The 288,358-nt window shown below is 45.2% G+C and overlaps 1 protein-coding gene and 1 pseudogene across 1 annotated transcript; both read right to left on the reverse strand.

Annotated features, from left to right (window-relative positions):
- Window positions 1-41,216: 41,216 nt before the first annotated feature.
- LOC116988622 (angiopoietin-2-like) lies at window positions 41,217-187,007 on the reverse strand. Its single transcript, XM_033045493.1, has 9 exons — window positions 186,381-187,007; window positions 119,689-119,844; window positions 114,093-114,214; window positions 110,171-110,373; window positions 105,066-105,190; window positions 81,725-81,826; window positions 70,526-70,692; window positions 57,334-57,464; window positions 41,217-43,909 (listed from the first exon to the last, which is right to left on the reverse strand). The coding sequence occupies exons 1-9, from the start codon at window positions 186,681-186,683 to the stop codon at window positions 43,737-43,739; spliced, it is 1,482 nt and encodes a 493-aa protein (XP_032901384.1). The 5' UTR covers window positions 186,684-187,007; the 3' UTR covers window positions 41,217-43,736.
- On the reverse strand, window positions 171,122-171,322 carry LOC116988657 (annotated as a pseudogene).
- Window positions 187,008-288,358: the final 101,351 nt, after the last annotated feature.

Consider the following 288,358-nt stretch of genomic DNA (forward strand, 5'->3'; position numbering starts at 1 on the left):
CATGTTCCTTTTTATTGTCGTTCTCTTAATCCCCTCATCCCACAGCATTTTTCCATAGTTGTTCTTTCCCAATTGCCACGTTAAACACATTGGCCAGTTCTCATCTGCAACTGATCCACATGGTGAGCCTGGTCTTGCCCTATCACAGATATTCCCCACGTACCATCCATTATTTCCCATCTTCTCAACAGCTTGAAACTAGTTTGTAAGTTTCTTTTCCACACATGATGGAGAGTCTTTGACCAAACCTCTGCTTCTCTCTCCACAGCTGCTACCTGACTTACTGAATATCTTCTGTTTAACCCTGAAATAATAACTGTTGGAATATAATAACAGGAAAAATATGACATGTGGAATATTCATGTTCCAACTAGTGTAGAGACAGACTTTAAACTTTTAGCACAGAGCTTACGTGGAGTTTGAACAAGCAGCAACAAAGAGAAGCAAGGAGAAGATCTGACTGGCTGAAGCCCGTGGGGAAGGTGAGTCAGAGGGGGAAAACAGTTGAAAAAGAGCGCCAAAAGGCAGCTAGACTTAGCACAGAGCTTACGTGGAGTTTGAACAAGCAGCAACAAAGAGAAGCAGGGAGAAGCAAAGATCCAATAGCAAAGCAGGATAGTGCACTCGATGAAAAAGACGTAGTACGGTCATGGGCAGATTCATGGTAAATCTTCAGCCCCATTTCCGTAACCGGCTTCTCTCTCCGCCATCTTTGTCCGCCATAGCTGAGCAAAGATACTAGTGTGGAGACAGAAGCCGGTTACCGAAACATCCCCGTAAAAATCAAAGATCTTTGGTGAAAATCTTCTCCTCATTTTCTCTCTGCCCCTCTGCCCCATTAAAGAGACTCACTGACGGGGGGGAAAGAGGGCGGGCATGAGATCAGAAGCTGAGAACAGACGGCCCTTCGGTTTCTTCCCCCATCACGCTCGTTGCCCGGTTTCCAAACTCCGGACCGGTCTGCTCTTCACTACTCCTCTGCGTCGCTGACTGTCGGACATTTATTCCTCTTTCTGCCAAAATGGCTGAGTGTTAGAACGGCTCTTTTGTTTGGCCCGCCCCAGTGCTGCAGCAGTTTGGTGGGGGTCAGGCTCGTACCCCAGTGGATTGGAAAGGTCTCCCCTTTTACACTGCCGTGTGGGCACAGCCTCTTTGCCCCCCTCCACCCTTGCACAATCTGATCCCAATCCGGGGACTTTAAATCCAAAACATTAAAAAAGAAAATTAACAGAATTATAATTTATTAACATATTAATCATTCACAAAAAATAACAGAATTATGAATCATGAATCTAACACTACAGCACACACACAAATTGTTCCCCCGCAATGCTGATTACACTGCGAGAGGGATATACCAGAGATCTTCCCATCTCCCCCCCCCTGTCTGCCTTCCGCAAAGACCGCTCCCTCCATAACTCCCTTTTCAATTCTTCCCTTCCCTCCCATACCACCCCCTCCCCGGGCACTTTCCCTTGCAACCGCAAGAGATGCTACATTTGTCGCTTTACCTTCCCCCTCGACTCCATTCAAGGACCCAAGCAGTCGTTCCAGGTGCAACAAAGGTTCACCTGCATCTCCTCCAACCTCATCTATTGCATCCGCTGCTCCAGATGTCAGCTGATCTACATCGGTGAGACCGAACACCTCCGCTCGGTCTGCATAAACCAACCTGACCTCCCAGTGGCTCAGCACTTCAACTCCCCCTCCCATTCCATATCCAACCACTCTGTCCTGGGTCTCCTCCATGGCCAGAGCGAGCACCACCAGAAATAGGAGGAACAGCACCTCACACTTGGGGAGTCTGCATCCTGGTGGCATGAACATTGAATTCTCCCAATTTTGTTAGCCCTTGCTGTCTCCTCCCCTTCCTATCTCTCCCTCAGCCCTCGGGCTCCTCCTCCTCCTTTTTCGTTTCTTCTTCCCCCATCAGTCTGAAGAAGGGTTTCGGCCCGAAACGTTGCCTATTTCCTTTGCTCCATAGATGCTGCTGCACCCGCTGAGTTTCTCCAGCATTTTTGTGGCTTCGATTTTCCAGCATCTGCAGTTCCTTCTTAAACTCCTATACCAAGCTATAGGATCTATGGGATATACAAAGTCGGGTCGGGTTGGGTTTATTGAAATGGCTGATGTAGGTCCATTGGTTTTCACAGGAGTGTATTATCTTGCTTTGTTATAGGATCTTTGGGAAGAAGAATTGATTGGCTGAAGACCATGGGGAAGGTGAGATAGAGGGGGAAAACAGTTGATAAAGAGCGCCAAAAGGCAGCTAGACTTAGCACAGCGTTTACGTGGAGTTTGAACAAGCAGTAACAAAGAGAAGCAGGGAGAAGAACTGATTGGCTGAAGCTCAAGGGGAAGGTGAGTACGTCACAGGGGAAAAACTATTTAAAACTGAGGAATTTGGTTTGTAAATGAGGCTATTTATCAATATAAGCAAGGCTGCACTAGGGGAGCGGCAGTGAGGGAGCGGCCTTGTGAGGGAAGTCCCTTGGGAGAAAAGTGTGAGTCTTTTTCTGCTTTGTGAGAAAAGTGTGAGTCTTTTTCTGCTTTGTGAGAAAAGTGTGAGTCTTTGGCTCGAGAGTCTTTTGCGAGGAGGTTGAGGGAGGACGCCACACCAAACAAAAAAAGGAGATGTCAAGCAAGCTGATTCAGTGTGATGCTTGCAGTATGTGGGAGGTCAAGGACACCGCTGGTGCCTCTGGCTGCTACAAATGTGAGAAGTGCATCCAGGTCCAGCTCCTGAAGGACCGTTTTGGGGAACTGGAGAAACAAGTGGATGACCTCAGGTTCGTCCGAGAAGCTGAGTCGTTCCTCGACGAGTCCTACAGTAAGATTGTTACACCTAAGGTACAGGAAGAGAGAAGGTGGGTGACAGTGAGAAAGGGATGGAAACATGGAATGCAAAGGTCCCCGGGTGTTGTACCTCTTGAGAACAGGTTCACCCACTTAGAAGGGACAAAAGATGTTAACATACTGAGCGGGCCGACGTCAGGCAACGCCATTGTAGTTGGAGACTCCATTGTGAGAGGTACGGACAGGGGTTTCTGCGGCAACAGACGGGATTCGAGGATGGTGTGCTGCCTTCCTGGTGCCAGGATCCAGGATGTCACGGACAGAGTGCAGAAAATCCTCAAGGGCGAAGGTGAACAGCCGGAAGATGTAGTGTATGTTGGCACAAACGATGTCGGAAAGAAGGGGATGAATATTCTGCAGCGTGACTTTAGAGAGCTCGGAAAAATGCTGAAAAGCAGGGCCTCCAGGGTGGTTATCTCCGGTTTGTTTCCAGTTCCTCGTGCTGGACAGAGCAGGAACAGGGAGATACAGGACCTGGATGTGTGGCTGAGGAACAGGTGCAGGGGGCAGGGATTTAGATTCTTAGACACACTGGGATCTGTTTTGGAGTAGGGGGGATCTGTACAAAAGGGACGGATTGCACCTTAACAGGTGGGGGACCAGCCTTCTGGCAGGCAGGTGTGCCACTACTACACAGGTGGTTTTATACTAAATAAGGGGGGGGGGGAGGATTGTTAAATGGGATAGTCAAGGACAGAGTTAAAGAGAAAGGGAGTAAAGGGATAGTTAATGACCCCCAGAATTAACGGGAAAGGAAGCTCACAAAGGGATAGGAGAGTATGGCCAAGTGTAATAGTGATTGATGTGAAAGGTGAGATGCGTAAGGAATTAAAAGTATTGTATATGAATGCGCGAAGTATAAGAAGTAAAGTAGATGGGCTTGAGGCTCAGTTATAGGTTGGTAGATATGACATTTTTGGGATTACTGAGACGTGGCTGCAGGAGGATCGGGCCTGGGAAATTAATATTCAGGGTTATACATCCTATAGAAAGGACAGGCAGGTGGGCAGAGGATGGGGGAGGGCGAGTAGCTATACTGAGTTACAATCATTCACAGCATAATGCAGCCTAGCCAATTACAATAGCATTAAACATCGTCGTCAAGAGTCAAGAGAGTTTATTGTCATGTGTCCCAGATGGGACAATGAGATTCTCGCATTACTGCAGCACATCATGATATTGTAGTCATAAATACAGATCAGATCAGTGTGTCCATATACCATAATGTATATGTAAATATATACACACATCCGTAAACAGATAAAGTGCAATATGCTGTTATAGTTCATAGTTTGTTAGGTTAGGTAAGAGGGAGGTGTAGCGAGACCTGGGCGTCCTTGTACACCGGTCACTGAAAGTTGGCTTACAGGTACAGCAGGCAGTGAAGAAAGCTAATGGAATAAGGATTTCAGTATAGGAGGTTCTTCTGCAGTTGTATAGGGCTCTGGTGAGACCACATCTGGAGTATTGTGTACAGTTTTGGTCTCCTAATTTGAGGAAGGACATCCTTGTGATTGAGGCAGTGCAGCGTAGGTTCATGAGATTGATCCCTGGGATGGCGGGACTGTCATATGAGGAAAGATTGAAAAGACTAGGCTTGTATTCACAGGAGTTTAGAAGGATGAGGGGAGATCTTATAGAAATATATAAAATTATAAAAGGACTGGTCAAGCTAGATGCAGGAAAAATGTTCCCAATCTTGGGCGAGTCCAGAACCAGGGGCCACAGTCTTAGAATAAAGGGGAGGCCATTTAAGACTGAGGTGAGAAAAAACCTTTTCACCCAGAGAGTTGTGAATTTATGGAATTCCCTGCCACAGCGGGCAGTGGAGGCCAATTCACTGGATGGATTTAAGAGAGAGTTAGTTAGAGCTCTCGGGGCTAGTGGAATCAAGGGATATGGGGAGAAGGCAGGCACGGGTTATTGATAGGGGACAATCAGCCATGATGACAATGAATGGCGGTGCTGGCTCAAAGGAACGAATGGCCTCCTCCTGCACCTATTGTCTATGTTTTTCTAATGTTACTTGTAATCCCTTCATCTAAATAGGCACAGGGACTTTTACTCCCTCCTTTTGAAATGTATAATCAAATTTAAGGAGCATGGTAACATGGCAACACTCCATAATTACGATTCTCCATCCTTGCTATCGCCATCACATTGCAGTGCACCTCCTTCACATAAGTGATAGATTACATCGGCATATTCTGTTTTTCGCAGACCCGATGGCTATCAATGTCCCAAGATAGGCGAACAACAATGGTATGTCCATCGTGATTCATCCTAGAAAGGGATTCCTTAAAAGAAAAGGTTAGCGTTTTAAGTCTAAGGCACCATACTGACAATCTTACAGTGGCGAAAGTGAACCCACATGTCCCTCCCCTCCACCTTGGCTGCAGAAGGGGTTGTTGGAAGGACCTGGTAATGCCCTTCCCACTGAATGTCCTGTCTCTTTCTCGTCCAATTCTTGATCATTACATAAGTACCAGGTCTAATTTTAGACGGAGTGGTTAGAGTGTACATCTGGTTAATGATAAAATATAGTTAGTCATTTCCATTATCATATGATGAAAGTGAGCAGCCTTTGTAGTATTCTGGTTCCATGTGGTTCTGAGTGGACGGAAATATACAATCATTGCTGGACTCAGCCGAGCCTTCCCTGCTGGGTTGGTGCACATCTGGAATAGCGTCACAGGGAGCAGTTTAAGCCAATTGGTCCCTGTATCAATCTGTAATTTGGCAAGATTATTTTTCAATGTTTGATTGGCTTGTTCAATGAGTCAGCAGCTTATGGCCAATAGGCATTGTGTGCGGACACGGCGCCGACAGACAAGAAGCCGAAGCCAAAGAACCGAGTGGAAACGAGGCCGAAACGCCAATGAACCGAAAGAGTCCGAAATGGCCCCCTCCCGAAAAGGCGGCGTCGCCTACAGGCCAACGGATCGACTGCCGCTCAACAGAAACGTCCAATAATGGACTTGACGTTGCTGGGGGGCGGGACTTGTCAGCGATTGGTCCAGACCCCCGCATCCATCACATCACAGTGTCACATGAACATTGTCCCAAACCTCCGCTCCACCCGACCCGCAGCCCGCGGAGGGTGGCCGTGGGAGAGTGGGGGCTGTCCCGAGGGATGCAAACTTTCGGCCGCTCCCTCCTCTCTCTCCCCCTTCTCTCTCTCTCTCCCTCTTCTCTCCCCCCCTCCTCCCCGCACTCTCTTCCTTCTCTCTCTCTCCTTTTCTCCCCCTTCTCTTTCTCCTCCGTCTCCACCCGCGGGAGCGTCCCACAGTCACTGGCCCAATGCACCGCCATCGGACCCCAACCTCCACACCAGGGTGATTCCCCCCCCCGGACTTTGACACCCACACCAGGGTGATTCCCCCCGGCCGCGGGGACAGACGGTTTATTTATTACCATCTCGGTGTTTGCGGAATGCACCCAAGCTCCCACGCACAAAACAGGCAGCATCTCTGGAGAGAAGGAATGGGTGACGTTTCATGCCAAGACCATTCTTCAGAGTGCATCTGAAAGGTCTCGACCTGAAACGCCACCCAATCCTTCTCTCCAGAGATGCTGCCTCTTCAGCTGAGTTACTCCAGCATTTTGTGTCTATCTTTGGTGTGACAGCTGTCTCATTTCATTGGCTTCGTGTATTGCGCGCCCAGGAGAGACGCTGGACATGCCGCTTGCATCTATTCAAACAAGTGCGCTCAAATTGAAATCCCACATCTTTGCGAGGGAGGGATGGAATAGATGTAATCACCGGCTAAAACAAAAGCCGTTAGGACAGGGAAATAATGCCACCAGTTAATTAACCATGTTCCCGAATGTAAGAACGATTTATACATGTAACATTTTTGCTCTGTTTTTATTTTTAATGCCGAGTTAAAAGCTCATCCCGTGGGCTTAAGGCCGCTGGTTTCACAGTGCCTTCACTATTGGTAGGTGTTGTATTTTCACAGGGACCGCTGCCAGTTTTCTTAACTTCCACAGCTGCTCTGTATAAGTGTATCCGCTCTATGAACTTTGGGCGGGGGGCGGGGGGGGGGGGGTTAGGGGAGAGAGAGAGGGAGAGAAAGAGAGAGAGAGAGAAAGAGACAGAGACAGAGAGAGAGAGAGAGACAGAGAGACAGAGAAGGAGGAGAGAGAAGGGAGAGATAGAGGGGGATAGAGGAGGGGAAGAGAGAGGAGGAGAGAGAGGAGGTGAGATAGAAGAGGGGAGAGTGAGGAGGAGAGAGAAGAGGGGAGGGAGAGGAGGCGAGAGAAGGGAGAAAGAAAAGTGAGAGAGAAAGGATGAGAGAGAGAGAAGAGGGGAGAGAGAAGGGGGAGACGGGAGCGTGGGGTTCATTTTCCCACACAAGCCATAGGTGACTGGGCAATCTGAACCCAAGCACCAAGTTGAAGGAGGCCGAAGGTGCGCATCCCTCGGGACAGCCCCCACTCTCCCACGGCCACCCTCCGCGGGCTGCCGGTCGGGTGGAGCGGAGGTTTGGGACAATGTTCATGCCTTCACTGTGATGTGATGGACGCGGGGGTCTGGACCAATCGCTGATAAGTCCCGCCCCCCGGCAACGTCATGTCCGTTACTGGACTTTTCTGTTGAGCGGCATTCGGTTCGTTGGCCTGTAGGCGACGCCGCCTTTCGGGTAGGTGGCGTTTCGACAGAGCAGCCATTCGGTAAGTTTGCTTTTAGGTGACGCAGCCTTTCAGTTAGTTTGCATTTAGGCATCCCGCCCTTTTGGTTAGTAGGTTCTTTGGCGTTTCGGCCTCGTTTCTATTCGGTTCTTTGGCTTCGGCTTCTTTGCTTCGGCATCTTGTCTGTCGGCGTCGTGTCCGGGTACCGATAGGCACAATGTAATTACTGTTGGATGCCCATCTGAACACACGTTTCTTTGGTCACCTTTCCCACAAAATGAGGGCCATTATCCGAACTCAGCCCAGTTGGGATTCCATACCTGGATATAATTTCTTTCATAAGTACTTTAACTACCATAGAATCTTTGTGGTCCACAGTAGGGTAAGCTTCAATCCATTTACTAAACACATCTACAATAACCAATACATATTTAGAACACTGACATCTTTCCAACTCAATGTAGTCCATCTGGAGGGTCTCAAAGGGTGAGGAGGTTCTCCTTTTTCTGCAGGTTATACCCTTCCCGAGGTTATATTGCTGACAGGTCAGACAACCACTACTAATCCCCTGAGCCATAGTCTGTAACTTTGGATGCCACCGTGTATCTAGAAGCATATCACCAGTTGCTCGGGCACCACAGTGAGTTGCAAAGTTTCAATAACCCACATCGCAAGTTCATCTGACATACACGTTTGCCCTGCCGAGGTAACCCATAATCCCGACATGCGATCAACTTTATAACTGAGCTGTTTTAACATTTCTATATCTCGGTCAGGAGCATCCTCCTGTAATCTAACGACATCTTGGATGGTTGACATTGGTTTTTCTGAGTGAGACTTGTCTTTGTCCATACTTCTAGTCTGCCTCATCATTTTGGGTACCACCACCCCACGCCCTTGGGACACTTCCTTAGCTTCTTGGCAATTTGTTTTGGCAACATAAGGGCTTGTAACAGGTCTGATATCAATTTCTGATGGGATGTCTGTGTTCCTGCTGAAGTTAAGAATCCCCTATTTTTCCACCACTGACCAAAGTCACAGATCACTCCAAAAACATATCTGAAGTCAGTTATAAAAGGGAGCTCACCCCTACCTTCATAAGGGCACTGAAGGATTGGTAACTAAATGCTGGTTCAGTCTATGAAGCCCTATACCTTCCATTAATGTAAGTAAATCCTGTCTGACTTCCCAAAACACATCTTCTTGCTTTTATCGGAAATACATTCCATCTGCTAATGCTCCGCCTAGATTTCTATTGTACCTCACCGTAACCTATGGCAACCTTCCTTGCTAATCACAGCACCACTGACCTTGGCATCATCAGCAAATTTACTGATCTCAAGAAGGTCACACAAATTACACAAGATGATTCATTGAGGATGGTGGGTGGAAGGTAAGGACGAGGGAAATACAATCCTTGCTGCAGATGGGAAGTGAGGGATAGGACAGGACAGGAACCCATGGATGAGAATTTGGTTAATTAAGGTGAAGACACCTTAAAGGAAAATCTAACCCAAAATAAGACAAAACAAAAGAACAGAAAATAGCACAGTGGGGAGACATTGTTTGTAAGTAAGGGGACATCTGACAAATAGGTGGCTTTTAAAAGTGAGATAGGCCTATTGCTGTTGTGAAGGCTTGCCAGATGGGGAATGGACAGAAGGATAGTATTAGAGGTGATGCATTCCTTCTGCCTCCTGCACTTCCACTCCTGATGATGAAACCAGAGACCCTTCTTGCTGGTTTTATACATTGGAAAGGCACAACATGCTGAAGTAACTAAGAGGGTCTGGTAGCATCCCTGGAAAACATGGACAGGAGATATTTGGGTCGGGTCCTTTGCACAGAATGTCTAAATTTCCTCAAACTTCTCACCTATCCATGTTCTTCAGCGATGCTGTCTGACTGCTAAGTTACTCCAGCACTTTGTGCCTTTCCTTGGTAAACAAGCATCTGCAGTTCCTTGTTTCTACGTTTTATACACTCATGTGAATATCTGATTAATGATTATATGTTTGCAGATGACATGAGAATTAGTGGCGTGTTTGATAATGAACAGGCACAAACCCATAATAATTTGACTCATAACATGTGTATAACGTTTTACAAACCATTATCAACGGTTTACAAACCATTATTTCCCCCATTCCCCAGACTACACCCAACTTAATGATGGAGGAGTTTCTTCCAGAGCTGGGAGCCATGATCCATCCAAATTAAAGGACAAATTACATGAATGTCAGAAGGCCTGGACCTTGCTGAGTCCAAGGCTATGAACAAACTGATTTAATGCAAGTAATTAATTATTGTCCTGGTCATTCTACAAACACAATGTTTATATGTTTGGGAGTGTCTGAAACAATTTACAACATAACTTTTTTCGAAGGCGATTATAGAAACATAGCAAAGAATGTGGCCATTTGGCAGCAGCAGGAAGTCAGGAAGTTAAATGAAGCCTTTGGCTTTCTTTACAAGAGGATTTAAGGGGAATATTGAAGTACATGACATTAGTGAAGCTGCGTTTGGACTATTATGTTCTGTTTTAGTCACCCGTTATTAGGAGGATGTTGGTAAGCTATAAAGGGTGCAGCAGAGATTTATGGGGATGTTGCCAGGATTGAAGGGCCTGAGCTGTAGAGTGAGGCTGGGCAGGCTAGGAGTTTATACCTTGAAGCACAGGAGGATGAGGGGTGATCTTATAGAGGTGTATAAAATTGTGAGGGAATAGATAGGGAGAAATCACCAATAGGGGAATCAAAAACCATAGGATTAATGTGAGAGGGGAAAGATCTACCAGGAACCTGTGGGGCAAATATTTCACAGTTGGTGGGTCTATGAAGCGACCTGCATGGGGAAGTAGTTGAGGCAGATACTATAACAATATTTAAATAACATTTGGAGAGGTACATGGTTTAGAAGGATACTGGACTAAGTGGGACGCGTTGTGTCCCAGTCACATGGGAGGCCTAGTCCCCCAATGTAACCCATTCCCCAACGCAATATTCCACCACTCACCCATTCCCCCAGCACAATATTCCACCACTCACCCATAGCCTCTAACTGTCCCCGTCCCCAGCTGCAGGTGGCCTACCGCTGCTCCACATCAGCTTCAGGTGGGGACCGGTGGGGAGCATCCTGCAGCTGGGAACGGGATGGTTTCAGGCGGGGGCCAGTGCGGGGGGAGCGTCCTGTAGTGGGGGAGGAGGACGGCTTCAGGCGGGGGCTGTCGGGGGGCCGGTGGGGGGGCGTCCTGCAGCCGGGGGAGTGCTTCAGGCGGTGGCTTAGTATGGGTTTTTATGGTCCAGAGGGCTAGTATGGATATTATAGGTTGAAGGGACTTTTCTTGGGCTAGAACAGGTGTGTTCAGGAGGGACTATTTTCCGGAGAGCTAGTAGGACATTGTGGGCCAAATGGACTTTTATTGGGCTAGTACGGGTGTTGTGGGCTGAATGAACTGCAGCTGGCAACAGCATCTGGCGGGGAGGGGGACAGCTTCAGGCAAGGCCTAACGGGGCTGATGGGGGGGGGGGCACTACCGTGGCGAACCACTGCCACTGACTACCGCTGCCATTTATGGCCTATCGCTGTCGTGGCCTACTGCTGCTGCTCCACACCGGCTTCAGGCGGGGACTGTGGTGGGGAGCATCCTGCAGCTGGGGACGGGAAGGCTTCAGGTGGGGGCCGGTGGGGTGGGGAGAAAATCATCCTGCAGCTGGGGATGGCTTCCGGCGGGAGCATCCTGTAGCCAGGGTAGGGGACTGTCGGGGGCTGATGGGGGGGTGGAGCGTACTGCAGCTGGGGACAGGGACGGCTTCAGGCGGGGGTCGGTGGGTGGGGGGGGGGGGGGGGGGGGGGGGGGGAGGAGAGGGTTTCTATATTGTAATGTTGAAACAAGTGCACCAGCATTGGACAAAATGTCTGATGAGAATCAGTGTGGTTTTGAGTCTGACATCAATTGCATTTCCTGCAGAGAATGAGGACTGTCTCTATACATGGACTCACGCACAGCTTTTGGAAAAACTGCAATTGTTTGCATCCTACAAAACCTGGTTATTGATAACACATGTTCTTATAAAGCAGACTGAATTCCACACATTGTATTTTCCGTGATGGAAGTTGTATTTGATCTTGTCAAGTATGACTCATTCACATTGCTACATGGTATAGAATGAACCAATTAATTATCCAAAATTATAAACCTCATTGCTATGAATGGGCTTTAGTACTAACATACCAGAATGTCAAAAGAATATGGTATTGAATTAATTAATCAAATTGCTCCCAGAGAGATGAACTAAACTTTCATAAAATGGAAGGTACATTGGATAAGTGCACTAAGCCGATAGTCATAGTCATAGAACACAGCACACTCAGAGAACAGCATGGAAACAGGCCCTTCGGTTCAATTTATCTATGACGACCCATATATACTAGTCCAACTTACTTGCATTTGGCCCTTATCCCTCTAAAACCTTCCTATCCATTTACCTGTCCAAGTGTCATTTAAATGTTGTTATAGTACCTGCCTCAACTACCTCAACAGACAGTTTGTTCCATAAACCCACCATCCTCTGTGTGAAAACGTTGCCTTCAATTTCCCAGTCAATCTTTCCCCTCACATTAAACCCTCCAACATGGTCAAAAACATAATGTTCCTTGGAATATCTATCACCAGTAATTTATCCTGAAGAGGTTGGACAGATTTGGATTGTTTTCCCTGGAAAGCCCAAGGTTGAGGGGTGACCTGATAGAAGTATATAAAATGATGAGGCATAGATAGGTTAGACAGTCTACTGTTTACCAGGATGGAAATATCAAATTCTAGAGGGCAGAGCTTTAAGTGAGAGGGGTAAAGATGTGTGGGGCAATTTATTTACACCGAGGGTGGTGGGTGCCAGGTATGCGCTGTTGGTGTGGGGGTGGAGGTAGATATCATAGTGGCATTAAAGAGATTTCTTGATGGCACTTGGATATTGAGGTAATGGATGGATACGGAGAGATTATGTGCTAGCAGATAAGTCTTGATCTTGGCATCATGTTCAGCACAGATCTTGTGGACTGAAGGGCCAGTTCCTGTGCTGTATTATTCTATGTTTTATGTTCTATGAGAGAAAGACTGGAGGGGGTGTGGGGGAAGAGAATCAAGAGGTGGAGGAGGAGAAGGGAAGAGATGACAAAGTGAATTAGACTGGAAAAAGGAGCGGAAGCAACACAACGGCAAGAGTGGGAGGGGCCGTGTACTGGAGGCTCTGACTTTCTCTGGTGGCTCCGTGGATTCAGTGCCATGCTTAGTTTGTTTTGCTGCCAACTCTCTGGCCAATATCCTGGGCCAACACATATCCATCTCTCTCCTTCTCTCTTTTTCCTCTTTCTTACTCATATCACTCACTCTTACCCTCTCTCCTTCTCGTACAGGTTTGTACACCTCTCCTATTTTGTTCATTCTGCATTTGCTGTCCCCAGTCTACCTCTCTTTCTCTCTCTCACTTTCCCCTATATTCTCTCTCCCATTTTACCTTCTCTGTTATTACATAAGCAAAGGCTTCTCATTCTCCCAGTTTCTCTCTTTCCCCCTTACTTTACAACATTCTCTCTCTCTCTCTCTCTCTCTCTCTCTCTCTCTCTCTCTCTCTCTCTCTCTCTTTCTCCCAATTATCTCTCTCTGCCTTCACTTCCTCTATGCTTCTCCTCACGAGCCTCAGATCCAAGAGGATTGGTGAGGTAGAGGGAGTCGGGGTGTCCAGCATCAGAGGCCCGTGTACTGGCCATCTGGCGGTAGGATGTGGACCATTGGCAGTGGGAGTTCAGTGAGGACTGGGATGAGTGGGATGCAGGAAGTGGAGCTGCATTGGGACAGGCAGTGGATGCTGAATGGACACAGATGCTGTGTCCTGACTGGACAGGAAGTAGCTGCGGCTGCTGGAGTGATGTGGGTGCAAGTGGATACTGACCAATAAGGCATTTAAAGAAAAGCCAAAGTGCTGGAGTAACTCAGCAGGTCAGACAGCATTCCTGGATAGCATGGGTGACGTTTCAGTTTGGGACCCTTTGGAAGAGAACTTCTTCAATGTAAGGTATACCTTGAAGAGGTTTCGCACCATAATAGAATCATACAGCGTGGAAACAGGCCCTTCCACCCAACTTGCCCATGCCTACCAACATGCCCCATCTGAACTAGTCTTATCTGTCCTATCTGGGACACATGACAATAAAACTCTCTTGACTTGACTCTTGACACTACTTAGGGTTTGGCCTATCTCTTTCAAAACCTATCCTATCAATATACCTGCCCAAACAATTTTAATATATTATGATAGTACTTGGCTCAACTACCTCTTCTGGCAGTTCATTCCATATATCTACGACACTCTGTGTAGAAAGGTTGCCACTCAGGTTAGTGCTAAATCTTCTCCCCTCACCTTAAACCTATGTCCTCTGGATCTTGATCCCTCCACTCGGGGCAAAAGATTGTGCATTTACCCTAAGTATTCCTCTCATGATCTTATACACACCTCTATAAAATCACCCCTCATCTTCCTGCACTCCAAGGAGTAAAGTTCTAGCCTGCTCAACCTCTTCCTATAGCTCAGGCCCTCGAATCCTGGCAACATCCTCGTCAATCATCTCTGCACCCTTTTCAACTTAATAACATCTTTCCTATAACAGGGTCAGTGGCGCAGCGGTAGAGTTGTTGCCTTACAGCGCCAGAGACCCGGGTTTGATTCTGACTGCGGGTGCTGTCTGTACGGAGATTGTATGTTCTCTCTGTGAACACATGGGTTTTCTCTGGGTACTCCAGTCTCCTCCCACACTACAAGGACGTACAGGTTTGTAGGTCAATTGTAAATTGTCCCTAGTGTGCATGATATTGCCAGTATACGTGGTGATCACCGGCCGGCGCGGACCTGCTGGCCGAAGAGGTGTTTTCGTGCTCTATCTCTAAAGTCTAAAATATTCCAAATATGGCCTCACCAATATCTTGTACAATTGTAACATAACCTCCCAACTTCTATACTCAATATTCTGACTGACGAAGGCCAATGTGCTGAAAGAATTCTCCTCCACCCTATATATCTGTGACACCACTTTCAAGGAACTGTGTACCTGCACTCTTTGTTCCCTCTGCTCGACAACACTCCCCCGAACCCTGCCATTCACTGTGAAGGTCCTGCCTTGGCAAAGTGCAATACCTCACATCTATGTGTATTAACAATTCCTCAGCCCATCTGCCCAACCAATGCCCACATGGGTTTTCTCTGGGTGCTCTGGTTTCCTCCCACTTCCTCCCTCCAAAGACGTACAGGTTTGTAGGTCAATTGGCTTCGGTAAAATTGTAAATTTTACAAAGATCCTGCTGTAATTTTTGAAAACCATCTTCGCATTCTACAATACCACCCACTTTAGTGTTACCAACAAACTTACTAATCATGCCTTGAACATTCGCATCCAAATCATTGACATAGATGACAAACAGCAATGGGCCCAGAACCAAACCCTGAGGCACTCCATTAGTCATAGGCCTCCAGTCCAAAAAACAACATTCCACCATTACCCTCTGCTTCCTTCCATGAAGCCAATTCTCTATCCAGTCAGCGAACTCTCCTTGGGTCCCATGCGATCTAAAGTGGAGCAGTCAAAATGTAGATGCAAGGAACTGCAGATGGTGGATTACAAAAAATAGACACAAAGAGCTGGAATAACTCAGTGGGTCAGCTAGTGTCCCTGGAGAACATGGAAAGGCAATGTTTCAGGTAAGGATCCTTCACCTCCATCCTATCACCCATCTATGTTCTCCGGGGATGCTGCCTGACCCATTGAATTACTCCAACACCTTCTGTCTTTTTTTTGTTAACCACCATCTGCAGGTTTTTATAAGGCATGTTACTGGGCCAAATGTTACTTGGGGATGGTAATGCCTGACAGTCATTTGTGAAAATTACTAGACTATTGTTTTCCTGAAATTCTGTTGAAAGAATTAAACCGTCATTGTGTGGGTGCAGCCAGCCCTGCCATTTCACTGAATGCCACCACCTTGGCCTGGCAGCTTAGAGCTCTGATATAGATTGTGTCTGCTCCTCCCTTCAAGCAGTAAGCGGCAGGTCTCAACAGCTCTTTGGTTAGAAAACATTCAGCTGAACTGCCCTCTAATCCTCGACTCAATATTCAAAATTGTGGCCAGCATCAGGGAACTGTTTTCTGCTGTACTCCTAATGCAAGACCTAGCTCATTAAATACACTTTCCTCATTTATTCCCCTTTGGATTATAAATGAGAAACAGATGGGTCTCATAAATTATTACTAATGAAATGATAGCCAGCAACATCAAACTTCCTGTTTTACAAAACAGCATTTTACACACATTAAAAGCAAAACAATGTTTTCAACCTCTCATCACTAAGCAAGTGCAATCTGTCATTGACATGAAGCATGGCCAAATACACGGAAGGATAATATATTTAGTTATTAGAATATGATAGGGTAATTTGTAAAAAACTTAGTCTCTGATCACTTTGTGTAAACCAGACAATTGTGTGCTTGTTATTTCAAAGCACTGAATTGCTTTTGGAATTAAGGGGTATATCATAATTAAGGTAAAGTTTAACAGACCTAATGAGTCATCAGTGCTTTGTTTGAGAAATATACTGAAAATATTTAATCAGGAACAGAGGTCAGCTGTTAGTTTTGGATCAGTGGGAGTGCACTGCCCGCAGTTATGCCCTTGGTCTAGAGAGCGGAGTAACACCGATGGGCCTAGCGGTGATCTGGGGACATGTTGGAGTTTGAGGTCCTTTCTCCTGAAACTGCCTTCTCTTGTGATGCTAGAACTACTCCTTTCACCATTGGCGACCAGGCCAACTTTACCTCTTAGCTTTATTACCCATTCCTGGCCGAATTCCTTAACCTAAAGTTAGATCTCTTCAATGATAGTGCATCATTGGTGTCCAGCACATTTAGCCATCTCCACCTCCACTCCAAGGGCAGAACCTTCCCAGAGCCAAACAGGGGTCCAAGGAGTAATCATATGGTGTATTGATAGAAGTTATAAACCAGTACTGAATTCACACATCAATTGATGAAAGTAAGATGATGCAATTATTTGCATTTATCTATATTACTAAAAGTCTGATCTTGACCGCTTTTGGCTCACTGTGCTGCGATTTCCAAACCTACGGCCGTCAATTTTGGCCACCTCGCTCAGAGCTCCCCTCCACCTTCCGGGACTGGAGGATTTTTCCCATCGATGAAAAATCAGAGAGATATTAATGTTTTAAAAAAGGTCACCATTCTCTCTGCTGCCCCTGCTGGAGGGAGGTGGAGGGACTATAAAACCAGGAAGTGGCATGCCTCACTCAGTCTCTGCAAGATGGATGAAGCCAAAGAGTCACGTCCCTCTGAGCTCTGAATAACACTGAGCAAATGTCTACTCAACTGTGAGTCTCCTTAATGTGGTTTGAAAATGAAAATATGGTTTGTTTGAAGTAAAAAGGCTTTGCCTGCAAATGGTTGTTTGGGTGCTTTGGCTTGAAGTTGAAAGGCACTACTTACTGCAAATGGTGGCTTGGGTGCTTTGGCTTGAAGTTGAAAGGCACTACTTACTGCAAGTGGCAGCTTGGGTGCTTTGGCTTGAAGTTGAAAGGCACTACTTACTGCAAGTGGCAGCTTGGGTGCTTTGGCTTGAAGTTGAAAGGCACTACTTACTGCAAATGGCGGCTTGGGTGCTTTGGCTTGAAGTTGAAAGGCACTACTTACTGCAAATGTCGGCTTGGGTGCTTTGGCTTGAAGTTAAAAGGCACTACTGCAAATGCACTTACTTCCTGTTTGCACTGTATATTGATTTTAGATAAAACGCTAACACTTACGGCTGTGATTTTTGGCCATCTTACTCACTCCCCCTCCGCTGAGCATGTGCAGGGATTCTTCCCTTCAATGAAAAATAAAAGTGTTATTAGTGCTTAAAAAATGGTGAGAATCTCTCTCCTGTCAATCAAACCATGAAGGTCACACCTTTTCCGGTGGGAGGGGGAAGGGTTATAAAACCCGGAAGTGTGGGTGTGGCTCAGTCTCTGCATGATGGGGGAGGGAAAGGTCACGACTCTGTTTGAGCTGTGAATCAAGTGAACACACTGAATGTCTACTGAACTGTGAGGTTGGTGTTTTGTGTGGTTTTATGGTGGTTTCACCCTGCATGAAATCGTATGAAGCTGCATTTGAATTTGGTGACCTTGCACCCTGCTTGAAATGGAATGAAACTGCACTTGAATTTGGCAGCCATGCATCCTGCTTGAAGTGGTATGAAACTGCACCAAACAAACCAAGTATCTTGGCATCAAATTGCAGAATGATCTGCGTTGGAATGGTCAGATTCATCATGCAACGGTGAAAGTATCAGGTGTCCTAAACTTTCTGAGGCACAACTTTCATCATTGTTCAACTTCTGTCAAGGAGAAGCTATACTTCACCCTCATTAGACCTCATTTGGACTACGCAGTTGCAGCATGGCACCCATACACAAATAAAAACATTTCTTCCATCGAACATGTCCAAAGACATGTCCAAAGTTCGATTTGTTACTAACACCTATGAGAGAGAAGCGAATGTCACCAAACTTCTGAATTCTCTGGGGTGGAACCCTCTCCAAGACAGACGCGAAGCTCACGGTTTGACCTGTTTTTACAAAATGTTAAATGGTCAGCTCGACATAGACTACAAGACCTACACCAAACCCAAACCAATTAGGAGCAGACGAGGGCATTCGATCCAATTTGTGTTCCCAGCTACAAAGACAGATGTGTACAGCAATTCGCTCTTCCCCCGCACAATTAAAGCATGGAATAATCTCCACCCAACTCTAGTTACCCAACCAGATGCAACTAAATCTAAAGTAGCTCTTTCTTCCCAATAACCCTTTCTGGCCGAAGCCCTCCCTTCACCACCTCCAGTTTAAATTCCATTTGGAATATTTTGGAGGACCAAGAAACCAAGAACCAAGAATGAAACTGCACTTGAATTTGGTGGCCTTGCACCCTGCTTGAAGTGGAATGAAACTGCACTTGAATTTGGCGGCCATGCATCCTGCTTGAAGTGGTATGAAACTGCACTGAATTTGGTGGCCTTGCACCCTGCTTGAAATGGAATTTCAAGGAATAGCCATGAGTCAACTGCCAGCCCACCAGCTGTGAGTGAGTTGCCAGCAGATCAGGCTTGAGGGACTGAGCTGCCACCCCAAGAACCCATACCAGCGCTCCAGAAAGCCCCCCCCCCCCCACTGGCCACCAATATTAGAATTGGTGGAGAGGTAAAATATTGCGTTGGGTGACCAGCCCTCCCGTGTGAACATGGGACCCAACGGGTCTAGTACTTTATATTTTTGTTAATGTTGGCCTAAGAGGAGAGATTTTTTAAATGTTCTTGTATGTGTAAATATATATATTTAGTTTAATGAGGAACATTAATGAGGAACATTTTGGAACACATTACTTCTATGACTGCTTCTCAGACTTAAACAGCAATCCTGCAAATTAAGATCAATATTTCAATGTGTTAGGCCTTTGTTTCTAAATGTGATGGAGGCTACCGCAGTAATGGAGGGTACGTATTCTGGAGGTGAAGGATCCGTGTTTGTCCATTAGACCAGCTCAACATTTAGTCCCAAACAGAACTGAGACCACTGAGACCACATCTTATTGGTTTCCTCTTTATTTTGAAAATGTGCCTGGCTTTTCATTGCCATTGATTGAGCCAAGTGAGATGGATTAACATCTGTTGTAGGTACATTAGAGGAATCTGTTCTTACTTAGCTTATTGGATGATAGTTCTCGGTTTTCTTTGAAGCTTTTCTGAAACACAAAGGTAGCCACCCTGCAGTCTTCTGGAACCTCACTGTGTCGAACAATGATTCATCTATCATTCAGGACTCTTGCAATTTCATATATAGCTTCCCACAGTGTCCCTGGATATGTCTGATTGGGCCAAGAAGATTTATCCACTTTCATATGAATTGCAACGTTCAGCACCACCTCAAGCATAATACAATCTGACCTCAAGACATCTCTATTCACTTCCCAAGTTCCCTTGTCTTCATGGCATTCTCCGCAGTAAAAACAGAGAAGAAATATTCATCAACAAGTTCATTCTCCTGTGGTTCCACATATTGGTTTCTGAGGGGTTCTATTTTCTCTCTAGTTACCTTTAAATATAACATCTCCTTAGATTCTCCTTTACCTTATCTACCAACTATCTCATGCCACTTTTTTGCCCTCCTGATTGCCTCCTTAAGTAGGCACCTCAGACTAATCCAATCAACTTTTGCAAGCTCCTGTCTAACACCATCAAGGTTGGCCTTGCCCCAATTTAGAAATTTAACTGTGGACTAGCCCTGCCTTGTCCAAAAGGTAAAGACGGAATATGGTAAACTTGCTTTTATAGGTCAGGGCAGTGAGTATAAGAGTCCAGAAGTCATGAGGCAGCTTTATAGGATTTTCATTATGTCACATTTGGAATATTAGAGTGATACAGTGTGGAAACAGGCCCTTCGGCCCAACTTGCAGTGCAGTTCTGAACACCTCATTACAGGAAGGATGTGGAGCCTTTGGAAAGGTTGCAATAGAGTGTTTTACCAGAATGATGACTGGATTTGGGGATATTAGCAACAGGGGGAGGTTCGATAGATTTGGATTATTTCAGATCTCCAGTAGGTTGCATCAGAACGCTGGGGTTGTGGTGAGATCTGAAGGAAGTATATAATATTATGAGAGGCATAGATAGGGTAGACAGTTAGAACTTTTTTTCCCAGGATGAAAAAATCTAATAGAGGGCACAGCTTTCAGGTCCGAGGGTTGAAGTTTAAAGGAGACTAGACTGAGTGGGACCCGTTGGGTCCCAGCTTCACACGGGAGGGCTGGTCCCCCAACGCAATATTCCACCTCTCCACCAATTCCAATCTACACACACACATTCACACGCACACACAAACTCGCACACGCACACATATACACACACATATACACACGCACTCACACACATATACTCACTCACACACACACTCACACACACTCACTCACACTCATTTACACACTTACTCACACACTCATTCACTTACTCACTCACACACTCACACACACACTCACACACACACACACTCACACATACATTCACACATACACTCACACATACGCTCACACACACACACACTCACACATACATTCACACATACACTCACACATACGCTCACACACACACACACTCACACATACATTCACACATACACTCACACATACGCTCACACAATCACACATATAAAAGGATCGGACAAGCTAGATGCAGGAAAAATGTTCCCAATGTTGGGCAAGTCCAGAACCAGGGGCCACAGTCTTAGAATAAAGGGGAGGCCATTTAAGACTGAGGTGAGAAACAACTTTTTCACCCAGAGAGTTGTGAATTTGTGGAATTCCCTGCCACAGAGGGAGTGGAGGCCAAATCACTGGATGGATTTAAGAGAGAGTTAGATAGAGCTCTCAGGGCTAGTGGAATCAAGGGATATGGGGAGAAGGCAGGCATGGGTTATTGATTGGGGACAATCAGCCATGATCACAATGAATGGCGGTGCTGGCTCGAAGGGTCGAATGGCCTCCTGCTGCACCTATTTTCTATGTTTCTATGTTTCTACATACACTCACACACTCAAACATACATTCACACTCACACACACACATATGCTCACACACACACATACACTCACACACAGACTCACACACACACACTCACACGTGCACATACACACACACACATACACTCACACACACATACACTCACACACACACACACACACACACACATACACTCACACACTCACACACACATACACTCACACACCCACACACATACACCCACACACACACACACAGGCACACACACATACATACTCACACATTCACACTCGCACTCACACTCGCACTCACACACACACTCACACACACTGACTCACACATCATATATATGACAGTAAACATTCTTGAATCTACTCACACGGCTGAGCGTGGCCTCTCCATTGTGGGGCATCCACAGTCAGCGGCACTTCCGCAATCAGCGTGACCTCTGCACTTACCGGAAATTACACAATCAGCACGACCTCTGCACTCACCGGAAATTGCGCAATCAGCGCAACCTGTCCACTAAGCAGATGTCACGAAATGAGCAGGACTTTTGAACTAAACAGTCGGACCTAATGAAGCATTTATTCCTTCCAAACACAGTTGGACCTAATAAAGCGTTTATTCCTTCCAAACACAGTCAGACCTAACACAGCACAGGCAGGGCAGCAGGCAAAACAACTCATGGCATTGTCATGTCAAGGGCTCACAAATCATTTATTGCAAGTACATTGCAGACTCACAGTTCGATTGATTCACAGCTTAGAATGACAGTCGTGGCCTCTCCCTCACGATCTTGCAGAGTGACTGACTCATGTCCAGGCATCCTGGGTTTTATAGTCCCGCCCCCCCACCCCCGGAAGGGGCGTTACTTTCATCGTGTTGATTGGCAGGCGAGAGGACTAATCAGCTGATCTCAACTTTTTTTAAACACTCATAACTTTTTTTCATCGATGGGAAAAATCATCAGGACTGGCTCAGTGGAGGAGAACTGTGAGTCAGATGGCCAAAAAATCTCAGCGATACACGTAGCGTTTTTCTAACATCAATATACAGCGCAGACAGGAAGTGGTCAAGATGAGACTTTTAATTATATAGATGCGAGGGGCAACTTTTTTACAGAGAGGATTGCGAGTGCCTGGAATATGCTACTCGGGTAGGTGATTCAGCCAGATATGATGTAGGAAGGAACTGTAGATGCTGGTTTAAACTGAAGATAGACACAAAAAGCTGGAGTAACTCAACGGGTCAGGCAGCATCTCTGGAGAGAAGGAATGGGCGACGTTTCATGGCGAGATCCTTCTTCAGACTAGTTAGTGATAAAGGAAACAAGAGATATAGACGATGATGTAGAGCGAGAGAGGGAATGCTGGGGCTAGAATGCCTAGAGAAATCAATATTTATACCACTGGGCTGTAAGGTGCTCAAATAGTTTAGTTAGGGACTATAACAATGTTTCACAAACATTTTGACTGGTACATGGATAGGATAGGTTTTTGGGGATTATAGGCCAAACGCAGGCAGGTGGGACTAGCGTATTTTGGGGCATCTTGGTCAGCATGGACAAGATGGGTTGAAGGGCCTGTTTCTATGCTGTATAACTCTATACCTTTATTCTGCAGAGCAGTGACTTGTCCATAGCCCACAACACTTATGATTCTTACCAAATCGGCCAGTTTACTATTGATTCATGATTAAAAATTGAGAATGGTTATTTTACTCAATTGGAACTATAGGGATAATGTCTAATTAATTCATCTTGAAATATGTGGACAAGGGAGAGGAGTACGGGGAATCATTCTCTTAGTTGGAGAACTCCACTTGAAGCCAGTTGTGACAGTTAGATATGTGAACTTGCTGTGCCTACCTAGCCCTCAACAAAACATCATTACTAAAGCATGAACATTTACAGCACTTAAATTCCATTGCAAATGTGGACACACTCACACTCACATGACTATCTGGGACATAGTGTCCAGTGCAAGCCTTTCAAATGAGCTTTCAATTAATCTCCAGAGATGTGTAAATGTGTGCTTCACTGCGCCAGAGACCCAGGTCCTATTCAGAACTCCGGCACTATCTGTGTGGAGTTTGCAAGTTCTCCCTTTTACAGCTTCCTCTGGTTTCCTCCCACATGTCAAAGATGTGCGGGTTTGTAGGTTAATTGACCTGGTGGATGCGTAAGTCGGATAATGTAGAACTAAATGGGGGCGCTGCACTGGCAGCAGCCTGTCGGCAGCGTGTCCGTTTTTTTCCAACTTTTTTAAATTTTTTTAGTATGTTTAAAAGTCTGTTTATAATGTTTCTTTGTGTGTTATGTGTGGGGGGTGGTGTGGGGGGGTAAGGGGGAAACCGTTTCGGCCGCCTCTTCCATGGAGAGGCGATTTTTTCAGGTCGCCTCCCCCGTGGCCTAACAGCTAGGATCGGCGCGGACTTTCCCGGAGACGCGCCCGGAGCTTCAGCGGCGGGCGCAGCGTGGACTCTCGGCGTGGAGCGGGTGAGACCTCTGGAGGGGAGCGCTCCGTTACTCTGGCCCGGCAGCCTGAAGCCGCAGTCTGCAGAACTCCAGCTGGTGCGGCGTCTACAGCCCGGGATCCCTCGCGGAGGACCCGGGGGGAAGAAGAAGCTTCCACCGCCGTCCCGCGGCCGTCTTCTACCACGGGTGCGGCATGGACTTACCATCTCCTCTGGAGGGGAGCTTCGACCGCCGGCCATGCAGACTGCGGTGCTTCCGGCTGCGGCACGGCAGGTACTTTAAAACTTTGACCGCCGGCCTGCGGCCTACACCAGCCTGAAGCCGCGGTCTCTGGTTGGGAAGAGCCGATCCTGGACTCACCTTGACTTTGACTTTGTCCCTTACCATCTGGACGCCCGCAGCAACGGCTGTGGAGGGTGGTGGTCCCGACCACGGGGGAAAATGGAGGAGGACTGGCCAAGCTCTGTGCCTTCCACCACAGTGATGAATGCTGTGGTGGATGTTTGTGTAACATTTTTATTGTGGTTGTGTTCTTTATTACTGTACCGCTGCTGGCAACCCAAATACCACCGACCTTGGTTGTGTGGCAATTAAATTATATCTATCTAGTGTTAATAGATGATTGATAGTCTGCATGGACAGTGGGCCAAAGGGCCTGTTTCCATGGTGTACCTTCAAAGGTTCCCTTTGAAGTGTAAGCAAGGAATGGAAGGATATGGATTATGTAGAGATAACTAAGAGATGGTCTTGGCATCATGTTTGGCACAGACATTGTGGGTCGAAGGCCTGTTCGTGTGCTGAACTATACTATGTTCTATAATTATTTTAAAGCTGATAGAATTGTGGTCGCTGGTCCCAAGTGGCCTGGCCACTTCAATCACTTGCCTTGGTAAATTCTCTAAGAACAAGTCAAGCTTTGCTGTCTTACCTTGTAGGGGGCTCTCCATATTGTCTGAGAAAACTGTCCTAAGAACACTTGACTAATTCCCCCACTTCTAAGCCCTTGGCACTATTGGGCAATCCTAGTGTTATGGGAATGTTAACATCCTTCAACTATTACAATCTATTAGTCATGCAACTGTGTGCAATCTCCCAGTATATTTGTATCTCCAATTCCCATTTATAGGTGTAAAGAATCGAAGATGAGTCTGAGGTACGTGTAATAGAATGAGACAACTGAAATCTGAAATTACCAGAAGCAAAGTCAGATTCTGTTGAGCACCTTGGAAATTCCACCATCAGCTCAAGCAAACACTTTGGGTTCTTTTCCGATCTTATCAAAACCCACCATAATCTTGTATGGCTCTACTAACTATTCCTACAATTTAAAAAATCAAATTAGCTGTACAAGATGTTAATACGTTCACGTTAATAAGATCACAAGGAAGAAGGGTTTCGGCCCGAAACGTTGCCTATTTCCTTCGCTCCATAGATGCTGCTGCACCCGCTGAGTTTCTCCAGCTTTTTTGTGTACCTTTAATAAGATCACATTTGGAGTAGCGTGTACAGTTTTGGTCGCCCTGCTGTGGAGAGTAGAGAACTGGAAAGGTACAAAACCATTAACAAGGATATTACGGGGACTGGGAAGTTTAGGTTTATTTTGTTACGCGTACTGAGGTGCAGTAAGAAGCTTTGCATGCTATCCAATCAAATTAGATAATTACATCAATACAATTAAATCAAACTCAAGTACAATAGATGGAGCAAAGAGGAAAATACAGTGCCGAATATAGTTCTTAGCATTGTAGTGAACCAGTTTCAGAGAGAAATGTTAATGTTTGTAAATTGGGTGGAGGTGAATTAGAAAGTACCCTAGCTTATGGAAGGATGGTTCAGAAGACTGGATACAGAGGGAAAGAAGCTGTAACTGAGTCTTTGATTATGTTGTTTAAGAAGGAACTGCAGATGCTGGAAAATCGAAGGTAGACAAAAATGCTGGAGAAACTCAGCGGGTGAGGCAGCATCTATGGAGCGAAGGAATAGGTGACGTTTCGGATCGAGACCTTTCTTCAGACTGATGTGAGGGTGGGGGGGGGGGGGGAGAAGCAAGGAAGAGGTGGAGCCAGTGGGCTGAGGGAGAGCTGAGAAGGGGAGGAGAAAATAGGGACTATCTGAAATTAGAGAAGTCAATGTTCATATCACTGGGGTGCAAACTGCCCAAGCGAATTATGAGGTGCTGCTCCTACAATTTACGGTGGTCCTCACTCTGGCCATGGAGGAGGGCCAGGACAGAAAGGTCAGATTTGTAATGGGGGGGGGGGGGGGGGGGGGGGAGTTGAAGTGCTGAGCCACCGGGAGATCAGGTTGGTTATCGCCAAGCCTACGCTTGGTCTCACCGATGTAGAGCAGCTGACATCTAGAGCAGTGGATGCAATAGGTGAGTTTGGAGAAGGTGCAGGTGAACCTCTGCCTCACCTGGAAAGACTGTTTGGGTCCTTGAATGGAGTCAAGGGGGGAGGTAAAGCAACAAGTGTATCATTTCTTGCGGTTACAAGGGAAAGTGCCCGGAGAGGGGGTTGTTCGGGAGGGAAGGGACAAATTGAACAGGGAGTTACGGAGTGAGCGGTCTCTGCGGAAAGCAGACAGAGGAGGAGATGGAAAGATGTGGGAAGTGGTGGGATCACGTTGGAGGTGGCGAAAATGTCAGAGGATTATATGTTGTATGTGACGGCTGGTAGGGTGGAAGGTGAGGACAAGGGGGACTCTGCCCTTGTTACGAGTGGGTGGATGGGGAGTGAGAGCAGAGTCACGGGGTATAGAAGGTGAGAGCCTCATTTATAGTAAAAGAGGGAACCCCCGTTCCCTGAAGAATGAGGCCATCTCCGATGCCCTGGCGTGGAACACCTCATCCTTCAAGTTCAAGTTCAAGTGAGTTTATTGTCATGTGTCCCTGTATTGGTCCTGGGATGTCAGGACTGTCTTATGAAGAAAGACTGGATAGACTTGGTTTATACTCTCTAGAATTTAGGAGATTGAGAGGGGATCTTATAGAAACTTACAAAATTCTTAAGGGGTTGGACAGGCTAGATGCAGGAAGATTGCTCCCGATGTTGGGGAAGTCCAGGACAAGGGGTCACTGCTTAAGGATAAGGGGGAAATCCTTTAAAACCGAGATGAGAAGAACTTTTTTCACACAGAGAGTGGTGAATCTCTGGAACTCTCTGCCACAGAGGGTAGTCGAGGCCAGTTCATTGGCTATATTTAAGAGGGAGTTAGATGTGGCCCTTGTGGCTAAGGGGATCAGAGGGTATGGAGAGAAGGCAGGTACGGGATACTGAGTTGGATGATCAGCCATGATCATATTGAATGGCGGTGCAGGCTCGAAGGGCCAAATGGCCTACTCCTGCACCTAATTTCTATGTTTCTATGTTTCTATTGGACAATGAAATTCTTGCTTTGCTTAAGCACACAGAAAATAGTAGGCATTTACTACAAAACAGATTAATGTGTCCATATACCATGATATAAATATATACACACATGAATAAATAAACTGGCAGTGCAAATAACAGAAAGTGGTTGCTAATAATCAGAGTTTTGTCCGAGCCAGGTTTAATAGCCTGATGGCTGAGGGGAAGTAGCTATTCCTGAACCTGGTTGTTGCAGTCTTCAGGCTCCTGTACCTTCTATCTGAAGGTAGCAGGGAGATGAGTGTGTGGCCAGGATGGTGTGGGCCTTTGATGATACTGCCAGCCATTTTGAGGCAGCGACTGCGATAAATCCCCTCGATGGAAGGAAGGTCAGAGCCGATGATGGACTGGGCAGTGTTTACTACTTTTTGTAGTCTTTTCCTCTCCAGGGCGCTCAAATTGCCGAACCAAGCCACGATGCAACCGGTCAGCATGCTCTCGACTGTGCACCTGTAGAAGTTAGAGAGAGTCTTCCTTGACAATCCGACTCTCCGTAGTCTTCTCAGGAAGTAGAGGCGCTGATGAGCTTTTTTGATAATTGCGTTAGTGTTCTCGGACCAGGAAAGATCTTCAGAGATGTGCACGCCCAGGAATTTGAAGTTCTTGACCCTTTCAACCATCGACCCGTTGATATAAATGGGGCTGTGGGTCCCCCTCCTACTCCTTCCAAAGTCCACAATCAGTTCCTTGGTTTTGCTGGTGTTGAGGGCCAGGTTATTGCGCTGGCACCATATGGACAGTTGCTCGATCTCTCTTCTGTACTCTGACTCATCCCCATCAGTGATACGCCCCACAATAGTGGTGTCGTCAGCGAACTTGATGATGGAGTTCGCACTGTGGTTCGCTACGCAGTCATGGGTATAGAGTGAGTACAGCAGGGGGCTGAGCATGCAGCCTTGAGGTGCTCCCGTGCTGATTGTTATTGAGGCTGACACATTTCCACCAATACGAACAGACTGTGGTCTGTGGACGAGGAAGTCGAGGATCCAGTTGCAGAGGGATGCGAAGAGACCCAGTTCTGCGAGTTTGGTAACCAGTTTGGAGGGGATGATTGTGTTAAATGCTGAGCTGTAATCAATGAATAACAGACTGACATATGAGTTTTTGTTGTCCAAGTGGTCCAGTGCGGAGTGGAGGGCCAGCGAGATCGCATCCACCGTTGATCTGTTGTGGCGGTACGCGAACTGCAGTGGGTCCAGGTTTTTGTCGATGTAGGAGTTGATTTGCTCCATGATCAACCTCTCAAAGCACTTCATCACCACCGGCGTTAGTGCCACTGGTCGATAGTCATTGAGGCATGTCACCTTACTCTTCTTGGGCACCGGTATAATTGATGCCCTTTTAAAGCAGGTGGGGACCTCAGACCTCAGAAGTGAGAGGTTGAAAATGTCCGTAACAACTCCCGCCAGTTGGTCCGCACAGGTTTTTAGAACACGGCCGGGTATACCATCAGGTCCAGGTGCTTTTCGGGGGTTCACCCATCTGAAGGATTTCACGACATCGGCCTCTGTGACTGAGACTGAAATGCCATCGCAGCGAATGGGGGATCGGGAAGGCACATCAGTATTCTCCCTGTCAAAGCGTGCGTAAAACGCATTGTGCTCGTCAGGGAGTGATGTTACACCGGCATTCGAGCTGCCTCCTGGTTTTGCAGTTGTGGCGTAGACGGAGGAATTGGGAGTAGGGGATGGAGTCCTTACAGGAAGCAGGGTGGGAAGAAGTGTAGCCCAGATAGCCATGGGAGACAGTGGGTTTATAGACTATCTTCTACTATGAACATTGACTTCTCTAATTTCAGATAGTCCCTACTTTCTCCTCCCCTTCTCAGCTCTCCCTCATACCACTGGCTCCTCCTCTTCCTTTCTACTTCCTGCGCCCCCCCACCCTCACATCAGTATGAAGAAGGGGTTTGACCCAAAACGTTGCCTATTTCCTTTGTTCCATAGATGCTGCCTCACATCTATGTTGGCTGCTTTTCTGAGGTATCATGAAGTGTGGAACGGGAGTCTGGTCTGTGTGATGGACTGCACTACATTCATAACTGTAATTTCTTGCGCTCTTGGGCAGAGATGTTCCCGAACCAAGCTGAGATGCAACTGAACAGTGTGCTTTCTGTGATGCATCTGGAGAGGTTTGTAAGGTTCATTGGAGATATGCTAATATCCTCAGTCTACTGAAGCAGTACAGGCATTGGGTTGCTTTCTTGACTGTTGCTTCAATGACAAATTGTTGTAATATTAATGCCTAGGCATTTGAAGCTCTCAACCATTTCCACCTGCACCATTGATGCTGACATGTAATCCACCGTGCTTCCTGAAGTCCAACTTGTGTTGTGAGAATTGAAGTATGAGGAGAGGCTGGACAGGCTGTGATTATTTTCCCTGAAGCATATGAGACCAAGGTATGACGTTATGGAAATTCATAAAATCATAGACAAGATGACTATATAACCATATAACCATATAACAATTTACAGCACGGAAACAAGCCATCTCGACCCTTCTAGTCCGTGCCGAACACATATTCTCCCCTAGTCCCATATACCTGCACTCAGACCATAACCCTCCATTCCTTTCCCGTACATATAACTATCCAATTTATTTTTAAATGATAAAAACGAACCTGCCTCCACCACCTTCACTGGAAGCTCATTCCACACAGCCACCACTCTCTGAGTAAAGAAGTTCCCCCTCATGTTACCCCTAAACTTCTGTCCCTTAATTCTCAAGTCATGTCCCCTTGTTTGAATCTTCCCTACTCTCAGTGGGAAAAGCTTATCCACGTCAACTCTGTCTATCCCTCTCATCATTTTAAAGACCTCTATCAAGTCCCCCCTTAACCTTCTACGCTCCAAAGAATAAAGCCCTAACTTGTTCAACCTTTCTCTGTAACTTAGTTGCTGAAACCCAGGCAACATTCTAGTAAATCTCCTCTGTACTCTCTCTATTTTGTTGACATCCTTCCTATAATTAGGCGACCAAAATTGTACACCATACTCCAGAATTGGCCTTGTACAATTTTAACATTACATCCCAACTTCTATACTCAATGCTCTGATTTATAAAGGCCAGCACACCAAAAGCTTTCATTACCACCCTATCTACATGAGATTCCACTTTCAGGGAACTGTGCACAGTTATTCCAAGATCCCTCTGTTCACCTGCATTCTTCAATTCCCTACCATTTACCATGTACGCCCTATTTTGATTTGTCCTGCCAAGATGTAGCACCTCACACTTATCAGCATTAAACTCCATCTGCCATCTTTCAGCCCACTCTTTCAACTGGCATAAATCTCTCTGTAGACTTTGAAACTCTACTTCATTACCCGCAATCCCACCTATCTTAGTATCATCTGCATACTTACTAATCCAATTTACCACACCATCATCCAGATCATTGATGTACATGACAAACAACAGTGGACCCAACACAGATCCCTGTGGCACCCCACTAGTCACTGGCCTCCAACCTGACAAACAACCATCCACCATTACTCTCTGGCATCTCCCATTCTGCCACTGTTGAATCCATCTTGCTACTCCACCATTAATACCCAACAATTGAACCTTCTTAACCAACCTTCCGTGAGGAACCTTGTCAAAGGCCTTACTGAAGTCCATATATACAACATCCACTGCTTTACCCTCATCAATTTCCCGAGTCACTCTTAAAATTTCACCTTTAAATGTCCTCCATTTCTCTTCCACATCTTTCCCATAAAACAAACTGTCCCAATTTACTCCTTTTAAATCCTTTCGCATCTCCTCAAAGTTAGCCTTTCTCCAATCAAAAATCTCAACCCCAGGTCCAGTTCTGACCCTCTCCATAATTATATTGAAACTAATGGTATTGTGATCACTGGTCCCGAACTGTTCCCCAACGCATACCTCTGCCACCTGACCCGTCTCATTTCCTAACAGGAGGTCCAGCACCGCCCCTTCTCTAGTAGGTACTTCTATGTATTGCTGCAAAAAACTATCCTGCACACATTTTGCAAACTCCAACCCATCCAGCCCATTTACAGAATGTGTTTCCAAGTCTATGTGTGGAAAATTGAAATCTCCCACAATCACTACCTTGTGCTTACTACTAATATCTGCAATCTCCTTACATATTTGCTCTTCCAATTCTCGCTCCCCATTTGGCGGTCTATAATATACCCCTATAAGTGTTGCTACCCCTTTCCCATTTCTCAGTTCCACCCAAATAGCCTCCCTATCCTCCCTAGACGAGCCCTCTAATCTATCCTGCCAAAGACTGTGACTAGTCACAGTCTCTTCACCAGGATGGGGAGAATAAAACTAAAGGGCATAAGGTTAAGGAGAGATGTGAAATATTAAAAAATAGACCTGAGGGACAATGAGTTCACACAGGATGGTGCTTATCTGGAACAAGCTACCACAGGAAGTAGGAGAAGTGGGTAAAGTTAAGATATTCCAGAAACACTTGGTAGTGGATCGGTAGAGTTTGGCTTTACTTTGGAGTCCAAACTTCAGCAGGATGCAAGGAAGCCTGATATTCAACAATTTAATGTCCAACGTTTATGGTCTTTGTTGCACGATTTTTTCAACATATTCGAATCATCAAGTTTTATTGCTCTTTCAGAAAATTGGAATCAAATTATACTCACATGATATGGTGGCTGTGTGGAATGAGCTTCCAGTGAAGGTGGTGGAGGCAGGTCCGTTTTTATCATTTAAAAATAAATTGGATAGTTATATGGATGGGAAAGGAATGGAGGGTTATGGTCTGAGCGCAGGTATATGGGACTAGGGGAGATTATGTGTTCGGCACGGACTAGAAGGGTCGAGATGGCCTGTTTCCGTGCTGTAATTGTTATATGGTTATATATGGTTATATGGTTAAGAAAGGCAAGGCTTCATCATGTGTAGGATGGAACTGCAGAAGCTGGTTTAAACCGAAGATAGACACAAAAAGCTGGAATAACTCGGTGGGTCAGGCAGCATCTCTGGAGAGAAGGAATGGGTGACGTTTCGGGTGGAGATCCTTCTTCAGACTGGTTAGGGACAAGTGAAATGAGAGATACTGTATAGACGGTGATGTGGGGAGATAAAGAACAATGAATGAAAGATATGCAAAAAAGTAATGATGATAAAGGAAACAGGCCATTATAAGCAGTTTGTAGAGTGAAAATTAGAAGCTGGTGCGACTTGGGTGGGGGAGGGATAGAGAGAGAGAGGGAATGCCGGGGCTACCTGAACTGGGAGAAATGAATATTCATATCTCTGGGCTGTCAACTGCCCAAGCGAAATATGAGATGCCGTTCCTCCAATTTGTGTTTAGCCTCACTCTGACAATGGAGGAGACCGAGGACAGAAAGATCTGTGTAGGAATGAGAAGGAGAATTAAAGTGTCCAGCAACCGGGAGATCAGGTTGGTTCACGCAGGCTGAGTGAAGGTGTTCCTCAAAATGATCACCCAATCTGCATTTGGTCTCACCGATGTATAAGAGTCCACAACTTGAACAAAAGACACAGAAGATGAGGTTGGAAGATGTGCAAGTGAACCTCTGCCTAGCCTGAAAGGACTGTCAAGGTCCCTGGACAGATTCGAGGGAGAAGGTATAGAGACAGGTGTTGCATCTTCTGCAGTTGCGGGGGAAGGTACCTGGGGAGGGGATGGGAAGGGTGGGAAGGGATGATTTAACCAGGGAGTTGTGAACGTAACGGTCTCTGCGGAAAGGGGTGAAGATGGGAAAATGTGGCTAGTAGGATTCTGTTGGAGGTTTAGTTTAGTTTAGTTTAGTTTAGTTTAGTTTAGAGGTACAGCGTGGAAATAGGTCCTTTCGGCCCACCGGGACCATGCCGACCAGCGATCCCCGCACATTAACACCCACTAGGGACAATTTTTACATTTACCAAGCCAATTTACCTACATATCTGTACGTCTTTGGAGTGTGGGAGGAAAGTCAAGAGTCAAGAGAGTTTTATTGTCATGTGTCCCAGATAGGACAATGAAATTCTTACTTGCTGCAGCACAACAGAATATGTAAACATAGTACATAACGGGAGATGTTGAAAACTAAAGATCTCGGAGGAAACCCACGCAGGTGCCGGAAATCTTGGATGATTATGTGACGGCTGATGGGGTGGAAGGTATGGACTAGGGGCACTCTGTCTCTGTTGCGACTAGGGGGAGGGGGAGCGGGAACAAGGGCGGAGCTGCGGGATACCGAGGTGACACGAGTGAGGGCCTCTACTATGATGGGAGAGGGGAACGCCCATTCCCTAAGGAATGAGGACATCTCGGATGTTCTAGTATGAAACACCTCATCTTGGGCGCAGATGAGGCGTAGATGGAGGAATTGAGAGTACGGGATAGAGTCTTTGCAGGAAGCAGGGTGGGAAGAAGTGTAGTTGATATAGTTGTGTGAGTCAGTGGGTTTGTAATAGACGTTTGTCAATAGTCTATGTGTTTCCTGTGATGGAGACTATGAGATCAAGAAATGGGAGGGAGGTGTCGGAGATGGTCCAAGTAAATTTGTGTGAGGTTGATGAAGCCCATGAGTTCTGCATGGATGCAGGAGGTAGCACCGATGCAGTCATCAATGTAACGGAGATAGAGTTCTGGGATCGGGCCAGTTTACGCCTGGAACAGGGATTGTTCAACGTACGCTACAAAGAGACAGGCATAGCTGGGGCCCATGCGGGTGTCTATAGCTACGCCTTGGACTTGGAGGAAGTGGGTGGAGTCAAACGAGAAATAGTTGAGGGTGAGGACCAGTTCTGCTAGGTGGAGGAGAGTGTTAGTAGAGGGAAATTGGGTGGTTCTGCGGTCGAGGAAGAAACGGAGGGCTTTAAGGCCTTCCTGGTGGGGGATGGATGTGTAGAGTGACTGAACATCCATAGTAAAGATGAGGGAGTGGGGGCTCGGAAAGCGGGTCATTAAAGAGATGAAGTGCATACGAGGTATCTTGGACAGGTTGGGAGAGATTGGACCGGGGGGATAGGATGGAGTCGTGGTATGTGGAAATAATTTCCGTGGGATAGGAACAGGCACAAACAGTGGGTCTGTCAGGGCAGTTGCGTTTGTGGATTTTGGGGAGAAGGTAAAAACGGGCCATGCGGGGCTGGGAAATGATAAGGTTGGAGGGTGTGGAAGGCAGACAGCCAGAAGTGATGAGGTCAGTAATGGTGTTTGAGATTAAGGCCTGGATCTGTGGGATCATGGTCCAAGGAGAAGTAGGAGGAGGTGTCTGAGAGTTGTCATCTGCCAGCCTGAAGGAGATCAACGCGCCAGACTACCAAGGCACCTTCCTTGTTGGCGGGTATGATTATAATATCAGGGATGCTGCAGAGTGAGCGGAGGGCTGTAGGTTGAAGTAGGTAAGAGGAGTGGAATAGTTTGGACAGTTGATGTCACGCCGGCAGTTCGAAATAAAGAGGTCAAGAGAAGGTAGAAGGCTGTTCTGGGGAGTCTGAGGAGTGGGACCAGTGGAGATGGGAGGAGGCGTCATCACTGGATGGTAAGGACTCCTTCCCATAGAAAAAGGCACATCACACATATCACACTTATGTGCCTTCTTGTTTCAAATGCCAAATTCTATATAAATTCTGAATAATATCTGCGTTGTTTTTTCCCAGAACTCAAGTGCCTCTTTAGCAGACCAGGATTGTCAAGCAAATCACGATTGTAGCATTGGGTACAGCATGTTAGTCAATTAGAATGCTTAGCAATTATAACCCCACCTAATTGTAGCATTCATAGTGTAAGATCCTGCCCACTATCTACCAGTCAGAGTAGCAGTGTGAACGTGTGATGATCTGCTGTGTAGTTGATGACCTGAACAATAAAGATGCTTGTGTTTCAACCCGTGTGAGTTTGAGCTCTTTACAACGATGAACATTTCACTGCATAAACATTCATTAATAACTTAGTCATCTTTCATGTGTTGATTATTTTCACTTGAAACGGAAAGAGTGGGGATGCAAGGGTTACTTCAAATTAGATAAATCAATATTCACACCACTGGGTTGTAAGCTGCCCAAGCAAAATATGAGATGCTGTGAGAGTCATAGAGTCATAAAGTGACACAGTGTGGAAACAGGCCCTTCTGCCCAACTTGCCCACACTGGCGAACAATGTCCCAGCTACACCAGTCTCACTTGCCTGCGCCTGGTCCATATCCCACCAAACCTGTCCTATCCATGTACCTGTCTAACTGTTTATTAAATGATGGGATAGTCCCAGCCTCAACTATCTCCTCTGGCAGCTTGTTCCACACACCCACCACCCTTTGTGTGAAAAACTTATCCCTCAGATTCCTATTAAATCTTTTCCCCTTCACCTTGAACCTATGTCCTCTGGTCCTCGATTCCCCTGCTCTGGGCAAGAGACTCTGTGCATCTACCCGATCTATTCCTCTTGTGATTTTATACACCACTATAAGATCACCCCTCATCCTCCTGCGCTCCATGGAATAGAGACCCAGCTTACTTATCTTATCCCTATAGTTCACACCCTCTAGTCCTGGCAACATACTTGTAATTCTTTTCTGAGCCCTTTCAAGCTTGACAAAATCTTACCTATAACATGGTGCCCAGAACTGAACACAATATTCTAAATGCGGTCTCACCAACATCTTATACAACTGCAACATGACCTCCCAACTTCTATACTCAATGCTCTGACTGATGAAGGCCAAAGTGCCAAAAGCCTTTTTGACCACATTATCTACCTGCGACTCGACCTTCAACAAACCATGCACTTGTACTCCTAGATCCCTCTGCTCTGCAACACTACCCAGAGGCCCACCATTCACTGTGTAGGTCCTGCCCTTGTTCGACGTCCCAAAATACAACACAAAAATACATTTTTCTGTATTAAATTCCATCAACCATTCCTCTGCCCACCTGGCCAATCGATCCAGATCCTGCTGCAATCGTTCACAACCATCTTCACTATCTGCAAAACCACTCAATTTTGTCTCATCACTTTTGTTCCTCCAATTTCCACTCTGACAGTGGAGGCCCTGGACAGAAGTGTGGGACAGAAGTGGGAATGGGAAGGGGATTTAAAGTATTTGGCAATGGGGAGATCATGTAGGCCAGGGCAGACCAAATAAAGGACAAACCGTGTGGGTAACCTATCCAGTTACCCATCCACCATTCAGCATTCTTGAATAGGACGGGTGTCAGTGGTTATGGAGAGAAGGTTAGGAGAGAGAGATAGATCAACCATGATTGGATGGTGGAGTGGAATGGCCTAATCGCCACTAGGGGCGCTGCACTGGCAGCAGCCTCTACCTACAGCCTGTCTGTTATTTCTATCTTTTTTTAAATTTTTAGTTAGTCTAAAGTCTTGTGTTGGGGGAAACTTTTACTTTTCTATGTGGGGGAGGGGGCAGGGTAAGGGGGAAACCGTTTCCCAGTCTCTTCCTGGCGGGGACGCGACTATTTCACCGAGTCGCGTCCTCGCCCCCCACCTCGCGGCCTACCAGCTGGATCGGAGCGGCCTTTCCTGCCGGGGACCGGGAACCGGACCAGGGCTGCTACAGCGGCGGCGCAGCGCTGGAGTCACTGCGGAGCGGGCGATGCCTACCTGGGTCGCCGTTTGGAGCTCCGAAGCGTTGAGCCGCTGCTCCAACATCGTGGAGCTCTGGTGCGGAGAGCTTCCAACGCGGGCGGTGCTGACCGTCATCATGGAGTCCTGGGGCGCCTTGCAGAGGGCCTACAGCAGCAGTCTCCACCTGGCGCGGCCTGCGGACTTTGGAAGCCGCCGACTCCGGTAGGAGGGGGCCGACTCTGGTGTCCACGCCGCTGAGGACGTCCCGCAGCCCCGACGTCGGACTTACGACACCCCGGCGAGCGGTCCTGGACATCGGGCCGCCCGTAGCGGCAACGGGGAGGCCCTGACCACGGGGAACAATGGAGGAAGAGACTGACTTTGGTGCCTCCCCACACAGTGGGAAACTTTGATTCTGCTGTGTGGGGATGTTTTATGTCAAACCCTATAGTGTGTTGTGTCCCTTTTTTTACTGTATAGCTGTATGGGAATTTCATTTCACTGTTCCATCCGGTACATGTGATGAATGAATCTATCTTGTATCTTGTAATTCTGCTCCTATTACTTATGACCTTATGATACAGTATCAAGAACTGCACACCCTGGTCTGATGAAATCTTCACTGCAATTGCCACAAATGTGTTCTTTTGGTATATTGGTTGCTGCAGTAATGCGAGAGGAATTGCAGATGGAGTTTAAGCCAAGCAAGTGTGAGGTGATGCACTTTGGGAGGTTGAATGTAAGGGGAGAGTATACAGTTAATAGCTAGACCTTTAATGGCATGCATGTGCAGAGAGACCTTAGAGTCCATGTCCTCTCTGAAGGTGGCAGCACAAATAGATTGGGTGGTAAAGAAGGCCTAAGTTATGCTTGCCTTCAATGGTGGGAGCATTAAATATAAGGTTTAGGAAGTCATGATGAGGACTTTGGTTCGGTCACATTTACAGTACTGTGTACAGTTCTGGTCATCCCATTACAGGAAGGACGTGAAAGCTTTGGAGGGGGTGCAGAGGATGGAGAGGGTGAAGACGAGATTTACCAGAATGTTGCCTTGGCAATTACAGCGGCTGGGAGTTCCTGCGCTGTACGGTTTTGTGGTCTATGTGTAGTGTCAAGAAAAATGCCAATGGCCATAGGGAACTTGTTTTGTTGTTGTAGACCTCGTTGTGTGTGGGACTGAGGCTAAGCTTGAGATGAGTGAAGGGTGGTGATCAGAGGGCTGATCTAAGCTTGAAATCTGTCAGCTGCAGACTGCGCAGAGATTGGCACTATGTTGGCGTGTGCATGGGTGGAGGTGTCTGCGTTGGTCCAGGTGGTTCACAAGTTCACAAGTTATAGGAGTAGAATTAAGCCATTCGGCCCATCGAGTCTACTCCGCCATTCAATCATGGCTGATCTCTGCCTCCTAATCCCATCATCATGCCTTCTCACCATATCCCTTGAAACCGGTTCTAATCAAGAAATTGTCTATCTCTGTCTTAAAAATATCCACTGATGTGTCCTCCACAGCCCTCTGTGGCAATCAGTTCCACAGATTAACTCTGACGAAAGAAGTTCCTCCTCACCTCCTTTCTAAAAGAGAGCCCTTTAATTCTGAGGCTCTGACCTCTGGTCCCAGACTCTCCCACCAGTGGAAACATCCTTTCCACATCCACTCTATTTATGCCTTTCATTATTCTGTAAGTTTCAATGAGGTCCCCCCTCAAACTTCTAAACTCCAGTGAGTACAGGCACAGAGCTGTCAAACACTCATCATATGGTAACCCACTCATTCCTTGATCGTTCTTGAAAACCTCCTCTGGACCCTCTCTAGGGTCAGCACATCCTTCCTCAGATATAGGGCCCGAATTTGCTGACTGTACTCCAAATGTGGCCTGACCAGCATCGTATAGAGCCTCAGCATTACATCTTTGTTTCTGTATTCCAGTCCTTGTGATATAAATGCTTGCATTGAATTTGCCTTTAATTGGTTGGTCGGGAGTTGAAACATGAGTGCGTTGCGAATCAGGGATCAGTGTAGGGTCAATGCTCCACTTTTGCCTTGGGCCATCAGAATTTGCTGAGCTGGGCTAAGTGAGGGATGATCAGTGGGTGGGAGGTTGACCTTGATTTTGGGTAGAAGTTAAGAGAATGCAGTAGAGCATCGGGCTTCACTGGAGTAGGATCCCAGCCTGGAGTAACATATTGGGAACATACTTGACATGAGACTGCCCAGCAATAGTCACTGCTCAGAAAATATTCTCAGAGAAGATTCCAAGAAGATTATTGGAAGAAGAATTATGAAATTTGACAGATTTCTGTTGTTACATCCGATGCACAATCTGGAATCATGAGTAGCAATGGTGTTTGCCATTTCAGGAGTGGTGAAGCTTGATGTAGAAACAATTGCTAGCATGTTCCACTCTGGATCAATATGTTTTCAGAGGTGACCTACTGAGGTGAGACAGATATATGCATCACAATCTTCCTGCAGAAACAAAGGTGTTCACTTTCCATGCAACTAGTACTTTAGTACTAGTAGATATTATATGCAAAAACAGACAGGTTATAGATTTCTTTATTTCTTAAATTAGCCCAAAAGCTGTTGTGAATTATATGTCCATGCTTCATAGTTTTGGAAAATAAAATACATAAAACTTATATAGAAAATACATAAAACATAACATACTGCATATCAGCATTAACATTGTTTGGCAGAATATGTCTCAAATTTCCTAATATTCATGCATATAGGAAACTAAATAATGAAGCTTAGAGCATGTCAACACTTTCCTGGAACTAATGACTAATTGATCAGCATCTTTAATATTACTTATTTCAATAAAATATTTAAAAAAAAAACCCTTGGCTATGTTTAAAAAACATTACAGTTAACTGTTAAACACTAAATCAAAGTTATTGCTAGATGGATAAATGGGTCCACCTACAAGGACAGGAATGGTTAGTTATGATTCATTTTAACATCTGACATGCCCTCAGAATGACCAACTTATGAATCTGTGTCATAATTAGTTGTTGCTGCAACCAGTTGTAATGTTCAACCTGTCTTTGTTTTACCACCATTATTTGATGGAGCAGTATTCTGATATTTGAGGTGCAGCTGCATTCTACTTTACAGACTAACGGGCCGGTCCCACTTAGGCAATTTTATTAGGTGACTACAGGCGACTAGGACGTCGCCCTAAGGTCATCGGTGGTCGCCGGGGTGTCGCCTAATGGTCGTGAGTAATCTCCACAGTCTAGCGTCTTTTTGGTCGCCGCTGGATTTTCAACATATTGAAAAATTTTTGGTGACAGTGACGACTGTGGGATTGACGCCATTGAGCGTAACTTGACGTAGGTGGTGTCATAGGTTGTCGCCAGGTTAACGTAGGTTGTCGCCAGGATGCGTAGGTTGTTGCCAGGTGACATAGGTTGTTGCCGGTTGCAACCTGCTACGACTATGACAGTCGCCGGCAGTCACTTAAAAATCACCTAAGTGGGACAGGCCCATAAGGGTAGCGTTGTTACAAAACCTACCATCAGCAGAGCTACAGATCTGCCACTGCCTGTGCGGGCGATTCTGGAGGCTTTGGGGGGGGGGGGGGGGGGGGGGGGGATTAAAATGCAGGTTTGCATTGGCTGTCGGAGAAGGATTTCCTCGGGCTGTTAGCTGATGAAGGAAAATTGTTAGGCCTTCCGTTCCCGGTTTATTTTAAAAAAAATTGCCGGATGATTTAATTGTTGTATTGAAGTAAAAAGCGACTTCTAACGCCTTCAACGACTTCAACATCACGGATTGCAATATCAGGACAAAACAAAAGGTATGTCGTTTATTTAACATATTATCTTGCTTTTTGGTGTGGCTTTATTCTAATTTATCATGCGAAAATGTTATTTAGGCCCCATACGAATCGGCGGTGTCTTGCCTGTCGATAGGGACTTAAAATTCATGGCAACGGCAACATTCCAATTGATCACATTCCAGAAACATCCACTCTCAAGATAATCAAATTCATTATTTTTTTGCACAATCATGTCATAAGAACATCTAAATCATCTATATTTTGTGAATTGTCTATCCATGATCAATATTTTCATACTAAATATCCACAGCAGTTTTAGTCAGATGTATTGTGCAACAAATAATGATTTTGATTATCTTGAGAGTGGATGTTTCCGGATTAAATTATGGGAATTAAACAATAAATTCCTTCCATTTGGCATATGTTCATGACAAAGTGAGATTTAAAAATCACGTTATATTGTGAATTCTTGTGTGAATGGGATCAGTTTGTTATTTGTTATTTGGATAATACTTAGGCTATTTAACATTTTTAGCGTTATCTTAAGAAATGGATACATGTTTAGATCTAGTAATTGAATTTAGATGAATTTAATTGATTAGATGAAACTGATGAATATGATATTTTTGTTGGGTATTTACTATTTGTTTTAGCGTTTAACTTTATCATTTCTACTATATTTTTCTAAAACATCAAATAATAACTTGTTTCTGTTAATGCTGTTCAGTGTTTTTTTTTCCTTTACATTTTAAACAGATGTCTCCGAAGAAGAAATGCAAAATTGTCAATCCAAATGCCCAGCAAAAGAGACTGATGTAGACAGCATTCGCAGAGATTATCCGAATTTGGACTACTCCAAATGTGATGATCTACAGGACATTCTTAATGGGAAAGTAGTGGGCAGAAAGGCATGTCATGCATGGTTTGAAGAGCAAAAACTTGTAGTTTACAATGCCAAAATTGAAAAGTTGAGGAAATTCAACTCCCTGCATCTGTCATGCCACCCCATGACAGAGGTTGCACGGAAAGCAATAGGCAGCAAGGAAAGTGAAGGAAGTTACCTACTGAAGCTGGAAAATGTCGCTTTGTTTTATTTTCTTTTACCACATCTCCACTGGTTTCTCGTAGGTAGTGCTGTGATTGGGTTTGGCCAAAGCCCAACAGCAACAGTGATTGGCATCTGTATTACGCAAACAATGATATATCTCACACCTCTAGTTCAGGACAAAACATGGGGAAAGTAATACGTTTTAAGGAGACTGTTGAAGAAAAAGTATAAAGTTAAGGGAGAAAATCCCATAATTGGTGGTCTTGTAAACACAACCATTAACAATGGTGCAATTTAATCAGTGTTGCTGAAGGGAAGAAACTGTTATTCTGGAGATAATGTAAATGTGAGGACAACATCCAGAAACAATAAAAAGAGGAGGGCTGAGGTCATGGAGGGATTTGTAAATAAAATGTATTCTGGATTTCAGATTCGTGATCTGACAATATAGAAATGATATGCTGATGTAATGAAAGCACCGCACTGTATAAAGCACTAGTCTATACGGAATATCCTTCAGGCATTGTGGACAGTGGAGATGATGGATCGTGTTGGATGGATCTATGACCTGATTGTCAAAGTCATTTGGCAAAATGCCTCATCATTACAACATTACAACAAAAAGACATTGCTTGGCTGATATTGAGAAGGATACTCTCTCTGATGAGTCCTTAATGGAGAATATGAGAAGCAACATCATTCTAGGCTGCCTAGATGAGACCTTACCCATCTCCTTGCCAGGAAAGTGGGGGGAATAATATAGAGACACCTGTAGGCTGCTGGTCTTTGAATGCCAGGAGCTGTCCACAACTAGATGTATACAACTAGTACAAGACGCTGTGCTGGAGGACACGTTGATGCATGGTGCAGTTTTGCACGGGCTGCATGGGGAACAGTGCACCGGCTGCATAGGGAACAGTGCACTGTCTCCACGGGGAACATACTTAGTTTAGTACCAACTCTAGAACCCACATGGAAATATTTTGCTCTGTTTGGTCAGGGGAATAAGTTAAAGAAAAATTGATGCCATGTTGATATAATGTGAATCGTGTATGTAAATGGCATACTATTGAGATGTGAATTGCTCTATTATATATTGCAAATTCTTATGAATAAACTATATATCTGAAAAATATGATTGCAGTATCAATGATGACCCACATGTGTTTCAAATGCAAAACCGACAGTTAACTCCTTTAAGAGTGTTTCCCAGTTGCAAACATCACAAATGAATCTTAGTGGCAGGTTAATTTGTTTGCTCACAGCATTGACCACTAACCTCCTCCCTAGTCTATGGCACTTTGAACAACAAGAACTTTGAGGACATTGGTTGGAAGCTTACTCTCCAAGCAGTGAACAGCAAGAACGTCTCATGTGAAAGTGGTAATCACAACTGAAGATAGACACAAAAAGCTGGAGTAACTGAACGAGACTGGCAGCATATCTGGAGAGAAGGAATGCGTGACGTTTCTGGTCGAGACCCTTCTTCAAACTGGATGGGTTTGCTCAGATTGCAACAACTGAAATGTTCACAACAGGTGTACTGCAGGCACTAGCTGGAATGAAGTAGTGTAACCAAAGTATATTGATCTAGAAGACAGTACATCAAACAAAACGTTGAAATCATAATAGTGCGAACAGCCAGCTCCGCAGTTAGAATGTGAATGGTGCTGGTAGCCAACAAGTAATTATTGTTTGGAATGGGCCATGCATGTTAATAATGGGGGGGCTGTGTCTACCAAAAAAACTTGCCCTCCTCAGACACCTAGAAACGATCCAGGTCAGTAAACACAATCATGTAAATATGCAGTGCTTTTCTTTACCTCAAAAGATAAAAAGGTTCATAAAGGAAGTGCTCAAACATGGGATAAATACAGTAATTAACCATGTTACATTCATGATTCATTTTCCTGCTGTGGTCATCAGGCTCAGTACCTCATCCAGGAGTGTACAGGTGCATACAGTACCTGTACTGAAGACCACTGTGAAGCTGCTGACAAAGAATACACATTTTCAAACACACTTTATCCTATCCTGATCATATCAACAGGTTGAACTGGAGGAGCCCTGAGGGGCCAGTCCAACAACGTCATTCAATGATCTCCTTTTGAGATTGCTGCCAGGAGGTCTCCTGTCTGGCTTTTCATCACTGAACATGAGCAGGAAGATTGAAACAAATTATTTTACAGATAAGTTGCAGAGTGCAAGCTAAGGATGAAGCCTTCAAAATGGACATCTCACCAGTGTATGCTAAATGATTTAATAAACTTAAATAGGTGGTTGTGTGACGGATGCAGAATATTCCTTGCATGTGATGACAAATTTGATTAGCTGTTCAGGAAAGCGGTTTCAGTGGAGTGTTGAGAAAGCCACCGGCCGGATCATCATGGTGGTGTGCTTGAGGGAGTAGTCCGAACCTTTCCAGTAGTGCCACTTGATGCCGTTAAATGGACTTTTCTCCGTCCAGTGAGAGTAATACATGCCATTCAGGTTGGAAGGGCCACATGCCTTAAACCACCATCCTGTAGACAAAAGTAAACAACAGCTATCATTTAAAAACAACTCCTCTTAATAGAGTCATAGAGTTATAGAGTAATACATTGTGGAAATAGGCCGTTTGGCCCAACTCGCCCACACCGGCCAACAATGTCCCATCTACGCGAGTCCCACTTGCCTGCGCTTGGTCCATAACCCTCCAAACCTGTCCTATCCATGTACCTGTCAAACTGTTTCGTAAACGATGGGATAGTCCCAGCCTCAACTACCTCCTCTGACAGCTTGTTCCATACATCCATCGCACATAAAAAGTTAGCCCTCAGATGCCTATTAAATCTTTACCCTTTCACCTTGAACCTATGTCCTCTGGTCCTCGATTCCTCTACTCTGGGTAAAAGACTGTGCATCTACCCGATTTATTCCTCTCATGATTTTATATCCCTCTATAAGATCTCCCCTCATCCTCCTATGCTCCATGGAATAGAGACCCAGCCTACTCAACCTCTCCCTATTGCTCACACCGTCTAGTCCTGGCAACATCCTTGTAAATCATTTCTGAACCATTTCAAGCTTGACAATATCTTTTCTATAACATGGTGCCCAGAACTGAACACAATATTCTAAATGTGGTCTCACCAACGTCTTATACAATTGAAACATGACCTCCCAACTTCCATACTCAATACTCTGACTGATGAAGGCCAGAGTGCCAAAATCTTTTTGACCACCTTATCTACCTGCGACTCGACCTTCATGGAACCATGCACTTGTACTCCTAGATCCCTCTGCTCTACCCAGAGGCCAACCATTTACTGTGTAGGTCCTGCCCTTGTTTGACGTCCCAAAATCCAACACCTCACACTTCTCTGTATTAAATTCCATCAACCATTCCTCCGCACACCTGGCCAATCGATCCAGATCCTGCTGCAATCTTTCACAACCATCTTCAATATCTGCAAAACCACTAACTTTTGTATCATCAGCAAACTTGCTAATCTTGCCCTGTATGTTCTCACCCAAATTATTGATGTAGATGATAAACAGTAACGGGTCCATCACCGAACCCTGTGGCACAGTCTGAGACCTTCCACTATCACCCTCTGCTTCCTTCCATGGAGCCAATTTGCTATCCATTCAGCTATCTCTCCTTGGATCCCATGCGATCTAACCTTCCACGCAGCACCTTGTCGAATGCCTTACTAAAGTCCATGTACACAATATCTACAGCTCTGCCCTCATCAACCTTTTGCTCACGCCTTCAAAACAATCAATCAGATTTGTGAGACACGACCTCCCACGTGCAAAACCATGCAGACTGTCCCTAAACAACCCTTGCCCATCCAAATGCCTGTATATCCTAGCCCTCTGAACACTCTCCAGTAACTTACCAACTACAGATGTTAAGCTCACTGGTCTATAGTTTGCAGCACTTTCCCTGCATCCCTTCTTGAAAATAGGCACAACATTTGTCACCCTCCAATCCTCTGGCACCTCTCCCGTATTTAAGGACGACTAAAACATTTCAACCAGGGCTCCCGCAATTTCCTCTCTAGTTTCCCGCAATACCGCTGCACCACAGAGAGCATACTAACGTATGGCATCTCTGTGTGGTATCTCAGCTGCACGGAGGCGGAGAGGAGAGCTCTTCAGCGCGTCGTCAACAGAGCGCAGAGGATCATCGGGACAGAGCTACCAGCCTTGGAGGGCATCTACCACACGCGGTGCCTCAGGAAGGCCCTCAGCATCCATAAGGACTCATCACACCCCTGCCACGGTCTGTTTCAACTACTTCCCTCCGGCAGACGTTACAAGGCCTTCTACGCCCGAACCTCCAGACTCAGGAACAGTTTCATCCCAAGAGCTATAGCGGCTCTGAACCGGCCCTAATGAGTGCCCCCCCACCCACCCCCTTTGGACAGTCTCCCTCAGATGGTCACGTCAATCAATTCAGCTTGTTTATTTATGTATTGTATTTATTTACCTTTCTTGTACATCAGTGGAGCTGCACACTAAATCTCGTTGCACTGACGTGCAATGACAATAAAAGATATATTATTATTATTATTATATTATTATGTCCTCGGATATATCTGATCAGGCCTCGGAGATTTGTCTACCTTGAAACATGACAGTACCTTCAGTACTTCCTCGACGGTAACCCTGACTGGTCTCATGACACTTCAAGTGACTGCTCCAGTTTCCTCCATCCTACTGTCTTTCTCCTCGGCATACAGAGGAGAAATACTTGTAGCATTGTCTATAGCATGTTAGCCAATTAGAAAGCTTAGCAATTATAACCCCGCCTAATTATAACATTCATAGTGTAAGATCCTACCCACTGTCTACCAGTCTGAGTAGCAGTGTGAACGTGAGATGACCTGCTGTGTAGTTGATGACCTAAACAATAAAGATGCTTGTGTTTCAACCCGTGTGAGTTTGTACTCTTTACATGGTGTCAGACTGGGTCTGCCCCTCATCTGTTTATCGCAATTTATTTTGTTTACCAGTTTTTATTTGCATGTCTTTTCGTGATTTGGGAACATGGCTAGCTCTTGTCGAAAGCCTGTGTTTGATTCTGATATTGCCAAGCGATGGAGAATGTTTGAGAAAGATTACTCTCATTATATATGCATCATTCTCCGCAACGATCCAGACGATTTGAAGGGTTCGCTACAGTTGAATTTAGCGGGTCCGGAGGCTGACTCGTTTGAATTTGCACCTGCTCAACTGGATGGGAATGGACAGGTATTGGTGTCAGCAGAATCTATGGACAACTCGGTGTTATTGAGAAAGTTCAGAGAACTGTGTGACCTACCGTCTAATACAATCCTTGAGAGAACAAGATTTTTTGCCTGAGTGCAGCAGCCTGATGAATCTGTGGAACGATTCGTCAGCGACCTGAGACACATCAGTTTTCGATGCAGTTTGGTGAGATAACAAATGAGCTTGTTAGAGATAAAATTGTGTGAGGAATGAGTGACCGAAAGCTGCGAACTGAACTATTATGAAATGCAGACCTGAATTTAGATCAGGCTATTCATGCTTGTCGGATGGCTGAGACTGTGGCACCACTGGCTGATTATGATAGCGCGAATGCTAATCAACAACTAAATGTGAATTTGGCTAGTTACTCTCCACAAAGATTTCTTAATGCATCCAGCAAGGTTCAGAGTATGCCTAACAAGAGGTGCACAAACTGTAACTATTTCCACCCCAGGGGGCACCAATTTTGCGTAGCCCTTGGGAAAGTTTGTGATAATTGCAAAAAACCCAACCACTTTGCTAATTGTTGTCGATCTAGTGGGAATACAGCTCCAAGGACAAAGCTGCACCTGATTCAACAAGACCTGTCAGATTCAGATTCTCATGAACAAGACAAATCTTCCCACGGGAACAACTCTGATAGCTCAGACACTGAGCCTACCGTACTTTCCCTAAACCTGCGCACCCCAGGCTAAGTTACTGATCCTGCTGTGACCATGATGGTCAATAACAAACCACTGATTGCCAAGGTTGATACTGGTGCCCGCGTGAACGTCATGTCACTCAAAGTGTTCAACAAGATAAGAACCACTGTGCGCATGAGAAAAGACTCCTCCACTCTACATGCTAAAGGAGGAGAAATTCTTCACCCACTGGGCAAAGCCGATCTCAAGTGGAGGACATTTAAAGGAGAAATTTTAAGAGTACAGTATCTTTATGTCCCTATTCGGTTGTAAGGAAAGAGTAATAATTGGAAAGAGCCATAGTTTTCAAGGGAAATTGGACACTTTGTTTGGAAAGAGAGAGATATCTACAATAATTCATTCCAAAAAGGAAGAAAGATTCTAAGGGGAGTAGGAGGCAACCGTGGCTGACAAGAGAAGTTGGGGATAGAAGAAAACTAAAAGAAAAGATGTATAACACAGCAAAGAGTAGCCGGAAGCCAGAGGATTGGGAAACTTTCATAGGACAACAGAAGGAAACAAAACGGGCAATACGGGCTGAAAAGAAGTATGAAGGGAAGCTGGCCAGGAATATAAAGAAGGACAGTAAAAGCTTCTTTAGATATGTTAAGGGAACAAGAGTAGCAAAGTCAAATGTGGGTCCCTTGAAGACAGACATGGGTGAAATTTTTATGGGCAACAAGGAAATGGCAGAAGAGTTGAATAGGTACTTTGGATATGTCTTCACTAAGGAAGACACAAACAACCTCCCAGATGTACTGGAGGACAGAGGATCTAAGGGGGTAAAGGAACTTAAAGAAATTTTCATTAGGCGAGAAATAGTATTGGGTAGGCTAATGGGACTGAAGGATGATAAATCCCCTGGGCCTGATGGTCTGCATTCCAGGGTCCTCAGAGAGGTGGCTCTAGAAATAGTGGACGCATTGGTGATCATTTTCCAATGTTCTAAAGATTTAGGATCAGTTCCTGTGGATTGGAGGATAGCTAATGTTATCCCACTTTTCAATAAAAGGAGCGAGAGAGAAAATGGGGAATTACAGACCAGTTAGCCTGACTTCGGTGGTGGGAAAGATGCTGGAGTCAATTATTAAAGAGGTAATAATGGGGCATTTGGATAGCAGTAAAAGGATTAGTCCAAGTCAACATGGATTTATGAAAGGGAAATCATGCTTGACTAATCTTCTGGAATTTTTTGAGGATGTGACAAGTAAAATGGATGAAGGGGTGCCAGTGGATGTAGTGTATCTAGACTTTCAGAAAGCCTTTGATAAGGTCCCGCCCGGGAGACTGGTGACTAAAATTAGAGCACATGGTATTGGGGGTAGGGAGTGACATGGATAAAAAAATTGGTTTGCAGACCGGAAGCAAGGAGTAGGAGTGAACGGGTCCTTTTCAGAATGGCAGGCAGTGGCGAGTGGAGTGCCGCAAGGCTCAGTGTTGGGGCCACAACTGTTTACCATATATATTAATGATTTGGAAGAGGGAATTAGGAGCAACACTAGCATGTTTGCGGATGACACAAAGCTGGGTGGCAGTGTGAACTGTGAAGAGGATGGTGGGGGGTTGCAGTGTGGCTGGCAACCGGAAGGTAGCCGGTTCGAATCCCGCTTGGAGTGCATACTGTCGTTGTGTCCTTGGGCAAGACACTTCACCCACCTTTGCCTGTGTGTGAATGTGTGTGAGTGATTGGTGGTGGTCGGAGGGGCCGTAGGCGCAGATTGGCAGCCACGCTTCCGTCAGTCTGCCCCAGGGCAGCTGTGGCTACAGAAGTGGCTTACCACCACCGAGTGTGACTGAGGAGTGAATGAATAATGCGATGTAAAGCGCCTTGAGTATTAGAAAGGCGCTATATAAATCCCATCCATTATTATTATTAGTGTGACCTGGACAGGTTGAGTAAGTGGGCAGATGCATGTCAGATGCAGTATAATATAGATAAATGTGATGTTATCCACTTTGGCGGCAAAAACAAGGGGGCAGATTATTATCACAATGGGGTTAGGTAAGGGGGAGGTGCAGCGAGACCTGGGCGTCCTTGTACACCGGTCACTGAAAGTTGGCTTACAGGTACTGCAGGCAGTGAAGAAAACTAATGGAATGTTGGCCTTCATAACAAGAGGATTTCAGTATGGGAGTAAAGAGGTTCTTCTGCAGTTGTATAGGGCTCTAGTGAGACCACATCTGGAGTATTGTGTGCAGTTTTGGTCTCCTAATGTGAGGAAGGACATCCTTGTAATTGAGGCAGAGCAGCGTAGGTTCACGAGATTTATCCCTGGGATGGTGTGACTGTCATATGAGGAAAGATTGAAAAGACTAGGCTTGTTTTCAATGGAGTTTAGAAGGATGAGGGGGTTTATTAAAACATATAAAATTGTAAAAGGATTGGCCACCTGGATGCAGGAAAAATGTTCCCAATGTTGGGCGAGTCCAGAACCAGGGGCCACAGCCTTAGAATAAAGAGGAGGTCATTCAAGACTGAGGTGAGAAAAAAACTTTTTCACCCAGAAAGTTGTGAATTTATGGAATTCCCTGCCACAGAGGGCAGTGGAGGCCAATCACTGGATGGATTTAAGAGAGAGTTAGATAGAGCTCTAGGGGCTAGTGGAGTCAAGGGATATGGGGAGAAGGCAGGCACAGGTTATTGATAGGGGACGATCAGCCATGATCACAATGAATGACGGTGCTGGCTCGAAGGGCCGAATGACCTCCTCCTGCACTTATTTTCTATGTTTCTATGTTTCTATAATTATAGGCAGCATGGCGTAAATGAGGTGCTTGAGGAGTATAAAGAATGTAAAAAGAATCGTAAGAAAGAAATTAGAAAAGCTGAAAGAAGATATGAGGTTGCTTTGGCTGGTAAGGTGAAAGTAAATCCAAAGGGTTTCTACAGGTATATTAATAGCAAAAGGATAACGAGGGATAAAATTGGTCAACATGGATTTGTGCCTGGAAGGTCATGTTTGACTAATCTTCTTGAATTTTTTGAAGAGGTTACTCGGGAAATTGATGAGGGTTAAGCAGTGGATGTTGTATATATGGACTTCAGTAAGGCCTTTGACCAGGTTCCTCATGGAAGGTTGGTTAAGAAGGTTCAATGGTTGGGTATTAATTGTATTGTATTGTATTGTATTCAAATTTATTGTCATTGTCTCAATTAGAGACAACGAAATGAATTTCCCTTTACAGTCAGTATCATAAAAATAAATAAATAATAAATAATAAAACATTAAAAATAAAATAGAATGAAAAAAATAAAAATAAAAAATAAAATAAAAAATGTAATGGTGGAGTAGCAAGATGGATTCAACAGTGGCTGAATGGGAGATGCCAGAGAGTAATGGTGGATGGTTGTTTGTCAGGTTGGAGGCCAGTGACTAGTGGGGTGCCACAGGGATCTGTGTTGGCTCCACTGTTGTTTGTCATGTACATCAATGATCTGGATGATGGTGTGGTAAATTGGATTAGTAAGTATGCAGATGATACTAAGATAGGTAGGGTTGTGGATAATGAAGTAGATTTTCAAAGTCTACAGAGAGATTTATGCCAGTTGGAAGAGTGGGCTGAAAGATGGCAGATGGAGTTTAATGCTGATAAGTGTGAGGTGCTACATCTTGGCAGGACAAATCAAAATAGGGCGTACATGGTAAATGGTAGGGAATTGAAGAATGCAGGTGAACAGAGGGATCTGGGAATAACTGTGCACAGTTCCCTGAAAGTGGAATCTCATGTAGATAGGGTGGTAAAGAAAGCTTTTGGTGTGCTGGCCTTTATAAATCAGAGCATTGAGTATAGAAGTTGGGATGTAATGTTAAAATTGTACAAGGCATTGGTGAGGCCAATTCTGGAGTATGGTGTACAATTTTGGTCGCCTAATTATAGGAAGGATGTCAACAAAATAGAGAGGGTACAGAGGAGATTTACTAGAATGTTGCCTGAGTTTCAGCAACTAAGTTACAGAGAAAGGTTGAACAAGTTAGGGCTTTATTCTTTGGAGCGCAGAAGGTTAAGGGGGGACTTGATAGAGGTCTTTAAAATGATGAGAGGGATAGACAGAGTTGACGTGGATAAGCTTTTCCCACTGAGAGTAGGGAAGATTCAAACAAGGGGACATGACTTGAGAATTAAGAGACAGAAGTTTAGGGGTAACATGAGGGGGAACGTCTTTACTCAGAGAGTGGTAGCTGTGTGGAATGAGCTTCCAGTAGAAGTGGTGGAGGCAGGTTCGATTTTATCATTTAAAAATAAATTGGATATGGACGGGAAAGGAATGGAGGGTTATCGTCTGAGTGCAGGCAGATGGGACTAGGTGAGAGTAAGTGTTCGGCACGGACTAGAAGGGCCGAGATGGCCCGTTTCCGTGCTGTAATTGTTATATGGTTATATTGTTATCTGGTTATAAGAATAAGGTGACGACTATGGACCAGTGGCACTAACGTCCATGGTGATGAAGTGCTTTGAGAGGTTGGTTACGACACACACATTATGTTTCAGTGTATCTTTATTGCCCTGTCCCACGGTACGAGTTCATTCCAAGAGCTCTCCCGAGTTTAAAAAAAATGAAACTCGTGGTAAGCAGAATGTACGTAGCGGAAACGTCGGAGCTTGGGGACATCTCGTAATGCTAACGGCAGGTACTCGGGAAGACTCGCTAACGGCAGGTAACATAGAAACATAGAAAGTAGGTGCAGGAGGAGGCCATTCAGCCCTTCGAGCCAGCACCACCATTCATTGTGATCATGGCTGGTCGTCCACAATCAATAACCCGTGCCTGCCTTCATCGCATATCCCTTGACTCCACTAGCCCCTAGAGCTCTATCTAACTCTCTATTAAGTCCATCCAGTGACTTGGCCTCCACTGCCCTCTGTGGCAGGGAATTCCATAAATTCACAACTTTCTGGGTGAAAAAGTTTTTTCTCACCTCAGTCTTAAATGACCTCCCCTTTATTCAAAGACTGTGGCCCCTGGTTCTGGACTCGCCCAACATTGGGAACATTTTTCCTGCACCTAGCTTGCCCAGTCCTTTTATAATTTTATATGTTTCTATAAGAGCCCCCTCATCCTTCTAAACTCCAGTGAATACTAATCTTTCACTCCAGTGAAAAGCCTAGTCTTTTCAATCTTTCCTCATATGACAGTCCCGCCATCCCAGGGATCAATCTCGTGAACCTACGCTGCACTGCCTCAATCACAAGGATGTCCTTCCTCAAATTAGGTGACCAAAACTGTACACAATACTCCAGATGTGGTCTCACCAGAGCCCTATACAACTGCAGAAGGTAAGCTCGGGAAGACTCGTGAAGATTTTTCAACATGTTGAAAAATGTCCACGAGAGCTCCGAGTACCGACGAGCCGCCATTACCGTAAATCTCTGAGTTCAAATCAGGGCAAACTCGGGAAAGCTCTTGAAATGAACTCGTACCGTGGGACAGGGCCATTAGTGTTGTATTATTTGGGAGGTGGTGGGGTCGGGGAAAACATTTAAAATCTCTTTCCTCGACGGAGATGTGACTTTTTCCATATCGTATCTCTGTGAACCTCTAACATCGTGAAGCTGGAGGCCTCTTGCTGGGGATCGACCTCGGGAGCTCCAACCGCAGGAGCCTGCGGACTTAACATCATGAAGTTCGCGGTGCCTTGGTTAGGGACTAACTTCCGGAGTTCCAGGCCACAGGAGCTTCAATCGCTCCCGATGCTGGAGCTTTGGTCACCCCGTCTGCGGATGGTTCGTCTACCCCGACCGCGGGAGAAAAGGAGGAAAGAATATAAGACTTTATTGCCTTCCATCACAGTGGGGAATGTGGAGGAGCCGCTGGGGTGGATGTTTATGTCAAATTTTTATGTAGTTGTATGTCTTGGTGCTTTTTTGGTTTGACTGTATGGCAAAACCAAATTCCTCGTATGTTGCAAAACATACTTGTATAATAAATTACAATTATGATTCAAGGTTTGTTTATTGTCACATGTACCAATTAAGGTCCAGTGAAATTCAGATTGCCATACTGTCATACCAATAAAAAGCAACAAGACACACAAATACATTTTTACCATGAACATTCACCTCAGCAACTCCCACATTCCTCACTGTGATGGAAGGCAAAAATAGTTCAATCTTAGTCCCTTCTTTGTTCTCCCCCGGTCGGGTCACCCGAACTTTCTGTTTTTGGGACGATCTTGGTTCCCGCAACTGGCGGTCGAGCCCTTCCATTCGGGGCGATCAAGCTCCCGCATTGGGGGTCATCTAAGTTTCCCGCGCCGGGCGATCAGGCTCCCGAGTCGGGGTTGGTCGAACCTCCTACGGATTGGAGCTTCGTGACATCAGTCTCCACTCGAGACCGAGGGCTCCTTGATGTTGAAATCCGCAGGCTGTGGTTGGAGCATCAATCCCAGGCAAGGGATCGCAGGCTCCAATGGTAAGTTCACAGCCCCACGGTGGGGCTCAAAGTCAGTCTCGAGCAAGGCCGCCAGCTCCATGATGTCAGGCCGCAGAACGACCGGAGATACGATCCAGACACAAATCGCATTTCCGGCAAGGTAAGAGATTGAAAAAAGGTTCCCCCTGACCCCCCCCCCACCCCCAGCCCCCACATAAAACAAACCAGAGAACACTAAAACATACTCTTTAACACATACTTAAAATAACAAACAGAAGAAAGGACAGACAGACTGTTGGCGAGGCATTGCCGGCGCCTCCCGGTGGAAATTATTATGATTATGATTAAGTGGAATATTTCTGCTGGTAAATGGCATGAGCTGATGCCCTACTCTGTCAGAGTCAATGCGGATGAAGAATCGGATGTGAAAACAATTATTGAGGAATTTAGAAACAAATATGAGGTTTGGAAACAGCAAATGATAATAATAATAATAATGCATTTTATTTGCTGGCGCCATTCTGGACACCCAAGGACACCTTACAGGACATAAAATCACAATACATTTATCAATATTAAAATCGTTGATTAAAAACAAAAAAAACAACAAAAAAACAAAAAAACACAAAACATTTTAAGTCATTAAAATCAGGGTGAACATGGTGGAAGTTATGTCGGGTATGCTAATCTAAACAGGTGTGTTTTGAGTTGTGATTTGAATTGATCGATAGTGTCCAGGTGACGGATGGGAGGTGGGAGAGTGTTCCAGAGACGTGGGGCGGAGCAGCTGAAGGCTCTGGCACCCACGGTGCTGAGTCTAAATGTGGGGACAGTTAAAATTGCAGCTGAGGAGGAACGAAGTGACCGGGAAGGAGTGTATGGTAGCAGCAGGTCAGAGAGGTATTGGGGAGCAAGGTGGTGTAGGGCTTTGAAGGTCAGCAGTAAAATCTTGTAGTTAATCCGGTGGTGCACAGGGAGCCAGTGGAGCTGAGTGAGGATGGGTGTGATGTGGTCCGATGATCTGGTGCGGGTGATGATCCGGGCTGCAGAGTTCTGAATGCATTGGAGGCGATGAAGAAGTTTATTGGAGGTGCAAGTGAGGAGGGCGTTGCAGTAATCGATGCGGGATGTGACCAGAGCGTGGATGAGGACTTTTGTATTGTCTTTGGAGAGGGAGGGGCGGAGTCTGGAGATGTTGCGGAGATGAAAGTATGCAGAGCGTGTGATATTGCTGATGTGGGGACCAAAGGAAAGTGTACTGTCCAGAATGACGCCGAGACTTTTGACATGGGAGGAGGTGGGTATGGGTGAGCCATCAACTGAAATGGTGAACGGGTGGGTTTTGGAGAGTGTGGACTTTGAGCCAATTAGCATGATTTCTGTTTTATTTCCATTGAGTTTTAGAAGGTTGAGTGACATCCAGTTGCTGATAGCTTGAAGACAGGTGGTGAGGGCAGTTGGGGGAAGGGAGGTGTTTGGTTTTGTGGAGAGGTAAAGTTGTGTATCATCGGCGTAGCAGTGAAAATTGATTCCAAAATTACGGAGAATATTGCCAAGAGGTTGAATATAGATGATAAAAAGCAGTGGCCCCAGCACCGATCCCTGAGGAACACCATGGGTGACTGTGGCAGTTGTGGATGTGACTTTATTTCCCTGGATGACCTGTTTTCTGTCGTGTAGATAGGACCTGAACCAAAGTAGTGCATTGTTGTTGATGCTGGTGGCAGATAGATGTTCCAGAAGAATTGGGTGGGAGATGGTGTCAAAGGCTGCTGTGAGGTCAAGGAGGATCAGGATGGATAAGTGGCCGGTGTCAGCTGCGAGAAGGAGATCATTTGTAATTTTTACCAAGACTGTTTCAGTGCTGTGATGGTGGCGAAAACCGGACTGAAATGGTTTCCCCTAAACTCAATAAGTGACTAATCTGCAAGTTATTGTTAATTCCTTTAAATTGCTTGGATGGATGGGGTGGAGGGGGTGGAATGCTGATGAGGATGTTCTTCAGATGATTCTAAATGTCACATCAACATGTTTGACTCGCGCTGTGGAACTGGGATGTAATTTGGTAATAAAGGGGCCAAACCACTGGTGAACTTTGATGGAACTCCTGGTTTGCCTAAAGCACAGAGTTGGTGCATTGCATGCCCAAATACCCCTCCTCATACGATGACAAGCAAAATGTATACGGCATCTGTCAGACAAACGTTTGGAACTGAAGTCTTGTGCAGCCAATGAGTGGGACCATTGCAGTCACTGTTTTGCAATGCTTCTCTCTGAGTTGACGTGTTCCCAGTTGCCAGATTCATCCCTTCATTTTTAACTGAGCTGAATTAGAACATCCACATTTACCAGACTTTTGACATCTTTCTTTTATTTATGGATTCTGAATAGTCTGTACTTTCTACTCATCCAGTCCCATCCCACTGGGCAATTTGGAGTCTATTGTTGAGCCAAACTGTCAAACTGTCAAATATGTGTTCTTTATAATTTATTTCCTCAACTTTCACCTTGACCTCCTCCTTTCTTGTGACATCCACCGCATTCTTTTCTTTAGTGAAAACAGATGCAGGGCACAGAGTGAAAAGAGCTTGGCCAATTATCCATTTGGCTGTCTTTGAGCGTGATATTTGCAGTTGTAAGCGGCCAGGGTTAGAGACTAAAGAATCTCAAACAAATGCTGAGGGTCATTGTGGAAAATGAAAGTGTTGTCAGGGAATGTTAAGGGAAACCCATAATATGGAGAAAGTGTATTGTCAAAAAAATGTAATCTTACCAGTACAGGAACAGGCGCTTCAGCCCCATATATCTGTGCTGTGCATGATGCCAAATTAAACTCACCCTATCTGCCTTCACAAGATCCACATCCCATCCTTCACTGCCTGTCCATGTACCTTTCTAAATTACTCTTAAACGTCCCTATTGTATGGATTTCCACCATGGCCCAGGCAGTGTCTTCCAGGTAAAACCCTTGTCTCTTACGTTGAGTTATGATTTACTAGGAACCTCGTGCTCATTATGAATGCAAATAAAATCTGTCACAATATATTCCTCACATTCATAGGAGTGATGTCAAGAAATGTTTTAAAATGTAGTTAGAAATATTAGTAAGGATTTGAATGAAAAAAAAGATAGGCACAAACACTTGGCATTTAATTGTGAATTGTGAACATTGTGAATATTTAGCTGTCTCTGTTTTGAACATTGCTGGTTTAATTTAGTTTAGAGATAAAGCACAGAAACAGGCCCTTCGGCCCACCTCGAGTCCGCACCAACCAGTGATCACCACACACTAACACGATCCAACATACACTGGGACAATTTACAATTTTACCGAGATATTTATCCTGTGCATCTTTGGAGTGTGGGAGGAAACCGGAGCACCTGGAAAAAACCCACCCATGGAAAGAAGGTACAAACTCCGTATGGGCAGCATCCATAAACAGGATTGAACCAGGTTCTCTGTAAGGCAGTCACTCTACTGCTGAGCCACCTTGCCGGCCCTACCCTGACATTTTTTCTTTGGTCTCTTTTTGTCTGAAAACTGGAGGCCAGAATATGTTGCAATAATTTCAAAGCAGTTTACCAGTTTCAACAGATACTGTGTGTGGAAAATGAAAGGCAGCTGTCTTACCTCCAGACAGTATCTGGGAGCATTTGCAGCGACAGTCATCATTGTCGGAGTCCTTGGTGCTGAACTGTGTACCAGAGGAGCTGAAGCTGCTGGTCCTACCAGCTGTTCCACTGTAACCCCTTACGTGCAGCCTGTGGAATAAACAGAACATGGAACTGAAGGAATGCACGAAACAGCCAGCATCTCCTTTCCTCCAGTAAAATAACTCCTGTTCAACAAGTAAGGGAAACTAAATCTATTGCTATGGCCTGGCCTAAAGAAACCTGGCAGTTCTTGATAATGCCCATTCCAACGAATGCATTGACAGATTTATGGGCCTTTTCTGCGGGTTTTTCAGAAGATTTTTCTGAATATTTTCAGATTTTGTTTATAGACTTGCCGACTACTTTTGATGAGGAAGAAACACTCAATTAATTGTGAAATGGCAATAGAGGCCAAGTGATTTTGCATGACTCGACCATTAAATTTGTAAGAAATGGCTCTTTGCCTGCCTGTGAATTAGATGTGTAAGGAGGATCTGCAGATACTGGTTTAAACTGAAGATAGACACAAAAAGCTGGATACACTTTCAGTGTGATGAAGGGTCTCGACCCGAAATGTCACCCATTCCTTCTCTCCAGAGATGCTGACAGTCCCGCAGAGTTACTCCAGCTTTTTGTGTCTATCTGTGAATTAGATGTGTTACATTTTTCTAGATTTTCACATTAATTTCTCAACTAGCTTAGTAAAACCTATCAATTAACTGTGTCAGGTAGACAAAAATGCTGGAGAAACTTAGCGGGTGAGGCAGCATCTATGGAGCGAAGGAATAGGCGAAGTTTCGGGTTGAGACCCTTCTAATTCACTGTATCAGTTCTTCAGTATAACCGTTATTAAATTCACCCAGTTCTATGTCTGCTCGAACTACTCTGGCCCAGAAAGTGAAACATTAACTATTGGACACTCATTCCTGTAGCTCATCCTGTATCCTGTTTTCTATCCCTCGCTTTTGAATCTTTTTACCTTTTTGCAAGTTTTATGTTTCATTTGCCATAGTTTTTCAGGGGGTAATGCCAAGGATGGATATTGAAGGGATGGCAGTGGAGAGAGTCACCAGCTTCAGTATCCTGGGCATTGATGTAATCACAAATAAAACTCACCAACACATCTCCTTCCACCGAAGTTTGAGGAGATTTGCTGTTTCGACAATATTCTATTGAACTTCCACAGGTGAATGGTTTACAAACTGTACAGTGTGTTCTACATGTATAACACATTGATGAATGTGACGAATAAAATAGACTTTGACGAGGCCGCATTTAGTGTTTGATGTTGGACATCCTGTCATAATAGGGATTGTAATTGTGATTGTAATTAATTTATTAGCCAAGTATGTAAAAACATACAAAGAATTTGATTTGCCATACAGTCATACCAAAAAAGCACAAGACACACAACTACATAAAAAATAACGTAAACATCCACCACAGCACACTGTGTTGGAAGGCAATAACGTGTCATCTTCTTTCCTGCTGTTGTCGGGGCAGTCGAACCATCCTCAGTTGGGGCGATCGAAGCTCCTGCAGCCGGAGATCGAAGCGGTCGAACCTCCTGGGGCTGGGGCTCCTGAAGTCGCTCCCTAACCAAGGGATCGTGAGCTCCACGATGTTAAGTCCCCAGTTAAGTTGGAGTTCCCGAAGTCGATCCCCGGCAAAGAGGCCGCCAGCTCCACATGGTTAAGCCGCAGTGCAGACAGAGATACGATACGGAAAAAGTTGCATCTCCGTCGAGAAGGATGTCATTATGCAGGAAAGAATGTTGAGAAGATTTATGTGGATGTTGCCAGGTCTCAAGGGCCTGGGCTATAAGGGGAAGTTGTGGAGGATATGAATTTATTCTTTGGAATGCAGAAGGCCGAGTGATTTTTTTTTGATGTATGTAAAATCACAAGGCAAAGTCTTTTACCCAGAGAAGGGGAATCAAGAACTAGAGGACATAGGTTCGAGGGGGAGGGGGTAAGATTTAATACAACCCTGAGGGGCAACATTTGCATGCAAGAGGGTGGTGGGTGTATGGAACGAGCTACCGGTAAATGGGTAATTGAGGCAAGTACTATAACAACATTTAAAAGGTATTTGGACAGGCACAGAGGGATATGGGACCAATGCGGCCATGTGGGGCTAGCATAGATAGGGGATCCTGGTCAGGATGGACAAGATGGGCTGAAGGGTCCATTTCCGCGCTGCATGACTGGTCACTTCACGGCCTGGTTTGACAACTCATACACCCTGCAACAAAGGAGAATGCAGGGAGAGGTAGCCAATGCCCACTGCATGCCAGCTACTGATCACCCCACCATCGAAGGGATCTGTAGGACTCCACCAGGGACATTGGGCTTGGTTTGTTTTGCATTCTATTGGGATTTTTATTTATTCTTTTATTTGCTTGTTTATCATGTTATCCATTGAGCAGTGTGTTTGCAAACTTGTTGTTCTGTCCCACGTAAGAATGTAATTGTTCCATTTCAGTACAATTGCCAATAAAATACTCTTGACTCTTGCCTCTCGTGTTGCATTAAGAGGGCAGGTACATTCACAGGTGAAGGTCAAGACCGCTGTGTACAAGGCAAATGATCCCGTGGAACAAGAAAGTACTGCTATGTTGTTATAGTTCGCTATGATCTCTGCAAGCCATCAAATGCCAAGTGACAATACCAGGACAAACTCGAGTCTCAGTAAAATCACTCGGACGCACGCAGACTGTGGCACGGTCTGAATACTATAACTGGCTGCAAAGTGAAATCAGGCAACATCATTGGTGATAGTACAGCCCTGCCTCATGAACTTAATTCATTCTAGGCTCACTTTGAGCATAAGGCAGAGTGATGATGCCCATCTCGTCCGATTCGAGTGTGTCTCTTCCCAAGGCCACTGTTGCAGAAGTTACCTCTCCCATCAAGCAGGAGGCACAGTACTGTGAAAATGCACACCTCCAGATTCAGGGACAGTTTCATCCCAGATGTTATCAGGCAATTAAACTGTCCTCTCACCAGCTACACAGCTGCCTCAGGGTCTGTCAAACCTTTTCTTAGGGTGGGAGTCTCAACCTAGAGTGCATTAATTTAAGAAAAGATTGCAGGCAGTTGCAAGACTAATTGGGTTGTTAAAATTATGGGGTGGAATTTGTCAAATGTGTACAGGAAAGATTCAGTGAATATGTAGAGGGCCCTACAAGTCTTTCAGGACTGAGATGAGAAAAACTTTTTTCACACAGAGAGTGGTGAATCTGTGTAATTCTCTGCCACAGAAGGGAGTTGAGGCCAGTTCATTGGCTATATTTAAGAGGGAGTTAGATATGGCCCTTGTGGCTAAAGGGATCAGGGGGTATGGAGAGAAGGCAGGTACAGGATACTGAGTTGGATGATCAGCCATGATCATATTGATTGCGGTGCAGGCTCGAAGGGCCGAATGGCCTGCTCCTGCACCTATTTTCTATGGTTCTATGTTTACAAGGGAGAGGGCAAAACAACCTACTCTTAGAGACTTTTGACTTTTGTCTTTACAGATGCAGCATGGATAGAGGTTCTTCAGCCCACTGAGCCCATGCTAACCAGCACTCACCCCATACAGTAGCTCTTTCCTACATGCTAGGGACAATTTACAATTTTACTGACAGCAATTATGCTACAAACCTGTACATCTTTGGAGTGTGGGAGGAAACCAGAGCACCCGCAAAAAATCCATACGGTCACAGGGAGAACGTACAGTATCTGTACAGACAATACCAGTAGTCAGGATCTAACCCGGGTCTCTGGAGCTGTAACTCTATCGCTGCACCACTATGCCGGCCAGAATCAGGGAAGGGTAAGGCAAGTGGGAGTAAGGAAGCCTGGATGACGAGACAATTTGAGGCTCTGGTCGTGTAAATGAAGGAGGCATGGGTCAGCTATAGGCAGCTGGGTCAAGTGTATCCCTGGAAGAGTTTAGCAGAAATCAGGAAGGCAAAAAGGGGGCAAGAGATAGCAATGGCAGATAAGATTAAGGAGAATCCAAAACATTTTTATAAATAATTTAAGGAAAAGAGGTTAACTAGAGAGAGAAAAGAACCCCTCTGAATCCAAAGAGATCACCTATGTGAGGAACCACAGGAGATGAGCAAGGTATTTCTAGGCTGTTTTTTTGTGGAGAATGGCATGAAGACTGGGCATCCTGAAACAGTTAATGGGGATGTCTTGAAGACAGTCAGTATTGTGGTCGAGGATGTGCTAAATGGCCTGAGGCGTAGGAAGGTAGAGAACTCTCCTGGGCCTGATCAGATATATCTGAGACACAGAGAAGACATTACAGGAGTGCTGACGGGTATATATGAAACATTGTTAGACACGATGAGGTGCCGGATGACTAGAAGGTGGCTAATGTTGTGCTTCTATTTAAGAAGCTTTGCAAGGAAAAGCCTGGCTACTATAGACCAGTAACAACTGCGGTAGGTAGGTTACTGGAGAGGATTCTGAAGGAAAAGATAGATATGCATTTGGATAGATAGGTTAATTATGGATAAACAAAATGATTTTGTACATAGGAGCTCATGTCTCACTAATTTGTTTGAGTTCTTTTGAAGAAATAACCAAGAAGGTTGACAAAGGCCATAGACATTATGTATATGGACGTCAGCAAGGCAGCTGGTAAGGTTCCTCATGGTAGGCTGTTCTAGGAAGGTTGGATCGCATAGAGCTAACTAACTGGGTACGGAATTGGCTTCATGGAAGGAAGCAGAGATGGAAGGTTGTTTTTCAGACTGGAGGCCTGCCGTTGGTCTGCATGGACTTGGTGGGCTGAAGGGCCTTAGCTAGTCATGGGGCTCATGCATCATTTAGTTTGTTGGCTCATTGAATAGTCGTAAATAAGCAGAGGATTTATCTCAAGGGGGACCGGTCGGGCGTCTCAGTGCATTAAACGTGAGAGTATCGCATTATGAGGACCGTATTAATTACAATTACTAATTATTAATTAAATACTTTACTACAGAATAAGAAATTCAGATGTTTTTCTGTTATTTGTTAAAACATTCCAAGTTAAGATGTTTGTGTAGTTCAGCATTTGTGTAAAATGAATATGAGCAGACAGGAAGGATCACCAGTTGTATAGAATGACCTGCCAGATATGTTGCTTGAAATAACATTGTGCATAGGTTCATTCTGATTCTATCTACATCAAAGGGATTGATGTGTTAGTGACCCTCGGCTCCAACTCCAGATAACTGGTACTGCTCCAACATGCTCATCCTAACTCCTCACTGAAGCCAAATTGATTCCCTGATGTGGTAAAAAAGTTAGTTTGAATATTATTCCAGTCTTTTATTTAGTTTAGTGATACAGTGCAGAAACAGGCCCTTCGGCCCACTGAGTCCACGTCAACCAGCAATCCCCGCACACTAACACTATCCTATACACACTAGAGACAATTTACAATTTTACCAAAGCCAATTAACATACAGACCTTTACGTCTTTGGTGTGCGGAAGGAAACCGGAGCACCCGAAGAAAACTCACACAAGTCATGAGGAGAATATACAAACTTCATACGAACAACACCCATGATCAGGATCGAACCCGGGACTCTGGCGCTGCAAGGCAACAACTCTACCGCTGTGCTATCATGCTGCCCATGGGTTTATAGATCTCAGGGGGTATATACTCCTGCTACAATCTACAGTAGATGGTCCCCAGCCTAGATTTATACTGCGGGAACTGTTCAGAGTCTTTCCCATTTAGCAGGATGGCAATGCCACACAACACAAAGAGTTCATGTTTCTCCATGAGTACATGAGGCCGAGTAAATTTACTTACACCCTGTGGCTGATGCAGTCAGGCAACGATATCCTTCTGGGACCAAAGAAACAAAGTGCTAGAGTGACTCAGCAGATCAGGCAGCATCTCTGGAGAATATGGATAGATGATGTTTCAGGTCGGGATCCTTGTTTCCATTTCCTTCGGGACTTAGCTCATTCAGTCAGTGGTGGTACAACTACACCAGGCTAATAGGTATTAAAGTCCCCCAATCAAAGTACACTCTCTCCTCCTGCCATACTCACGTTTTGTTCAGTGTGGAGGAGAATTGGCACCGAAATAACATTCACTGGATGGAGATAAAAACTTGCCCCACACATCTCCATTAAACTTTCTCCCTCTCACCTTATAGCTATGCCCTCTCATGTTGGAAATCTTCACCTTAGGGAAAAAGGTTTTAACTCTCTACCCTATCTATGCCTCTCATAATTGTATTTACTTCTATCAGGTCTCACTTCAACCTCTGATGTTACAGAGAAAACATTCCAAGTCTATTCAAAGTCCCTGTAGCTGAAATCCTCTGATCCAGGCAGCATTCTGGTAAACCTGGTGGCGCAGCGGTAGAGTTGCTGTCTTATGCCCCGGTCCCACTTAGGAAACCTGAACGGAAACCTCTGGAGACTTTGCGCCCAACCCAAGGTTTCCGTGCGGTTCCCGGAGGTTGCAGGTGGCTGCCGGAGGTTGCAGGTAGTGGAAGCAGGTAGGGAGACTGACAAAAACCTCCGGGAACCTCCGGGAAATGCACAGAAACCTTGGGTGGGGCGCAAACTCTCCAGAGGTTTCTGTTCAGGTTTCCTAAGTGGGACAGGGGCATTACACTGCTTGCAGCGCTGGAAACCCAGGTTCGATCACGACTATGGATGCTATCTGTACGGTGTTTGTATGTTCTCCCTCTGACCACGTGGGTCTTACCTGGGATCTTCGGTTTCCTCCCACACTCCAAAGACATACAGGTGTGTAGGTTAATTGGTGCATGTGTAAATTGTCCCTAGCGTGTTAGGATAGTGTTAATATGCTGGGATCGCTGGTTGGTGTGGACTCGGTGGGCCGAAGGGCCTGTTTCCATGCTGTATCTCTAAACTAAACTCAACTAAACCTCCTCTGCACCCTCTCCAAAGTCTCCACATCCTTCCTGTAATGGGGCAACCAGAACTGCATACAATACTACAAATACATCCTCTATACAGTCCTATAGAACTGCATCATGACTTTCTGACTTATATTCAATACTACTAGCAATGAAGGCAAGCCTACCATATGCTTTCTGCATTACCCTACGTAGGTGCTGCCACCTTCAGTGAGCTATGAAGTTGGACTCCAAGATCCTTCCGCACATCAATCCTGTAAATGGTCTTGCCAATATATTCAACCTCCCAAAGTGCATCACCTCGCATTTGTTTGGATTAAATGTCATCTACCATTTCTCCGCCCATGTCTGCAGCTGATGTATATCCCAGTCTGCAAGTCCTCCAGTTTTGGTGTTGTCAGCAAACGTACTCACCAACCCATCAACATTTAAGTCTCAAGAAATAAAATGCTAGAGTAACTAAGCAGGACAGGCAGCATCTCTGGAGAGAAGAAATAAGTGATGTTTTGGGTCGAGACCCTCCTTCAGACTCTAGGTCTAGGTCATATATATGTGATATACATGTATATATTGCAAATTCCGCAGGAATCTGTGCTGGGACCTATATATATATATATGATTAGATATATATATCATAAGCAACAGAGGTCCCAGCACGGATTCCTGCAGAACTGTACTGGTCACAGACCTCCAGCTACAATACCTACCTTCCACCAATATCCTATGGAGCTGCATTATGACTTCCTGGATCTAATATTGAATGCCCCTGACAATGAAGGCAAGCATACCATGCATCTTTGATGCAACATGTTCCCGATGTTGGGGGAGTCCAGAACCAGGGGCCACAGTTTAAGAATAAGGAGGAAGCCATTTAGAACGGAGACGAGGAAACACTTTTTCTCACAGAGAGTGGTGAGTCTGTGGAATTCTCTGCCTCAGAGGGCAGTGGAGGCTGGTTCTCTGGATGCTTTCAAGAGAGAGCTAGATAGGGCTCTTAAAAATAGCGGAGTCAGGGGATATGGGGAGAAGGCAGGAACGGGGTATTGATTGGGGATGATCAGCTATGATCACATTGAATGGCAGTGCTGGCTCAAAGGGCCGAATGGCCTGCTCTTGCACCTATTGTCTATTGTCTATTGAATGAGCCAGTTTTAAATCCATATGACTAAGTCATTGTGAATCCCCTACAGCTTCTGGATTAGCCGACCATTAGGGACTTTTATCCAAAGCCTTACTAGAGTTCATGCATATAACAAGTACCGCCCTCCCTTCATCAATCTCCTTCACCTCCCCCACAAAAACTCAGTCAAATAACGAAGATAAGACCAGTCACATCCAAAGCTGTGCTGGCTATCCCTAATTAGTCCATTCTCATCCGAGATTTTAGTCTATAGATACAGCATGGTGACGGGCACTTCAGCCCACACTGATCATTGATCACCCATTCATAATTGTTCTATGTCATTCCACTTCCTCATCCATTTGCGAAACATTAGGGAGATGTTTTTTACAACGGTCAGTCTACAAACTTGCAGGATCTTTTGTAATTAGAGCACATGGTATTGGCGGTAGGGTACTGACATGGATAGAAAATTGGTTGGCAGACAGGAAACAAAGAAATGGGATTAACGGGTTCCTTTCAGAATGGCAGGCAGTGACTGGTGAGGTACCGCAAGGCTCTGTGCTGGGACCGCAGTTATTTACAACATACGTTAATGATTTAGATGAGGGGATGAAAAGTAACATTAGCAAATTTGCAGATGACACTGAGCTGGGTGGCAGTGTGAACTGTGAGGAGGATGCTATGACGATGCAGGGTGAATTGGACAGGTTGGGTGAGTAGGCAGATGCATGGCAGATGCTGTTTAATATGGACAAATGTGAGGTTATCCACTTTGGTGGCAACAACAGGAAGGCAGATAATTATCTGAATGGTGTTGTTAGGAAAAGGGGAAGTACAACGAGATCTGGGTGTCCTTGTTCATCAGATCCGAATGGTCGTTGAGTGACAATAGACAATAGACAATAGACAAAAGGTGCAGGAGTAGGCCATTCGGCCCTTCGAGCCAGCATCGCCATTCAATGTGATCATGGCTGATCATCCCCAATCAGTACCCCGTTCCTGCCTTCTCCACATATCCCCTGACACCGCTATTTTTAAGAGCCCTATCTAGCTCTCTCTTGAAAGCATCCAGAAAACCTACATCCAAAGTGAAGTAACATTGAGCTTTATGTCCTTCATATGACGAAGACATGCAGTGACGTTGTGAAATAATTTTCAGATTACTTGGAATCAAACATTAAACAATTGCTAAGCACAGAATTTCCAAAATCTCTGAACTAATTTCACAACAATAGCATAAAGTGGAATTGGACCAAAACAAACACAGACAAAAGGGCAGACAAATAGAGTTGTTTTGAGGATTGCTTGTGTTGAGCTTGGAACAAGCGGCTGAATGAAATGAGATACGTTTACCCAGTAAATTGTAGGATCTTTTGTAATTGGCACTCACGCCAGGAGCACAAAATGCAATCACTTCCATCCCCTAAATATTAATTCCTCAGTTAGAAGAACACAGAACTCAGCAAATAAACAATCAAATTCAAGCCAGACTTTAGATGCATGGAGTCTTTAGTTTGGAGATACAGCGCGGAAACAGGCACTTTGACCCCCTGAGTCCGCACCGACCAGCGATCCTACACACCAGGGACAATTTACATTTATAACAAGCGAATTAACCTACACACCTGTAATGTCTTCGGGGTGTGGAAGGAAATCAAAGATCTCAGAGAAAACCCATACAGGTCACGAAGAGAATGTACAAACCCCGTACAGACAGCACCCGTAGTCAGGATCGAACACGGGTCTCAGGCACTGTAAGGCTGCAACTCTACCATTGCGCCACCGTGCCACCATTAGTTGAGGCAGTGACTATCACAATATTTAAAAATCATTTGTACAGGTACATGGATAGCAATGGTTTATGAGGAGATGGGTCAAACAAACACATGTAGAACTAGTGTAGATGACATGTTCATTGGTGTGGGCAAGTTGGGCCGAAGGTGGAGGGGCAGGTAGTGTAGATACATAGATACATAGAAAATAGGTGCAGGAGTAGGCCATTCGGCCCTTCGAGCCTGCACCGCCATTCAATATGATCATGGCTGATCATCCAACTCAGTATCCCGTACCTGCCTTCTCTCCATACCCCCTGATCCCTTTAGCCACAAGGGCCACATCTAACTCCCTCTTAAATATAGCCAATGAACTGGCCTCAACTACCTTCTGTGGTAGAGAGTTCCAGAGATTCACCATTAGAGAAAGCAGGGAGTCTGCAGAAGGACTTGGACAGGTTGGGAGAGTAGGCAAAGTGGAATACAGTGCAGCAATATGCAGAGTCATGCATTTTGAAAGTAGGAATAAAGGCGTAGGCTATTTTCTAAATGGGGAGATAATTCAGTAGCAATTCGAGGTGCAAAGCAAATAGGGAATGCTGGTGCGGGATTCTCAAAAATGTGCAAGCCGAATTGGTAGTAAGGAAGGCAAATGCAATGCGGAGTTATTTTGAGAGGACTAGAATATAAAAACAGGGATGTGATGCTAAGGCTTTATAAGGCATTGGTCAGACAGCATTTGGAGTATTGTGAGCAGTTTTGGGCGCAATATCTGAGGAAAGATGTGCCAGCGCTAGGGAGGGTCCAGAGGAGGTGTACGAGAACGATCCCAGGAATGAGTAGGTTAACATATGATGAGTGTTTGAAGGCACTAGGCCTGTACTCGCTGGAGTTTAGAAGGATGTGGGGGAACTTCATTGAAACTTACTGAATAGTGAAAGGCCTGGATAGGGTGAATGTGGAGAGGATGTTTCCACTTGTGGGAGAGTCTAGGACATGGTCTAGGACATTCTAGGCGGTGAATCTGTGGAATTTATTGCCACAGAAATCTGTTGTGCCCAAGTCAATGGATATTATTTAGGCAGCGATAGATAGATTCTTGATTAGGACGGGTGTCAGTGGTTATGGGGAGCAAGCAGGAGAATGGGGTTGAGAGGGAAAAATAGATCAGCCGTGATTGAATGGCAGAGTAGACCTGATAGGCCGAATGGCCTAATTCAACTTATTTTGTCATTGTTTTAATTTGTATTTCACATTCAATTTAATGTTGTTCAGTTTTAAGATACAGCATGGCAACCAAGATCAATGTTTGTGCAAATCGTGAGTTTGACTGAAGCTGAGCTTGATTTATGCTGGGGTAATAACTTGTGCCGTGAGGGGGCACATCTCTGGTTATGGGCTTGGGCAATAACTGGGCAGTACTTGATGTGCAAAGGCTTGGCAAGCGATGAGGGGAGCCCCTCCCAGTCAGATCCTTCCTGCACCGTCGGAACCTCACTACCAGCGCACGCTGCCCTCGAGACGGCTGCTATGTAGAGGGGACGGTTGCGGTTGCCCACCTCTTCGCAGAGTGTGGATTTGCAAAGAGAATCTGGAGAGGTTTGCAAGGATCCCTGTCACGATTTATTCGGAACAGCTCCATCACAGAGGACGCTGATTTACGTACGGATGGGAAAGGAATGGAGGGTTATGGTCTGAGCGCAGGTATATGGGACTAGGGGAGATTATGTGTTCGGCACGGACTAGAAGGGTCGAGATGGCCTGTTTCCGTGCTGTAATTGTTATATGGTTTTATGGTTATATGGTACTGTTCCCAGGGACACATTCAGAGACTGACAGCGAGTGCTGCTGGAAGGTTATCAACTCGGTGAAAGATGCTCTTTGGTCTGCACGAGCTTTGTTAACCTCCCAGCAAAGCGAGATGTCCGTCGGGGAATGTTGCCGACTGGCCCACTGCAGACTGCAGGAGTACGTGCTGAGGGACACAGTGATGCTTGGTGCAGCCAATGCCAAGGCTCGGTGGGGGGGGACCACAGTCTAGGGTCCTTCCGCTGCTGGACATTGTGGGACAGGGTGTGGTGGAGATGCCCCTCAAAATAAGGGAAGGAATTTTACGGCAGTGGGCCACATGAGTGGCAAGGGCCTGGGGTAAAAAATTGTGATTTGGGGAAACTGCATTGTATGTAGGTATAGCCTCCGAGAATGTCGGATGGAGTTTTGTAAGGTTCATGTATTGTATATTGTATATTGGGGGTAGGGTGTTGACATGGATAGAAAATTGGTTGGCAGACCGGAAGCAAAGAGTAGGAGTGAACGGGTCCTTTTCAGAATGGCAGGCAGTGGTGAGTGGAGTTCAGTAAGGCCACAACTGTTTTCCATATATATTAATGATTTGGAAGAGGGAATTAGGAGCAACACTGGCAAGTTTGCGGATGACACAAAGCTGGGTGGCAGTGTGAACTGTGAAGAGGATGTTAGAAGGTTGCAGGGTGACCTGGACAGGTTGAGTGAGTGGGCAAATGCATGGTAGATGCAGTATAATGTAGATAAATGTGAGGTTATCCACTTTGGCGGCAAAAACAAGGGGGCATATTGTTATCTCAAGGGGGTTAGGTTAGGCAGCGAGACCTGGGTGTCCTTGTACACCAGTCACTGAAAGTTGACGTGCAGATACAGCAGGCAGTGAAGAAAGTTAATGGAATGTTGGCCTTCATAACAAGAGGATTTCAGTGTAGGAATAAAGAGGTTCTTCTGCAGTTGTATACATCTGGAGTATTGTGTACAGTTTTGGTCTCCTAATTTGAGGAAGGACATCCTTGTGATTGAGGCAGTGCAGGGTAGGTTCACGAGATTGATCCCTGGGATGGCGGGATTGAAAAGACTAGGGTTGTATTCACTGGAGTTTAGAAGGTTGATGCGGGATCTTATAGAAGCATATAAAATTCTAAAAGGACTGGACAAGCTAGATGCAGGAAAAATGTTCCCAATGTTGGGCCAGTCTAGAACCAGGGGCCACAGTCTTAGAATAAAGGGGAGGCCATTTAACACTGAGGTGAGAAAAAACGTTTTCACCCAGAGAATTGAAAATTTGTGTAATTCCCTGCCACAGAGGGCAGTGGAGGCCAAGTCACGGGATGGATTTAAGAGGGAGTTGGATAGAGTTCCAGGGGCTATTGGAATCAAGGGATATGGGGAGAAGGCAGGCATGGGTTATTGATTGGGGGCAATCAGCCATAATCACAATGAATGGCGGTGCTGGCTCGAAGGGCCGAATGGCCTCCTCCTGCACCTATTTTCTATGTTTTTATGTTTCTAAACATCTTGTGTTTTTTGTTTGTAAACCATCAACTGCAGTTCCTGCAAGTACAATTTTCAAATTAGACTTACCGATATTTCTTCTCCTCACTTTCCAGGAAGAAATGGTCAATGACAGCAAATGCTTCATTTCCATTCCAGTCTTTCAGTTGAATGCGTAGGACGTGAGGTGACCGGCTGGTGAGCAGGTGGACAACCTCATTTCCCAGCCAGTATTCTCCATGGGGGTCACCAAATCCCTGAAGAAGCAAGAGTGTAAACTATTATTCAACGTCTTCACAGATGGTCACGTGACTCTGATCCACACTGAAGACAGCATAGTTTAGTTTAGAGATACAGCGCGGACACATGCCCTTTAGCCCACCGAGTCACCGCTGACCAGCTATCCCTGCACACTAACGGGACAATTTTAACAATTCTATCAAGCCAATTAACCTATAAACCTGTACATATTTGGAGTGTGTGAGAAATCTGGAGCGTAACTGGATTAGTTTTGATCTGTAATTTGAGAAGGAGAAGGTTAAATCGGAAATGTCAGTGAGGCAGTTGAACAAAGGGGACTATGAGAGAGGAGCTGGCCAAGGTAGACTGGAAAGGGATACTAGCAGGAATGATGGTGGAACAGCAATGGCAGGAATTTCTGGGCATAATCCGGAAGACGCAGGATCATTTCATTCCAAAAAGGAATAAAGATTCTAAGGGGAGTAGGAGGCAACCGTGGCTGACATGAGAAGTTAGGGATAGAATAAAACTAAAAGAAAATATGTGTAACCTAGCAAAGAGTAGCCGGAAGCCAGAGGATTGGGAAACTTTCATAGGACAACAGAAGGAAACAAAACGGGCAATACGGGCTGAAAAGATGAAGTACGAGGGGAAGCTGGCCAGGAATATGAAGGACAATAAAAGCTTTGTTAGATATGTTAAGGGTAAAAGAGTAGCAAAGTCAAATGTGGGTCCCTTGAAGGCTGACACAGGTGAAATTATTAGGGGCCACAAGGAAATGGCAGAAGAGTTGAATAGGTACTTCGGATCTGTCTTCACTAAGGAAGACACAAACAATCTCCCAGAAGTACTGGAGGACAGAGGATTTAAGAGGCTAGAGGCACTGAAAGAAATTTTCATTAGGCGAGAAATAGTATTGGGTAGGCTAATGGGACTGAAGGATGATAAATCCCCTGGGCCTGATGGTCTGTATCCCAGGGTCCTCAGGGAGGTGGCTCTAGGAATAGTGGACGCATTGGTGATCATTTTCTAATGTTCAATAGATTCAGGATCAGTTTCTGCGGATTGGAGGATAGCTAATGTTATCCCACTTTTCAAGAAAGGAGCGAGAGAGAAAACGGGGAATTACAGACCAGTTAGCCTGACTTCGCTGGTGGGAAAGATGCTGGAGTCAATTATTAAAGAGGTAATAATGGGGCATTTGGATAACAGTAAAAGGATTAGTCCAAGTCAACATGGATTTATGAAAGGGAAATCATGCTTGACTAATCTTCTGGAATTTTTTGAGGATGTGACAAGTAAAATGGATGAAGGGGAGCCAGTGGATGTAGTGTATCTAGACTTTCAGAAAGCCTTTGATAAGCTCCCGCACGGGAGACTGGTGACTAAAATTAGAGCACATGGTATTGGGGGTAGGGTGTTAACATGGATAGAAAATTGGTTGACAGACAAGAAGCAAAGAGTAGGAGTGAACGGGTCCTTTTCAGAATGGCAGGCAGTGGCGAGTGGAGTGCCGCAAGGCTCGGTGTTGGGGCTGCAACTGTTTACCATATATATATTAATGATTTGGAAGAGGAAATTAGGAGCAACACTAGCAAGTTTGCGGATGACACAAAGATGGGTGGCAGTGTGAACTGTGAAGAGGATGTTAGGAGGTTGAAGGGTAACCTGGACAGGTTGAGTGAGTGGGCAGATGTGTGGCAGATGCAGTATAATATAGATAAATGTGAGGTTATCCACTTTGGAAAACAAGGGGGCAGATTATTATCTCAATGGGGTTAGGTTAGGTGTGGGGGAGGAGCAGCGAGACTTGGGTGTCCTTGTACACCGGTCACTGAAAGTTGGCGTGTAGGTACAGCAGGCAGTGAAGAAAGCTATTGGAATGTTGGCCTTCATAACAAGAGGATTTCAGTATAGGAGTAAAGAGGTTCTTCTGCAGTTGTATAGGGCTCTGGTAAGACCACATCTGGAGTATTGTGTACAGTTTTGGTCTCCTAATTTGAGGAAGGACATCCTTGTGATTGAGGCAGTGCAGCGTAGGTTCACGAGATTGATCCCTGGGATGGCAGGACTGTCACCCAGAGAGATGTGAATTTGTAGAATTCCCTGCCACAGAGGGCAGTGGAGGCCAAACCACAGGATGGATTTAAGAGAGAGTTAGATAGAGCTCTAGTGGCTAGTGGAATCAAATAATATGGGGAGAAGGCAGGCACGGGTTATTGATTGGGGACGATCAGCCATCATCACAATGAATGGTGGTGCTGGCTTGAAGTCAAGTCAAGTCAAGTCACATTTATTTATATAGCACATTTAAAAAAACAACTCTCGTTGGCCAAAGTGCTTTACATTTGTTATAAGAATAGTATAAACAAACAAACTACATATATATATACATATAGCCCTCGCTCAGTGGACGTCAGGAAAGCCTTGGGTGTATAGATAAGTTTTTAGTCTTGACTTAAAGGAGTCGATGGAGGGGGCAGTTCTGATGGGAAGGGGGAAGCTGTTCCACAGTCTAGGAGCTGCAACCGCAAAGGCGCAGTCGCCCCTAACCTTATGCCTAGACCGCGGGATATTCAGCAACCTCAAGTCGGCCGATCTGAGGGCTTTGTAGACATAGAGGAGGGTCTTGAAATGTATACGGAACCGCACAGGGAGCCAGCGGAGAGAGGCCAGGATCGGGGTGATGTGGTCCCTTTTTCGGGTGCCCGTCAGGAGTCTCGCTGCGGCGTTTTGGACCAGTTGCAGGCTGGACAGGGAAGATTGGCTGATGCCAGTGTAAAGAGAGTCGCAGTAATCTAGGCGGGAGGAGATGAATGTGTGGATGATCTTTTCGAAGTCATCATAGTGGAGGAATTGTTTTATTTTAGCTATCGTCCGAAGCTGAAAGAAGCTAGCTTTTACCACGGCATTGACTTGAGGTTTTTGACGTGAGGTTTGAGTAGTGGGGTAAGGCTTCCAAGGCTGCCTGCTATCATTTTGATTGAGTCCGAGGGGCCGAATGGCCTCCTCCTGCACCTATTTTCTATGTTCTATGTTTCACCTGGGGAAAACACACGCAAGGTACTGGGAGAACGTGCAAACTCTGTACAGACAACACCCACATTCAGGATCAAACTTGGATTTCAGGCAGTGTAAGGCAGCAACTCTAAAGGGCCTGTCCCACGAGTATGCGACTGCATGCGGCAAGCGCGCCCTAACGTGGTTGATTGAGCCATATGGCCTCGCGGGGCTGGTCCCACTTCGATCGCACGGGGCTCCGAAAAATTGACAGTTCAAAAATTCCACTTGGCAACGGCCTGCCGGCCCGCAGCCGCTTTGAGGCCGTACGCAGCGCCTCAATGGGCATACGCAGCGTCTTGACGTCGTACGCAGCATCTTGACGCCGTACGTCACGCGCGAACCTCCCGCGGACTTCGCTCGAACTTCACGTCACTCACTCGACCTCCGCGCGGCCCCCGCTTCTGATTTGGTGGCGCTCGTCGCATGCTGGTTGGTCCGGTCCTGTACGGAGATCACTCGACATCCGCGCGACCCCTGCTTCTGGTTTGGTCGCGCTTGTCACATGCAGTCGCATGCTCGTGGGACAGGCCCTTAACACTGCGCCACCTTGCCAGTGAGCCGCAGTAAATATTTTAACATATATGTATTTTATTGTCAACTCTGAAAATACATTATCATCCAGAGGACGGTTTACTGAATAGGTATCTGGATGATCAATCCAGCGTTCAAAGCCCACCACAGAGAAATATAATCTGAACAATAAGTCAGCTTGTCTTAGTAATGATGACCATAAAACTGCCACTGTTGCAAACATCAATCTAGTTCTCACACAAGATGAGATATGTCAGCCTTACCTGGCCTCACCTGGATGGGAGATGGATCAACTGACTCAATGGTGCCAGCACAACAACCTTGATCTCAACGTCAGTAAGAACAAGGAACTGATTATTAATTTTAGAAGACCAAAGATGCATAAACCTGTCTTATTCGACAGGTCAGTGGTGGAGAGAGACAAAAACCTCAAATTCCTGTGTGTGCATATCGTTGAAAGTCTGAAGATAGACAGAAAATGCTGGAGTGGTTCAACGGGACAGGCAGCATCTCTGGAGAGAAGGAATGGGTGATGTTTTTGGTCGAGATCCTTCTCTGAAGGTCTGTCCTGGCCCCAGCACATTGATGAATAATAGGGAACCCATATCAACAGTTCTACTTCCAATGAAGATTGAGGAGATTCAGTCAGTAATAAATAGTCTCCTGAACTTCCAGGTGTACAGTAGAGACTGGTTTCATCACAACTTGGTTCAGTAACAAACACCCGCGAACAAGGAAGATTGCAAAAAATGGTGAACACTGCCCGGTCCATCACATGTACTGATCTCCCACCATCGAAGGGATCTACAGGAGAAGCTGGCTCAAAAGAGCAGCCAGCATCATCAGAGACCCACACCACCCTGGCCATGCTCTCATTTCACTCCTACCATCGGCAAGATGATAAAGGAGCCTGAAAACTGTAACGTCCAGGTTCAGGAGCAGCTTCTTCCAAACAACCATTAGGCTATTAAATTCTACAAACTCCAGCTAAACTCTGAACTACAAACTATGGGCTTCAGGGCATTGTTTTTGTTTTTGCATTATACTATCTATACAGAACTAAGACGCTGTTAGTCAGAACATAAATCTGCAAATAGTTGACGCATGTAAAAAGGGAACTGCTGTAATCATGGGGGACTTCAATTTTCATATTAATTGGGCAAACCAAACTGGGCAGGGTAGACTAGAGGAAGAGTTTATAGAATGTATTAGAGACGGGTTCCTAGAACAGTATGTTACAGAACCGACAAGGGGGGAGGCAATCTTGGATCTGGTCCTGTGTAATGAAGCAGGATTAATTAAAAATGTCATAGTTAGGGACTCGTTGGGAACAAGTGACCACAATATGGTCGAATTCCATATTCAAATAGAAGGGGAGCAGGTTGAAACTCAGGCTAGGGTGCTTAGTCTAAATAAGGGGGATTATGAAGGTATGAGGAATGAGCTGATCAAAGTTGACTGGGATAGCAGACTCAAGAATAAGACGGTACATGAGCAGTGGTGTACGTTTAAGGGTCTACTGTATAACCTTCAAGAAAAATTTATTCCTATGAAGAAAAAAAGGGGTAAGGGTAAGAACAGTCAGCCATGGCTCAGTAAAACTATAAAGGATAGTATTCGGCTGAAGGCAAGGGCATATAAGGTAGCCAGAGATAGTGGGAGGGTAGAGGATTGGGAAGCATTTAAAGGTCAGCAAAAAATAACTAAGAGATTAATTAAGACGGGGAAAACAGACTATGAAAGGAAATTAGCAAACAACATAAAAACTAATAGTAAGAGTTTTTATAGCTATATAAAAAGAAAAAGGGTGGCTAAGGTGAACGTTGGTCCATTGGAGGGTGAGACTGGAGAGTTGTTGGTGGGGAACATGGAAATGGCAAAGGCATTAAACGAGTATTTTGTATCAGTCTTCACCATAGAAGACACAAAAAATATTCCAACGCTGGATAAACAGGGGGCGGTAGGAATGGAGGAGCTAAATACTATTAAGATCACCAAGGAGGTGGTATTAGAGAAATTAATGAGACTGAAGGAGGATAAATCCCCTGGGCCTGATGGATTACATCCAAGGGTCTTGAGGGAGATAGCGGTGGGGATTGTGGATGCATTGGTGATAATTTTCCAAAACTCCCTGGAGGCAGGAACGGTCCCAGTGGATTGGAAAATGGCCAATGTAACACCTATATTTAAAAAAGGAAGTAAACAGAAGGCGGGTAACTATAGACCGGTTAGTCTAACATCGGTGGTGGGTAAAATGTTAGAGACAATTATTAAAGAAACACTAACGGGGCACTTGGATAAACATGACTTCATCGGACAGAACCAGCATGGTTTTGTGAAGGGGAAGTCCTGTTTAACGAATCTGCTCGAATTCTTTGAGGAAGTAACAACCCGGGTGGATAAAGGGGAACCGGTGGATGTGGTATACTTGGACTTCCAAAAGGCTTTTGACAAGGTGCCACATAAGAGACTATTGCTAAAAATAAAAAATTATGGGATTGGGGGTAATATATTAGCATGGGTAGAGGATTGGCTAACAAATAGGAAGCAGAGAGTGGGGATAAATGGTTCATACTCGGGATGGCAACCGGTAACTAGCGGGGTTCCGCAAGGGTCGGTGCTGGGACCCCAGTTGTTCACAATTTATATAAATGATTTGGAGGAGGGAACCAAGTGTAATATATCAAAATTTGCGGACTACAAAAATGGGAGGAAAAGTAGGGGATGAGGAGGATAGGAAGAGTCTGCAAAAGGATATAGATAAGCTAGGTGAGTGGGCAACAACTTGGCAGATGAAGTTTAATACTAATAAATGTGAAGTCATTCACTTTGGGAAAAAAAATGATAGGGCAAGTTATTTTCTAAATGAGGAGGAGCTGCGTTGTAATGCAACGCAAAGGGATCTAGGGGTATTAGTACATGAATCACTAAAAGTTAGTATGCAGGTGCAGCAAGCAATCAGGAAGGCCAATGGAGTTTTGGCCTTTATTGCTAGGGGGATTGAGTATAAAAACACGGAGGTCTTGCTGCAGCTGTACACAGTATTAGTGAGACCACATTTGGAATACTGTGTACAGTTCTGGGGTCCATACTTAAGAAAGGATGTACTAGCCCTGGAGGCAGTGCAGCGAAGGTTTACAAGATTAATTCCTGCAATGAGGGGGTTGACATATGAGGAAAGGTTAAGTAGGCTGGAACTCTACTCTTTGGAGTTTAGAAGAATGAGAGGCGATCTCATTGAAACATATAAGATCGTGAGGGGCCTTGATCGGGTGGATGCACCGAGGATGTTCCCAATGATCGGGGAAACTAGAACTAGGGGACATAGTTGCAGAATAAGGGGGGGCTCTTTTAAAACGGAGATGAGGAAGAACTTCTTCACCCAGAGGGTGGTTAATTTATGGAATTCACTGCCCCAGGGAGCAGTGGAAGCAGAAACTTTAAATATATTTAAGACTAAAATAGATGGTTTTTTAGCTGCCAAGGGGATAAGTGGCTACGGGGAGAGGGCAGGGATATGGACCTAGGTATGGTTAGTATAGTAAGACCTGAGTGATCTCCTGGACAAGTGTCGATCGCCTGGATTGGGGTCGGAGAGGAATTTCCCGGATTTTTTTCCCGAATTGGACCTGGGTTTTTATCCGGTTTTTTGCCTCTCCCAGGAGATCACGAGGTTTTTGGGGTGGAGAGGGGTGATAGCGGTATAAAGGGGAGGGTAGTGTCTTGTGTTCTGTGTCTTGTGTCTACTGTTTGTGGGTAAGTGTGTCTGTTTAGTGTTCAGCCATGAGCGAATGGCGGTGCGGGCTCGACGGACCTGGTGGTCTACTCTCGCACCTACTTTCTATGTTTCTATGTTTCTATGATCTTGTGCTCTTTCGGCTTGCAGGGTTTTTCTACTTGCACAGAAACGGCAAGTGATAGCCGTAGTTACTCACTGTTCTCCTGTGCTGCGAGTCCAACAAGTTTCATTCCAATAGTGGAATATTGCGTTGTGGCCGCCCGTGTGACAATGGGACCCAACAAGTCCCACTTAGTCTAGCTTTATTTTTTTTAATTGAATTTTTGTTGTTTAATATGGTGTCTACAGAGTACTATGCTTACATATCTGCTGTGCTGCTGCAAGCAAGAATTCCATTGTTCCTTTTTGGGACTTATGACTATAAATTACTACTGACTCGTGACTCTCTAGGCCAAAGATTTCCTCCAACTAAAATAAAAGCTCTGCTGAGCACAAATAATAATTGACCAAAACTGTTTATATCTTATACAGGGTAAAAAATTATGTTAAAATATACAACATGCAGAGCCCAATAAATATACCACCTCGATGGGTTTATCACTAGTAGTATAGACGTTGGAAAGTCATGTTGCAGTCATCTAATATTTTGTTGAGGCCACACTTAGAGTATTATGTTCAGTTCTGTTCAGGCACTGTGCTATAGGTGGAAAGGGTGCAGAGAAGATTTACGAGGATGTTGCCAAGACTAGATGGTCTGGGCTATAGGGAGAGGTTGAGTAGGCTGGGACTCTATTCTATGGAGCACATGAGGATAAGGGTGATCTTATAGAGGTATACAAAATCATGAGATGAATTGAATGGGTGGACGCACAGTCTCTTGCCCAGAGTAGGGGAATCGAGAACCAGAGGCCAAAGGTATAAAGTGAAAGGGTTGGGGGGGGGGGGGATGTTATAGGAATCTGAGGGGTAACTCTATGACTCTGACCCAGACCACCTTTACATAAATATAAATGCTACGGCTGGAAATGCTACAAAGCTAGATTTGCAGATGCTGACAGCACTCAGTAAGTCAGGCAAGCAACTTTACTGTTAAATGATTCCAGGTTTGTTTTGTCCACAAAGAGCCATAGCAAAATGTTCAAACTCATTTTATTTAGGAACCCTGCTATTGGCAATCATGTAAATTCTAGTATTGGTCATCATTGACAGAAGATAACTGCTCTCATGCTCATCTGATTATTTTTTTTGAAACTCTTATTTGGAAAAAAATGAAATATTCATAAAATATGTTTCACTTAATAAAACAGAGAAGTCCAACTAGCAGAGCCAGTGCCTCACAGCTCCTCCCACTCCCTGAGCATGTGTGGGTTATTAGATTAATTGGTCATTGTAAATGTTCCCTAATGTGGTTGAAAGTGCGAGGATCTGCCGTGAAATGAAGGAAATGTGAGGTGACGTGTTGGATGAGAGTGAATGGATTCTTCATGGCCACACAGATTCAGTGGAGCAAAGGGTATTTCTCACACTGACTCTATACCATCATATGGAATATAATGAGTCTAGTCATAAAGATTTCAAAGTTTAGAGCATATACTAAAAGTAGCAGAATAGAATAAAATTTCCAACTGGAGTTCTCTCACCCTCCCTCTGGAGTTCTCTCACCCTCCCTCTGGAGTTCTGCTCCAATGTCCATCAGTGGACCAAGGCTGTGGTGCACTATGGAGTTTGTGCTAACAAAATGCAAACTGGATATGAGGAAAGTGGCAAAGTGCTGTTTGAGTGTGGTGTCAAGGACAGATTACATCCCGCTGCTATGATTCTAAACAACTAGTTTGAGGCTTAGTTCAACCATTATTCAGAAATATGACACCTCAGGAATGCAGCCTGAAATGCGAGTTTCGATTTTGTGCTCACATCCTGTGGTGTGACTCATGCAAGGCAACCACCAGGGAGCCAAATTAACACTTGAAACTGCTTGCCAACCTTTCAACACTGTGAAAACCAGACAGCAATTATTGAATATTTGAATACTGCACAAGAATGTTATTCCTGGATTTGTATTTGTTAAATGTTTATTTTAGTCTTTGGTTTCATGAACCATATAAATATTCAGTGACTACTACTATCATAATACTCACCAGCAACAAAATCAGTGGTGAGTTAATTAAATCTCCACGCAAGTTAAACAAACACTTTGGGTCACCATAAGTTTGTGGCACTATCTGTGACCTGGTTGAGATTAATGTTTAAAGCATTTCACAACTTCCCTTTACCCTTTCATAAATAACTTCAAAACTCACTTGCTTCTGCTACTGACTATTTCTGTATTGATGTTCTCTCCGCTACAAATACTTTTCAACTTTTCATGCTTCACAAAATACCTTTGTGTTTCACTTCAGATGCAGGAACACTACTTCCCACCACTTCATAAGTTCATGTCATAGGAGCAGAAGCAGGCCATTCCGCCCATCGAGTCTACATCACTATTCAATTCAAAGGCTCATCTATCTTTCCCACTCTCCTGCCTTCTCCCCATAACCCCTGGCACATATTCTAATCAAGAATCTATCTATCTTCACCTTGAAAACACCCAATGGCGGCCTCTACAGCTGTCTGTGGCAATGAATCCACAGATTCACCTCACTCTGACTAAATAGATAACTCCTCATCTGCTTTCTAAAGGTATGTCTTTTTATTCTCATGCTGTTCCCTCTGGTTCTAGACTCTCCCACTAATGGTAACCAGTGCAACTCCTATTTGCTATTTATGCTTTTCTGGTGAAGGCTTGTTTTGTTGAATTTTCTTTTCACTGTCTTGCAGAATTTATGTGTAACTTAAAAATGTTTTTTGTGCCTGTGATGCTGCTGAAAGCAAGATGTCAATTTGAACTGATCTCTTCTGCCGACATGTGAACCATTTAGTTTAGTTCAGTTTATAGATACAGTGTGGAAACAGGCCCTTCGGCCCACCGGTTCCATGCTGACTAGTGATCCCGGCACATTAACACTATCTGACACACACTAGGGACAATTTTTACATTTACCAAGCCAATTAACCTACAAACCTGTACGTCATATCTGCACATTTTATGTATGTTTATGAACCTATCAAATAGCCTCTTAAATGCTTTTATCATATCTACATGGATAGGAAAGGTTCAAAGTGATATGGGCTAAACACAGGTCAGCATGGGCAAGTTGGGCCGAAGGGCCTGTTTCCATGCAGTGTGTCTCTATGACTCCACCAACATCTAGGCCATGTATTCCTGGCACCCACCTCTTTTGTTCAGATCAGAGTTTAGTTCAGTTTAGAGATACAGTGCGGAAACAGGCCCTTCAGCTCACCTAGTCCACGCTGACCAGCAATCTCTGCACATTAACACTATCCTACACACACTAGGGACAATTTACAATGATACCAAGCCAATTAACCTACAAAACTGTATGTCGTTGGAGTATGGGAGGAAACTGGATATCCCGGAGAAAACCTAAGCAGGTTACAGGGAGAACGTTCAAACAGCACCCATAGTCAGGATCGAACCGGGGTCTCTGGCACTGTGAGGCAGCAACTCCATCACTGCACCACCATGCCGCGCCAAGTTGTTTGACAGGTTGTTTTCCAATATAAATGAATTACAAAACACACTTCGTGGTCATCAGTTATTATTACATTTGGAGTCAGAATTATTATTTTAAACAAAGTAAAATATTCCTTACTGATTTGTATTCCTTCCAGCCCCGGTGGAAATTCACATTCCCATCTTCCCGATGTTGGAACACTGTCCACCCGCCTCCACTGGTCTCCATGTCACAGAACACCTGCGGACAGGAAGAAGGACAGTCGCGGTTCAGAATGCATTCTTTCGTCAACAGCTTTGCAACGCACTCCCATCAGTCTGACAAGACCTTAAACAATCATTGGGCAACCTAAATACATTTTTGTATTCCCTTGGTTTCAACTCTTCTAAACCTCGTAAAATGAAATATAACAAGGGGGTTATTGGGAAGTAACAATAACTCAATTTCAACAGGAACAGACAGTACTTCATCACAGTTTTATTCACCTTTCAGGCACATGAAATTCTTAAAGATAAACATATTGCATGACAGAGGGTTGAAATGATAAATTCACCCTGTGGCACGGTGGCGCAGCCGTAGAGTTGTGCATTATGGTCCGTGCCAGAGACCTGACCGCAGGTACTGTCTGTACGTGCTCCCCGTGACCTGCGTGGGTTTTCTCCAGGATCTCGGGTTTCCTCCCAAACTCCAAAAATGTGCAGGTTTGTGGGTTTATGGGCTTTGGTAATATTGTAAATTATCCCTAATGCGTGTAGGATAATGTTTGTGTACTGGGATTGCTAGTCAGCGTGGACTCAGTGGACCAAAAGGCCTGTTTTCATGCTGTATCTCTAAATTAAATTAAACTAAACTAAACTAAACTAATAGTGATACTGATAGTCCCAAAATATAATGGCACATAAAGTTAGAGCTAAAGGTTTCACATTGGCAGGGGTAGGGTTGCTGCCTCACAACACCAGAGGCCCGCGTTCAATCCTGACTACAGGTGCTGTCTGCGAGGAGCCCAAAACCAAAGTACTATTTAACTAAATACAGCAACTTACAATAAATTACTCCATATGCAGTAAAAACCCAGTCACCTGCATATTAATTATCTTTTTAAAAAAATAATCCCGTAGATGCAAGTATATCATTGGGGTTATCAAATGGGCACTTCCCTTCATTGGTGTTTCATTGAGTTAGGCCCACGATATCTTGGTAAGGCTCAACAGTTGGTTCTGCCCAACCCCCAACCCCCAAATACTTGCTCTCACCACTGATGCTACCAGTATCTATTAAATAAAGGAATTAGCGGCCAATAAGCGAGTTCGGTATTCCAAAAAACGCAATGAATCATGGGATTTGTCAAAGGTCATTGGGGATAAAGAAAGAGCGAACGAAGCGCTGGCTACATAAACTGTATAAATTCTTATCTTTATTCATGATTGATGTGTAAAAATATATTTAATCTGAGGAACGGGGGTGCCAGGTAGCGGGAGAGCGAGGTGTAACAGCGAGAGAGAGGGCAGATGCGAGTGGGAGACAGGGGGAGAGACTTGATCGGCTGAGAGATATTCTCCGCAGCTGAGCTCCGACGCTGCAAGCGCTCTTGAATTGCTACTGGACAATCCCCGTCCCCTCCCGAGTGTCCCATCCCTGTCCAGGGGTGGCAGCAGATGTCCGGTGAGTGCTGGAGTAACTCAGCAGGACAGGAAGCATCTTTGGAGAAAAGGAATAGGTGACGTTTCGGGTCGAGCGCCATCTCCAAAGATGCTGCCTGTCCCGCAGTCCTGAGTTGCTACAGCATTTTGTGTATATCCCCGTTGATGACTGGTGCTCGGCTTTCGCCGGCACTGATGGGGTTAACCGACAGCCACTGGATAAGGCGAGAGGTGCAGCTGACAGTCCCCGACCCGTCGGGGAACGTGTTCCTTAGGAGTTGGAGCAGAGTTAAGCTGGAGTTAGCACTTCTTCTCCATGCTGACTGTAAGCCTGGGGCTACAACTGCTCCGGCCCGATGTCACCCCGGACATCTCCGGCCATCCCTGGACAGGCATGGGACACTCGGAAGGGGACGGGGACATCCAGCAGCAATTCAACAGCGCTTGCAGCGCCGGAGACCCAGGTTCGATCCTGACTATGGATGAAATGCAGGTCTGTATACACGCAGCAGCTCAGCTGCCGAAAATGTTTATCTCGAGTGATCTATGACCTGGGCATGCACAGTTAAAATACCGAACTCGCTTATTAGCTCACTCTAACAAATGATAAACACCTGCATCCTCTCTTCCACTAATCCTAGCCTATCATTCAGCTTGTGGGGTGGGAGACTGCAACCTTCACGTGGCCCACCGTTTCCACTAATGCAATCAACCGATGTGCACAACAAATAGAACGAATAGAATAAGTTGACCTACAACTTTAGGCAGTGCACGCCATATGCAAGAAGAAGATTAAGCTTGTATTGCATCACCATAAATATCACCCTTGCATAAGACTGGGTATACACTTGCACAGGCTACAATTGCAAAGAAATACACATACTGCCCCCAACTGACACTATTTCTTCTCCACCAAATCCACCTACTGTCTTGCCCTGCTGGCTCTGACATTTTTGTCTAATGCAAACTCTGTCTGGGAATTTCTTGCTCTCCAAATAGCGAGGTGGTCGACCTCGCTATGAAACGTCTACAACCCACCTCTACCGGACGTAGTCTTGCTCTCTATCCACGCTGCTCACCTTCTGCTGCCAACTACATATCTCAGCCGTTTCCTTTCATAAGCCTCATCCACTAAGTTCTCCCAAGGCACCATAAGTTCTATAAAATACACTATCCGCTGACTAACTGACCATAAAACGATATTAGGCCTCAAACTAGTATAACCATATAACCATATAACAATTACAGCACGGAAACAGGCCACTACCTGCAACCTCCGACAACCACCTGCAACCTCCGGCAACCATCTTCAACTAGCATCGCAACCGGCTTCGACTAAAAATTTACCGATTTTTAAAACGGCAACCTATTTTTAGTCGCGGCCGGTTTAGAATTTTTTTAAATAATCGCCGGAACATAGTACAAGCGGAAACCACTTTCGACCATTAGGGAGAAAAATCTCCGGGAACCTCCGGGAGCTGCACGGAAACCTTGGGTGGGGCGCAAAGTCTCCAGAGGTTTCCGTTCAGGTTTCCTAAGTGGGACAGGGGCATAAGTGGGACAGGGGCTTTAGGCTCATGAGGGTGACTCATGATTGCAACTCCTTGGCCAAGTTTCACAACAGGAAGTTGTTGCACAAGTAAAAATCAATGTCACGGAGTGGAGTAAGGAGGCAACACCCATGGCAGGAAGTCTATGGCTAATGGGTTGGTATTGCAGATGGGTTAATGTTGCAGTTGCAGTTGCAGATACATTATTTGTCAGGGCCTAGTGGAGGTACCATAGAGTTATAGAGTGATACAGCGTGGAAACAGGCCCTTTGGCCCAACTTGCCCCTACACTAGTCCCACCTGCCAGTCTTTAGTCCATATCCTCCAAACCTGTCCTATCCATGTACCTGTCTAACAGTTTTTATTAAATGTTGGGATAGTCCCTGCCTCAACTACCTCCTCTGGCAGCTTGTTCCATACACCCACCACCCTTTGTGTGAAAATTGTATCCTTGCAATAACTGGGAGTGATGGCATACTAACTGCCCAGCAGGTTGACATCCTTGTATTATCAATGCCAAGTGGCCTATTGATAATCAATGTTAGGGTTCCACATGAGGGCTGATTAGTACAATGAGTGCAACCTCACACTCGGAATTTGTAGGGAAAGGATGCATGACTTGGTTGTACTCGTATATGATTTGACTGAATAACACACTAATAAAGGGTGTTTCATGCATCTTTGTTACATGTGACATTAATAAACACAGTGCTGGAGTAACCCAGTGGGTCCGGCAGCATGGCTGGGGAGCATGGAATCTCAACATATTGGGTCGGGATTCTTCTGTCGTATCCCCCTTCTCTGCCTCCGTCTACGCTGAGGCCTAATGGCGGAGCTGGCGACCTCGAGACTCCGGAGGCAGAGCCAGTCAGGACTTGCCCTGGGCTCGCTCCCGTGAGGGTGGTCCGGCTCGGGGCTGGAAAGGTGCTCCCGTGAGGGGCTGTAACGCTCCCGTGAGGGCGGCCTGGCGCGGGGCTGAGACTCTCCCGTGAAGGGCTGTGGCGCTCCCGTCGGGGCGGCCCAGCCCGAGGGTGGAATATCACTCCCGTTGGAGCGGCCCAGCTCGAGGGTGGAATGGCGCTCCCGTCGGAGCGGCCCAGCTCGAGGATGGAATGGCGCTCCCGTCGGAGCGGCCCAGCTCGAGGGTGGAACGGCACTCACGTGAGGGCGATCCGGCTCGGGACTGGAACGGTGCTCCGGTGGTTGGGACGGCGTTCTGGCGGCGGTGACCTGAGTCCAGGGTTCAGCCGCGGGCCAGCGGCTGCGTCCGCTGGACTGGAGGGCGGCAGCTTCGACCACCCCGGGCCGCGGTGTTTGAGCCGGCCCGTTTGCGGGGTTCGGTGAGCCGCGGGACTGTTTGTTACATCGCCCGGTGGGGTATCGCCTCAGCGCAGAGGGAGAAGAGGAGGGATGAGACTGCAGCCCTAAGATTTTTGCCTCCACCACAGTGAGGAGGTGCTTGGTGGACTCACTGTGGTGGATGTTAATTTGTGTTTATTGTTGTTTATTATTGTATTATTGTATGTATGACTGCAGGCACGAAATTTCGTTCAGACCGTAAGGTCTGAATGACAATAAAGGTAATTCTATTCTATTCTATTCTATTCTATTCTATTCTATTCTATTCTATTCTATTCTATTCAGCAAACTGATCGTAAGACTGTAATTGGGGGAGAAGCGTGAACAGACGTGGGGTGAAACAAAACCTGGTGAGTGATAGGTGGATATAGATATGGGGGTGGGGGAGGGTAGGTAGTTGGTTGGCAGGTAGTTGGACGAAGACTGGAGATAAAAAGAAGACGAAGCGCTTTAAGATAAGGAGAGAAGTGGAGTGAAATGTGAAGCCAGAGAAAGGGATATGGTGGAGGATACACCAGTATCCACCTATCACTAGCCAGGCTGTGTCTCTGCCTGATAACTGCCTGACCCGCTGAGTTACTCCAGCACTTTGTGGGGGTTTTTGTAACCAACATTTGCAGTTTCACCAGAGCTTATAATGCCTTGGCAATTCAACTGTGTATCCAGGTGCTCCTTAATTTGATAATTTGCATACTTTATACATTCATGAATGTTTTACTGAAATAAAACTGGCACTGACAAATACATTTGCTGTTCCTCTGGTGCATCAAACCGTTCAGTTCAGTGCCAGAGTTTGCAATAATGTGCACTCAGCATTAACCTGTGACGATGTCTTATATACCGCATAGTCTGGTTAACATCAACCAGAAGACCACCCTGACAGGGGTTAGAAGCTGGCATGAGCCTCTAAAGCACAGCAGTACAAACCCAGCTGGAACTTGTGCCCAGATGTGAAGCCAAGCAACCAATTATTCCCTTGGAGACCAGTGTTGCAGAGTGAACACATATGGTGCTGGTTAAAGGTCCCTCAGCAGTTCAGTGTGTTGATGAATCTACTTGGTGATGTAATACTTCATGTTGAAGTATTAAGAGAATCCAAAATGTTATAAATATTAAGGGAGAAATCGTAATTAGAGACTGAGGCCCCTCAGATACTTATGTATGGACCCACGGGAGATGGGCAAAGTCCCCAATGAATAATTCTCCTCTGTCTTTACCATGGTGAAAGACATGAAGATTAGGAAACTTGAGAAGGTTAGGAGATATATTAAGGACAGTCCGTATTACAGTCTAGTAGTTGCTGAACCATCCTAAGACGTATGAAGTTAGACACATCTCCTGGGCATGTTAAAATATAGTCAAGGATGTTGTGAGAAGCTTAAGAAGAGGAGTCCTGGCTGAGATATATGAATCATTGTTAGACATGGGTGAGGTGCCAGGGCAGCTGATGTTTTGTCTCTATTTAAGAAGGGCTGCAAAGAAAAACCTGGGACCATTGAGCCTAACATCGAAACCAGTGAGCCGAGCATCTGTGGAAGGAGAATTACTGAGAAGACTCTGAGAGATAAGATACACATGCCTTTGAAAAGGCAGGGGTTGATTCGGAATAGCCAGCATGGTTTTGCGCATAGGAGTTAGTCCGAAAAATTAGATTGAGTTTTTTGAAGAAGTAACCAAGAAGGTAGATGAGGGCTGAGTTGTAGATGCAGTCTATGTGGACCACAGCAGGTAGTTTAATAAAGTTCTGCATGATAGGCTGCTCCTGAAGGTTAGATCACATGGGATACAGGGAGAGTTAGCTAACTGAATTGGCTTCATGGTAGGAAGCAAAGAGTAGTGGTGGAAGTTTTGTTTTTACCTTCCAAGCCAACAGTATGAACATTGAATTCTCTAAATGTTTATTACATAACCTTCCCCCTATACATAGATACATAGAAAATAGGTGCAGGAGTAGGCCATTCGGCCCTTCGAGCCTGCACCGCCATTCAATATGATCATGGCTGATCATCCAACTCAGTATCCCGTACCTGCCTTCTCTCCATACCCCCTGATCCCTTTAGCCACAAGGGCCACATCTAACTCCCTCTTAAATATAGCCAATGAACTGGCCTCAACTACCCTCTGTGGCAGAGAGTTCCAGAGATTCACCACTCTCTGTGTGAAAAAGTTTCTTCTCATCTCGGTCCTAAAGGATTTCCCCCTTATCCTTAAGCTGTGACCCCTTGTCCTGGACTTCCCCAACATCGGGAACAATCTTCCTGCATCTAGCCTGTCCAACCCCATAAGAATTTTGTACGTTTCTATAAGATCCCCTCTCAATCTCCTAAATTCTAGCGAGTATAAGCCAAGTCTATCCAGTCTTTCTTCATATGAAAGTCCTGACATCCCAGGAATCAGTCTGGTGAACCTTCTCTGCACTCCCTCTATGGCTATAATGTCCTTCCTCAGATTTGGAGACCAAAACTGTACGCAATACTCCAGGTGTGGTCTCACCAAGACCCTGTACAACTGCAGTAGAACCTCCCTGCTCCTATACTCAAATCCTTTTGCTATGAAAGCTAACATACCATTCGCTTTCTTCACTGCCTGCTGCACCTGCATGCCTACTTTCAATGACTGGTGTACCATGACACCCAGGTCTCGCTGCATCTCCCCTTTTCCTAATCGGCCACCATCCCTTCTATCCTCTTATACAATTCCCCTATTTCACCCATATCCCCCTCTCCCCTGTGCCCCACCTGGACGCGCATCTATTTCTCCCTTCCACCTGCATTCCTTCCTCTAGCTTCACAATTCCCAACTCTTCGATACTTTTGTCTCACAACCTCTGCCTTTTCATCTCTGGCATTTGACTAACCATCTGCCTATCAAAAAAAACCCTCACCTGAAAAAGGGTCCTGACCCAAAACATCACCTATCCATGTTCTCCAGAGATGCTGCCTGACCCATTGAGTTACTCCAGCACTTTGTGTCTTTTTTTGTAAACCAGCATCTGCAGTTCCTTGTTTCCAGACTGCGCAAACATTTGGAGGAATGTGTGCCATACATGGCCAAATGGGTCTAGCTTTGATGGGACATCTTGGTCAGCATGGACAAGTTGGGCCAAAGGGTCTATTTCCATGCTGTACGACTCTGACTCTTAAATGGCTTAGGTACAGAGCAACACAGTGATTGTAAGATGGGAGATTCTCAGAGAACTAGATCTATGCTTGATGCTCTGAAAGACAGAATTATTTAATTACACAGCAGTCAGTGGAAGGCAGATATGATTTTGTCTCAATGCTTTCCAGCAACTTTGCCTCCAGTTCGATAATTCAGCTCAACCCAGCACCTCACAGGAATCTGTGTTGGGTCCACTGTTGTTTGTCATGTACATCAATGATCTGGACGATGGTGTGGTAAATTGGATTAATAAGTATTCAGATGATACTAAGATAGGTGGGATTGCGGGTAATGAAGTAGAGTTTCAAAGTCTACAGAGAGATTTATGCCAGTTGGAAGAGTGGGCTGAAAGATGGCAGATGGAGTTTAATGCTGATAAGTGTGAGGTGCTACATCTTGGCAGGACAAATCAAAATAGGACGTACATGGTAAATGGTAGGGAATTGAAGAATGTAGGTGAACAGAGGGATCTGGGAATAACTGTGCACAGTTCCCTGAAAGTGGAATCTCATGTAGATAGGGTGGTAAAGAAAGCTTTTGGTGTGCTGGCCTTTATAAATCAGAGCATTGAGTATAGAAGTTGGGATGTAATGTTAAAATTGTACAAGGCATTGGTGAGGCCAATTCTGGAGTATGGTGTACAATTTTGGTCGCCTAATTATAGGAAGGATGTCAACAAAATAGAGAGAGTACAGAGGAGATTTACTAGAATGTTGCCTGGGTTTCAGCAACTAAGTTACAGAGAAAGGTTGAACAAGTTAGGGCTTTATTCTTTGGAGCGCAGAAGGTTAAGGGGGGACTTGATAGAGGTTTTTAAAATGATGAGAGGGATAGACAGAGTTGACGTGGAAAAGCTTTTCCCACTGAGAGTAGGGAAGATTCAAACAAGGGGACATGACTTGAGAATTAAGGGACTGAAGTTTAGGGGTAACATGAGGGGGAACTTCTTTACTCAGAGAGTGGTAGCTGTGTGGAATGAGCTTCCAGTGAAGGTGGTGGAGGCAGGTTCGTTTTTATCATTTAAAAATAAATTGGATAGTTATATGGATGGGAAAGGAATGGAGGGTTATGGTCTGAGCGCAGGTATATGGGACTAGGGGAGATTATGTGTTCGGCACGGACTAGAAGGGTCGAGATGACCTGTTTCCGTGCTGTAATTGTTATATGGTTATATGGTTATATTGTCAATCCCGTGCCACTTCCAATCCAGCTTTAAGTATTTCTGCTTAAAAACAGATCGTCTTGCTTTTATGTGATTTCTTGACTTCAGTGTTTGTGTCCACTAACAACAAGGGGAGGTTCCACCCTAAGCTCTGGAATCACCTCACCACTCACTTGTTCCCTCACACGTATGCTTCACCTCCAGGCCACACTTGGGGTCACCCGTCTCCTTTTACAGCGTAGTTAAACACCATGTTTGAATCATGCAGAAGAGTCCCACATCCTAAAAGTGCCTTGGTTAAGAAGGAAGTGCAGATGCTGGAAAATCAAAGGTAGACAAAAATGCTGGAGAAACGCAGCGGGTGCAGCAGCATTTATGGAGCGAAGGAAATAGGCTATGTTTCGGGCTGAAACCCTTCTTCAGACTGATGTGATGGTGGGAGGGGGCGGGAAGAAGAAAGGAAGAGGAGGAGCCAGAGGACTGAGGGAGAGCTGAGAAGGGGAGGAGACTGAGGACTACCTGATATTAGAGAAGTCAATGTTCATACCGCTGTGGTACAAACTGCCCATATGAGGTGCTGCTCCTCCAATTTCCGTTGGTCCACACTCTGCCGTGGAGGAGGCCCAGGACAGAAAGGTCCGATTCGAAATGGGAGGGGGAGTTGAAGTGCTGAGCCACCATAACCCCATATAACCATATAACAATTACAGCACGGAAACAGGCCATCTCGGCCCTTCTAGTCCGTGCCGAACACTTATTCTCCCCTATTCCCATCTACCTGCACTCAGACCATAACCCTCCATTCCTTTCCCGTTCATATACCTATCCAATATATTTTTAAATGATAAAATCGAACCTGCCTCCACCACTTCCACTGGAAGCTCATTCCACACAGCTACCACTCTCTGAGTAAAGAAGTTCCCCCTCATGTTACCCCTAAATTTCTGTCCCTTAATTCTGAAGTCATGTCCTCTTGTTTGAATCTTCCCTACTCTCAATGGGAAAAGCTTATCCACGTCAACTGTATCTATCCCTCTCATCATTTTAAAGACCTCTATCAAGTCCCCCCTTAACCTTCTGCGCTCCAAAGAATAAAGCCCTAACTTGTTCAACCTTTCTCTGTAACTTAGTTGCTGAAACCCAGGCAACATTCTAGTAAATCTCCTCTGTACTCGCTCTATTTTGTTGACATCCTTCCTATAATTAGGCGACCAAAATTGTACACCATACTCCAGAATTGGCCTCACCAATGCCTTGTACAATTTTAACATTACATCCCAACTTCTATACTCAATGCTCTGATTTATAAAGGCCAGCACACCAAAAGCTTTCTTTACCACCCTATCTACATGAGATTCCACCTTCAGGGAACTATGCACAATTATTCCTAGATCCCTCTGTTTAACGTCACTACCATTTACCATGTACGTCCTATTTTGATTTGTCCTGCCCAGATGTAGCACCTTACATTTATCAGCATTAAACTCCATCTGATTCTTTCAGCCCACTCTTCCAAATGGCCTAAATCTCTCTGTAGACTTTGAAAATCTACTTCGTTATCCACAACACCACCTATCTTAGTATCATCTGCATACTTACTAATCCAATTTACCACACCATCATCTAGATCATTGATGTATATGACAAACAACAGTGGACCTAACACAGATCCCTGAGGTACCTCACTAGTCACCGGCCTCCAACCTGAGAAACAGTTATCCACCATTACTCTCTGGCATCTCCCATTCAGTCACTGTTGAATCCATCTTGCTACTCCACCATTAATACCCAACAATTGAACCTGCTTAACCAAACTTCCATGAGGAACCTTGTCAAAGGTGGCTGTACACCTTGAAAATAAGTACTCATGTTTGAGTAAGGGTGGGGGAGACAGCCTACCTGGGGGCAGCGACAGCGGCCGGGCCTCTGGCACAAAGACCGGTCCGGTTGCTCAGAAGGGTAAGGCAAAGAAGGGGAGGGCAATTGTAATAGGGGACTCTATAGTCAGGGGGTCGGATAGGCGATTCTGTGGACGCAGACAGGAGTCCCGGATGGTAGTTTGCCTCCCTGGTGCCAGGGTCAGGGATGTGTCTGAACGTGTCCAAGAAATCCTGAAATGGGAGGGAGAGGAGCCTGAGGTTGTGGTGCATATAGGTACCAACGACATAGGTAAAAAAAGAGAAGAGGTCCTGAAAGAAGAATTTAGGGAGTTAGGTAGAGAGTTAAGGAGAAGGACTGGAAAGGTAACAATCTCAGGATTACTGCCTGTGCCACGCGACAGTGAGAGTAGGAATGGAGCGAGGTGGAGGATAAATGCGTGGATGAGGGACTGGTGCAGTGGGTATGGATTCAAGTTTCTGGATCATTGGGACCTCTTTTGGGGAAGGTGCGACCTGTACAGAAAGGACGGGTTGCACTTGAACTCAAGGGGGACCAATATCCTGGCGGAGAGATTTGCAAAGGCTACTGGGGAGACTTTAAACTAGTATGGTTGGGGGGAGGGACTCAAATTGGGAAAGCTAGCAGTCAGTGTGTGAAGCAGGGGGCAGAGAATGGTAGCAATCTGACCCAAAATGTAGGGGAGAGAGAAGAAAAAGAAAATAATCAGAGAATAAGAGAGGGTGGGTTTCTTAAATGTGTATATTTTAATGCTAGGAGCATTGTAAGAAAAGTGGATGAACTTAGAGCCTGGATTGACACCTGGAAGTATGATGTTGTGGCGATCAGTGAAACGTGGTTGCAGGAGGGCTGTGATTGGAAACTAAATATTCCAGGATTTCGTTGCTTCAGGTGTGATAGAATTGGAGGGGCAAGAGGAGGAGGTGTTGCATTGCTTATCAGGGAAGATATTACAGCAGTGCTTTGGCAGGATAGATTAGAGGGCTCGTCTAGGGAGGCTATTTGGGTGGAACTGAGAAATGGGAAAGGGGTAGCAACACTTATAGGGGTGTATTATAGACCGCCAAATGGGGAGCGAGAATTGGAAGAGCAAATATGTAAGGAGATTGCAGATATTAGTAGTAAGCACAAGGTAGTGATTGTGGGAGATTTCAATTTTCCACACATAGACTGGGAAACACATTCTGTAAATGGGCTGGATGGGTTGGAGTTTGTAAAATGTGTGCAGGATAGTTTTTTGCAACAATATATAGAAGTACCTACTAGAGAAGGGGCGGTACTGGACCTCCTGTTAGGAAATGAGATGGGTCAGGTGGCAGAGGTATGCGTTGGGGAACAGTTCGGGTCCAGTGATCACAATACCGTTAGTTTCAATATAATTATGGAGAGGGACAAAACTGGACCTAGGGTTGAGATTTTTGATTGGAGAAAGGCTAACTTTGAGGAGATGCGAAAGGATTTAAAAGGAGTAAATTGGGACAGTTTGTTTTATGGGAAAGATGTGGAAGAGAAATGGAGTACATTTAAAGGTGAAATTTTAAGAGTACAGAATCTTTATGTCCCTGTTCGGTTGAAAGGAAATCGTAAAAATTGTAAAGAGCCATGGTTTTCAAGGGAAATTGGACACTTGGTTCGGAAAAAGAGGGATATCTACAATAGTTATAGGCAGCATGGAGTAAATGAGGTGCTTGAGGAGTATAAAGAATGTAAAAAGAATCTTAAGAAAGAAATTAGAAAAGCTAAAAGAAGATATGAGGTTGCTTTGGCAAGTAAGGTAAAAGTAAATCCGAAGGGTTTCTACCGCTATATTAATAGCAAAAGGATAACAAGGGATAAAATTGGTCCATTAGAGAGTCAGAGTGGCCAACTATCTGCAGAGCCAAAAGAGATGGGGGAGATATTGAACAGTTTCTTTTCTTCGGTATTCACCAAGGAGAAGGATATTGAATTATGTGAGGTAAGGGAAACAAGTAGAGTAGCTATGGAAACTATGAGGATCAAAGAAGAGGAAGTACTGACACTTTTGAAAAATATAAAAGTGGATAAGTCTCCAGGTCCGGACAGGATATTCCCTAGGACATTGAGGGAAGTTAGTATAGAAATAGCAGGGGCTATGGCAGAAATATTTCAAATGTCATTAGAAACGGGAATAGTGCCGGAGGATTGGCGTACTGCGCATGTTGTTCCATTGTTTAAAAAGGGGTCTAAGAGTAAACCTAGCAATTATAGACCTATTAGTTTGACGTCAGTGGTGGGCAAATTAATGGAAAGAATACTAAGAGATAATATATATAAGCATCTGGATAAACAGGGTCTGATTAGGAACAGTCAACATGGATTTGTGCCTGGAAGGTCATGTTTAACTAATCTTCTTGAATTTTTTGAAGATGTTACTCGGGAAATTGATGAGGGTAAAGCAGTGGATGTTGTGTATATGGACTTCAGTAAGGCCTTTGACAAGGTTCCTCATGGAAGGTTGGTTAAGAAGGTTCAATGGTTGGGTATTAATGGTGGAATAGCAAGATGGATTCAACAGTGGCTGAATGGGAGATACCAGAGAGTAATGGTGGATGGTTGTTTGTCAGGTTGGAGGCCAGTGACGAGTGGGGTGCCACAGGGATCTGTGTTGGGTCCACTGTTGTTTGTCATGTACATCAATGATCTGGACGATGGTGTGGTAAATTGGATTAGTAAGTATGCAGATGATACTAAGATAGGTGGGGTTGCGGGTAATGAAGAAGAGTTTCAAAGTCTACAGAGAGATTTATGCCAGTTGGAAGAGTGGGCTGAAAGATGGCAGATGGAGTTTAATGCTGATAAGTGTGAGGTGCTACATCTTGGCAGGACAAATCAAAATAGGACGTACATGGTAAATGGTAGGGAATTGAAGAATGTAGGTGAACAGAGGGATCTGGGAATAACTGTGCACAGTTCCATGAAAGTGGAATCTCATGTAGATAGGGTGGTAAAGAAAGCTTTTGGTGTGCTGGCCTTTATAAATCAGAGTATTGAGTATAGAAGTTGGGATGTAATGTTAAAATTGTACAAGGCATTGGTGAGGCCAATTCTGGAGTATGGTGTACAATTTTGGTCGCCTAATTATAGGAAGGATGTCAACAAAATAGAGAGAGTACAGAGGAGATTTACTAGAATGTTGCCTGGGTTTCAGCAACTAAGTTACAGAGAAAGGTTGAACAAGTTAGGGCTTTATTCTTTGGAGCGCAGAAGGTTAAGGGGGGACTTGATAGAGGTTTTTAAAATGATGAGAGGGATAGACAGAGTTGACGTGGAAAAGCTTTTCCCACTGAGAGTAGGGAAGATTCAAACAAGGGGACATGACTTGAGAATTAAGGGACTGAAGTTTAGGGGTAACATGAGGGGGAACTTCTTTACTCAGAGAGTGGTAGCTGTGTGGAATGAGCTTCCAGTGAAGGTGGTGGAGGCAGGTTCGTTTTTATCATTTAAAAATAAATTGGATAGTTATATGGATGGGAAAGGAATGGAGGGTTATGGTCTGAGCGCAGGTATATGGGACTAGGGGAGATTATGTGTTCGGCACGGACTAGAGGGGTCGAGATGGCCTGTTTCCGTGCTGTAATTGTTATATGGTTATATGGTTATAAAGGCCTTACTGAAGTCCATATAGACAACATCCGCTGCTTTGCCCTCATCAATTTCCCGAGTAACCTCTTCAAAAAATTCAAGAAGATTAGTCAAACATGACCTTCCAGGCACAAATCCATGTTGACTGTTCCTAATCAGACCCTGTTTATCCAGATGCTTATATATATTATCTCTAAGTATCCTTTCCATTAATTTGCCCACCACTGACGTCAAACTAACAGGTCTATAATTGCTAGGTTTACTCTTAGAACCCTTTTTAAACAATGGAACAACATGCGCAGTACACCAATCCTTCGGCACTATTCCCGTTTCTAATGACAATTGAAATATTTCTGTCATAGCCCCTGCTATTTCTACACTAACTTCCCTCAATGTCCTAGGGAATATCCTGTCAGGACCTGGAGACTTATCCAATTTTATATTTTTCAAAAGTGTCAGTACTTCCTCTTCTTTGAATCTCATAGTTTCCATAGCTACTCTACTTGTTTCCCTTACCTCACATAATTAAATATCCTTCTCCTTGGTGATTACCGAAGACAATAAATTGTTCAATATCTCCCCCATCTCTTTTGGCTCTGCAGATAGCTGTCCATTCTGACTCTCTAATGGACCAATTTTATCCCTCATTATCCTTTTGCTATTAATATAGCTGTAGAAACCCTTTGGATTTACTTTCACCTTACTTGCCAAAGGAACCTCATATCTTCTTTTAGCTTTTCTAATTTCTTTCTTAAGATTCTTTTTACATTCTTTATAGTCCTCAAGCACCTCATTTAGACCATGCTGCCTATAATTATTGTAGATCTCATACTTTTTCTGAACCAAGTGTCCAATTTCCCTTGAAAACCATGGCTCTTTCCAATTTTGACTATTTTCTTTCAACCGAACAGGGACATAAAGATTCTGTACTCTTAAAATGTCATCTTTAAATGTCCTCCATTTCTCCTCCACATCCTTCCCATCAAACAAGATGTCCCAATTCACTCCTTTTAAATCCTTTCGCATCTCCTCAAAGTTAGCCTTTCTCCAATAAAATATCTCAACCCTAGGTCCAGTTCTGACCCTCTCCATAATTATATTGAAACGAATGGTATTGTGATCACTGGACCCGAAGTGTTCCCCAACACATACCTCCGCCACCTGGCCTGTCTCATTTCCTAACAGGAGGTCCAGCACTGCCCCTTCTCTAGTAGGTACCTCTATGTATTGCTGCAAAAAACTATCCTGCACACATTTTACAAACTCCAAACCATCCAGCCCATTTACAGAATGTGTTTCCCAGTCTATGTGTGGAAAATTGAAATCTCCCACAATCACTACCTTGTGCTTACTACTAATATCTGCGATCTCCTTACATATTTGCTCTTCCAATTCTCACTCCCCATTAGGCGGTCTATAATACACCCCTATAAGTGTTGCTACACCTTTCCCACTTCTCAGTTCCACCCAAATAGCCTCCCTAGACGAGCCCTCTAATTTATCCTGCCAAAGCATTGCTGTAATATCTTCCCTGACAAGCAATGCAACACCTCCACCTCTTGCCCCTCCAATTCTATCACACCTGAAGGAACGAAATACTGGAATATTTAGTTTCAAATCACAGCCCTGATCGCCACAACATCATACTTCCACGTGTCAATCCAGGCTCTACGCTCATCCACCTTTCTTACAATGCTCCTAGCATTAAAATATACACATTTAAGAAATCCACCCCCTCGTATTCTCTGTTTATTATCTTTTTCTTCTTTCTCCCCTACATTTTGTGTCCGAATGCTTCCCTTCTCTGCCTCCTGCCTCACACACTGACTACTAGCTTTCCCTATTTGAGTCCCTCCCCCCAACCATTCTAGTTTAGTCTCCTCAGTAGCTTAGTACTCTTAGAACCCTTTTTAAACTATGTAACAACATGCGCAGTACACCAATCCTCCGGCACTATTCCCGTTTCTAGTAAAATTTGAAATATTTCTGTCATAGCCCCTGCTATTTCTACACTAACTTCCCTCAATGTCCATGGGAATATCCTGTCAGGACCTGGAGACTTATCCAATTCTGTACTCTTAAAATTTCATCTTTAAATGTCCTCCATTTCTAGCACGTCTACCATTGGTCACCCGTACACGAGTTCTATGTTTTCCCACTTTCACATCCTACACACTAGGGACAATTTACAGAATTTATACCAATAGACACCAAATTAACCTAAAAAGCTGCCCATCCGTGGAATGTGGGAGCAAAACTGTACCCGGAGAAACGTCATGTGGTCACAGGAAGAATGTGCGAACTCTGTACAGACAGCATCCAAAGTCTGGAATGAACCCGGGTTCTCTGGTGCTGGAACAAAACAGATCTACCGCTGCGCCACCGTGCCGCCCTCATTTGCTCTTAAATTTGTGCAGCTGACCAGGCATTACAACTGGAAGAACACCCCCACCAATGTGATTTAAAAGAATGACTGATTCCAGAATAATGTGTGCTGGCTGATGCTCAAGAAGCAGGAGATTTTAGCACAGTAAAGTTCTTTAAACTATATAAAATGTCAAAACAATTGTATTCCATGTACCAAATAAATTCAATCTCGAACAAAAAAATGTCACTTAAAAAAAGTTAATTGAGAAAATAGGTACTACTTGAAGTTGCACCTATCCATATTCTCCAGAGATGCTGCCTGACACGCTGAGATACCCCAGCACTTTGTGTCTTTTTTGTACTGAAATAAATAGCCTTGGCTTCCGTGCTCCTACATTAACTAGCTGCTCAAATTAGCGAGCATTTCCATTGAAGTACAACTTAGCTGATTGGATGAGCGAAGGGCACAAAGAGAGGGATGAGAGGGACATTTGGCCCAGAGAGTTCGGAGAACAATTCCCATCTCAGCCTCAGCAAGATGCATTGTGTAAGTGAACCTCAGTAAAGTGGGCCACACTAAAATATACCAGTTCTCCTTTCAGGTCAGGTCAGGGGAAGTTCCCCCCGCCACGGGTACCATGTAATCCTGTGCTACCTGCTCCATGGTCAGATAGTCGGCTTGCCAGGTGAGGAGGGGGCTGTGGACCCCCAGCAGGATCAAAAACAAGACCTGTCAAAGAGCAGATGAGCTTCTAGCGAGCCAACGGCCATCCACACTTCAGTAGAAGTTGCGATCACTGTCGTACATAGCATTGTAAGGAACGATGATAAAGCACACACACCAAAATCCTATACTTCTAGCGGCGGAAGTCTGCAGGAACTGGAGGACAGAGATGTGTGGTGCATCCATCACCGTTCCCATCAGAAACCAACACCACTGCGTCGCTAATGTTTTCAACGATGATGATGATGATGAATTCTCCAGCCATTGATTTCAATGGAGCATGGACTGTATTGGCTGTGGGTATCAACGTGACCAGAATCATCAACGTTAATGCGTTGGGCTCCATGCAGACTTGAACTGAGCTATTTGCAATAGTTCACTGCTGTGTGAGCAAGGTCAGTGAAGTTCTATTTATGGAGCTGAGTGTTCTGCATCGAGTACTGCTGGACAGTAGCAGGTGAGTAACCACAGAGTTGAGCAAAGGTTGCTTCTTTCCCCATGAGCAGAATGCCTCTACAGCAGTGGGCAGATTGATCAGGCACTGCAAAAGGGATTCTAGTTTCTCAACATCATCACACAGGTTCTTTCCAGATACTCTGGCAGAAGTGGTGATGCTGACATTATGAAGCAGTTCAGTGAGCCATGTGCTATCAGGAAGGTGAATGCAATGCCAGCATTCATTTCCATGGGACTAGAATATAAAAGCTATGATGTAATGCTGAGGATTTATAAGGCGCTGGTGAGGCCACATTTGCAATATTGTGAGCAATTTTGGCCTTATATCTGAGGAATGAAGTGCTGGCTTTGGAGAGGGTCCAGGGGAGGTTTATGAGAATGATCCAGAGGATGAAAAGATTACGGTTTGAGGAGCCTTTGAAATCTCTGGACCTCTGGGACTGCCATATGAAGAAAGATTGAAAAGATTAGGCTGGAGTTTAGAAGGATGAGGGGAATCTTATAGAAACATATAAAATTATAAAAGGACTGGTCAAGCTAGATGCAGGAAAAATGTTCCCAATGTTGGGCGAGTCCAGAACCATGAGCCACAGTCTTAGAATAAAGGGGAGGCCATTTAAGACTGAGGTGAGAAAAAACGTTTTCACCCACAGAGTTGTGAATATGTGGAATTCCCTGCCACAGAGGGCAGTGGAGGCCAAATCACTGGATGGATTTAAGAGAGAGTTAGATAGAGCTATAGGGGCTAGTGGAGTCAAGGGATATGGGGAGAAGGCAGGCACGGGTTATTGATTGGGGACGATCAGCCATGATCACAATGTATGGCGGTGCTGGCTCGAAGGGCAGAATGGCCTCCTCCTGCATCTATTTACTATGTTTCTATGTTTCTATGTACATGCTGGAGTTTAGAACAATGAGAGGGGAGCTCATTGAAACCTCCCAGATAATGAAAGGCTTAGATAGTTGGACATGAAAAGGATGCTCCCATTTGTGGGCATGTCTCGATCCAGAAGGCACAGATTCAGAATACCACAAGGGGCGGAGTACGATGGCTGCCTCGCCAAAGGTCTGTCTCAACTTTTCCTTCTTTGTGATTTTAATTTGTTGTTAAATGTATGTTTTAGTTTATCTTTAGTTTTGTATTATGTGGAAGGTGATGGGGGGGAAACTTAGTTAATCTCTTTCCTCGATGGAGATGCAACTTTTTCCGTATCGTATCTCCGTTTGCGCTGCGGCCCAACATCGTGGATCTGGCGGCCTCTTGCTGGTTCCTCGGGAACTCCAACCCATGGAGCCTGCGGACTTACTGTAATATCGTGGTGTCTGCGATCCCTTTGCCAGGGATCGACCTCGGAGCTCCAACCGCGCGCGGGAGCATGCGGACTTTAACAACTTGGAGCTCGCGGTTCCTGGCAGCTTCGACTGCCCCGACGTGGGAGCCGGCTGCAGAGGTTTGGCTCCCCCGACCACGGGAGAAAAGGAGGGAAGAAGATAAGACTTTATTTCCTTCCATCACAGTGGGGAATGGGGAGGAGCCACTGTGGTGGATGTTTATGTCAAATTTTATTATAGTTTTGTGTTTTGTTGCTTTTTTTGTATGACTGTATGGCAAATCAAATTCCACGTACGTTGCAAAACATACTTGGCTAATAAATTACGATTATGATTATGATTATTATGATTATGACCAGAATGGAGATGAGGTGGAATTTCTCTAGTCAGAGGGTGGTGAATCTGTGAAATCTTGATTAGTAAGGGTGTCAGTGGTTTATAGGGAGATGGGAGAAGAATGCGGTTAGGAGGGAGAGATAGATCAGCCATGATTGAATGGCAGAGTAGTCCTCATGGGCCGAATGCCCTAATTCTGCTCCTATCCAAGGGGATGGGGACTGGACTTTGTGCCTTCTTGGTTCTTGGTTTCTTGGTCCTCCAAAATATTCCAAATGGAATTTAAACTGGAGGTGGGAACCATTGTGGGGGGGTGTTTTTATGTTTTATGTTAAATTTCTTTATAATGTTGTGTTGTATTCTTATTAATGTGCTGCAATGGCAACTTGAATTTCACTACCACCAATTGGTGTATGTGACAATAAGTGAACCTTTGAACACATGAATCTCTTTAGCCAAAGGGTGGGGAATCTGTGGAATTCATTGCCACAGGCGGCTGTGAAGGTTGATAGATTCCTGATTAATGTCAAAGGTTATGGGGACTCGATTGGCTGAGTGGTCTAATTCTGCTTTTATGTCTTATGGATCTCTATAAAATCATGAGGGGCATAAATAAGTTGGATGATCATAGTTTTTTCCCTGTGACAGGTGAGTCTAAAATTAGAGGGAATAAGTTTAAAGTGAGAGGGGAAAGAATTATGTCCCTTTGGGAAAATGTTCCACACAATGTTGGTACATGAAACGAGCTGCCAGAGGAACTGAGAGAAATTGATGCTATTAAATTGAAAAGACATTTGGACAGGTTTGTGGATGGATAGGAACTATTTAGAGGGACACAGGCCAAGTTCTGGCAAATGGCACAAAATGAGTAAGGCACCGTGATGGGCATGAATGTGTTAAGTGTGAGGGTGCTTCCATTCTGGATGGCTCTGTGGTTCGAAAAGTGGCCAAGTAGCTCTTAGACAATGTAACAGGGAATCATGAGAATGTTAGCCGCCCCCACCGTGGATCAGTGGATGATCAAAATCCACAAAGGTTGTTGCGCCTGAGGTGAACTCACAGGTGGTGACACCATGGCAAGAATAATTGTTAATAACCATCGTAGGTTCATGCATAAGTTTTTAAATATTCAACGTAAGTATCAGAACAAAGAAAGAAAAACCATAGATGCAGAATGGATGAAGCCTCGGTCTCCTGCATCTACCGTATCTGGAGGATTGTGTTCAAAGCTTCTCCCAAACTCATTCTCCTTAGAAGTAATGAGCAATCACACACTCACCCTGCCATGCAATGATTCAATGATTTAATGATACTTTATAGTCGCATATACCTAGCTACAACAAAATGCTTTCACTGCAAACAACCCAGTAAAATCATGGAACAGATGTCACCGAGACAGTACATAAGTGCTGCCACGTTTTGGCGCCGAAAAGGTGTAAAAGTTCTGTGAACAGTTCTATCCACTCCCTGCCGCTGCACGTGGCAGCAATCTCCCCCCACCACGTCCATCCCCCTTTGTTCTCTGCGATCCCCCTCCTCCCCCCGGCAGGGTCCACCTGTTCTCAGCGACTCCCCCACCACGCCAACATGTTCAACAAGACAAGCCACAGTCGGTGTGTAACTAAAAGCCATCACAATCCCACCTTGATGGTCAGCAGTGGAATCTTGGCAGCCACTGTCGAGGCTAGGATGGACCACAGTTAGAGAAGTCCTACACTGAGGGCCCCAGCCAAGGAAGTGAAGTGGGCACTGGCACCACCTCAGCCAACACATCAACCTTCATGGAACACAGACTATTCTGGACTTGGGGAGCCTGGTGAGAACACCTGTATCTGGCTCCAAGTGTAACGGATAGTGTTTAGAACTTGGCCAGAGAGAGCCAAGGTTAAGCATTGTAAGGCTGTGTTTGTATAGTATGTGTATCTTTGTGCGTGCATGCGTGGGCACATTTATTTGTGTGCGTGTGCGTGTGCATGTATTCATCAATAAAGCTGTGTTTGCACTGTGATCCAACCTGAGTCATGTTGTTTGTCTTGAAAGTTAAAAGCAACTGGGTAAAACATACTTCAAGGAATATTTGCAGAAGGCTAGGAGCAACAAATCAAATCAAAAGTGTAAAAGAAAATCATTTGACTTAATCTCTATAAATATCCACAATGCTGAATTTGTTCATGGTCCATTGAAGACCACGGGAGGTAGGTGCTAACATGAACAGCCAGATTCCAGCTGGGCCGAGTAATAATAACCCCCAGCAACTAAACTTGGCTCTCTGTTGGTCTATGATCAAAGATTGGTCCAGTGGTGGCCTACCTTTATTATATCTGCCACATTTACAGAGCTCTTCTCATGGATAAACTTTGTTTGCTTGGAGTTTACTCCTTAGAGTTCTGTCCTCCTCACCATGGGGCTTACCGGAGTTGCTGCCTCATGAAGTCAGCCAGCATCATCAGAGACCCATACCACCCTGGCCACACACTCATTTCGCTCTTGCCATCAGGAAGAAAATATAGGAGCCGTAGAGTTATAGTCATAGAGTCATAGAGTGCTACAATGTGGAAAAAGGCCCTTCGGCCCAACTCGCCCACACCAGTCAACAATGTCCCAGCTACACTAGTCTCACCTCTGTCCTATCCATGTACCTGACTAACTTAAACATCTTAAACATTGGGATAGTCTCTGCCTCAACTACCCCAGCATCTTCCCAACAGCCATCAGGCTATCTGCAACCTCTGATTAGGCTCCGAACTATATAGATTTGGGAACACTTGTTTTTTCTTTTTGCAAGTTTTTTTTCTTTATTACATTGTTTACTGTGTACTATGTTTACATGTGTTGTATCTTAATGTGTGTTTGGGTCACATCATTGCACTAAACTAAACTAAACTAAATTAAACTAAACTAAGCTAGACTTAACAAAAACTAAACTAGACTAAACGAAGCTAAATTAAGGGGGCAGATTATTATCTCAACGTGGTTAGGTTAGGTAAGGGGGAGGTACAGCGAGACCTGGGTGTCCTTGTACACCGGTCACTGAAAGTTGGCATGCAGGTACAGCAGGCAGTGAAGAAAGCTAATGGAATGTTGGCCTTCATAACAAGAGGATTTCAGTATAGGAGTAAAGAGGTTCTTCTGCAGTTGATAGGGCTCTGGTGAGACCACATCTGGAGTATTGTGTACAGTTTTGGTCTCCTAATTTGAGGAAGCATAGGTTCACGAGATTGATCCCTGGGATGGCGGGATTGTCATATGAGGAAAGATTGAAAAGACTAGGCGTGTATTCACTGGAGTTTAGAAGGATGAGGGGAGATCTTATAGAAACATATAAAATTATAAAATAACTGGACAAGCTAGATACAGGAAAAATGTTCCCAATGTTGGGCGAGTCCAGAACCAGGGGCCACAGTCTTAGAATAAAGTGGAGGCCATTTAAGACTGAGGTGAGAAAACACTTTTTCACCCAAAGAGTTGTGAATTTGTGGAATTTTCTGCCACAGAGGGCAGTGGAGGCCAAATCACGGGATAGATTTAAGAGAGAGTTAGATAGAGCTCTAGGGGCTAGTGGAGTCAAGGGATATGGAGAGAAGGCATGGGTTATTGATTGGGGACGATCAGCCATGATCACAATGAATGGCGGTGCTGGCTCGAAGGGCCGAATGGCCTCCTCCTGCACCTATTTTCTATGTTTCTATGTAAACTATAGTCTAAACTAAATTAAACTAAACTAACAACTAGACTAAACAAAACTAAAGTAAATTAAACTAAATTAAATTACTTCACACATACACCTTGATCTGTGGCCCATAAGGTGGGTGGTTTCCTGAACAGAAGTAAAGAGCTAAAGAAAAGCCATCGTGAATTTCATGATAAATGCCGTGGGCTTTCCTCTTACCTGCACCGATTCCGTGACATTTGGGATATGGAGCGTGTGGATGCCACTTCTGGTTATTCCTGATTTGAACACTTCAGCGCAATCTTTAAAAACTACTGGTTCTTCTTTTTGAATTTGATGAATTTCTATGTAATGAACAGGGAAAACATTTACTCCAAACAGCATGAAAAGTAAATCTATTACTGTAAGCACATTGCTCAATACGAGACCTATATGTGATGGTTGACACAATATCATCACTGGCATGATGTTAACGTTATTTATTGTATCTTAAGGTTAAAGGAATCACTTTCTCCAATTACACTTTAAACTTTAGAGGTATAGTGCAGAAACAGGCCCTTCAGCCCACTGAGTCTGAGCTGACCACCAGTCACCCTGTACATTAGCACTGTTCTACACAATAGGGCCAATTTGTAGGGCCAATAAAGAAGACCTCTACTTCCTGAGATGATTGCAGAGAATCGGCATGTCAAAGAGGATTCTCTTGAACTTCTACAGGTGCACGGTAGAGAGCATATTGACTGGTTGCATCATGGCCTGGTTTGGCAACTTGAACGTCCACGAGCGAAAAAGTCTGCAAAACGTTGTGACCACTGCCCAGTCCATCACCGGCTCTGACCTCCCCACCATCGAAGGATCATAGTCGCTGCCGCAAAGAGGCAGCCAACATCATCAAAGACCCACACCATCCTGGTCACACACTCATTTCACCATTGCCATCGGGAAGAAGGTACAAGAGCCTGAAAACTGTAATGTCCAGGTTCAGGAACAGCTTCTTCCCTACAGCCATCAGGCTGTTAAACACGACAACAAATAAGCTCTGAACTACAACAGACTACTATTATTATTGCATTATATTTGTTTACTTATTGAGTATGTGTGCATGTGTACATGTACACACTGAACTTTTTTTCTCCCGTTATGTACTATGTTTACATATTCTGTTGTGCTGCAGCAAGCAATAATTTCATTGCCCTATCTGGGACATATGACAATAAAACACTCTTGACTCCTTGACTCTTGAATTTTACAATTTTTACCAAAGCGAATTAGCCTATAAACCTGCAGGTCTTTGGAGTGAAGGAGGAAATCACAGCATCCATAGAAAACCCACACAGTCACAGGAAGAACGTATAAACTCTGCACAGACAGCACCCGTAGTCAGGATCGAACTTGGATCTCTGGCGATGTATGGAATCAACTCTACCGATGTGCGACTGTACTCCCCCAATTGTATTGACCAGGGTGTGTTAAAGGGGCCTATTGACAGTGGTCATTTTACCTGCCTACAGTATCAGGTAATAAAGAAATGTATGTAAAGGTCATGTTGGACATGGTAAAGACTTATTGGCAAAAAAACAGACTCGATAGACGCAATCATTGAATGGCGCATTGTGCCAATTCCTGTATTTTTCCAGGTGAAACAACAGCCTTTTTATTTATTAAATTAATAATTTAATAAATAAATCCGTGAAAATAGTCCCACATCCCTACTAGGTACCAACTGAACATATGAACCAGATCTTATTCATCAAAATAAACAACAACAAATACAAATACGAGGCGGCACAGTGGCGCAGCGGCAGAGTTGCTGCCTTCCAGCGCCGGAGACGCAGGTTTGATCCTGACTACGGGTGCTGTCTGTACGGAGCTTGTATGTTCTCCCTGCGACCTGCGTGGATTTTCCCCAGGATCTCCGGTTCCCTCCCACACTCCAAAGACGTACTGGTTTGTAGGCTAATAGGCTTGCTATAATTATGAAATTGTCCCGAGTGTGCGTAGGATAGTGTTAGTGTGCGGGGATCGCTGATTGGCGTGGACTCGGTGGGCTGAAGGGCCTGTTTCCACGCTGTATCACTAAACTAATTGTGTCTGGTGTCCCCTTGGCTGGCACTGGTGATCCTCTCAAGTGGTTGGCATGTAATTTTGCAGATATGTGATGCAGGGCGTCAACACTAAGCCCTGCCCCAGAACCCAGGGGGACAGCCCCAGCATTGTGTCTCAAGGCTGATCTCAGCTGTCTGCAACTGACACTGTGATCAGATTGAGAGGCAGGAGAGTTTAAAACCATAATCACCAAATTTTTGTTTTGTATTACTTTTCATGAAATCCCCTATATGGGTTGGCATTACCACATTCAGTACTTTTTGGATTGATAGTTCAAGCACTGTATTAATATTAATTTTACCTTTAGGATATACAAACTGCTTTCAATGTGCTTATCTCTATCTCAGGCCTTGCTGGAAAAGAGCCAGTTTCCCTGTAATGCACGGAATCTCTCTGTATGTTGCAGATTTCTCCAAAATAAACAAACCAGCAAAGTATTGTTAAACGTGGAACTAGGGACAATTGTCCTTAAACTAGGGACAATTTACAGAAGCCAATTAACCCACAAACCTGCATGTCTTCAGAGTGTGAGAGGCAAATGAAGCTTCCGGAGAAATCCCACGCGGTCCCAGGGAAAACCTACAACCTCCGTACAGACAGCAGTCATAGTTAGGATTGAACCCTGGTATCTGGTACTCTACCACTGCACCACTGTGCCGCCCAAAACAACATCATTTACAAACACAGCTCTTCTTTATTCGTTATATAGATTTCATAATTTGATTTTAATATTATTAAAAAGATTTGTACTTGTCAACCCACTTTATCATTTCCCATGATATAATGTTGCAATGACACTGTGGTCAGCAGACTGTCACAGGCTGAAGATAGACACAAAACGCTGGAGTAACTCAGCGGGTCAGGCAGCATCTCTGGAGAGAAGGAATAGGTGACGTTTCAGGTCGAGTTCCTTCTTCAGTCACAGGCCTCTGCCATTTCAATCATTTTGCTTGGTTGGGTGGCATATATTTAGAGTCATAGAGTGATACAGTGTGGAAACAGGCACGTTGGCCCAACTTGCCCACACCGACCAACACTTCCCAGCTACACTAGTCCCACTTGCCCGCGTTTGGGCCATATACCTCCAAACCTGTCCTTTCCATGTACCTGTCTAACTGTTTCTTAAATGTTGGGATAGTCCCTGCTTCAACTATCTCCTCTGGCAGCTCGTTCCATACACCCAAAATTGCCGCTCAGATTGCTATTAAATCTTTCCCCCATCACCTTCACCTTGCGACATTTGTTTACTCTTCTTCCGTTAACCCAGTGAGGGTTAGCGTTGGGCTCAAGGGGCAGGTGCGTTTAGAAGGGCTGGTTATTTGTAACTTGAAGGTCCTTCACGCTGCATAATGGACTGTCACCACTGTGCAGTGAGCATGAGTTTAATAAATTGACGGAACTGTGTCAGTCAGTCACGACACAAGGAAGGACCTTCATGCAAGTAGTTGTTAGAAAATCACCAATGATGAGTAACTGGACCAGGCAAAAGCCTGTTTGGATCATTGGTTGGTTATGAAGCACCAGTTTCTCAGGAAGACAAATATTAACTCATGAAACATTGATTCGGAACACCTGTTAGGCAGGGAATCTGCTCAGGGATCAAAACCATATTGCTATCCACCTACATCTGACTACGATATGACAGAAACAGCATAGCCTGCCCTGGCCTATATGAGCTCCCGGTTGCAAATACTTTAACTCTCATTCCCATTCCTACACTGACCTTTCTGTCCTGGGCCTCCTCCATTGTCAGAGTGAAGCCACATTCAAATTGGAGGAACACCACCTGATATTTCGCTTGGCAGATCATAAACCAGTGATATGAATACTGATTTCTCTAATATCAAGTAACCCTTGCATCCCCTCTCTGTCCATCCCTCCCCCACCCTAGTCACCTAGTTCCACTATCATCCTGTTGAGTTTCATTGTCTGTATAATTCATTGTTACCTAGGCTACAGTCAACAAAGGCTCCACCTTTCCTTGATCATTGTCACCTTTTTGCATAACTTTCATTCATTTGTTCTATATATTACTGTCTATATCTCTCATTTCCCTTTCCCCTGACTCTCTGTCTGAAGAAGGGTGTTGATGCGAAAAGTCACCTAATCCTTTTCTCCAGAGATGCTGCCTGACCCGTTAAGTTACTCCTGCTTTTGTCTATCTTCGGTTTAAACCGGCATCTGCAGTTCCTTCCCACATATAACTCGACTTTATCCATTGCGTGATAAAATGTAAATTTACCAATCAAATTATCTGTGCCGCCTTGTAAATAAAATAAAATAATAAAATATTATTACTTCATATTCATATTCTTGACCAAAGTTCCAGTAAAGGAGTAATATCCAGTGATGATATCTCTAGCAGCTAGGATACCTGGAGATTTGCTTGACTGCTTGCAACAGACATGATCTTCAGGAGTCTAATCAGCTCTCCATAATTGACAGGGGTGCATTGGCCATGGGCTGGACGTGCCAAAATGATTTGTAAAAGTGTTTACTCCAAACTCCATGTACAACACAAGTGGAGAGTCCTGTTGTGCTCAAGCCAGTGAATGAATTGTTTCTGTTCACCCTGTTATTTTACTTTGTTTTTCGTGAACTAAGGGCAGCACAATGGCGCAGTAGCAGCGTTGCTGCCTTACAGCGCCAGAGACCCGTGTTTGATCCTGACTACGGGTGCTATCTGTACAGAGTTTGTACATTCTCCCTGTGACCACGTGGGTTTTCTCCAGGTCCTCCGGCTTCCTCCAATAATCCAAAGACGTACAGGTTTGCAGATTAATTGACTTTGGTAAATTGTAAGTTGTCCCTATTGTATAGGATAGCGTTAGTGTGTGGGAATCGCAGGTCGGCATGTACTTGGTGGAATCTGCGCAATATCTCTAAAATCTATAAAGTCTGGGTGCAACTACAGAATGGCTAGGACCACTAGGAGACCATGACTCTGTCAAGTCAACATCAGATATGAGCCTAAGTGTCAGCATCTGCAGTGCAGGAATAGCCTTGGTAATCATCTGGAGAAGAGGCTGAATATTGTTCATGCTTTTAAACAATGCAAAGTCCCATCAGCCCACTAGATCATTGATGTTTATGGAATGGAAACAAACTCGCTGCAGGACAATGCATTTATCAATTCTTTTCAAGCAATTCTTGCAGCCCAGACAACTCTAATACTACAATGATGTTACACGGTGGTCTGGCATGGCATGATCACTAACCGTTGGAGTGGAAAACGATATTCAGCAGCTTGTTGACGGTCTCCATGAGTGACACTTGCTGGCTTTGCAGGGCACTATTATTCTCCATGATGGTACTCATGCGATTCTCCAGGTCACCACTAATGGTGCTCTGCTTCACCTTCACTGATTCCAGCTCAGATTCATGTTTGCCTTCCATCTCTACGATTTTCTGCTCCAGAAAGCTGAATGCAAGAAAACAACATGGAGAAATTAGTAATTTAAAACCATCCTTCATACTGATAATGTGTAGGAAAGAACTGCAGATGCTGGTTTAAATCGAAGGTAGACACAAAATGTTGGAGTAACTCAGCGGGACAGGCAGCATCTCTGGAGAGAAGGAATGGGTGACGTTTCGGGTCGCGACGCTTCTTAACTCTCGACCCAAAACGTTGCCATTCCTTCTTCCCAGAGATACTGCCTGTCCCGCTGAGTTACTCCAGCATTTTGTGTCTATCTTCTTACTGATCATTTGTCTAAGTAATTCTGGGCCTCCTACAATGTTCAAAGTTAAACCCCATGTCGTGTCACTTTCCCCAGCATGGCATGGGATTTCTTTGGAACTAATAAATAGTTTAAAGGGAGAGTGCTAAATCAAATGATTAATTACAAACAGGAAGAAAGATTCTAAGGGGAGTAAGAGGCAACAGTGGCTGATAAAAGAAGTCAAGGACAGTATAAAAATAAAAGAGAAGAAGTACAACATAGCAAAGATGAGCGGGCAGCCAGAGGCAGATGGGGCAACTTTTAAAGAGCAGCAGAAGATAACTAAAAAGGCAATATGGGGAGAAAAGATGAGGTACGAAGGTAAGCTAGCCAAGAATATAAAGGAGGATAGTAAAAGCTTCCTTAGGTATGTGATGAGGTAAAAAATAGTTAAGACAAATGTGGGTCCCTTGAGGACAGAAACAGGTGAATTTATTCTGGGGAACAAGGAAATGGCAGACGAGTTGAACAGGTACTTTGGATCTGTCTTCATTAAGGAAGACACAACAAACTCCCAGATGTACTGGTGGACAGAGGACCTAGGGTGACAGAGGAACTGAAGGAAATTCACATTAGGCAGGAAATGGTGTTAGGTAGATTGATGGGATGCAAGGCTGATAAATCCCCAGGGCCTGATGGTCTGCATCCCAGGGTACTTAAGGAAGGTGCTCTAGAAATCGTGGACGCATTGGTGATCATTTTCCAATGTTCTGTAGATTCAGGATCAGTTCTTGTGGATTGGAGGGTAGCTAATGTTATCCCACTTTATAAGAATGGAGGGAGAGAGAAAACAGGGAATTATAGACCAGTTAACCTGACATCGGTGGTGGGAAAGATGCTGGAGTCAATTATAAAAGATGAAATAGCGGCACATTTGGATAGCTGTAACAGGATGTGTCCGAGTCAGCATGGATTTACGAAGGGGAAATCATGCTTGACTAATCTTATGGCATTTTTTTCGGATGTAACTAGGAAAATGGATAATGGAGAGCCAGTGGATGTAGTGTACCTAGACTTTCAGAATGTGTCCCACATAGGAAATTAGCGGGCAAAATTAGAACACATGGTATTGGGGGTAGGCTTACTGACATGGATAGAAAATTGGTTGGCAGACAAGAAACAAAGAGTAGGGATTATTGGGTCCCTTTCAGAATGGCACGCAGTGATTAGTGGGGTACCGCAAGGCTCGGTGCTAGGACCGCAGCTATTTACAATATACATTAATGATTTAGATGGAGGGATTAAAGTAACATTAGCAAATTTGCAGATTACACAAAGCTGGGTGGCAGTGTGAACTGTGAGGAGGATGCTATGAGAATGCAGGGTAACTTGGACAGGTTGGCTGAGCGGGCGGATGCATGGTAGATGTAGTATTTGTGGATATATGTGAGGTTATCCACTTTGATGGCAAGAACAGGAAGGCAGATTATTATCTGAATTATGTCAAATTAGGAAACTGGGCAATCTGAGGCTCCTTATTCAAGTAAGCATGCAGATACAGCAGGCAGTGAAGAAAGCTAATGGCATGTTGGCCTTCATAACAAGAGGAGTTGAGTATAGGAGCAAGGAGGCCCTTTTGCAGTTGTACATGGCCCCAGTGAGATGACACCTGGAGTATTGTGTGCAGTTTTGGTCTCCAAATTTGATGACGGATATTCTTGCTATTGAGGGAGTGCAGCGTAGTTTCACCAGGTTAATCGCGGGATGGCTGAACTGTCATATGTTGAAAGAATGGAGTGATTTGGCTTGTGTACACTGGAATTTAGAAGCTTGAGAGGGGATCTTATTGAACCATATAAGATTATTAAGGGATTGGACGCTCTAGAGGCAGGAAGCATGTTCCTGATGTTGGGGGGGGGGGGGGGGGGGGGGGGTCCAGAACCAGGGGCCACAGTTTAAGAATAAGGGGTGAACGGAGGTGAGGGAACACCTTTTCACCCAGAGAGTTGTGAATCTGTGGAATTCTCTGCCTCAGAAGGCAGTGGAGGTCTCTGGATGCTCTCAAGAGAGATTTAGATAGAGCTCTCAAAGATAACAGAGTCAAGAGATATGGGGAGAAGGCAGGAACTGGGTACTGATTGTGGATGATCAGGCATGATCACAGTGAATGGCGGTGCTGGCTTGATGGGCTCAATGGCCTACTCCTGCACCTATTGTCTATTGTCTCTAAGACTTCAACAACCAGAAATTGTTCTTTGATCGTGTTGCATTCTTATAAAAAACCTGTTACTCTTTTTCAAAACCACACAAAGTGCTGGACTAACTCAATGGGTCAGGCAACATTTCTGGAGAACATGAATAGGTGACGTTTCGGGTCAAGACCCATCTTCAGGTGTTTTATATTGTCAGGTAAAGTACAATTGATCAATGTCTGAAAGAGCCAGGGTGACATTGCAGGAAAAGTAGCTCCATATCAAGTTTAGTATCAGAGGATGTAGATTTAAGCAATAGTGGGACCGTGCGATTTAAAAAAAGTTTTTAATGCATTTATTTCACAAAATTTATTGGGGCAGCATGGTGGTGCCTTACAGTGCCCTAGACCCGGGTTCAAAGCTGACTATAGGTGGTGTCTGTACGGAGTTTGGATGTTTTCCATGTGACTACATGGGTTTTCTCCGGGTGCTCCTGGTTTTGGTAATTTGGCTTCGGTAAAAATAGTAAATTGGCCCTAGAATGTCGGATAGTTCTAGTGTACGGGGATCGCTGGTTGGTGTGGACCAGGTGGGAACAAGGGCCTGTTTCTGCACTGTATCACCAAACTAAACTAAATTAGTATATACTGTATATGGGAGAAAAATCATATCCAAATGAATACCTTTGAATGTATTTTGTTTTATGGGTCACTGCCCATGCAGTAGTGTCCGTTAGGGAGTGGCTACCACTGTGCTGAACCATTGTAGATGGTATCATGTACAGCAATGTGTACATTTACACAGGCATTTCGAATGGAAGATGAAGAACCTCCAGTTTAAATTCCATTTGGAATATTTTGGAGGACCAAGAAACCAAGAAACCACAAAACAGTCAGATAGTTGCAGGAACAGATTCACTGATAGGCCGGAACAGGTAAGAACAGCGATTCCTTCATCTGAAGGAGATATTACCCAGATGAACAATACAATTGGATTGATCCATGTCATCAGTTTAATGGTCATCATTCCTGGTAGCAATTTACCTCAGTCATGATCATTTAAGTGATCCAGCTCTGAATAATTTTGAATAGAGAAATCAATTTTTAAACAACCTTTTGTGTGGAAGTCATGCTGCCAGAATGCCTTAGTTTTACTGCTGTGGTCTCAGAATGAAAACAAGCTCCAAGAATAAGTCCTTGTGTCTATTGTTGTTGCATATTTCAACAGTTTGCCTGATAGTGCGAGTCTTTAGCTGTTTCAATACCACCATACGCATTTAAACACACCTGTTTTTTTCTTGGAGTTTAGTAATTTCCAGGTTCTGCACCATGATCTGATTCTCCAGTTTGTTGGTTGACAGCGAGTTTTCTAGCAGCTGTATTTCAAGGCGTGATGTTTGGTTCAGAACCTAAAAGCAACACAAATTATCCTTCAGAAAAAGGTCCTTGTTTCAGAAGTGATAGGAGCAGAATTAGGCTATTTGGCCCATCAAGTCTACTCCACCATTCAATCATGGCTGATCTATCTCTCACCCCTCACCCCATTCCCCCGCCTTCTCCCCATAACCTCTGACACCCGTACAAATCAAGTATATATCAATCTCCTTAAAAATATCCATTGACGGCCTCCACGGCCTTCTGTGGCAATGAATTCCATAGATTCACCACCCTCTGACTAAAGAAAATCCTCTTCATCTCCTTCCTTTTTTAAAATCAAATTCTTTTTTATTTAGTTTTCAGGACATAACAAAGTGCAAAGTTGTCCATTTGTTACAGACAGAGTGTACAAAAAGAATAAATAAAAAACAACTTATGCCAACATATAACAAGACAACAACAATAAAAGAAAAATGAGATACCAAAAATAATCCCTCCCCAGTCACTGCCAGTGAGCATATGCAAATATCAGCCTGTCACAACAATAATCCACGATAAATGAATGGGTAGACTGTTAAGCTGTTAAACTGTGCTTGATGATCAAGCATTTATAAAGTCTGGAATGCATTTTTAAAAGCTCCCCACGCTTTCTGTTTGAATGTTGAAGTGAGTATCTGATTTTCTCGAGCTTTAGGCAGGACATAATATCTGTCAGCCATTGAGTACGAGTGGGCGGGGTAGGTTCCGTCCACCTGAGCAGGATTGTTCGCCGAGCCAGAAGAGAAGCAAAAGATATAGTGCGGCGTTCCTAAAGGTATGTTGTTTTACTCTGAGGCTATGGCCTCTAGTTCTAGATTCTTCCACTAGTGGAAACATCCTCTCTACATTGACTCTATTCAAGCCTTGTTCATCTTATTCATCTTATTCAAGATGATCCAACACTTGCAGAGCATTAGGGAATCCTATGTATTTTTTGGCTTGGTTACAGGTAGAATTCTAGGTTTTGGTATTCTTTGACATTTTCCTCTGTATTTGCATGTAGATTTCGAGATTCTTGGGAGAAACCAAGTGCAAATGCAAACCACAAGGTTATTTTGATTAAAACAAGTGTCTTGGAATATTTATTAAAAAGAAAGGACATCATACAGAAATGTGAAATGCTAACTCTATTTCTCTCTCCATAGATGCTGCCTGACCTGCAGAGGGCTTCCAGCATTGTTTTTATTTTAGAAAATCCCACTTTTGCATCATTTGCTTTTTTTTATTCCCTTAGAGATAATTATCTAAAGAAGATCTGGGTGTGTTTATGAATAAAGAGAGGCAGGGAATTAGAGATAAATAAAGCAACAAAACTTCAAGCAAATTCTTAGGGTGGCACAGTGGTGCAGCGGTAGAGTTGCTGCCTTATAGTGCCAGGGACCCAGTTCAATCCTGACCTCGGGTGCTGTGTGTACATAGTTTTCTGTTCTCCCTGTGACCGCGTGGGTTGTTTCTGGGTGCTCCAGTTTCCTTGAACACTCTAAAGATGTACAGATTTGTAGGATAATTGGCTTCAGTAAAAATTGAGAAATTTCCCTAGTGTGTAAGGTAATGCTGGTGTACGGGGATTGCTGGTCGGCACGGCCTCCATGGGCCGAAGGGCCTGTTTGTGCGATGTCTCTAAATTAAACTAAACTAAACTAAACAAATGTTTTTAAGCATGTTCTACAAGTTAGGTTAAAGTATGCTGTGTCTACTCTACTCTTTGTATCCCACAGTTTTGTAACTGAGTTGAAAATTATGAGCAAACAATTGCTGTAGCAGACTGTACCAAAGCTAAACCGTCCTATTTGTCAGCAACGCTTCATACCGATGAGATACAAGAAAATGTTAATGTTAACTCCTAAAAACAAGTAGAGTAGGAGGAGGGAGGTCAGGCATATGTAAATGCCTAATAGTTTTTTAAATAGAGGACAAGAGAGTGCAGATGCTTGTATCTGGACCACAACGAGAAGGATCTGCTGGGGGAACTCGGTGGGTCACACAGAATCTGTGGATGGAAATTGACAGCTGGTCAAGACTTCATCTAGGTTGAGAGAGTAGAGGGAGACTATCCTCTAAAAAGGGGTGACACAAAGTGGTACGGCTAGTGGAGTCAAGGGATATGGGGAGAAGGCAGGCACGGGTTATTGATAGTGGACGATCAGCCATGATCACAATGAATGGCGGTGCTGGCTTGAAGGGCCGAATGGCCTCCTCCTGCACCTATTTTCTATGTTTCTATGTTTCTTTGTAAGAACTAGCAAGTAATAGGTGGATCCAGGTAAGAAGGGGTTGATTGGCCCATAGAAACAGGTGGTGAAGAGAAGCATGGAGGTGTAAATGTTACCAACAATCGGTCATGGTCCAACCACATTGAAGCGACAGCCAAGAAAACACACCCACACCTCAAATGCCCCAGAAGACTGAGGAAATTCAGCAATCTTACAATGCCTCTACAGATGCACAACAGAGAGCATACACTTCAGCACAGCTTGGTTTGGGAACTGCTCTACCCAGGCTCGCAAGAAATTACAGAGAGTTGTAGATGTAGCCCAGTGTGTCACACATCCCAGACTCTCCACCATTGACTCCATCTACAGTTCTTGCTCCCTCGGAAAAGCAGTCAATATCATCAAAGACGTCCCAGCCAGTCATTTCTTCTTCTCCCCGTTCCCGTCGGGCAGAAGGTATAGAAGCTAGAAAGCGTGCACCACCAGACTCAGGAACAACTTCCATAAGCCAGGAGAGTAGCTGATTCACCCCTTCCCCATTATGGACATTGGACTATGTCTGTGGAACTAGGTCATTACAATGTGTAGGAACAGCAGATGTTAGTTTTCACCGATGATAGATGTTTCGAGTCAGAACCCTTCTTCACACTGAAGGGTTGAGAGATGAAACGTCACCTATTCCTATTCTCCAGGGATGCTGCCTGACCCTGACCCACTGAGTTACTCCAGCATTTTGTGTCTAACTTTGGTATAAACCAACATTTGCAGTTGCTTCCTACACAGTAAATATTTTCCCTGGGTAGTCTAACATCTAATGGCATGAACATTGAAATCTATGATGACAGTGACCCCTATATCCACTGTTTTTGCCTTCTCCTAACTATACTGGCTCTCTCACACACACACCTTTCTTCCATAATATCCCCTATTGCCCTGTGTCTTTCCCCTCCCACCACCTACCGACCTGCCCATACCTCCCACTGGAGGCCCTCCCCCCCACAGCCCACCCCCTCCTTTCCTCCCTCTGATGTTCACATCTGCCACCAAACCTCCTTCGCTACACAAGAAACTGCGGGTTTAGTTTAGTTTAGTTTAGTTTAAAGATACAGTACGGAAACAGGCCCTTTGGCCCAACGGGTCCGGGTCGACCAGTGATCCCCGCATATTAACACTATCCAACACACTAGGGACAATCGTTACATTTACCAGGCCAATTAACCTACATACCTGTACGTCTTTGGAGCGTGGGAGGAAACTGAAGATTTCACTGTAAGGCAGCAACTCTACCGCTGCACCACTATGCCACCCAATGTTGAATCTTGAGCAAAACCAAAATGCTGAAGGAACTCAGCATGTTAGTCAGCATCTATGGTGGGAAGCTAGTGGGTCAAGACCCTTCTTCAGACTATTCTTCTTTATTTGGTTCCACTCTTCACATTCCTTTCTCGTTGGTCTAGAAACTGCAGCCCTTTGTTCTTGGCTTATACTCACTCATAGAAACATAGAAACATAGAAAATAGGTGCAGGAGTAGGTCATTCAGCCCTTCGAGCCTGCACCGTCATTCAATATGATCATGGCTGATCATCCAACTCAGTACCTGCCTTCTCTCCATACCCCTTGATACCTATAGCCACAAGGGCCACATCTAACTCCCTCTAAAATATAGCCAATGAACTGGCCTCAACTACATTCTGTGGCAGAGAGTTCCAGAGATTCACCACTCTCTGTGTGAAAAATGATTTTCTCATCTCGGTCCTAAAAGATTTCCCCCTTATCCTTAAACTGTGACCCCTTGTTCTGGACTTCCCCAACATCGGGAACAATCTTCCTGCATCTAGCCTGTCCAACCCCTTAAGAATTTTGTAAGTTTCCATAAGATCCCCCCTCAATCGTCTAAATTCTAGCGAGTCTGACTCTCAACTGCCAATCAAATTCTAGCACATCTGACTCTCAACTACCAATCAACCCCTCCTCACTAGTATGCAACAAATGCTTGTTCGCTCTGGCACCACTCATCTCTGCCACCTCTTTACACTACCTGACTCCTAGCCACACCTCCAGTCCAAATGTAAATGTTGTCTGTCCATTTCCCTGAAGCTGCCTCAACTGGTGAATTCCTCCTCTCTTTTGTTCACAAAACTGCATCAGGTAAACCTGAAAGACACCCACTGATCAATTGCTCTCTACACTGGATTGGTCTATCTTTCTCATTCGCACCTGTATCTGTTCTTCCCTGATGTTGTTACCTCTAATTCCTCATCACGTCCTCCCTCTCTCTTCATTTCTCTTTCGGCCCCAATCTGTTCCTCTGCCTATTCCAACTTGATTTGGTAGAAGTCATTTTCCTCAGATGAAATTTGAATTCTGTTCTCCCAATCATAGAAACATAGAAACATAGAAAATAGATGCAGGAGGAGGCCATTCGGCCCTTGAAGCCAGCACCGCCATTCATTGTGATCATGGCTGATCGTCCCCAATCAATAACCCGTGCCTGCCTTTTCCCCATATCCCTTGATTCCACTAGCCCCATGAGCTCTATCTAACTCTCTCTTAAATCCATCCCGTGATTTGGCCTCCACTGCCCTCTACAGCAGGGAATTCCACAAATTCGCAACTCTCTGGCCTCCCCTTTATTCTAAGACTGTGGCCCCTGGTTTTGGACTCATCCAACATTGGGAAAAATTTTCCTGCATTTAGCTTGCCCAGTCCTTTTATAATTTTACATGTTTCTATAAGAGTCCCCCTCATCCTTCGAAACTCCAGTGATTACAAGCCTAGTCTTTTCAATCTTTCCTCATATGACAGTCCCGCCATCCCAGGGATCAATCTCGTGAACCTACGCTGCACTGCCTCAATCACAAGGATGTCCTTCCTCAAATTAGGAGACCAAAACATTGCATCTCCAACGTCAACACTTTAAGTATCATTTGCCAGTCTATCCTAGCCAATCCCCATCTCATACCTTCAAAGTCTTCGTTCTTTAAGTACTCATTTGTAAAGACTCATTTAATATATTTAATGTCAGTCTAAACATCAATTAAATGGTACTTCCAATCAAGGACAGCATTGATGCCTTAACTGCACTGGTGGGATATGAATATACACATCAAATTTGGTTAACTTCAGCTTGGGATCTGTCTTGCTAGGCCATTGCCATGGTTCAGGGACATTTCAGAAATACAACACAATTCCCTGCTTTTGGTTTAGGAGAGCAAATACCCTTAGATCTCAGCAGACAAACAGGACGGTTTACCTGTATCTCCACATCAGTGAGCTTGCGAGTTTGTTCTGCAGTTTGAGTCAGGAGATTGGTTCCTATCTCCAACATTGCTGCAGTCTGGTTGTGCACCACATTCCTCTGGATATCCACGATCTCCATCTTCACACTGTCCTGAATGTAGGTTTCAAGCTGCAATGAGAAATGAAACATGTGAGGAAAACATTTTTCACACAGAGAGTGGTGAATGTCTGGAATTCTCTGCCACAGAAGGTAGTTGAGGCCAGTTCATTGGCTATATTTAAGAGGGAGTTAGATGTGGCCCTTGTGGATAAAGGGATCAGGGGGTATGGAGAGAAGGCAGGTACAGGATACTGAGTTGGATGATCAGCCATGATCATATTGAATATATAGAAACATAGAAACATAGAAAATAGGTGCAGGCTCGAAGGGCCGAAAGCACCTATTTTCTATGTTTCTATGTTTCTATATAAACATTAAACAATGATCCATTGTTAAATAAGTCTCCCTGGCTTTCAACTTCGAAAGCAATGTAAAATTTATAATATACTAGACCAAGTGCAAACCCGTTGGGTCTGTTCCCCCAACGTGCGGTTGTGGGGGGGGGAGGCGACATGCAGCGTCACACACACTAACTATCCCCCCCCCCCCCCTCCGCACTCATGCTAATTACCCCCCTTGATATTATATTAATATTATTAATTTGCTCCTTTTACCCCATAACCACCCTATCTACTGACGCATAGCCCCTAACTTGCAGTCACATCTAGAGAGGGAGGGGGGGGGGGGGGTTAGAGAGTGAGGGCAGAGAGAGAAGGGGCAGAGACACAGAGAGACACAGAGAGACACAGAGACACAGAGAGAGGGGCAAGAGGGATAGGGGGGTGGAGAGGAGGAGAAGAGGGAGGGTGGGTGGGGGGGGAAAGGTGGGGGAGGAGAGAGAGAGGGTGAGAGTGAGGGGGAGAGAGAGGGGGTGCTGAGAGGAGGGTGAGGGGGAGAGGTGGGGAGAGGAGGGAGGGAGGAGGGTGGAGGGAAGAGGGTAGGGGTTGTGGAGGGGGGGGGTTTAGGGGAGGGGGCGGGGAGGAGGGGAGAGAGAGAGAGAGAGAGAGAGGGGGAGAGGGGAGGAGGAGAGAGGGGAAGAGAGGGGGAGGGGGGAGGGGGAGGGGGGAGGAGAGTGGGGGAGGAGAGAGGGGGGGAGGGGAGGAGAGAGGGGGAGAGGGGAGAGAGGGAGGGAGAGAGGGTGTGCTGAGGGGGGTGAGGAGAAGGGGAGAGGTGGGGAGCAGGGAGGGTGGAGGGAAGGGGGTAGGGGTATGTGGAGGGGAGGGGGGTTTAGGGGAGGTACGGTGGGGGAGGGGATGGAGGGGAGGAGAGGGAGAAAAAGAGGGGAGAGAGAGAGGGGGGGAGGGGGGGAGAGGAGAGGGGGGAGAGGAGAGGGGAGGGAGGAGAGGAGAGGGGGGGCAGGGGAAAGGGGGAAGGAGAGGAGAGGGGGGGGAGGAGGGGGGGCGGGGATGGGTGGAGAGAAGAGGGGGGTGATGTGGAGAGGGGGGGATGGGAGAGGGGGGGGGGGTGGGGAGAGAAGTGGGGAGAGAGAGGAGGGGAGAGAGAGAGAGAATGGGAGAGACAGGGGGAGAGAGAGAGAGAGAGGGAGAGAGACAGGGGGAGAGAGAGAGAGAGAGAGAGAGAGAGAAAGAGAGAGAGAGGGATAGGGAAAGAGAGAGGGATAGGGAAAGAGAGATAGGGAAAGAGAGAGGGATAGGGAGAGAGGAGGGGAGAGAGAGGAGGGGAGAGAGAAAGAGAGAGTGCCTTTTTACCCAAACCCTCCAAATAACCATTTGCAGGCAGTGCTTTTTTTCCTCAAACTAACCATATTTTCATTTTCAAACCACATTATGGGTACTCACAGCTGTGGAGACATTTGTTCAGTGTCATTCAGAGCTCTGATTGAGGAACACCACTTGCAGAGACTAATTGAGGCACACCACTTGCAGAGACTGATTGAGGCACACCACTTCCTGGTTTTATAGTCCCTCCCCCTCCCTCCAGCAGGGGCAGCAGAGAGAATGGGGAATTTTGTAAAAACATTAATATCTCTGTCATTTTTCATTGACGGGATAAATCCTCGGCACACATGCGGCGGAGGGGGGCTCTGAGCGAGGTGGCCAAAAATGACGGCCGTAGGTGGCGGTGTTCTCTCGGAAATCGCAGCACAGATGGCCAAAACCGGTGAAGAACAGACTTTTAGTAATATAGATGTGAAAAATTGATTGCATCGCTTTGGCGCTGAAGTGAAATTCTTCCTTTTTTCTCCATGTTGGAGGCTCTTCTGATAATGATTTTTATCATTGGATTCTTTTCCAACGTGGCAGTTTAATTAGCAATGTCCTTTGAAGCTGTGACTCCAAGACTAAGATACAATACAAAGATCAGAAGAATGGAGTTTCACAGCAATTTATGGAATTTGTCAAGTTCTTCTTTTCACAGAAGAGCTGCTGATCCTCCAGAACCAACTGTTAATTATGTTTAGATCATGTTGCTCCATTGTAATAACATTCGGGCAGATACAGTTATCAAGTGCAAGAATCACTGCAGAAATAGTGCGGCACAGTGGCGCAGTGGTAAAGTTGCCGTCTTACAGCGCCAGAGACAAGGTTTCGATCCTGACTATGGTTGCTGTCTGTATGGAGTTTGTATATTCTCGCTGTGACCATCTGGGTTTTCTCCGGGTGCACCGGTATCCTCCCACAATCCAAGGACGTGCAGGTTTGTCGATTAATTGGCCTCTGTAAATTGCCTCTTGTGTGTAGGATAGAATTAGTGTATGGGTGATCGCTGGTTGGAGTGGACTCGGTGGGCTGAAGGGTCTGTTTTCATGCTCTATCTCTAAACTAAACTAAACTACACTACAATACACACCTCCCTACCAACTCTCCTGAAGCTTTCTTATCTCCTTCCATTGCACCAATTTCTGTTGCTACAAGTTCCTCACGTACCTTCATCCAAAGTAAATGCAGTAAATCTGGAAAAGTGCAGCAGAATCCCTCCCCAGTGATGGGGAACATATCATTTATGTTTCTTTTGGGCCCATCGATATTGTTTTCAATTCAAATGTTTAAACTCAAAAGAGCAAGTGTTCATTCCATTTTATACTTCAGCTGAATAATCAAATTCAATTTATTTTGTTGATGCATCTGCTGTTAAAAAAATATTATTCTAACAATGGTATTTTTCTGTGGAAATCTGACCCTCGGCAATGTGACAACAAGTCTGGTGATGGTTGCAGATATTCTCATCACAATTGGAGAAAATGGCAAGAAAATGCTGAGAAAAAATTGCTGGGAATGACAGCGCCAGTCAGCAGGGAAAAATAATATTGGCACCATCTCTAGGACAAACATTTGTGACGACATCGGTATTTGCCAGCGAGAAATGGGATTAGAGCAAACTGGCAGTATATTTTGCACAGTTTTGTACTACACGAAAAATAAAAATCAGACAAATTGCAGCAAAACTACACAACTTAGTGATAAAGTAGTCAAATGTTCCCACGGATTTTCATAAAAGTGTGTTCCAGCACAATGCAACAAATGCTTAAGGAGATATTAACATAAGCAACCCAAACAAGGTTGAGAGGGTAGGTTGACAGAGGTATCTTTCTATGTCTGTCCAATATTATCTCTGGATTACAGAATATTACCATTTACTTTATTGCAGCAAACACTCCTGATGTGCAGAGTCTCCATTTAAGGTTATAGATGTGGTCAGCACTGGAACAACCAGGAGCAGGAAATTTAATGGATCGAAAAACAAAATGCTATTTGAACATAGTGGTTCAGGTAGCACCTGTGGAGGAGAATAGACAGTCGACATTTTCAGTTGAGACCTTTTGTGTGACAGAGTTTTATAGATCTTTAGATATTTGGGTAAATTAATTTAGACAGTCACGGTGGCGCAGCGGTAGAGTTGCTGCCTTACAGTGAATGCAGCGCCGGAGACCCGGGGTCGATCCTGAGTGTGAGTGCTGCCTGTATGGAGTTTGTACGTTCTCTCCGTGACCTGCGTGGGTTTTCTCTGAGATCTAACATATGCCTTTCATATTTTTATCGATTTTGATCAGGTCTCCATTAGCCTCCGACATGCCAAAGAAAACAATCCAAGTTTGTCCAACCTCTTGTAGGTAATGCCTTTATAAATCAGAGCATTGAGTATAGAAGTTGGGATGTAATGTTAAAATTGTACAAGGCATTGGTGAGGCCAATTCTGGAGTATGGTGAACAATTTTGGTCGCCCAATTATAGGAAGGATGTCAACAAAATAGAGAGAGTACAGAGGAGATTTACTAGAATGTTGCCTGGGTTTCAGCACCTAAGTTACAGAGAAAGGTTGAACAAGATAGGTCTTTATTCTTTGGAGCGCAGAAGGTTAAGAGGAGACTTGATAGAGGTCTTTAAAATTATGAGAGGGATAGACAGAGTTGAAGTGGATAAGCTTTTTCCATTGAGAGTAGGGAAGATTCAAACAAGAGGACATGACTTCAGAATTAAGGGACAGAAGTTTAGGGGTAACATGAGGGGGAACTTCTTTACTCAGAGAGTGGTAGCTGTGTGGAATGAGCTTCCAGTGGAAGTGGTGGAGGCAGGTTCGATTTTATCATTTAAAAATATATTGGATAGGTATATGGGCGGGAAAGGAATGGAGGGTTATGGTCTGAGTGCAGGTAGATGGGACTAGGGGAGAGTAAGTGTTCCGCATGGACTAGAAGGGCCGAGATGGCCTGTATCCGTGCTGTAATTGTTATGTGGTTATAGGGTCGATAGTTAGAACATTTTTCCTAGGATGAAAATGTTAAAAGACTGGCGGGCATGGCTTTAAAGGAAATGTGCGGGACAAGTTATATATATATATATATATATATAGATATATATATATATCTAACACAGAAAGTGGTGGGTACCTGAAATACAGTGTCAAGGGTGGTGGTGGAGGCAGATGCAATAGTGGCATTTAAGAGGCTTTTGGACAATCACGTGAATATTCTGGGAATGGAGGGATATGGATCACATGCAGGCAGGGGAGAATAGTTTAATTTGACATCATAATCAGTGACGTTGTGGGCCGAAGGGTCTAATTCTGTATTGTACTGTTTTAATGTTCTAACTGTTGATCAATTACAGGCAGTTGAAGCATCATCACAAATTCAGAGCCCAGTTAGAATAATTACGGCAAGGACTTCTCCAAAAGTTCAGGACTTTACAAACATTTGCACTGAAGTTCTGGACATTCATGCGATAAAATATCTGATCACATGAATCAGAATCAAAATTGATCTTATAGAGGTGTAAAAAATCAAGTGAGGAATGTATCGGGTAGACACGCTGAGTCTCTTGCCAAGAGTAGGGGAACCGAGAACCAAAAACATAGGTTTAAGGTGAAGGGGGAAAGATCTAATAGGAACCTGAGGGGTAACCTTTTCACACATAGGGTGGTAGTGTATGGAACGAGCTGCCAGAGGACGTAGTTGATGTAAGGACTATTGCAACGTTTAAGAAACATGTACATGGAAAGGATAGGTTGGGAGGGCCAATATGGTCCAAATGTAGGTAGGTGGGACGAGTGTAGAAGGGACATGGTGGTCGGTGTGGGCAAGTTGTGCTGAAGATCCTGTTTCCAAGCTGTGTGACTCTATGACTCTATATCAACCATCACTTGCATAACTGTTCTAATTTGTCCTAAATAAATCATTTATTGTTCTTAATTATTAATATTAACTGTTCCTCTCTCTACAGATGCTTTGAGGCCTGCGGACTATTCATGCGCTGTTCCTCTCTCTACCAGATGCTTTCAGGCCTGCGGACTATTCATGGTTATTGCTGATTTTAAACTGCATGAGTATCACTCCACACATTGCAACAAAGCATAAGACACAGCAGAAACATAAACAAAGCCAATCATAACATGATTAGGAGAGCTGTGAATTTGGGAAAAGAAAATATGTTTTGATAACTCTAATACAGAATCAATGATAGAAAGGTATTTGGATTTTCTAAAGGAATTTGATGTTGCATTGCAGAAAAGGTAGTTGTTTAATTAAGGGCTAATGGAATTGGTTGCAATATATTGAAATGTGCAGAGGATTAGCTAAGAACAGAAAGGCGAAAGAATTGTTAAACATTATTTTTTAGGTTGGCGTTCCTCCAGAATGGCACGCGGAGCAAATTTAATTTGTCAACAATTTATAATCTACACTGGCGCCTCAGATGAACGTAAAATACTAGTACTTTGTGTCTTAACAGTAATTCAACATTTTCAAATTTGCTGATAATGAACAGTTGAATGGTAGATTGGCTGTGAGAAAGATGCAAATGTCTGCCAAGGCACAAAGATAACATTGAGTCATAGGATCATAGTGATACAGTGTGGAAACAGACCCTTTGGCCCAACTCGCCCACACCGGCCAACAATGTCCCAGCTGCACTAATCCCACTTGCCTGAGCTTGGTCCATATCCTTCCAAACCAGTCCTATCCATGTATCTGTTTCTTAAATGATGGGATAGTCCCAGCCTCAACTACCTCCTCTGGCAGCTTGTTCCATACACCAGCCACCCTTTGTGTGAAAACGTTACCCCCCAAGTTCAAGTTCAAGTGAGTTTATTACCCCTCGGATTCCTATTAAATCTTTTCCCCTTTAGCTTGAAGCTATGTCCTCTGGTCCTCGATTCCCCTACTCTGGGCAAAAGACTCTGTGCATCTACCCGATCTATTCCTCTCATGATTTTATATACCTCTATAAGATCTTCCCTCATCCTCCTACGCTCTATGGAATAGAGACTCAGCCTACTCAACCTCTCCCTATAGCTCACACCCTCTAGTCCTGGCAACATCCTCATAAATCTTTTCTGAACCCTTTCAAGCTTGACAATATCTTTCCTATAACATGGTGCCCAGAACTGAACACAATATTCTAAATGTGGTCTCACCTGTGTGCGGAGGCGGCGCCGACGGACGAGACGCCGAAGCAAAAATGTCGACGCCAAAGAACGGAGCGGAAACGAGGCCGAAACGATAATAAACCAAAAGAGTCCGAAGACGAAACGCCTACTAACCAAAAGGATGGGACACCCAAATGCAAACTAACCTAAAGGGCGGGACGCCTAATACCCCAGGAACCGAAAAACTGCTTTTCCTAAAAGTAAACTTACCGAATGGTCGCTCAGTCGATACGCCACCTACCCGAAAGGCGGCGTCGCCTACAGGCCAAAGGACCGAGTGCCACTCAACAGAAAAGTCCAATAACGGACTTGACGTTGCCGGGGGGCAGGACTTGTCAGTGATTGGTCCAGACCCCCGCATCCATCATATCACAGTGAAGGCATGAACATTGTCCCAAACCTCTGCTCCACCCGACCGGCAGCCCGCGGAGGGTGACCGTGGGAGGGTGGGGGCTGTCCCGAGGGATGCGCACCTTCGGCCGCTTTCAACTTGGTGCTTGGGTTCAGATTGCCCAGTCACCTATGGCTTGTGTGGGAAAATGAACCCCACGCTCCCGTCTCCCCCTTCTCTCTCCCCTCTTCTCTCTCTCCCCCTATCTCTCTATCTCCCTTCTCGCTCTCCATTCTCTCTCCCCTCTTCTCTCTCTCCTCCTCTCTCCATGGTTGTCAAAACTTGCAGCAGGATCTTGATCGGTTGGGCATGTGGGTCGAGGAACGGTTGATGGAATTTAATACAGAGAAATGTGAGGTGTTTTGGGAACTCTAACATGCGCATGATCTAGGAGTGCATATAGTTCTTTGAAGGTGGCATCACAGGTAGATAGGGTGGTCAAGATACCTTTTGGCACTGGCCTTTATAAGTCAGCGTATTGAGTATAGATGTTGGGGGGATCATGTTGAAGATGTATAAGAAGTTGGTGAGGCCGCATTTAGAGTATTGTGTTCAGTTTTGGGCACCATGTTATATATAATCCATATAACAATTACAGCACGGAAACAGGCCATCTCGGCCCTTCTACTCCGTGCCGAACACTTACTCTCACCTAATCCCATCTACCTGCACTCAGTTCATAACCCTCCATTCCTTTCCCGTCCATATAACTATCCAATTTATTTTTAAATGATAAAATTGAACCTGCCTCCACCACTTCCACTGGAAGCTCATTCCACACAGCCACCACTCTCTGAGTAAAGGAGTTCCCCCTCATGTTACCTCTAAACGTTTGTCCCTTAATTCTCAAATCATGTCCTCTTGTTTGAATCTTCGCTACTCTCAATGTAAAAAGCTTATCCACGTCAACTCTGTCTATCCCTCTCATCATTTTAAAGACCTCCCCTCCTCAAGTCCCTCCTTAACCTTCTGCGCTCCAAAGAATAAAGACCTAACTTGTTCAACCTTTCTCTGTAACTTAGGTGCTGAAACCCAGGCAACATTCTAATAAATCTCCTGTTTACTCTCTCTATTTTGTTGACATCTTTCCTATAATTTGGCAACGAAAATTGTACCCCATACTCCAGAATTGGCCTCACCAATGCCTTGTACAATTATAGGAAATATGTTGTCAAGCAGGAAAGGGTGCAGAGGATGTTTATGAGGATTTATGAGGATGTTGCCAGGACTCAAGGGCCTCAGCTACAGGGATAGTTTGAGTAGGCTGGGACTCTATTCCTTGGAGCGCAGGAGGTGAGGGCGATCTTATAGAAGTGTACAAAATCATGATACGAATAGTCGCACAGTCGCTTGCCCAGAACAGGGGAATCAAGAACAAGAGGGCATAGGATTAAGGTGAGAAGGGGAAAGATTCTTACACAAAGGGTGGGTGTTTGGATGCTGCTTGCGCCGGGCATAGTTGAGGCAAGTACAACATTTAAGAAACACTAGATTAAGTGGGACCCATTGGGTCCCATTGTCACACGGGAGGCCTGGTCCCCCAAGGCAACCCGTTCCCCAACACAATATTACACCACTCACCCATATCCCCTAACTGTGCAGGTGCGGCTCATTTCCCCTCATCCCCCAGCATTCCCTCCTCCTCCTCTTCATGTGTGGGAGTGGGGAGGGGAGGGAAGGGGGTGTGTGGTGGGCGGTATGTGTGGGCGGGTGTGTGTGTGGGCCAGGGGAGGGGGAATGGCTTCAGTCAGGGGCCGGTGGGGAGGGGGGAGTGCTAGTACCTTTGCCTACCACTGCCGTGGCTACCACTGCCTACCCCTGCCACTGCCGTGGTCTACTGCTGCCGCTGCTTACTCCTGCCACTGCCTACCACTGACGCTGTTGTGACCTACCGTTGCACTTCCCACCAGCTTCAGGCGGGGACCGGTGGGGAGTATCCTGCAGCCGGGGACGGGACGGCTTCAGGTCGGGGAGGAGCGTCCTGTAGCCGGGGGAGGGGGACAGCTTCTGGCGGGGGTTGGTTGGGGAAGGGGTGGGAAGCGTCCTGCAGCTGGGGAGCAGGACGGCTTCAGCCGGGGGCCAGCGGGAGCATCCTGTGGCCGCAGGATGGGGATGGCTTCAGGTGGGGGCTGTCAGGGCAGGTGGGGGGGATGAGTTCAGGTGAGTGCCGTCTGGGGGATCAATGGGGCCAGTGCGGGGGGGTGTCCTGCAGCTGGGGAGCAGGACGGCTTCAGCCGGGGGCTGTCGGGGGCTGGTTTTGGGGGCACATCCTGTTGCTGATGACGGGGACGGCTTCAGGCAGGGGCCGGTGGGGGGAAGCGTGAACGGCTTCAGGCAGTTGGAGCATCCTGTAGCCGGGGGGGGGGGGGGGGGATGGCTTCAGGTGGGGGCTGTCGGGGGGCCGTCCTGGGCCTGTGGGGGGCAGTGTCCTGCAGCCGGAGGAGATGGACAGATTCAGGCGGAGGCTGACGGGAGCAGTTGGGGGAGGACGGAGTGTCCTGCAGCCGGGGGATGGGGGACGGACAAGGGACTGGCAAGGGAGGAGACCAATCGGCATGTTGCTGACTAACAATAGAGGAGATCAATCTGCGCATACGCTGTTTTTAAGATTTTGAAACCTTAATAACTTTTAAACCAAACAAACGATCGGAAGAAGATTTGTTGCACTTGAGCACAGGAGCATGTTGAGTAAAGTTGCAAAAAATCGTAGTTCTATCATGTACCGTTTTTGCACCAATGAAAAAACCTCGCAAAACGATAGAGCACAAGATCAGAGTTTTAGTTATGTACTAGACTAAGTGGGACCCATTGGGTCCCATGGGAGGCCTGGTCCCTCACCACAATATTCCACCACTCACTCATTGCCCCAAGTGCACAGGCGCGACTGACGGGTTCCCATTGTGAAATCACTGATTCCCCTCTCCTCTCCTCACCCCCCCTCACTCTGATCCTTGCCCTTCCCCCCCACACACTTACTCCATCCCCCTTCAACCCCCCCCCCCCCTCCCTATCCACGCTTAGCTGCTCTCCAGCGGTGCAGCCATTCTGCCCATTGGGTTCCCATTGTGATGTAGAACACGCAGGTGTTACTGTGCAGCTGATGGGCACGGCAAGTGGAATAGGGATTTATTAAAGCTTAAATTGTGAATAACTCTTAAAATATAACAACAATTTAAAAGTTAAAGATGAGATTTATTCAGTCCATTCTTTCTTGTTGTGTCTCTTGATGCATGTTGCAGTCGGGGAGGGGTCTGCTTCAGGCAGGGGCCGGTGGAGAGGGGGGTGCTACTGTGGCCTACCCCTGCTGCTGCCTACCCTCTGCGGTAGGGGGTTGGGAGCATCCTGCAGCTGCGGAAGGGGGACGGCTTCAGGCAGCGGTCGGTGGGGGTGGAGGGAGTGTCCTGCAGCCAGAGGGCTAGTATGGGTGTTGTGGGCTGAAGGGACTGGTTCTGGAGGGCTAGTATGGGTGTTGTGGACCAAATGGAATTGGGCTAGTACATGTGCTGTGGGCTGAAGGTTTCCAGAGGACTCGTACAGACATTATGTGCTGATTGGAATTTTTGGGCTAGTACGGGTGTTGTGGGCCAAATGGACTTCTGCTGGGGATGGGGATGGCTTCAGACGGGTCCAGTCGGGGGCTGAGCTCTGCCGTGGCCTACCGCTGCCGCCACCTGCCGCTGCCCTGGCCTAGCGCTGTCTTGGCTTACCGTTGCCGTTGCCTACTGCCGTCACTGCCCTGGCCTACCGCTGCTGCTCCCCATCGGCTTAAGGTGGGGAGTTGTGGGGAGCATCCTGCAGCTGGGGACGGGACGGCTTCAGGTGGGGGCCGGTGGGGTGGGAACGTCCTGAAGCTGGGGACGGGGAGGGCTTCAGGCGGGGGTGGGGGCATCCTGTAGCCTGGGGAGGGGTACAGCTTCAAGCCGGGCTTGCAGGAGCCGGTGGGGGAGGGGGGAGTGTCCTGCAGCCGGGGGAAGGGGACGGCCCTATTGGGGGGGAGCGCTAAGGGCGGTGGAGGCCGGTTCTCTGGATACTTTCAAGAGAGAGCTAGATAGGGCTCTTAAAGATAGCAGAGTCAGGGGATATGGGGAGAAGGCAGGAACGGGGTACTGATTGGGGATGATCAGCCATGATCACATTAAATGGCGGTGTTGGCTCAAAGGGCCAAATAGCCTTCTCCGGCATCTATTGTCTATTGTTTATTGTCTATTATATTATCAGAATTTAGTTCATATAGTTAGTCTAAGTGGCTGTGAAGCTTGCTGTAACACTATGCTGGAGTATACTGTGAGTAGACTTTAATAAACATGTTGTACCCTGACGAGCGTATGACTGGCTTTATTACAGTCAATAATGTAATAGTGATGGAATCTGACAGTCTTGGTGATGGTCAGAAATCAGTTTAATAGAAAGCACATCACGAAGAATGACTGAGTGTCAGACTGATTGGGGGGGTGGGGGGGGGGGGGGGGGGGGGGGGTATGGTGGTGCAGTGAGGAGCAGTGGTAGAGTTGCTGCCTTACAGCGCCAGAGTCCCAGGTTCGATCCTGACTACTTGTGCTATCTGTACGGAGTTTGTAAGTTCTCCCTGTGACTTGCGTGGGTTTTCTCCAGGAGGTCCGGTTTCCTCCCACACTCAAAGACGTAATTGGCTTGGTATAAATGGTAAAATTATCCCTAGTGTGTAGGATAGAGTTAGTGTGCGGGAATCGCTGCCCCTAGTGTGTAGGATAGTGTTAGTGTGCGGGGATCGCTGCCCCTAGTGTGTAGGATAGTGTTAGTGTGCGGGGCGGCAGCTGGTCGCCGCAGACCCGGTGAGCTGAAGGGCCTGTTTTCGTGCTGTATCTCGAAAATGAACTAAAATGAACTAAGAATATGAATGGCTTGCGTCAGCTTCAGGCAACTATTAGGTAAAATAGTGAGATTGTGTCATGAACCAAAGTGAAACCCACTTTAAAACTGTTTTCAAACCCACTTTAGTCGTCTTTCATACAGTTTGGCTTTCTTCCCAACCAATTGTTCAAGCGCTTTTGATTGCAACATGCGCCTTAATTTAGTTCAACAAAGAAACTGACAAGTTACTAAAGAAATGGGAAATCTATTATCATTTCAACAATTAAAATTTAAATTTAAACTGAATAACAACCAATATTTTAAATATCTACAAATATGTGACTTTATGAAGAAATATATACCAAGATTTCACAGTATGTTAGGCCCACTGGAAGAAGCAATGAATATTAAGGCGGACTCACAAAAAATAATATAATATCTATATAATAGTATTTTAAATAGAGAATTACCATCAACAGAGGCAATTAGAAAAGACTGGGAAAAAGAACTAACGATAACAATTTCAAAAGAAACATGGGAAAAGTATTTGATATATATACATAAATGTTCGATTAATGCTAGACACAATAAAATTCAATTTAAAATATAACATAGATTATATTATTCAAAAACTAGGCTGAATAAATTCTACCCAAATATCTCTCCCATCTGTGATAAATGTATTTCTCAAAATGCCAATATTACACATTCTTTTGTTTCTTGCACAAAACTTCATAAATTTTGGTGTGATATATTTGATATATTCACAAATCTATTTAAGATAAAAATGGAACTTAATACGGAAATTATTATATTGGGAGTAATGGGAGACGGGAACAAATTAAACATACCCCAAAAGTCCTTCTTTAATTATGGGTTAATAACAGCAAAAAAACTCATACTTAAATTTTGGAAAAATGCTACTATACCAACGCTTAAAATGTGGATCAGTAATATAACCATATAACCATATAACAATTACAGCACGGAAACAGGCCATCTCGGCCCTACAAGTCCGCGCCGAACAATTTTTTTCCCTTAGTCCCACCTGCCTGCACTCATACCATAACCCTCCATTCCCTTCTCATCCATATGCCTATCCAATTTATTCTTAAATGATACCAACGAACCTGCCGCCACCACTTCCACTGGAAGCTCATTCCACACCGCTACCACTCTCTGAGTAAAGAAGTTCCCCCTCATGTCACCCCTAAACTTCTGTCCCTTAATTCTGAAGTCATGTCTTCTGTATGTTGGACACAGCACACTTGGAAGAAATGAGATTCCTCCTAATAGATAAACAAGACCAATTCTTAACGAGTTGGTCTCCATTTATTGATTTCTTGGATTCATGTGGTGCAACAGTATCGTAAAAATTAAAAGTTTCAGGTATGGGTGAAAGATGATCAAGAATATAAAAATTCATCGCCTAGCGCTGATTTGATAATCTTCCTCCTGCTTTCTTTTCTTGCTTATTTCTTTTCCTCACTCTCTCTTTTCCTCTCTTTTTATTCACACACACTAGACTTTCCTTTATTCTTTACTATCTCTTTCTTTCTTATTTCTCGCTTTAAAAAAAAAAGGAAGTTGTACAGAGAATGTATTATGTTAATATAATTTTGGGAACCTGTAAAAAGGTACCACTGTATTGAAATTAAAAAATAAAAAAAAAGTACTGGAGCAACTCTGGAGAACGTGGATACGTAATGTTTTTGGGTTCAGACCCTCCTTCGGCCTGATTGGGGAGGAAAGAACAAATGGAGGAAGAACAAAGCCTGCCAGCTGATGGAGGGATACAGGGGAGGTGGTGAGGCTGTTGAAGAGCATTAAGGTGGATGCCGCCAGGGCCTGATGGGATCTATCCCATGTTATTGAGGGAGGTGAGAGAGGAGGTTGTGGGGGCCTTGATGAGGATCTTTCTTTCTTCTCAAGCCACAGGACTGGAGAATGGCCAATGTTATTCCTTTGTTTAATAGAATGAATCCGGGGAACTATTGGCCGATGAGCCTCGTGTCTGTGGTAGGGAAACTACTGGAGAGAATAATTTGCGATACGATTTAGTCCCATTTGTAAGAGAATGGGCTAATTAGGGGTAGCCAGCGTAGCTTTGTATGCGGCAGGTCGTGTCTCTCTCATTTACATTTTTGAGCAGGCGATGAAGAAGATTAATGAAGGTAGGGTGGTGGATGTTATAGACATGGATAGTTAGTAAGGCTTTTGATAAGGTTCTCATGGTAGGCTGATCCAGAAGATTAAAATGTACAGGATTCATGAAGACTTGGATTCTTGGATTCAGAACTGGCTTATTCATTGAAGACAGAGTATTGTGGTGGAAGGAAGATATTCTGGCTGGAGGTCTGTGACCAGTGGCGTTCCGCAGAGATCTACGCTGGTACATTTGTTGTTTGTGATAAAATATAAATGACTTGGAGATAAATGTAGTTCGGTCAGTGAGTAAGTTTGCTGACGACACAAACACTGGACAAATGCTGTCAGAAGATAAGCAGGATATAGATCAGCTGCAGAAACGGGAGGCAGTAGAGTTGCTGCCTTACAGCACCAAAGGCCCAGGTTCAATCCTGACTATGGGTGCTGTCTATATGGAGTTTGCACATTTCCCTGTGAGTTTTTTTTTAGCACTCCCATGCACCAAAGACGTACAAGTTTGTAGGTTATTTGGCTTCTGAAAATGTTAAATTGTCCCTAGTGTGTAGGATAGTGCTGGTGTATGAGTGATCGCAGTTGGTGCAGACTCGCTGGGCTGGAGGGCTTGTTTCCACTCTCTAACGTTTAGTAACATAAAGAAATGGCGGATGGATGAATGAATGAATGAATGAATGAATGAATGAATGAATGAATGAATGTCTATTGGCCAAGTATTCACATACAAGGAATTTGCCTTGGCACTCCGCCCGCAAGTGACAACATGACATGCATTCATTCATTCATTCATTCATTCATTCATTCATTCACGTAGATAGGGTGCTACAGAAGGTGTATAGTCGGCTTGCCTTCATTGCGAGGGGCATTGAATATAAGAGTCAGGAAGTCATGATGCAGCTCTATAGGACTATGGTTTGGCTGCATTCGGTGTATCTGGAAAGTATAGTTCTGTTTGCCCCATTACAAGGATGATGTGGAGATTTTGGAGAGGGTGCAGTGGAGGTTTACCAGGATGTTTCCGGGATTAGAGGGTTTCAGCTACAGGGAGGTTGGATACGGTTCAGCTACAGGGAGGTTGGATAGCGTTGAGGGGAGACTTCAGAAACGTCAGAGGTTGAGGGGAGACTTGATAGAAGTATATAAAATTATGTATTTATGTATTTGAAGTGATTAACCATCCTATTTCATATCTTTTACGGCGATGGATGAAACAACACTTTTCAGATAAAACAATCCTGTACTAATTTAACGTGCATTAAGACATGTTCTATTTGTATTGATTTACACTGGTTACATCCTCTAAAAGTATCCTCATAATGTGGTTCAGAAATATCAAAACTTGAAATATTCCATGCTATTTTTGCAGAAACCATATAATTGTTAAATGTCATTCTGTACAGTCAGTTTAAAATAAATAGACCATGACTAACTTGCATCCAGATTTTAATTTGGATAGAAAACAATACAATAAGCATCTTATAAATAAAAAAAGTTGAAAACTGTATTCAGCTAGTATTCAGTTTAAAGAAAGTATTTGAGTCAATTAATGTGTCTGTCAATGGTTATAGCTAAATGCTTTCTTTGACAATTGTAACATTGCTTGTTAGAATAAGTGGAAATCACTTTTTCCGACACTTTTGCTACTTCTGTAAAGGATGCAAATTAATTTTCTCTGCACAACGTGGCAGAGCGAATGGATAAGCCGCGTTGCCGCAATGGCCTACAGCACCACACATGTGCCTCAGACGGATGATACCAATGCAGTGTTAGACACATCCAAGCCACTGACCAGGACCTGAATCATGCTGTCAACCTTCACTTGCTGTGGACATTAGTGGCTGCAGGGAATTGAACATTTGTTTTGCTTCTGTTTTCAGATATTTATTTTAAAACATTATTAGTGCAGCATTGATTTCTCGCTTATCTTTGGAGTAGGAATCATGTGATTGAGCTTCATGATCTGTCCAGTTAAACCCATGTGTAAATAAGCAAGAATTCTACTTGACCACAAGGCATTGAGTATTGTAATCAGGAGTCAAATCTGTCGCTCCATCTTGTGAAGCTCTGCTACATGCAATAACTATTCGAAGTTCAACGGGGAACTTTCAGGCAAGATCACGGCCTGGAACACCCAGCAATGGTCAAAGAACACTGTCAGCATGTCAGCATGTCAACCGGTCATTTGTTGGGTGAATGAGGTCATCTTATTGTAAAATCCACTTTTTTCTGCAGTTACAGAACATGAGCTACGGAGCAGTGATGGCACCTGGCAACACATCTTTTAGTAAAATTCTAAATGGGGTGGGGTGGGGGTGATGGGGTGGGGGGGTGATGGGGTGGGGGGGTGATGGGGTGGGGCGGAGGTGGGGGTGGGGGTGATGGGGTGGGGGGTGATGGGGTGATGGGGTGGGTGGTGGTGGGGGTGGGGGTGATGGGTGGGGGGTGGGACGAGGTGGGGGTGGTGGGTTTGGTGCGGGGGGCCGGGGGGGGTGGTGTTGGGGGGGGGGGGGGGGGGGGTTGGGGTGGGTTGGGGGGTGTAGGGGGGTGGGGTGCGTGGGGGGGGCGGGGGGGGGGGGGGGGGTGTGTGTGGGGGGGGGGGTGGTGGGGGGGAGTTGGTGGGGTGTGGTGTGGGGGGGGGGGGGGGGGGTGTGGGTGGGGGGGGGGGGGTGGGTGTGTGGGGGGGGGGGGGGGGGGGGGGGGGGGGGGGGGGGGGGTGGGGGGGGGGGGGGGTGGGGTGGGGTGGGTGGTGGGGTGGGTTGGTGGGGGGGGTGGGGGGGGGTGGGGGTTGTGGGGTTTTGGTGGGGGTGTGGTGGTGGGGGTGGTGGTGGGGGGGGGTGGTGGGGGGTGGGGTGGTGGTGGGGGTGTGTGGTGGGGTGGTGGGGTGGTGGGTGGGTGGGGGTGGGGGTGGGGTGGGGGGGTGGTGGGGGGGTGGTGGGGGTGGTGGTGGGGGTGGGGTGGTGGGGTGATGGGGTGGGGCGGTGGTGGGAGTGGGGGTGATGGGGTGGGGTGGTGGTGGGGGTGGGGTGGTGATGGGTTGGTGATAGGGTGGGATACCACAATTCGTGCAATGCAATCAGTCATGATGAATACTGTATGGTGCAAAACCTACGTCCTACAGTATTCATTAAATTACCTTTTGAGATTTGAGATTGGAAGAGTCAAATGAAAAACTTTTATATAATTTACTATCTTCCTGGATGATTTACAAAAAACACAGAAAGAACTAGAATAACTAATGGATGCCACAGCGGCGCAGTGGTGGAGTTGCTACCTTCTAGCGCCAGAGACCTGGGTTCGATCCTGACTACACGTTCTGTCTATGGCGTTTGTACGTTCTCCCTGTGACCACGTGGGTTTTCTCCAGGTGTTCCAGTTTCCTGCCACACTCAAATGATGTACAGGTTTGTAGGTTAACTTGGCTTCTGTAAAATTGTAAATTGTCGCTAGTGTGTGGGATAGTGCTTTAGTGTATGGGGTGATCGCAGGTCGGATTGGACTCAATGGGCGCAAGGGCCTGTTTTCCAGCTCTTTCTCCCAACTAACTCAACTCGGCAGGTCAGGCTGCATCTCTGGAGATTTATAATCATCATTATGATCATTGGACACAAGAGTCAAGAGTCAAGAGAGTTTTATTGTCATGTGTCCCAGATAGAACAATGACATTCTTACTTGCTGCAGCACAACAGAATATGTAAACATAGTACACTGTAAACAATATATTAAATGAGAAAGAAATAAAAAGTTTAGTGTGTGTGTCAGTTCATGACAAATACATAGCTTTATCCTGAACAAAGGTTTGAATTGATTTTTCTGTGACATAAAATTGCAGAAAGGTCAAAGGTGAAAAGTTAGTGCAGATAATTATGATGGATTCAGGTAAATGCAGAAATATTTGATTGCAGTGAGCAGATGTATCGGCCTGTCCACCAGCACTGTGCAGGCTCGAAAACAGAGGTAGCAGTGTCATTTGTTTAAGGCAAAACAGGTCAAATGTCATGTTGAAAAATTAATGGTGAGCGGATGTGGACCATTAGACAAATATTGTATTCAGCAAATAACATAACACTCAGGTCTGCCAGATAATTCTTGAATAAATATTAATGTAAATTTACTGAAACAATTTGTGAAACTATAATTTATATAACGTGTGTTTTTCTCTAGTGTTATTTGTTTTCATTGCTCTTCTGGGATATAAACTAATCATTAGAAATTATGCAGAAAGTAAGAGGCTCGGGATTTTGTTACAGACTTCACATACACATGGGAATTTGATGAGAATCAGTGAGGTTTATAATAAAAAATGGATGAAGATTGGGTAATTAAACTGCAAACTCAAGAAAACAAGATGTGTTAAGTCTCAAGAGAGAGCAGAAATGGGAATATTTACATGCTTACCGCAATTCACATTGAAAGCAACCACCACTTCACCGACGAAGCCTTTTAAAAAACATTTGTCTGGATATTATGTAAGGTTGAGGAGTGAAAGTGATAAGGGCCTGTCCCACTTGGGCGACCTAATCCGCCAGTTCTGGAGAGTTTACCCTTGACTCATACTCGCAGCATGGTCAACACGAGGTCGTAGGAGGTCTTTGTAACTCTCCTTCATGAGTGGTCTCCGCGTACTCGAGGCCTCAGCTAGATCGAGGCAGTTTTTTCCAATATGTAAAAAAATGCCCGCGAGAAAAAAAAGGTCGCCATGGAAAAAATCGATACTTTTTTTTACTCATAGGTTTAGTCGTAGTAGGTCGTAGGTAATCGAGGGTAATCGTAGATAGTCTTCATCATAGTCAAAGGGAGGTCGAAGGAGATCGAAGGAGGTCGTCTTCACTGTCCACTATTCGGTGTCCAATTTTCCCGAAGTTAGTCGTAGCTAGTCGCAGCTAGTCGAAGCTGGTCTTCAACATAATCGAAGTAGGTCGAAGGTGGTCTTCTACATAGTCAAAGGAGGTCTTCAACGCTTCTAAACTCGCCAATTAGGTCGCTCAAGTGGGACAGGCCCTTTAGGTAGCTAAATTCTCCAAAGATATAGACCTTCTGGGACTATGCAAATGTAATCCATGCAATGCAATCATTCATAGCAAATACTGTATGATGCAAAATCCACATCCAACAATATTCATTAAATTACCTTTGGATATTTGGGAAAGCTGGGGCCATGGAAGAGTCAAATTGAAAACTTTTATATAATTTACTGTCTTCCTGGATGTATTTATTCTCTGCCATCATGAGATTAAATAAAATGAAGAGATATCTGTAAATTGAACCTGCCTTTCAAGTGCCCATGTGGATGGAAAAAAAGGCTTTATTTCTGTATTGTACTTATTTGGATTATTCTGGCAGTGTTCTGATTTAATCCATAAATTCTTGGATTAAATCAGAACTCCCTCGGAGCTAAGGAGGAAAGGTTTGGACGATCAACGTCATGGCCACTGGGCAGTGAGAGCATCGATTGCTATCCAGCCCCATGTCCCTCCTGTGTCATGGGCAAGAGGCACAAGTCACCTTGAAGATTAGAGCCTATTTGCATATGTTAGAGTGGATGGAGGGGAAGACGGATGGAACATTCTGGAAATTAACTCTTATAGAACCCCGTGCTCACATAGGATGAGACAATCATTGGGAGGATGTAGGCGTGGGGAGAGAAGATGGACTCGATGTAGGAGATTCCTCTTGGGCTGGCAATTTATAATTTCTTACCAAAGCACCAACATAACAGAACATTTCCTGCCCATTCTTAGCTGAAAATTGCTTGGAGTTACACACACAAATGAATCCGGGGGGGTTTTCTTTGGAGTAAATGATGATAAATTCAGATTCATAATTTGTAAAGAACATTCATTCCTTACCCAATAATGGAAATTGCCTATGCGTGCTTTTTTTTCATTCTTTCTTCCATGGCATATTCCAGTTATTTTCTGGCGTTAACTGGACAGGTATGTGCAACCTGAATCCAGGTTGCTAGCAGCACCTTTGCAGATTCACAGGATTCCACTCATCGGGTTTCTCTGAAGGGAAGCAGAGGCCCAATGGAAAATTCCACCATGAGGCCTCAAGGGTCAAGTTGGCGGCAGTCGCCTGAAAAACCGGCAACTGGAATGGCGACTGTCAGAGTGGAACACACACACACACACACACACACACACACACACACACACACACACACACACACACACACACACACACACACACACACACAAGCGCACACGCACACGCACACGCACACGCACACGCACACGCGCACGCGCGCACACACACACACACACACACACACACACACACACACACACACACACACACACACACACACACACACTGCAGGTGGGGTGACAGGGCAAGCGGGGGGAGCGCTGTCTGAAATTCACCTGGTGCAAAGCCAAGGTGATACAGACACACACCGCGATGAACAGGAAGGTTGGCGCTGTAATTAAGACGGCTAAAGCACAGTGTACAGTAAGTCCTTTAAAAGAGGAGGGAGAGGGGGGAGATGGAGGGAGGAGTGGGGACTACTTTTAAGAAGCCAGACAACTTGTAAGAAGGCAGAGATTCACGACTGTGCAGCTCGGCGGACATTTAACATTAGCAGTCGGTTATCCTTGGTTCTGAAAACTACTGCTTACATTTTTTTCCCCAATGAGTCAATGAAATTCACCGTTACAACCTATAAGAACCTACGAGAACCTTCGACCTTCTGGCAACCCACTAGGACCTCCTGGCAACCCACGTACGGCACGAGAATTCTTGCTACTCTCCATGGCGGCTTCATTCTAGTCGCCGCTAATTTTTCAACATGTTGAAAAATTAGCTGCAACCATAATGAGGCCGCGACTAGTTCCCAGAATGCGGGAACTACCCGGCAACCACCCGCGAACATGTGGCGATCATGTGGCGACTGCATAGTCTCCTGCAGTCGCCTAAAAAGTCACCTAAGTGAGAAAGGCCCATTAGAATACCGCCTGCTTCCATTTCAGCCTGACTTTGGCAGCACCCAAAGGCAGTTAAAGGCCTGTCCCACTTCGGCGATTTTTCAGCGGACTGCTGCCGAGTGTCAAGTTGGCGGCACTCGCCTGAAAAACCGGGAACGGGAATGCAATTGTCAGAGTGGAGCACGCACACACACGCCCGCGCGCACACACACACACACACACACACACACACCCCCACACACACACGCGCACACACACGCACGCACGCACGCGCACACGCACACACACACACACACACACATGCACGCGCACGCACACGCATTCACGCGCACACACACACGCACGCATGCACACACACATGCACGCACACGCACACACACGCACGCACGCACACACACACATACACGCACGCACGCGCTCGCGCACGCGCACACACACAGACACGCGCGCACACACACACACACACACACACACACACACACACACACACACACACACACACACACAAACACACACACACACACAAAAACACAACGCAAAGGCGGGGGCCAGGGTAAGCGGGGGAGCGCTGTCTGAAATTCACACAGTGCAAAGCCAAGGTGATACAGACACACACTGCGATGAACAGGAAGGTTAAGACGGCAAGCACAGTGTACGGTAAGTCCTTTAAAAGAGGGGGGAGAAGGGGGGAGAAAGGGGGAGAAGGGGGGAGAAGGGAGGAGAAGGAGTGGAGACACTTTAAAGAAGCCAGACAACTTTTAATAAGCCAGAGATACACAGCTGTGAAGTTCGACGGGCATTTAACATTACCGGTCAGTTCTCCTTGGTTCGGAAAACTCGTGCTTACATTTTTTTTCCCCCAATGAGCAAAGCCAATTAACTAAAACTACCTACGACTAGCTTGACTACCTATAACTACATGGCGACCCCACTACAACTGCACCTGCGACTACAAAGTATCAATTTTCTCCATGGCGACCAATTTTTGGTCACAGAAATATTTTTAACATGTTGAAATATTTGTGGCGACCATACTGAGGCCGCGACTAGTTCACACCATTGAAGATAAATGGGGAAACTGTGGATAGGGTGAGCTACTTTAAATACCTGGGAGTCCACATCTCTGAGGATCTGACATGGACATTACACGCTACCGCACTGGTGAGTAAGGCAAGGCAGCACCTTTACCACCTCAGGCAATTGAGGAAATTGAGAGTGTCTCTGAGGATCCTCCAGTGCTTCTACTCAGTGGCTGTGGAAAGCATCTTGTCCGGAACATCACAATTCGGTTTGGGAACTGCTCTGACCAACACAAAGAAGGCTCTGCAGAGAGTAGTGCATCCCTCCCCCCTGTAGGAACTATACATCAGAAGGTGCAACTCCAGAGTCAACAAGATCATGGGAGACCCCTTCCACCCAAACAACAGCCTGTTCCAGCTGCTGCGGTCAGGCAAACGCCTCCGCTGCCATGCTGTGAAAACAGAGAGGATGAGAAGGAGCTTCTTCCCAGAGGCCATTAGGACTGTAAACTCCTATCTCACCAGGGACTAACTTACTGTACCTTTTTACTGTTGTGTGGTGTCTTTTTTTAATTGCTGTTTTTTCTTTTTTTTCCCTCCCACAAATATGTAATATGTGAATATGTGATTCTGTTCCATTTTGTAGTTTTGTTGCACAATCCGCAAGCATTGCCACTTTTCATTTCACTGCACCTCGTATGCGTATGCGACGAATAAACTTGCTTTGACGACGAGAAGAGGGCCAGGGTGAAGAGGGCCAGGGTGAAGAGGGCCAGGGTGAAGAGGGCCAGGGTGAAGAGGGCCAGGGTGAAGAGGGCCAGGGTGAAGAGGGCCAGGGTGAAGAGGGCCAGGGTGAAGAGGGCCAGGGTGAAGAGGGCCAGGGCAAAGAGGGCCAGGGTGAAGAGGGCCAGGGTGAAGAGGGCCAGGGTGAAGAGGGCCAGGGTGAAGAGGGCCAGGGTGATACAGGTTGTAGGCGATTGTAGATCGTAGGTGGAAGGAGAGTGGAGAAATGGGTGTGAGTCCAGGTGGGGCACAGGGGTGCGAGGGGATGGGGAAATGTGTCCGGGGGGTGGGGGGGGGGAGGGATGAAAGGGAAGGAAGGGTTGTAGTTATCTAAAATTGGAGAATTCAATGTTCGTACAGGTTGTAACCTACTCAAGCGGAATGAGGCCCCCCCTTCTTCCCCTCTCCAATGTGCCCCTTCTAGAGCTTATCCCCCTCTCCCCTGTGTCCCACATGGACCCCATGTATTTCTCCCCTCCCCCTCCACTGCCACTTACATTCCTTCCTCTAGCTTCATAAATTCCCACTTTTTGACCGTTTTGTCTCTATCATTTAACCTATCAGCCATGATCATATTGAATGGCGGTGCAGGCTTGAAGGGCCGAATGGCCTACTCCTGTACCTAATTTCTATGTTTCTATGTTTCTATCATTTAACCTCTGGCCTTTGTCCAACCAACTGCCTATCAAACCCCCTCCCCTATACATGTCAGGCTTTGTTCTGCCCCTCCTCTATTCCAGCCCCCCCCCCCTCCACCAGCACTACAATCAGTCTGAAGAAGGGTCCTGACCCAAAACATCATAAATTCATGATCTCCAGAGTTGCTGCCTGACCAGCTGAGTTACTCCAGCACTTTTTGATTTTTCTTTGTAAACCAGCATCTGCAGTTCCTTGTTTCTATACTATTTGAGAGGATGTGCCATGAAAAAGCATTTCAACATTGTTTTCTTGCCACTGATTATAGGAAGGTAGAAAGAAACTGTGGAATGTCTTACCCAGGTGTCACCCATCTATTCCTCCGTATCTTTTCAGCATTTTCTGGAATTTGTTTTTGGGGAATCAAAATGATGAAAGATAAATGGCAGATGGAGTTTAACCCGAGCAAGCGTGAGTTGTTGCACTTTGGGACGTTGAATGAAAGGGGAAAGTATACAGTTAATGGCAAGACCTTTAACAGCATTGATGTACAGAGGGATTTTGGGGTCCAAGTTCATAATTTACTGAAGGTGGCAGCACAAGTGAAGAAGGCACATGGTAGGCTTGTCTTCATTGCTAGGGGCATTGAATATAAGAGTCAGCAAGTCATGATGCAGCTTTCTAGGACTTTGGTTAGGCCATATTTGGAGCATTGCATGTAGTTCTGTACAGGCAGGTGAGATCAGTTGAACCTGGCAGCATGTTTGGCAATGTTAAAGAGATAATTATGGCCCACTATATACATGAATGGGTTAATCAGTAGGACGTTGAGTACTTAGCTGAGTTTCCTGAGGACGTGCAGGAGTTGGGACTCAGCTGTTTGAAGTTAGTCAGTCAGTGAAGAGCATCGGCGTTTCTAGACCACCCTTCTCTTTGCTTTCTCTGAGCTTGAAACCAAGCCAACAATGAACATTAATTTAACCTTACTGTAACTGTATCTGAGCCTTAAACTGTCCAAGTACTAAACTGGATTTCTCTTCCTAAATCTCTCCACTTCTCTTTACCCCTTTAACATCCTCCTTACAATGTGCGCCTGCAGTCAGAGGTTAGATCATTGACCCTGGTATTTCCTCACATCAATCTTGTTTTATTTGTTTGATGGATTCCTGTGCTGCTCCTTGGTGTGGTGTAGCTGCAGTAAGAGGTTGTTCATTGCAAGCTGTGCTTGTTTGTTCCTCAGCACCAAGAACAATGAAATATTCTCCAATGCAGAGGAAATATTCTTGTTCTTTATAAAGCAACAGCATCTATGTTTCCAGGTTGGCCTTATTGCATATTAACCATACTGGATGGTGCAGTGATGGAGCTGGTTACTCAAGGCTCCAGAGGGCAGCATGGTGGAGCAGTGGTAGAGTTGCTGCCTTACAGTGCCAGACCCAGGTTCGATCCTTACCACGGGTGCTGTCTGTATGGAGTCAGGGTGGAACGGACTTGACGACAAACAGACTTAAATTGTTGAAATTCTCAGTTCAGATTCTGTTTTGTTTTGCTTTGTTTTTTATTTATTTTATTTTTATTCTTATTTTATTTTTATTAATTTTTTTTTTCTTTAGTTTAAGGGTTTTTTTTTTTCCTTTTTTCTTTTTCTTTTGTCTTTTCATCTTTGTGTTTTTTTTTACATTTGTAAGTTTCCTTTTAAAGATTTAACTATATTTACATAGAGACCGGGAGGTCTATATTCATTGTGTATTTTGACACTGGTCTCATATTAGGTTATACCTGTTATTAATGTAATCCTGATCCCTATGTATCAATACCATTGTTATGTTTATCATTATTCTTTTTGTTCTGTTTTTTATGTATTATTTTTGTTTTTTTTGGAAAAAAAACAATAAAAAGATTTTAAAAGAAAGAAAGAGTTTGGAAGCTCTGCCCATTACCTGCATGGATTTTCTCCGGCTGCTCCGGTTTCATAAGGTCATAAGTGATAAGAGTAGAATTAGGCCAATCGGCCCATTAAGTCTACTCCGTCATTCAAAGATGGTTGATCTATCTCTCCCTCCTAACCCCATTCTCTTACCTTCTCCCCATAACCTCAATGGGCTGAAGGGCCTGTTTCCATGCTGCATCTTTAAAATTTAAACTAAAACTAAAATCGAAAGGACTTGTCCACTGCCAATCTTAGCTCAAAGCTAAAAAGCTGCTTAGTTTAGTTTAGTTTGAAGATGCAGTATGGAAACAAGCCCTTCAGCCCACCGAGTCCATGCCGACTAACGATCATGCGTACACTAGCGCTATCCTACGCACTAGGAAACACTCACCGAAGCCAATAAACCTACAAACCTGTACATGGGAGAAAACCCACAGGGAGAACATACACATTCTGTACAGACAGCACCCATAGTCAGGATCGAACCCAGGCTATAAGGCAGCAACTCTACCGCTGCGCCACCGTGCCACCCTTTGCTGTAGAAATACTGTTTCTACAAACCATGAAAATAATCATCAAAGTAAAATAGGCTAAGATATATATAATGATGACAATTATCTCCTAATCATATTTATAATTCGATATAATTTGGTGGTTTGCAAAACGCGTTTTTTGCGTCAGTATGCATAAAACATCAAATGATGCTGAACAAATGTGAATGTTTTTGCATTCTGTTATGGCTTATCAGTTGAGATTAGTGCGCAGAAAGATTATTTGGAGTTGATAACGCACCAACAGTGAGGATATGAAAACCCAAAGGGTTTTCAGAGCATCGGACACAGCATGGGAGAAGGGGCCACACATTTAAGATAGAGATTAATTCTCCACTCCAGAGAGTTGTAGAGGCAGAATCTTTAAATGTGTTCAAGGTGGAGATTGACAAACACTTAAAGTACAATGTATCCAATGGATATGGGAAGTCTGGCAAAAAATAATTTGTTCGGTTTAAAGATACAGAGTGGGAATTTGGGCCATCGAGTGAGTACATGCCGACCAACCTGTACACTAGTTCTATGTTATCCCACTTTCCCCATCCTACACACTAGGAGAAATTTACAGAAGCAAATTAACCTACAAACATGCATGTCTTTGTGATGTGGGAGGAAAGTGGAGCACCTCGAGAAAACCCAATAAGTCGCATGGAGAACGTACAAACTACACACAGAGGTCAGGATTGACCCTGGATCTCTGGTGCTGTGAGGCAGCAATGTTTCTCTGTGCCACTGTGTCGCCCCTAGGTTTTTAATGTTAGGTTAAGTTTAAACAACCATATTCTTGAATACACAGGTCCTTTCCTGCTCCTTGCATGATGTTCTCACGGGGAATGCAACAGGTTACTCCATGAAATCAGTTAATCTCGCTGAAGGGGAACGCCTACTCTGAGATTTAAAAACAATTATTTAACTGAATTAATACTACATTCTGATGGAAAAATGCAGGATATTTTAATGCAAAGTTAGATAGTAGGGGAAATAACTTTTAGCAACAGGGGTATTGAATATTTAACATATACATGGTCAGGGTAAACCTCCGTCCTGTGTTCTATAACCAGTGCTGTGAATTATACGACTGTGCAGGTTCACTCCTGAAGACCTCACAGCGAAAGAAAAGAGAGTGGGTCATTTTTAAAGGTATTTCACATCAACAGCCACAGTCAGCTTGGTGTTTTAAATAGGCAAAGGCCTTCAGTTCAAACGCCAGTTAGCTGCTTGTGTCATGTCTTTCCTCCCTGCTACCAGTCTCTCATTTTGTAATTCCAGGCAAATCAATGGCTAGATTCGCTGGTGCCCTGTCACTCAGTCCACAATGCTTACAACTTTCATTTTGCAGACCAAGAAGTTGGACTAAAATCAAATCGTTTTCATTTTAAACCCCAGTGCCTGTCAGCACCCACACATCAATAGTGAGAGGAAGAAAATGTCTGAGCTGTACTGCTTGCAGACACAAGCGTTGTCAAACACCAGGTGCTCACCACAATAGACAGGCAGAGTTGAAAATACACGACAGTGTTTTCATTGGGAAGATATTGCATGATCAGCAGTTGTACCCAAGGCACTCACACTCGAGCACACACAGGCTCTCCACTCATGTTGACCACCATACTGCCACCCCCTCCATGACCACTTCAAAGTTGCTGTGCTTTAGTACACAGCTTTGACATTAGGACAGAGACTGGGTAAGAAGAGCATGGCATTGTGATCTTCTTATCACTAAATTATACTAGCCACAAAATCAACTATTAAAACGTTATTAATTGTCCTGCAGTGACAATATCAGTTTCATTAATCCTTTGAAGATTGACATAGAATTCTGCAATATCTCTCCGACGAGACTTCTGCACCCCCAGTGTGAATCCTCCTGCTCTCAGGCTCAACAACCACGTTTTAACATCAGTGCTGGCTTTGATATCTTTTTGCATATCATGCATTAATTTGCTCTATTTACCTTTTCATATCTCTCATTTCTCTTTCACCCTGACTCTCAGTCTAAAGAAGGGTCTCGACCCAAAACGTCACCTATTCCTTTTCTCCAGAGATGCTGCCTGTCCCGCTGATTACTCTAGCTTCTTGTGCCTATCTTCATTAATCCTTCAGCAGTAATTTATCATAAGCCACTGGATAATGTTGTGATAAGTGCTGTTAACTTGCATTAATTTGATGTTCCTAAAATATTACCCATCGCATTCACTGACATTATACTATTTTCCACCATCTATTTATCTCATTTTTCTCATCTTCCTGAAGGCATTAGGATATAATGGATTTGCATCAGTAACCATTAATTATCATAATGGACTGCAGGACAAATAGGAGACATCTCTGTCTCCTGTCCTGTGCCTGTGATGATTACTGGTCCAGTCTAATTTCTTCTGTTCAACTTCTGTTTCTGGGTCACTATTAACTCACCAGCTGGAAAATGTTATCCGTTTCTGATCTCTGAACTGTGGAGAGAAGCAGAAGCAAGCTTTACTCCAATGCTTCTTTAGATTCACAATTATCATTAGTTGGATACTTCGGAGAAACTGTGATTGTTCTTGGACCTGAGAAAGCTGAAAGGACATTGCATGGAAGTGTTTACGATTATTTAATGTTGGGGTCATGTGCAAAAAGGCTACTTTGGATAAAAATCAGCCAGTTTTGGACATAAACAGACAGTTTTCAGCAATCAACAAGTGTTTAGTTTTTGTGGGCACAGTCACATTGGCATCGCGGCACTGTTTGTAGTTTCTGTGGAAGCCTGGATTTTCCATGTAACAGATGGAGGACTAGGCTAATAAGTTGATGATACCGTGAATTTTACAGTAAGCCTTCATTTTTCCATTGTGTTTTATTTTTCATCGAGTCGTAGAGTCATACAGTGCAGAAACTAGCCTCTGACCCTCCATATCTTGTGGTGCCTCAGTAGTGCAATGGTAGAGTTGCTGTATTACAGTGCCCGATACCCTGGTTCGATCCTGACTACAGGTGCTGTCTGTACGGAGTTTGTACATTCTCCCTGTGACCGCATGGATGTTCTCTGGGTTCTCTCCCACACTCCAAAGACATGCACGTGTGTAGGTTAATTAGCTTCTGTAAATTGTAAATTGTCCCTAGTGTGTTAGTGTAAGGTGTGATCGGTGGTTGGTGTGGACTCGGTGGGCCGAAGGACCTGTTTCCAAACTGTATCTCTAAAGTCTAAAGTAAAGTTGAGTTCAGTTCAGTTCCTAATCTGAGGAAGGCCATTCTTGGCATAGAGGGAGTACAGAGAAGGTTCACCAGACTGATTCCTGGGATGTCAGTACTTTCAAATGAAGAAAGACTGGATAGACTCGGCTTGTACTCGCTAGAATTTAGAAGATTGAGGGGGGATCTTATGGAAACTTACAAAATTCTTAAGGGATTGGACAGGCTAGAGGCAATAAGATTGTTCCCGATGTTGGGGAAGTCCAGAACAATGGGGTCACAGTTTAAGGATAAAGGGGAAATCTTTTAGGACTGAGATGAGAAAAACATTTTTTACACAGAGAGTGGTGAATCTCTGGAATTCTCTGCCACAGAATGTAGTTGAGGCCAATTCATTGGCTATATTTAAGAGGGAGTTAGATGTGGCCCTTGTGGCTAAAGGTATCAGGGGGTATGGAGAGAAGGCAGGTACAGGATACTGAGTTGGATGATCAGCCATGATCATATTGAATGGCGGTGCAGGCTCGAAGGGCTGAATGGCCTACTCCTGCACCTATTTTCTATGTTTCTATGTTTCTATGTTTAGTTTAGAGATACAGTGCGGAAACAGGCCCTGTGACTGAGCAGTGATCCCCATTTCTGCGCTGTATCGCCAAACTAAACGAAACTAAACCGTTGTGCTGCTGCAAGTAAGAATTTCATTGTTCCATTTCGGGACAAATGACAATAAAACATTCTTGCCTCTTGTCTCTTGAAATTGGCTATTGCTTGTACCAAATAGTAAAGGTCAATGAGGTATGTGATACACTGCGAGTCAGAGGCTTGTAATCACAAAGCATCCAGAACTATCATCCTCTGCCTTCTACCACCAAGACAAATTCACATCCAATTTGACAACTTACCTTGAATCCCATGGGACCAAACTATTACACCAACAATCAACATAGCACCTCATCCATGCAAATCACACCAACCACATTGCTCTCATCGATATATTTACATCTTCAAAAAGTTGAATTAGACACACTTATGGGCCTGTCCCACTTAGGCGATTTTCTAGGCGACTACCGGCAACTAGGCTGTCGCCACATGGTCGCCGGGGTGTCGCCTGTATGGTCGTGAGTCGCCTGCACAGTCACCCAAGGATTCGTAGCATCTTTCTGGTCGCCGCTGGATTTTCAACACGTTGAAAAATTATCGGAGACAGTCGGCGACAGTGGGTTTGATGCCAATGAGCGTAGTTGACTTCTCCTGACATAGGTGCTGTCGTAGTTGTCGCCAGGTGACGTAGGTTGCCGCCAATGCTGACTTCATTTTTTTTGTTGTTAAAGTGATGATTCTATTTCAAATTTTATTTCGCCAGATTTTCGGCGACCTGCTACGACTATGACAGTCACCGGCAGTCGCCTAAAAATAGCCTAAGCGGGACAGGCCCATAAATCTCCTGCTACTTCAACGAAAGCTGCAAAAAGGAATTGCATCAATGCGAGAACATGTATCAGTGATATGGAGCAAGGGCAGTGTTCTGATGAAGCTACAATGTTTCCAGTTTGCCAGTTATAGAGTCGTAGAGTCATAGTGATACAGTGTGGAATCAGGGCCTTCGGCCCAACTTGCCCACACCAGCCAAAATGTGCCAGCTACACGAGTCCCACCTGCCCGCGTTTGGTCAATATCCCTCCAAATCTGTCCTATCCATATTGTTCTCTTTCTGTGAATATTAGGGTGTACAAAATAAAAATCGGATTTGGCCATGAGGCTTGTTGTGCCTACTGCACTATTCAGTAAGGTCAGATCTGATCTGTGACCACATTTTCTGTACCATCCCCAAATCCTTTGTATCACTGATATCTTAAAATGTATTGACTTCTGTGCTGTATTTTTCCATTGTTCCAGCTCCAGCCAATATTAATCAGTCAGATGTGCTGCATGCTTATTTATTTTAGTTTCAAACGCAAAAAATATTTGCGTACATTTTATAAACCCAGCCATGGGACCTGTGGCCAAACTAAACTTGCTTTGTTGTTGCTCTTTGTATTCACGTTTTCTATGGCTCTGTTCATGACTACTTTGAAGATGAAGGAGATAGATTTGCCAAAATGCACAAGCAGGTTGAGTGGCAGAGACAAACATTTGAGTTCTCAGATGGCTTGATGCTGCTATTTCCTTTGGAGAGAGGTGGGAGTGAGTATGTATGCAGTGTGTCTCCTGCACAGAAAGGCTCAGTGTGGTTGTCTGTCTGTCTGCCTCTATTTCTGTATTGCATGAACTAGTTCAGGTCCAGGAAGCTGTCAAGTAGAGCTGTATTCAGCTTCAACATTTAGGTCAAGTTGCTCTTTGGAACATGCAACCTAACTCTTCCTCATTCAACGTTCATCAAATATATTTTTCTAAGAAATCTTACATTTTTTCATTGTTTAATTTATTAAGTGCTATTGTGGAATGATGCCAGATAGCAGAGCAGAAATGTTTGCAGAAAGGATTCACTGGAGGATCACAAACCATTTCCAATTGGCTAAAACTTAGAATAAGTATGAAATCGCTTTCTTTCACGTAACTTTATGGAATTGGGATTACGTTTATAATTAGTTTCCAATTATAGGTTTGTTGTATCATTTTAGATTTGTCTGATTACAGTAGTCACATCTAAAGTAATGTGCAATTGTCAGTAAATGTTTGACATCTGCGGGGATATAATGTTGAAAGCACTTACTGTCTGTCTCTGACGGCCCTTCAGAAGGTGGCGGTGAGCCATTCTCAACTGCTCCAGTATTGTGCAGAAGCGGTGCTGGAGCAGACCCAGCTGGCAACGGCACAAACCAGGGCAGGCAGAAGGGGCCGCCGAGAACGTGCCGGACAAGGACAGACAGGGACCGCTGGGAACAAGAAACAATGACCAGCCCGGCAGCCGATGGGTCTTTGTTTCTTTGGGCCTGTCCGTGTTCCTTGTTCTCAGTGCTTCTTGTCTCTCCTTGAATGAAGGCCACGTGCGGGGAAGCTCAGAGACCAGGATGGAGCCGCTGGCGATTCCGGACACGGGCAGTGGGTCGGTAAGAGAGGGACCGGAGTATTACCTCCAGCATCCTCGTGAGTCGGCAGGAGGCACCCCCTGGGCACAAGCTGGTCGGCAGAGGAGAGGGACAGCGGATCACGGGCCTGCAGGCTCCTGGATCGAGGGCACTCCAGGAGTTCCAACTGTGAACTGCACTTTGGACTTTGGGCTGTTTGTGTTTTCTGTCTTTTTTATATTAAACGGCACCAACATTGTGGCTACTGCACATTTGTGGGTTGTGCAAAAAAAGAAATGGCACTGTGCTGTGCATGGGTGACAAAAAGGACCATTGAAACTTTGAAAACAAATCAACTCTTGTGGTAACGATTTGCCAAGCGATGTCGCAGGAGTGCAATGACAAGGCTGATTCCTGGGATGGTAGATTGTTTTATGAAGTGAGGTTGAGCCAATCCCATCGGTGTTCACTAGAGTTGAGAAGAATGAGAGGATAGCTCATTGGAACATTAGAAATTCCTACAGGGCTTGACAGAATAAACAGGGAGAACGGTTATCTGTAGTGTGGGGTCTAGAACATCAGGGCACAGTCTCAGGACATGAGCGAAGACATTTTAGATTGCATTGAGAAAACAGAGGAATAGGAATTATTTTCCATAGGCATTAGAGACCAAGTCACTAAATATATTTCAGAGGGAGGTAGGCAGATTAACAGACAAGAAAAGGTATAGAAACATAGAAACATAGAAAATAGGTGCAGGAGGAGGCCATTTGGCCCTTCGAGCCAGCACCGCCATTCATTGTGATCATAGCTGATCGTCCCCTATCAATAACCCGTGCCTGCCTTCTCCCCATATCCCTTGACTCCACTAGCCCCTAAAGCTCTATCTAACTCTCTCTTAAATCCATCCAGTCATTTCGCCTCCACTGCCCTCTGTGTATGGGAAATAGTACATTTTGAGATAGAGGATCTGCGACAAACCGGCCCTTCGGTCCACCAAGTCCGCACTGACCAGTGATCCCCATACACTAACACTATCCTACACACACGAGGCACAATTTACAATTACACCGAAACCTATTAACCTACAAACCTGTACGTCTTTGGACTGTGGGTGGAAACCGGAGCACCCGGAGAAAACCCATGTAGGTCATCGGGAGAATGTACAAACTCTGTACAGACAGCACCCTTAATCATGATCAAACCTGGCGATGTATGTCAGCAAATCTACCGCTGCACCACCCTTGACTATTTAGTTTACTCCACAAACGAGTCAACGGCAGTATGGTGAATCCTCCACAGCACAGACACATCTTGCTATTCCAGACATTGAAAAAGGAATGCAGACACCAGGAAATCATTTCTTGCAGAAGGTATCATGAAACAATGATGCTCAAATAGTTCTGCATCCACCCACAGCTAATGTCTGATTTGAACAAGAATATGATGAATGCCTGATAGCCTTTTTAAACTCTCTTCTGTGGGATTTTCTGAAAAAAAGTTGATTCATTTGTGGCAAGTTTAGCCAAGGAGCTAAGTTACTTATTTTGTGTCCATCTTTGGAGATTTTTTAGAGGAGTATAAAATCATGTAGGGAAAAGACAGGATAAAAGCACATAGTCTTTGATCCTGAGTAGGGGAATCAAGAACCAGAGGACACAGGCTTAAGGTGAGAGGACCAAGATTTAGTAGGAACCTGAGGGGAACCATTTTCACTCAGTGGGTGGTAGACACATAGAACGAGTTGCTAGAGGCAGTAGCTGTGGCAGGTACTATAACAACATTTATAAGGCACTACAACAGGTACATCGATAGGAAAGGTTTAGAGGGATATGGACCAAACATGGGCAAATGTAACTAGCTTAGATGGGCACTTTGATTGGCATGGGTGAGTTGGGCTGAGGGGCCTGTTTCTATGCGATGGTTCATTATCCTGAAATTAAACAGAACACAAATTTTGGTTGAGATCATGCACAATATATTTTAAAAGTAGGTAATAATGCTAAGGTGTCAATTTAAGATCTTTGTGTTGTGATAATGTAGTGCGTGGGTCTCAAAAGGAAGCACGAAGTCCAGTGTTTTGAGAGGCACCTTTTATTATGTTCCTCCCGGTTGTAGGGAAGACCAAACAAGAGAAAGATGGCACCCAAACCCCTGCCTTTAAACCCTCTGGCTAAGGGCCGCCTCCGGACTGAACCACTCCCGTGCCGAGGGGTTCGACAGTATGATGGCACGACCCTTGGGAGCCGCCACAATAATGTACTACTTGTGCAAGGGCAGTTGTGTCCACTGCCCACATTGCCCTGTGCGTCTTCTAAAGCAGCATCCTGTGTCTCTGACTCTTAAAACTGCAGCTCATCCCTTTTCATCTGTCAGTGGCAGTCAGCCTGTATGTTGTTGGCACGTCACAGCTGTTGCTGATAAATTCGGATTTGATGAATGGAGCCATCAGCAATATTGACTTCACTGATAATCTGCAGCATGGAACAAGATGATGTTGACTAGGTCAATGCTTCATCTTCTATCAGAATGAGCTGGAGATGCACCGGGGCACTGTAACTTTCAAATTCTCTTTTTATATTTGGCCAGGATTTACAGCTGGACCATCCACTGATGAAGGAAAATCTTTGTTAGTATTGCATTCTGCCATTAAAGTGAATCATTATGAATTGATGGATTACATTGCTAGGCTGGAATTTGTGATCTGGACTCATTCTATTCCCAACAGTCTATTGAGCACTGCAAACTCCAACTAAACTTCAAACTATCTTGCTTTCACGAGGGACTTGCGGCTTTTACACTATATATTTTTTTTTAATTGAATGTACTTTCTTTTATTTGCTTATTATGTTATCTACTGATTATTGTGTTTACAAACCCATGGTGCTGCTGCAAGTAAGAGTTTAATTATTCGGTTTCGGTACTATGATACAATGATAATACAACACTATTGAGTCTTGTGTAGTAAGGAACTGCAGATGCTGGTTTACATTGAAGACAGATACAAAATGCTGGAGTAACTCAGCGAGACAGGCAGCAGATCTGGATAGAAGGAATGGGTAACATTTTGGGTCGAGATCCTTCTTTAGATTGAGAGTCAAGGGAGAGGAAAACGAGAGATATGGAAGGGTGAGGTATTAAAACGAGATATCAAAGGGGACAAAGTTTGCGGAAAATGTAGAGCAGTTCATTGTTAGCTAGGGATAGGTGACAATGAAGCATTCAAAGATCAAATTTAATCATGGGGACATTCAGACGGGTCGGAGGACTTGGATGGGGGTGGGATGGAGAGAGAGGGAAAGCAAGGGTTATTTGAAGTTTAATTTAGTTTAGTTTAGTTTAGAGATACAGCGCAGAAACAGGCCCTTCGGGTCACTGAATCAGCACCGGCCCACTTTCCCCGCACACTAACACTACCCTACACACACTAGGGACAAATTTACATTTATACCAAGCCTGTACATCTTTGGATTGTGGGAGGAAACCAAAAATCTCAGAGAAAACCCATGCAGGTCACGGGGAGAATGTACAAACTCCATACAGACAGGCACCTGTTGTCAGGATTGAACCTGGCTCTCTGGCGCAGTAAGGCAGCAACTCGGCCGCTACGCCTCCGTCAGCTCGGCAATTGTTTCACCGAACAAATCTGCTCAGTCTGCTCAGTCCGCTTAAACCTACCTGATCTCCCGGTTGCTAAACCAGAGAGTTGTGATTCAAACAAAGTCTAATTCACACCCAGGCAGTTGTGAATTTGTCAGCCAAAGAGTTGTGTGAAAGAAGGGAGAAAGAAAACAGGGAATTATAGACCAGTCGGTGGTGGGGAAAATGCTGGAGTCAATCATAAAAGATGAAATAGCAGCACATTTGGATAGCAGTAACACTTTTTCCATTGAGAGTAGGGAAGATTCAAACAAGAGGACATGATTTGAGAATTGAGGGACAGAAGTTTAGGGGTAACATGAGGGGGAACTTCTTTACTCAGAGAGTGGTAGCTGTGTGGAATGAGCTTCCAGTGGAAGTGGTGGAGGCGGGTTCGATTTTATCATTTAAAAATAAATTGGATAGGTATATGGACGGGAAAGGAATGGAGGGTTATGGTCTGAGTGCAGGTAGATGGGACTAGGTGAGAATAAGTGTTCGGCACGGACTAGAAGGGCCGAGATTGCCTGTTTCCATGCTGTAATTGTTAGATGGTTATAAAATCACGCTTCATGAATTGCCAAGATAGCAACAGTGACTGAATGTTGGACAAGCTGGTCTTTGAATCATTTTGGGACATCCTGAGGGGTCATATAAATATATTTTCTTCTGAAATTTAAGGCAAAAAAAAGATATTGAAGTGGCATTGTCAACCCAGCAACACAATGAGGTTATTATTTTTGTAACTCCACAAGCAAAATGCCGGTGCTTGTGTTTGTTGGTGTAATAATAGGGTGATACAAAAATTGAAATGAAAGGAACAATAAATCTACTATCTGGGCCACTAAATGTATACGTGTACTATTGCACAGGAGCTACGGTACGTGACAACATAGAACAGAGAACGGTTCAGCTCAGAGCAGGACCGTCGGCCCACAATGTGCTAAACATGATGCCTGCACATAATCCATATTCTTCCACTCAAATGTATATCCATATGCCTATCAAAAAAGTCTCTTATAAGCTACAAATGTATCTGCTTGAACCACCACACTTGGCAGTACGTTCTAGGCACTCACAACACTCTGTGTAAAAAACGTACACTGTATACGTGACGTGTGGAGTCCCGCAAGGTTCGATCTTAGGGCCCTCTTTATTCAACATCTACATGCTCCCACTAGGGCAAATCATGCGAAATAATAATATTGACCACCTATGCCGATGACACTCAAATCTATGCAGCGCTATCACCAAATGACTATCGCCCCATCGATCTGCTGTGCCAGTGCATTGAGCAAGTCAAAGACTGGATGTGCCAAAATTTCCTCCAACTAAATAAGGACAAAACGGAGATAATTGTTTTTGGTGCTAAAAAAGAAAGGCTTAAAGTAACCCAACGCCTTCACTCTCTGTCCCTGAAAACTTCAAACAAAGCCAGAAATCTTGGGGTTATTATGGATTCAGATTTACATTTCGACAGTCACATCAAATCAGTAACAAAATCGGCCTACTATCACCTCAAAAACGTAGCAAGATTAAGAGGACTCATGTCAGCTCAAGACTTAGAAAAACTTGTACATGCCTTTATTACTAGTAGGCTAGATTATTGTAACGGTCTCCTTGCAGGTCTTCCGAAAAAAACTGTCAGGCAGCTACAGCTTGTTCAGAACGCTGTTGCTAGAGTTCTAACAAAGACCAAAAAATTTGAACACATTACACCAATTCTTAAATCCTTACATTGGCTCCCTGTATGTCAGAGAATTGATTTCAAAATCCTGCTGCTCACCTATAAATCACTACATCGTTTAGGGCCAAAGTATATCACTGACATGCTTCCACTATATAAGCCTTCTAGACCGCTAAGATTTTCTGAGACCAATCTGTTAGTGATTCCCAGAGTAAATACATAACATGGGAAAGCAGGATTTAGTTACCATGCAACAAATAGCTGGAATAAACTTCCTGAAGATTTAAGACTTGCCTCAACTTTGACCACTTTTAAAACAAGACTGAAAACTTTTATGTTTACTTTAGCTTTCAGCTAAATCTTAACTACATTGCACTTTTAACTTTTGCACTTTTTATAATGCATTTTTAATTTTGCTTTATTTTCTTTTAATTCTTCTATTTTATATCATTTTATTATTTCATTTTATTGTATGACATGTTTTTATGTGAAGCACTTTGAGTCTGCCTCATGTATGAAATGTGCTATATAAATAAAGTTGCCTTGCCTTGCCTTGCCTTGCCTATATCTTCTGTAAACTTTGTCCCTCTCACATTAAAGCTATATCGCCGAGTATTTGATTTTTCCATCCTGGGATTCTGACTGTATCTATGCCTCTCATAATTAATCTGTCAGGTCATCCCACAACATCTAGAATTCCAGGACAACTATCCAAATCTGTCCAACCTCTCATCCTTTTACGATGATGCTGTCAAGACTTGAAGGCCTGAGGGAGAGTTTGGGCTATTTCTTTGAGCGCAGGAGGCTGAAGTGTGATTTTGTAGAAATATATAAAATCACAAGGAAAATAGATGGGGTGAATGCACAGAGTCTTCTACCCAGGATAGGGGAATCAAGGACTTGGAATCCTCGATCACTCTGTACATCAATGCGGTTCAGGACCATATTATTAATTGTATATTTTCCCCTTACATTTGACCTTCCGAAATGCAACACCTCACATTTGCTCAGATTAAACTCCATTTGCCATTTCTCCATCATTTTTGTACTTGATCTATATCCCACTGTATAATTTGACAGCCTTCCTCATAGTCCATATCCCCAGCAATCTTGGTGTCAACATGGAATGCAAAGGTCCCCGGGTGTTGTACCTCTTGAGAACAGATTCACCCACTTAGAAGCTGTCGGGGCAGAAGACGTTAACACACTGAGCGGCGGACTGGCTTGCAAAGCAAAAAGGGCTGTTGAGCCAAAACCAAAGAGGCCGACGTCAGGCAACGCCATGGTAGTTGGAGACTCCATTGTGAGAGGTACGGACAGGGGTTTCTGCGGCAACAGGTGGGATTCGAGGATGGTGTGCTGCCTCCCTGGTGCCAGGATCCAGGATGTCACGGACAGAGTGCATTAAATCCTCAAGGGCGAAGGTGAACAGCCGGATGTGATACTGCATGTTGGCACAAACGATGTCGGAAAGAAGGGAATGAATATTCTGAAGCTTGACTTCAGTGAGCTCGGAAAAATGCTGAAAAGCAGGACCTCCAGGGTGGTTATCTCCGGTTTGCTTCCAGTTCCTCCTGCTGGCAAGAGCAGGAACAGGGAGATACGGGACCTGAATGTGTGGCTGAGGAACTGGTGCAGGGGGCAGGGATTTGGGTTCTTAGACCACTGGGATCTGTTTTAGAGTAAGGGGGAACTGTATAAAAGTGACGGATTGCACCTTAACAGGTGGGGTATCAGCATTCTGGCAGGCAGGTTTGCCACTGATACACAGGTGGTTTTAAACTAAATAAAGGGGAGGAGGGGAGGGGTGTCAAATGGGATAGTCAAGGATGGAGTTAAAGGGAAAGTCAAGGGATAGTTAATGACCCCAGAAATAAAGGGAAAGGAAGCTCACAAAGGGATAGGAGAGTATGGCCAAGTGTAATAGGGATCGATGTGAAAGGTCAGATGCGTAAGGAATTAAAAGTATTGTATATGAATGCGCGAAGTATAAGAAGTAAAGTAGATGAGCTTGAGGCTCAGTTAGAGGTTGGTAGATATGACATGGTGGGGATTACTGAGACGTGGCTGCAGGAGGATCGGGCATGAGAACTTAATATTCAGGGTTATACATCCTATAGAAAGGACAGGCAGGTGGGCAAAGGAGGGGGGGTAGCTCCGCTGGTGAGGGATGGAATTCAGTCCCTTGTGAGGGAAGACATAGGGACTGACGAGGTAGAGTCACTGTGGATTGAGTTGAGGAATTGCAAAGGCAAGAAGACACTAAATGGTGTTATTTACAGACCCCCAAATAGTAGCCCGGATGTAAGGTGTAAGTTGCAGCAGGAGTTAAAACTGGCATGTAACAAGGTAATGCCACTGTGGTGATGGGGGATTTCAATATGCAGGTAGACTGGGAAAATCAGGTTGGTTCAGGACCCCAAGAAAGAGAGTTTGTAGAGTGCATCCGAGATGGATTCACTCAAAGTGGATAACCTCACATTTATCCACATTATACTGCATCTGCCATGCATTTGCCCACTCACCCAGTCTATCCAAGTCACCTTGCAGCCTCCTAGCATCCTCCTCACAGCTAACACTGCCCCCCAGCTTCGTGTCATCTGCAAACTTGGAGATGTTGCATTCAATTCCCTCGTCCAAATCATTAATATATATCGTAAATAGCTGGGGTCCCAGAACTGAGCCTTGCGGTACCCCACTAGTCACTGCCTGCCATTGTGAAAAGGACCCGTTTACTCCTACTCTTTGCTTCCTGTCTGCCAACCAGTTCTCTATCCACATCAATACTGAACCCCCAATACCGTGTGCTTTAAGTTTGTATACTAATCTCTTATGTGGGACCTTGTCGAAAGCCTTCTGAAAGTCCAGATATAACACATCCACTGGTTCTCCCTTATCCACTCTACTAGTTACATCCTCGAAAAATTCTATAAGATTCGTCAGACATGATTTACCCTTCATAAATCCATGCTGACTTTGTCCAATGATTTCACCACTTTCCAAATGTGCTGCTATCCCATCTTTAATAACTGATTCTAGCAGTTTCCCCACTACCGACGTTAGACTAACTGGTCTGTATTACCCCGTTTTCTCTCTCCCTCCCTTTTTAAAAAGTGGTGTCACATTAGCTACCCTCCAATCCTCAGGAACTACTCCAGAATCTAAAGAGTTTTGAAAAATTATCACTAATGCATCCACTATTTCTGGGGCTACTTCCCTACTTCCTCTGGGATGCAGCCTATCTGGCCCTGGGGATTTATCGGCCTTTAATCCATTCAGTTTACCTAACACCACTTCCCGGCTAACCTGGATTTCACTCAGTTCCTCCATCTCATTTGACCCCCGGTCCCCTGCTATTTCCGGCAGATTTTTTATGTCTTCCTTAGTGAAGACAGAACCAAAGTAGTTATTCAATTCGTCTGCCATGTCCTTGTTCCCCATGATCAATTCACCCTTTCTGACTGCAAGGGACCTACATTTGTTTTAACTAATCTTTTTCTCTTCACATATCTATAAAAGCTTTTGCAGTCAGTTTTTATGTTCCCTGCCAGTTTTCTTTCATAATCTATTTTCCCTTTCCTAATTAAGCCCTTTGTCCTCCTCTGCTGGTCTCTGAATTTCGCCCAGTCCTCTGGTAGGCTGCTTTTTCTGGCTAATTTGTACGCTTCATCTTTTGTTTTGATACTATCCCTGATTTCCCTTGTTATCCACGGATGCACTACCTTCCCTGATTTATTTTTTTGCCAAACTGGGATGAACAATTGTTGTAGTTCATCCATGCAGTCTTTAAATGCCTTCCATTGCATATCCACCATCAACCCATTAAGAATCAATCGCCAGTCTATCTTGGCCAATTCACGTCTCATACCCTCAAAGTTACCTTTCTTTAAGTTCAGGACCCTTGTTTCTGAATTAACGATGTCACTCTCCATCCTAATGAAGAACTCAACCATATTATGGTCACTCTTGCCCAAGGGGCCACGCACAACAAGACTGCTAACTAACCCTTCCTCATTACTCAATACCCAGTCTAGAATAGCCTGCTCTCTCGTTGGTTCCTCTACATGTTGGTTTAGAAAACTATCCCGCATACATTCCAAGAAATCCTCTTCCTCAGCACCCTTGCCAATTTGATTCACCCAATCTATATGTAGATTGAAGTCACCCATTATAACTGTTTTACCTTTGTTGCACGCATTTCTAATTTCCTGTTTGATGCCATCCCCAACTTCACTACTACTGTTAGGTGGCCTGTACACAACTCTCACTAGCGTTTTCTGCCCCTTAGTGTTTCGCAGCTCTACCCATATCGATTCCACATCCTCAAAGCTAATGTCCTTCCTTTCTATTGCGTTAATCTGCTCTCTAACCAGCAATGCTACCCCACCTCCTTTCCCTTTCTGTCTATCCCTCCTGAATATTGAATATCCCTGGATGTTCAGCTCCCAGCCTTGGTCACCCTGGAGCCATGTCTCCGTGATCCCAACTATATCATAGTCATTAATAGCTATCTGCACATTCAACTCATCCACCTTATTACGAATGCTCCTTGCATTGAGACACAAAGCCTTCAGGCTTGTTTTTACAACACTCTCACCCCTTATACTATTATGCTGAAAAGTGGCCCTTTTTGATTTTTGCCCTGGATTTGCCGGCCTGCCACTTTTACTTTTCACCTTGCTACCTATTGCTTCTACCCTCATTTTACACCCCTCTGTCTCTACGCTCACACATTTAAGAAACCCTTTCCCTTTAACTCCATCCTCCACTATCCCATTCGACACCCCACCCCCCTTATTAAGTGTAAAACCACCCGTGTAGCAGTGGCAATCCTGCCTGCCAGAATGCTGGTCCCACACCTGTTAAGATGCAATCCGTCCCTTTTGTACAGTTCCCCCTTACCCCAAAACATATCCCAGTGATCTAAGAATCTAAATTCCTGCCCCGTGCACCAGTTCCTCAGCCACACGTTCAGGTCCCGTATCTCCCTGTTCCTGCTCTCGCCAGCACGAGGAACTGGAAGCAAACTGGAGATAACAACACTGGAGGTCCTGCTTTTCAGCATTTTTCCGAGCTCTCTAAAGTCACGCTGCAGAATATTCATCCCCTTCTTTCCGACATCGTTTGTGCCGACATGCACTACCACTTCCGGATGTTCACCTTCGCCCTTGAGGATTTTCTGCACTCTGTCCGTGACATCCTGGATCCTGGCACCAGGAAGGCAGCACACCATCCTCGCATAGGGTGGATTGGTCGGAGTGGAATCGGTGTGCTGAAGGGCCTGTTTCTGTGCTGTATCTCTAAACTAGAAGGCTTTCTGAAAGTCTAGATACACTACATCCACTGGCTCACCTTCATCCATTTTACTTGTCACATCCTCAAAAAATTCCAGAAGATTAGTCAAGCATGATTTTCCTTTCATAAATCCATGTTGACTTGGACTAATCCTTTTACTGCTATCCAAATACCCCATTATTACCTCTTGAATAATTGACTCCAGCATCTTTCCCCCCACGAAGTCAGGCTAACTGGTCTGTAATTCACCGTTTTCTCTCAAGCTCCTTTCTTGAAAAGTGAGATAACATTAACTATCCTCCAATCCACAGGAACTGATCCTGAATCTATTGAACATTGGAAAATGATCACCAATGCGTCCACTATTTCTCGAGCCACCTCCCTGAGCACCCTGGGATGCAGACCATCAGGCTCAGGGAATTTATCATCCTTCAGTCCCATTAGCCTACCCAATACTATTTCTCGCCTAATGAAACTTTATTTCAGTTCCTCTACCCCCTTAGATCCTCTGTACTCCAGTACATCTGGGAGATTGTTTGTGACTTCCTTAGTGAAGACAGATCCGAAGTACCTATTCAACTCTTCTGCCATTTCTTGTACCCATAATAATTTCTCCCGTGTCTGCCTTCAAGGGGCCCACATTTGACTTTGCTACTCTTTTTCCCTTAACATATCTAAAGAAGCTTTTACTGTCCTTCTTTATATTCCTGGCCAGCTTCCCCTCGTACTTCATCTTTTCAGCCCATATTGCCTGTTTTGTTTCCTTCTGTTGTCCTATGAAAGTTTCCCAATCCTCTGGCTTCCGGCTACTCTTTGCTGTGTTATACACCTTTTATTTTAGTTTTATTCTATCCTTAACTTCTCTTGTCAGCCACGGCTGCCTCCTACTCCCCTTTAGAATCTTTCTTCCTTTTTGGAATGAAATGATCCTGCGTCTTCCGGATTATGCCCAGAAATTCCTGCCATTGCTGTTCCACCATCATTCCTGCTAAGATCCCTTTCCTGTCTACCTTGGCCAGCTCCATTCTCATGCCTTCATAGTCCCCTTTGTTCAACTGCATCACTGACACTTCCGATTTAACCTTTTCCTTCTCAAATTGCAGATTAAAACTAATCATATTATGATCACTACCTTCAAGTGGTTCCTTTACCTCGAGTTCTCTTATCAAATCTGGTTCATTAGACAACACTAAATACAGAATTGCCTTTTCTCTGGTCGTCTCCATTATAAGCTGCTCTAAGAATCTCAGAGGCACTCTACAAACTCGCTTTACTTAAGTATAGATAGATAGATAGATAGATAAATAGATATATAGTTATAGATAGATAGATAGATATATAGTTATATATAGTTAGATACTGCATCTGCCATGCACCTGCCCACTCACTCAACCTGTCTAAGTCACCTTGTAACCTCCTAGCATCCTCTTCGCAGTTTACACTGCCACCCAGCTTTGTGTCATCTGCAAATTTGCTGGTGTTACTTTTAAATGCCATCATCTAAATTAATTCATATATATTGTAAATAGTTGTGGCCCGAGCACCGAGTCCTGCGGCACTCCACTCGCCACTGTCTGCCATTCCGACAGGGACCCGTTTATTCCGACTCCTTGTTTCCTGTAGGGCAGCAACCTATGGTTCGGGCTTGTTGACACATGTTCATAATCCAAGGAAATCAACCAATTTCATGGTGTAATGATAATTTCACTGACAGTTTTGTTGCAGTTACAACCATAAAATCACACTCAATAAACCATGGGCCATTCCCATGTGCATGAAGAGATGCAATGGTATCAAATTTACGGGTGATTCTTGCTGAATCAACCAAATCATAACAATCAGTAATTTGATCTGGTTTGTGAGATCTGGTGATTGCCTCAATGCCAAGATAACAGTGACTGAATGTTGGATAAGCTGGTCTTTGAATCATTTTGGGACAGCCCGAGGGGATATATAAATATATTTTCTTCTAAAATTTAAGGCAAAAATAAGATATTGAAGTGGGCATTGTCAACCCAGCAACACAACGAGGTTATTATTTTTGTAATTCCACAAGCAAAATCCTGGTGGTTGTGTTTGTTGGTGTAACAATAGGGTGATACAAAATTTGAAAGGAAAGGAACAATAAATCTACTATCTGGGCCGCTAAATGTATACGTGTACTATTGCACAGGAGCTATGGTACGTGACAACATAGAACAGAGAACGTTTCAGCTCAGAGCAGGACCGTCGGCTCACAATGTGCCAAACATGATGCCTGCACATAATCCATATTCCCCCATTTCCTGTGTATCCATATGCCTACGACATCAATTGTATGTCTTCCCCTTACATTTGACCTTCAGAAATTCAACACCTCACACTTGTTCAGATTAAACTCCATTTGCCATTTCTCCATCATTTTTATACTTGATCTATATCCCACTGTATAATTTGACAGCCTTCCTCATAGTCCGTATCCCCAGCAATCTTGGTGTCATCTGCAGATTTACTAACCAACCCGTCTAAGGTTATGTCCGTCATAAACTGGTCACAGGCCTCCAGACTGAATATTGTCCTTATATCACAACCCTGTCTTCTACCAGTTCCGAACCCATCCGACCAAATCACTGTTAATCTTGTCCATCTTAATGTTCCAGATCAGATGACCATGCATGACTTTATCAAATGCCATGGATCAAAATCCATGTGGACTATATCCACCACCCTACCCTCATCGATCACCTTTGCCAGCTTATCAACAATCTCGATCAAGTCAGTAGGACACAACCTGCCATGTGCAAAGCCATGCTGCCTGTCCCTAATTAACCTGTTCTCTTCCCAATGGGAGAAAATCCAATCCCAAAGAATCCCCTTCCACTGACGAGAAGCTCACTGGCCCATAATTCCCTGGATTCTCTCCACTTACCTCCCACCTGTGGCTCAAGAAGACGCAAAGATCTTTGTCAAAGGGGAAAGAATTGGATAGGCATATGGATGAGAAGGGAATGGAGGGTTATGGTATGAGTGCAGGCAGGTGGGACTAAGGGAAAAAAGTTGTTCGGCACGGACTTGTAGGGCCGAGATGGCCTGTTTCCGTGCTGTAATTGTTATATGGTTATATGGTTAACTACCTATGGTGCAGCTTTTTCATAGAGAGGTTGGTACATATGGAACAAATCGCCGTGCATAGGGGGAGACTGGTCAACTCCAGGCAATTGACACTTACCGAGGTGCATCTTGCTCGGTATGAATGAGTTTGGCTGAAAGGCGTGTTGCTGTGCTGTGTGACTAAGACTTTTGGAGTGTGGGAGGAAACTGGGGCACTCGGAGAAAACCCACGCAAGTCACGGGGAGAATGTACAAACTCTATACAGACAGCACCCGTAGTCAGGTTGGAACCCGTGTGTCTGGCACTGTAAGGCAGCAACCTTACCGCTGCGTCACCATGCCACCTGTTGCACTCTTTGCTACCATTGATCCAATGAATCGTGGAAAACTGAAATCTTTAGAATTCTCTGGCACTAATCATTGAGTCAATGGAAACATTCAATGCATGACTTGGTAGGTTTGTATTTGGTGCAGGTATCTTGAGTTTTGGAACAAAGCAATGAAAATGTTGAAGTGCAGATCGATCATGACCTAATGTTCCAAGGCTGCTGGACCCTCTCCTCCCCCTCTGTACTACACCATATTAAATTATCCTGGCTCCACTCAATGAATTAAGATTAATTTTTGGAGACAGGTAGGGGCCTCACGGTGGCGTAGTGGTGGAGTTGCTGCCCTACAGCACCAGAGGCCCGGGTTTGATCCTGACTACAGGTGCTGTCTGTACGCAGTTTGTACTTTGATCCATGTGACTGCGTGGCTTTCCTCTAGGTGCTCTGGTTTCCTCCCACACTTCAAAGACATATAGGTTTGTAGGTTAAAGGTACACAAAATTGCTGGAGGAACTCAGCGGGTGCAGCAGCATCTATGGAGCGAAGGAAATAGGCGACGTTTCGGGCCGAAACCCTTCTTCAGACCCCTTCAGACCATAGGTTTGTAGGTTAATTGGCTTCGGTAAGAATTGTAAATTGTCCCTAATGTGTAGGGTAGTCATAGTGAATGGGGCAATGGAGCTGATCGGAGTGGACTCAGTGCTGAAGGGCCTGTTTCTCTAAACTAGAAACTGAATGACTAATAAATCCATGTGCTGCCAATTAGAAACTTTAAGTCAAAGGTCAAGTGTGAAGGACAGCACAGGATACAACATTGACAGTGGATTAGAGGGGAATTGGAATTTATTAAGGATACACTTGAGGAAGCTACAATAGTGCCTGCATTTGGCCCATATCCGTCTAAAACTGTCCTGTCCATGTACCCGTCTAATTTTTTCTTAAGTGTTGCAATAGTCCTTGCCTGGATTATCTCATCTGGCAGCTAATTGCATACACCCACCACACTCTGTGAAAAATGTATCCCACCAATTCCTTTTAAATCTGTTCCCATTCAGCTTAAACGTGTGTCCTCTGGTTCTTGATTTCCGTACTCGGGGCAAGAGACTCTGTGCATCTACCTGATCTATTTCACTCATAATTTTATACACCTCTATATGATCACCCCTCATCCTCTTGTGCTCCAAGGAATATAGTCCCAGCCTACTCAATTCGAATTAATATTATTAATTCACTGCTTATACCCCATCCCCCGCCCTATCCACTCACGCAAAACCCCCAACTGCGCAGGCGCGGCTAGAGAGGGGGGGGGTGGAGTGTGAGGGGGAGGGGGTAAAGAGGGAGGGGGAGGAGGGTAGAGATTGTGGGGTGGGTGGGTGCGGCATCACAGGGGAGGGCTGGTTCCCAAATCCACCACTCACCCTTAGGTCCCAATATTCACCACTCCCTAGAGGGAGGGGGGGCAGAAGGGGGGGGGGGCAGAGAGTGAGGGGGGCAGAGATAGAGGGGGGGCAGAGAGGGAGGGAGGGGCAGAGACAGCATTACCTACCCAGGTCATAGAGGAGAAGCCTCCCCACCAGGCACTGGGCCCGAGCTAGGCTGCAGCCGGCATTGACCAGAGCGAGGCCCGGAGCGATCTGAGGACGGTGAAAAGCAGCGGAGGGCTGGCCGATCATGTCTTCCGTGAGGGTAAGCCCACCCACCAGCGTGACAGATGATTGGGCGGGGTAGACGGAAAGGAGGTCGTCCCCTGTGATGGCCGCCATGACCACTTTTCCACAGTGCTTTTCCGCGCACACGCTGCGATGACGACCGCCACTGCTGCCACGTTGTAGAACTTCAGGTAACCCAGCGGAGCGCGCAGCACAACTTTTGCGGCTTCAATGCAGAGCCCTGGGGGGGGGGTGGAAGGCGGCTGGGCCACATAACTCGCAGCTCGTGGAAAACAGTGGGGCTGCGCATTGAAAATTGTGACGTCATCCAGCTTGCTTCAGCATTGTTAGATTTTATAAAGATGTCAGATTGGTGAACAATTTTAGTAAAAAAACTCAGGATTTAATCAAATTTTCAGATGAGGCGATTTTTTAAATCATGAGGTAAATCTCTACTGGAATATGTAAATATTTCACCGTTAACATATCGGGTTTTCGAGGAGATGTGAATCAAAGAAAAAGTTCAAGCAAGCAAACACATAAGTAAACATCCAAGATCGGAGTTTTCTAATATAACTGGACCAAGTGCAGACCCGTTAGGTCTGTTCCCCCAACACGCGTTTGGGGGAGGGGGGGGTGGGGCAGCGTGCGGCTTCACACACAGTAACCACCCCCACACACACTAACTACCCCCCTTGATATTATATTAATATTATTAATTTGCTCCTTTTACCCCATAACCGCCCTATCCACTGACGCATAGCCCCCAACTGGCAGGCACGTCTAGAGAGGGAGGGGGGGGGGGAGGGGCGGGGTAGAGAATGAGGGCAGAGCGAGAATGGGGAGAGGCAGAGACAGAATGGCAAGAGACAGGGAGAGGGGGGGGTGGAGGAGAGGAGGAGAGGGAGGGTGGGTGAGGGGTGGAGGGTGGTGGAGGAGGGGAGCAAGAGATGGGAGGAGAGAGGCAAGGCAAGGCAAGGCAACTTTTATTTATATAGCACATTTCATACACGAGGCAGACTCAAAGTGCTTCACATAAAAACATGTCATACAATAAAATGAAATAATAAAATGAAATAAAATAGTAAGATTAAACGAGAATTTACCAGTTTGAAGTTTGATCTGTATTTTATGAGGAGTTACGATGAGGGATTACGTGAAGAACCCGCTCAGTGCGCAGGCGCGGCATACTTCCAAGCAGCGGTGTGGAATCACAGATAGACACAGTTATTTGAAGTAAACATAGTAAAGATAAGGAGACATCAATTTATTAGTTTGATCCATATAATGAGGGTGGGAGCGGAGGGCACGTAATCCCTCATCGTAACTCCTCATAAAATACAGATCAAACTTCAAACTGGTAAGTTCTCGTTTAATCTTACTATTTTACTTCGGAGTCACGTGAGTGACTACGTGAAGACTTCAAAGCTCTGTGATTTCAAACCGTGTAACAGTTCATACTTCACTCGCTGCCGAAGTCATTCGAGGGAGGAAGTATGTTATCGTAATCCACCATGAATCTGTTTGTAAAAACAATAATGGTGTTATTAACAACAACAAGACCAATTGCTCCCCCGGGCTTAAATTATATATTTTTTGCAGATTCTTTTTCTGCAAACGATACAGGTTCTGTCAGTGGTTTGTTATAAAAGTTTGGAACGTATACTCCCTAGACCACCCTGCAGTAGCCAGGATGTGGTCCATAGGCTCGTCCATCCTCCTAGTTACTGACGTGGAAGCTGTTCTGGTGGAATAAGATTTTATACACGTTAGTATTTATTCCAGCAACTCCCAGTACCTGCTTGAGCCACTAGAGATAGTTTAGCTCGTCACCCGACCATGAGGTTTCCTGTGGCTGACCCATAAAGCTTTTTCCTCTCCCTCGGTATTCCTTATTGTGTCGATCTCTAAGTGGGTCATGACACATAAAACGTGGTTCAGGTGGGTATGCCCGGAATTTCATGACTGGACCTGATGTTCCTGGTCTGTTCTGTTTGGCCAACCCTTGAATGGGCATGTGACACTATCTGGTGTTATAACCATGTTGTCCCATCGCAGTAGATGGGAGAGCTGGCTCTTTGTGTTGATGTAAGGCCACCAGCATGTCCATCTTCAGGGTAGGCTGTTCCAGGGTGAGTGACCTGGCTGGTGATCATCCCCTAAGGTATGTCAGGATTTCACTGACATCCCAATTTGGGTGTACCTATTTCTGGGGAATGGATTGATATACCTCTCCTGTATCTGATCACCAGTGAGCGGTACCCAAGTTGAGTAGGCTAACAGAACATGTCCTTCATTGTGGTGAAGACCTGCCAGGAGCTCCAGTACAGTTTTTTGTTATAGTTGAATGTGTAATTCCTGTTTTGGAAACAGTGTACCATTTCTTGATGCTCCTCAGGTATGTTCCCTAGGATATGCGACGGAATGCTGTCATCAGGTTGATAGTGCTCCTGATCCAAGCACAGCAATGGTCTTCCCAATTCTGCAATTCTTTTAATGACCATGTCGAGGATCACTGGGAACCATGCTTGTGGACTTGGTCCACTGTAATTTGCGTAGTACCCGACTGATGAAGCCGTAGTACCTATTGAAGAGGTAGAAGGAAAGGAAAACATAGAGATTAGGTTCCCCCCACCCCTCAATACGCGGGAATGTCCCATTGCCGCTGCCTTGAGATTGGTTTCATGTGACGTAAGTTAGTACATGGTGATTTAATTGGATATAAGGAATCGATATCTGGTGTCCATATTGCTTAGTGATTTCAGCAAATATTTTTGGTTTAAATGTATGTTTACAGTATTTAGCTCACCTGATAGGTGAGTTACTGATGGTCAAACATGTTTGACGACATACGGTTTCCAATTGTTAATAAATTGTCCCCTAATATCGATGTTCTCCGCCCAAGTGGTTTGGTATATGCCACCACTGATGTTGTTATCTTATAAACGAACATGCAAATTTGGTGGATTACTGAGCAAATGCTTCACTAGAATTAAGTAAGTTAATATATAACATGTTTAAGTCAATTCATATTGGCATTAAGTATTACAAGCTCAGTAACACATCAGGACACATAAGATGTTACTCAAAACAGGTGGAAGTGTACAACCATAATCCTTCCTGCCGATAAATTCCATGATAACACTACAGATTAATCCATTTGCCCCCATATTACAGGTATGGAGATAGTTTTGAACACTAGTATCTCAGCTCATAGGAAAGGTACAAAGTTCAGTAGCTGGTAATGCTGCTATATCCCAATTACATTGCCACGTAGTTGATTGGTGGTTAATGCACCATGACTGATAGTCTTAATGAATACCAGATAACAACGTTGTGGATGGTCAACGTAAATATCTGGATATATATTTTGTGCACCGTTCCCAGAGGCACTGCAATACTGGGTCGATGCGTGGAGTGGACGGAGCAAGCCCCTATTCCATCTCCCTGTTCCAAAATTCAATTTAATATATGGTCCCTAGATAAGGGACGTATCAGATTATTAAACTGATAAGAACAGATACTACACTTGATCTTATGCTATGTCGCTCTTCCAGGGAGATGCTAAATGCATTTCGTTGTCTCTGTACTGTACACTGACAATGACAATTAAAATTGAATCTGAATCTGAATCTGAATCTTAGCCAAAAGGCCGAGAAGCGATGCAGCTAAAGCTGTATCCAAGGATAGTTTGTCGTTAATATATAGACATGCCATGACGGAATGTTTCTAAGTGTCAGGGCTAGTTGATTCTGGATAACTTTGACTTAAATTCCGCAACGCTCATCATGGTTACTCCATCCAGGTAATTGCGGTATATCCGAAACTTATATGAGAAGGTACTGAATAGTGTGCATCTTTAAGGTCGATGTCTACCATAAAGTATCCTTGGATCCATGGTAGTAGTTACAAATCCCATGAATGGGTATACCTGGTGAAATACTCAAGTGGTTTATCAACGATGGTGCGACATTCACCATCGTGGGAGGGTAGACCACTTGGGGTGCTTGCTGAATTGGTGGCAAGATATTAATTCTATTCCCCTTGTATTTATTTTTTGGTATATAACTACCAAGAGTGATAGCTTCCTAACCAGGCGTGATTCATCCACCCCTTGTTAGTACAACCCTTAACCTTTATGTGATGGTAGGAACCATACTTATCTGTCTTCATTGTTGTTTTCTTCGGTTTCTGGTTCCTTGTTCTTGTAGGGACGATGTTTGTTGGGGGGTGGCACATTTTCCCCTGGGGCCTGCTCTGGGCCGTGGCCTAAAATGCTACAGGTTTGGCATGCAGGCCCCGAGCTTTCACCAGTACCATGAGGTAGACGCCCCTGGTGGACACGTAGAGGTACTGCTGTCTGGTTTAGTGTGGTGCTCATTCCAGACTCTGCCCTCTTGTGCCGAATAGTTTGAACACTTCGTCCAGTTTTTTAGGACTGGTTTGGTAAGTGCCAGGTAGCAGGATCTGTGCTTATGAGGTCGGCGTTCTCATAGTCCTGTTAATTTCATAGATTGAGGGCAGGTTTGTGAGTTCATTTCAGAAGTTATGAGGTATACCGTTGAACAGTAGGGTCAGGTGTTTTGCCATACTACCCTGCCCTTCTGGAATGAGCAGGTGGACATGATAGCCGACGTCAGGGTACCAAATGCATTTTTAAAATATTTAGGTTAAATGCGCTGCTCAATGTATCCCCCAATAATGGCGGGCACTTTGAGTAAATGCAATTTAGGGGAGGCGTGATAAAACCAACGCCTCATGGCTACCTGTCTTGGAGAGGTTTTTTGGAAAAGACAGGTAGTAAGCTGGCCATCAGTTGAGACTGAAAAGCCATCTCGCTAGTGGTGGAGCCACATAGCGGCCACACCCAGCAGCTCTTCCTGATCCTGTACCTCAAGCATACTCCCGATATTGTTCAGCCAGTGACCCCTCTTCATGACCAGCCCAGCCACTGGTCACCCCAAAGCTAACCACACTAAGGAGGAAGCGATGGGCAGTGCCTAGGCACTGTGGATGGTATGCCTGAACCCTCCAGCGAGACTGCCCCTCACGTAGCGTGTCTCGCAGGAGCTCCTGCTCCAGGAGCCGCTCCAGCGGCTCAGGCGGCTGTCTCTCTCCCTGCGGGTGGAGAGACGTCCCCTCCGACAAGTCGGAAGCCACCGGCCGGATGCCTCTTCGGATGGCTAGACATCCAGCCCGCAGCTCAGGCACTAGCGGGACTGGCTTCGGCGCGGTGTGGGGATAGCGGAACGCCCGGTTAAATGTTCCTACCGCCTTCTTCTGGAGCTTTTGTGCCTTGTAGTAGCGAGAGCGCCCCTCAAGCAGCGCGTCTCGCAGGCACCTGCACCGAGAGCCGCTCCAGCGGCTCAGGCGGCTCTCTCTCCCCCCGTGCAGGTGGAGAGACGTCCCGTCCCAAATCGGGAACACCTGCCGGATGCCTCTTCGGGTGGCTATACATCCAGCCCGCTATCGGGCTGGGCTCGGCACGGTGTCGGGGAATTGCGGAACACCGGGTAAACGCTCCTACCGCCTGTTGCTGCCCCCCTTCCCCCCGACGGGAAACGTTCCTCCTCGAACGGGGGACAGTTTTGTTCCAGAGCCTTTTTCTCTGCCTGTAAAACACAAGCAGAAAAAGGGGCTCCCCTGTAAAAGAAACCCGACCTCAGGATACTTACCTGACGGTCCGTTTCTCTGTTGCGGGAGTGCCTAGCTCCCGCTGCCGCTGTTGCACTGCTGGCGTAAATGCCGCGCCTGCGCACTGAGCGGGTTCTTCACGTAGTCACTCACGTGACTCCGAAGTAAAATAGAAGAATTAAAAGAAAATAAAAGCAAAATTAAAAATGCATTATAAAAAGTGCAAAAGTTAAAAGTGCAATGTAGTTAAGATTTAGCTGAAAGCTAAAATAAACATAAAAGTTTTCAGTCTTGTTTTAAAAGTGGTCAAAGTTGAGGCAAGTCTTAAATCTTCAGGAAGTTTATTCCAGCTATTTGTTGCATGGTAACTAAATCCTGCTTTCCCATGTTTTGTATTTACTCTGGGAATCACTAACAGATTGGTTTCAGAAGATCTTAGCGGTCTAGAAGGCTTATATAGTGGAAGCATGTCAGTGATATACTTTGGTCCTAAACCATGTAGTGATTTATAGGTGAGCAGCAGGATTTTGAAATCAATTCTCTGACATACAGGGAGCCAATGTAAGGATTTAAGAATTGGTGTAATGTGTTCACATTTTTTGGTCTTTGTTAGAACTCTAGCAACAGCGTTCTGAACAAGCTGTAGCTGCCTGACAGTTTTTTTCGGAAGACCTGCAAGGAGACCGTTACAATAATCTAGCCTACTAGTAATAAAGGCATGTACAAGTTTTTCTAAGTCTTGAGCTGACATGAGTCCTCTTAATCTTGCTACGTTTTTGGGGTGATAGTAGGCCGATTTTGTTATTTTGATTTGATGTGACTGTCGAAATGTAAATCGACAGAGAGGGGGGAAAGGGGGGCTGAGAGCGGGGGAAAGGGAAGGGGGAGAGGGGGTGGAAGGGAGGGGGAGAGGTGGGGGAAGGGAGGGGGTAGGTGGAGGGAAGGGTGTAGGGGAGGGGGGAAACATAGAAAAATAGGTGCAGGAGTAGGCCATTCGGCCCTTCGAGCCTGCACCACCATTCAATATGATCATGGCTGATCATCCAATTCAGTATCCTGTACCTGCCTTCTCTCCATACCCCCTGATCCCTTTAGCCACAAGGGCCACATCTAACTCTTTCTTAAATATAGCCAATGAACTGGCCTCAACTACCTTCTGTGGCAGAGAATTCCACAGATTCACCACAAGATGTGAAAAATGTTTTTCTCACCTTGGTCCTAAAAGATTTCCCCCTTATCCTTAAACTGTGACCCCTTGTTCTGGACTTCCCCAACATCGGGAACAATCTTCCTGCATCTAGCCTGTCCAACTCCTTAAGAATTTTGTAAGTTTCTATAAGATCCCCCCTCAATCTTCTAAATTCTAGTGAGTACATGCCGAGTCTATCCAGTCTTGTACTACGAGTTAAAAAGACCCATGCCGACCAAATTTTACTCGCAGAAAATTTTTCAACATGCTGTAGTATAAATACAATGGACAATCCATGTAACATCGATCTGCTGGTGGGTTGCTTGAAAGATGTTGGTGGATGCATCAATAAGATGCCTTGAATAGGAAAAGGTAAAATAACAAATACTGAATCAACTGAAGCGATCCAGACATGGAATATGAAAACAAATTTCCTCACATTATGGACATGGCAAGCTCGACTTCTACACTTGAGTTTCACTGGTGAGTGGAACTGAGTTCTGGAAAAACATTATATACTGTAGATAGTACTGGCAGCCAGGGAGGAATTTCTATCACTCAGCATGTAAGAACAATCCACAAGATGCTGTAGATAGACAAAAATGCTTGAGAAACTCAGCGGGTGAGGCAACATCTATGGAGCGAAGGAATAGGTGACATTTCGGGCCTCACCCACTGAATTTCTCCAGCATTTTTGTCTACCTTCGATTTTTCCAACATCTGCAGTTCTTTCTTAAACATAAGATACTGTAGGTTATTTTGACATTAAATAGTTAAGATTAAAAATATATCTAATTAAAAAAGATTATTCATAAAAGCTTTGGGATCTAAATTGAATCTTTAATTAGAAATGCTAAAAATTATGGGAACACCGCAGAACAATGGTTATGATTTCTTTCATGGGAAATAGATCTTTTGTGCAAGTCAGACGGATTCTCTTCCAATTATTTCACATTGAAAACTTTCATTCACCTGATTTAAGACTGGATTTGTAGTTCTATAAGCTGATCTGCATTTTATAACATTGGGTTTACAAGTACTTCCTGTCAAGCAACTATTCTTACAGCAATGGAGACAATATTACAATTATTCTAAGTTTTGTTTAAATCACTTTGGGCTACGTCATGTTGAAATGCACTTTTTACCAGATTGAACAGTATTAACGACTTTTAAACTATGAACTCAGATAGTTTACAAATCTCTGCAACTAGCTTGCGAAGTCCACAGTCTGGACTTGTCTTCCAGCCTCTCTGGCAGATCCCACCAGGAAAAGTAATTGTAGAAAGATTTGTAATGATGTCTCTTAAATCAGGAAAAATCAGCTGCCATATATCTTCTGAAATAATCCAAGTTCTGGCAGTACTTGAATATTTCACAACATAACTAATAACTAACACAAAAAGCTGGAGTAACTCGACGGGTCAGGCAGCATCTCTGGAGAAAGGGAATAGTTGAAGTTTCGAGTTGAGACCCTTCTTCAGATTGAGATTTAGGGGAAAGGGAAATGAGAGATATACAGTAAAAAGGTAAATAGGCCACATTTGCTGATGATTATCTTTGTATGAAGATCATTATGGATTTATTAATCCTTTTCTGCAATATCTGTATTACAGATATGGATTTCCCTTAATGAATATTTCAGCTATCAATCATTTTATCGACTATTGTCAATTGCTTCTCTGATTCACGACAAAGTTCATGTGCTTCTCAATTATCTTCCATCTCTGTACATCTCAGAGTTTTTATTGATTGTCACAGGTGAAAATCGCACCACATTGATGAGTGGAGATTCTAAGCTACAGTATCACATAAGTTGGGATCACCTGCAACCTTGGAGGAGTAGAGGGGATTGAGGAGTCTACTGAAAATAAAGAAGGTAATAAGGAAGCATGAAATAACTCTGGCAGATAGGATTAAAGAGATTTTATAAATATATTAAGGAAAAAATGTAACTATAAGGAGAATAGGGCCTCTTACAACCTAAAGTATGACTGTATGACTTCATAACTATGACTCTATATCCATATCTGCAGTTGTATTGAAGTAGCATACTGCACATTTTGCACCACACTATCCATGAGTGAGAACGGATGGCAGAGGTGAAAGTCTTGTAAAATACTGTGAATGGACAAGAGAGTAGGAACATGGAGCCAAAGACAAGAATTCCAAATTGTCTTCAATATTCTGTCAATGCTGCAATGGCATAGTTCCTTATGATTTCCCCATGATCAGCCCTGCAGCAGTTTGCTGTTTGATTATGTCAGGCACCACAAGTATTGCCTCACGTGGGAAACATGGTGTCGCAGCGATAGAACTGTTGCCTTACAGTGCCAGAGACCCGGGTTCAATCCTGACTACATGTGCTATCTGTACGGAGTTTGCATGTTCTCCCTGTGACTGCATGGGTTTTCTTCAAGATCTCCCATTTGATCCCACGCTCCCAAAGACGTATTGAAGCTGATACCAGCTAATTGGCTTGGTATAATTGTAAATTGTCCCTAGTGTGTGTAGGATAGCGTTAGTGTGTGGGGATCGCTGGTCAGCGTGGATTCAATTGGGCTGAAGGGCCTGTTTCCGTGCTGTATTGCTAAACTAAACTAAATTCAAGCTATCAGGCTAAAATCTCTTTAATCTCTTTAAAAAAAACTGTCAGGCAGCTACAGCTTGTTCAGAACGCTGTTGCTTGAGTTCTAACAAAGACCAAAAAATTTGAACACATTACACCAATTCTTAAATCCTTACATTGGCTCCCTGTATGTCAGAGAATTGATTTCAAAATCCTGCTGCTCACCTATAAATCACTACATGGTTTAGGACCAAAGTATATCACTGACATGCTTCCACTATATAAGCCTTCTAGACCGCTAAGATCTTCTGAAACCAATCTGTTAGTGATTCCCAGAGTAAATACAAAACATGGGAAAGCAGGATTTAGTTACTATGCAACAAATAGCTGGAATAAACTTCCTGAAGATTTAAGACTTGCCTCAACTTTGACCACTTTTAAAACAAGACTGAAAACTTTTATGTTTATTTTAGCTTTCAGCTAAATTTGAACTACATTGTACTTTTAACTTTTGCACTTTTTATAATGCATTTTTAATTTTGCTTTTCTTTTCTTTTAATTCTTCTATTTTATTTCATTTTATTATTTCATTTTATTGTATGACATGTTTTTATGTGAAACACTTTGAGTCTGCCTCGTGTATGAAATGTGCTATATAAATAAAGTTGCCTTGCCTTGACTATGGTTAACCAAGATCTCATTCTTTTTCTTCAGTTATAAGCCTTTATATTATTCAGCTGGAGTCGGGGAAAGAGCTGGTCCGGGCTACTTTCTTCATGTTTGAAGATGCCCTTCTCTGGTGGCTGGATTTCTCCATTTCCTCAGTTTGTTACAGACATGTTGGATCTCAAATACGACCAGAACTATCAGCCTGGGAAGTCTTGTTCTCCCTTGTTCACTATTTGTCCTGCTGGAGCTCGCAGGAAGTACACCCCAGGCAACACTCTGAGAATATTGCAGAGAACCAGTTTCAGGCAAGGTGCTGCTGGTTTCCCCAATAATAGGTAGTGAATGGTTAGCACAATGCTCTTTGGCTTTCAAAGGAATGCTTTCTACTCATCTCTGAAACTCAGTGATACAAATGGCTAACCTGAAACTGTGTATTTAGCAACCCAGCAGGCCAAACATTGACCTCAGCATACTAGAGAGATGAGCTTTGAACCTTTGTTATCCCCTGGGCATCAATACTAAAGACTGAAGGGTAGCGTGCACTCCATCACTTCAAACATTGTCCCAGTTTATAAGTTTCTCATTAACTATGCATCTTCTTTCTTTTAAAGTCAGCAACTTATATGGTTATATGGTTATATGGTTAACTAGTTAGCAAACCCACAATGTATTAGTTTGGTTTTGGTTTAGAGATACAGTGTGGAAACAGGCCCTTCGGCCCACCAAGTCCGTGCCGACTAGCGATCCCCATACACTATCACTGTCCTGCACACTCGGGCCAATTTGCAATTTTTACTGGTCAATTAATGTACAAACCCGTATGTCTTTGGAGTGTGGGAGCTCCTGGGAAAAGCCCATGCGATCATGGGGAGGACGTACTAACTCTGTACAGAAAGTACCAGTAGTCAGGATCGAACCCAGGTCTCTGGCACTGTGAGGCAGCAACTCTACCGCTGTGCCACTGTGCCACACCTCCAAAATGCGTTTAAATTGACATGAGATGTACTGCATTGCAACAGAAGTAAGGGCAGGGGGCAGAGGAAGAGAAGGAGACCAGCTTCTTTAGATATGTTAAGGGAAAACGAGTAACAACATCAGATGTGGGTCCCTTGAAGGCAGACACGGGTGAAATTATTATGGGGAGCAAGGAAATGGCAGAGGAGTTGAACAGGTACTTCGGATCTGTCTTCACTAAGGAAGACACAAACAATCTCCCAGAAGTACTGGAGGACAGAGGATCGAAGGGGATAGAGGAACTGAAAGAAATTATCATTAGGCGAGAAATAGTATTGGGTAGGCAAATGGGACTGTAGGATGATAAATCCCCTGAGCCTGATGGTCTGCATCCCAGGGTCCTCAGGGAGGTGGCTCTAGAAATAGTGGACACACAGGCGTTCATTTTCCAATGTTCAATAGATTCAGGATCAGTTCCTGTGGATTGGAGGAAAGCTAATGTTATCCCACTTTTCAAGAAAGGAGCGAGAGAGAAAACAGGGAATTACAGACCAGTTAGCCTGACTTCGGTGGTGGGAAAGATGCTGGTCAATCATTAAAGAGGTAATAATGGGACATTTGGATAGCAGTAAAACGATTAGTCCAAGTCAGCATGGATGTATGAAAGGAAAATCATGCTTGACTATTCTTCTGGAATTTTTTGAGGATGTGACAAGTAAAATGGATGAAGGGGTGCCAGTGGATGTAGTGTATCTAGACTTTCAGAAAGCCTTTGATAAGGTCCCGCACGGCAGACTGGTGACTAAAATTAGAGCACATGGTATTGGGGTTAGATACATAGAAACATAGAAACATAGAAAATAGGTGCAGGAGTAGGCCATTCGGTCCTTCGAGCCTGCACCGCCATTCAACATGATCATGGCTGATCATCCAACTCAGTATCCTGTACCTGCCTTCTCTCCATACCCCGTGATCCTTTTAGCCACAAGGGCCACATCTAACTCCCTCTTAAATATAGCCAATGAACTGGCCTCAACTACCTTCTGTGGCAGAGAATTGACATAGGTGTTGACGTGGATAGAAAATTGGTTGGCAAGCAGGAAGCAAAGAGTAGGAGTGAACAGGTCCTTTGCAGAATGGCAGGCAGTGGCGAGTGGACTGCCGCAAGGCTCGGTGTTGGGGCCGCAATTGTTTACCATATATATTAATTATTTGGAAGACGGAATTAGGAGCAACACTAGCAAGTTTGCAGATGACACAAAGCTGGGTGGCAGTGTGAACTGTGAAGAGGATGTTCGGATGTTGTAGCATGACCTGGACAGGTTGAATGTGTGGGCAGATGCTTGGCAGATGCAGTATAATACAGATAAATGTTAGGTTATCCACTTTGGTGGCAAAAACAAGGGGGCAGATTATTATCTCCATGGGGTTAGGTTAGATAAGGGGGAGGTACAGCAAGACCTAAGTCACAAAATTGATCCCTGGGATGGCGGGACTGTCATATGAGGAAAGATTGAAAAGACTAGGCTTGTATTCACTGGAGTTTAGAAGGATGAGGGGGATCTTATAGAAACATAAAATTATAAAAGGACTGGACAGGCTAGATGCAGGAAAAAATGTTCCCAACGTTGGGTGAGTCCAGAACCAGGGGCCACTGTCTTAGAATAAAGGGGAGGCCATTTAAGACTGAGGTGAGAAAAAACTTTTTCACCCAGAGAGTTGTGAATTTGTGGAATTCCCTGCCACAGAGGGAGTGGAGGCCAAATCACTGGATGGATTTAAGAGAGAGTTAGATAGAGCTCTATGGGCTAGTGCAGCGGCAAGGGATATGGGGAGAAGGCGGGCATGGGTTATTGATTGGGGACGATCAGCCATGATCACAATGAATAGAGTTGCTGGCTCGAAGGGCTGAATGGCCTCCTCCTGCACCTATTTTCTATGTTTCTATATTTCTATCTTTAGCTTCACAGCAAAACACACACAAAGTAGATATAATCCAAAACCCTGAGAAACCTTCAGCAGGTCCTTCACTTGTGCACTCTTCTCACATCAACTCTGACCAGCGGTTTCTTAAACAGCTCCAATATTCATCAGATAAGGAGGAAACGTTAGCAGATCGAAGGCTGCTGACTTGCATGATGTCTGAAGTATTGGTGATGAGGATTTTGCTCAGCAGATTTCACAGGCCCCAACCATCCAAGCCAATCTCTTCACATTTTCTTCTCAGAGATGTTTAGGTAAATGGCCAAGGTTCAGTATGTATGATACCAGAAGTTACAAAAACATTATTATATCGATAACTGAATGCATAATTCTTGGTAGGGAAGGCTGAAAATGGTTGCACAAATAGAAGGGAAAAAAGAGCTTCCCAGTTTTTATTTAATGCCACTGAAGGTAATTGCAACTCTTTTACTCAAGTTATGAGTGGTAATTTGAGCATAAATATAGCAATTATAATATGGTTAAGAAGGAACTGCAGATGCTGGAAAATTGAAGGTAGACAAAAGTGCTGGAGAAACTCAGCTGGTGCAGCAGCATCTATGGAGCGAAGGAAATAGGCAACGTTTCTGGCCAAAACCCTTCTTCAGACTGATGTAGGGTGGGGGGAGGGGGGCGGGGAGAAGAAAGGAGAAAGGAAGAGGAGGAGCCCGAGGGCTGAGGGAGAGCTGAGAAGGTGAGGAGACAGGAAGGGTTACCGGAAATTGGAGGTCAATGTTTATGCCGCTAAGGTGCAAACTGCCCAAGTGCTAGGGTGCTGCTCCTCCAATTTCCGGTGGTGCTCACTCTGGCCATGGAGGAGGCCCAGGACAGAAAGGTCGGATTCGGGCTCCTCCTCTTCCTTTCTCATTTCTTCTCCCCCCCCCCCCCCCCACATCACTCTGAAGAAGGGTTTGGCTCGAAACGTTGCCTATTTCCTTCGCTCCATAAATGCTGCTGCACTGGCTGAGTTTCTCCAGCAATTTTGTCTACCTAGCAATTATAAAACTGGGCAAACAGGTCAGTTTATTTGCTCATATTGTATTGAATATATTAAGAGGAGAAGGCTGTTCAGCTGCTCAGGATTTGTCCCTCACATAGATAATAGTGCCCATCAAAAGTTCAGCATTTATACAGAACTATTTATTTCAGTGGAATTTGAAGTTTCTTGCACATTTATCAAATGTTCTATTATATTTTCTGACATATGGAGAAGATGTAACAGCCTTTCAAAAAGGATTGTCTACATTTGACGAGGACCTGTATACCATATATAGAGACTAACCTATATCTAAAATATACCTATGTTAGAATTCATGCATTGCATTTAGTGTGGATTATCTATTGACCACATTAAATGCCAAATACATATTTCTGGTCTTGATTTATAACATATGATCAATTTTACAAAAAGGGAGGACATTTGAACTGAAGTAATCATAATCGCAGTGAACAGCGATGAATACCCAAAGTAAATGTTTTCCTTACAGCACACAGAACTGAACTGAAATGATCAACTTAATCCTTTTGAACTCTGAATATTATGAACTATCAAAATTTATTGTTCTGTTCTATTGTATCCATCAAACATTTCATTTATTAATGAGTCCCCACTCCTGCACTTATGACACTTTCAAAGCTCATGCTCTGCTGAAATGCAAGCATATGACAACTACCACCATGATGGCACATTAACATGTCAATCATATTCCAACATAAATCACCTGATATTTAATGTTTAGGCTTCAAAGTCTCGACCAGGAAGTAACAACCTGCTTTCTGCCAGCTGCTATTTGGCTTTCATTTAAAATAAAAACAGGAAAAGCAATTGAACATTGCTGAGCAGGGGATGTCTGATGAGAAAAAGCTTGTTAATATTTAAAGCTAGATTTTCCGTCAGATTTTATCAGAGTTTAGGTGAAGATCACCACCCAGGACATTAACTAGTCTATTCCCTTCCAATCAGTGGAAGTTCTGCGGTGAACTCGCCTGAGTTTTTTTTGTTGTAATAACATTTTGGTTCATTTGGTTTTCTTTTTCATATGTGGAAGTTGGTTTTAGAGTTATTGATCAAGCTGATTATTTATCAACAATTCACATTGTTTCACTAGAATACTCCACACTCTCATTGTGAAGTGATGATCATAACTGTTAAAATTCCATAGATTTACCCTGGATATCAGGGCAGTAATAGTGAAGACTTACTAATTGTTGGAAAACTTGGTCAGTTCAGTTCAGAGGCCATGCTGACCAGTATCACTGCACACTAGCACTATCCTACACACAATATGAATGAATGAATGAATGAATGAATGAAAACTTTATTGTCATTCAGATATACACCTAGACACAGTGCACCTTGAACGAAATTTTGTTGCATTTGACTCTCCAATCAGGTAAATAGTATAAGTAAAAGTGCTAGGTGCGTCCATAAAAATGCCTCATGTGCATGGTTCTGTAAAAATAAATATATATAAAAAGTTTTTAAAAAGTGTCGATATTTAAAAAGTTCTCGCCTCGGTTTTGTTGATTGTTCAGTAATCTTATGGCCTGGGGGATGAAGCTGTTGCAGAACCTGGTTGTCCCGCTCTTCATGCTGCGGTACCTCCTCCCAGAGTTAAGCAGTATAAACAGTCCAAATTGTGGGTGTGTGGGGGCTCTGGTAATGCCCTTAGCTCTAATCAGACAGCGCTTGTACCCCATGTCCATGATGGAAGGAAGAGAAGTCCCAATGATTTTTTCCGCTGTCCTCACCACTCTCTGAAGGCACTTCAGATGCAGCTGGTCATGACTATTTACAATTTTGCTGAAGCCAATTAACCTACAATCCTGTACATCTTAGAGTGTGGGAAGAAATCAGAGCACCCAGAGAAAACTCACACAGGTTATGGGGAGAATGTACAAGCTCCATACAGACAAGCACCCGTAGTCAGGATCGAACCCGGGTCTCTCGCGCTGGAAGGCAACAACTCTACCGCTGCAACCCCATGCCAACTAAAAAGTATTTTGTTAGAATTCATGCCTCACATTCATGTGCATTGAAGGCGCTATAGGTGCATCAAAACTAGGACAAATAGACTCAGGAACAGTTGTTTTCCGAAAGTCATTACTATTCTTAACTCACACATGCACTGACTTCACAGCCCAACACCCGGACTTCCATCTACTCCATCCACGTACTGAAATTTGGAATTGTAATATGTATTGTAATTGTAATTTTTAATATTTTTTAAATAATTTTAAATATTTAATGGCATATCATATAACCATATAACCATATAACAATTACAGCACGGAAACAGGCCATCTCGACCCTTCTAGTCCGTGCCGAACACATAATCTCCCCTAGTCCCATATACCTGCGCTCAGACCATAACCCTCCATTCCTTTCCCATCCATATAACTATCCAATTTATTTTTAAATGATAAAAAACGAACCTGCCTCCACCACCTTCACTGGAAGCTCATTCCACACAGCTACCACTCTCTGAGTAAAGAAGTTCCCCCTCATGTTACCCCTAAACTTTAGTCCCTTAATTCTCAAGTCATGTCCCCTTGTTTGAATCTTCCCTACTCTCAGTGGGAAAAGCTTTTCCACGTCAACTCTGTCTATCCCTCTCATCATTTAAAAAACCTCTATCAAGTCCCCCCTTAACCTTCTGCGCTCCAAAGAATAAAGCCCTAACTTGTTCAACCTTTCTCTGTAACTTAGTTGCTGAAACCCAGGCAACATTCTAGTAAATCTCCTCTGTACTCTCTCTATTTTGTTGACATCCTTCCTATAATTAGGCGACCAAAATTGTACACCATACTCCAGAATTGACCTCACCAATGCCTTGTACAATTTTAACATTACATCCCAACTTCTATACTCATATCTATCTATATCTATATCTATTTCCTCAAATACAGTTAGTACCTTTTGATGTCCACTTGTTTTTCTCACTTTTTATAGATGCAGATAGATGATGAACAAAGAAAAGACATTTAATAGGATTTGATTTTTTACAGTGAAACAAACCATTCTAGACTTTTTCATTCCTATATGAATCACAAGGACAATAATATCTTTGAGCCAACAGAAGATAGTTGGTAAGCAAACAAAAGCTACTTTCAAGATGACCTGCAGCATCTTCAAAGGAATTAATAATAAGGGGACACTTTGATCTGATGGGCTTTTTACTGTATCTCTCACAACTATGATGAAACAAAGCACAACTAACATCTTCTCCTACAGACAACACATCATTCATTTACTAGCTATTAGATATAAACTATCATAGATTTTCTTAGAATAAAGTGGAGGCCATTTAAAACTGAGGTGAGTAAAAACGTTTTCACCCAGAGAGTTGTGAATTTATGGAATTCCCTACCACAGAGGGCAGTGGAGGCCAAATCCACTGGATGGATTTAAGAGAGAGTTAGATAGAGCTCTAGGGGCTAGTGGAGTCAAGGAATATGGGGAGAAGGCAGGCACGGGTTATTGATAGGGGACGATCAGCAATGATCACAATAAATGGCGGTGCTGGCTCAAAGGGCCGAATGGCCTCCTCCTGCACCTATTTTCTATGTTTCTATTTGAAAACCTGTAGGTGTTATGTTTCCAGAAGGAATAGCCATGTTGTACTGATGGATCTAAGTGACTAGTGTCAAGAAACCTCTCATTCATTTGAGTAGAAATTAATTTGCTTCTGGTCCCTCAAAGCTGATCAGTGAAAAGCAAGTGTAAAACGTCATTGTGGATACATTGGTATGCACTTCTATCCTGCAACTGGCATCATATTTTACTCGAACTTGAGAAAATAATTTTACTCCAACTGAACAATGAGCTGATATTTATTACACAACCAGCCCCATTTCCTTTGACAATTATGCCCTGAAAACGATGTGATTCTAATGTTGTAATTGAGAATCAATCCCCTTGTTTACACAATATCCCATGTCAGGAATCCCAAGTGCATTAATGATCACAGCCACACACATGCAGCTTGACCAAACTGAATTAAAAATGTGCATAACATGAAAAATAGGATTGTTTACTGAAGGGAAACACAGATACCAATTTAGTTAGGCATATATACATATCCCAGGTAATTCATATACATTTCTCCAGCATCATTTACATAACTTTTGACATACTACCCCAGTCATCATTTATTATGTTGACATTCTTTTTGAAACAGAATAATTAATTAGGAAAGATATTGCACTGAATCTACTTCAGAACCAGCAGCGTTTGACAACACGGTGGTATGCTTTGAGCATTGAAGCTTTATTTTATGCAACATCGGGATTATTTTTGCCCTCTTATACACACAATTTCTTGAGCATTTTTGTAACGGGGCAAGCAGCAGCTTTGATAACTTTTTGCAGCAATCTCTGCATTGTAACTTTGTTGGGTGAATGGATTTTTTAAAATGTTTGTGTCACAAGATTTGTTCAGTCCCTGCAGCAGTGTTTTATTGCATTCATTTGTGACTGTTGCATCCACTTAAAATGTATCTGCCGACATAGACACACAACATCTTTTGAAAATGACTTAACATCAGAACAACAAATGTTCACATTGTCACGTGTCTGTGAATGAGCCTGGTGACTCCATGTCACAGGGGTCACAATACTGATGGAGATTCCTACCTTCTGCAGCCACTGTGTATTGTTGTCCAGGATGCCTTCCAGCTGTTGCAGCCGTTTTGAGGACCAGTCGGATTCAACGGGCGAATCCCTCTGCAGTGAATTGGAGATGTGGTGGTCAGGGGGTGGTTGGCAGTTCTCGATCTCGGGAAGGAGAAACGTGTAGCTGCAGGATCCATGCTGAATCCGATGCTGCCGTTTGTCTGAGATGTCTGTCGCTTTATTGTTGGAGCTGGACACTGACACGGCCAGGAATGTAAACGCACAGCTCACGACTGACAAGTAGCTCGATAGCATTCTGATCATTTCCAACTGAACTTCCTCAGTGCCTGCGCTTACACACTTTAGCCAACTTATTTCCTTTGTCTACGGGATTGCTTGGTCATCGATTCAGAGTAAAAGCGTTTGTGCTTATCCCGATGGGTTGTGCTGACAGTTCACTGGCTTTATGCGATCCTGCCAAGAATTTGTTTTCCTTCTGTGACTCAGTGATAAGGCTCGGTATAGCTTCCTATGCCTCACAGCCCACACTGCACGGACAAATCCATTGCTCCTGATGGTGAAGCCTCTTCTCTCTTCAAGCTGGACTGAAGCCTGCGCATGAAATAAGATATTTGGAGTGAGCAGGTTATGTCAGTGGCCCTCTCCCTCTAGCTGATTTGATCACAAGAATGATAAGCACATGCTTCACTCTCTCCACCAGCTTCTGTCACAAGATCTGACAATTTAACAAAGCGCTCCATTCTGATAATGAGGCATAGATAACACCACTGTCCAGCCACACTATTTTCAAACAAGCACTAAATCATCTCGTCAATGCAATTCTGGGCAAACTTCCATCACCTTCAGAAGAACAAAAGCGAGTTTAGTTTACTTTCAGCAAATCATATATACTCTGCACACAGCTTTACAACACAGGCCCTTTGGCCCACCTTGTTCATCTTGACCAATTTGGGATGGACAAGCTAGCCTAATCCCATTAGCCCGCATTTGGCCGACAGCCCTCTAAACCCGTCCGAACCATATATCTGTCTAAATGTATTTCAAAGTCATAATTGTATCCACTTCTATAGCTTCCTTTGACAGCTGACTCCAGATACAACTACCACCTGAGTGGAAATGATGCCCCTGAGAGCCCTTTTAAATCTCTCCCCTCTCGCTTTAAGCCTGTGCCCTCTTGTTTTAGAATCCTCCACCATGGGGAAAAAGACAATGAGCATTGACTTTATCTGTGGCCTTCATGGTCGTGTTGCTCTCAATATCGTCACCACTCAGCCACTTGTGCTCCAAAGTAAAATGGCACAGCCATGCTGACTATTTCTAATCAGTCTGCATCTATCCCAATACTGCTAGATCTTGCCCATAAGAATCCCTTCCAACCATCTGCCCACCACTGATGCCAGACCTGCCAGCCTGTAGGTCCCTGTCTTGCCTTGCTGCTCTTCTTAAATAATGGTACAACATTGTTGGGGTGACACAGTAGCGCAGCAGTACAGCTGCTGCCTCACAGCGCCAGAATCCCGGGTTCGGGTGCTGTCTGTGCAGAGTTTGCACGTTCTCTCTGTGAGGGGGCGCTGCACTGGCAGCAGCCTCTACCCACAGCCAGTCTGTATTTCAATCTTTTTTTTAATTTTTAGTTAGTCTAAAGTTTTGTGTTGGGGGAAACTTTAACTTTTCTATGTGGGGGAGGGGGGCAGGGTAAGGGGGAAACCGTTTCCCAGTCTCTTCCTGGCGGGGACGCGACTATTTCTCCGAGTCGCGTCCTGGCCCCCCACCTCGCGGCCTACCAGCTGGATCGGAGCGGCCTTTCCTGCCGGGGACCGGGAACGGACCAGGGCTGCTACAGCGGCGGTGTAGCGCTGGAGTCACCGCGGAGCGGGCGATGCCTACCTGGCTCGCCGTTTGGAGCTCCGGAGCATTGGTCCGCTGCTCCAACATCGTGGAGGTCTGGTGCGAAGAGCTTCCAACGCGGGCGGCGCTGACCGTCATCGTGGATTCCTGGGGCGCCTTGCAGAGGGCCGCCAGCAGCAGTCTCCACCCGGCGCAACCTGCGGACTTTGGAAGCCACCGACTCCGGTAGGAGGGGGCCGACTCTGTGTCCACGCCGCTGAGGACGTCCCGCAGCCCCGACCTCGGACTTGTATCACCCCGGCGAGCGGTCCTAGACATCGGGCCGCCCGTAGCTGCAACTGCGGAGGGCTTGGGGAGGCCCTGACCATGAGGAACAGTGGAGGAAGAGACTGACTTTGGTGCCTTCCCACACAGTGGGGAAACTTTGATTCTGCTGTGTGGGGATGTTTTATGTTAAATTCTATAGTGTGTGTTCTTTATACCCTTTCTGGCTTAATCCCTCCCTTCACCACCTCCAGTTTAAATTCCAGTTGGAATATTTTGGAGGACCCAAGAACCAAGAACATGTAGGTTTTCTCCGGGTTTAGGTTAGTTTAGTTTAGAGATACTGCGCGGAAACAAGCCCTTTGGCCCACCGAACCCGCACCCACCAGCGATCCTCGCACATTAACACTATCCTTCACACACTAGGGATCATTTTTACATTGATACCAAGCCAATTAACCTACAAATCTGTACGTCTTTGGAGTTTGGGAGGATACTGAAGGTCTCGGAGAAAACCCACGCCATTGCAGGGAGAATGTACAAACTCTGTACAGAACAGTACCCATGGTAGGGATCAAACCCTGGTCTCTGGCACTGTAGGGTAGCAACTCTACTGCTGCGAATTTGGGTTTGTCCCACATCCAAAGACAAGCAGGTTTGTAGCTTAATTGGCTTCTATAAATTGCCACGTGCGTAGGATATAAAACTAGTGTACGGGTGATCGATGGTCAGCATGGACATGGTGGGCCAAATGGCTTGTTTCCACGCTGTATCTCTAAACTAACGTCTAAACGGGTTAGGGGTTATGGGGAGAAGGCAGGAGAATGGGGTTAGGAGGGAGAGATAGATCAGCCATGAGTAGACTTGATGGCAAGAATGGCCTAATTCTTCTATTACTTATGACCCTATGAACCTAAATTAGTCACCCTCCAGTCTTCTATAAAATATATTATCAAAATTCTACATCAGATTATCAGATAACTTTAATGGAAATTTTTCAATTAGTAAGTAAGTAAGTAAGTAAGTTTTATTTATATAGCACGTTTTAAGTCAACTCGCATTGACACCAAAGTGCTTTACATAAAATAAATAATAAGTTTCCATACAAACCATAGAAAAAGGTAAAACATTTTTTTTTTAAATGGACACAACACATTATAGAGTTCAACACAAACGTCCCACCACAGCAGAATCAAACATTTCCACTGTGGGGAAAAGCACCAGAAAGTTAAGTCCTCTTCCAATTAAATGTAAAAATAATTAATTAATCTTCCCATTCCTTACAGGATCTTTTGACAATGGACTTCTGAAAGATAGTTGGGCTTCCTTTTGATGAGCAAAAATATAGTATTGAAGGGTAAAAGACTTGATCTAATATTTCTTTAAAGCATACTAATCTTCACTAACATTGCCAAACAACGTTTTGCTTTAGTTTTAAATCTCAACAACCCCCCCCCCCCCCCCCCCCCCCGCCTCATAATAATATTCCATTCCAATAACTTTGTTACTAACCAGCCACCAATCCTAAAATAAATATATTGCCTTTCACACCGTAGTCCCAGAGTAATCAGCCTCTCACAGGAACATTTGAATTGTAGTTCAATTGTTAGAAACTTGGTAGCAAGGCTCCGTCCACAGCGATATGATAATGAACACAGAAATCTGTTTTACTCAAAATGAGAGAAGGATATATAGTATATTGACCAGGATATAAATATAATCTCCATAATCATCTACAAACTAAATACTATTCAGCAACAAATTCCTTGACTGGTTATTTATTTTTCCCAATCCATTGACTAATTTCAGTTCTCTCCATCAATTAATGAACTGTCTGAACTTGAAGGAAAGGGTGGAAACCGTTCATGCTTACTAGATCTCGCCTCTACATGACTGCAGACCTACCAATGTGATTGACTCTTCAAGTCTCTGAAATGACTGAGCAAGTCATTCTGATGCATCATAACTGTTATAATAAAGCATACAAAGGGAGAAGTTTGAGGAATCATGGAACAGCAACCTAGGCTTAGAACCCATGGTACTCATCAGTCCTTCCAGCTTAGACAAAGCTGCGCACACACCTCCTGCTATCTTGTCCATTGCATTTGGTGCTCCCAATATGGCCTCCTTTACATCAACGAGATCAAGCGTAGATAAGGCAACCGTTTTGTCAACCACTTGCCAAAGCCTGCTGGATCTCCCAGTTACCAACCATTTGAACTTCCCTTCCCATTTCCACACATACCTTTCTGTCCTTGGCATCCACCATTGTCAGACTGAGGCCATATGAAAACTGAAAGAACACCACCTCTAATTCTGATTGAATAGCTTACAACCCAATGGTATGAACATTCAATATTCTACCCCAACCCCCTCCTGTTTCCTGTGCCCCTTACCTGCACCCATCTCTCCCACCATCTCCCACAACCCCAGTCACTGTTCTTCCCACACCATCCCACTACATCCACTTACATCCTGGTCGATATTTCCTTTTATTCCCTCTTCCCCCTATTCCCATCCATATCCCTCCATTCGGCTTTACATTTCACACCTCTTCTTTCCTATCTGGCACCCAGAGGTTATGTAAAATGAGGAAGGTTTAGTTAGCAGTGGAGTAGAGGAACAGCACCTCATATTCCGCCTGGGTTGCTTGCGTCCGGATGGCATGAACGTTGAATTCCACCAGTTTTGCTAGCCCTTGCTGTCTCCTCCCCTTCCTTAACCCTCGAGCTGTCTCCTCCCATCCCCCCGCCCTCGGGCTCCTCCTCCTCCCTTTTTCCTTCCTTCTCCCCCCCACCCCCCATCAGTCTGAAGAAGGGTTTTGGCCCGAAACGTCGCCTATTTCCTTCGCTCCATAGATGCTGCTGCACCCGCTGAGTTTATCCAGCATTTTTGTGTACCTAGGGTTAGTTAGCAGTCTTGTTGTGCGTGGCCCCTTGGGCAAGAGTGACCATAATATGGTTGAGTTCTTCATTAGGATGGAGAGTGACATTGTTAATTCAGAAACAAGGGTCCTGAACTTAAAGAAAGGTGACTTTGAGGGTATGAGACGTGAATTGGTCAAGATAGACTGGCAAATGATTCTTAAAGGGTTGACGGTGGATATGCAATGGAAGACATTTAAAAACGGCACGGATGAACTACAACACTTGTTCATCCCAGTTTGGCAAAATAATAAATCAGGGAAGGTAGTGCATCTGTGGATAACAAGGGAAATCAGGGATAGTATCAAAACAAAAGATGAAGCATACAAATTAGCCAGAACAAGCAGCCTACCAGAGGACTGGGAGAAATTCAGAGTCCAGCAGAGGAGAACAAAAGGCTTAATTAGGAAAGAGAAAATAGATTATGAAAGAAAACTGGCAGGGAACATAATCACTGACTGCAAAAGTTTTTATAGATATGTGAAGAGGAAAAGATTAGTTAAAACAAATGTAGGTCCCTTGCCATCAGAAACAGGCGAATTGATCATGGAGAACAAGGACATGGCAGACCAATTGAATAACCACTTTGGTTCTGTCTTCACTAAGGAAGACATAAATAATCTGCCAGAAATAGCAAGGGACCGGGGGTTAAATGAGATGGAGGAACTGAGTGAAATCCAGGTTAGCCGGGAAGTGGTGTTAGGTAAATTGAATGGATTAAAGGCCGTTAATTCCCCAGGGCCAGATAAGTTGCATCCAAGAGTACTTAAGGAAGTAGCCACAGAAATAGTGGATGCATTAGTGATAATTTTTCAAAACTCTTTAGATTCCGCAATAGTTCCTGAGGACTGGAGGGTAGCTAATGTAACCCCACTTTTTAAAATACAATACAATACAATACAATTTATTTGTTGTCATTTGAACCCAGAGGTTCAAACGAAATTTGGTTTCTGCAGTCATACAAACAAGTAGAAGAACCAAGACACAACACAATTTACACGAACATCCATCACAGTGAATCTCCTCCTCACTGTGATGGAAGGCAAAGTCTTATCTCTCCCCTGCACTCCTCGTTCTCCTCCCGATACCAAAGCCCCGGGCGGGCGATGGTAAATAAGTTCCGCGGCAATTATAAAGCCGAGCCGGGTGATGCAAGGCCCTGCTCCGGGTCTTGGTGTTGGAGCCCCAGCGTGCGCTACCAAGTCCCGCGGCCATTTAAAGCCGCGCCGGGCGATGTAAGGCCCCACTCCAGGTCATCCTCAACCCCGCAACTCGGGCGGGAGAAGTCGCCGTTGCGGAAGCCCCGAAAAGCGGTCTCCCAGCAGGGACCCGCGGGCTCCCGGTGTCACCGTCCACCGGGCTGGTGGTTGGAGCCTCCGAATCTTCTGGATCGGGTCGCAGCAGCGCGCCACCACCGCTCCTCCCGCTCCGAACTCGGCCAGCTCCGCGATGGTGAGTAGTCCGCAGCTCCGCGACTGGAGCCCCAGGTCGTTCCGGTTGGAGGCCGCTCCACGGTGCTCGGCCCCAACGACAACGGAGACCCGACAGAGAAAAGGTCGGGTTCTCTGTGCAGGGGAAAGATTTTTAAAAGTTCCCCCCCCCCCCACCCCCCGCCCCCCACACACATACCCAGTTTAAAAAAAACAAAAACCTACATACAAACGAGACAAAAAATAAAAAAACGACCGACGGACTGCAGAGGCACTGCGACGTTACGCCGCTGCGACGTGAGTCGTGCCGCCCACCCGAAAAGGGAGGGAGAGAGAAAACGGGGAATTACAGACCAGTTAGTCTAACATCGGTGGTGGGAAAAATTCTGGAGTCAGTTATTAAAGATGGGATAGCAGCACATTTGGAAAGTGGTGAATTCATTGGACAAAGTCAGCATGGATTTATGAAAGGTAAATCATGTCTGACGAATCTTATAGAATTTTTCGAGGATGTAACTAGTAGAAGGAGGCGCAGTCGTCTTTCTTACAGTTTGGCTTTCTTCCCAACCAATTGTTCAAGCGCTTTTGATTGCAACATGCGCCTTACTTTAGTTCAACAAAGAAACTGACAAGTTACTAAAGAACCAGTAAGGGAGAACCAGTGGATGTGTTATATCTGGACTTTCAGAAGGCTTTCGACAAGGTCCCACATAAGAGATTAGTATACAAACTTAAAGCACACGGTATTGGGGGTTCAGTATTGATGTGGATAGAGAACTGGCTGGCAGACAGGAAGCAAAGAGTAGGAGTAAATGGGTCCTTTTCAGAATGGCAGGCAGTGATTAGTGGGGTACCGCAAGGCTCTGTGCTGGGACCCCAGCTATTTACAATATATATTAATGATCTGGATGAGGGAATTGAATGCAACATCTCCAAGTTTGCGGATGACACGAAGCTGGGGGGCAGTGTTAGCTGTGAGGCTGCAAGGTGACTTGGATAGGTTGGGTGAGTGGGCAAATGCATGGCAGATGCAGTATAATGTGGAGAAATGTGAGGTTATCCACTTTGGTGGCAAAAACAGGAAAGTAGACTATTATCTGAATGGTGGCCGATTAGGAAAAGGGGAGATGCAACGAGACCTGGGTGTCATGGTACACCAGTCATTGAAAGTAGGAATGCAGGTGCAGCAGGCAGTGAAGAAAGCAAATGGTATGTTAGCATTCATAGCAAAAGGATTTGAGTATAAGAGCAGGGAGGTTCTACTGCAGTTGTACAGGGTCTTGGTGAGACCACACCTGGAGTATTGCATACAGTTTTGGTCTCCCAATCTGAGGAAAGACATTCTTGCCATAGGGGGAGTACAGAGAAGGTTCACCAGACTGATTCCTAGGATGGCAGGACTTTCATATGAAGAAAGACTGGTTAGACTCGGCTTGTACACGCTAGAATTCAGAAGATTGAGAAACTTACAAAATTCTTAAGGGGTTGGACAGGCTAGATGCAGGAAGATTATTCCCGATGTTGGGGAAGTCCAGAACTAGGGGTCACAGTTTAAGGATAAGAGGGAAGTCTTTTAGGACCGAGATGAGAAAATCTCTGCCACAGAAGGTAGTGGACTATATTTTCCACTGACCAGTTCATTGACTATATTTAAGAGGGAGTTAGATGTGGCCCTTGTGGCTAAAGGGATCAGGGGGTATGGAGAGAAGGCGGGGATGGGATACTGAGTTGGATGATCAGCCATGATCATATCGAATGGCGGTGCAGGCTCGAAGGGCCGAATGGCCTACTCCTGCACCTATTTTCTATGTTTCTATGTAAAATTGGAGAATTCAATTAGGCCACATGCAAACTGGAGGAACAGCATCTCATATTCAGCTTGGGTAGCTTACAACCCAACAGTATGAAGTTTGAATTCTCCAATTTTAGGTAATCTCTCACAAGCCCTACCCCCACCCCAAACTCACCCTCCTCTCTTTCCCCACCCTCCTCTCCCCTCTGTGTCCCACCTATTCCTCACCTCCACCCAATACCTGACCCCCACTCCCCCAAATAAATTCCTCCATCCGATTTCCAATCTGCAATGCTTTAAAAACATATGCAAGATGCTATAGTAACTCAAAGGCCCAGGCAGTATCTCTGGAGAAAATGTATTGGTGACTTTTAGGTTCGGGTCCCAGCCCGGAGATGCCTGACCCACTGAGTTACTCCAGCATCTTGTGTCTATCTTGGGTATAAACCAGCATCTGCAGTTCCTTTTTAATTCCACAATTCTTCAAACTTGTCTCACACCTTCCTTTCATATCTCTGGCCTTTGTTCCACCCATTTGCTGTGTCGATCCATTACTTGCATTCTCTGTCCTACCTCTCACCCTTCCCCGCTCTCTTCTCCCCAACCCCAATCAGTGTGAAGAAGGGTCTCGACATGAAACGTCATCTATCCATGTTCTTCAGGGATGCTGCTGACCAGCTGAGTTACTCTAGCACTGTGGCTATCTCTCCTTGCATCCCATATGATCTAATTGTAATTGTAATTGTAATTGTAATTAATTTATCAGCCAAGTATGTAAAAACATACAAGGAATTTGATTTGCCATACAGTCATACCAAAAAAGCAGCAAGACACACATAACAAATAGCATAAACATCCACCACCAGCACTGTGATGGAAGGCAATAACGTATTATCTTCATCCCTCCTTTTCTCCTGCCATCGGGGAAGTCGAACCATCCGCAGCCGGCGATCGAAACTCCAGGGTCGGGGCGATCGTAGCTCTCATGATTGGGGCAGTCGAAGCTCCTGCGGTTGGAGCTCCCGAAGTCAAGAGGCCGCTTGATCAAACAGGTATGAACAGTCTGACAAAGGGCCTACATCTGGAAACTTGAACTATTTCCCTTTGCACAGATTTGCGCGACGTGCTGAGGGTTTATGGCAGTTTCTGTTTTATTTCATGTTTTCTAAGTAGATTGGAAAATATGTATCCCCTAGTCGATATAAATAAAAAAATGGATGTTTTCTTTATTGTCACATTCTTTATTTGAGGGGGGGGGGGGTGTTTTAAATTAGCTAGGGGTTTTTTTCCTACATTTCAACAGCAATATTAACAAAAGGTATAAATCACTTTATTGACTAATATGGTTTTGAATGTCATGCGCTGTAAAAGAGCTGAATAATAGAGTTGGTCTTGCAAAAGTGCCAATCATTTTTATAAATAGATTTTTATCTTCGAAACTGAAAAAATTATTAGAATATGAAATGAGAAATTCCAATGCAAATGCATAATGTAGATTTGGTAAAATGAGGCAAGAAGGCCTAATAGGGTGGCACAGCGGTGCAGTGGTGGAGCTGCTGCGAGCGCCTGAATCATCGAATCGATCCTGACTATGGGTGCTGTCTGTACAGAGTTTGCATGTTCTCCCAGTGACCTGCGTGGGTTTTCTTCAGGTACTCTGATTTCCTCCCACACTCCAAAGACGTATAGGTTTGTAGGTTGGTTGGCCAATAAAAATGTAAATGTCCCTAGTGTGTGGGAGTGTTAGCTTCTGGGGATCGCTGGTCGGCATGAACTCGAAGGGCCTGTTTCCATGTTGTATCTCTCTAAATAATAAAGCTAGCAATGAACTAGTGTCAGCTTTATTTCATTTTTACTGATCCTTAGTAGCATGTACAGAAAAATATAATTGGATGGAATCTTTTACGTCCGAAGTTACTTAAATGTCAAACTCTGTTTCAAATATTGGTTTATTTTTCTGCCAGAGGCACATGTTAATTTGTATAAGCTGATCTGTTGCAGTAGGAAGCTGCAGGATAAATTATATTTAGAGCTTGGAGAAGTTTCTTATGTAAAGAACTAAATACAGAAGGATAGCTGTATCCCTTTAACGTTGTGATGGTTCCAAGTTCTGTACTTCTCCTCATGATTCCTTTAAAGATTGATTTACATCTTTGATGCATGGCGGATGAAAAACGTTCAAATATGTTTTCTGAGAAAGTTATCACTGCACCATCCATTTTTCACAATATTGGGAAAGGATTTATAAAAGACAATCCAACTTCCTGACCCAGCTTTCAATCCACAACAGTTGGCTCAGTTCTGAGTATTTGATCTCCTGAACCCCAGCTTCAATTTTTCTCACCATTACTCTTTGTCAGTGCTGATCTACAGCACAGGCTCTTTATTAATGAGGTCTGTGACTGAGTATCTAAAACGTCTAAGATCCCACTGTTCAATGCTAGGGTTAGGATCCTCATCCATCATCAGCTGCATAATTATAAGGGAGAGGGATAACAAAAAAGAGATTAAAAAAACATGGGCAAATTTAGGGACGGATGCTTTATGGAAAATCCATCTCCCTCATTCAAAAATTATCAAAATGAGTTCCATAAGGCAACAATAAGTCAGTTTAATCACAGCTGTCATGTAAATGCTGCTCTTGGTTCTTCTGCTAGGAGGAAGTAACTTGAGGTTATGTAGAGTAGTACAGAGGAATCTGTTTGGCTCATTTGAGGTTGATTTCAGGCTTGCCACAAATGTATCATTGTACGCACGCATTACGTTACATTATGGTGTGATATTTTAGGTAGTTACATATATCCCACTGGTTTTCAATTAAAAACAAAATAACAAAAGTAAAACAATGTAAATAATTTTTAAGAAAGAACTGCAGATGCTGGAAAAATCGAAGGAAGACAAAAAAGCTGAAGAAACTCAGCAGATGAGGCAGCATCTATGGAGCAAAGGAATAGGCGACGTTTCGGGTCGAGACCCTTCTCCAGTCTGAAGAAGGGTCTCGACCAGAAATGTCACCTATTCCTTCGCTCCAAAGATGCTGCCTCACCCGCTGAGTATCTCCAGCTTTTTTGTCTACCTTAAATAATCGTTAAGATTTACAAGTTTCAAGTACTTTATTTTAAATTTTCCAACTCTGGGCAAATTCTCTGTAATCTGTATTACTAAACATGTACAGTTTATCTTCATCCTAATTGTTCAACAAATATTCATGTGGCATTTATCTCTAGAATCATTGGGAGTGTCATTTTTTTGATTTTCTTTTGCAATTTTCTGAGTAAAAATATGCGATGACTATTTCCAATTCACAATCATCCCCATTGTTTTTAATATAAGATAGTTATTAATGAATATGATATATAGTTGGGATCACGGAGACATGGCTCCAGGGTGACCAAGGCTGGGAGCTGAACATCCAGGGATATTCAATATTCAGGAGGGATAGACAGAAAAGAAAAAGAGGTGGGGTAGTGTTGCTGGTTAGAGAGCAGATTAACGCAATAGAAAGGAAGGACATTAGCTTGGAGGATGTGGAATCGATATGGGTAGAGCTGCGAAACACTAAGGGGCAGAAAACAGTAGTGGGAGTTGTGTACAGGCCACCAGGACAGTAGTAGTGGAGTTGGGGATGGCATCAAACAGGAAATTAGAAATGCGTGCAACAAAGGTAAAACAGTTATAATGGGTGACTTCAATCTACATATAGATTGGGTGAATCAAATTGGCAGGGGTGCTGAGGAAGAGGATTTCTTGGAATGTATGCGGGATAGTTTTCTAAACCACCATGTAGAGGAACCAATGAGAGAGCAGGCTATTCTAGACTGGGTATTGAGTAATGAGGAAGGGTTAGTTAACAGTCTTGTTGTGCGTGGCCCCTTGGGCAAGAGTGACCATAATATGGTTGAGTTAATCATTAGGATGTAGAGTGACATTGTTAATTCAGAATCAAGGGTTCTGAACTTAAAGAAAGGTAACTTTGAGGGTATAAATTGGCCAAGATAGACTGGCAATTGATTCTTAAAGGGTTGACGGTGGATATGCAATGGAAGGCATTTAAAGACCGCATGGATGAACTACAACAATTGTTCATCCCAGTTTGGCATGAGGATGTAACTAGTAGAGTGTTTGTTATGCGCTCCCTCTGCTGGTGTTATATGGTACTCACCTGTTTCTCTGTTTTCTCCCGAGTGCAGGCCTCGTGGCTGTGAGTCAGGAATCACGGGGTTAAAGGCTCCTGTACCCGATTGACCAAGCTGCATCATGTGACTCATCTGAAGCTTAAAAGCAGAGTCTCCCAGCATTCTCTCTCTTCTTCGCCCTGCACAAGGCTGAGCACCACGGCTGGTGTGAGCTGTGGGGGTTCTGGCCACATGGCATAGGAGTTTATGTATCTTCCTCTGTACATGTTAACAAATATTGACTTGGGACGGATGAGGGTTGGCTTTACTGTTTTCGTGTGTTTGTTTCAGGATTACACATCTTTTAGGCAGGTTTAGAGTCTCCGGTCCGACGGCCCATCGCGTGGCTGGCTGGAGCAACTGTTAAAATTGTTTGTCAGTCCATTCACCTTCCTGACTGTGTTGTTTGAATCAGGTTTGGGTTTTTGTCCTCAAGTGAAGTAATTAAACTCTTTTTGAACTTGAACCTGGTTGATGACTTATGTTACTCGGCTCTTGAAGTACCTGCTTTCGGGAGTCGTACAAAATGGGGGCTTGTCCTAAACTTTAAGAACCCTAGACGTTTTGGGGGTTTTTTTGGTAGGCTTCTGGTGGCTGTGGAAGTCTGTGTTGTGAGAGAAATTTTTTTTTCTCTGCTTTGTGATTGCATTTGTGAGCGGTGGAATAGCATGTGATTTGGTGCTACATTAGATAGCAATGTTACAAAATTTTGAGATTTAAAAAATCAAGTCTGTAATTTATCCCATCAGATAAAGCATAAAAAGAAGTTTAATTTGACACCTAATTCACTTTCATATCTCAAGTATTTAAAAAGTTATGGCCATTTTCATACTCGGAAATTAGCATCTTGTTCCCTATTGATTTTCTACGGACATAACAAAAAAGCTGTGATCGTGTGCAGTCAAAAGCCCATAACCTTCTTAAAAAATTAAGAGAACTGAATGAAATTTTCAGTTATCGTAGATTGAACCATTCTGAAACAAATATAAAATAATCTTACTTGGATGACCTGAAATTAAAGCATATAATTAGTTAGTTACCCAAGTGTAGCTAATTTCAAACTTCAATTACTAGATCTAAACATCTATCCATTTCTTAATAAATGATTAACATTTTTAAATAGCCTAAGTGTCCAAATAATATTCATAAATAATTCACAATAAAACATGATTTTTAAATGTCATTTACATTAATTTATAGGCCAAATGGAAGGAATTTAGTGTTCAATTGCTGTAAATTAAAGTCCATTTTAAATCAGCTTTCTAGTGGGATCCTGTGAACGCGCTGGTTTAGAACGTTCACATTGCGCTAGATTTGTGCCCTCAAATGCCCAGAAAAATACTGCGGGATATAATGGGCCCAAAATGAGCTACTCGCAATATTAAACTTTGTATAAAGGGATCTTAAGAAGCCCTTTTTAATGTAAAAATAAGCAGCATACCTTCTATTATTTGCTCTATGCGACCCTGACAGCTGCCGGTGGTCGCGGGTTTAGAGATTGATTTTTAAACTACTATAACTATTATACGAGGCCTTTAAAACTAATAATAGCTTTTGCGACGGGGTCTTCCAGCGATTTTTCGTTAATAACTAACTAGGCTGAACATCTTCGATTTGAACAGTCTAGATCGCGTTTTAAACCCGCCCCCCTCTAAACGGCGCCAAAATCGCGCACACCCGCAGCGACAGATTTTCAGCGACGCTTCAGGTAGGCTTTGCAACATACCTACATTAGAGATGGAATTTAAGGTGAAAGAGTTTGTTGAGGCTCCTAGTCAAGAGATGTTTGATAGGTGTACTAAGGAGAATTTGATTGTGCTGGCAGATAACTATGGCGTGCCTATTGATAAGCATTCGAAGAAACAGTCTATAAAGACGAAGTTATGGTCTGCTTTGGTGAATAGTGAGGTGTTGCCTAGAATTCCTGACAGTCATACATCTCCTATACAGCCAGTTCAGAACATGGAGGTCGTCATTAAACTGAAGGAGATGGAGCTTGAGTCACAGAGAATGGCTCATGTTCTTGAAATGAGATGGCTTGAGCTTGAGGAGGAAACCAAAATGGCCTTAAAGGAGAAAGAGCTCAATCTTGAGATGAAACGGCTTGAGCTTGAGGAGGAAACCAAAAGGGCTGAATTTCAGCTGCGGGAGAAAGAATGAGATATTTCCCGGTTCTCTTCTAAAGAGCATGAGTTTGATGTGAGCAGAAATATTCGTTTGGTTCCACCATTAAGTGAAAAACATGTTGATAAATATTTCCTTTGTTTGAGCGTGTGGCTATATCACTGAAATGGCCTAAGGGCGTGTGGACATTGCTGTTGCAATGCGTCCTTGTTGGTAAAGCGCGTGAGGTATATTCGTCATTGTCTGTAGACAATAGCCTTGACTATGAAATTGTAAAATCTGCCGTCCTCAGAGCGTATGAGTTGGTTCCCGAAGCGTACCGCCAAAAATTCTGACGTTTCAGAAAATATGATAACCAAACATATGTTGAATTTGCTCACGAAAATTCACAATATTGTCTAAGGCCGCTGTATTGGCGGATGAATATGTGCTCACTCATAAGGCAGTTTTTGGGGAGCGATCCTCTGGTTTCAGTGGGAGACCAGTTGATCGGTGTGTTGTTGCTGGTAACAGTATAAAAACTTTTTCTGTGCCAGTTAATAGCAGCACTTCAAAGCAGTGGGAAGTCAAACCTGATAAAACTGACGGTGATTTGGGGGCTAAGGACAGTCCAATGTGCTTCTATTGTAAGGAGAGAAGGCACATTTTAAGATTGTGTCCCGCTCTTAAAAAGAAAAATGCGAAGCGATTTGTCTGATTTGATTGACAGCGCAGTGTCAGAGGTGGAAGTGGATTCCTTGTCAAAGGGATATTTTCTGAGGGATAACTTGCTAATGCGTAAATGGTCTCCTTTGAATGCATCTGGTCAGGATGACTGGAGCGTTGTTAAGCAGAGTGTAGTGCCACATAGGTATCGGAATGAAATACTTACTTTGGCTCGTGATAATCCTCTTGCTGGCCATTTAGGAGCTAATAAAACATACGACCGTATATTACGATATTTCTTTTGGCCTGGGTTAAAGAGGGATGTAGTGCAGCATTGCAAGTGTTGTCATGCATGCCAATTAGCAGGTAAATCAAACCAGACTATCGTTCCTGCACCCTTGTATCCGATCCCTGCAGTTGGTGAACCTTTTGAACGTATTATGATAGACTGTGTGGATCCACTGCCTCGAACGATAGCTGGCAACAAGTTTTTGTTAACCATAATGTGTGCATCTACCCGTTTTCCCGAGGTCATTCCATTACGGAAGATAACTGCTCCCACTATAGTGAAAGCTCTTACTAAGTTTTTTTCCTTGTTTGGTCTACCTAAGGTGATACAAAGTGACCAGGGATCAAACTTTATGTCTAAAGTATTTGCTCAAGTGTTGAAACAACTAGACATCAAACATTGTCATTCAAGCGCTTATCATCCTGAGAGCCAGGGCGCTCTCGAGCGTTTCCATCAGACATTAAAGTCTATGTTGCGTACGTACTGTCTGGAATTTGAGAAGGACTGGGATGATAGCGTTCATCTGGTTTTGTTTGCGGTGCGTGAGGTCGTGCAGGAGTCTCTGGGTTTCAGTCCTGCGGACTTGGTGTTTGCACATACTGTTCGTGGTCCGTTGAAGGTCCTGAAAGAGAAGTGGTTGCAGGAGGGGACGAAGCAAAGTATTTTGGAGCACGTCTGTACATTTAGGTTTAGACTACGGCGGGCATGCGAATTGGCGATGGTAAATCTTACATCTGCCCAGACCAAAATGAAAATCTGGTTCAATAAGAAGGCTACAAGGAGGGACTTTTCTCCAGGTGACAGGGTTTTGGTGTTGTTGCCTGTTCCTGGATCAAGTCTGCAGGCTCGTTACAGCAGTCCCTATCGTGTGGTAAAGAAGATGGGTGAGAGGGATTACGTTATTGCTACTCCTGATTGGAGGCGTAAGAGTCAGCTGTGCCATGTTAACATGCTGAAGCAGTATCATGAGAAGAAGCCTGTGGATTTTGAGACGGAGGCGCTGTGTCCAACACTATCGTCCAAGCCTGTTTTGGCTGCGGTGGTGCTGCCCCCTGACACGGGTGGTGAAGTGGGTGAGGCACGTTTGTCTGCGGCGGTGACGCATGGTAAACTGTCCAATTCTGAGGCGTTGAAAACACTTCCATTGCGTTTGTCTCACTTGACTGAGAATCATCGGAGAGATCTGATTGCTTTGGTTGAGTCAAATAAGTCGCTGTTTTCTGATGTGCCGTCTCAAACTTCCATTCTAGAACATGACATTGACGTGGCTGATACTGTGCCCATTAAGCAACACCCATATCGTGTTAATCCAGACAAGCGTCGACGTCTAAAGAGTCAGGTTGACTATATGCTGCAGCATGGCATTGCTGAGCCTAGCTGTAGTGCGTGGAGCTCTTCTTGTCTGTTGGCTGCCAAAGCTAATGGTGACGACAGGTTCTGTACTGATTTTCGAAAAATAAATAGTGTAACCAAGCCCGATTCTTACCCTCTCCCACGTTTGGAGGATTGCGTGGATCGTGTGGGAGGTGCCTCTTTTGTTACGAAATTGGACTTATTGACCGACATACACTACAAACCAACTGACTCACATGGCTATCTGGACTACACGTCTTCCCACCCTGCCCCCTGTAAAGACTCCATCCCCTACTCCCAATTCCTCCGCCTACGCCGCATCTGCTCCCAGGATGAGACGTTCCACACCAGGGCATCGGAAATGTCCTTGTTCTTCAGGGAACGGGGATTCCCCTCCGCCACCATAGATGAGGCTCGCACCAGGGTCTCATCCATACCCCGCAACACTGCTCTCTCTCCCCATCCCCGCACTCGCAACAAAGGCAGAGTCCCCCTAGTCCTCACCTTCCACCCCACCAGCCGGCAAATACAACAAATAATCCTCCGCCATTTCCGCCACCTCCAACGTGACCCCACCACTCGCCACATCTTCCCATCTCCCCCTATGTCTGCCTTCCGCAAAGACCGCTCCCTCCGCAACTCCCTTGTCAATTCTTCCCTTCCCTCCCGTACCACCCCCTCCCCGGGCACTTTCCGTTGCAATCGCAAGAAATGCAACACCTGTCCTTTCACCTCCCCCCTCGACTCCATTCATGGTCCCAAGCAGTTGTTCCAGGTGCGACAAAGGTTCACCTGTACCTCCTCCAACCTCATCTACTGCATCCGCTGCTCTAGATGTCAGCTGATTTACATCGGGGAGACAATGCGGAGGTTGGGCGATCGTTTCGCCGAACACCTCCGCTCAGTCCGCAATAACCTACCTGAACTCCCGGTGGCTCAGCACTTCAACTCCCCCTCCCATTCCCAATCCGACCTCTCTGTCCTGGGTCTCCTCCATTGCCAGAGTGAGCAACACCGGAAATTGGAGGAACAGCACCTCATATTCCGCCTGGGTTGCTTGCGTCCGGATGGCATGAACGTTGAATTCTCCAAGTTTTGCTCGCCCTTGCTGTCTCCTCCCCTTCCTTAACCCTCGAGCTGTCTCCTCCCATCCCCCCGCCCTCGGGCTCCTCCTCCTCCCTTTTTCCTTCCTTCTCCCCCCCACCCCCCATCAGTCTGAAGAAGGGTTTTGGCCCGAAACATCGCCTATTTCCTTCGCTCCATAGATGCTGCTGCACCCGCTGAGTTTCTCCAGCATTTTTGTATACCTTATTGAAGGGGTATTGGCAAGTTCCTTTAACTAGGCGTGCGAGAGAAATCTCTGCATTTGTTACACCTGATAATTTTCTGCAATATACTGTCATGGTATTTGGTATGCGTAACGCACCGGCAACATTTCAACGGTTGGTAAACATTGTGCTGTCTGGTCTGTCCTATTGTGAGGCATACCTTGATGATTTGGTTGTGTGCTCCTGGTTGTGGATCGAACACATCGCTCACCTGAATGAGGTATTTTATCGTCTAGCGGAGGCTCACTTGAGCATCAATCTTGGAAAGTGTGAATTTGGCCAGGCCACGGTAACGTATCTTGGTAAAGTGGTGGGCCGGGATCACGTTTGCACTCTCGAGGCTAAGGTAGAGCATATTGTCGCGTTTCCAGCTCCTACCTCTAGGACTGAGCTCCGGCGGTATCTCGCAATGGTGGGTACTATAGAGGGTTCTGTCCAAATTTCTCTGCAGTGGCTGCTCCTTTAACGGATCTGTTAAGTCCGAAAATCACTTTTGAGTGGTCAGCTGTGTGTCAAACTGCTTTTGATCAAACAAAGAGCCTTCTGGTGTGCGCACCCGTGCTTGCGGCACCCGATTTTGAGCGGCCGTTTAGGTTGGCAGTTGACGCTAGTGAAAATGGGGTTGGTGGTGTTCTTCTCCAAGATGGTGCTGATGGGGTGGAACATCCAGTTTCATACTTTTCTAAAAAGTTTAATCGCCATCAGAAATGGTACTCTACCATCGAAAAAGAGACCCTTGCAATGCTAATGGCTCTAGATCATTTCGAGGTATATGTTGGTTCCTCAAATGTTCCCGTCGTCGTATATACGGATCACAATCCGCTGGTGTTCCTACATGTGATGAAAAATAATAACCGACGGTTAATGAGCTGGAGTTTGCGAATGCAGGACTACAACCTGAAAGTCAGGCAAATCCGTGGAAAAGATAACGTCTTGGCTGACGCATTGTCGCGCCAGTGATGTCTGTGCTACTGAATAGTTTCTGAAATTTGGTGGTGTTCTTTACTTCGTTTTTCAGTAACTTATTCAGTATCTTAGGGTAGGGGTGTTATGCGCTCCCTCTGCTGGTGTTATATGGTACCCACCTGTTTCTCTGTTTTCTCCCGAGTGCAGGCCTCGTGGCTGTGAGTCAGGAATCACGGGGTTAAAGGCTCCTGTACCCGATTGACCAAGCTGCATCATGTGACTCGTCCGAAGCTTAAAAGCAGAGTCTCCCAGCATTCTCTCTCTTCTTCGCCCTGCACAAGGCTGAGCACCACGGCTGGTGTGAGCTGTGGGGGTTCTGGCCACATGGCATAGGAGTTTATGTATCTTCCTCTGTACATGTTAACAAATATTGACTTGGGACGGATGAGGGTTGGCTTTACTGTTTTCGTGTGTTTGTTTCAGGATTACACATCTTTTAGGCAGGTTTAGAGTCTCCGGTCCGACGGCCCATCGCGTGGCTGGCTGGAGCAACTGTTAAAATTGTTTGTCAGTCCATTCACCTTCCTGACTGTGTTGTTTGAATCAGGTTTGGGTTTTTGTCCTCAAGTGAAGTAATTAAACTCTTTTTGAACTTGAACCTGGTTGATGACTTATGTTACTCGGCTCTTGAAGTACCTGCTTTCGGGAGTCGTAAAACAGTGTTTAAGGGAGAACCAGTGGATGTGTTGTATCTGGACTTTCAGAAGGCTTTCGACAAGGTCCCACATAAGAGATTAGTATGCAAACTTAAAGCACACTGTATTGGGGGTTCAGTGTTGATGTGGATAGAGAACTGGCTGGCAGCCAGGAAGCAAAGAGTAGGAGTAAACAAGTCCTTTTCAGAATGGCAGGCAGTGACTAGTGGGGTACCGCAAGGCTCAGTGCTGGGACCCCAGCTATTTACAATATATATTAATGATTTGGACGAGGGAATTAAATGCAACATCGCCAAGTTTGCAGATGACACAAAGCTGGGGGGCAGTGTTAGCTGTGAGGAGGATGCTAGGAGGCTACAAGTTGACTTGGATTGGGTGGGTGAGTGGGAAAATGCATGGCAGATGCAGTATAATGTGGATAAATGTGAGGTTATCTACTTTGGTGCAAGAACAGGAAGGTAGACTATTATCTGAATGGTGGCCGATTGGGAAGAGGGGAGATGCAACGAGACCTGGATGTCATGGTACACCAGTCATTGAAAGTAGGCATGCAGGTGCAGCAGGCAGTGAAGAAAGCGAATGGTATGTTAGCATTCATAGCAAAAGGATTTGAGTATAGGAGCAGGGAGGTTCTACTGCAGTTGTACATGGCCTTGGTGAGACCACACCTGGAGTATTGCGTACAGTTTTGGTCTCCTAATCTGAGGAAAGACATTCTTGCCATAGAGGGAGTACAGAGAAGGTTAACCAGACTGATTCCTGGGATGGCAGGACTTTCATATGAAGAAAGACTGGATAGACTCGCCTTGTACTCGCTAGAATTTAGAAGATTGAGGGGGGATCTTATTGGATATAACAAAATTCTTAAGGGGTTGGACAGGCTAGGTGTAGGATGATTGTTCCCGATGTTGGGAATGTCCAGAACAAGGGGTCGAGGACCTAGATGAGAAAAAAAAAATTCATGCAGAGAGTGGTGAATCTGTGGAATTCTCTGCCACAGTGGGTGGTTGAGGCCAGTTCATTGGCTATATTTAAGAGGGAGTTAGATGTGGCCCTTGTGGCTAAAGGGATCAGGGGGTATGGAGAGAAGGCAGGTACAGGATACTGAGTTGGATGATCAGCCATGATTATATTGAATGGCGGTGCAGGCTCGAAGGGCCGAATGGCCTACTCCTGCACCTATTTTCTATGTTTCTATGTTTTTGCTGAAGCAAACTTGTGAATAAATCAAGTTGTCTAGGTGAAGTCATAGAGTGATGAATTCATTGTGTCATACAGCATGGAAATAGGCCCTTCGGCCCAACTTGCCCAGGCTGACCAAGATGTCCTGACCTGAAACATCACCTATCCACATTCTGTGGAGATGCTGCCTGACCCGCTGAGTTACTCCAGCACATTGTGCTGTTATTTTATAAACCAGCTCCTGCAGTTCTTGCTAATCTATCCCTAACCCATTCCTAACCCATCCCTAACTGCCCTTCTGATATTGGTGACGACCCACATTCTTGAATGGCTGCAGATTTTCTGGGGAAGGTACTTCCACAGCTCTGCAAGGGAGAACTCCAGGAGTTAGACCCAGTGACAATGAAGGACCTGCAATGTATTTAAAATTCAGTCTCTAATTTGAATGAGCATAATCACTCGGCCACCCACAGCTCTTCAAGTTAGAGACTTCCAAAGATTCACGACCTTTGGCATGAAAACATGTCTCCTCATCTCAGTCCTTCAGCGTACAGGTCAATGAAATATAGTCTGATGAAAAGACATCAATTTGAGATGTTCAATTATGTTTCCCTCTCTCTCCATAGATGTTGCCTGACCGACTGAAGTACTCCATCCAGTACCTTGTGTTTTTGCTCAGGATTCCATAGCCTGCAGTTGCTAGCGTCTCCATTAATTAGTTTTTAGTTTAGTTTAGAGATACAGCATGGAAACAGGTCCTTCGGCCCACCGTGTCCACACCAACAAGCGATCCATGCACACTAGGGACAATATACATTTATATTGTCAATTATCCTACAAATCTGTATGCCCCTGGATATCAGAACTGAATGAGGAGGAGGACACAAATGCAGGCTCAGACACAGATCAGTCTTCAGAGTTTAATCGGTCCAAGTCGGTACACAGGTAAGCATAAACGGAGGCAACAGTACAATCTAGGAGCAGGCAAAAAACAGTGGTCGAAAAACAGGCAATGGTCGAGATCACAAGGTCGCACGATTTCTAGAGCTGGAACGAGGTGATACCAAGTAGCATATAACCATATAACAATTACAGCACGGAAACAGGCCATCTCGGCCCTACAAGTCCGTGCCGAACAACTTTTTTCCCTTAGTCCCACCTGCCTGCACTCATACCATAACCCTCCATTCCCTTCTCATCCATATGCCTATCCAATTTATTTTTAAATGATACCAACGACCCTGCCGCCACCACTTCCACTGGAAGCTCATTCCACACCGCTACCACTCTCTGAGTAAAGAAGTTCCCCCTCATGTTACCCCTAAACTTCTGTCCCTTAATTCTGAAGTCATGTCCTCTTGTTTGATTCTTCCCTATTCTCAAAGGGAAAAGCTTGATCACATCAACTCTGTCTATCCCTGCATACACAACGAACTGGAAATAAGAACTAAAACACAAAGGGCTTAAATACAGACTAGCAGGGGATAACGAGACACAGGTGAAACACATCAGGGCGTGGCCAACAATCACATGAGGGTAAACGACCTGACAGGAAATAGGACCTGAAACAAGAGGAGATGTGAGACACCAAAATAAAACAAGAATGCAAACTCTAATACTAAAAACCAATAAGAAGCAGAAACTAGATCAAACGCGAGACCTGATACTGGAGTGTGGGAAGAAACCGAAGACCTCGAAGAAAACCCACGCATGTCATGGGGAGAACATACAAACTGGTCCTGGGTTTCCAGCGCTGTAAGGCAGCAACTCTACCACTGCGCCACCATGCCGCACATCTGTGATGTCCAGCTCCACCTCTCTCTCCACAGATGTTGCCTGACTTTCAGAGTCATTTCCGGTGAGTGCAGAGGTCGTGCTGAACGCGAAAGTGTTGCTGACTCAGGCCCAAAGTGGAGATGCGTGTGTACGTGTTTGTGCCTGAGTGTAAGTGTCTGTGTGTGTGAGTGTCTGTGTGTGTGAGTGTATGTGCACTCTGCTTGAAATGCTGTGAAATTGGATTTGCTGGCCTGCACTCTGCTTGGAGTGCTGTTATGTTGGGCTTGCTGCCTGCACTCTGCTTGGAGTGCTGTGAGGTTGGGCTTGCTGCCTGCACTCTGCTTGGAGTGCCGTGAGGTTGGACTTGCGGCCTGCACTCCAGGTCAAGTGCTGTGAGATGCATGTAGATAGGGTGGTAAAGAAAGTGCTGTGAGATCTCATGTAGATAGGGTGGTAAAGAAAGCTTTTGGTGTGCTAGCCTTTATAAACCAGAGCATTGAATATAGAAGTTGGGACGTAATGTTAAAATTGTACAAGGCATTGGTGAGACCAATTCTGGAGTATGGTGTACAATTTTGGTCGCCCAATTATATGAGGATGTCAACAAAATAGAGAGAGTACAGAGGAGATTTACTAGAATGTTGCCTGGGCTTCAGCAACTAAGTTACAGAGAAAGGTTGAATAAATTAGGTCTTTATTCTTTGGAGCGCAGAAGGTTAAGGGGGGACTTGATAGACGTCTTTAAAATGAAGAGAGGGATAGACAGAGTTGACGTGGATAAGCTTTTCCCGTTGAAAGTAGGGAAGATTCAAACAAGAGGACATGACTTCAGAATTAAGGGACAGAAGTTTAGGGGTAACATGAGGGGAAACTTCTTTATTCAGAGAGTGGTAGCTGTGTGGAATGAACTTCCAGTGGAAGTGGTGGAGGCAGGTTCGATTTTATCATTTAAAAATAAATTGGATAAGTATATGGATGGGAAAGGAATGGAGGGTTGTGGTCTGAGTGCAGGTAGATGGGACCAGGGAGAAAAAAAGTGTTCAGCGTGGACGTGTAGGGCCAAGATGGCCTGTTTCCGTGCTGTAATTGTTATATGTTATATGGTTATATTGGATTTACAGGCCTGCATTGAATGACTTTTCAGGTAAATTCTCAGATTTTCTTTGTTAAAATTTGACCGCTCAATCCCTCTCTATTAAAATTGTCTTTTTTTTAAATATCAACAGCAAAGGGTCATCAAGAGGCAGTGAGCAGCAGAACACAACAAGAGACGCAACAAGAAAGAACTTAATAAATCTCATCTTTAACATTTAAATTGTTGTTATATTTTAAGTCATTCACATTTTAAACTTTAATAAATCCTTTTTCCACTTGCCATGCCTGCGTGTTCATCACAATGGGAACCTAATAGGCAGGAATGGATTTGCTGTCGGAGAGCCACTAAGAGTGCATGGGGGGGGAGGTTGAGGGGAGATGGACTGAATGCGTGTGGGTGAGGGAAATGGCAAGGAGCAGAGTGGGAGGTGAAGGGAGCAGGGGTGACTGAGTGAACTACCACCACACCAGCCGTGAGTGACTGGACTGCCAGCACACCATCCATGAGTAAGTGAACTGCCAGCCCACCAGCTGTAAGTGACTGAAGTGCCAGCCCACCAGCCATGACTTAGTGAACTGCCAGCCCACCAGCCATGACTCACTGAACTGCAAGTCCAAGAATCTATTCAGTCCACAATGTCCATACTAGCCCTCTGGAAAACAGTCCCTTCAGCCACAACACCCATACTAGTGCTCCAGAGATCCACGCAAGGATAGATTTTCCTCCTTCATTACTGTGATCTGCAAAAAAAGATTAAAATGTCTAAAATTGATTGTCCACCCTCTCCCACTTCTCTCTCACACAGTCTGTCACCTGTTTTTGGCAGAATTTCTGGCAGTTTCACACCTGCCAGCCCACCAGGCCTGAGTTACTGAGCTGCCAGCATGCCATGCCTGAGTGACTGAGCTGCCTGGCCTGAGTGACTGAGCTGCCTGGCCTGAGTGATTGAGCTGCCTGGCCTCAATGACTGAGCTGCCAAGCCTGAGTAAGTGAGCTGCCAGCCAAAGAATCCATTTGGCCCACAATGTCCATACTAGCCCTTTGGAAACCAATCCCTTCGACCCACAACACCCATACTAGTGCTCCATAATGCCCCCCCCCCCCCCCCCCCCCCCACTGGCCAGGCACTGGAATTTGTGTAGAGGTGGAATATTGCATTGGGGGACCAGTCCTCCCGTGTGAAGCTTGGACCCAATAACTCTAGGAAGTAGATCTCACCACAATCTCTCTGATATTTCTAATTTCTAACCTGTATGGTTACTTCAACACAAGTACCTCATCACACAAGCTGAAGGATGAACATCGGCCTGGAATTCTGTTTAGATGCTTGATATTCAAGATAAAGACAAAAAGGTGGCATGTAGCTGTATTCTCAAAGACAACGTTGTGCAAAATGTGCACATTGGCCCAAAAATCATCGACAAAAGGTTTAATGTTCATGAGTAATATAAACGTAAATTTGGGAAACAGAGTCTTTGACCTAATGCAACCTGTTCCCATTCATCCTCAAGCCCAAAAAAACATTTCTTTCTGCACAGAGTGGTGTTTACTCATCTGGTGCTTAATATTACGCTCATGCATGTGTAGCGACTTCATACCCATGCGGTTTTCATACCCTCGTGGTTTGTTTAATACAATCTCCTCATTACTCCTAGTGTACAGATAAGCCCTTTAGTCACTCTAACCGCGGAGTTGTATCTCGGCTCTCGCCTCTCCACTCTCTCGTGACGCTGCTCGCTACGAGGCAACGGGAACAAGCTGTACATAAAAATCACGTGGGCATGAAGTCGCAGCACATGTCTTCAATAGGCTGGACATGCTCCTCCCTGTAGCATTAGCAATTAAAACACCATTTTGGCTGTATTAACAAAACCCCCTTGTTTCTGTCCAGATTATGCCCAGAAATTCCTGCCATTGCTGTTCCACCGTCATTCCTGCTAGGATCCCCATCCAGTCTACCTTGGCCAGCTCCTCTCTCATGCCTTCATAGTTCCCTTTGTTCAACTGCATCAGTGACACTTCCGATTTAACCTTCTCCTTCTCAAATTGCAGATTAAAACTAATCATATTATGATCACTACCTCCAAGCGATTCCTTTACCTCGAGTTCTCATCTCAAATCTGGTTCATTGGACAACACTAAATCCAGAATTGCCTTTTCTCTGGTCGGCTCCATTACAAGCTGCTCTGAGAATACATCTCGGATGCATTCTACAAACTCTCTTTCTTGGGGTCCTGAACCAACCTGATTTTCCCAGTCTACCTGCATATTGAAATCCCCCATCACCACAGTGGCATTACCTTTGTTACAAGCCAGTTTTAACTCCTGCTGCAACTTACACCCTACATCTGGGCTACTATTTGGGGGTCTGTAGATAACACCAATTAGAGTCTTCTTGCCTTTACAATTCCTCAACTCAGTCCACAGTGACTCTACCTCGTCAGTCGTAGAAACATAGAAAATAGGTGCAGGAGTAGGCCATTCGGCCCTTTGAGCCTGCACCACCATTCAATATGATAATGGCTGATTATCCAACTCAGTATCCTGTACCTGCCTTCTCTCCATTCCCCCTGATCCCTTTAGCCACAGGGGCCACATCTAACTCCCTCTTAAATATAGCCAATGAACTTGCCTCAACTACATTCTGTGGCAGAGAATTCCAGAGATTCACCACTCTGCGTGAAAAATGTTTTTCCCATCTCGGTCCGAAAAGATTTCCCCCTTATCCTTAAACTGTGACCCCTAGTTCTGGACTTCCCCAACATCGGGAACAATCTTCCTGCATTTAGCCTGTCCAACCCCTTAAGAATTTTGTAAGTTTCTATAAGATCCCCCCTCAATCTTCTAAACTCTAGCGAGTACAAGCCAAATCTATCCAGTCTTTCTTCATATGAAAGTCCTGACATCCCAGGAATCAGTCTGGTGAACCTTCTCTGTACTCCCTCTATGGCAAGAATGTCTTTCCTCAGATTAGGAGACCAAAGCTGTACGCAATACTCCACGTGTGGTCTCACCAAGACCCTGTACAACTGTAGGAAGACAAGTCCCTATGTCTTCCTTCGCAAGGGACTGAATTCCATCCCCCACCAGCAGAGCTACCCCCCCCCCCCCTCCTCTGCCCACCTGCCTGTCCTTTCTATAGGATGAATAACCCTGAATATTAAGTTCCCAGGCCCGATCCTCCTGCCGGGGGGGGGGGGGGGGGGCAGGACAATAAAACCCCGGATGCCTGGACGTGAGTCAGTCACTCTGGAAGATCATGAGAGAGAGGCCACAACTGTGATTCTAAGCTGTGAATCAACTTAACTGTGAGTCTGCAATATATTTGCAATAAATGATTTGTTAGCCCTTAATAAAAATGAAATAAGTTGTTTGGCCTGCCCTGTGCTTGAAACTGCAATGGAAATGGAAATCGAATGAAAATACAATGAGCTATTTGGCCTGCCCTGTACTTGAAACTACAGTGGAAATGAAAATGAAATGTAAATGCAATGACCTGTTTGGCCTGCCCTGTGCTTGAAACTGTAGTGGAAACGGAAATGAAATGAAAATGCAATGAGCTGTTCGGCCTGCCCTGTACTTGAAACTGCAGTGGAAATGGAAATGAAATTAATTTCTAATTTCATTCTTAAGATTCTTTTTACATTCTTTATACTCCTCAAGCATCTCATTTACTCCATGCTGCCTATAATTATTGTAGATCTCAAATTGTGTCCAATTTCCCTTGAAAACCATGGCTCTTTCCAATTTTTACTATTTCCTTTCAACCGAACAGGGACATAAAGATTCTGTACTCTTAAAATTTCACCTTTAAATGTCCTCCATTCCTCTTCCACATCTTTCCCATAAAACAAAATGTCCCAATTCACTCCTTTAAAACCTTTCGCATCTCCTCAAAGTTAGCCTTTCTCCAATCAAAAATCTCAACCCTAGGTCACCTTAAGGCGGGGCCTGCAGGTGGCCAGTAAGGGGGGGGAGCGCTGCCGTGACATACCACTGTAGTGACCTATCACTGCCGCAACCTACTACTGCCTACCCCGGCCCCTGCCTACCCCTGCTGGTGCTGTAGCCCACCCCTGCGGTGGCCTACAATACAATACCGTTTATTTGCCATTTGAACCTCACATGAAGTTCAAAGGAAATTTGGTTTCTGCAGACATACAAGAAAAGAACCAAGACACACACCAACACAATTTACACAAACATCCATCACAGTGAATCTCCTCGTCACTGTGATGGAAGGCAGGCCCCGCCTGAAGCCGTCCCCCTCCCCTCCTGTCTCTCCCCTGCTCTCCATTCCTCTCCCGAAGTCAAAGTCAAAGCCCCCGGCGGGCGCTAACAAGTCCCACGGCCACTTAAAGCCGCGCCGGGCGATGTAAGGCCCTGCTCCGGGTCCCGATGTCGGAGCCCCCAGCGGGCACTAGCAAATCCGCGGCCATTTAAAGCTGCGCCGGGCGATGTAAGGCCCCGCTCCAGGTCACTTTCAACCCCGCAATTCGAGCGGGAGAAGTCGCCGTTGCCGGTGCCCCGCAAAGCAGTCTCCCACCGGGGACCCGCGAGCTCCCGGTGTCACCATCCACCGCAGCTCTCCACGCTCCGAAGCCGTCCAGCTCCACGATGGTAAGTCCGCAGCTCCGCAGGCTCCGTGACTTGAGCTGTCATTCCGGTTGGAGTCCGCTCCACGGTGCTGGGCCCCAACGGCAACGGAGACCCAACAGGGAAAAGGTCGGGTCCCCTTACAGGGAAGAGATCTAAAAGTTTATATCACTACATTAACCACCATTGACACCAGCAGCAGACATTTGGTTTGAAGCTTTGTTTTGCTCCTCAGCTTGTAGTAGCCCTGTGGCTTTGTGTTATCAGTATTACTCTGACATTCCGCAGTACTTGATTGATGCTACTTCAGCTTGCCCTCCTGACTCCAGCCTGACAAACCCAGGCTAAGTTGCTTTTTTTTTGCATTTGAAGAATTGAGGTGGTAAACTTGAAAAGGAAGATCTCCACTATATCAATAGGAAAATGTCCTGCTGGTCTAACCTCTCACGCCAAATCCACTCGCATGATTCACTTGTATTAACCATTTGCCCACTGACTTTGTGCACAGATCAGGAACCAGTTGAACATTTTCATCAGTTTTGGAAGCCCCTCCATGTCACTTATATGGCAATTTAACTAGCGAGCTTAAAGGTTAAAACATGTACATTTAATAACCCCTTAAAAACATTGGCTGGCTGCTAAGCAGCACACGCACCTCTGCTGTAATACTCAGTTCCAGAAGGCACAAACTTCATGTTGGCAAAGATCTTTCAAAACAACTATTTCTGCCTCCCATCTATTCTATATAAGAACTAAAGGGTTCTGAGCATAGAAGTTGGGAGGGGGGTGTCATGTTGCAGTTGCATCAGATGTTGGTGAGGCCATATATAGAGTATTGTGTTCATTTCTGGGCACCATATTATAGGAAAACTGTTCTCAAGCACAATGGTGCAGAGAAATTTTACAATGACGTTGCCAGGGCTAAAGTGTCTGAGATATAGGGAGAGATTGAGCAGGATAGGAATCTATTCCTTGGAGCGCAGGAGGATGTGGGGTGATCTAATAGAGATGTACAAAATCATAAGAGCAGTAGATCGCGTAAACATACAGAACGAGTTGACATAAGTGAGGGGGAAAGATTAAATAGGAACCTGAGAGGTAACTTCTTCACACAAAGGGGGGTGTGTGTATGGAACGAGCTGCCACGAGGGAATTGAAGGCAACATCTCCAAGTTTGCGGATGACACTAAGCTGGGGGGCAGTGTTAGCTGTGAGGAGGATGCTAGGAGACTGCAAGGTGACTTGGATAGGCTGGGTGAGTGGGCAAATATTTGGCAGATGCAGTATAATGTGGATAAATGTGAGGTTATCCACTTTGGTGGCAAAAACAGGAAAGCAGACTATTATCTAGATGGTGGCCGATTAAGAAAAGGGGAGATGCAACGAGACCTGGGTGTCATGGTACACCAGTCATTGAAAGTATGCATGCAGGTGCAGCAGGCAGTGAAGAAAGCGAATGGTATGTTAGCTTTCATAGCAAAAGGATTTGAGTATAGGAGCAGGGAGGTTCTACTGCAGTTGTACAGGGTCTTGGTGAGCCCACACCTGGAGTATTGCGTACAGTTTTGGTCTCCAAATCTGAGGAAGGACATTATTGCCATAGAGGGAGTGCAGAGAAGGTTCACCAGACTGATTCCTGGGATGTCAGAACTGTCTTATGAAGAAAGACTGGATTGACTCGGCTTATACTCGCTAGAATTTAGGAGATTGAGGGGGGATCTTATAGAAACTTACAAAATTCTTAAGAGGTTGGACAGGCTAGATGCAGGAAGATTGTTCCCGATGTTGGGGAAGTCCAGGACAAGGGGTCACAGCTTAAGGATAAGGGGGAAATCATTTAAGACCGAGATGAGAAAAACATTTTTCACACAGAGAGTGGTGAATCTCTGGAACTCTCTGCCACAGAGGGTAGTTGAGGCCAGTTCCTTGGCTATATTTAAGAGGGAGTTAGATGTGGCCCTTTGGCTAAAGGGATCAGGGGGTATGGAGAGAAGACAGGTACGGGATACTGAGTTGGATGATCAGCCATGATCATATTGAATGGCGGTGCAGGCTCGAAGGGCCGAATGGCCTTCTCCTGCACCTATTTTCTATGTATCTATGTATCTAGGAGGTAGTTAAGGCAGGGACTATCCCAACATTGAATAAACATTTGGACATGGATAGGCCAGATTTGGAGGAATATGGGCCAAACTCAGGCAGGTGGGTCTAGTGTAGATGGTGCACTTTGGCTGGTGTGGGCAAGTTGGGCCGAAGGGCCAACTTCCAAGCTGTGTGGCTCTATGACTCTAGGTTTCCAGTACAGCTGCATCAGTGCCATCTTAAAAACAGAATAATATAAAATGTTCGATCGTGGAAGAGCCATTTTGACTTCTGAGTATCTGACATTCCGCCATTGCCAGAGTGAGGCCCCAGCTGGGTAGAACAGCTCGGGTAGCTTAAAACCCAGTGGTATCAGTGTTGAATTCTTTAATTTTAGGTAACTCCCACATACACTCCCGTCCCCCTTTTCCCTTGCTTCCCCCCCCCCCCCCCCCCCCCCACACCCTTACTCCCTTGCTCCATTAATAGTTCGGCAACTATTTCCACAGCTTGCGATCACACCATCCAGAGCCAACAATTGGCCTAACAGGGAAGCACCCTGTCTGAGGTTATCTGTTGCCATCCCTGTTTGTCCTGGTCTTTTTTAGCTACACGGTTCACTCCCCCCCCCCCCCCCCCCCCTCACTACAATCAGTCTGAAGAAAAGTCCCGACGTGAAACGTCACCTATTTATTTTCTCCAGAGATGCTGCCTGACCCACTGAGTTACTCCAGCAACTTTGGTATAAACCAGCATCTGCGGCTCCTTTTTATTACACAGAGAATTTCAAACATTTTCATTCTCTGAATTGTTATATGGTTATATGGTTATATGAATGAAGAAAATTTGCCTTATTTCAGTTTTCAATGGCTTAACTCTGTTCTGGATTCCTCCACCAGGAGAGACATCCTCCTTGCCAACCACTGTGAGAATTTTGTAACATTCAATGAAATCGCCACCTCTTTTTCCAAACTCTAGAGACACAGGTCCAATCTTCTCAATCTCTCTTTATTTGACAAACCCACCATCACTGATACAAATCTATCACAACTTTTCTACATTTCCTCATGGACAATATATATTTTTTAAGGTAAGGAAACCCAAACTATAAAAAACAAACAAAAGTACTTTGACCAAGGCCCTATTTAATATCACGAGACACGTTTACGCCTGTACTCATCCTCTTGTGACAAGGGCCAACATGACATTTACAAATATTCTGCTTTTCTGTTCTGTGCATTTTTCCACCTTACATTCCATCGGCCATGTCCTTGCCCACTCACCCAACGTCACCAACAATATTACTCTGAAGCCCCTTTGCATCCTCCACCTATGCACAATCCCACCTGGTTTAAGTATCATCAGCAGTTTCGGAAATATGACATTTTTACGATTACAGATTTAGGAATATATAATTATACTCAATAACCAACATCCATTGTCTGTAATACTGCGCTTGGGTTCCGTCCCATCAAGCCTGCATGTATGTTACTGTATGAATTGCATTTTCGTATCTGACTATCAGAGTATCACAATCACTCCATGTAGTCAACAACTTGAGTACATTGGCCAGCTTCACACTCCATCCTCATGGTCAATGTCATGTCAGAGTATATGTGGCTTGCCAGTCTGTAGTGGAAAATGATGCGGAATAAAGAGTAGGAAAATATGAGACGCTCTGACTCATTTTAGACTCCGCTCAGATGACATACGTGCACAGAATGATATGCACATGATCTACACAGTGATATCATGCTTACATATTCTAGAACAATTAGTCTTTTGTACACAGCAATGTTAGCTACAGTTGGGATTTCATCCAATCCCTTTAATTGCTTGCAGCAATTCTATAATTATTATAGCAGCTGACACGAAATGTGGGATTTAATCTCAAGTATGTAATGCTGATGACTACTGGTTCTTCTCAAAACATCTCATTCCAGAGGTCCACCACGTGGAGAGAGGCCAGGATCGGGGTGATGTGGTCCCTTTTTCCGGTGCCCGTCAGGAGTCTCGCTGCGGCGTTTTGGACCAGTTGCAGGCGAGACAGGGAAGATTGGCTGATGCCAGTGTAAAGAGAGTTGCAGTAATCTAGGCGGGAGGAGATGAATGTGTGGATGATCTTTTCCAGGTCATCAAAGTGGCGGAATTGTTTTATTTTAGCTATCGTCCGAAGCTGAAAGAAGCTAGCTTTTACCACGGCATTGACTTGTTTGTCAAATTTCAGTGCTGAGTCAATTATCACGCCGAGGTTTTTGACGTGAGGTTTGAGTAGTGGGGTAAGGCTTCCAAGGCTGCCTGCTATCAATTTGATTGAGTCCGAGGGGCCGAGAAGGATGACCTCAGTAGGTAAGGTTAAACAGATTTGATTGGTTTTTGGGCTTCAGGGGGAGATAGAGTTGGGTATCGTCTGCGTAGCAATGGAAGGAAATGCCGTGCCTTTCAATGACTTGGCCTAAGGGGAGCATATACAGGGAGAAGAGAATGGGGCCAAGGATGGAATCTTGTGGAACCCCACAGCAGAGATTAGCTGGGGAGGAGAAAGAGTTGCCTATGTTAGTCGAGAAACCCCTACCTTTGAGGTAGGAGATGAACCAGCTCAGGGCAGTGCCATCAATACCAACCCCAGACAGTCAATTAAGATGTTGTGGTCGACAGTATCAAATGCTGCGCTGAGGTCAAGAAGGAGCAGAATTGCACAGCCGCCGGAGTCAACGGTGAGCAGTAGGTCATTGTGTACCTTCAACAAGGCAGACTCTGTGCTATGGTGGGCCCTGAAACCTGATTAGAAAGTTTCAAAGATAGTGTTTTGGTGAAGGTAAGGTATAAGTTGACTTAAAATTACCTTTTCAAGGGCTTTTGAGAGGAAAGGCAGTTTAGAAATGGGTCTGTAGTTGCTTGGCAAGGTGGGGTCGAGATTAGGTTTTTTCAGGAGTGGTTGGACCACCGCATGCTTGAAGCAGGTAGGTACAGTGCCAGTGGCCAGAGAGCTGTTGAAGATGGCGAGGATGCTGGGACCAGTTGTTGTAATGACGTCCTTTAGGAGGGCAGAGGGGACGGTGTCGAGGGGGCAGGTAGTAGGTTTCATGGTGGTGCTGCACACAATACCTCAAGCACGTCCCAACCTAAATCTGATAGACCTGCATGATGACTTCCTGACTCATACTAAATACCCCTAGCAATGAAGGCAGGCATAACATATTTCTTCTTAACCACACTATCTACCTGTGCTGCCACCTTCAATGAGCTATGAATTTGGACTCCATAATCCCTCTGCACATCAATGCTGTTAATGGCATTGTCATTAGTTGTGTAGTCTTCCCTTACATTCAACCTCCCAAAGTGCAACACCTCACCTCCATCTGCCATTTCTCTGCCCATTCCTGCAGCGTTCTTTATCTCGCTGTATCTTCTTACAGCCGTCCTCACTGTCTGTAACTCCTCCAATTTTAATGTTATCACCAAATTTATTCCCCAACTCTACTGCAAACTTACTCACAAACAAATTTAACAGGACATAGACACAAAATGTTGGAGTAACCCAGTAGGACTGGCAGCATCTCTGGAGAGAAGGAATGGGTAATGTTTCCGGACGAGACCTTTCTTCAGACTGGAGAAGGGTTTTGGCCTGAAACGTCCGAGATGAGGAAAACATTTTTCACACAGAGAGTGGTGAATCTCTGGAATTCTTGTGGCTAAAGGGATCAGGGGGTATGGAGAGAAGGCAGGTACAGGATACTGAGTTGGATGATCAGCCATGATCATATTGAATGGCGGTGCAGGCTCGAAGGGCCGAATGGCTTACTCCTGCACCTATTTCTATGTTTCTATGTTTCTATGTAATTGTAGCTAATTACAAAATTCAATTACTAGTTCTATACACCTATCAATTTCTTAAGACTTGATTAACATATTCAAATAGCCTAAGTGTCCAAATAACATTCACACAAGAATTCACAATATAACATAATTTTTAAATCTCATTGTCATGGATTTATAGGCCAAATGGAAGGAATTTAATGTTTAATACCTGCAAATTAATGGCCATTTAAATCAACATGCGAGTGGGTTTATCTGGAACGCGATCATTTGGAATGTTGTGGTTTGCGGTGATTTAGACCCCCATATCTGCATGAAAAATACTGCCGGATCGTATGGGGATTAAATCACCGTTTCGCAACTTAAAATGTGAAACACTTTTATACATAAAAATGAACGGCTTTCTTATACCTGTCACCTATGTGAAATCCGACCCCGTTGTCGGCGTTGACGGCTTTAGAAGCTGATTTTAAAATGACTTCAGCGCTGAACTTGTCGGGAGCTCCAGCGAGGTGCACCCCAGGAGGGGCGCTCTCGCAGAGGGAGGTCAGGCATTCCCTCCACAGTGCCTTGTGCACTGTCCATTGCTTCCTCCTTTCCAGAGGATAGCTTTGGTGACCAGGACTGGGCTGGTCAAGAACAGGGGCAATGGCTGAAGATCTCGGGAGTATGCAAGGGGTGCAGGAACAGGAAGAGCTGCTAGGTGTGGTGGACAGCTACGTGGAAACCCCACATGCAGGAGGCCGTTAAAAGCCTGACGACAGCCATCACATCGTTATTTCTCCTCGTTCCATGGACAAATACGGAGATGACCACAACCTTCGTAAACAAGTCATAAGACCTGCCATAAAATCCTACATTGCGGGGGTGTGCATACCCCAGTCACTGAGCCAGCCCCACTGCTCTTTGGGGGAAAAAACCTCACAAAGCATATGAAGGACATGCACGAGGTTTACAAAACTTTCGGCTCATGAGGGCAGGGCCAAGACGAGTAACCGAAAACAGTAATTCCTGCGCAGCAGCACCCTATCGCGTCCATCAGACAACGTCTACCATATGGGACTGATGAAAGCTCGGGGTCCGCATTCTATCACCGAAAGTCTTCTTTAGACCAGGGCCCAGAGCGGACCCCATGGAAAATGTGCCACCCCCCAATGTCACCGCCACGTCAGACGACGTGCAACACTCGTTGGACCGGCAGGAAACAGAAGAATACCCATAACCATGGAGGTAGGTGGGTCTGGTTCCTACCAGTATATAGAGTAATACTAACACATGGGAGTCTATCACGAGTGATCAGTATATACTCAATGGCATTAGTGAATACAATTCATACTAGAAAAATTGCCACCAGGTCAACATTCACCCCAGAGGGTATTTTCCCCTCTCCGTTAAAGAACAAGAAGGACAAGCTGAACTGGTGAGAATATTACTAAGGGGTATCATGGGAAAACCTGAACCCTTGCAATTCGTATCAAATATATTCACTAAACCCAAAAAAGATGGTGGATGTCGCATCATCATTGACTTAACTTCACTAAATATGTTTGTCAAGTATATACATTTCAAAATGGAACCGGTTGTTACTGCCAAACAACTAAATTCCAAAGGATACTTCATGGCAAGCATTCATCTTAAAGATGTTTACTATTTAGTACCATTCACTAGGATCATCGCAGATACCTGAAATTTACCTGGATGGGGCAGCTATAGCAGTTTAAAGCGTTACCCAATGGGCTCACATCAGCCCAAGAGTGTCACCCAGACACTAAAACCAACTCTGGCAATATTCAGAAGACAAAAACATATTGTCATGGCATATCTTGATGATATCCTAAATGGTAGGCAAGACCATGAATTTGACTTTGTTAGCTGTTTAGCTACCAAACAGTTATTCGAAACCCTGGGATTGTCTTACATCCAGATAAATCTAAGTTGAAGCCATCCACTATCATGGACTACTTGGGCTTCATAATTAATTCAGTCTACGTGACTGTAACATTGCTAAGAGACAACATAGTTGAATTGGCACAATCATGCAACAATTTAATGGTCAACAAACTACCAACTACTCGACAAGTAACAGAGTAATTGGGAAAATGGTAGCAGCATTTCCGGCTACATAATTCGGACCTTTGTACCAAAAACGACATACAGGTCATTATTGATCATTTCATTAAGTTACCCACTGAAGTAATATCAGAACTACAGTGGTGGGCAAAAAACGTTTGACATAGTTTCAGCCTATTATTATCACTAACCCTACGTCAGTTATCCAAACAGATGACAATGCTCAAGGCTGGGGAGCAACTAGCTCTATATCCAGCACAAGTAGTAGATGGACTAACCCAGAATCATCGTTACCACTTACACTGGGCATTAATTATCTAGAGATGTTTGGGTGACTTTTTATGGTTTAAAAGCATATGCATCACTTGCATGTACGGTTACAAATAGATAATACTACGGTGGTGGCCTACATTAACCATATGGGCGGCATAAAATCGGTATCATGCAACAAGTTGGTCAACACAATTTGGCAATGGTGTGTCCAAAGACATATTTGGCTATCAGTAACTTACCTGCCAGGTAAGCTAAATACAGTGGCAGACACCAGGTCACATAAATTTAATGACAACATCGAATAGATGTTTAAAAACCCCCAAAAATGTTTCACAAAAGTTATCAAGCAATATGGCACACCAGATATCGATTTATTTGCATCAAGGCTAAATCACCAGGTACCTATGTATGTCACTTAGGAACCAGACCCTGAGGCAGCAGCGGTAGATGCGTTCACGCTGGATTGGGGAAATTCTTCTTCTATGCATTTCCTCCCTTCTGCCTCATCAGTCGGGGACTACGCACAGTACAAATGGACTCTGCTTCAGGTATTTTGATAGTACCCGACTGGCCTACACAGCCATAGTTCCCAATACTCCATGACATGGTTGTTGAAACTCCGATGGTATTCCCCAGTGAACCAGAGTTATTAACACCCAGTGTCAGGCACAAGCCACCCGTGCCATGAAAAAATCAAACTCCTGGGTTGCAGATTCTGCACAAACCACTTCTGGGACTGGGATTATCATAACAAACCATCGACACCATGTCAGCATCCCTCCGAACATCCACTGAAAAACAGCACTTGTCCAGCATCAAAAAATGGGAGAAGTACTGCTTGGATACAGGGACCACCTACTCAACCGCTACAATTACCAACGTACTGGAATTCCTGGCGAACCTTCACCACGATGAAGGACTTCAGCTACAGAGCCATCAACACAGCTAGAATTGCCCTGCCTGTCTATTTCAAAACCAGCTCCAGGACAACAGGACATGGGGTCCCACCAGCTGGTGGTCAATCTAATGAAGGGTATTTACAACTCTAAACCCCTAGACCAAGGTACACCCATATTTGGGATGTCAGTGTGGTCCTGACATACCTCAGGGGATGCACACCAGCCAGATCCCTCAACCTGAAACCATCTATGCTCAAAACACACATGTTGTTGGCACTTGTAGCTGCACAGAGGGTCCAGTCACTACACCTATTGCGACTGGACACCATGCTCACAGCTCCAGACCAGATCTCTGTCGTTGTCCAGGGAACGGTCAAACAGAGCAGACCAGGAACACCTAATCCAGTCGTGGAATTCCGGGCTTACCCGCCAGAAACACGGTTATGTGCCATGACCCTATTATCCTACATAGACACAACCAAAATATTCGAGGGAGGTGAAAAGCCTTGTGGGTCAGTCATAAAAAACCTTATGGTCGGGTGACGAGCCATTTCGGGGTGGCTCAAGCAGGTGCTAAAAGCTGCTGGGATAAAAACTAACATGTACAAAGTTCATTCCACCAGGGCAGCATCCACGTCGACGGCTAAAAGAATGGATGTGCCTATAAACCACATCCTGGCTACAGCAGGATGGTGGGGCGAAAGACCGTTCAGAAATTTTATAATAAGCCGTTGGCAAAACCTGTTTTATTTGCAGGAAAGATTTCCAGACTGCAAATATTTAATTTAAGCCCAGGGGAGCAATTTAATTTCTTTGTTGTTATTGTTAAAAAATACCATTGTGTTTTTCTACAAACAGATTCATTGGTTGATTACGATAACACACTCCCTCCCTCAAAGACTTCGGCAGTGATGTAGTAATAACTGGTACACGGTTTGAAATCATAGAGCTTTAAAAACTTCACGGAATCACTCACGTGACTCCCAAGTAAAATAGTAAGATTAAACGAGAACTTACCAGTTTGAATTTTGATCTGTATTTTATGAGGAGTTACGATGAGGGATTACGTGCCCTCCGCTCCCACCCTCAATAATATGGGTCAAATTCATAAACTGATGTCTCCTTATCTTTACTATGTTTATTTCAATAACTGTGTCTATCTGTGATTCCACACCGCTGCTTTGAAGTATGCCGCGCATGCGTGCTGAACGGCTTCTTCACATAATCCCTCATCGTAACTCCTCATAAAATACAGATCAAACTTCAAACTGGTAAGTTCTCGTTTAATCTTACTATTATCTATCTATTATTCTATAAAACTCTCGCGCCATCCGACCGGCTGCCGTCCGGCTGCCTTTCTGCCTTTTGATTCGTTGACCCGGCTGCCGTCTGGCTGCCTTTCTGCCTTTTGATTCGTTGACGGCTGCTCCTTCCTATCAGCTTCCAACACACTTCGAAACAAAGTTGCAAGACAGGAACACTCTGAACTTTTCACTGCTGCAGCAGGCAGGGGAGGTGCAATTGGATTTTTTTTTAAATCCACTGCTGAGGGAGGCAGGGGAGTGCTGGAATCTTACATTTAGGAACGGCTTCAGTTCCATTGGAGGAGACGGGTGCATGGTGGAATATTGGGTTGGGGGATCACACCATTGGGGGAGCAGACCCAACGGGTCTGCACTTGGTCTAGTATGCTTTAATTTCAAGTCATCTAAGTAAGATTGTTTCATTTTTGTTTCAGAATGCTTCAATCTATAATAACTGAAAATTTATTTCAGTTCTCTTAATTTTTAAGAAAGTTATAGGCTTTTGACTGTCCTCGATCACAGCTTTTGTGTTCAGTCAATGGAAAAGCAAAAGGGAACAAGATGCTACTTTCCGAGTATGAAAAAGCCATAACTTTTTGAATACTGAAGATATGAAAGTGAATTAGGTGTCAAATTAAACTTCTTTTTATGCTTTATCTGATGGGATAAATTACAGACTTGATTTTTTTAATCTAAAAATGTTGTAACATTGCCACTCTACAACGCTCTCCAGAGCCCTGCCATTCACTTTGAAGGTCCTGTAATTCAGTATATTGTGTTTCATTTTATTTTGTGCAATATATTTCACATCTGCCAATCCTACTTCTCAATTGCAGTTGCCCACCCTCTGTGGCAACAGCAAATATGTCAAGTACAATGGTGTATCTTATATAATAAAAACCTTGCTCTTTCAAGCTGATCATGAGGCATTTGATAAACTGTATCTTGTTATTCAACTATATTTAAACATTTATGTACGTATTTTGCTGATCCCATGCGTGACCTTTTTAATGTAATGCAGAATGGGCTTTTTGTCTTGGTTATGGGAATGTAGTTGAGAATTAAATGAGTTGTGACAAGGATTATTTTCATCAAAGGCATTCCGGTCGAGGAATAAAAAGGGATCACACACAAATTGTGCCATATAGTCATAGGCATTTAAATTCTTTAACATCAGGAAAGTTCGATTTGAGATACCATAGGTATTTTCCGCTAAATAATGTATTTCCCTATCAAGTTCAAGTACGTTCACATTTAATGTCACATGCACCAATTAAGATACAGTTGATAATACCAGGCATTTTGGGTGCTTGACAAAACGGAGGATTTCTGCTTCTTTAAAACCTGGTTGTCATCTTTTGCAAAAGCTGCAAAGACCTTGAGGATCATGGCTCCAGAAAGCCTGTGGCCTGGGAAGGGGTTGAATGGAGATTGATGTCCAGATGGCCTTTAATTGTTAATATGTATGATGTTTTGCAGAAGGAGCTCGGTCCCGTTGCAAATGCATGCTTGGGATTTGTTGGGAAATGATGGGTTACAATAATGTTGTTGCATGATCTTCATGCCGCTACTTGTGATTTGTCAAGGAGAGGGGCCTTACCCAAACTGTTTACTTTACCTGTAATAATGTTTCTTTACTTTAGTAGAATTGTTTCCCACTAAGTGCTTTTTATCGAAACTATGATATGTGATGTTCTGTGATTGGATTAGAGAACTGTCAGTTAATGTATGTGTTAATCCTTATTCCAAAGAGACAAGGATCAGACCCGCGGTATTGGCCTAGGTCTTGTATTGGTGTTGTACAATAAAGAGAGTTGGTTCCAGTGTTTCGTATTCGGTGTTTGACTGAACCAGACTAGGGGGGAGGAAGATTTGGACCGGAATTATAAAGGGGAAAAGATTTAACATGAATCTGAGGGGTAACTTTTTCACACAAATGGTGGTGTGTGTATGGAACAAGCTGCCGTATGAGGTAGTTGATGCTGAAACTTTCCCAACATTTATAACCATATAACCATATAACAATTACAGCACAGAAACAGGCCACCTTCTAGTCCATGCCGAACAATTACTCTCACCTCGTCCCATCTACCTGCTCTCTGACCATAACCCTCCATTCCTTTCTCGTCCATATACCTATCCAATTTATTCTTAAATTATAAAATCGAACCTGCCTCCACCACTTCCACTGGAAGCTCATTCCACACAGCTACCACCATTTAAGAAACAGTTAGACAGGTACATGGATAGGACAGGTCAATGAATATTCTTAAGGTAGAGATCGATAGATTCTTGAGTAGCACGGGTGTCAGGAGTTATGGGGAGAAGGCAGGAGAATGGGGTAGAGAGGGAAAGATAGATGAGCCATGATTGAATGACAGACTAGACTTGATGTGTCGAATGGCTCATTCTGATCCTATCACTTATCACCATGAACTTCATTTTAAGATACTTTTTTGTACTCTTCAGTTGAAAATTGCATTAATTTTGTCATCTATAATTTGAGGAGAAATCCATAATATGAATTATGATATGAACTAAACATAATTTACAGAAGAGACTGATGTAAAATAGACAATTGAAGGTTATGCCCGCTCCTAGAGGGTTACCTAAGTCTGCTGCGGACCCATATAGATCAGATTCCTTATTCCCTTCACACCTCGGAAGAATATTGTTGGTCTTATGGCAATAGCCACAACATTCTTCACCAATGAACTTTTGATCACTCTGATGGTAAGCCTGTGCTGCCAGTAACTGAGCTGTTCTTCACAGAGTTTACTTTCTTTCCCCTTTCATAAACTATCTAAAAAAAGTCTCAATTAGTTAACAGCTGCTTGTTAGCCTTTATTCCGACTCTTGGAAATTTCTGGGCTCTGCATTCATTTGATACCAAAGGGTTGACACCAAACAGTTTCCCAATGATATATGTTGTAATCCATCACTTTGCAAGATGAACTTTAATGGAACGTTCTTCAAATTCTTATCAATTCCACTTGGAAGAATATATTTATCTTTAAGTATTTTACAAAGCAGGGACTCGTATTGTCCTGTCATCACATCTATGGAGCAGAATGTTGAATGAAGTGCACAGCATAGACTTGTTGCTATTTTGCATAGAAATGTGATTGTGGATAAGACTTTTGCCTAAACAATATTCCATCAATTATTTATTTCTTTTGTAGTTTAAAGTCATAGAGTCATAGTCTTACAGTGTGGAAACAGGCCCTTCGGCCCAACTTGTTCACACTGGCCAACATGTCCCAGCCACACTAGGCACACCTGCCTGTATTTGGCCCATATCCCTCTAAACCTGTCCAATCCATGTACTGCCTAAATGTTTCTTAAATGTTACGATAGTACCTGCCTCAACTACCTCCTCTGGCAGCTCATCCCACACACCTACAACCCTGTGCATGAAGATGTTACCTCTCAGGTTCCTACTAAAACTTCCCCATCCCCCCCCACCATAAATCTTGCCCCCCTCACCTTACAAAGAACTAACAATATCATTTGCATTATTACTCCGGGCATTAAGAGCCTGTCCCACTTAGGCAACCTCTTTGGCGAGTGCAGGAGACTCTGCGCTCACCACAAGATCGCCACATGGTCGCAGGTGGTCTCCTTCATGGTCGGGAGGAGATCCCGTATTCTGAGAACCAGTCGTGGCCTCAGTATAGCCGCCGAAATGTTTCAAACATGTTGAACATTTTTCTGCGACCAAAAATTGTGATAGATAGATAGATAGATAGATAGATAGATAGATAGATAGATAGATAGATAGATAGATAGATAGATAGATAGAATCTTTATTTGCCACATGACCAGGGTTGGTGGTATTTGGGTTCGGTACATGATGGTACACTGCTTTAGTCACATGGAGAAAATTGATACTTTTGTAGTCGTGGGTCTAGTCGTAGTGGGGTTGTAGGTAATCGTAGGTAGTCGTAGATAGTCTTAGTTAATCGCCTTTGCCGACCGGACATTTTCATTGGCTCATTGTGGAAAAAAAAGGTATGTAAACAGCAGCGCCTGATGCGCTGTCATTCCAGTGTTCGGTCATTGCGTAATTTTGCTTTCAGTGGATCAGACGGTGTGAGACATGGCTCCGAGGAGAAGGCTTCAGCGCAGCGGCAGGGCACAACCCTCAACACCACCCACCAGGTCGTTATCAACATTTGTTTGTTACAAGACTTTTGTATGTTTCATTACCAATACAGGAAATCCCAGACTTTATAATCACAAATTGATGTATGAATATCATTCATTTTCATAGTAGTCCCTCATGTCATCACTTATATCTCATATTTAATTTCTCATATATTTAGATCATTGAAACACACACAAGGAAGGAATGCACTGTATTTAAAGTTTGACTTCTCACATTTATTTTGATGAAGAAAACAGACACAAGCACTTCAAATGCACTGCATTTAAAAGGATTTTATTTTTATACATCTCGATAAATATAACATTAAAACAAGCAATACTGAATTTAAAAGAACATGTTTGAAAAATTAATGTCGTGGGTGTAGTCGTCTGTACGATGAAGGTGGTCGTCTTCAGTCCCCACTATTGGGTCGCCAATTGTCACGAATGCATCGGCGATAAGCCGTAGATAGTTGTAGCTTGTCTTCTACATAGTTGAAGGATGTCTTCTACACATTCACTTTTCGGCGATTCAACAAGACTGTGACAGTCGCCTGCACTCGCAAAAGAAGCTGCCTAAGTGGGACAGGCCCTTTACACATTTCTATTTCTCTGTCAAGTTGCCTCCCTAACACAATCCTCTAACATGAGATGCTGTATAAAGCCTGCAAATGCTGGCCTGGCCATTGTGCAACCAGCTGGTCTCACCCCGTGGATGTGTGTGATGTCTGGTCTCCATCACCCTCCCAACGCGACTCTGATAACTCAGCACGCAGGAAATGTAATCTTACGCACATCGGGATACATCAACATTTTAACTAAAAAGCATTCTGTCACATTCAAAGACACAATGTGCTGGAGTGACTCAGTGGGTCCGACCTGCTGAGTTACTCCAGAACTCTGCATCTTTTTATTGTGCCCCAGTATCTGCAGCATTCGCAACATTCTGTCACCTATTATTGTTGCTGAAACAACATGAATTAATTACCATTGTTAATCATATAAATGAGAGTGAATTTGCACACAACATTAATTTGCAACCATTTTCCTTTAAAGACGAAAAATCAAAATTATATAAGATGCATAAATGAATGAATGATTGAATGAATGAATGAATGAATGAATGAATGAATGAATGAATGAATGAATGAATGAATGAATGAATGAATGAATGAATAAGTTTATTGGCCAAGTATTCACATAAAAGGAATTTGCCTTGGTGCTCCGCCCGCACGTAACATCATGACAGAGGATGTACTTCCTGCGGCAGCTGAGGAAACACAATCTGCCACAGGCAATGATGGTCCAATTCTATATGGCCATCGTAGAGTCTGTCCTCATATAGGAATGACACATATAACTTTATTAATAGAACATTACTGATTAAACATGTGAATTAAATAAAATACCAGAGCAAAAGGAAGCTACAGATTTTTGATTATTGTGTAGAGCTACTACTCGTGGAAAAAAAGTTGTTTTTATGTCTGTCTGTGGCAGCTTTGACAGTCTGGAGTCGCCTTCCAGGGGGAAGTGATTCAAAGAGTTTGTGTCCAGGGTGAGAGGGGTCAGAGACGATCTTACCCGCTCTCTTCCTGGCCCTTGCAGTGTACAGTTCATCAATGGAGGGAAGGTTGCAGCCAAAACCTTCTCAGCTGATCGGACGATTCGCTGCACTTGTCCGGATGAGGTGCTTGGTGGCTGAGCCAAACCAGAACATGATGGAGAAGATGAGGACAGACTCTACGATGGCCATATCGTATTGTGTGTGTTATATGATTATATACATCTATATCACATTCATCGTAGGATGGCCGTGTAGAATTGGACCATCATTGCCTGTGGCAGGTACACAAAATTGCTGGGGAAACTCAGCGGGTGCAGCAGCATCTATGGAGCAAAGGAAATAGGCGACGTTTCGGGCCGAAACCCTTCTTCAGACTGATCAGATTGTGTTTCCTCAGCTGCCGATGGAAGCAAAGATCTTATAGCAGAGCAAGATGGACTACTCCTACGCAAAACACGTAGTACGGTCATGGGCAGATTCATGGGTGATTATAGGACCCATGTTAGCAACCCGCCTCCGCCATCTTGATCCCCCATCTTGTTCCGTCATCTTGCTTCCGGCCAAAGATCGGATCTTTGCTTCTGCCTCCGCTCCCGTATCTTCGCTTTGGTCTTTGACTTGGGCAGGGAGAGCGAGGTGAGCGGCCCGGGGTAGCGGGGAGGCCTGGGGCCTAGGCGGGGAGAGGGGTGCACGGCCCGGGGCAGCAGAGAGGTCTGGGGCCTAGGCAGGGAGAGGGGTGTGGAGGGGAGTAGTGCAAGTGGGGTAGTGGTGGCGCAGGAGGGTTGGGTAGGGCCGGGAGAGGGAGAGAGCAATGATCTTATAGCGGAGCTCCGCTATAAGATCTTTGGGAGAGAGAGGTGGGATAGGGCCTAGTGTGTGTGAAGTGGCGGGGAGGTTTACAATGTTTATTATTTAATGTCCCTTGTCTAGTCTGAAATAAAGTTCATCATTGGATATAAGATCAGAAGAAATATAATTGTGTGTGTTATATGATTATATACATCTATATCACATTCATGTATGTGTGTTCTTTCCAGCACAATCTAGTCAGTTGTATGCTCATGGAATAAAACCATCCTTAAGTTATACAGCTTTTGTAAATCTTGCTCAAAACATATTTAATTCTGTGAAATTCTTCAATTAGATAACCCCACCATTACAGGCAGATCTCATTCCACTCTCTGGCTATTGGGAAGACCAGACCCCTTTTTATTTGTGGAGAAACAACCATAGAAAATAGAAAATAAGCACAAAAACATTAAGTAACATTCCAGGGCTAGAGCAACTGTGTTGTGTCGTCCGCAAACATGAGAAGTTTGAGAGGGGAGTCTGTGGAGGTGGAGTCATTGGTGTAGAGAGAGTAGAAGAGAGGAGAGAGTACGCAGCCTTGAGGTGCTCCTATGCTGAGGGTCTGCAGGTCCAAGAAGTCCTTTCCCAGCCTCACATGCTGCTTCCTGTCTGTCAGGAAGCTGGTGATGCACCGACAAAGGGGTTCAGGCACAGTCAACTTGGAAGGTTTGCAGTGTAGTAGCTCTGGCACAATGGTGTTGAATGCAGACCTAAAATCCACAAACAAAATCCTCGCATAGGTCCCCGGCGGTCTAATTGCTGGAGGATGAAGTGCAGGCGCAGGCTGACTGCATCACGCACAGATCTATTGGCCCGATATGCAAACTGCAGAGGGTCCAGCAGGGGGTTTGTGAGATTTTTCAAGCTTGGCCAGCATTTTGAAGGGTCTTCATGACTACAGAGGTCAGTGCGGCAGGCCTGTAGTCATTAAGACAAGTAAGGCTTGTCCAGGAGTCATTAAGACAAGTACGGGACAATAGTGGAGACTATGAAGCAGGCAGGGACAGTACAGGTTTGCAGCGATTGGTTGAAAATGTCTGTGTCGACCGGTGCCAATTGTTCAGCAGAGCTTGAGAGTAGAGGGGGAAACATTGTCCGGTCCTGGAGATTTCCAGCTTTTCTGTCTCCTGAACAGCCTCTCCACCTCCTCTATTTTTATTATTGACTAGACCAAGTGCAGAACCATTGGATCTGTTCACCCAACACAGTATCCCCTACCTGTAGCCCCCATGGGAGGCGTGGAGGGCAGAGTGGGAGTGGGAGGAGGGCAGAGAGGGAGCTGGGGAGCCAGAAAGGTAGCGGGGTAGAGTTTGAGGGGTGGGGGGGGGGGGGGGGGTGGGTGTGTAATAACAGGGGAGGGCTGGTTCCCGAACGCAATACACCCTCGCTCCCGGCTCCCAGCTGGCGGCTGGTGCCTCCAGTCTCCCGGTTGCAGGCTCACCCCAATGGACCCGTTCCCTACCGTAACCCCCACGGGACGCCAGCTCCAGGCTCCAGGCTCAAGGCAGGGCACGAGTACATGGTCGAGGGGGGTGATGTCACTTGCAGCGCGAGCAAGAAGACAGTGGGTTCTTTTTCAAAGTCTTTTCAGATTCTTGAACATTGTCACTAATAACTCGAGAAACAAAGCATGAATTTTTCAGATAAGGTGATTTCGGACTCCTGGGGGAAAATCACTAGCGGAATATGTAAACATTTTACCGTTAGCGCATTGTTTTGTCGAGAAGATGTGATTATACACAAATAAATGCACACACGAACAAACACACACACATTCAAGATCAAAGTTTTAATAGGTACTAGTCCAAGGGGGAGCCTTTGGGTCCTGTCCCCTCAACGTGCAGTTGTGGGGGGGGGCCTGCGGCATCACACACAATAACCACCCCCCAAACACACAGGGGGGGGAGGGCAGTAAGAGGGAGGAGGGGGGGTGAGAGGGGGGGAGGGTGGTGAGAGCAGGGGAGATGATGGGAGAGGGGAAGGGAGGGAGGGGGAGGGAGGCAGATGTGGAGGGGGAGGGGGGTGGGGTGGAGGGAGGGCAGAGGGGTGGAGGGGGAGAGAGGGGGGAAGGGGAGAGATAGGAGGGGACGGCAAGAAGGTGGAGTGGAGAAGGTGGAGAAATGGGGTATTCCCTGGAGAGGGAGGGGGGCAGAGAGGAAGGGGGGGTTGAGAGGAAGGGGGGGCAGAGAGGAGGGGGGGCAGAGAGGGAGGGGGGGAAGAGAAGGGGGGGAAAGATGGGGGGAAGATAATCGGGGACAGAGAGGAAGGGCCCTCTACACCCCCTCCCTCCACCCCCCTCTTCCCCCCACCACTCCCTCACTCGCCACCCTCCCCCCCCCCTGTCTCTTTTGCTGCCTCGGGCAGGGGGTAGAGGGGGAGGGGGTAGAGGCAGCAGCTAACAAAGTCGTAGAGCACAAGCCTCCCCATCAGGCGGCAGGGTTGAGGTTGGCTGCGGGCGTCGTTGACCAGAGTGAGGCCTGCAGCGCACTGAGGACTATGAAAAACAGCGGAGGGCCGGCAGCGCAGTCGCCAGCGTGACAGACGATTGGGCGGGGGAGAGAGGAGGTCGTGCCTTGTGCATTTGCCCACTCACCCAGCCTATCCAAGTCACCTTGCAGCCTCCTAGCATCCTCCACACAGCTAACACTGCCCCCCAGCTTCGTGTCATCCGCAAACGTGGAGATGTTGCCTTGTGACGGGCGCGACGGCATGTTGTTGAACTTCAAGAACACTGAACCCTCAACTTCAAGAACACTTCAAGAACAAAACTGAACTTCAAGAACACTGAACTATTGAACCCCCAATATCTGTTATATCTGGACTTTCAGAAGGCTTTCGACAAGGTCCCACATAAGAGATTAGTATACAAACTTAAAGCACACGGTATTGGGGGTTCAGTGTTGATGTGGATAGAGAACTGGCTGGCAGACAGGAAGCAAAGAGTAGGAATAAACGGGTCCTTTTCAGAATGGCAGGTAGTGACAAGGCTCAGTGCTGCGACCCCAGCTATTTACAATATATATTAATGATCTGGATGAGGGAATTGAATGCAACATCTCCATGTTTGCGGATGACACGAAGCTGGGGGGCATGGTTTGACAGGAACAAAATATCATTAAACTTGAGCAAAACCAAAATAATGTCATTTGGTAATTGCAGAACAAATACACAAGCAAATATAAAGATAAATGGGGTTGAAATTGAACGAGTTCATGAAAATAAATTTCTTGGGGTTATAATGGATGATAGAATCAGCTGGAAATCACACATTAAACATGTACAATCCAAACTGTCAAAAAGCATTTCTGTATTACACAAAGTTAGGCAGGTTCTGGATCACAAATCACTCCGCATTCTCTACTGTTCACTAATCTTACCCTATTTAAATTACTGTGCAGAAGTCTGGGGCAATAACTATAAAAGTTCGCTATATTCATTAACTATTCTGCAAAAAAGAGCAATACGTATTATTCACAATGTCAGGTATCTGGGTCACACTAATCCATTATTCTTACAGTCAAAATTATTAAAAATTAGCAGATTTGGTTGCATTTAAAACAGCACAGATAATGTTTAGGGCCAAAAATAAAAACTTACCTGGAAATATACAAAAATTATTCAATGAGCGAGTGGGGGGTTATAATTTAAGAAGAATATTTAATTTTAAGGTACAAAGAGTCCGCCCGACCAGAAAAACTTTTTGTATTTCGGTCTGTGGAGTAGGATTGCGGAACAGTTTGAATGTGGAGTTAAAGCAATGTCCAAACATGAACCAGTTCAAAATGACACACAAAAAACTTTTTTACACAAGGTACAGGGATGAAGGGGATGGTTGACAAACAGGGGTTAATGTTTGTTTATTATTTAGTTTATTATTTATTTATGTTTTTTGGTTACTTCATACATATTACTTGTATGTATGTATATATATGTTTGTATGCATCTCTAAAAATTGTCTGGGGTATTATCATTATTAATTAATTAATTATTAAATATGGAAGAAGGGTTTAGGGAGAAGGGGTGATTTTAAATAAGTTATTCTTCTTCTCACTCCTTTTCGAGTTTGTAAAGAAAAAGTGTTGGTCATTTAAATTTTGCTTTATGCTTTTCATTGCTTTGCAAATATTGCTTGGAATGTTCAATTGTTTGACTATTTCAATTTTGTTGTTGTTATTTATTCCTATTTTGTCTTTACTTGTTCGGAACAAATAAACAAATAAATTAAGGGATCAGGTCGAACGTGTTTCCTGGCTGGCTGTGTTGAATGTCCCTCATTCACGCTCACTCACGTTATTGAGGTTTTTTTGTTGTGTGTGGGAGGGAGGGGGGAGGGAGGGAGGGAGGGAGGGAGAGAGGGGGAGGGGGGGGGAGGGGGAGAGGGAGGGGGGGGGGGGGGGGGAGAGAGAGGGGAAGGGAGAGGGAGGGAGGGAGAGAGGGGAGAGAGAGAGAGAGAGTGTAGAGGGGGGGAGAGGGGGGGAGAGAGGGGGGGGAGAGAGGGGAGAGAGAGAGAGGGGAGAGGGAGGGGAGAGAGAGAGGGAGAGAGAGAGAGAGAGAGAGAGAGAGAGAGAGAGAGGAAAAAAGAAGAGAGAAGACAAACAGCAAGAAAAACAGAAAAAAAAGAAAAGACAAAGTAAAAGAAAAGAAAGAACAGCGCACCTACCCGAGTCACACTAAAAGCATACGCTCTCACCACAGCGCCCATCTCCCACCCTCTCTCCTATCCTCCCCTCTCTCCCTCCACCTCCCCCTCCCCCAAGGTTGGTTCTTCTGTTTGCCTTTATTTGCTTCAATTTTATTTGTTTAATTGATATTTATCACATTGTAGCTTTTGAAAGATTCAAGCGGGTATCAGACGCTTTCTAAAGGCTGAATCAGCCTGTTTGCAGGGCCATACATTGCTGCATCGAGGAGATTGAGGCTCTCAATGTTGAAGCCGCACCGGGCGATGAAAGTTCCCGCAAACTGGCCGATTCAGGGCCGACGAAGCTGCTGATGCAGGAGTTCGGAGTCGGTCACCAACTAGGGCAGCTTCCGATGTTACCTTCCACAGGGCCCACAGCCGAAGCCACCGAAGCCTCGAGTGTGTATTTGCGCGTGGCCACCAAGATATTGAGCCCTGAAATTGTGTCCCCACCATGTTTTGGTAGCGATTTTCTTGTTCTGACCACAGGCTTCGCAGATTTTAGTTTCTGCCTGTAGGTCGGAATAAGGTGAATTAGACAATGATCAGAGAGACCCAGACCCACCCAAGGAACAGAGCGAGATGAGCTCTTGATTGACATGTAACAGTGATCGAGTGTTCTCTCCTCTCTGGTGGGACAGGTAACCTGAATCTGTAATTTGGAAGGTCACAACTGATGCTAGCTTTGTTAAAGTCCCCCAAAACAATGACCATGGAGTCTGGGAAGTCACTCTCTACCCTCATTACCTAGTTACTGAGTTGCGTTTGTGCCTCTCATACACAGGCATGGGGAAGGATGTAAACTCCAGCGAGAATAAAGGAGTTAAATTCCCTCGGAGGGTAGAAGGGTTTTCAGTTTATAAAGAAGGATTCTAGGTTGGGAGAGCAGAAATTTGACAGTACCGTGATGTCGCTGCATCAGTCCTGGTTGGTATAGGAGCATATTCCACCGTCTCTTGGTTTCCCCGTCTGCTCTATGAGGTTGAAAGCCAGCCAGTTGCAGCGTGCTGTCCGGCGTTGACTCACACAGCCAGGTCTCGGTGAAGCACAGGGCAGCAGCTCGAGAGAAGTCCTTGTTTGTCCAGCACAGGAGTTGCAGTTCATCCACTTTGTTATTGAGAAATCGTGCGTTTGCCAGGAATATTTTCAGGAGTGATCTTCGTTGCCGGAGTCGGGTGAGTGCTCCAGAGCGCTTCCCACACCGGCCATTATGTCCAAATAATCCAGCGAAATCCGGAACAATGTTTGGTGGTACTGTATGTCCAATGTTAATGAGTACCTCTCTCATGAAAGTAATCTTTGTAGGGTTTTTACAGATGACATAAACGAACGAACACGTACAAAACACCAAGGAGCAGTACACCGTGGCAGCCATCATCGGCGCCAGCAGTAGCAAACGGATAGGTGATGTTTTGGGTCGAGATCCTTCTTCAGACAAATATGGGACAAATATAGCTGGATTACTTATAAAATATTATGGACATGAAAATTAAGAAAATATGTTTTCCTTTACTGCAAGTATTGTTTTCGTGAATGGAATAATAGTCATCTGATCTTAAAAAACCTGTTCATAAATTATGTTAACTGGTTTGAATTAGACAAATTAGTTTTATTCGTGTCAAATTCTAACTTAACGATGCTAACTTGCAGAGAAATTGTGTCGTCCCATGTTCAGGAATTCATTGTAAAATTCCAACAAAGTTGATGATTTTACACTGCTTTGAAAAAGTTTTTTTTATTGATGTGAACAAATTTGATTAAACCACATAAATTTGAGAATTAAATATGCCTTTTAATAAAAGAAACCATGAATGGTGGAACAAATCCGAGAATGAAAAAGCACCAACTAACTTTTGGAAGTAAATGACATCCAGTTACAAATCAGGGAGGCGGCACAGTAGCGCAGTGGTATAGATGCTGTCCTGCAGTGCCAGAGACCTGGGTTTGAACTTGACTACGGATGCTGCCTGGACGGAGTTTGTACGTTCTCCCTGTGACTTGCGTGGGTTTTCCTCGGGTGCTCCAGTTTCCTCCCACATTCCAAAGACGTACAGGTTTGTAGGTTAATTGGCTTCGGTAAAAATTGTAAAGTGTCCCTACTCCATAGGATAATGCTGGTACAGGGATCGCTGGTTGACATGGACTCAGTGGGACAAAGGACCTGTTTCCACGCTGTATCTCCAATCAAAACTAAACTAAACTAAAAGGGAGGGGAGGTCACTATTTGTAAAAAATCTGAGGGCAGGTATGTAGGCAATATATCAAGAAATAGTGTTTAAGAAGAACTGCAGATGCTGGAAAATCGAAGGTACACAAAAATGCTGGAGAAACTCAGCGGGTGCAGCAGCATCTATGGAGCGAAGGAAATAGGCAACGTTTCGGGCCGAAACCCTTCTTCAGTCTGACAGTGAAATAGTGACAGCTACTTCTTTGTAGTTGTGTCATTATTTTAGGTCATGGTTGTAATGACCTACTTCTGGGTTGTCAATTTTGTATATGTCTTCTTCTCAGCTTACTCCCAATCTGAAAGCAATGATTTATCCTCCGATTGCAGAAGTTGAGGAGCTGAGCCACTCCAGTGTGTTATAGAGACCTATTCAACCACAGTTTAACCACACTATTCACCACTGCTCAAAATTGAGACACACAGTTACACATTGAGGGTTTTCGGGTAATGATCAATGACATGGACCTAGGTTTTACAAACAAGCAATTGAGTATATTTCATCCAACTATGTTAAGTGCCGTTAGGCCCACTGCAAAATTAGATCATCATTAAATTATTACAGTGTAGACAAAGCCATCCAATGCAATCTCCTTGTTGAGCAGCCTGTCTCATTGCGCTTTTTCCATAAACTCACCAGATTATAATTACTCTCTGCATAAAGGAACTTTTCTCCTTTATATCATTTGACAAAAATATGTGGCACAGCGGTAGAGTCGCTAAACTAAATATACATCTTCCCCCCCCTCACCTTACAATAAACTAACAATGTCTAATGTATTTTTGCTCATGGCATTACACATTTCTATTCCCTTTATTCGTCCTAGCTAAACCAGTCATAATCATGTACATCTCTATGGAACCACATTCAAAGAAACATTAGCACGTCAACCAAGAATGGTAAAATAAAGCAAGTCATATGCAATAAATAGTAGAATCTGTGGCATGACGACAACCTTCTAAAAGACAATATTCTGCAAGTTAGTGATCTCAGCTAAATGTTGATGAAGTGACAGCATGGTGGGACAATGGTAGAGTTACTGTCTTACAGGTCGTGTTCAATCCCGACTACAGGCGCTGTCTGTGTGTAGTTTGTACCTTCTCCCCGTGACCTGCGTGGGTTTTCTCCGAGATCTTCGCTTTCCTCCCACACTCCAAAGACGTGCAGGTTTGTAGGTTAATTGGCTTGGTATAAATGTAAATTGGTGTGTGTGGGATGGTGTTAACGTGCGGGGATCGCTGGTCGGCGTGGGCCCGGTGGGCCGAAGGGCCTGTTTTCCTGCTGTATTTCTAAACTAAATTGAACTAAAAACTAAGTTGCAAAGCACTATTTTTGCCTGAAATGTCAGTTTGAAGCACATTTGTCTTCCGTTCTCTCCTTCATTAAAGATGTGTTAAAATGATAATTTGAGATGTAATTAAATTATTATGGCTATCAGTTGCAGCTGCACCAGTCCTGTCAAATTGGCATAATTGGTCCTGCATTCTGTGAGAAATCTTGATGATCTGTAGATGATCTGGTCTGTAAATAATAGCAGCTGCCACTGAGGTCATATTTTCTGTTCCAGTGTACTAACTAACACAATGTAACCAATGACCTTTGTGGCAGCTGCTTTTATTTGAAAACCAGATTACAACAAAATGTACAAAAACAGTTTTTTTTAAAACTTTGAATGTGTCTTTGCTGTGAGTAAGGGATATGGGTCACACAATCATGCTGCTTTAAACTAAAACATAATCTAAAATCAATATCAGTTGCTTCCTTTCTTTTGGCTTTGTATTAGAAACATAGATACATAGAAAATAAGTGCAAGATGTTCGAGCCAGCACTGCCATTCAATATGATCATGGCTGATCATCCAAAATCAGTACCACGTTCCAGCTTTCTCCCCATATCCCTTGATATTGTATTGTACTGACAGACAAAGAAAGGAATGTTGGAAGAGTTTCTAAATAATAATAATAATAAATTTTATTTATGGGTGCCTTTCAAGAGTCTCAAGGACACCTTACAAAAATTGAGCATGTAGAGGAAAAACATGTAAGGGGAATGAAATAAGTAGTAGAGACATGACTAGTACACAAAGTAAAGACAGAATTCAATACAAAACACAGTATGAGGCAATTAATGCACAGATGAAAAGGGACGGGGACGTGGGGCTAAGGATAGGCAGAGGTGAAGAGATGGGTCTTGAGGCGGGACTGGAAGATGGTGAGGGACACGGAATTGCGGATCAGTTGGGGGAGGGAGTTCCAGAGCCTGGGAGCTGCCCTGGAGAAGGCTCTGTCCCCAAAACTGCGGAGGTTGGACTTGTGGATGGAGAGGAGACCGGCTGATGTGGATCTGAGGGACCGTGAGGGTTGGTAGGGGGAGAGGAGGTCAGTGAGATATGGGGGGGCCAGATGGTGGAGGGCTTTGTAGGTGAGGACCAGGATTTTGTAGGTGATCCGGTGGGAGATGGGAAGCCAGTGAAGTTTTTTGAGGACTGGAGTGATGTGATGCCAGGATTTGGTGTGGGTGATGAGTCGGGCGGCTGCGTTCTGGACCAGTTGGAGTCGGTTGATGTAGGTGGTGCTGATGCCAAGGAGAAGTGAGTTGCAATAGTCCAGTCGGGAGGAGATGAAGGCATGGATGAGTCTTTCAGCAGCAGGCGGTGTGAGAGAGGGTCTGAGTTTGGCGATGTTGCGGAGATGAAAGAAGGAGGTTTTAATGACATGGCGGATGATAGTTTTTTATTCGATGGCCATTAACAATAAAGTAAGATGTGTTGTAAACTAACATTTCTGATGTATTTCATGAAGTTCAATCCATTGGAGCCATTTATTTGATTGTAGTACCTTGCCTTGTAAAGTTATTGCAAATTGGAGGAGTAGTTGAGCCAGGTACTGTCGCAACGTTTAAGAAACATTTAGACAGGTGCATGGATAGGACAGGTTTTGAGGGATATGGGCCAAACGCATGCAAGTGGGACGTGTAGATGGGGCATATTGGCCGATGTGGACAAGTTGGGTGGAGGGGCCTGTTTACACCCTATAAGACTATGAATCTTACACAAGCATGTGTAAGGTTGCTTTTCCATCGACAAACAAGCGTGCCACCACAACGTTCTAGGCAACAGAGAATGAGTTTGTGCATGTAATTTTTATATAATTATCCTTCACGCATTGCATTTTCTAGAGAAAAAATGATTTTGCTTCCATGTAAAAACGTTGCTATGGTTTAGGCATGTTCATTTTTTATACAGAGTTGACCTTGCTTAATGTGCAATTAAATGCTTGCTACTTGCTAAATTATATTACCATGTCCAGCCTCAACTTAAGGGAGATGAAATGGTACTAAATACCACCTTGTAGCGGGTGGGTGAGGGAGCCTGGAATGAAGGCGAGGAGCCAGGCAAATTCTGTAGAGGCTTTACTGAGCACAACACACTTCAGTGAGAGACTGAAGACTGGTCTCGCACCAGAAATCCCAGCTCATATCTTTGCAACTGGGAGCCGCCCCCGGACCTGAGGTGCCCAGGGGGATGAACCAGGGAGTGGCCTACTCCCCAGGAACCGCCACAGGACCCACCTCAAGAACCAGAGGCACTAAACGGACAGAGGGAGGTACGGGACGACCAGCTCATGTGCGCACAGCGGCGTGCGCAGGAACCGGAGACACACTGCTAGGCGAAGGTGGCGGCACGGGCGCTTGGGGAAAGGGCCGGAACGGAGGGCGACCCAGAGGGCGAGGCCACGCAAGTAGCACCGGCTGGCTGATGTCCACATGTGCCGGCCTCAGCCGCGCAACAAAGACCGTCTCACGATGACCCCCCATGTCCAAAATGAAAGTGGAAGGGCCACGCTCGAGGACCTTGAATGCTCCTTCGTACGGCCGCTGAAGGGGCGTCTCCTGACACAGGAAAACAAACGGGCAGTCCTGGAGAGCGGAAGGAATGGGCGGCCTCAATGAACCGTGGCGAGAAGTCGGCACCGGTGAAGCTTGCCCACCGTCTCCCAAAGCCATTGCAGGTCGACTGATGGCTGCTCCGCCTGGCCCTGTGCTAATGGTATTAACTCACCGGGCATTGTCAGCGGGGCTCCATACACCAACTCAGCTGAGGAGGCGACCATGTCCTCTATGGACACCAAGCAAAACCCACGGCAATGCGTTGACCCAGTCCGAGCAGAGCCTTCAGGGCAGCCTTGAGCTGGCGGTGGAAACGTTCCACCAGGCCATTCGCCTGCGGATGATACGCCGTGGTGCGGTGCAGGTTAACCATAAGGCGAGCCATGGCCGACCACAGCTCAGATGTAAACTGAGTCCCCTGGTCGGACGTAATGTCCAGCGGCACTCCGAATCGGGCAATCCAGTCTGCCGCCAACGCACGGGCACACCTGGCCGCAGAGGTGTCTGCCAATGGAATCGCTTCCAGCCACCACGTGAAACGGTCGACCACGGTCAGGAGGTGGGTGAAGCCCCAAGAAGGCATCAGCGGCCCCACGATGTCCACGTGGATATGGTCAAACTGCTGGCGTGGGATGCGGAACTCCTGGAGCGGTGCCTGCACATGCCGCTGTGCCTTGGCAGTTTGGCACGGGATGCAGGTGCGCGCCCAATGCCCAACCTGTTTGCGCAACCCATGCCACATGAAACGGGAAGCCACGAGGGCCTTCATCACCTGAACGGAAGGGTGGGCCAGCCCATGGAGCAGCTTGAATACTCTCCTCCACCAGGCGACAGGGACTATGGGCCGCGGCTGACCAGTCGAGACGTCGCACAGCAGCCTCGCACCTCCAGGGCCACATGGAACGTCCTCCAACTGATAGACGGACATCTCATCATCCGTCAGCTGGGCAGTAGCCAGGGCTGAGTAGTCAATGCCATTGGACACCTGGAAAACGGCATTAACCGCAGGACGAGACAAGGCGTGGGCTACTCTCGATGCAACGAATGGAGGTCGTGTATTGAGAGACGAATGCCAACTGCCACTGATGGCGAGCGGTCCATGTGTTGGAAACCTTGGCGAACGCAAAGGTGAGGGGCTTGTGGTCCGTGTAAGCGGTATATGGCCGCCCCTTCAAAAAATAACGGAAGTGGCGCACGCTGAGGTAAAGAGCGAGGAGCTCGTGGTCAAAGACACTGTAGTGCCGCTGTGCACCACTGAGGTGCCTGCTGAAGAAGGCCAGAGGCCGCCAACGCCCGTCGTTCAGCTGCTCTAGCACCGCTCCAACCGCTACATCAGATGCGTCCACCGTCAGCCCGATTGGTGCATTTGCCCGTGGGTGCACGAGCGTTGTGGCCCTAGCCAGGGCCTCCTTGGCCTAGTGGAACTCCGCCACCGCTTCGTCAGTCCATTCGACCTCCTTTCATTTGCCCGCCCTGAGGTGAAACAGCGAGCGCATGATCCTGGCCGCGGACGGCACAAGAAGATGGTAGAAGGCACCATCCTGACGAATTCCTGGAGGCCCCTCATGGTGGCCGGTAGTGGAAACTGGCACACAGTGTCTACCTTGGCCGGGAGCGGCACGGCACTCTGTGGAGTTACGTGGTGGCCCAGGAAATTAATGAAAGTCACCCCGAAACGGCATTTGGCTATATTGATGGCCAGCCCATGATCGGTGAGATGCTGGCATAGCTGGCTGAGATGGGTACAATGCTCCTGCCACGAGTGACTTGCCACCAAGATGTCGTCGAGGTAAATGAACACAAAGCCCAGGCCATGGCACACGCAGTCCATAAGCCGCTGAAAGGCCCGTGCAGCGTTCTTAAGCCCGAATGGCACGCGCAGGAACTCGAAAAGGCCGAATGGTGTTATGATGGCCATCTTGGGCACGTCGTCGGGGTGGACGGGAATTTGATTGTAGTCACGCACCAGGTCGACCTTGGAGAACACCGCAACCCCAGCCAGGTGCGCATTGAAATCTTGAATGTGGGGGACCGGGTACCTGTCAGCGATGGTGACATAATTAAGCCGACGATAATCTCCGCAAGGGCGCCAGCCATCATCCGCCTTGGGGACCATAAGGAGCGGGGACTCCCACGGGCCTACTCCCTAGGAACTGCCACAATCTCATTAATTCTAATATACAAATTGAAAGGCTTACACTTTTCGCAACCTCAGGAAATCTCGAAGCACTTTGCAGCCAATGTAATATTTCTAAACTGTGACCATTCATTGTACTGCAGGAAACACACTGGCACATTTGTCCACAACAAACCCCGAAAAAGAGCAATGTGGCAGGAACCAGTTAATCTAGTTATTTAGTTGAGTCTAGTTTAGAGATACACGCAAAAGAAAAAATAGAAACTTTTTTATAAACACCATATCAAAAGTCAAACTTAACATCATTTTTCCTCCATACAATTATTCTGGGTTTTAGCAAAAATGTTAAACAGCAACAAAAATCCACAAAGGAATTTGACAAAAAGTATTGGTCGGCTTTTCATGTGACTCAACAATAGATTAAAAGCAAAATAAATGGTTCATTGTGCAGACACCTGGCAATGATGTCGTTCATCAACGGCAGATAGACACAAAATGCTGGAGTAACTCAGCAGGACAGGCAGCATCTCTGCAGAGAAGGAATGGGTGACCCATTCTTTCATTCCAGAGATGCTGCCTGTCCCACTGAGTTACTTAAGCATTTTGTGTCTATCTTTGGTTTAAACCGGCACCTGCAGTTCCTTCCTACACTGTTCATCATCGGCAATTGGCAAGCTTGTTCTGTACATGTTCTGCTGTCCATTAAGTTTAACCAGAAACATTCAATCAGAAAGACGTATGATACAGAGCAAACACACTCATCGGAGCTATCTCAACAGAACACCAACCTTACTGAGTTGCAAATTTCCTTCACAGTGGAAGACTGCCTATAGTTCATGATGAGCAGTGAGCAGTGCTATTTGTGGCTTGAGTTCTTCCTCGGGCTGATAGAGGTCTGTAGATTTTCAGGTACATTACACATTACTCTATAAACGGAATAAGGGTCGGTATTTTACAAAACAGTGTTGTGTGCTCAGAACAGGGAGGCTAGTTGAAATTAGTTTGCTCTGAAGCAAGAAATCAGAGTACATTGCACAGATGTCCATACATAACTTCAAGCAGCACTTCCTGAAACATTGACAAAAATTTATTTTCTTTAGGAGCTGCCAGAAATGATGTTTATGTAAGAGGAACAAAGGTCAATAAGTCACTCAGATGTACAATAGCTGTTCAAAAGCTACTGGATCTGTCTGTCTTACAAGAAACACTTGTTTTCAAACATTATAAAGGTAAAGGCAATTAATTTCAAAGTTTTACAGGCTTCCAATGTGTTATTTACACTTTGCAATGAACAAAATATTACACTTGCAAACTGGCACAAAGTTCACAAATATTATTATACATGATGATTCTGTAAAACAATAGCCACCAGTCCTCCAACTGGGAGTTTTGTTGTCCAAATATGTGAAACCAATTACTGTGAAAGACAGAATAGTTAAGGGTGATGGATATAGTATTATTTCTGTGCACATTGGAGTGTGTATTTACAGGACAGCCAAGGAACGGTAGGTAGAGACAGTAGATCTAACTCTAGCTCCAGTGACCCACAGCTCCAGCTAGGTTCACATCTCCAGAGCTGTCTGTGTAGAGTTTGCTCATTCTCCTCATAAACATGACCATTGGCTGCAGGTGGCAGATTGAATGACCACTGTAAGTTGCCCCAAATGTAATGCGGGCGGTTCAAATGATGGGAATGTGAGAAACGTAATTATAGGGAAGATTGGTAGGGGAATGAGATGATTTCTGAGTTGGCAGTGACTCAATGGGCAAAATGGCCTCCCTCTATGTTGTAAAGGAAGAGGGAAGGATTGTTCTCCACAGTGTGGAGGTATGAGGAATATCAGAGCAGAAAACCTGAAGATAGTAGTTTAGTAATTTTAGGATTATGACTTTAGGATTTAGTAAGGCCCAAAGACTGGGCCGTTCTACACACACTCCTCCGCAATCACCACTTCACACCTACTTAAAGCAAGACTCCAGTTGCAAAAGACTGGACCCTTTCCCACCCACCCCTCTCCAATCACCACTTCACACCCAATTACCCATCCCCTCCATGCTGCAAAACATAATTTCTCCATCAGCAACAATAAAAATAGAGTAGGTGGAGAGCATAGATCTTATGGCGGAGCAAGATGGCCGACTCCTATGCATAACACGTAGTACGGTCATGGGCAGATTCATGGGTGATTATAGGACCCATTTTAGCAACCAGCCTCCACCATCTTGTTCCGCCATCTTGCTTCGCCATCTTGCTTCCGGCCAAAGATCGGATCTTTGCTTCCGCCTCCGCTCCCGTATCTTCGCAAGTCTTTGACTTGGGCGGAGAGAGGGGGTGCGCAGCCCGGGGCAGCGGGGAGAGGGAGGTGCGCGGCCTGGGGCAGCGGGGAGAGGGGTGTGCGCGGCCCGGGGCAGCGGGGAGAGGGGGTGCGTGGCCCAGGGCAGCGGGGACAGAGGAGGGGAGTAGTGCAAGTGGGGTAGTGGTGGCGCAGGAAGGTTGGGTCGGGCCGGGGGAGGGAGAGAGCAAAGATCTTATAGCGGAGCTCCGCTATAAGATCTTTGGGGAAGAGGTGGGGTAGGGGCCGGGGTGCAGAGAGCATGGGGAGAGATGTGGGGTTGGGGGCTGATCGGTTAAGGGAATACAGCATAGGAGGGGGGGGAGACATTGTAGTGTGGGGGAGGGGGGGAGGCGAGAGAGTGCCGGGGGGGGGGGAGGGGAGAGAGTTGAGGGGTGGGATAGGGCCTAGTGTGTGTGAAGTTGCGGGGAGGTTTACAATGTTTATTATTTAATGTCCATTGTCTAGTCTGAAATAAAGTTCATCATTGGATATAAAAATCAGAAGAAATATAATTGTGTGTGTTACATGAGTATATACATTTATATCACATTCATGTATGTGTGTTTATAAACATTTTATTCTTTAACAAGAATTAACAGAAGTATGAACTAACAGAATTATTAATCTAACCCTATATCACGCACAAAAACTGTTCCCCCGCAACGTTGATTACCCTGCGAGTCGGGTCGGGTCAGGGAGGTTCCGGATACTACAAAATCAACTCAAACACAGCTTATGAGCCATTTAAAAGGAAATGATTTAAAAAACATTAAAAAAGACAATTACCAGAGTCAAATTTTATTCTTGACAAGAATTAACACAAGTATGAACTGACAGAATTATGAATCTAACCCTATATCACACACACAAACTGTTCCCCCGCAACGTTGATTACACTGCGAGTCGGGTCGGGTCAGGTAGGTTCCGGTTACTAAAATTGGCGGGGAAAAGTGCCCAGGATCCCCTCCGTAGCATACTACATGTTAGCCCATTGCATTTCGCAGGAGTAGCCTATCTTGCCTATAGGATCTTTGGTGGAGAGGCTGTTCAGAAGACAGAAAAGCCGGAAAGCACCAGGACCGGACAATGTTTCCCCCTCCACTCTGAAGCTCTGTGCTGAACAGCTGGCACCGGTCTACACAGGCATTTTCAACCAGTCCCAGCAAACCTGTACTGTCCCTGCCTGCTTCAAAGTCTCCACTATTGTCCCTGTACCCAAAAAGGCAAGGATTACTGGTCTTATTGACTACAGGCCTGTCACACTGACCTCTGTAGTCATGAAGACACTTGAAAGGCTTGTGCTGGCCAAGCTGAAAAATATCACAAACCCCCTGCTGGACCCTCTGTATTTTGCTTATTGGGCCAATAGATCTGTGGATGACGCAGTCAACCTGGGCCTGCACTTCATCCTCCAGCACCTAGACCGCCAGAGGACCTATGCAAGGATTTTGTTTGTTGGTTTTAGTTCTGCATTCAACACCATTGTGCCAGAGCAACTACACTCCAAACTTTCTAAGTTGACTGTGCCTGAACCCCTCTGTCAGTGGATCACCAGCCTCCTGACAGACAGGAAGCAGCATGTGATGCTGGGAAAGCACATCTCGGACCCTCAACCCCTCAGCATAGGAGCACCACAAGGCTGCGTACTCTCTCCTCTCCTCTCCTCTACTCTCTCTACATCAATGACTGCACCTCTACTGACTCCTCTGTCGAGCTTCTCAAGTTTGTGGACGACACAACCCTGATTGGACTGATCCAGGATGGGGAAGAATCTGCCTACAGACAGGAAGTGACACAGCTGGCATCCTGGTGCCATCACAACTACTTGAAGCTCAATGCTCTTAAGACAGTGGAATTGATAATAAACTTTAGGAGAGCTCCCCCTCCCCTCACCCCATTCACCATCAACAACACCACAGTCACATCTGTGGAGCCTTATAGGTTCCTGGGAACCAACATCTCCAAGGACCTTAAGAGGGGGGCTACCAATGACTCCACAGTCAAAAAGGCACAAAAAGAGGATGTACTTCCTGCGGCAGCTGAGGAAGCACAATCTGCCACAGGCAATGATGGTCCAATTCTATACGGCCATCGTAGAGTCTGTCCTCGCCTTCTCCATCATGGTCTGTTTTGGCTCAGCCACCAAGCGCCACATCCGGAGGCTGCAGCGAATCGCCCGAACAGCTGAGAAGGTTATTGGCTGCAACCTTCCCTCCATTAATGAACTGTACACTGCAAGGGCCAGGAACTGAGCAGATAAGATAATCTCTGACCCCTCTCTCCCTGGCCACAAATACTTTGAATCACTTCCCGCTGGAAGGCGACTCCTGACTGTCAAAGCTGCCACAGCCAGCCATTTTTTCGACGAGTAGTAGCTCAACTCAATAACCAAAAATCTGTAGCCTCCTTTTGCTCTTGTATTTTATTTAATTCATATGTTTAATCTATAATGTTTTATTATTAATGTTTAATGTTTTATGTGTCATTCCGAACTGTCACTGTATGTCGTTTTCACTTGCGGGCGGAGCACCAACACAAATTCCTTGTATGTGAATACTTGGCCAATAAACTTATTCATTTCACCTTTTTAGGTACATTAAGTCATCATTACACTCAACACAAATGGCAAATTGCTCATCTTCAAAAATATAGTGAAATCAGCTCAGGGCAAGTACAATATTATTGTTGTGGTTTTCACTGAAAAAGCTGCCTTAATTTGTAATCTGCATTGATGCCTTGGATGTCAGTCAACAGCATCAGTTCTTGCATGTCAGGCAACAGCAATAAAGTATCATGGAGAAAACAGGCTAAGGGACGCATGGAGAGAGCACCAGGTCACTTGAGCAAAGGCATGTGTTGGTTATTGAGATGCAAGTTAGGAAGGGCAACCCATACACAATGGACCAATGCCATAAGAACTACATCACTAGATGACCTTGACATTACTCTAAAGACTGCTTCTCTTGCACATTATAACACATTCGCATATTCACAAATGTAAGCACATGCATGCATGACTACAAGGGGCAGCATGGTGGTGCAGCCTTACAGTACCAGGGACCAGAGTTCGATCCTGACTACGGGGTCTGTCTGTATGGAGTTTGTACGTTCTCCCCGTGACTTCCATGGGTTTTCTCCGGATGCTCCGTTTTCTCCCACACTCCAAATACATACAGGTGGGTAGGTTAATTAGCTTGGTTAAAATGAAAATTGTCCTTAGAGTGTGTAGGATAATGTTAGAGTGTGGGAATCGCTAGCCGGTGCAGGTTCGGTCGGCTGAAGGTCCTGTTTCCGCACTGAATCTCTAAACTAACATAAACTAAAAAATCACCCACTTCATACTCTCAAAACACTTGCCCCTCAGCTATAAAGCACCCATTGACTGAGCTCCTCAATGGTTAAAATCTCTAGAAAGCTCTCTTTGTTAGTCTGAACACTGAGCACTTTGAGAGGTGTACCTGCAGTCTCCAATATGTTTTCAGTTGTCTTAAGAAGAGCCCCAATATGAGACGAGTGGCTCTTAAAAAACGTTTCTAAACATTGAACTCAAAGGGTTGTGCTCCTTGTTTCTTTGTGACTGTCAAGCGACAATTGTTCTCTGAAGTTTATATTGGACAGGCTTCAATCGTATGTTTATGAGCATCAACTAATTAGAAACCAATTTAGAAAACAGGTAGGCAGTGTTGTGTGGGTCACAACTGAGAGTATCTGGTCCAATTTTCTATGATCCAGTTTTATTTGAAAATAAACTTTAATACCATTTGCTTCAGGTTACATCAATTTTGTATCGAATAACACTTTAAAAATTACAATGCTCCAATTCCCCTGCAAACATTGGAAAACACATTCAAAAAGTAAAAGGGTCTTGTCTTTAACCATACCTACACCAGGGATTTATTGATTTTTACGAAAACAGGATTTAATTTCTCCCATTTTTACTCATGTATCATAACATGCCTCCCGTGTTGCGAAGGATATCATGTTTCGCCTAAAGTTACAATAGACCAAGTAGCATTTATATTTTTATATCAAATGTCTGGATATTCAATTACTGAAACACATATTACATCTATTTCCACAGCAACTGGGACACAAGCAGCTGAATGTAAACCTCCAAATGCGGTAAATTTACAGCAAGAAAGCATAAAGTTGAATGGCAACAAGGAATACTTTTAAATTGAATGTAGATCTACTCACACTGCCTAAGATATTGAAGCCACATGTTATTTTGGCTTGTTTCCTTCAGTTTTCTATGGAGTTGTGCATAGAACCATAGAAACATAGAACTTGAGCTTGCTTGAGTTTGCTTGAGCTGGGTGACTTTGAACCAGTGTACAAAACTCAACATACAGCAGTGTTCTGTCTGTGGAATCTCCCACGAGACATAGTCCATTGCCAAGGAGCGAATACAGGTTAAAACCAACAAAAAAACTAAAGTGTCAGTTAAGGAGTAACAAATGTTCAGCCAAAAAGCAGGAGGTAACTTGTTCAGTTCATAAAGGGACAACCCAATATAGAGGATTCACCAAAACATGAACCAATACAAATTTTAAGTTGCAGGGCTGGAGGTTGAATCAGTAAACTGGTAATCTGCTGAAGATCTAATAAATCATGTTGTCAGGGTACAAAACAGAGGCAGAATTGTCCTCAGGTTGGTGTTTTGCACTTATACTAACATGCACTAGTAACTAAGAACTGCCAAATATCGGCAGCGGTGGAGTTGCTGACTTATGGACCTAACAGTACCAGAGACCCTGGTTCAATCCCGACGACGGGTGCTTGCCTGTGCAGAGTTTTTACATTCTCCCCATGACCATGGATTCTCTCCGAGATCTTCGGATTCTTCCCACACTTCAAAGATATACAGGTTTGTCGGTTAATTGGCTTGGTATAAATGGTATAAATGTAAATCGTCCCTAGTCTGTGTAAGATAGCGATAATATGCGGAGATCGCTGGTCGGCGGACTTGTTCCCTCGCTGTATCTCTAAAGTTCCACTGGGTCTTCGCCTTCCCCCTTGTACCATGTGACCCCAGCTCCTCCCCACCCACACTATAGTCCTCATACCCCCCTCCTCCCTGACCACCCACCATCTCCCTACCAGACATCGCCTCGACCTCAGTCCACTCACCTGTCTTTCTCCGGCACTAATCCCCATCCTTGCCAAGTGTTCACCATCCCCCTCTCTGATACCGTACGGTCTGTCCTCAACAGAGGCCTCACCTTTGTGCCCCTCCGTCCCCACCTCAATGAGTTCCTAATGTGGAACTCTTCTTCAGTCGCCTCTGCATCCAAGCGTTTTGCCATGGGAAGAAGTCCTCAACCCCTAGTGATGACCCCTTCTCCTGTCTCCAACGGACCCCCTCCTCTTGGGCTCCCCCTCATGGCCATCTACCTGCGTTAGACCTTTTTATTTTTAAACTGCAGGCGGGACATCAACTGCCTCAACTTTTCCACTCCCCTTTCTCACTCCATTCCTCCCTCTGACTTCACAATTCACAACTCCAATCCTGTCTCACACCTTATACCTTTGGTCTTTGTTCCAATCATCTGCCTATCAAACATCCCCTTGCCTGTCTCCACCTATAACTTGCATGTGTTGTCCTGCCTCTACCCTCTTCTAAACTCCCCCCCCCCCCATCTACAATGTCTGAGGAAGGGTCCCGACCCAAATCATCACCTATCCATGTCTACATTGATGTTGCCTGATCAGCTGAGTTACGTCAGCACGTTGTGTCCTTTATAATACAATACAATAATACTTTACAATACAATACAAGAATACTTTATTAGCCAAGTATGTCTTGTAACATATGAGGAATTTTATTAGCCAAGTCAGTCAAACAAATAACCATATAATAACCATATAACAATTACAGCACGGAAACAGGCCATCTCGACCCTTCTAGTCCGTGCCAAACACGTATTCTCCCCTAGTCCCCTATACCTGCGCTCAGACCATAACCCTCCATTCCTTTCCCGTCCATATAACTATCCAATTTATTTTTAAATGATAAAAACGAACCTGCCTCCACCACCTTCACTGGAAGCTCATTCCACACAGCCACCACTCTCTGAGTAAAGAAGTTCCCCCTCATGTTACCCCTAAACTTCTGTCCCTTAATTCTCAAGTCATGTCCGCTTGTTTGAATCTTCCCTACTCTCAGTGGGAAAAGCTTATCCACGTCAACTCTGTCTATCCCTCTCATCATTTTAAAGGCCTCTATCAAGTCCCCCCTTAACCTTCTGCGCTCCAAAGAAATCAAAAGCAACAGAACACACAAAATTCATTTTAACATAAACATCCATCACAGTGACTCCTCCACATTCCTCACTGTGATGGAGTGAGGAATGTGGAGGAATGTTGACGGAGCGATATTGACTCCCGTAGCTGGCGGCGTTTGGGCCCTCGGGTCGGGGATGATCTAGCTCCGCATTGGGGGAAACTCAGCTCCCCACGCCGAGCGATCGGACCCCAGGACGGGGCTGGTCAAAACCTTGTGCATCGTTGGAGTTCCCGACTCGGCCTCTCCTTAGACTGAAGCTCTCGATGGTGAAGTCTGCAAGCCGCGGTTGGAGCGATCCCAGGCAATGGATCGGCTCCGATTGTAAGTCCACGTCCCTGCGGTGGGGCTCAAAGTCAGTCCCGAGCAAGCCTCCAGCTCCGTGATGTTAGGCCGCAGAGCGACCGGAGATACGACCCGGAAAACAATCCCATCTCTGGCAAAGTAAGAGATTGAAAAAAAGTTTCCCCTGACCCCCTCCCCCCACATAAAACAAAACAGAAAACATTGACACAAACTTGTAAAACACTCTAAAAATAACAAAACAAGATGAAAAACCAGACAGACAGTTGGCTAGGCTGCCAATCATGCAGCATCCATGGTGGTAATGGAGTTCCTTTGCTTGATCTCATCCTTCCCTTTGCAAGAAGAGGAATCCTTGGGAGAACCCATCTGTGGAGAAATTTAAACCATCAAAAATAAGTATGTTAACAGGAGTGGCTTGGTTTGCCCGTAAGATATTATCAATCAAAACAACTGTGGTTTGATTCATAAGTTAGTTTAGAATTTAGAGTTTGGAGATATAGCATGGAAACTGGCCCTTTGGCCCACCACGTCCTAGCCGACCAGCGATCCCTACACACTAATACTATCCTACACACTAGGGACAATTTACAATTTTTTTACCGAAGCCAATTAACCTACAAGCCCGTACCGATTTGGAGTGTGGGAGGAAACAGGAGATCCTGGAGAAAACCCACACAGGTCATGGGGAGAACATAGAAACGCTGTATAGACAAGAACCTGCAGTCTGGATTGAACCAAAGGTACCGGCATTGTAAGGCAACGACTGCTGCCTCACCGTGCTGCCCTTTGATGTGTTCCCCATCCTTAACTCTCCAGGAGAGTTGATGATGGCATGGGGGGGGCTCCTCAGCTCTGTTAGACCATGATGAATGATAGGGTTTACTTTGCATCAATGATAAAGGATGGAGAGATGTTTAATAGTAAGATTAAACGAGAACTTACCAGCTTGAAGTTTGATCTGTATTTTATGAGGAGTTACGATGAGGGATTACGTGAAGAACCCCGCCACGACGCATGTGTGTCATTCTTCAAAGCAGCGGTGTGAAATCACAGATAACTGTAATGACTAAACATAGTAAGATTAGAGAAGAGATACCAGTTAAGTATATGATCAAGGGTGGGAGCGGAGGGCACGTAATCCCTCATCGTAACTCCTCATAAAATACAGATCAAACTTCAAACTGGTAAGTTCTCGTTTAATCTTACTATTTTACTTCGGAGTCACGTGAGTGACTACGTGAAGATTTTAAAGCTCTGTGATTTCATGCCGTGGAAACGAGTCCATGCATCACGTCTGCCTTGATGACTGTAGGAGGAATTGTGTTAACATAATTTGGACATGAATTCGACATTGAAATCATAAAATTTATTAACACAAATTTATAACCCCTTTTTATGGGTTTAAATTAATTTATAGAACTTAAAATTGTTTCTGCAAACGTTCCAGGTTTCATTACTGGTTTATTGTAAAATAATTGGAATGTTTTTCCCCCCCAGACCATCCTGCTGCCTTGAGGATTTGGTCCATTGGGACATCCAACTGTATCGCTGCCAATGTAGCTGCAGCCCTGGTGGAATGAGATTTAAAATATTAATATCCACCCCAGCCTGTGTTAGCACCTGTTTCAGCCATCTTGAGCTGGTCTGGACCGTCACTCTTTTGTGTGGTTGCTAGTGGCTGACCAAAAAGTGCCTTCTCATTGTCTCTTAGGATTTTCGTTTTCTCCATGTATAACGACAGATGTCTTATTATACACAGACGGTCATCTGTTTGGGTATGACCTAAATTGTATATTGAGGCCTGCTGATCCCTGTCTGTTCTGCTTACTAACTCATAGATATGAAACGTAATATTTTCTGTTGAGGAAGTCATGTTGTCCAGTCTTAGTTTATGCAGTGACTGTACCCTTTGTGCCATGACCAATGCCATTAGCATGACTGTTTTTAATGTCAGTCTGTGTAGGGACAGAGCTGTTGCTGGAGACCAATTCCTGAGCATCTTCAGGATAATAATTACATCCCATATTTGGGAGTACCTGGTTCTTGGGGGATTAGTATTAAAATTCCCCTCATAAGTTTTGTTACCAGTGGGCGAGTCCCAACAGAGTAACGCTCTGTCCCCTGCCATAGGTAAGTCGATAGGGCACTTCTGGCGCAGTTGATGGCACTGTAACTGAGCCCCTCATCATAGTGGAGGCCTGCCAGATATTCCAGAACAGACAGGATGTTCATGTCTCTGTAGGTTATGTTGTTTTTATGGCAGTGCATCGCCCACTTCCTGATATAGACCAGATACTGTTTTTTGGTTGACTGTCTTTGGGCCGCCGAGATCATGTTCACTGTTCGGTCCATCAGTCCCAGTTGTAGTAGAGGTGTTTTTATAACTCTACAAATTAATAAGTTTAAATGTTTATGGCATGGGTGGCTATCCCTTGTTACGGGATGTAGTAATAAATCTGGTCTATGTGGGATGGTGATACATGGTTCTAATACCATGTTTAATACCACTGGGAACCATGGTTGAGTAGGCCAATCGGGTACTTTCAATACCAGACGCAGAGTCTTGTTGTATTTTCCTTAATACCCGATTGATGAGGCAGAAAGGAGGGAATGCGTAAATAAACAATTCCCCCCCCCCCCCCCCCCCCCCCCCAATGCAGCGAAAATGCATCTGTCGCCTCTGCCCCAGGGTCTGGTTCCCATGAAACATAATTTGATAACTGGTGGTTAAGTCTGGATGCGAATAGATCGATATCTGGTGTTCCATATTTTGCTGTAATATCAGCAAATACTTTTTTATTCAACATCCATTCGGTGCTTTTATTAAATTTGCGTGACCTGGTGTCTGCCACTAAATTTAGTCTTCCTGGTAGGTAAGTGGCTGATATCCAAATATCTCTCTGGATACACCATTGCCAAATTGTATTAGCCAGATTGTCACATGATGTCGATTTGTTTCCACCCATGTGGTTAATGTATGCTACCATGGTGGTATTGTCTATCTGTAGTCTAACATGCTGGTGATATGACCCAGTACAATATGACTTTAGGCCATGTAATGCACCCAACATTTCCAGGTAGTTTATGCCCAGTGTGAGTAATAATGATGCCTCCTGAGCAGTCCATCTACCTCCACAGCTGGTGATGGTATTGGTGGCTCCCCACCCAAGTGCACTGGCATCAGTTTGTAGTACCATGGAAGGGTTACTGACAATGATTGGATTGGAACAAAGCCAGATGTTATCTATCCACCATTTTAGTTTCATTTTAGCTTGATTGGTAGTTTCATAGGTCTGTCAAAGTGACATGCATTAATTTAGAGTGCTTGTATTTTTGCTCTCTGTAAGTTTAGGTAATGTAGAGGTCCAAATTGTGTGGCTGGAAAGGCAGCCACCATTTTGCCAATTACTTTTGCTACCAATCTGATGGATGGTTTGCTGATGTCAATGAGGTTATTGCAAGCCTCTATTAAATCTCTAGCGTTTCCCTTAGGCAGAGTCACCGACATGTGAACTGAGTCAATGGTGAAACCCCAAATAGTCCATAGTAGTGGAAGGCGTTAGTTTAGATTTAACTGGATGGATAATAAATCCCAGTTTTTCAAATAACTGTTTTGTGGCTGTTACAGTTTGTTTGGCCAATTCCAAAGTTTTGCCCACAATGAGTATGTCATCTAAATATGCCATGACCATGTGTTTACGTTTCCGTAGAGACGCTAGGGCTGGTTTCAAAATTTTTGTGAACAGCCTGGGGCTGATGATAATCCATTTGGCAGTGCTTTATACTGCCAGAGTTGCCCATCCAGTTGAATTTTAAGTAACATCTGTGGTCACCTCGTATAGGCACTGAATAGTAAGCATCTTTTAAATCGATGCTGGCCATGAAGTAACCTTTGGAAATTAATTGTTTAGCAGTAACAAAGGTATCCATTTTGTCAGATCTATGATGATGCGATAACCACCATCTTTTTTGTTTTTGTTAAATATATTGGACACGAATTCTAATGGTTCGTGTTGAGTTTTCTCAATTACATCTTTTATGTAAAGCCGCTCCAGTTCAGCTTGCGCTTTTGATTTTTCTTTATCAGAAGGCACGAACATTCGGTTCAGTATATGTTGAACTGGAGGGCTGTACTTGTGTATAAACTCTATTGTATATCCCTGGATACTGCTTAAGATGTAAGTATCGGTTGTTAACATGCTCCATGCCTTCAGAAAAGAGTGTAATCTCCACCCAACCTCCATGCTCCCTGTATTTTGTAGGGAACCAGACCCACCTACCTCCATAGTTACCAGTGGCAGGTTTACTTCTTTTTGTAGGTTCTTCGCTGCTGTAGTTGCGCTGGTGTCTGGATTTTCGGTTTGGTTGGCATTGGAGGTCCCCGCATCTTCCAAGAAGGCCGGCCTGGGCCGTGGCCTAAAAAAGACTCATGTTTTGAGTACCGGGCCTTCGAGCTTTCACCAGTTCTGCTGGTGGGTGCGTGGGGTGCTGTCTTTGGCTGTAGTGGGTTCCAGTAGGTTCTCTTGTTCCTGCACCTCTTGCACACTTGTCTTTCCTTCTGCGGACCCCTCTTCCAGGTCAGCCCAGAACTGACCCGCAGTGCTCCCCTCTGATGAGGTAGAAGCACTGTGCAGCCCTTCAAGAGGTACTGTTGTGGGTTTATCATAGGGCCCACAGTGACCCAACTCCATCTCCTGGAGTCTGTCACGTTGGAGCAAATGCTCCAACACACCGCTCCATCCGGCTCCAGCGCTCTCGGGCGCTGGCCGCCCGCGGTTGTTCAAAGTCGGACTCCTCTGAGTCCACGACCTTGTTTGTTTTTGTGACTAGCCTTACCGCCCGGCCGCGTAGATCTGGCCGGTGCGAAGGCGACGTCGGGCACAGCTGATCCCACTATCGGTGATCCGAGTGTCGTTGGCTGCTGCTGGCTGCCCGCTGCTCCACGGTCCTCCCTCACCAGCTTTGTCCTTACTGCCCTTCCGTGGAGTGGATCTGGCCGGTGCGGAGGCGACATCGGGCACAGCTGATCCCATCTAGCCCACCAGCTTTGTCGCAGCCCGTTGGTTTCTCCACCTGTAATCAGCATGATAAAAACACAAAAAGACCGCAGCTCTTACCTGCAGGTCCAGGTTTAAATTGTCGTTACGGGGGAACGTCGTTCCACCCCGTCTCCTGCCGTTTTTGACTTGTCCAAAAGTCGACGGCCCCATTGTGAATAGTCTCCCGCCCGGCTGTGGTGTTCTGGCTGGCGCGGGACCAAAAGTCGGCACAGCTGATCCCTTACGGGGCTTGTGCCTTCAGCTGCTGCTATCTCCCGCAACTTCGCGGTCCTCCCCAGCCAGCTTCACTCGCAGCACTTGTGGACACTATTTTGTCCAGCTTCCCCCCCTGTGAAAAAACAGCGCAGGGAACAAAACTACCGCTGAGTAAATTTCTTACCTGCAGGTTGCGGTTTCAAACTTACCGCTGCGGGGGAACGCTTCCCCCCGCCTGACGTTTCGCAAGCGTGAAGCGATATGATACGCATGCGTCGTGGCGGGGTTCTTCACATAGTCACTCACGTGACTCCGAAGTAAAATTACAGAAGTAATGCAATCAATCATTACTATCAACACAGAAACCAATGAGAATGCAGTGGATTTTAAAACAATCACTATTCCTAACTTTACAAAAGTGAGAAGAGTTGCTGACTGCAAACACTTGATGGTGTAGTTACCATACAAGCTGGTTCTCGCTTATCTTTTGTAAGACTAATTGATTAATTATTTTATTGAAAACAATTGCTAAGAAATTAAATCATATTGTACTTCTTATTTCAATGCCAGCAGAAAGATATATCATAACATTCAGAACATTTTCAGAACATTTTGTTTTGTTTTGCAGACTTGAAGGGGGACTTCCTGTGATGAATCACGTTTTGCAAAAAAATGGGATTTAGGCATCAGATGGGCAAGCAGTGCGCCTGAGGAGAAATGTTGAGGTCAGGCAGACACAGAAAGCTGGAGTAACTCAGCGGGACAGGCAGCATCGCTGGAGAGAAGTAATAGGTGACGTTTCAGCTCGAGACCCTTCTTCAGGTTAGGTGTTTGCTGGCAAATGCGATGCAGGCACAATGAAAATCTTGCTTGTCTGCAGCGTCACAGATATGCACATGGATTTGTATGATACAAAACATAAATTAGACAAATCATACAAAAGAATGTAAAGGAAGAAGACTGTGCAAAAACAAGACATTGGTGCCAAACCCAATTATAAAAATCGTCCATTGCGAGGTGTTCACTGATCCATGTTGGCCCTTGTCTGGCACCCAGGTCCCAGGCCCTTATTTCCCATACTTTCAATTGCCCCAGACTGACGACACAATCACCCTTTAATGTTATACAGGACAGGAACTGGCCCTTTGCCCTCCCCCCCCCCCCCTCCCCGTCCATGCCGACCAAGATGTCCAATCTTAGCTCGTCCCATTTGCCACGATTTGCCCATATCCCTCGAAACCTTTCCTATCCATGTACCTTTCCAAATGTTTTGTAAATGCTGTTATAGTACCTGCCTCACCAACAGTACCTTCCTCTGGCAGCTCAACCAATATACCCACCACCTTCTGTGTGAAAAGGTTGCCCCTCGGGTTCCTATCTTGCCACTCTCACCTTAAACATGTTTACTTTTGGTTTTGATTTCTCTACCCTGGATAAAAGTGCATTTACCCTATCTAATTCCCTCATGATTTTATACACCTCTATAAGCACCCCTCAGCCTCGAGCGCTCCATGGAATAAAGTCTTGGGCTATCCAACCTCTCCCTCCAGCTCATGTCCTCAGGACCTGGCAACATCCTGGTAAACCTTCTCTGCACTTTTTCCAGTTTAACAACCTAGCAGGGTGACTAAAACTAAACACCATAATCCCAATGCGGCCTCACCAACCCTTTGTTCTCACTCCACAATACTCGAGTCATCAGATCCTCCAAAGCCACGATGAAGGTCTGTCCCCTACCCAGGGAATGTCGGAAATACTAATTCTACCAGACAGCATCCATGGGGAGAGGAGAGAGAATTCAAACATCTTTCAAGTTACAGAGAAGGTGGCGGAGTGGAGTGTACAATGGAAGTGCCTATGCCAGGATGGGGAACAGGCAAGTCCAAATAATATTAGTGGTGCTGATGGCAGTTATAAGACAATGGTAAAGATTTGTAACTTGCAGAAGATCTTCCTGGAGAGAATGTAATTTGAAGGAGATAATCGAAAGCATTACGTTTTGTGTATTGAAGGTCCATGGTAGTTTACTTTCCAGCTGAGAGATATTGAGCAAGTTTTATTGTTTCTTAGATTGCTTTTGCAGAGTTTATCTGAGAATGTTATCTTTTCGAAGGTTCTCAATAATTGATTAAACATGGACATTCATTAAACTGAGGAAAATAATAAGTGAGGATGAAACTTTTCCCACAACATTGCTTCCAAACATTATTTCATACTGCAATTGTTTCGCACAAAATTTACCATTTACTGCAGTGGAAAGAAATATATTAGTACATTCAGAAACATAAACCATCTCCTTTAATGGAAAACAGCTGCCCTTTAAGAGGTAAAACAGAGACTGCTGGAATTACTTAACAGGTCATGTTGCATGTGTGGAAAGGAGAGCCATGTCAATGCTTCAGGTTGATTGCTTTTTGATTGCCCTTTAAAAATGATGTCTTGCTCCTGGATCCCATATATTTCATTAATCAAGATGCTTTCTTGGCAACAGGCAACAGACTGAAAATAATTTGATAATGTTAATCCTAGCCCAGACTTTTCCAAGACTTTCCAATCGGGACTATTGTCTTCTCATGTCTCCCAAGCATCAGCAACTGACACATCATACGTCTGAAAACTTAACTCTAGTCTTTCTTTGTTCACTAATGTTTTTAATTCTCCAATCCCTAAGTGGGACACCCACATCCCCTTCATTGCTAGCAATGATTCCTAAAAGCTTAGTTGCTTCTTTCGTGCCAAATACATTTTTTTAAATATACTCAATTACTCTTAAATCAAGTGAAGAGTCAAGAGTGTTTTAATGTCATATGTCCCAGATGGGACAATGGAATTCTTACTTGCTGCAGCACAACAATATATTTGAATATGTAAACATAGTACATTACGTAGGAAGAGATAAAAAGTTCAATAAATAACAAATATAGTGCAGTAATAATATAGTAATTTGCGGTTCAGAGCTCAAAGCTTATTAGTTGTAGTTTTTAATAGCCTGATGGCTGTAGGGAAGAAGCTGTTCAAGAACCTGGATGTTACAGTTTTCAGGCTCCTGTACCTTTTTCCCAATGGTAATGGTGAAATGAGTGTGTGACCAGGATCGTGTGGGTCTTTGATGATGTTGGCTGCCTTTTTGAGGCAGCGACTATGATAGATCCCTTTGACGGTGGGGAGGTCAAAGCCGGTGATGGACTGGGCAGTGGTCACAATTTTTTGTGGTCTTTTCTGCTCCTAGATGTTCAAGTTGCTGAACCAGGCCACGATACAACCTGTCAGAATGCTCTCTACCGTGCACCTGTAGAAGTTTAGGAAAATCCTCTTCGACATGCCGAATCTCCGTAATCTTCTCAGGAAGTAGAGTCGCTGATGTGCCTTCTTTATAATTGCATCAGTGTGCTGGATTCAGGAAAGATCTTCGGAAATATACAAGCCCAGGAATTTGAAGTTTTTGACCCTCTCCATACATTTGATATATATTTTGCTAAATTCTGCATATTCTTGAATCTGGAGCAAGAACGATTTCTGTTTTTTTTTTTCTATATCAATTCCTACCTCTCTCCACTGCTACCATTTTGGTGTCAATCTATTCCATCAACAATACAGAAAATAGGTTTGTGTAATCTTTTTATTCTTCCTGAGCACTTGAAGATTCCACATTGATCTATATCTCTCCCAGTAATTTGCCTACCACAGATGTTAGGCTCACTGGTCTATAGTTCCAAAGGGGCCCTTTGTCACAATCGAGAGGCAGCACAGTGGCACAGCATCAGAGACCCAGGTTCAATCCTGACTACTGGTGCTAGGATTCCTAGGTCCAGGATATTGCAGATGAGTTAGGATGGGATTATGGTGTTGAAGTTGGAGTTACAGGTGATAGAGGGGATCTTATAGAAACATATAACATTATAAAAGGACTGGTCAGGCTAGATGCAGGAAAAATGTTCCCAATGTTGGGCGAGTCCAGTACCAGGGACAACAGTCTTAGAATAAAGGGGAGGCTATAAAAACTTTTTCACCCAGAGAGTTGTGAATTCGTGGAATTCCCTGACACAGAGGGCAGAGGAGGCCAAATCACTGGATGGATTTAAGAGAGAGTTAGATAGAGCTCTAGGGCCTAGTGGAGTCAAGGGATATGGGGAGAAGAATAGAATAGAATAGAAAGAATAGAAATGTGGGGGCCTCAGGATGGAGTAGTGAGAGGTGAAAGGCAGGCACGGGTTATTGATAGAGAACGATCAGCCATGATCACAATGAATGGTGGTGCTGGCTCGAAGGGCCAAATGGCCACCTCCTGCACCTATTTTCCTTGTTTCTAACCAAGAGACTTACGTAGGAGTCCTTGTCCAGGAGTTCCTTGAATGAGTTTAGAGTGAGGGAGATGGCATTTGCTGTACATCTGTTGCAACAGTAAACAAACTGCAGTGGATCAAGGCTGGCTGGGAGGCTGGAGTTAGTTCGCCATCACATCTCTTAAATCACTTCATGATGGTGGATGTCAGAGTGACCGGACGGCAGTCACTAAGGCACGTTACCTTACTTTTCTCTGGCACTGGGTGGATAGTGGTCTTCTTGAGGCATGTGGGGGCCTCAGGATGGAGTAGTGAGAGGTGAAAGGCATCTGTGAATATCTCTGCCAGCAGATCTGCATGGATCCTGAGGACTCGGCCAGGTCCTCCATCTGGGCCAGTTGCTTTCCATGGGTTCATTCTCAGGAAGGCCAATCTAATGTCTACCACAGGAACTGTTCGTACAGGCATTGCCTGGCAGAAAAGAAGATGTTCCTCCAGCAATCTCCTGTTCACAGCAGGTGTAGAATGCATTGAGTGCATCGGGGAGGGAGCCATTGTTGCCAACAATGCTGCCTGGCTCCTCTTTACAGGCCTGTACACTCTACAGGTATTCATGTCATCAGGGCTGCCAACTCTCACGCTTTGAGCGTGACACTCACGCATTTCAGCCAATTCTCACGCCCTCACGCTGAAGACAGAATTCTCACGCTGACAGGCTGTCTTCAGTCCCTGCACAGCAAAGATCCTATTATGGAGCTATAGGATATTTGCTGAGCTATAGGATCTTTGCTGCACAGTTTGTCTCAAGTTTGCGCTACATGACAGCAATCTGCACGGATCGGGGAAGCGCGACCCGGGCAGCGGGTACCAGCGCTTTTGTGAGCCGTCTGCGAGCGCTGCGCTTCTGGCTTCCGCGGCAACCTCGCTCCCTCCCTCCCTCCCTCCCTACCTCCCTCCCTCCCTCCCTCCCTCCCTCCCTCCCTCCCTCCCTCCCTCCTGCTCTCCAACTCACACGGCAGCGCCAGCGCCGCCAATACACGCTGCACCGTGCCAGCTAGACTCCCCATTGGGCGGCCGGGGAAAGAGAGGGAGGGGAGAAAGAGAGAGAGAAAAAAAGGGAGGGATGGAGGCAAAGAGAGACAGGGGGAGGGAATGTAGAAAGGGGATGAAGGAAGGGAAGAAAGAGGAAGCGTGTGGAAAAAGAGGGAGGGTGAGGAAAGAGGGAGGAGGGAGGAAAGAGGGAGGGGGAGGAAAGAGAGGGAGGGAGGGGGAGGATGGAGGGGGGGAAGGAAAGGTGTGTGTGTGTGTGTGTCCCTGTGTGTGTCTCTCCCTGTGTGCGAGTCTGTGTGTGTGTGTGTCTCCGTGTGTGTGTCTTCCTTTGTGTATGTGTCTCCCTGTGTGTGTGTGTATGTGTCTCCCTGTGTGTGTGTGTGTCTCCCTGTGTGTGTGTGTCTCCCTGTGTGTGTGTGTGTCTGTCTGTCTCCCTGTGTGTGTGTGTGTGTGTGTGTGTGTGTCTGTCTCCGTGTGTGTGTGTGTGTGTCTTCCTTTGTGTATGTGTCTCCCTGTGCGTCTGTTGTCACATCCTGGCCTTAGACAGGGCTGCCAACTCTCACGCTTTGAGCGTGAGAGTCACGCATTTCAGCCAATTCTCACGCTGATGACAGAATTCTCACGCTGTCTTCAGTCCCTGCACAGTTTGTCTTTTTGCACCAAATCACAACATATATAACATATAACAATTACAGCACGGAAACAGGTCATCTCGGCCCTACAAGTCCGTGCCGAACAACTTTTTTCCCTTAGTCCCACCTGCCTGCACTCATACCATAACCCTCCATTCCCTTCTCATCCATATGCCTATCCAATTTATTTTTAAATGACACCAACGAACCTGCCTCCACCACTTCCACTGGAAGCTCATTCCACACCGCTACCACTCTCTGAGTAAAGAAGTTCCCCCTCATGTTACCCCTAAACTTCTGTCCCTTAATTCTGAAGTCATGTCCTCTTGTTTGAATCTTCCCTTTTCTCAAAGGGAAAAGCTGATCCACATCAACTCTGTCTATCCCTCTCATCATTTTAAAGACCTCTATCATGTCCCCCCTTATCCTTCTGCGCTCCAGAGAATAAAGACCTAACTTATTCAACCTTTCTCTGTAACTTAGTTGTTGAAACCCAGGCAACATTCTAGTAAATCTCCTCTGTACTCTCTCTATTTTGTTGACATCCTTCCTATAATTGGGCGACCAAAATTGTACACCATACTCCAGATTTGGTGTCACCAATGCCTTGTACAATTTTAACATTACATCCCAGCTTCTATACTCAATGCTCTGATTTATAAAGGCTAGCATACCAAAAGCTTTCTTTACCACCCTATCTATATGAGATTCCACCTTCAAGGAACTATGCACGATTATTCCCAGATCCTTCTGTTCAACTGTATTCTTCAATTCCCTACCATTTACCAAGTACATCCTATTTTGATTTGTCCTGCCAAGGTGTAGCACCTCACATTTATCAGCATTAAACTCCATCTGCCATCTTTCAGCCCATTCTTCCAAATGGCCTAAATCACTCTGTAGACTTTGGAAATCCTCTTCATTATCCACAACACCCCCTATCTTGGTATCATCTGCATACTTACTAATCCAATTTACCACACCTTCATCCAGATCATTGATGTACATGACAAACAACAAAGGACCTAACACCGATCCCTGAGGCACCCCACTAGTCACCTGCCTCCAACCCGACAAACAGCCATCCACCATTACCCTCTGGCTTCTCCCATTCAGCCACTGTTGAATCCATCTTGCTATTCCTGCATTTATACCCAACAGTTGAACCTTCTTAACCAACCTTCCATGAGGAACCTTGTCAAAGGCCTTACTAAAGTCCATATAGACAACATCCACTGCTTTACCCTCGTCAATTTCCCTAGTAACCTCTTCAAAAAATTCAAGAAGATTAGTCAAACATTACCTTCCAGGCACAAATCCATGCTGACTGTTCCTAATCAGACCCTGTTTATCCAGATGCTTATATATATTATCTCTAAGTATCTTTTCCATTAATTTGCCCACCACTGAAGTCAAACTAACAGGCCTATAATTGCTAGGTTTACTCTTAGAACCCTTTTTAAACAATGGAACAACATGCGCAGTACGCCAATCCTCGGGGACTATTCCCGTTTCTAATGACATTTGAAATATTTCTGTCATAGCCCCGGCTATTTCTACACTAACTTCTCTCAATGTCCTAGGGAATATCCTGTCAGGACCTGGAGACTTATCCACTTTTATATTTTTCAAAAGTGTCAGTACTTCTTTTACTTTGAAACTCATGGTATCCATAGCTACTCTACTAGTTTCCCTTACCTCACATAATTCAATATCCTTCTCCTTGGTGAATACCGAAGAAAAGAAATTGTTCAATATCTCCCCCATCTCTTTTGGCTCTGCAGATAGCTGTCCACTCCGTCTCTCCAATGGACCAATTTTATCCCTCGTTATCCTTTTGCTATTAATATAGCTGTAGAAACCCTTTGGATTTACTTTCACCTTACTTGCCAAAGCAATCTGATGTCTTCTTTTAGCTTTTCTAATTTCTTTCTTAAGATTCTTTTTACATTCCTTATACTCCTCAAGCACGTCATTTACTTCATGCTGCCTATAATTATTGTAGATCTCCCTCTTTTTCCGAACAAGATGTCCAATTTCCCATGAAAACCAGGGCTCTTTCCACTTTTTACTGTTTCCTTTCAACCGAACAGGAACATAAAGATTCTGTACTCTTAAAATTTCCCCTTTAAATGTCCTCCATTTCTCTTCTACATCCTTCCCATAAAACAAAATGTCCCAGTTCACTACTTTTAAATCATTTTGCATCTCATCAAAGTTAGCCTTTCTCCAATCAAAAATCTCAACCCTAGGTCCAGTTCTGACCCTCTCCATAATTATATTGAAACTAATGGTATTGTGATCACTGGACCCGAAGTGCTCCCCAACGCATACCTCCGCCACCTGTCCCGTTTCATTTCCTAACAGGAGGTCCAACACTGCCCCTCCTCTAGTAGGTACCTCTATGTATTGCTGCAAAAAACTATTCTGCACACATTTTACAAACTCCAAACCATCCAGCCCATTTACCGAATGTGTTTCCCAGTCTATGTGTGGAAAGTTGAAATCTCCCACAATCACTACCTTGTGCTTACTACTAATATCTGCTATCTCCTTACATATTTGCTCTTCCAATTCTCGCTCCCCATTTGGCGGTCTATAATACACCCCTATAACTGTTGCTACACCTTTCCCACTTCTCAGTTCCACCCAAATAGCCTCCCTGGATGAGCCCTCCAATCTATCCTGCCAAAGCACTGCTGTAATATCTTCCCTGACTAGTAATGCAACACCTCCACCTCTTGCCCCTCCAATTCTATCACACCTGAAGCAATGAAATACTGGAATATTTAGTTTCCAATCACAGCCCTCCTGCAACCATGTTTCACTGATCGCCACAACATCATACTTCCAGGTGTCTATCCAGACTCTAAGCTCATCCACCTTTCTTACAATGCTCCTAGCATTAAAATATGCACATTTAAGAAACCCCCCTCCTCTTATTCTCTGTTTATTTCCTTTTTTTCTTTCTCCTCTTGTGCCCGAGTGCTTCCCTTTTCTGCTTCCTGCCTCCCATTCTGTCTACTAGCTTTCTCTATTTGAGTCCCTCGCCCCAACCGTTCTAGTTTAAAGTCTCCCCAGTAGCCTTTGCAAATTTCCCCGCCAGGATATTGGTCCCCCTCTCCCCCCCCCCAATCCCCCTCCTGCCCCATGCCCTCCCCAGCACAAACCCCTGTCCCCACAGCGCCGCCCCCACAACCCCCCTCCCACATTCACCCCTCCCCCCACCCACGCACCCCCCCACAACACCCCTGCCCACACCCCCCCTGCCCACACACACCCCCTGCCCACAACCCCCCGCCTACAACCACCCACCCACACGTACCCCCACCCCACACACCCCCCTGCCCACAAGCCCCGCCCATAAACCCCCCACCCACAACACGCCCCCGTTCACACCCCCCCCTTCCCCCCAAAACTCACCACCAACACAGCCCTCTTCCCCAGCACACCCCCCCCCCACTCCCAGACCCCTCCCCCCTCCCCACACCCCTCGCCCCACCAACACACCCCTCCCCCCTGCCCACGCAACCCTCCCCCCGCCCACACATACCCCCTCACCCACACACCCCACTTCTCTCCCCCCATTCCCTCCAACTCTTCCACACATGAAGAGGAGGGGGAGGGAATGCTGGGGGATGAGGGGAAATGAGCCGCACCTGCGCAGTTAGAGGCTATGGGTGAGTGGTGGAATATTGCATTGGGGAATGGGTTGCATTCCAATGGGTCCCACTTAGTCTGGTGTACTATAAATACTTGGTGTATTATAAATTAAAGAGAACCGATCAAATATTTTAAATAGTTCCCATATCATGTACATTTAGGGATATCTTTTGATTGCAATGGTAGGCAAGAAGGATAAGTATAGTTTACTCCAGTGACAGAGCAAATCATATCACTGTTGTAAATGATGGCACTAAAAATAGACCGGGCTATTCCCATCCACACTGCAAAACATGACAAGATATCATATTAAATATTCTGCTGGACTCGTGCATTGGATAAAATCCTGCAAACTTACAAGAATGTAAGTTCCATGAACATGGAATTTAATACAGAGAAATGTGAGGTGTTGAAATCTAACATTTGGGCAGCACCTACACCGTGAATGGTAATGCTTTGGGGGGTGATGTAGATCAGAAGCAAATTGGAGTGCAGGTGCTTGAAGGTGGAGTCACAGGTAGACTGGGTGGTCAAAAACTTTCAGAAAGCCTTTGACAAGGTCCCACACAGGAGACTTGTGACTAAAATTAGAAGACATGGTATTTGGGGTAGGGTGTTGACATGGATAGAAAATTGGTTAGCAGACAGGAAGCAAAGAGCAGGAGTGAACGGGTCCTTTTCAGAATGGCAGGCAGTGGCGAGTGGAGTGCCGCAAGACTCGGTGTTGGGGCTGCAATTGTTTACCATATATATTAATGATTTTGAAGAGGTAATTCGGAGCAACACTGGCAAGCTTGCGGATGACAAAAAGCTGGGTGGCAGTGTGAACTGTGAAGAGGATGTTAGGAAGTTGCAGGGTGACCTGGACAGGTTGAGTGAGTGGGCAGATGCGTGGCAGATGCAGTATAATATAGATAAATGTGAGGTTATCCACTTTGGCGGCAAAAACAAGGTGGCGGATTATTATCTCAATGGGGTTAGGTTAGGTAAGCGGGAGGTGCAGTGAGACCTGGGTGTCATTGTACACCGGTCACTCCCTGAGGGCAGCAGGTCGAACAGGCCAAATGCAGGATGGGAGCTGTCCTTGATGATGTTCTTCGCCCTGCTGAGGCAGCGGGAGGTGTAAATGTCCATCAGGGAGGGGAGAGGGCAGCCAATGATCTTCTGTGCTGCCCTAACTACCCTCTGAAGCCTCTCCCTGTCTGCTATGGTGCAGCTGCCGTACCATGCTGTAATGCAGTATGTCAGCAGGCTCTCAATGGACGAGCGGTAGAAGGTCAGCAGCAGGTTGGAGTCCAGGTTGTGCTTCCTGAGGACCCTCAGGAAGTGCAGCCGCTGCTGAGCCTTCTTGATGACCGCTGTGATGTTGTCTGTCCAGGAAATGTCAGCGGAGATGAGGACGCCGAGAAACCGGAAGGTGTAGACCCTCTCCACACACTCGCCGTTGATGTATAGGGGGGCTAAGTCGGTGCTGTGCCTCCTGAAGTCGACAATGAGCTCTTTTGTTTTCTTGGTGTTCAGAGCCAAGTTGTTTTCTGAGCACCAGGCTGTCAACTTCAGGACTTCCTCTCTATAGGCTGCCTCGTCTCCCCTTGAGATGAGTCCGACTACTGTAGTGTCGTCAGCAAACTTGACGATGCGGTTGTTGTTGTGGGCCGGACTACAGTCATGGGTGTAGAGACAGTATAGGAGGGGGCTTAGCACACAGCCCTGTGGGGAGCCGGTACTCAACATGTGAGTGGAGGAGAGGTGGGGGCCGAGTCTCACATTCTGGGGCCAGTTGGTGAGGAAGTCCTTTATCCAGGCACATGTGAGAGTGGGGAGGCCGAGAGTGACCAGTTTGTCGATGAGAATGTCCGGAATGATAGTATTGAAAGCTGAGCTGTAATCCACAAAGAGCATCCGGACGTAGCTCTGCCCCTGCTCCAGGTGGCTCAGCACAGAGTGGAGAGCTACGGTGATGGCGTCTTCTGTGGATCTGTTTGGGCGATAGGCAAATTGGTGGGGGTCGAAGTCTGGAGGGAGATAGTCCTTGATGTGCTGGCGGACCAATCTCTCGAAGCACTTCGTGATTACCGGAGTGAGGGCCACGGGACGGTAATCATTTAGGCTGGTGATGGGAGACTTCTTCGGCACTGGGACGATTGTGGCTGATTTTAGGCAGGACGGGATAACTGCCTGGTCCAGGGAGAGGTTGAAGAATCTGGTGAAGATGCCGGTGAGGTTCTGGTCAGACCACATCTGGAGTATTGTGTACAGTTTTGGTCTCCTAATTTGAGGAAGGACATCCTTGTGATTGAGGTAGTGCAGCATAGGTTCACGAGATTGATCCCTGGGATGGCGGGATTGTTAGGAACGGTTGAAAAGACTAGGCTTGTATTCACTGGAGTTTAGAAGGATGAGGGGAGATCTTATAGAAACATATAAAATTATAAAAGGACTGGACAAGCTAGATGCAGGAAACATGTTCCCAATGTTTGGCGAGTCCAGAACCAGGGGCCACAGTCTTAGAATAAAAAGGAGGCCATTTAAGACTGAGGTGAGAATAACTTTTTCACCCAGAGAGTTGTGAATTTATGGAATTCCCTGCCACAGAGGGCAGTGGAGGCCAAATCACTGGATAGATTTAAGAGTGTGTTATATAGAGCTCTAGGGGCTAGTGGAATCAAGGGATATGGGGAGAAGGCAGGCACGGGTTGTTGATTGGGGACAATAAGCCATGATCGCAATGGCCTCCTCCTGCACCTATTTTCTATTTTTAAAAAGGCTTTTAACACATTGGCCTTCATCAGCCAGAGTATTGAGTGTAGCAGTTGCAGTTGAATAAGACGTTGGAGAGGCCACATATATAGTATTGTGTTCAATTCTGGGCACCATGTTATAGAAAAGATAAAAAGGGTACTGAGATGATTTACGAGGATGTTGTCAGGACTAGAAGGTGTAAGCTTTAGTGATGTTGAGTAGGCTGGGACTCTCTATTCCTTGGAGCGCAGGAGGATGAGGGATGATCTTATGGAGGTGTATAAAATCATGAGAGAAATAGATCGGGTGGATGCACAAAGTCTCTTGCCTAGAGTAGGTGAATCGTGGACCAAAGGGCATAAGTTTATGAAGGGGAAAATATTTAATAGGAATATTAGAATTAACTTTTTCACACAAAGGGTGGTGGGTGTATGGAACAAGCTGCCAGAGGAGGTAGTTGAGGCTGGGACTGTGTCAATGTTTAAGAAACTGTTAGACATGTACATGGATAGGACATGTTTGGAGGGAAATGGACCAAACGTGGGCAAGTGGGACTAGGTGTATGGCGGCGCTGCCTTAGCAGCTGCGGCTCGCCTGCAGTCCGTCTGTTTTTTTTCTTTTTTGTGTTGTTCTTTTGTCCTGTTTTAGTTCATTTTTGGTTTATTGTGTATGTGTGTGGGTGGGGGGGAGAGAACATGCTTTTGGTCTCTTATTTCGGGGGGATGCGACTTCTCTTGTCAATGCCCCCGTCTCCGTCTCCGCCTGCGCCGAGGCCTAATAGCGGAGCTGGCGGCCTCGGAGCTGGGGCAGCGGCAACCCGAACTCGGAGCAGGCAGCGGCAGCGGCGACCCGACCTCGGAGCAGGCAGCGGCTGCGGAGAGCCGACCCCGGAGCGGGCAGCGGCTGCGGCAGCGGCGACCCGACCTCGGAGGATCGGCCGCGGGCCCGGTGGACGACATCGTCCGGAGCTTGCAGGTCCCAGGTTGGTGACCTGTTCTCCGGAGCTCCCGCGACAACAGCTGCGTCCTCTGGACTGGAGGGCTGCAGCTTCGGCGGCTTCGACCACCCCGGGCCGCGAGGTTGAACCGGCCCGTTCGCGGAGCTTGGATTCAGCCGCGGGACTGACATTACTTACCATCACCCGGCGGGGTCACAACATCCGAAGCCTGGATCGCCTCGGCGCAGAGGGAGAATAAGAAGGGATGAGACAAAGACTTAAGACTTTTGCCTTCCATCACAGTGAGGAGTATTCAACTCACTGTGGTGGATGTTAATTTGTGTTTTTTGTGTGTTTTTATCATTTTTTACTATATGTAGGACTGCAAGGCAACGAAATTTCGTTCAGACCGCAAGGTCTGAATGACAATAAAGGCTACTTTGACTTTGACTTTGACCGGTGCGGGTAAGTTGGGCCGATGGACCCATTTCTACACTGTATCATTCTCTGACTCCAAAGGACGAGTGTAGATGGGGCATGTTGATGGGTGTGGGCAGATTGAGCTGAAGGGCCTGTTTCCATGCTGTGTAACTCTATGACTCGTGCGAGTAAAACTGAATGAATAAAATTACTTCAGCAGATTGACGTTAACATTCCATTCCTGTTGCCGAGGAAGGTTACAGATATTTAACACTATTAATTGAGAAAGCATTCCTCTCTTGCCTACCCTTCCCCTGCCCCCACACCCGGAACTTCACTGAACGTCAAATCTCCTTGTGTGGTACAGTGAATGATAGCAGGCTATTTGTACTTGATATATTGGAGTATAATGTTGTCCACTCTCAATGGTTCCACCATAGAGAAAAAGAAGTGCAGGAGTAAGCCATTCGGCTCTTTGAGCCAGCTGATAATCTAAAATCAGTACCCTGTTCCTGCTTTTTCCCCATATCCCTTGATTCCTTTAGCCCTAAGAGCTAGGTCTAACTCCCTCGAAAACATCCAGTGAATTGCCTCCACTGCCTTCTGTGTTCAAGTTCAAGTGAGTTTATTGTCATGTGTCCCTGTATAGGACAATGAAATTCTTGCTTTGCTTAAGCACACAGAAAATAGTAGGCATTTACTACAAAACAGATAAATGTGTCCATATACCATGATATAAATATATACACACATGAATAAATAAACTGATAGTGCAAATAACAGGAAGTGGTTGGTAATAATCAGAGTTTTGTCCGAGCCAGGTTTAATAGCATGATGGCTGAGGGGAAGTAACTATTCCTGAACCTGGTTGTTGCAGTCTTCAGGCTCCTGTACCTTCTACCTGAAGGTAGCAGGGAGATGAGTGTGTGGCCAGGATGGTGTGGGTCTTTGATGATACTGCCAGCCTTTTTGAGGCAGCGACTGCGATAAATCCCCTCGATGGAAGGAAGGTCAGAGCCGATGATGGACTGGGCAGTGTTTACTACTTTTTGTAGTCTTTTCCTTTCCAGGGCGCTCAAATTGCCGAACCAAGCCACGATGCAACCGGTCAGCATGCTCTCGACTGTGCACCTGTAGAAGTTAGAGAGAGTCTTCCTTGACAATCCGACTCTCCGTAATCTTCTCAGGAAGTAGAGGCGCTGATGTGCTTTTTTGATGATTGCATTAGTGTTCTCGGACCAGGAAAGATCTTCAGAGATGTGCACGCCCAGGCAGAGAATTTCACAGATTCACAACTCTCTGGGTGCAGAAGTATTTTCTCATCTCACTCCTAAATTGCCTGCCCCTTATTCTTAAACTGTGACCCATGGTTCTAGACTCCCCCAACATCGGGAACATTTTTCCTGCATCTAGCCTGTCCAATCCTTTAAGAATTTTATATGCGATACCCTCTCATTCTTCTAAATTCCAGTGAGTACAAGCCCAGTCGACCTATTCTTTCATCATCTATCATCTCCATCATCCATCAGGATGAGGAGGAGGAGGAGCCATCTTGGTGAACGGCTGCTAGCAGCAGCCGTCCGTCTTAAATTCGTTTTTTTTTAGTTTTTAGTGAGTCCTGTTTTTTTGTTTGTAGGGGATATGGTCTTTTAATGTGGGGGGGTAGGTGTTACTTTATTTATAGGTCCCTACCTGGTCGGTGTGGCAGCCTTTTTTCCGGGCTGCCCGTCGACCCGTCGTCGTGGCCTACCAGCGGGCTTGGAGCGCCGTTTCTTGGCGGGAACCACCCAGCACCTCGGCCTGCGTGGCGGCACTGCATTGGAGCGCTGGAGCGCTGGAGCGGAGCGGAGCGGAGCGGGCGATGCCTTGCCTGGGTCGCCGCGCTGGAGCTCTGGCGAGCTGGACCGCCGTGAGCAACATCTCCGGGCTACGGGTTTGCGGAGCGGAGAGGCGGCGTGCGTAGAGGCGGCAAGGCGGCAGTGAGGAGAGCGGTCGCCGACTTTTTCAACTGGAGCCTAGGAGCGCCAAACCGGCGCGGCCTTGTCGGCTTCGGCAGCCGCGGGCTCCAACCAAGAAGCGGCCGTTCCAAGTGGCCCAGCCGCCGAAAGGACTCTCCCGACGCCGGGGCAAGACCACCCGGTGAGAACGGCCAGGGACATCGGGCCTCCGTAGAGGCAATTGCGGTGGCCCCAATAGGCCTGACTTTGGGGTGAACATGGGGTGGGGACTGGACATTGTGCCTTCCTCCGTGCTATCCACTGTGGGGGGATGATTTTTTTTTTGTCTAACTGTAGTCTTGTAGGTCTGTGTCCAAGATGGCTGCCGTGAAGGGAGAGTGGACGCTGGCACGAATTGGTTGCCGCTGCTCTCTCTTCACACTGTGTTTTTGATTTTCTGTTTTTGGATTGAATTCTGTTTTTAATTTGTGTCATTGTGATGTCTTTAATTACTTGTTTTACTCCGATTATATGTTTTTATTCCGACTACTATGTAAGGTGTCCTTGAGATTTTGTATGAAAGGCGCCCATTAAATATAAAATGTATTATTATTATTATTATCATCATCCATCTCCTGTTCTCAAACACAACATGGCAGCTGTCAAAAGATTAAAAAAAAATATCTGAGAATAATATTTAAGAGGGAATGCTCAGAATGTGTATGCTGAGGTCAGTGGGAATGTGCAATTGAGATTACAATTAGGTTAGTCATTAAATAACAAGGTGAGACAAATGTTCGCATGCACTATTGCTAACTTCACCTACTGCATCTGGTGTTCCCGATGTAGCCTCCTGTACATCAGCATGACCAAGCTTGGACTTGGCAACCATATCATCTACATTGTGCTTGTTCCACCTAGGGCTACAGGATCTCCCGGTTATACCCGCTGAGTTTCTCCAGCACTTTTGTCTACCTTCGATTTTCCAGCATCTGCAGTTCCTTCTTAAACACTGCTAGCTTCCCTTCCCGTTCCCATAGTGGTATTTCTGTTCTGGCCCTCCTCTATTGCCAGGGTGAGGCCTGATGCAAACTGGGGGAACAGCACCTCATATAGGCTTCGGCAGCTTACACCCCATCGGTATGAACATTGAACTTGGGTAGGCTAATGGTCTCCTGGGCCAGATGGTCTGCATCCCAGGGTCCTCAGGGAGGTGGCTCTAGAAATAGTGGACGCTTTATTTTAAAAATAGACTTTATTCATTAAAAAAATGTACAAAGGAAATACAAACTAATTACACACCTTTCTTTATGTTCCTAATGTTATTAGTTTCAGATTTACAGCATGGAAACAGACCCTTCAGCCCACCTAGTCCACGCTGACCATTGATCAACTGTACCCGAGTTCTATGTTATTCCACTTACTCATCCTGCACACAAGGTGCAAGTTTTGGATAGTTGTGGAAACCTACAATTAACCTACAAACCTGTACTTCTTTGGAATGTGGGAGAAAACCCACGTGGCCACAGGGAGAACATGCAAAATCTGCATAGACAAGCAAACTACACTCACAGTGTCATCAAGTAAATACATTCTATTTACAAGGCACTCATGTGACCTTCGTGAACAATGCACCCATCATATGTTTGAGCGGCTGTTATGCTGGACTCAGCCCTTCCCTGACGTGGCGACAGCTCCTTACTTATTTTAATTACATGCACCATCCTCAAAGGTTATTTTATTGGTCACATACACCTAGGTGTAGTGAAATGCTTCTTGCCAATGCAGCACATAAAGATAGAATACAGACATAACAGTAATAAAGAAATTTAAACATAAAAACATCCCCCCACAATGGTTCCCATTATGAGGGATGGCACAGTGTCCAGTCCCCCTCCCCAGTTCACCCATAGTCGGGCCTATTGAGGCCTCCACAGTTGCCTCTACGGAGGCCCGATGTTCCAGGCCGTTCTCGCGGGGTGATGGTGCTCCGGCATCGGGAGAATCCTCACAGCGGCTTGGGACACCTGGAACGGCCGCTTCCGTACTGGAGGCCGTGGCTTCCGAAGCCAACTAGGCTGGATGGAGCTCCACAACTGGTGATCTCGCCGAGAGATCCCAGGCCCTCGATGTTAAAGTCAGCGCCGCCGCCCGCAGCCGGCCGCTCCACAGTCCCGCAGCTCCGCGATGTTCATCAGCGGTCTTCAGCTCACCGGAGCTCCAGCGCGGCGACCTGGGCAAGGCATCGTCCGCTCCGCGATAGCGCTCAAGCACTGCGCCGCCTCCGAAGCCGAGGTTCTGGGTGGTCCCCTCAGGAAACGCTGCTCCAGACCCGCTGGTAGGCCGCGAGGATGGGTCAACGGTGCAGCCCGGAGAAAAGCCACCTCTCCGACCAGGTAGGGACCCTAGAAAGCAGTTTCCCCCCCCTCCCCCACCCCACCCCCACATAAAAAAGGCTAGAACTCCAGAATAAAAAACACAACTAACTTAAATTTTTTAAAAAGAGAGAAAAACCAGACAGCTGCAGGCTGGGCAGCCATACCACACAGGACACACGGCGCCCCCTAGTTTTCCTCTGAGAGACATCCTTTGGGGTGTCTCTCAGCATAGCTTGCTTGGGCCTGACAAGGCCAGTGCACCTTAAAGTGGAGGTGTTTATGGAACTTGGACTGTCCAAAACCATTATCCTTGCAGAGATATTGTGCCTGGTCCATATCTGGAATGAACAGCTAGAGGAAATTATAGAAGCAGATACTTTTACAATTTTAAAAGATGGCTGGACAGATTTATGGATGGGAGGAGTTTAGAGGTACAAGAGCCAAATGCAGGCAAATGGGAACAGCCCAACATGCCAACTTGGTCGATTTGGTCAAGAAGGGCTAAAGAGCCTGCTTCTGTACTGTACAATTCTATAATACTCTGACAATGATACTCCAGAAACGTACAGAATAGTGAAAGGCTTGGATAGAGTGGATGTGGAGAGGATATTTCCACTAGTAGGAGAGTCTAGGACTAGAATCGAGGACTAGGACTTAGAATAAAGGGGAAGGTATTTAAGACTGAGGTGAGAAAAACTTTTTCACCCAGAGAGTTGTGAATTTGTGGAATTCCCTGCCACAGAGGGCAGTGGAGGCCAAGTCACTGGATGGATTTAAGAGAGAGTTAGATAGAGCTCTAGGGGCTAGTGGAGTCAAGGCATATGGAGAGAAGGCAGGCACGGGTTATTGATTGGGGACGATCAGCCATGATCACAATGAATGGCGGTGCTGGCTTGAAGGGCCGAATGGCCTCCTCCTGCACCTATTGTCTATGTTTCTATGTTTCTAGCCTCAGAATTAAAGGATGTTATGTTAGGAAGGAGATGAGGAGGAATCCTTTTAGTCAGAGGTTGGTGAATCTGTGGAATTCTTTGCCACAGAAGGCTGTGGAGGCCGTCAGTGGATATTTTTAAGGCAGAGATTGATAGATTCTTGATTAGTACAGGTGCCAGAGGTTATGGGGAGAAGGTAGGAGAATGGGGTTAGGAGGGAGAGATAGATCGGCCATGATTCAATGGTGGAGTAGACTTGATGGGCCGAATGACCTAATTCTGCTCCTATCACTTATAACCTTATGAGTTCAGCATTTTGTGACTGTCTTTCCTGCCGGAGACCGACCAGAGGTACAGCAGCGGGCAGCACTGAATTACCATCACAGAGCAGGACGATGCCTTACCAGGGATCTCCGTGTTGAAGCTCCGGAGTGTTTGGCCTGCTGTTTAACACGTGGAGCTGTGGTTTGCAGAGCCTCTGGCCGTGGTCGTCGCTGACTTTAGCATCGTGTAGTCCTGGAATCCTTTGCCGAGGGTCGCCAGTGTTGGAGCTCCGTCCTGCTCGGCCTGTGGACTTCGGGAGCGCGGTAAAAAGTGGCCGATTTGGAAACTCCAAGCCGCTGAGAGTGTTCTTCCGTTCTGACGTTGGAGTTTCGATCATCTCTGCGAAAGGGCCTGAACATCAGGCCGCCGGAGCGGACTGCGGAGGACTCAATGACAGGTGAACAATGAAGAAGATGACTGAACCTTATTGCCTTCTCTCACAGTGGGAAACATTGATTCCGCTGTGTGAGGATGTTTATGTTAAACTCTATCGAGTATTGTGTTCTTTTTATTCGTATGGCTGTATGGTAACGCAAATCTCACTGTACAAATTGGTGGATGTAACAATAAATGTAACGAACTTGAACTTAAACCAATATCTTATTACTTTTTTTATATTATTCCTTTTTCTTTTTCCTATTTCTTATATTATCAGATGTGAGAAACGTGAGTTACAATAGACAATAGACAATAGGAGGAGCAGGCCATTCGGCCCTTCGAGCCAGCACCGTCATTCAATGTGATCATGGCTAATCATCCCAATCAGTGGCCCCTTCCTGCCTTCTCCCCATATCCCCTGATTCCGCTATCTTTAAAACCCTATCTAGCTCTCTCTTGAAAGTATCCAGAGAACCTGCCTTCACTCTGTGAGAAAAAGCGTTTCCTCGTCTCCGTTCTAAATGGCTTACCCCTTATTCTTAAACTGTGGCCCCTGGTTCGGGACTCCCCCTACATCTGGAACATGTTTCCTGCCTCTAGCGTGTCCAAAACCTTCGGCTGGCGACCGGAAGGTAGCCGGTTCGAATCCCGCTTGGAGTGCATACTGTCGTTGTGTCCTTGGGCAAGACACTTCACCCACCTTTGCCTGTGTGTGAATGTGTGTGAGTGATTGGTGGTGGTCGGAGGGGCCGTAGGCGCAGATTATCAGCCACACTTCCGTCAGTCTGCCCCAGGGCAGCTGTGGCTACAGAAGTAGCTCACCACCACCGAGTGTGACTGAGGAATGAATGAATAATGCGATGTAAAGCGCCTTGAGTATTCTAGAAAGGTGCTATATAAATCCCATCCATTATAGAGATTATCCCTAATCGTTCCACGCCTATCGCTTTGGGCAACTTACAACCCAGTGGTACAATTCTTGATTTCTCTAACTTCAAGTAACTCTTGCATCCCCTCTCTTTCCGTCCCTCCCCCACCCTAGTCATCATATTAGTTTCACTGTTCTGTTGAGTTTGATTGTCTGTATAACTTGTTGTCACATACCACAAGCCAACAATGGACCATTGTGGGCTCCACCTTTCCTTGATCATTGTTGCTTTTTGCATATCTTTCATTCATTTGTTCTATGCATTGTCTACAGGGTATATCTCTCATTCTCCTTTTCCCAGACTCTTAGTCTGAAGAAGGGTCTTGACCTGAAACGTCAACTATTTCTTTTCTCCAGAGATGCTGCTGACCCACTGAGTTACTCCAGCTATCTTCTCACCTATCCCAATGCTGGTGGATCCTCCCACTAAGAATCACCCGCAACAACTTACCCACCGCTGCTGTCTGGCTCACCGGCCTATAGTTCCCTGACCTGTCCCTGCTGCATTTCTTAAATAACAATGCAAAATTAGCCAGCCTCCAGTCTTCTGGAACTTCACCTTTGGATAAGGGTGATGCAAACGTCTCTGCAGGTGCCTCTGTAATATTTTCCTTTGGTTTCACAAGGTCTGAGGATGAACTTGGTCAGACCCTGAGATTTATCCATGTTTTGGGCGGCACAATGGCGTAGCTGTAGAGTTGCTGCCTTCCAGTCCGATCCTGACTACAGGTGCTTGTCTGCAGGGAGTTTGTATGTTTTCCTCGTGACCTGCGCGTGTTTTCTCCGGGATCTCTGGTTTCTTCCCACATTCCCAAGATGTACAGGTTTGTAGGTCAATTGGCTTGGTATAATTGTAAATTGTCCCTGGTGTGTAGGATAGTGTTAGTGTGCAGGGATCGCTGGTTGGTATAGGCCGAAGGGCCTGTTTCCACGCTGCATCTCCAAGCTAAATTAAAAAACTAAACTACTTTACTCATATTTTGAGAAAAACAACAATTATTTAGACAACTTAATCAAACCAGTGGAAATTTAAATCCTGAGTATTTTCCATTGAATTTTTCATTTGTCTCCAGCGCCTTTAAGAATCACTAGACTCTAGTTGGGTCCCATTGTCACACAGGAGGCCTGGTCCCCCAACGCAATATTCCACCCTCCACGCATAGCCCCACACGGCGCAGGCGCAGATCACGTGTTCCCATTGTGACGCCCCTGATCCCCCCTCTTCCCGTCAACGCTCCCACTCCTCCGCCTGTCCTTCCCCCCATCACCCACTCACTCCATCCCCCCTCAACCCCCCACATTAACTCTTAGCGGCTCTCCAGCGGCTATTGGATTCCCATTGTGACGTAGAACACGCAGGTATTACTGCGCAGGCGCAGCTGACAGGCACAGCAAGTGGAAAAGGGATTTATTAAAGCTTAAAATGTGAATAACTTAAAATATAACAACAATTTAAAAGTTAAAGTTGAGATTTATTCAGTCCATTCTTTCATGTTGCGTCTCTTGTTGCATTCTGCAGCCGGGGGAGGGGCATGGCTTCATGCGGGGGCGGACGGGGGGGGCAGTGGGGGAAGAGGGGTGACTTCAGGCGGAGCTTGTCGGAGGCCGGTGGGGAGGGGGGGGGGGAGAGTGCTGGCATGGCATACCACTGTAGAATGCTCCCCCCCGCCCGGCCCTCGACAGCCCCCTCCTGAAGCTGTCCCCCTTCCCCACTGCAGGACGCTCCCCCCCACCGCCCCCGCCTGAAACCGCCCCCAGCTGCAGGATGCTCCCCACCGGCTTCAGTCAGGGACCGGTGGGGGGCATCCTACAGCTGGGGTCGGGGACGGCTTCAGGCGGGGACTGGTGGGGAGCATCCTACAACTGGTGATGGGACGGCTTCAGGCGGGGACTGGTGGGGTGGAAGCATCCTGCAGCCGGGGGAGGGGGCCGGCTTCAGGCGGGGGCTGTTGGGGGCCGATTGGGGAAAGAGCGTCCGGCAGCTTGGGGAGGGGGGCGGCTTCAGGCGGGGGCTGTTGGGGGGCCAGTGAGGGTGGGGGGAGAGTGTCCGGCACTCATGTCATCCCCCTCAACCCCCCCAAATCCACTCTACACGGCTCTCTGGCAGCGCAGCCATTCCCGCTCATTGGGTTCCCATTGTGATGTAGAACATGCAGGTATTCTACAATGAGATATATTCAGTCCATTCTTTCTTGTTGCGTCTCTTGCTGTGTCCTGCAGCCGTGGGAGGGGCAGGGCATGGCTTCAGGCGGGGGCTGTCAGGAGCCGGTGGGGGAGGGGGAATCGTCCTGTAGCCAGGGATGGGAACGGCTTCAGGCGAGGCCTGTCGGGGTCTGGTGTAGAGGGGTGAGTGCTGCCGTGGCCTACGCTGCCATGGTCTACCACTGCTGTTGCCCACCGCTGTCGCGGCCTACCGCTGCCGGGGGTCAGTGCGGGGGTGCGTCCTGCAGTCGGGGTGGGGGATGGCCTCAGGCGGGGCCTACCGCTGTCACGGTCTACTGCTGCCGGGGGTCATTGCGGGGGTGCATCCTGCAGCCGGGGTGGGGGGATGGCTTCAGGCGGGGCCTACCGCTGCCGTGGCCTATCCCTGCCGCTGCCACAGCAGTACGCCACTGCTGCCACGGGCGTGGCCTACTGCTGTGTGGTGGGGTGGGTGTGTGTGGGGTGGGAGGGTTGTTGGGGGTGTGGGTGTGTGGGCCGGGGTAGTGCGGGTGGGGGGGGGGGGGGGGATTGTGGAGGGAGAGGTGTGTGTGTGCGGGGGGAGGTGGATGTGTGGGCTGGGGTGGAGGGGGGGGGCTGTGGGCGTAGGGGGTGTGAGGAGGGGTGTGTGATCGGGGGGAGGGTGTGTGTGGGTGGGGTGATTGTGGGGCAGTAGTGGTGTGGGGGCGGAGGGGAGTGTAGGGGAGGAGGATGTGGATGGGGGGATTGTGGGGGGAGGGCGGTGTGTGGGCGGGGGTGGTGTGGACGGGGGGTTGTGGGCAGGAGGGTGTGGGCCGGGTGTTGTGGGTGGGGGGTGGTGGGGAAGATAGCTCGGAGAAAAAACTGGGGCTGTGGGGAAGAGGAGGGGGGTGGGGCGGGTGTATCACGGGGGAGTGGGGCAGGAGCCAGTGAGGGTTAACCAGAGGGGAAGGAGCTGGAGCTAGCGGTACAATGGGTACTCACAACGGGCGCTGGGCGCTGGACGGGTCCTTTTCAGAATGGCAGGCAGTGGCGAGTGGAGTGCCGCAAGGCTCGATGTTGGGGTCGCAACTGTTTACCATATATATTAATGATTTGGAAGAGGGAATTAGGAGCAACACTAGCAAGTTTGCGGATGACACAAAGCTGGGTGGCAGTGTGAACTGTGAAGAGGATGTTAGGAGGTTGCAGGGTGACCTGGACATGTTGAGTGAGTGGGCAGATGCGTGGCAGACGCAGTATAATACAGATAAATGTGAGGTTATCCATTTTGGCGGCAAAAACAAGGGGGCAGATTATTATCTCAATGGGGTTAGGTTAGGTAAAGGGGAGGTGGAGCGAGAGCTGGGCGTCCTTGTACACCGGTCACTGAAAGTTGGCTTGCAGGTACAGCAGGAAGTGAAGAAAGCTAATGGAATGTTGGCCTTCATAACAAGAGGATTTCAGTATAGGAGTAAAGAGGTTCTTCTGAAGTTGTATAGGGCTCTGGTAAGACCACATCTGGAGTATTGTGTACAGTTTTGGTCTCCTAATTTGAGGAAGAACATCCTTGTGATTGAGGCAGTGCAGCGTAGGTTAACGAGATTGTTCCCTGGGATGGCGGGACTGTAATATGAGGAAAGATTGATAGGACGAGGCTTGTATTCATTGGAGTTGAGAAGGATGAGGGGATATCTTATAGAAACATATAACATTATAAAAGGACTGGACAGGCTAGATGCAGGAAAAATGTTCCCAATGTTGGGCGAGTCCAGAACCAGGGGCCACAGTCTTAGAATAAAGGGGAGGCCATTCAGGACTGAGGTGAGAAAAAACATTTTCACCCAGAGAGTTGTGAAATTGTGGAATTCCCTGCCACAGTGGAGGCCAAATCACTGGATGGATTTAAGAGAGAGTTAGATAGAGCTTAGGGGCTAGTGGAATCAAGGGATATGGGGAGAAGACAGGCACGGGTTATTGATTGGAGACGGTCAGCCATGATCACAATGAATGGCGGTGCTGGCTCGAAGAGCCGAATGGCCTACTCCTGCACCTATTGTCTATTGTCTATAATTCACCTTGTAGGTCCCATTTCCAGATGTTGACATTGTCTCATCGGTAATGATTATATGAAGGTCAAATTTCATGAGCAATTACTATAAATGTAAATGAGGCCTTTGGGACAGCAAAGAAACCTTAACTTCTGTGTTACATTTAGAACTTGTTTTAACTATGTTCAGTGTTCAGCATTTAGCTGTTCTGAGTGATGAATTTCACTAGAATTTAATGAAAATGTGTTACACCAATTGATGTTGCATTGACATGACTCAGTAGAAATGTGCAGAACCTACAAAGAACAGCAATGACACTTTACTGTACCCGCCATTTGTCCTGCCACCCAGTTCTCCAGTATTAACTCTGCTCAGCTTTCTTGTCTTTTGAACATTTATTTTTTGAATACGTTTTCAGTTGCAACAGTGTAGAAATTATAATGGTACAAAAAAGATAAATTATCAACAGATTGAAAAAAAAATCTTCCTAAAGAAGAAACTAGCATTTAATCCAAATGACCGAGTCCACAGTATTCCAAGAATTAAATCAACGTATTTTGTGGTTATGATCACTTAAAATGGAATGGATGGAATGGTGTAAACCAAGACCATTATGCTAATCTGGTTTACATTAAGTTGCTGTTGCAGGACAACTTTGATTGTAAACTTTGACTTACTTTGGGGAGAAATTGACATTGCTATCATATCACAGAAGAATGTGGGGGAGGCTTGAGCCAAGGGACACTCAGGCTTTTGTAACAAAACAGCTGGAAAAGTCACGTTATATTGTCAAAAGCCAAGAGCCTGAGTGCGTTTGGACCCTTGAAGAAATATGTTGTTAGGATACAAAATTTATTAGATTAATAAAATGTTAAAAAGCCACTTTTATTGCCAAATACATATCAAGCTGCAGTTTCAAACAAGTTGGCCCGTAAGAATTTAATCATAGTTTCACAACTTAAATGTATAAGAAATGACTGGTAACAAAGGTTCCTTTGTGGCTGTATTATTCAGTATAGTCTAGTCTGATATTGAAGATAGACACAAAATGCTGGAGTAACTCAGTGGGTCAGGCAGCATCTCTGGAGAAAAGGAATCGGTGATGTTTCAGGTCGAGACCCTACAGACTGAGAGTCCGGGGAAAGGGAAATGAGACATTGATGGTACATATAACAAATGAATGAAAGATATGCAAAAAGCAATGATGATTAAGGAAAGATGGAACCAACAATGGTTCATTGTTGTCTGTGAGGTAACTGAAAACAAATTATACATACAGTGAAACTCAACAGGACGACAGTGAAACTAGTACAGTGAACATGGTGGGAAAGGGGGATAAAGAGAGGGGGATGTAAGAGTTACTTGAAGTTTTAGAAATAAATATTCATACCGCTGGATTGTAAGTTTGATATCGAGTTGAGCAGATTGCACAAGTCCAAATTTCTATCCTTAGTATCTATTATTTTAACTGATCTATATATGAGCAGCAATTTAAACATTGCATTCAGTGTCTCAGTGGAAATAGACTCATACAACATGGAAACACGTCCGTGTAGGAAGGCACTGCAGATGCTGGTTTAAACCGAAGTTAGACACAAAATGCTGGAGTAACTGCAGGACTGGCAACATCTCGGGAATGGGTGACGTTTCGGCCCTTCGAAACAGGTCCTTCAGCCCAACTTGATCCTATCCATGTACCTGTCCAAATGTCTTTTAAATGTTGCGATAATACCTCTGGCAGCTCATTTCATACACCCACCACCCGTTCTGTGCAAAAGTTGCCCTTCAGGTCCATATTAAATCTTTCTCCACTCACCTGAATCCTATGTCTTCTGGTTCGCGATTCCCTTACTCTGGGTAAAATACTCTGTGCATTGTCCGAACTGTTCCCATTGTGATCTTATACACGCGTGGGTGGTGGATGGGTAGCTTACAGTGGAAAGGTTGCTTGTGGTGGAGAGGGTGTTACGTAACTCTTATTTTTGTTCATGGAGTATATTCACAGACCTTCAGTGAAATATGGTCTGATGACTGTTGTTCTGCACAAAATACTCCAAATGTCCCAACCAAAGTCCTATAATTCAATTCAAGCACTTTATTCATCCCCGAGGGGCAATTTAAAAGGGCGCATTACAGTAGCTTTTTAAAAAAGAAAGGGACACAATCAACGAAGAGACAAACATTCAAAGCTACTCTCTGCACCGACCGGTCGACCGCACGAGCAGTGACCCGGCAAGGATTGGGTTGTCAGCAGCGATACAATAATAAAGAACACACAAAATGTAACACAAACATCCACCACAGCATTCATCATTGTGGTGGAAGGCACATCATTTGGCCAGTCCTCCTCCATTTCCCCCCCGTGGTCAGGACCAGAGTCCAGAGTCAGTCCAGGATCGGCTCTTCCTCACCGGAGACCGCGGCTTTAGATTGTTGTAGGCCGCAGGCCGGTGGTCAAGATTTAAAGTCCCCGCCGCAGCCAGAAGCACCGTAGACTGCAGGGCCGGCGGTCGAAGCTCCCCTCCAGGGGTGATGGTAAGTCCATGCCGGCCCCACGGTAGAAGTTGGCCGCGGGCCGGCAGTGATGGCTTCTTCTTCCCCCGGGTCCCCCACGAGGGATCCCGGGTTGTAGACGCCGCACCAGCTGGAGCTCTGCAGACCGCGGCTTCAGGCTGCCGGCTGCCCCGGGCCAGCGAAACGGAGCGCTCCCCTCCAGCGAGCCCCAGCGAGGGCTCACCCGCTCCACGCTGAGAGTCCACGCTGCGCCCGCCGCTGAAGCCCTGGGCACGTCTCCGGGAAAGGCCGCGCCGATCCTTGATGTTAGGCCACGGGGGAGGCGACCTGGAAAAAGTCGCCTCTCCATGGAGGAGGCGACCGAAGCGGTTTCCCCCTTACCCCCCCACACAAGACACACAAGAAAACATCAAATACACACTTTAAAACATACTAAAAAATAAAAAAAGTTGAAAAAACTGACGCACTGCTGACATGGCTGCTGCCAGAACAGCGCCCCCACGAGCGCCCCCTGTATCATGGCTTCCTGACTATTATACTCAATGCCTCAACCTATGAAAGCAACCATACAATATGTCTTCTTTACCATTCTATCTATTTGTGGAATCAAGGGATATGGGGAGAAGGCAGGCATGGGTTATTGATTGGGGACGATCAGCCACGATCACAATGAATGGTGGTGCTGGCTCGAAGCCAGAATGGCCTCCTCCTGCACCTATTTTCTCTGTTTCTATGTTTCTATGTAATCTCATCTCTTGCTCCTCAATAAACTTGGAAAGATCCCACTAGGTCTGGGGATTTACTTATCCACCTTCAAGAGCCTCCTCCTTCTTAATTGCATATTAGTATTCTCCACAATGATCTCACTGACCTCCATGTCCTTCTCTTTGGTGAAAACAGATGGAAAATATTTGTTTTGTACCTCACCTACATCTCCAGACTCCAAGCACAAATTCTCCGCTTTCTCCTTGAGCGGTCCAACCTTCTCCCTGGTTGATTTTAACATACAGTAGGTCTAGAAGGCTCTCGGATTTTCTTTAATACAACTCGCCAAACAATTTGCGACCCCTGATGGCCCTTCTAATCACCTGCTTGAGTTCTTTCCTTCTTGCTCTATATTCCTCAAAGGCCCTGTCTGATTACAACCTTGCATGCACTTCCATTTTCTTTTGACCAGATTTACAACCGCTTTGGTCATCCAAGGTTCCATTCCTTTGCCATCCTTATCCCTCCTCCTTATTGGAACATGCCAGTTCTGAACATGGATCAACTGGCCTTTAAACAGTTCCCACATGTCAGACAAGGACTTATTGGTCTCACCGATGTACAGAAGACTACATGTGGAACACCGGGTGCAGGAAATGAGGTAAGAGGAGGTACACGTAAACCTCTGTCTCACCTGAAAGGACTGCTGGAGTCTGCGGGTGGAGGCAGGGAGGAGGTATAGGGAACGATGTTGCATCTCCTGCGATTACAAGGGAAAATACCCATGCAATTTTTGGTGGTTTGGGTAGAAGAGATGAGCGAGCCAAGGAGTTGCAGTGAAAGCAGTCTCTGTGGAAGGTGGAAAGGGGTGGAGATGAGAAGATGTGACTGGTGGTATAATCGCAATGGAGGTGATGGAAATGTCGGAGGATGATCCATCTATGATGATAGGGGGGAACACTTCTACTAACAAAAGACGATATCTCGGATGTCCCCGAATGGAAAGTCTGATCTTGGGAGCAGATTCAGTAGAGATAGGAACTGAGAGTAGGGGATAGCATCTTTGCATGAGGCAGAGTAGGGGGAGAAGTGTGGTCAGATAACTGGGAGATGATGTATATATAGCATACCTGCCTACATTTGAAAATGAAAAATCTTACTCTGAGTAAGCGGGTTGACAGAGTACGAGCTCGCCCATTACGGGTGGGGTCCAGGGGCCCGCCTTAGCTCCTGGTTTTTACGTCTTTTTTAGTAGTTTGCCAATATCACGATATATTCAGTCACCAATTTTTGTCAGAGGATTTCAGTATTCTAGTACCTGAAATCACATTTTGCTGATTTTTTTTTTAATGTGCAGTTGTAATACAATTTATTGTGTATTATATG

The sequence above is a fragment of the Amblyraja radiata genome, chromosome 27 (assembly GCF_010909765.2).
Source record: "Amblyraja radiata isolate CabotCenter1 chromosome 27, sAmbRad1.1.pri, whole genome shotgun sequence".
Lineage (NCBI taxonomy): Eukaryota > Metazoa > Chordata > Chondrichthyes > Rajiformes > Rajidae > Amblyraja > Amblyraja radiata.

What these genes read in the sequence shown, in the direction of transcription:
- LOC116988622 (XM_033045493.1), bottom strand. Translation starts at nt 186,683, where the DNA reads ATGATCAGAATGCTATCGAGCTACTTGTCAGTCGTGAGCTGTGCGTTT. An exon ending in TCACTGATGTGGAGATACAG is followed by an intron (nt 114,215 to 119,688) that starts GTAAACCGTCCT and finishes TGTTGCTTTTAG; the next exon opens with GTTCTGAACCAAACATCACG. An exon ending in CTCCCAGATACTGTCTGGAG is followed by an intron (nt 43,910 to 57,333) that starts GTAAGACAGCTG and finishes TTTTGTCTACAG; the next exon opens with GATGGTGGTTTAAGGCATGT.